The sequence below is a fragment of the Pocillopora verrucosa genome, chromosome 1 (assembly GCF_036669915.1).
Source record: "Pocillopora verrucosa isolate sample1 chromosome 1, ASM3666991v2, whole genome shotgun sequence".
Classification (NCBI taxonomy): Eukaryota; Metazoa; Cnidaria; class Anthozoa; order Scleractinia; family Pocilloporidae; genus Pocillopora; species Pocillopora verrucosa.
The window spans coordinates 18315399-18597678 of NC_089312.1; the positions used below are offsets into that span (position 1 = coordinate 18315399).

Consider the following 282280-nt stretch of genomic DNA (forward strand, 5'->3'; position numbering starts at 1 on the left):
ATCCATGTTCTCTGTACTCTTATCTGGACATTTCTTCTAGTACTGACAAGGAGAATTCGTTTAACAATCAAAACTGCTTAGGGTTAATTAACGATATTTTCCTTATATTTTCATCATCTAAATGAATGATACAGCAGTATTACTGTAAAAAGAAATTAGATGTTAGTCACTCTTAGGGTTTAAAGGGTTAATAGAGAATTAAAAACTGCAAAATGGGACACAATTTTTGAATGGATTTTAGAATTGAGCCATAACGGGAAAATCCGTGACCTGGGACAGAGTAACAAAACTTCAAAGATGGAGGGGAAGGGGGTCGAAATTATTTAATAGCCGAGAGTGAATTAAGGGGAATCAGGAAGCTGGGGGCTACCCTAGCTTCGCTTTCCTTGATTTCAAACGCCATATTGTCGCATGAATATTTGAATCTAACATAGAACAACTGAGATGTAAAGGACCTCTCTGACACACCTTAATGACTGGGCTTGTATTTTTTAAGATGGATTATGGGGAAGACTTTATTTCTTCCTCCTGATGGATGCCAAGACAATTTATAAAAATCGAAAAAGAAAAATTATAACATGCAGTTTCCATCATGGTGGCAATCATTTAGAGAAAATACTTTTTTTATGCAAGTAAGGCTTGATTTAGTAGTAACTCTCCCAATTCTTCTTTCTCTTTGCTTGGCTCAACTGAAAGCTGCTCTTTGTCTGTCTGCTCTGAGAGGTTGTTGTTGACAGAATCCATAGTTTCTAGAGTCGCTGTACCCTTTGTTTCTGGCAGCAAGACGCACAGACCCGCGCAGACGAAAGCAAGCACTGCCACGATGGAGTATGGCAAGAGAATGTGAATACGCATCTATTGATAGAATAAAAACGAAGTTGGCGGGTTTTACGTTTGAGAAGTTTTCCTTGACATAGGAATTGGTACATATCTCTGCTTATCGATGAGCGCAAGCTAGCGAAAATCGCAGCGATCACTACCACATAGGAGTACGGCAAGATGATCTGGACAAAGTGAAAGTGATCTGGACAAAGTGAATTTGTCACTGAATTTTACTAATGGAGAACTTGTTGAGGGGACCGTGCGGTAGGATTTTTTGCATACTGAAAAATCTCACAAAAATGTGTAAAGGTCCTTTATTTCCTATCGAAGATATTTTTGCCCCCAACAATAAAATTGATTTGAATCAAGTTACATACCAGCCAAACAACGTAAGGCGCCGACATGGATCCAATACGAGCTGCTGCAGACGAGGTTCCCATTCCAACATTCCTAAGGCATAAGGAGAATTGGACGAGAAGTTAAGTAATGCGTACCATACCCAAGCCACTTTTCTTTAGACGGTCTTTTAAGAGAATTGTAAGAGGCACAAAATTATTCCTTCCCGAAGAAGTTGGGTTAATCATCCAACCAGTCAGTCAGTAGGCCAGTGAATAAGTCAGGTAATAGGTCATTTTAGTGAGTCAGAGCGATTTAAGTAGTCAGACATGATCGGTCAGTCATAATAAATTTCTGTCCGTGAGCCATTCACCTGTCACTCCGTCAGTCCAAGTCCGTCAGTCCGTCAGTCGTCAATCCGTCCATCGGTCTGTCAGTCCGCCGGTTGCGTTCGTTGGTCCGTCAGTCCGTCGGTTCGTCAATCGTCATTCAGTCAGTCAGTCATTTAGCCATTAAAATTTGTCTATTTTTCAACAAGTAAGTCGCTGAAATAGTCAATCATCATGAAAGTCGTGCAGTGAATCAGTCAGTGAGATAGTCAGTCAGTCAATCAGTCAGTAAGATAGTCAGTCAGTAAGACAGTCTTTCAGGGAGACAGTCAGTCAGTAAGAGAGCGAGTAAGTCAGCAAGAGAGTAATTTAATCAGTCGGTTAGTCGGTCAGTAAGACGGTGAGTCAGTCAGTAACACAGTCAGTCAGTCAGTTGGTCGTTGATGACCAATAGGTCAGTCAGTAATTCAGCCAGTCTGTAAGCAAGCTGGTCAGCGAGTCAGTCAGACAGACAGTCCATCAGTCGCTTATAGATTCACTTGTTGTCAATCATGAAAAAAGACACGAAAAAGATGATTGAGTTGAGTTGGTGGGCAGGAAGGTGGAAGATCCATATTCAAATTGCTGAGAACGAAGCAGTGCGTGTGGTTACGTTTATTTCTTGCCTTAGGAAAATGGCATAATGCAGAAAAGTTTGAAATAAAAAAATACCTGACAACGGTCGGGAAGAGCTCGCTTGAGTAGACATAGATTGAACTGAACGACATGTTGATAAAAAACTTCGCCACCCCTTGTGACATAATTATGTTTGCCACCATGAAACCTAAAAAACAGAGCAATGATATTAAAAAAAGTATTTTGCAGCCGACATCCTAAATAATTCAAGATGGTACTTGCTTTAATTTGGTAATGTAATGATCATTAGTTCCCCTTTTTCGGATTAGTTTGTTTACAACTAACTTTTATTATGTCGATACATTAACCAGTGATTCTTTGTCTAAGCACTGATGGCTGAGTCTAGCTGCATTCATTTTTTGTTTCCCTTAACGTAATTGCAATTTTTGTGACCCCAACAACAGAACCGGCGCTACAATAACTGACAATGACGTAAAGAGAGGTTTACCGGTGTTCTTCAGATCTCTCTGGAAAAAGACTGCAATCAAAGAAGCAAAGAAAGACACCACCACTCCAATAACTGTGCTTTTCTTCCGGCCAATCCTGTAACAAATGTTCATTTAGAGGAATCATACTCACGGCTTGAATTGCCCAATACTCCGAACGAAAAAACGCAAAGAGAAAAATGACTTCTCACAAGTTTTAGATATTCCTTGTTTACGTTTTGTTGGTTCAAAGAAAAAAAAAGGTCAACCGTACTGCTAGGTTCGGAACGAGTCGCAACCCGAATCGAGCCTTCCTTCCCTTTTTGCTAGGAGCATGGGACTTTTCCCTCTCCAGCTATTGTCGCCACTTTGCAAAAACTGAACAAAAAAAGTTTATTCTATCGTCAGGCATGGGTTGACTTTGGTTGAGAACCAAATGATAAAAAATTATTGGATGAATTTGAGTACGATATCATGAATTATCACTGTGGAGATTTGAGTTATCTGTCAAAGCCGAATGCTATAGCAGATAACTCAGATACGTGGTTTGATAATTCATGATATCATGTAAAAACGAAATTCGATAAATGTTGTATTATACACTTATTTGAGCAATCTGCACACGGATAGACTTTTCTCTGAGTTTGCAAAAGTTTGAGAACACTACACGGACGAGAGGCTTGGAAACCAGGCAGACTCTGAACTCGACATGATAAGCATTATGGGTTGTCATGTCAATTTTACACGCTACCACATGTTCTCGACCAATCAGAGTTTTCATAGTAAGTCTAATGTAAGATAATGATACTTATTTCACATTTACCCATATTCTGAGAGGACACGAATTCCTGTCTGAGTAGTCTTGTACGCTTGAAAGATAATCAGTCAACGTAATAAGGTGGATAAAAACCTCCCTTCTCTACCCCCCTCCTACCTGTGGTTCAGTTTAATGCAAGTCCAGTTGGACGGAATTTCAATGAGGCTGGTCAAGAAGAAAACCAGGTAACGGTTGCCACCATAATCTCCTGCACTGAATGAAACAGCGTAGTAAACCAACGCTATGACCATCCTATGGAAATAATGTGAATCAGTTTTAGCTGGCGCAGATTGAGCATCAACATGTGACAAAATGTTAATTGCAATTGTTTTAGGCAGTCTCGACGAGGAAATTTCTGTGAGAAGCAATGTTCCGACATTTGACGTCCTACAGACTCACCAGGCAAACCATAATATCAGAGTTCTTTTTGTCATAGCCATTGAGCTGAAAAGGTCCCGGACATCTCCCTGTCTCTGGGTTAAGTTGGCATCTGTCTGTTCTAGGTCACCTTCAGGCATCTGTTTTCGATTAAAGTCAGCAACTTTTTGAAGATTTTCCCTGGCCTCTTTGGGTCTGTTATGCGCCAAGAGCCAGCGAGGTGACTCTGGCAGAAACCTAAGGTTAACAGTTGTGCGTAACAGAAGTTAGAGAACTAAGCAGGATCAACCACAAGATATTTCTTTTCTATAGAATCTTGTATTGAAATAAGTTGAGTTATTATCTATTTTCTTCATATTTTTTTTCATAAATGTGCCTATGCCATGAAGATGTTCATGACACATTTATCCATTCCGACCAGTGAAGGATCCACGGCGAGGGTCTAAGGGGTTAAACACGCTTTCCCCCCTACCCTCTCATCGGAAATGAGGGTATTTTACCACCTGGCTGAAACCAAACTTCTCCCAACGACAGGATCGCATATTATTACTTAGCTTGAAGTATTTACCTATCTTGAAGTATTTCGTAGCTTATTTGGGCTCCATTGCAAAAAAAAAAAAAAAATTGTAATAATAAATTTGTTTTCTTAATCAAAGTGCGAACCTCCCGTCAGAAATCTCTGGATCCGCGCTTTCAATTCCCGGAAGTGGTTCCCATGCTACTCCTCCCGACTTGATTACGTCATCCAGCGAATAAGCAACGAGAATTGAAACAGTCTCAATCGTTAAAGGGTTTAATTAAAGCTGTACAGGTATCCCCATGTTATTATCTTAACTGATGCATGAGAAGGTAAATAGCAGCTACATAGGAAATTTCGATTTTAAACAGTCATGAAGGTTTTACCGCAAGCTCTGCATCATAGACAGCGAGGTTAGTCCCTATTAGGTTCGGTCGATATCATGATACAATGTACTTGCTTACCACCAGAAGAAAATCGTTAATAGTCCTGGTATAGCCGCGGCCATAGCAAGTGTGCGCCAGTCCCTTATCAGCCAAGCAAATAAAGCCAGAACCATTAGCGACAGAATCCAGAAGTAAAATAAAGTGGTTCCGATCACGTGACGATGACGCTTGCCAACGTACTCAAACACGAGCACATACATCGCCAGAGCTGAACTACCTGTTGAGAATAATATCCAAAGCTCCGTTGTTATAATCTTCATTTGGTTTTTTTTTCTTGTATTATTTCGTCTGAAAGCGGTATGAATGCCAATGGAAATCAGTTTATGATAAAAAAGATCCTCGGCATTTTATCAAGGACTCTAAATCTGTTACCTTTCTTTTCCAAATTCACAGATAGAAAGTTTTTCAGTTGTTATGTAATTATTAAACATCCTTCCGCGGGTTCTCGCGTGATTATATTTAGATTGATAACTATGGCCGTCTTCGTTCAAAAATGCGAGAAAAGTTCAGAAATACAGAGGCGGTCGTTTTATTTCCTTTGGGTTAATTAAGGCCAAGTTATTTATCTGATGGGTTATTAGTCGTATCGTTTACCTCCTTTTACCTTGGATATACGGCGAATAATCACTTACCTACGCCTATACCAATCAGCACTCTGCAGAGCACATAGAGCCAGTAGATTTTAATGAAAGCAGCAGCTAAGGCGAACACGTTCGTTAGGACTGTAAGCCAATAAACAATGGGTTTGCGTCCGAATTTGTCTGATAAAACGCCTCCAAAGAGAACTCCGATCATATAACCCAAGAACATAAGTGCTTTGGTCAGGACCGATAATGCTGATACGTTACAAACTAGGTCCCACTGAGAGAAAATCGAAATGATTTAAGTGATTTAGTGTATGAGCTCATTTGTCTTTTTTCGCATGTAATGAAAATGAGTGAAGTGTTAATTCCTTCTAAAAACTAATAACTTATCAGTGGAATCAGTCGTCACCAATGTAGTAGAAAGGGGCCGAGAAGTTTAGAAACTTGACTGCCAATTAACTGCCAATAAGAGGGGGGGGGGGCCAATAAGAACAACACAGAATCTTAGAGATGGATCAGGGAAACAGAACCAAAATCCTCTGCACGAGCGCGGGAAAACCGTGGGGAGTGACGCTGAATTCAAACTGAGTTTATTGCTCGTACCTCAGCCACGGTGGAGGTAAAATCGCTAGTGTCAAATTCCCAATCATCCCGAGGAATGGAACAACGGTAGCTGTAATTTTCGTCTCCTGGCTTGAAAATTCCGGTCAGATTACACGCAGAACTGTTTGCTTTACAACGCCACGGCGGTTCAACGCTGAGAAAGGTTGGAAGCATCATCTGGAGACCATCAGACCAGGTCTTGATGAAACCGCAGATCAGCAAAAGCCTGTACTGAAATCGGTTGTAACTGCCTATCTTTTCCATGACATCATCAACAGTGATACCCATGATTTCTTCCTGTAAGGAGCCCTTTGTTGAGAAAAAAATCAAAACTCACGAGCGCAAAGCACTTAGGAGCTAATGTCAGCATGCGTCAAACAAACAGCGGGAAGTCACCCAAATTTGTTTTCACTCCTACTTTCACATTTTGTAGCCCAATATGTTCTAATAACTGTGGAGTAGTTTTTTTTGTAAAAATTTATTTTAGTTTTCGAGAAATAATTTTTTTTGTTCGACCGCTCAAATATGCAAATTTTCACCGTGGATATTACCCGAGTTGTGTGACCTCATGTAACGAACGTACTAGACCTACGGTATTTCTGTAAACATGATCCTTTGTTTTATCATCTAAACTTAATCCCTTGTCGTTATTGAAGCTGGAAGAGAAATATTTATTTTTTGGTGAATATTTTTGTCCGACATATTTTTCCTATGTCGAAAAGTAGCATCAAAACAAAGACAGTTTTAACAATGACCGATATGACAAAATCTACTGAGCTTCAAGCTTTTATAAGACAAAAGGATGGTTATAAAGTTACTGTAAAAATTTCCTTGTGTATTTGTGTTGTTCTATCTTGAGACGAACTCAAAGTCCGGCAAAATTTACTTGATAGCAACCGGAGCATATTCCAACCTATTCAGACAAAGAAAGTCGTAGTGAATTGTCTTTTGTTTCTACATTGACTGAGGGTAACCTACAGACTGTTAATGCGGCAAGAGATATTCAGGTAAAAATTTGCAAGTTTTTCGAAATTAATCATAAGGCTAAATTTTCAAGTCACCAAAAGCATATGTGGAATAAGTCATATTTAGACCTGTGTTTAGGATAATAAGTGACGGAATGATCTCTTTGGCTGACTACATCAAGGTGTTCGCTGAACATTCCAGGACATCCGATAATCGCTCTAAAAAAGTTAATAAAGCTCCCCTCGAATAAAATGGAAACAACCGTAACTTCCGATGATTATATTTCTAATCATTTTCAAGACACAACTCTACTTTGTTCGCTCATTTTCCAGAAACAAGAGTCCAGAGAAACGCCTCTACGGGTCTAATTCGAAAAAACCTAAGGGGCGGTACGCTAAGTTTATTTTCTCTGTAGAGAAAATAGATGTCTTAAAGAAGACAACAGTAAATCGTTAACACAAGGTCCACAAGTAGTCCTGACCAAATGTTACATAAACATAAAACAGGAAGACTTTAGAACACGTAAAAAGAAGAAACTCGAAAATAGTCTACAAAGCGGTACCGGTAAAGCTGCTTTCACCTCCATGATCGAAGACCTAGGACAATTTAAGGCTAACTCCGACAAACCCTTCTTTACACAGGTCATGGTTTTGAACTCTTAAAGTCCAGAAACTGTGTTGATTACATCATCTAGAGAATAAACATCGCTTTCAACAGAGGGTCTCCCCGTTCGGTCTATAAGCTTCAGCGCAATGCAACTATAATTACAATAACCTTTTATGTGCGAAGGTTTTGGAACGGCATTTTTAGCTTTACCGAAGACATCACTCTGGCAAAAATCGACTATAACAGGGGAGAAGCTGGTCTGAAACACCATTATCGCACTTTAGGTCATTGTGAACAAATTCACATGTATAAATATCTTCTTACGCGTCTGCCGTGTATGGAGGGTAAAGAAGACGTTAAAATTAACACTCGGGTATACACTACCCAGAAGGGTATATATAAGAGATTAAAAATAACCCTCAGGTATACACTACTCAAGAGGGTATTGGAGAGATTAAAAGTAACTCTCAGGTATACACTAACCACGAAGGTATAAGAGAGATTAAAAATAACCCTCAGGTATACGCTACCCAAGAGGGTATAGAATAGATTAAAAATAACCCTCAGGTGTACACTACCCAAGAGGGTATGCAAGAGATTAAAAATAACCCTCAGGTGTACACTACCCAAGAGGGTATGCAGGAGATTAAAAATAACCCTCAAGTATACACTACCCAAGAGGGTATAGAACAGATTAAAAATAACCCACAGGTATACTCTGCCCAAGAGAGTATAGAACAGATTAAAACTAACCCTCAGGTAAACACTAACCAGGAAGGTATAAGAGAGATTAAAAATAACCCTCAGATATACACTACCCAAGAGCATATGGGAGAGATTAAAAATAACACTCAGGTATACACTACCCAAGAGAGTATGCAAGAGGTTAAAAAAAACCTCAGGTAAACACTACCCAAGAGGGTATAGAACAGATTAAAAACAACCCTCAGGTATACACTACCCAAGAGAGTATAGAAAAGACTAAAAACAACCCTCAGGTAAACACTACCCAATAGGGTATAGAAAAGATTAAAAAAAACCCTCAGGTAAACACTACCCAAAAGGGTATAGAAAAGATTAAAAACAACCCTCAGGTATACACTACCCAAGAGGGTATAAAAGAGATTAAAAATATCCCTCAGGTATACACTACCCAAGAGGGTATGTAGGAGATTAAAAACAACCCTCAGGTATACACTACCCAGGAGGGTACAGAACAGATAAAAAATAACTCTCAGGTATTTACTTCCCAAGAGGGTATAGAACAGATTAAAAACAACCCTTAGGTATACACTACCCAAGAGAGTATGTGAGAGATTAAAAACAACCCTGAGGTATACTCTACCTAAGAGGGTATAGAACAGATTAAAAATAACCCTCAGATATACACTACCCAAGAGGGTATAGGAGAGATTAAAATACCCTCAGGTATACACTACCCAAGAGGGTATAGGAGGGATTAAAAGTAACCCTTAGGTATACACTACCCAAGAAGGTATAGAACAAATTAAAAATAACCCTCAGGTATACACTACCCAAGAGGGTATAGAACAGATTCAAAACAACCTTCAGGTATACACCACCTAAGAGGGTATAGATCACTCGGTTGGTGTTTTACATTTGCAAGGTGTCTTGGCTACGTTTGGTCGTGCTTTCTCTGTAGGGAGCTGGCTTTGTAGGCCTAAAAGATTGTACTTGAACTTTGCCCACTTACATAAGTGCTCTTCTTTCTTTGAATCCTTATCCTCCTGATCTTGATAGAAGAAGTCTCCTAGCAATTCAACATCTGCCACACCATACCGCTTAAAGCCAGCTTTGCCTCTCTTGGGAACAGCAGTTGGGTCAAAGACCTTGAAGGCGGTGAGGACCTCAAGGTTTCCATCAAATCGATTCTAAATGTTCTCTTTTAAGGCATCTTCATATTTTGTTGTTAAACTGTTAGTGTATATTTATTAAAGCCTTGTTTTCAGCTCGCAATCTTGCGCCAACATCATTTCTTTCCCCTGTCATAACTGAAGCTCCATCTGAGGAAAAACTTGAAAGCTTCTTTTTATCGATCCCAGCATCCTCTGTTGTGCAACAATAGCATTTGTTATTGCTTCAGCATCAGCTGAGCTTGAATTCCCCAACAGATTGCTTGCTGCTGGCAAAGCAGTATTTGCTTTGCCAGTTTCAGGATGGACGAATTTAACAAATGTGACAAGCTGCTCTTTGTTAGACACATCAAAAAATTCATCTGCTAAAAGTCCAAAGCATTTGGCTTTTAATATATCATGTACCAACTGTGCTTTCAAAACGCTACCAATGAGAAGAAACATCTCTCTGACTGAACCAGCTGAACGGTGTTTGAAATACTTGATATCTTCAAGACCTACTTTCTGAAGAAGTTCCAGAAGACTCGTGAACTTCTTTTTGGAGATTTCCTCTTTCGCAATCCGTTACATAGTAAGCAACGCTTTGTAGTAAACTTCATCTTTAGCATCTTCAATTTTACTCACTTCTTCTTCAAAAGTTGACACTCTGCTGAGAAGCTCTGCTGTGATGGCTGCTGCGTGTTGTTGTGAATTGGCATGATCTTCGACCGCTTTCCGTTTAAATCTAACTGCTGGCTCGAGGTTATACTTCTTGGTCTTGTTTTGGCTATTTGATGTGCCATGTTTTCTGCAGAACAAACAAAACATTCCCTGTCCCTCCTGGTATATCAACCAGTTCACACCTGTATTACTGGAGTAAGTTAGATCGTCGTCCATTATCCATTGATGTTGAAAACGATCAATGGATTGTTCATTCAGCCGGGTGACCTCCATGGAACTCAGGGTCTTGCACGTCCGATTCTTGCAGCTGTGGAAACTATGTGAATCACTAGCGTCAGCAGCATCAAATGATGATAACAAAAATTTTAACTCCTGCTCTGCAGTCCATATTTTCGAAGACTTATCCTTGCTTGGGTTTCTGTTTTTCTTATTCGGATCATTTTGTTGTTGCGCCTGGGGAACTTGTCCAGTACCAGAAGAACCACCCGGCACTGCATTCTGAACACTTTGACCTTCAACCTCGATCTCATTTGTACTGACAGGCGGTAAGTCTGAAGATCCTGAGTTTTGAACTGTGTGAACGGGGACAGATCTTATGACTTTATTTATCTACTTATTTTAAAGAATTCCATCCCTCTCTACCGTCTGTGAAACCATAAACTTCAGGGGCACGATGGCAAATTATTTATTTAATTGAATCGACTTGTTAAAAAGACGACCTGAACATCAGACAGCAAATTTATTATTCCATGTTATTTTGTATAACTAGTATTTAAAAAGCCTATTGTTATCAAAATGTTGATCGTATAACCAGACGTCTATTCGGTGGAAATGAAATTTCCCATCCAAAAAGGAAAACTAAATGGCCTTTGACTTCATTCAGCTCATTGTATACAAAGGTCGTCGTGACATCGTGTTGTGTGGTCGTTAGGGTTCAATTATTTCTTTGAAATGCAAATTTCTCACTCTATTAACCTCCATATCTGGAAACTAAATGTTGTTGAAAAGTTGAACTGTAAATAATAAATCACCTTTAGATTTCTTTGAGAAAAACTTTTCGAGGACGCCTTGCCTCTTCGCCATTCCGGCAAGCCCTTATTAAGGCGTGCTTTGTGATCATGTGCAATGTCACGCGCAATTCTTATGTAACAGCTGCACAGACTCCCGCGCAAGATACGCGACTGAAACTTATGTGTTATTTTTGTTCCACGCAACACCAGATTTCGTGGACAAATTTATTATTTTTCACACTTTATGATTCGTACAACAAGTTCCTGGTCGGTAAAATAACAGAGAGCGGTGGCAAATTGTAATTTAGCAGCACTGCCTAACACAGCAAGAGAGAGAGACTGAGCATGACGTTTGTTTTTTTTTTCCCCGCGAATGGCAAACTCCTCTTCTGCCGTCAACTGTTAAGCGTTTGTAAACGAAGTGAAAAAGAGTAGGTTTGTGTTTGTGGTGAATGTGTGATTTTTTCCTACATCACTGAAGCCAGTTTATTTAAGAATTCGATAGGAAAGTCACAACAGGAAAGGCATGCTTGCGTTCAGTGTTTGCCGGATATAAACCTCTCCAAGTAGGCGGCGGGTTGGAGTGAAGTACCCGGCGGACTATCGCCGGTAGCCGCCTTCTATTGAAACCCCTGCCTCAGGTATACAGTACCCAAGAGTGTATAGGAAAGATTAAAAATAACCCTCAGGTATACATTACCCAAGAGTGTATAGGAGAGATTGAAAGTAAACTTTAGGTATACACTACCCAAGAGGGCACGAAAAATTGAATTCACATTAATTTATATCACGAGACTGCTCCTTGTCTGGGCTCTTTCTTTCGACTGAAAGTTGAGGCATCCACCGTTAACTTCTATAATCATTGTCCTTTACTAGTTCCCGAATGTCGTTGTTAAGCTCGGCTATTCTTGACGGACATCTTTGCAATTTCCCATTATTTTTCGACTGGAGGCATTTCCCGCCTGGAGTGTACGGTCGAGAGCGATTTGATTTACCGCATCAACAACGGGATTATATTTTGAGACCTCGCGAATCTATCTGCTAACTTTTCGTTAGCACATACCGGTACTTTTTGGGGTCGAGACTGGATCCCGTAACCAAAGAAAGCTACGCCGATCGATCGAAGACTTGCGCCTCCATGATGAGATCGTGCCAAGTGATTCCAAGGCAAGATTTATTTTGTTTTCGTAATTGAAATTCGAGCATAGATGAAGTATTAAATATTAGGTGAACCTTTAACTTATAATCAATAGGTTTCAGTAACCGCATAGACACCTACCGACCGCAATCGTTAATGTCATTCTCTACACTGATGACAGAAATATAGCGCCTCCGTAGGATGCATGCTGCGATTTTTTTTCGGGGCCAAAGCTCTACATGTCACTCCTTTGAGATTTTCCTAACCGAGATGCAATCAAATGTTTGTCATTTAGCCCTTGTATATTCATATACTCTGGCTAATTGCCGCACGAGTCAACAAACACATCGGGTTACGCTTGTTGTCCTCGAAATAATAATGGACTTTGAGCACTCCATTTAACATGTCCTTATTTATATATGTATCAGATAGGATAAGACTAATATATGTACTATAGTTGTATTATTCGTTTTAACTTACCAGCAAGGAAATCAGGATAACCGGTGAGTCTATTATGTCGAGAAGAATTGGGTAAAATTTCCGCACAGCCCCATACTACATAATCAGCAATTCATTATGCATTCAGTTCTTGAATAGAGAGAACAATGACAAAAACAATACATTTCCATTGGGAAAACAGATTTGTTTTACAACAGTATGGGGCTGTGCGGAAACTTTACCAAAAATTGCCACACAGTCTTCTCTTGGTGAAATAGCTGGCCGGTTCTGACAGGTTCTCCCGAGAACTATTTGTTGCATAATCAGCAATTCATTTGAGCTATCATAAATCCTATTCATTCCGCCATTCACGTCTTTTGTCATGTTTTGTTGCAATACAAATACTTGTTAATAAGTGTATATTGTCCCAACCGTAATATATGCAGAAATGCTACCAAATATATAAACTCGTGAGTTTAGTTCTACATAGGATTATTACTTTGATAAGTGTGTGTATGAATAAAAAACTTTTGCAGAACCGAGTAGTTAACACTATTAATACTTTAACAATACATGCGTAAGACCCAATGAGAAGGAAGAATTGCAGTCACAAGCATAGCTTAGTTCACGTGATAACAACTACGTGAAAGAATAAAACACGTGCACAGACAGCAAATGGTTACAGAAAGTGGTACAATCATCAGTAAAGAGAAAGTTTTTGCTTTTAGTTACTTTTAGACTTCTATGTAATTATGATTATGATTTAGGATGACCAAATTTGGTAAACCAGTATGACTGCTTGTCACTCAGTCTGAGCCTAATATGTGTCTCCTAATCTTCTATAGGTTCCTTCAGCTCAGCTGCAGGATACGCATTTGACCGAGAATTATAAATGCAAAAAAAATATCTTAAATTTTTTTAAACTACCAAGACGACTACTCCCCTCCTGTGAAAGTTAGACCTCGAGAATCTACACAGCCGACAACTGATTGCCTCTTCCCTCCCCAAGTTACTTATTAAATGAATTGATTCATTGAGTTACAAGAGTAAACGAACCTTAACGCTTCACTGTAAAACGGCCATAAGCGTTGAGCATCCATCAGCCGTCTTTCAGAGATTTCCTTACTCCTTCAAACCCAAGGAGTGACAAGAATCTTACATCTCGCAACAGTATCAGCCCTACATCAAACACTAACGTTATGAGAATAGTGGAAATTATCACAAACTCAAGAAGCACGTGATTGCTCCTAATTCTCCTGGTAAGTACCATAGGGAATTCATAGAGAACAGAATGGAGAATTTGAAAACTGATGTAACGGTGTAAAGGGTTATTGAGCAATAGGCGGTTTTCGCATCCATTTAGGTTAAAGGTACATTTTTCCATGCATGGCCACAATTACGTCAAACAGCGACACTCAAAAAAAGGGATGATGGCCCAATAAACATGTTCAACTACATCTTAGAATTCCTTTCAAGGCTACTGATCGGTGATAATGATTTTATTTAGTAATTGGTGCATTCCATTCATTACAGTTCTGTGAGGTTTAAAGCTGGTGCAAATTCAGTGGTCTTTAAACCATATCTTAACGCTGCACAAAAATTGCTTGTCTTTGGCCATTTTGTTAGAAAGCAAAAGAGGAAAAAAATTCGGTAACATGCAGAAATTAGGTTTCAAAAAATAATTTGTTACTGAACTATTAAGCTCTCTACCGTGAAAAGCTGTCACCGAGATCTAAGCTTCAACGAGTATTTGAGGTTAATGATCCGAGTATTACTGGCGTCAATCGTAATCATCCCATGAAAGCAGCGACCATCACAATAATGATCGACAGTAAGACGCTTGAGTGATAACCGAGTGCTCCACTTGTCGAGGGATCTGAAACAATAACAGAGACATTATCAGAAGACGAGAAATAGAGTATGCCATGACCTGCGTTAACTCCTCGCTGACAAACATAGCGTGTTCCACGTCTTTTTATACTCACCACAGTCCTCGGTTGGAGTATAGGGTTTGAACGCTTCTGGATTTTTTTGCTTGAGATCGTCAAATTTTGTGGCAGGTTGGATGACTTGATTCACTGTAAAGAAATACCAAAAAATAACGATCGTTCTCAAAAGGTATTCACTAATAATCTAGTGTCAATCGTACTGCTTATCTAAACCTTCAGCTAGAAGACGTCAACAAACTGACGTAAATTTTTCCCACTGGTTGCACGTAAAAACAATCCTTAAATCTTTAATCAAACTGATCCCTAAACTGCCGTTGACCAGCAGATCTGTAGTTAAATATCTTAGGTGGTTGTGTGAAAATTTCATAAAAAGTTCTTCAACAAATGCTACGTGGATTTGCATATTTTTAATCCTAGCATTATTCAAACATTCTCCTGCGAAATCGGAGCACCCAGGGATGTATACATCCCCGCCTTTTGGGAGGTGCCTCAAAGTGGTGCAGGGGTGAACTCAGGCTGAAAGTTTGGAGGTAATCCCAACGATTCCTGGGGCTAATGGGTGCACGTGATGCTGTTGAAGTCAACCACAACTGATCTGAAATCACCGCTTTCGAAAATTTCGACAGCGACTGTATATTTTCAAGTCTCAATGTGAAAACGAATAATACTTTAGATATCTAGTTAAGGAGGTATGCCAGTGCGTCCTGCACAGTAATTACAACTGGCCTTGCTCGAGGTATAGATTTACGTTATACGCGATGTTTTTCAACAACAAGCGTTTACTTCGAGGTTGCTAAAGCTTTTTCATATCAGGAAAAGAAGAATTATGATGCTTCAATGCCAAAGCTACTTGCCAAAGCTGTTGATAAGTTTAAAAATTTTTCTAAAGCTAAACACAAAGCCGAAAGTTCAGTCAGCAAATAAACGAATCCGATTTATGAAGTTAGTCGGCAGCCGTGGAAACTTTTTGTCTCTGACACAAGGTCAAATCCTTCGAGCCTATAAAGGCACATTACTGCCGAAACACATCTTGGGTTCCGCAACACAAAGCAACAAATAGCATTATGCTTTCAAGTAAGAAGACCACTCTATAATTTAGACAATAACTGAGAAAAATGTTAAATACTTGTGCAAAACACCTCGTGGCTAGTATGACGTGGGGTTTTGTCTTGGCCTAACGACTCATCAAAAACCTTTCCGAAATTATCAAGTAAACTCGTCTAGCATTGCGCTCATTGTCCCGTTCACGAATCTAGTAATTGGTTAACTCAAGTTTATCTGATCAGTAGGACTGTTGTATGTCTAACTAAAACTGCTACCTGTTAAAATTTTGATCATTTTACGGGTACGGTTAACCTAGAGTGAAACGAAACCTTTTACGGTTAGCTTTTTTTACGTCTAACAGCTAAAATTCGTCAATTTTTACGCCTATTGGCTAAATTGTTTGGTCGCTTCACGGCTAACAGTTAACCCCATTAAGACTCTTCCCTAAGGATTGGGCCAACGCGTTCCATTATAGGTCACAAGAGTATGGTTCAGGTACCATTGCCGATTATTGCAAACTTGACTTTCATGCACCCGGAACTATTGGCTTTCTCTGTGCTAATCATGAAAAGGCGCCACTTTGGTATTCCCAAAGCTTTAGAGATGGTATCAGCAAAATAGAAGCTGTCAATGAAAGCAAAAAAATAAAAGAAAAAATTAATAACGAAAAAAGGAAACTGCCAATTATGGCTCGAGTCCTTATAATAGCATCTAAGCTCAGACCGACAGTTACTACTATGATACTGTAAATACTGTATACATAATACTTGTTCGTTTCACAAAGTTTATTTAAGTAGCGTTTTGACTACCAAAGCGGAACAGTGAGTGAGCATCGCGAGCCTAAGAAACCTTACTAGTAACGAGGAGAAGTGCGAGCGAATCGTTGACATTGTCGTTGGTTTACAAGTTCCCTTGTACTGCGCGTGCACTTCTTTGCGGTTAAAAAAAAAAAAAAAACAGAAACAAATATCAAGATGAGAACAAATAAATTCAACTGATAGTGACTCTCCTTGTTCCTCAAACCGACAATGGAAAACGTAAAAGATTCCTTTCCCAGGTACATGTTTCTGGAAAAAAGAAAAAGGGTTGTCACATAGCTATTGCTACGTACAACAGGTCAGTTATTGGTTCCTCTGTAATAACCAACACATTCTTCGACCAAATATTTGAAGCCGTTTTTTGTCTCCCCCTCTTTAAGGAAAACAATAGAAAAATCCGGTATAAGTGAAACGTTTGTGTTACACTTGACTACCAGGTTCTAACAAAGCCAAGAAAACAAAAGAAACATAATAGCCTAGGGTTATTCAGAGTATCAAAACATGTTAGTCGTTTTATCTTCTTATGATGGACTTTTGATATAATACAAACTTCAGAAAGGTACAACTTTCTTTTTTTAAGACAACATGAATTCCTGGGTCCCTCATGTGGTGTTTCTTAGGCGATTAGGGATTCAGATTTCCTTTGATTCCGTACTAGTAGTACTAAATTAGTAAACATTAACGTAAAGTGAATATATTTGGAAACCTCTCATTTCATTAGACTGCCCGGTGGGAAGTTATGGTCATATACTTCCGAATATAGCAAGTGTCTGCTCTACAAATCAAACCAAATTTGCTAAGAGTATTACAGTGTTTTTATTGAATAATAGGATTCCTAACTATTTTATTCGCACGTGTATCTACCTAGAGCGTTGTTTTGTTTGAGCTTCAATTGTTACAAATTTAACTCAGAAACAAAATCATTGCCCAACTATGATATTACTTAAGCAGTGGAGGACTTATTCTTTGTGGATGCAGCCCATATAAACACAAGGGCGGTGAGGAGAATTCGAGATAGTTTCACCATAGAAACGCGGAAACTCAAAACACTTTTACTGTATCAAGTGAGTCTCAAAATAACGTGCAATTTTACCCTTTCCCTTATTCAAACATACTTAACATAACCCTGAGATCATACCAATTATCTCACTTATGTTACTTATCTATGTCAATATTCTAACGAGGCTCTAAGTTTGTTTTCTCAGCTTCCTGTTCTCAGTGTGGTGAGTTAAGCATCGCACACTTTCCAGATACTTTACCCTATAGCTGAAACACATAACCTTTACGCCCTAACATCAGTATCCATATTCTCTGTACTCTTCTCTGGACATTTCTTCTAGTATTGACGAGGAGAATTCGTTTAACAATCAAAGCTCCTCAGATTAATTAACAATATTTTCCCTATATTCTCATCATCATCATCTGAATGACACAGCAGTATTACTGTAAAAAGAAATTTGATGCTAGTCACTCTTAGGGTTTAAAGGGTTCATGGAGAATTAAAAACTGCAAAATGGGGCACAATTTTAAAATAGATTTTAGAATTGAGCCATAGAATTGAGCCAAATCAACCTATGTCAATATCTAGCAAACCGAGACCTGGTACAAAGGAACAAAACTTCAAAGATGGAGGGGAAGGGGGTCGAAAGAGTTAACAGCCGAGAGTGAGTTGAGAGGAATTAGGAAGCTGGGGGCTACCCTAGCTTCACTTCCCCTGATTTCAAACGCCATATTGTCGCGTGAATATTTGAATCTAACATAGAACAACTGAGATGTTAAGAACCTCTCTGACACATCTTAATGACTGGGCTTGTATTTTTAAAGATGGATTATGGGGAAGACTTTATTTCTTCCTCCTAATGGATGCTAAGACAATTTATAAAAGTCGAAAAAGAAAAATTATAAAATGCAGTTTCCATCATGGTGGAAAAAATACTTTTCATGCAAGTAAGGCTTGATTTAGTAGTAACTCTCCCAATTCTTCTTTCTCTTTGCTTGGCTCAACTGGAAGCTGCTCTTTGCCTGTCAGCTCTGGGAGGTTGTTGTTGACAGAATCCATAGTTTCTAGAGTCGCCGTGCCCTTTGTTTCTGGCAGCAAGAAGCAAAGACCCGCGCAGACGAAAGCAAGCACTGCCACGATGGAGTATGGCAAGAGAATGTGAATACGCATCTATTGAGAGAATAAAAACGAAGTTGGCGGATTTTACGTTTGAGCTCGATGCGAGAAGTTTTCCTTGACACAGGAATTGGTACGTATCTCTGCTTAACGATGAGCGTAAGCTAGCGAAAATCGCAGCGGTCACTACCACATAGGAGTGCGGCAAGGTGATCTGGACATACCGCTGTTTTCCATAATCAAAGTGAATTTGTCACTGAGTTTTACCAAGGGAGAACTTGTCGAGGGGACTGTGCGGTAGGATGTTTCGCATACTGGAAAAATCTCACAAAAATGTGTAAAGGTCCTTTATTTCCTATCGAAGATATTTTTTCCGTTAACAATAAAATTGATTTGAATCAAGTTACATACCAGCCAAACAACATAAGGCGCCGACATGGATCCAATGCGAGCTGCTGCAGACGAGGTTCCCATTCCAACATTCCTAAGGCATAAGGAGAATTGGACGAGAAGTTAAGTAATGCGTACCATACCCAAGCCACTTTCTTTAGACGGTCTTTTAAGAGAATTATAAGAGGCACAAAATTATTCCTTCCCGAAGAAGTTGGGTTAATCATCCAACCAGTCAGTCAGTAGGCCAGTGAATAAGTCAGGTAATAGGTCATTTTAGTGAGTCAGGGCGATTTAAGTAGTCAGACATGACCGGTCAGTCATAATAAAATTTCTGTCATTCATTCACCTGTCACTCCATCGGTCCAAGTCCGTCAGTCCGTCAGTCGTCAATCCGTCCATCGGTCTGTCAGTCCACCGGTTGCGTTGGTTCATCAGTCCGTCGGTTCGTCAATCGCCATTCAGTCAGTCATTTAGCCAATAAAATTTGTCTATTTTTCAGCAAGTGTGTCGCTGAAATAGTCAATCATCATGAAAGTCGTGCAGTGAATCAGTCAGTGAGATAGTCAGTCAGTCAATCAGTCAATCAGTCAGTAAGATAGTCAGTCAGTAAGATAGTCAGTCAGTAAGACAGTCTTTCAGGCAGATAGTCAGTTAGTAAGAGAGCGAGTAATTCAGTAAGACCGTACTTGAGTCAGTCGGTTAGTCGGTCAGCAAGACGGTGAGTCGGTCAGTAACACAGTCATTCAGTCAGTTGGTCATTAATGACCAATAGGTCAGTCTGTAATTCAGCCAGTCTGTAAGCAAGCTGGTCAGCGAGTCAGTCAGACAGACAGTCCATTAGTCGCTTATTGATTCACTTGTTGTCAATCATGAAAAAGACACGAAAGAGATGAAAGAGTTGAGTTGGTGGGCAGGAAGGTGGAAGATCCATATTCAAATTGCTGAGAACAAATCAGTGCGTGTGGTTACGTTTATTTCTTGCCTTAAGAAAATGGCATAATGCAGGAAAGTTTGAACGAAAGTTTTTGAGAAAAAATACCTGACAACGGTCGGGAAGAGCTCGCTTGAGTAGACATAGATTGAACTGAACGACATGTTGATAAAAAACTTCGCCACTCCTTGAGCCATAATTATGTTTGCCAACATAAAACCTGAAAAACAGAGCAATGATATTAAAAAAAGCATTTTGCAGCCGACGTCCTAAATAATTCAGGATGGTACTTGCTTTAACTTGGTAATGTAATGATCATTAGTTCCCCTATTTCGGATTAGTTTGTTTACAGCTAACTATTATTATGTCGATACATTAAACAGTGATTCTTTGTCTAAGCACTGATGGCTGAGTCTAGCTGCATTCATTTTTCGTTACCCTTAACGTAATTGTAACTTTTGTGACCCCAAAAACAGAACCGGCGCTACAATAACTGACAATGACGTAAAGAGAGGTTTACCGGTGTTCTTCAGATCTCTCTGGAAAAAGACTGCAATCAAAGAAGCAAAGAAAGACACCACCACTCCAATAACTGTGCTTTTCTTCCGGCCAATCCTGTAACAAATGTTCGTTTAGAGGAATCATACTCACGGCTTGAATTGCCCAATACTCCGAACGAAAAAACGTAAAGAGAAAAAGGACTCCTCACAAGTTTTAGATATTCCTTGTTTACGTTTTGTTGATTCAAAGAAAAAAAAAAGGTCGACCGTACTGCTAGGTTCGGAACGAGTCGCAACCCGAATCGAACCTTCCTCGGAGCATGGGACTTTTCCCTCTCCAGCTATTGTCGCAACTTTGCAAAAACTGAACAAAAAAAAGTTTATTCTATCGTCAGGCATGGGTTGACTTTGGTTGAGAACCAAATGATGAAAAATTATTGGATGACTTTGAGTACGATATCATGAATTATCACTGTGGAGATTTGAGTTATCTGTCAAAGCCGAATGCTATAGCAGATAACTCAGATACGTGGTTTGATAATTCATGATATCATGTAAAAACAAAATTCGATAAATGTTGTATTATACACTTATTTGAGCAATTTGCACACAGATAGACTTTTCTCTGAGTTTGCAAAAGTTTGAGAACACTACACGGACGAGAGGCTTGGAAACTAGGCAGACTCTGAACACGACATGATAAGCATTAAGGGTTGCCATGTCAATTTCACACGCTACCACATGTTCTCGACCAATCAGAGTTTTCATAGTAAGTCTACTGTAAGATAATGATACTTATTTCACATTTACCCATGTTCTGAAAGGACACGAATTCCTGTCTGAGTAGTCCTGTATGCTTGAAAGATAATCAGTCAACGTAATAAAGTGGATAAAAACCTCCCTTCTCTACCCCCCTCCTACCTGTGATTCAGTTTAATGCAAGTCCAGTTGGACGGAATTTCAATGAGACTAGTCAAGAAGAAAACCAGGTAACGATTGCCACCATAATCTCCTGCACTGAATGAAACAGCGTAGTAAACCAACGCTATGACCATCCTATGGAAATAATGTGAATCAGTTTTAGCTGGCGCAGATTGAGCATCAACATGTGAAAAAATGTTAATTACAATAGTTTTAGGCAGTTTCGACGAGGAAATTTCTGTGAGAAGCAATGTTCCGACATTTGACGTCCTACAGACTCACCAGGCAAACCATGATATCAGAGTTCTTTTTGTCATAGCCATTGAGCTGAAAAGGTCCCGGACATCTCCCTGTCTCTGGGTTAACTTGGCATCTGGCTGTTCTAGGTCACCTTCAGGCATCTGTTTTCGATTAAAGTCAGCAACTTTTTGAAGATTTTCCCTGGCCTCTTTGGGTCTGTTATGCGTCAGGAGCCAGCGAGGTGACTCCGGCAGAAACCTAAGGTTAACGGTTGTGCGTAACAGAAGTTAGAGAGCTAAGCAGGATCAACCACAAGATATTTCTTTTCTATAGAATCTTGTATCGAAATAATTTGAGTTATTATCTATTTTCTTCATATTTTTTTCATAAATGTGCCTATGCCATGAAGATGTTCATGACACATTTATCCATTCCGACCAGTGAAGGATCCAGGGCGAGGGTCCAATGGGTTAAACAAACTCTCCCCCCCTCCCCTCTCATCGGAAATGAGGGTATTTTACCACTTGGCTGAAACCAAACTTCTCCCAACGACAGGATCGCATATTGTTACTTAGCTTGAAGTATTTACTTATCTTGAAGTATTTCGTAGCTTATTTGGGATCCATAGCAAAAAAAAAAAAATTGTAAAAATAAATTTGTTTTCTTAATCAAAGTGCGAACCTCCCGTCAGAAATCTCTGGATCCGCGCTTTCAATTCCCGGAAGCGGTTCCCATGCTACTCCTCCCAACTTGATTACGTCATCCAGCAAATAAGCAACGAGAATAGAAACAGTCTCAATCGTTAAAGGGTCTTATTAAAGCTATACAGGTATCCCCATGTATTATCTTAACTGATGCATAAGAAGGTAAATAGCAGCTACATAGAAAATTGCGATTTTAAACAGTCATGAAGGTTTTACCGCAAGCTCTGCATCATAGACAGCAAGGTTAGTCCCTATTAAGTTCGGTCGATACATGATACAATGTACTTGCTTACCACCAGAAGAAAATCGTTAGTAGTCCAGGTATAGCCGCGGCCATAGCAAGTGTGCGCCAGTCCCTTATCAGCCAAGCAAATAACGGCAGAACCATTAGCGACAGAACCCAGAAGTACCATAAAGTGGTTCCGATCACGTGACGATGACGCTTGCCAACGTACTCAAACACGAGCACAAACATTGCCAGAGATGAACTGCCTGTTGAAAATAATATCCAAAGCTTCGTTGTTATAATCTTCATTTGGTTTTTTTTCTTTTTCTTGTATTATTTCGTCTGAAAGCGGTATGAATGCCAATGGGAAATCAGTTTATGATACAAAAGATCCTCGGCATTTTATCAAGGACTCTAAATCTGTTACCTTTCTTTTCCAAATTCACAGATAGAAAGTTTTTCAGTTGTTATGTAATTATTAAACATCCTTCCGAGGGTTCTCGCGTGATTATATTTAGATTGATAACTATGGCCGTCTTCGTTCAAAAATGCGAGAAAAGTTCAGAAATACAGAGGTGGTCGTTTTATTTCCTTTGGGTTAAGGCCAAGTTTTTTTTTCTGATGGTTTATTAATCGTATCGTTTACCTCCTTTTACCTTGGAAATACAGCGAATATTCACTTACCTACGCCTATACCAATCAGCACTCTGAAGAGCACATAGAGCCAGTAGATTTTAATGAAAGCAGAAGCCAAGGCGAACACGTTAGTTAGGACTGTAAGCCAATAAACAATGGGTTTGCGTCCGAATTTGTCTGACAAAACGCCTCCAAAGAGAACTCCGATCATATAACCCAAGAACATAATTGCTCTGGTCAGGACCGATAATGCTGATACGTTACAAACTAGGTCCCACTGAGAGAAAATCGAAATGATTTTAGCGATTTAGTGTATGAGCTCATTTGTCTTTTTTCGCATGAAATGAAAATGAGTGAAGTGTTAATTCCTTCTAAAAACAATAACTTATCAGTGGAATCAGTCGTCACCAACATGGTAGAAAGGGGCCGAGAATTTTAGAGACTTGACTGCCAATTAACTGCCAACAAGGAGGACCAATAAGAACAACACAGAATCTTAGAGATGGATCAGGGAAACAGAACCAAAATCCTCTGCACGGGCGCGGGAAAACCGTGGGGAGTGACGCTGAATTCAAACTGAGTTTATTGTTCGTACCTCAGCCACAGTGGAGGTAAAATCGCTAGTGTCAAATTCCCAATCATCCCGAGGAATGGAACAACGGTAGTTGTAATTTTCGTCTCCTGGCTTGAAAATTCCGGTCAGATTACACGCAGAACTGTTTGCTTTACAACGCCATGGCGGTTCAACGCTGAGAAAGGTTGGAAGCATCATCTGGAGACCATCAGACCAGGTCTTGATGAAACCGCAGATCAGCAAAAGTCTGTACTGAAATCGGTTGTAACTGCCTATCTTTTCCATGACATCATCAATAGTGATACCCATGATTTCGTCCTGTAAGGTGCCCTTTGTTAAGAGAAAAAATCAAAACTCATGAGCGCAAAACACTTGAGAGCTAATGTCAGCATGCATCAAACAAACAGCGGGAAGTCACCCAAATGTTTTCACTCCTACTTTCGTATTTTGTAGCCCAATATGTTCTAATAACTGTGGAGTAGTTTTTTTGCAAAAATTTATTTTAGTTTACGAGAAACGATTTTTTTTTGTTCGACCGCTCAAATATGCAAATTTTCACCGTGAATATTACCCGAGTTGTGTGACCTCATGTAACGAATGTACTAGACCTACGGTATTTCTGTGAACATGATCCTTTGTTTTATCATCTAAACTTAATCGCCTATCGTTATTGAAGCTGGCAAAGAAATATTAATTTTTTGGTAAATATTTCTGTCCGACATACTTTTCCATGTCGAAAAGTAGCATCAAAACAAAGACAGTTTTAACAATGACCGACATGACAAAATCTATGGTTGTAAAGGATGGTTATAAAGTTAATGTAAAAATTTCCTTGTGTATTTGTGTTGTTCTATCTTGAGACGAACTCAAAGTCCGGCAAAATTTACTTGATAGCTACTATGAATATACATGGTGCGCCTACTTGTCGCCACCGTTAACTGGCATAAATCGTTACAATTTGCAAAAAAATCGAACACAACACCCTTACCTTGTTTTTTTATGATTTTATTAGCTGTTTCGATGATCACGTTAATTATACTCTACCACATTCTAGCCAGATTTGAGTTCCAGTTTATATATCTTCGAATTCTCTATCTTATTGTATCAGTTGCGTGACAAGCGTGACACAGAAATTCAAAGATGAGTCAGCCTCCGAAATACCAAGAGATGGGTTTTTTTCCTCTTTGCATGACATCTAGAAAAACCTTTCAGGAATTACTACATTTAGAAAACTAAAATTTCCAAATCCATCAATGATTCCTTTGCCGGCTGAAGTCAAAGTATGGTTACAATAGTTAATTGGATTGACAAGCTACATACTGATTTAGCTAACTGATCTGTTTTATAAGCGCCCCATCTTACATGCTCACATGGAGATTTGCTGTTTAGTTAAATCGTTCGCTGGTGGAACTTGTGGGTTTAGTTATCGAGAAGACCAGGTCGTACCCTTGCGTGATTGTTAAAAAGACATTTCAAGTCACTTGCGGAGTTTCAAGTTTTCAGATCCAGATTATGAAGTTGATCTTGTTTTGTCGCGTTCCGGCATCTTCGAGACGCCAAAAGATATCGATGATTTTACAAATTGCCCCACTCACAGATCAAATCTCGGTGTTTGGTGGAATCGTGGTTCCAATAGTAGATGTAGGGTGCCAAAAGAAATGTCCGGCCATGGTAAAGGTAGGGTTAAGTCGATTCCAAAAGCTGATAGGGGAATTGGCAAGCGTGTATCACAGATAGTACTCAAGATGTCTGGAAAATTCGTACAATCTGGCTTCGGTAAGTAGGCTATTTACCACCGTGAGCAAAATTACACGTGACGTCAGACTTAAGTTTCCATTGGGAATTGGTCAATACATTACCAAAAATTCAGACAGAGGCGGAGTTTTCTGAACTAATGTCTGAACAATTTGTTGGCTTTCCGCCGTCTGGGGAGACGCGTAATTATGTTCACGGTGGTAAAGGGCCCTTCCGCACTAGCAACTAGCCGCTGACAAAACTTGTTTCTCTTCGCCAAAAATCACATCAGAATTTGTCCTTGCTAAATGTCAAGTGTGCTGCACGTATCAGCACCCTCGGGGGACCCCTCTACATAAGAGGGCGGGGGTAAGCGCCTGGAATTTCGAAAACAATTGCTATAAAATTATAAAAGGTACTTATTAAGTCTTATTCGTGTGGAAGTGGCAACAATTAGCCAGTAAAAACAAGTGTTTATGTCCTTTTCTGTCTTTTTCAATGCTTCCCTCGCTCCTACAGAGGATTCATACAAATATGAGAGCCGTGCCGCGTTTACATTGAACAAGTAGAAAAGGTCGTCCAGAACGAGTGTTTCGTTCTGTAATGAAAACCCCAATAAACTTACTCAGAAATGACTCGTTTCGAATAACTTTTACGCTGGTTATTATGTGGCAACCGGTATGAACTCGTTCTTGTACAAAATTCATTCGGATATCATGTAAAAGGTCCTTAAAAGTTTTTTTTTTCCAGAGCATCACGCTTTGCTCGCCTGTCTGAATCCTAAAAATTTCAGTAGCGTTGAAGCAACAACCCGCTTTTAACTGCTTCGCTGCCGTTGAACAACGATTAGTGAAGAAAGCACATATTTCAATGTTTTCAATTCAACGTAAACAAAAATCTTTAGACATGGTAAATATTCACTTGTGTCGGTATCAATTATTGCGTGGCTAGCTTATGATGTAAACGGAGGGAAGGGAAAACACAACGCAAAACCTGGGCTCCTGTCAAAAAGTAATACCCAGGCGTAATATAATAATCAAAACGGCTAATAAAATCATAACATAAGTGTTATGTTAGACTTTTTTGCAAATTGTAGTGATTTCTGCGGGTATCAGCGGCCATCCCGAGGGGTCGATCCCCGGGCACCCAGGGGCATTTGTCACAGCTGCCGTGACAAATACATGCTAAAGCCCCTCGGGTAGGGCAAAAAATTGGGACAAATACCCCCACCCCTGGAGCAACCTGGGCAACATATAGTCGGTGTTGCCTGTTCCTCGATGCAAAAGTACGAGTGATCATGGTTTACTGAAGCCACATCAGCACTAAAATCCACACAAGTCTCTATGGAGTCCTCAAATTCGAGCTTTCTGGGGCAAACTTTCTTGGCTTGCGGTTGTTCATCACACTGTCTCTTCCTATCGGCAAGACGCTTCGAATGCGAACTAACCGTACGTATGAAATTGAAATCTCGATGTCACTTTCCTTAAAATGCAATGAACAGATTCTTGGATCGCCGAGTGTCTTGAATTTTTTATCCGCTCACTTACAGAAAACCTCCCACTTCTTACGCTCATTGGGCCTTGTAGGAAAGCAAAAATAACTGAGATCAGGTCGTTTCTTACTCTAATTACGGCACAGAGCAACAGCACAATACTTGACCATGGTACACAGGAAAATAAACTGCAAAGGAAAAATAAAAGACGCCAAGATTTCCCGATTTGTCAAACGCACATAGCGAGCGAGCTTGCTTGTCCTGTGGCGAAAACCGCTGAACGTTGAGACAGCAGATTACGTGCAAATCCCGTGGGTATGGCCCCGGGGTATTTTGCCAAAAACGCAAAAGCGCTCTAATGCCCCGCGTGCGGGGCATGCCTTTGCTACAAATCCCCTGCTAAGCCCGTGGGTTGCCCTTGGGTTGCCCGGGGGTCGACCCCTCGGGATGGCCGCTGATACCCGCATTATGCCAATTAACGGTGGCGACAAGTAGGCGCACCATGTGTATTTTATAGTCGCTATCAAGTAAATTTTATTTCTCGGTCGTGGACATGAAGGAGGCCAATTTTTGGACCTTTGAAAGTTCATAAAAAAAATCACTAAAATTGATGCGAAAGTAATTTATTCGACTCTGTTTTAGTAAGACAAGGATATTGATTCTCTCAAAAAACAATTTTTGGAGTCAGTCCCACTTTAACAATAGGTAGCAAAGGCTGCTAAACCCGTGACCGCAATGGTTCTGACCTGGCTGTTATATTTTATTAGCCTTCTAAGACTGTGCTATTTTATCTCTTTCTCATGCAGGCACTATATCTTAACTTACACTAAGGTTTTCCAGTGAATGGAAACGCTCTTTTGATTTTGTCCCGCCTAATCGATAAAAAGGCGAAGACACAACATTTCGTCCAACTTTGTGTCACGTGCAGAGCTATCTTAAACTCCAAAGAACAAAAAGAATCTATGAACAGTGAATATCCTAGATTCCATTTGTCATCCAACTACGACACTTTTGCGCTATTTTAATTAAGGGCCACCGGGCCAATCTTTTATTACCGGAGCATATTCCAACCTATTCAGACAAAGAACGTCGTAGTGAATTGTCTCTTTGTTTCTACATTGATTGAAGGTAACCCAGACTGTTTATGCGGCAAGAGATAATCAGGTAAAAATTTGCCAGTTTTGCGAAATTACTAAAGGCTAAATTTTCAAGTCACCAAAAGCATATTTAGAATAAGTCATATTAAGACCTGTGCTTAGGATAATAAGTGACGGAATGATCTCTTTGGCTGACTACATCAAAGTCACTGTTCGGAACCAAGATAACGACTGGAGCGCTGCGACGGTATCGCAGAGGTCACGGGTTCAAATCTCGTACAGGCCTGACTTTTTTTCAGGCCTTATTTTTCATCACTGCCTAAGTAGTGATCAATACTAAAAGGATCGCTTCCATAGTCAAACTTACAATTGTTGACAATTGCTTAATTTACGTTTCGAAACCTCATTAAGTGTTTCAAGCGAGTTATCCAGGGCAACAAGTCAGGTCATTTGCTTGCTTTGGTTAGTGCCATTTCATAATCCTGCCGACAAGATGACTTAGAAAGACATTGTATGCCCCAAACCTCTAGTAGCCTGCGAGCAGTGGGCACGTTCACCTATGTTATCCATGTCGAAACGACCACGAAGAGAGCTCTATACAACTGCCTCCACAACTTGCATCGCTCAAAATAAATAATCTGAAGATCTTGTAGTCAAGATGTTGAATTATCAAGATTATGAAACTTCCCATACGATAAGTCACAACTGCAATGCACTCATGATAACTCACCAAATTGGCGGTCTCGTTCCTATTTCTGATTGATTCAATTCGCTGCTGGCTTTATAATGTTGTCTGGATGCTTATTGGTGTCATGATTTAGCTTGGTGGCAGCGGAACGCTCCATTCCCGCTCGGCGATCGTTTCAGCGAGGCTTGGAATTGTTTTCTTTCGGCGCTTAGAATTGACAGGGGCATCAGCTTTCCATTATCCTCTTCCGACAAGAAAAACACTTCAAACTTCTCAAAATTGGACTTATCTTGATCCATGCAGTATTCAAGGAATGACTGATAATGATCAAGCGCATTAGTTCAACAAGAATGACGGTCGGAGGGAAAACGAACTTAAACAGATCTGTGGTGATTATGAACGCGTGAAAGCGTCCAAATTGTACAAATTGATGTGAATATCTCAGAATTAGATTTTTTTAAGGAAACATGGGCGTATGAAAGAAGAATTGACGAATTTGTAAATTACGTATATCCATATCGAAAAAGGCTGTTTCAGAATCCTTTAGTGCTTATGCTAAGCATCCAATCTTGTTAAGAAGAGCTGCATAAATGTATGATTTCAAAATTTCACAGCCATAAAGCTACATTCGCTAACAACAAGAAATCAGAATTTGTTTGCTGAGAATTCCAGTACCTGCACCTTAACTCCGGCATTCAATTTGAACCAAAATTGGCGTCTATAGCTATCGGTTGCCAAAGAGCAAATTAAAATTCTTTTATGCAAATTAGTTGGCTGCACATTAAATTGCATAAGTAATTCAAGCCAAGGTTAAACGCCTCTTGGTGGCATGAGGTGTTCGCTGAACATTCCAGGACATCCAATAATCGCTCTAAAAAAGTTAATAAATAATTAAAAATAACCCTCAGGTATACACTACCCAAGAGGGTATGCAAGAGATTAAAAATAACCCTCAGGTATACACTACCCAGGAGGGTATGCAGGATATTAATAGTAACCCTCAGGCATACACTACCCAAGAGAACATAGAACAGATTAGAAATAACCCACAGTTATACACTACTCAAGAGAGTATAGAACAGATTAAAACTAACCCTCAGGTATACACTATCCAGGAAGGTATGCAAGAGATAAAAAAAAAACCCTCAGGTATACACTACCCTAGAGGGTATAGGAGAGATTAAAACTAACCCTTAGGTATACACTTCCCAAGACGTTATGCAGGAGATTAAAAAAAACCTCAGGCATACACTACCCAAGAGGGTATAGAAAAGATTAAAAACAACTCTCAGGTATACACTACCTAGGGGGTGGGGGAAATGGACAAATCGGTACCAAGAGAGTATGCAAGATATTAAAAATAACCCTCAGGTGTACACTACCCAAGAGGGTATAGAATAGATTAAAAACAACCCTTACGTAAACACTAGCTAAGAGGGTATAGAAAAGACTAAAAACAACCCTCAGGTATACACTACCTAAGAGGGTATAGAAGAGATTAAAAATATCCCTCAGGTATACACTACCCAAGAAGGTATGAAAGAGATTAAAAACAACCCTCAGGTAACACTATCCAGGAGGGTATAGAACAGATTAAAAATAACCCTCAGATATACACTATCCAGGAGGGTATAGAACAGATTAAAAACAACCCTCAGGTATACAGTACCCAAGAGGGTATAGAAGAGATTAAAAGTAACCCTGAGGTATACACTACCCAAGAGGGTATAGAACAGATTAAAAACAACCCCCAGGTATACACTACCCAAGAGGGTATAGAACAGATTAAAAATAACCCTCAGGTATACACTTCCCAGGAGGGTATAGAACAGATCAAAAACTAACCCTCAGGTATACACTACCTGAGGGGGTATAGAACAGATTCAAAACAACCCTCAGGTATACACTACCCAAGAAGGTAAAGAACAGATTCAAAACAATCCCCAGGTATATACTACCCAAGAGGGTATAAAACAGATTCAAAACAACCCTCAGGTAAACACGACCCAAGAGGGTATGCAAGAGATTAAAAACAACCCTTAGGTATACACTACCCAAGATGGTATACAACAGATTAAAAATAACCCTCAGGTATACACTACACAAGAGGGTATAGAACAGATTAAAAACAACCCTCAGGTATACTCTACCCAAGAGGGTATAGAACAGGTTAAAAACAACCCTCAGGTATACATTACTCAAGAGGGATGGAACAGATTAATAGCGGAGCTCGCAGAGCTTAGCCCCATAACTATACAAAATAGTAGTAACCCATCAAGCCGAAAAAATTTGGTTGTACGACCGTACGACCGTACAAGGTGATACTTTTAGCATGCGCAGCCAACTGTACCACGGGCACTATCTTAGCCATACGTAATGGAAGGGCGAGGGAGAAGGTAATGCGTAGGCGCAATTGCGTGCGTAACTTGGATACCACATTCATTAGTGTGCGCCAAGAGACACCGTCAGATGACGATAAAGTGCGCATACTCGAACGTCGAGCTGCAGTGTAGCGTACTGCGGGCACACGGTTAGGCATTGCACGAGGGCTTCACGTGAGCTAGCAGATGAAATTTGCCACCCGCGTTTTGAGCGGGAAATCAAACTGGTCAGGATGTAGTTGAACAGTAATTCTCAGTATTTTGCAATTTCTAAACGACTCGTAAGATAACAATACCGGCAGAGTTTAAGCTTTAAGTCAACTGGAGGAAATTGTTATAATTTAAGTTCGTGGAGGGAGGGTTTTAATTGAAAATAGGCTGGATATAAAGAGACAGAGCGACCAAAGAAAGCAACAAGTAAACGGCGTAAAGCGAGTCCAGAAAATCGCGCAAGAAAGTTACAAAGGACGCCAAAATAGGCAGAATACGGCGAGAGGAACACGAAAGAGAACAATAAAGGCCATAAGTGAAAAGGCGAGTTTCTAGCGAAGAGCAACGCGAGAAGGAAATACCAGGTCGCTTCTGAAAACAGACAGAAAAGAGGTCATCAACAAAGAGAAGCGAACTGCAAAGGATCCGCGAAAGAAGAGGAGGTAAGTCGTGTCCTATCTGGGTTTTCTTTTACGCTAAGACCCAGAAAAAAATTCAAACTTTTTTTTTACCAATCGTCGTTTGATGCTAGCTTCAGTTTTTAATTCAACTGATCACGTTTCGGTTAAACATTAACTCTGGCATAGTTTGAAGCTACACTGGTTTGCAGATTTAATGAATGTAACCGAAGAAGTTACAATTCATAGACCCAACGTTTCGACACTCCTGTCTAGTGCCTTCATCAGGGGTGATCTAAACGCTGCAACAAGAGGTCCTTTTATATGATCACTAATTAGCGGCCTTTTTTCTGACGAGGTGTAAATAGGCGTCAGGAAGCAGACCGCCATCGTCACGATTTAAAGGAGCGTGGGCGGAGTTAATGTGCCAAGCCTCCAAACATTCATCGCATTCATCGCATTCATCGCCTAAAAACTCTTAAGCCGGTTCATCGCTCGAATAACATTGCAAAGTGTTCGTAATCTTTAAATTATTTCTTGTCCTTTCGTTTGAAAGTTTAATACAGTCGTGGTGTTATGGGAAAAGAAGTTATCTTAAGCATTTTGTTTTGCTTAGAAAGTTTTCAAATGATGTCGAACGGCGAGCGCAAGTTTCTACTTTTTTTTTCTCTTCAGTTAATTATCGTAAGGATTTACTCTATTCATTTGAAAAATTTGCGCTTTGCCGAAGATGTGTTGTTTTACCCTAAGAACGAAGTAATGGCCTTTCCCAAAATTAAAATAAAATGGGATTGAGTCAGCGATGTTTATGCTTACATTAAGTCTAACGCGGTTATTTGATTTTGACGATATTGTCATGTGAGAACCCGTCAAACATTTGAGAATCAAATTACGGACCGCAAATGTGTGGTGCAAACAAACTCATGGGTAAAATGGAGATGGTTCCACAGCGGGATGAGTGAATTTAATTGTTTGGTTGTCGTACTCTTCAGCGCTATGTTTTCATGCTTTCTACTCGATTCGTGGCGAACTTCAGGAAATGGTTTGTGTAACAAAACGTGGAGCCACTTTCTCTTCGCTCAACATCTCGAGGCGTTGTGATGAAACTGAGGAATTAATCTCTAAAATTGGTATTCATCACATTTTGCAAGAAGCGTCCGAGCTGTGATCGTGCAATTAAACGGGGTTCTGGCAATTTGACCTCACAAGCGCGCTGGTAAACACATGGTTCGCGTAAATAATTGTTGTTTACAGTTATCGAATTCAAGAGCAGTTTTTGAGAGTCTGTTTCTGTAACCTTACTGGATATTTTCTGTTAAATTCATTGAGGTTTAGTCTCGGAATTTCATAAGCGATTATGAATGATAGATTCGTATCGGCACCATAATTTAAAGAAATTTTGTCAACATATTAACAGATTACAATTCGCGAACCACTTCTGTAACCTACTTGGATATTCTCTCTTGGAGTAATTGAGTCACACCCTCGGAATTTCATTAATAATTAAGAACGACAAATCCATATATATAGCACAAGTGAAGCACATTTTAAACTTTCATACGATTGTAGGAAACTATACTTAATTAACTCTCGATAAATTGGCCTGACATAACTCGATGATTATTTTATTATTCTGTAGCCCCAAAAGCCCGGTGACTCTGGAGGTACTGAACTTGATATATTTGATACACAAGGCACCCTTCAAGTAGAAAGGTTAGGATAAAATTACTTTTATGACAATATATTGCACTCGGTTTACAAATGTAGATAATTACATAAAAAATACTTATTATAGCTGTATTCAAAAGCATAGACAAGTAGACAATATGCTTCTGCTTTATTTTATTGTAAGGGATTTCTTTTTATGTAACATGTATCCATCCTTTAATTTCCTCCTTAACCTGCTTGCAAATAATTGAATTTTAAGTTTGAATTCAAGATAAAACAGAAGTCTTGCAGAGTTCTCATTCGAGATGGAATTCAGGTGAGAACATCAGTAAACAAGTTAAAATCATATGCTTCTCCTGAATCTTTAATTTTATTGCCCTGGTTTTTTTCAGAAACCCTATTTTATATCTCTGTGTGACAGCTAATGATTAAAAATTTCAGTGAATAGATATGCTATATTTTAGTAGTTTTTTAAATTCCATCTTTCTGTTTTTGGCATTTACTATTTTAAAATTCATAAATGGCATTCCCTTTTCATCCTTGTAAAGAGATATTGCACATTTCTTTTACTAAAATATGAATTATGAAGTCAACTTAATTTCAATGAGTTTGAAAATTCATTCTACATAAGAGCACTTTATTGGCACAAACTGTTACATTTATTTGCTGCCTTTCTGTTACAAATAATTATCATATGTGTCTCAACCCTTTAACTCCCAAAATTTCATGAGTAATCCTCCTTACTGTCTGCCATACAATTTATGTGATGTTAAATTTGAAAATTTGGAATTGGATCAACCAATAATCCTCAAATTGATATTTGTCTTAATTCTTGTTACTTGTCTGCTTTATGTCAAACTAATAGTGTAAGGAGAAATTCTGTCTAGGTTAACAGTGGGACTTAACCCTTTAACTCCCAAGATCTCATTAGTAATTCTCCTTACTATCTCCTATACAGTTCTTGTGATGTTAGTTTGGAGGATTTAGTATTGGATCATCGGATCATCTGATAATCCCCTAACTGATATTTTTCTTTATTCTCATCACTTGTCTGCTTGATATTGTTTTGATATTGTAAGGAGAAATTATTTCTTGGTCACTTATGGGAGTTAAAGGGTTAAAATGGGGGATTTCAACATATTGTAAGGATTAAAATATTCCTATGCTTTCAAATGTACCAGTAACAAAAAAATGTGATGATAATCTGATGATATGAAACACTTGCAATGGAAAAACCTGTTGCTGGTAGCTTATGTCTTTAATGCTTAAATTTTCATGGGAAATGCTTTTCTTTGAAAGTGGGGATACTGAAGTTTTTAAAGCTGATAGAAGTAAGCTGTTTGCAAGTAATAAAAGGCAAATTGACAATCATACCTTAATGCTTGACATGCTTCGCTCATACATGTCAGTTGTGTGTACCTACCATTTTTGAGGTGTATTTAAAAAGGTTTCTTTTTTGTTACACAAGGCAATCTCCAGGGTGAAAGAGTAGAAGACCACAGAATGATGTTTACTCTGCATTTGTACTTAATGCAGTCATAAATTCAAGCAGTACTCTACATATATATAACTGATTACATGATGTCTTTAACCCTTTACACTCCAATATCAGAATGCATATTCTCCAAACTGTTCTCTATATATTTCCTTATGTGCTGGCAAGGAGAATTTGTATAACAATCAAGAGGTTCTTCAGTTGATTATCATTTCCTTTATTCTCATGACCTTAATGTGTGACTCAGGGGTGATATTGAATGGAGAAATTAGATGCTAGTCACTCTCAGGGATTAAAGTGTTATTAGCTGTACACATTTTCATGTATATGCTCCTCACATTTGTTGGCAACAATAGCTAAGATTGTTAGGAAAGCAAACAAACAAGTGAACAGAAGACAGTGAAATGAGGGAAACTGTAAACTTTACCATGTGATAGAAAACTATCACAGAATACTTAAAGAGGGGAAACTTGAATTGTGCTAGCTAATTTCCCCAATTGCCATTCATGTTTTTGATCAAATGAAATTTAACCCTTAACTCCCAGTTCAAATTTGTAATTCTCCTTACTGTCAACTATACAATTCTTATAATGTTAGTTCTAAGAATTTAGTATTGGATCAACCAATTATTCTCAAGTTTATATTTTTCTGTGGTGTTTCTGGTGTTTCTTACCAATGGTCCTACCCAAAATGAACATTGAAATAAAGAATTAGTCACAAGATATGTGAGTTTAAAAAGATGGGAATCTGGAAAAACAAGGATCCTCCTTTAATTAGGACTGAAATTAATGGGGGCCCTCTTATTTTAATTCTTGTTATTAATTTAACCTGCCTCCTCCCCTGTAATGTTCAGGGTACATAGATGAAGAGAACATTTTTTGTATTTTGATGCATAAAAGTTAAATTACCAGTAATTGGCATCCGCATAATCACAAAACAAGAATGTAAAGCTTTAGCTTAATTGGTTAAAAAATCAAAGTAAGAGAGTTTTGCAGACCGTGTCTGACTTTTTATCCCAGCTTTGCATATTTATTTAAGTAACAAAGACATTATCAGTCTCATTCACTATCACTTTCCACTGAGCTTGTGGAAAGATGATAACATCATTATTTCTTTAAATGAAGAAAGGAAAGCATGCCCTCTTACCATGGATAGTTCTGTTGGGCATCATCAGTTCAAGATGATTGTTCTAGGTAGGCTAACCTTAAAAATTAGTTGTGAAAATTTCTTGAACCTGTCATTGTACATCTTGAATGTTTGATTCGATTTTACCTCACCAACCTAAACTGAATAAATAGAAAAATGAAATTTATTTGTTCTCCTTTTGAGGTGTGCATCAAAATTTCGAAGTCATCACCGGCTTAAACTATAGGTTTACAGGAAATCTGCATGTGCATGTGTTTTCAATATATGAAACTGGGATTATGACTACTTCAAAAGACTTTTACAGGCAGGTGTTGTAAAAAAAGTTTGCTTAGCTTTTTCACTAGTACACATTTCTTTTTCTACGAACCTTGTTTATCCAGCCTGTGCTGAATTCCAATTTTTCAACCAAATTTTATTATTTTTTTAATATTATTAAATCTCCTAGTATCAGTTAATGTTCTTGTAATTAAAATTATTACATCAAATCTTGCAGATGTATGGCAGATTATTTTTTCTTTGAACTTCCTAACATTTTACCATTTGAAGGGACTGATATTGGCTATAAAAGTATAGTCAAATTAAAGGTTTTTGCACAACCTATGCATCAAGTTTTTGTTATAAAATATTGTATCCTTCTCAAAACTAGTTTATCAGAATAAGAATGAGTTACCAGGAACAAGTATGGCTTTAGTGATGATAGTTTCCAGATTTGAAAAAAAGTCACTGCCTACTAAAATCCTCATCTCTCCTATACACTCACAGAGTGTATAGGAGAGATTGAAAGTAACCCTCGGGTATACACTAACCAAGAGGGCACGAAAAATTGAATTCACATTAATTTATATCACGAGACCGCTCCTTGTCTGGACTCTTTCTTTCGACTGAAAGTTGAGGCATCCACCGTTAACTTATATAATCGTTATCCTCTATTAGTTCCCGAATGCCGTTGTTAAGCTCGGCTATTCTTGAGGGACATCTTTGCAATTTCCCATTAGTTTTCGACTGGAGGCATTTCCCGCCTAAAGTGTACGGTCGAGAGCGATTTGATTTACCGCATCAACAACAGGATTATATTTTGAGACCTCGCGAATCCATCTGCTAACTTTTTGTTAACACATACCAGTACTTTTTGGCGTAACCAATGAAAGCTCAGCCGATCGATCGAAGACTTCCGCCTCCATGGTGAGATCGCGCCAAGTGATGCCAATGTAAGATTTATCGTGTTTTCGTAATTAAAATTCGAGCATAGATGAAGTATTAATTATTAGGTGAACCTTTAACTTATAATCAACAGGTTTGAGTAACCGCATAGACACACCGACCGCAACCGTTAATGTAATTCTCTACACTGATGACAGAAATATAGCGCCTCCGTAGGATGCATGTTGCGAATTTTTTTGGGGGGGCCAAAGCTCTTCATGTCACTCCTTTGAGATTTTCCTGACCGAGATGCAATCACATGTTTGTCATTTAGCCCTTTTATATTCAGGGCGTGAAGTTGCGCCCAATACAGGCGCCAATGCGACTAAATTTTTCACTTTGGCGACCAAATCCTGAAAATTAGTCGCCAAATTGGCGACTAGAATGTTTCATCATAACCTTACTAAGAGATCTAGTGAATTAAAAAGATATGCAAAGACAAATCCGCGGCAAACTTCCTCGTTAAGTTTGTTTCCAAAATGCAGCACATGCATCTCGATCGATAACTAGACGCCATCTTGGATTTAGGTGAGCTTAAACGTTGCATATCATCCATCCAATGTCCATTTTGTAGCACGTTAATGATCTTTTCCCCTACTTAATTTCTAGAACGATGACAGCGTAAAAAAGAGGTTTTGTTTGTCTTTGAAAATGGCGACCAACTTTTCTTGAATTGGCTACCACTTTGAAGAATTTAGGAGCCATGTGGCTGTCAGAAAATTAATTTCACGCCCTGATATTCATATTTATGTTGGGCCTAAGATGCACTCTGGCTGATTGCCGTACGAGTCAAGAAACAAATTGGGTTACGCTTGTTGTACTCGAAATAATAATGAATTTTGAGCACTCCATTTAACATGTCCTTAATTATATCCGTAATCTGTATCAGATAGGATAAGACTAATAAATGTACTGTAGTTGTATCATTCGTTTTAACTTACCAGCAAGGAAATCAGGATAACCGGTGAGTCTGTTATGTCGAGAAGAATTGCCACACAGTCTTCTCTTAGTGAAATATTTGGCCGGTTCTGACAGGTTCTCACGAGTACTATTAATACTTCAACAATACATGCGTAAGACCCAATGAGAAGGAAGAATTGTAGTTCCAAGCATAAAATTAGTTCACGTGATAACAAATACGTGAAAGAATAACACACGTGCACAGACAGCAAATGGTTACAGAAAGAGGTACAATCATCAGAAAAGAGAAAGTTTTTGCATTTGGTTACTTTTAGACTTCTATGTAATTATGATTATGATTTAGGACGACCAAATTTGGTAAACCAGTATGACTGCTTGTCACTCAGTCTGAGCCTAATATGTGTCTCCTAATCTTCTAAAGGTTCCTTCACCTCAGCTGCGGGATACGCATTTACCGAGAATTATAAATGCAAAAAAAAATATCTTAAATTTTTTTAAACTACCAGGACGACTACTCCCCTCCTGTGAAAGTTAGACCTCGAGAATCTACACAGCCGACAACTGATTGCCCCTCCCCTCCCCAAGTTACTTATTAAATGAATTGATTCATTGACTTGCATGAGTAAAGGAACCTTAACGCTTCATTGTAAAACGGCCATAAGCGTTGAGCATCCATCAGCCGTCTTTCAGAGATTTCCTTACTCCTTCAAACCCAAGGGGTGACAAGAATCTTACATCTCGCAACAGTATCAGCCCTACATCAAACACTAAGGTTACGAGAATAGAGGAAATTATCACAAACTCAAGAAGCACGTGATTGCTCCTAATTCTCTTAGTAAGTACCATAGGAAATTCATAGAGAACGGAATGGAGAATTTGAAAACTTATGTAACAGTGTAAAGGATCATTGAGCAATAGGCGGTTTTTGCATCCGTATAGGTTAAAGGTACGTTTTTTTTATATCAAACAGCGACACACAAAAAAAGGGGTGATGGCCAAATAGACATGTTCAACTACATCTTACAGACTCAGAATTCCTTTGAAGGCTACTGATCGGTGATAATGATTTTATTTAGTAATTGGTGCATTCCATTCATTACAGTTCTGTGAGTTTTAAAGCTGGTGCAAATTCAGTGGTCTTTAAACCATATCTTAACGCTGCACAAAAATTGCTTGTCTTTGGCCATTTTGTCAGAAAGCAAAGAGGACAAAAAATTCGGTAACATGCAGGAATTTGCTTTCAAAAAATAATTTGTAATTAAACTACTAAGCTCTCTATCGTGAAAAGCTGTCACCGAGATCTAAGCTTCAACGAGTATTTGAGGTTAATGATCCGAGTATTACTGGCGTCAATCGTAATCATCCCATGAAAGCAGAGACCATCACAATAATGATCGACAGTACGAAGCTTGAGTGATAACCGAGTGCTCCACTTGTCGAGGGATCTGAAATAATAACAGAGACATTATCAGAAGACGAGAAATAGAGGATGTCATGACCTGCGTTAACTCCTCGCTGACAAACATAGCGTGTTCCACGTCTTTTTATACTCACCACAGTCCTCGGTTGGAGTATAGGGTTTGAACGCTTCTGGATTTTTTTTCTTGAGATCGTCAAATTTTGCGACAGGTTGGCTGACTTGAGTCGCTATAAAGAAATACCAAAAAATAACGATCATTCTCAAAAGGGATTCACTAATAATCAAGTGTCAATCGTACTGCTTATCTAAACCTTCAGCTATTTCGGAGCAGACGTCAACAAACTGACGTAAATTTGTCCCACTGGTTGCACGTAAAAACAATCCTTAAATCTTTAATCAATTGATCGTTTAAACTGCCGTTGACCATTAGATCTTTAGTTAAATATCTTAGGTGGTTGTATGAAAATTTCATAAAAGGTTCTTCAACAAATGCTTCGTGGATTTGCATATTTTTAATCCTAGCATTATTCAAACATTCCCCTGCGAAATCGGAGCACCAAGGGATGTATACATCCCCACCTCTTGGGAGGTGCCTCAAAGTGGTGCAGGGGTGAACTCAGGCTGAAAGTTTGGAGGTAATCCCAACGATTCCTGGGGCTAATGGGTGCACGTGACGCTGTTGAAGTCAACCACAACTGATCTGAAATCACCGCTTTCGAAAATTTCGACAGCGACTGTATATTTTCAAGTCTCAATGTGAAAACGAATAATACCTTTAAATATCTAGTGAAGGAGGTATGCCAGTGCGTCCTGCACAGTAATTACACCTGGCCTTGCTCGAGGTATAGATTTACGTTATACGCGATGTTTTTCAACAACAAGCGCTTACTTAGAGGTTGCTAAAGCTTTTTCGTATCAGGAAAAGAAGAATTATGATGCTTCAATGCTAAAGCTACTTGCCAAAGCTGTTGATAAGTTTAAAAATTTGTCTAAAGCTAAACACAAAGTCGAAAGTTCAAGTTTGTCTGATCAGTAGGACTGTTGTATGTCTAACTAAAACTGGATTCCAATTAGGTCTCAATGGGGTGATGGCTTTTACTGCTAACGGTTAAAATTGTGATCATTTTACGGGTTTGGTTAACCTAGAGTGAAACGAAACCTTTTACGGTTAGCTTTTTTTACGTCTAACAGCTAACATTTGTCAATTTTTACGCCTATTAGCTAAATTGTTTGGTCTTTTCACGGCTAACGGTTAACCCCATTAAGACCCTTCCCTAAGGATTGGGCCAACGCGTTCCATTATAGGTCACAAGAGTGTGGTTCAGGTACCATTGCCGATTATTGCAAACTTGACTTTCATGCACCCGGAACTATTGGCTTTCTCTGTGCGAATCATGAAAAGGCGCCACTTTGGTATTCCCAAAGCTTTAGAGATGGTATCAGCAAAATGGAAGCTGTCAATGAAAGAAAAAAAATAAAAGAAAAAAATTAATAACGAAAAAAGGAAACTGCCAACTCTCAACAACTATGGCTCGATTCCTTATAATAGCATCAAAGCTCAGACCGACAGTTACTATAATGATACTGAAAATACTGTATACATAATACTCGTTCGTTTCACAAAGTTAATTTAATTAGCGTTTTGACCACCAAAGCGGAATAATGAGGTCCCATTTAAACTAAGCCAGAAAAGATGGAAAACAGCTTTTCTTTTCAAACACAAGAAAAGTTTTCCGTCTTCAATTTAAAACGGATAAACGATTTCTGTCGACACTATACCTCGACAACCCGCGGAAGAAACGTTTAAAACGAAGGTCTTGTCATCCCGCTTAAAAATTTCAAAGAGAAGTTATCATGACGCAGACATTTTTTAAAAGCTCCGATGTCAAAATGTTGACCGTCCACACCTGACACAAAGCACGTGTTTTAAAATTTCCCATCTTTTAGATCTTTTTCATAGAGCTCAGCTTTCGGAAAGTGTACAATTTATTCCATTAGAGTGGATGGTGGCTTGAGTGGGCCGTACAATGGTGGTCCTGGCTTCAAGCCCTCACCATGCTACTCACTGGATATCTTCTCTGTTGCTCCGAGTTCAACTCCTTGGATTTTTAAACATTATGTTTGCTTTATATGTTTTTTTCTCAGTTTTTTTGTATGGCTCTGAAAAGGCCAATGGCGGAGTGGTCAATTAATGTTATCATTGTTATTATACTACCATTATTATCATTGTTATCATTATTATTATTGTTACCATACGATTAGGATAGCCTTTTTTGAAAAGGACCTCAGATAAATAGTTAATCGTAATTTTGCGCCTGAGATAAAAGTTCTTCTCACCTGGAAAAGTCAGACTCTTTCGCGAAAAGGAATTTTTCTTCATATAGAGATCTGTCCGCTAAGAGATTGGCGCAACCAAGTCGGTCGCTCCCTCCATCTTTAGCATTCACAGCTATGCCACGCCCAGCAACTTGTTAAAACAAAAACAAATGTTCGTCAACGTTGGTCAGCCAGTGGTCACTTTAGTTCAGCTTCTTTTAACGCTTGTAATTAGAGGATGAACGTCGTGGAGGAAACTACACTCGTTTTCAGTTTGAACTGACAATTTTTTACGTTTCTGCTCTGTCGAGTGGCATTGTTAATCAAACCGATTAAACCTGTCTTACGAAACAAACTAATTTCACTGCTTCCTTGTAAGAGAACATAAAACTTAAAAGAACAAAATGCTGTAGAGAGGTATCTTCTCTGGGAATATCCACTGCTGATCCAGCTATTTCAAACTTTGGTATATCCCTCTTTACAGTATAAATGAGGTATTTCACGCGCTCTCATTGCCAAGAAACCTATCGTTATTATGCCTGCCAACACAGCTCTTTACTGAAAGCAATATACCGCAAGTTAATCGCGTTTTACCATATTTGATGTGCTTGAGAAACACCAGCAAAGTTTGCCTTTAATCACGATGCGAAGCGAGGATTACTTTTCTAGAATCAAACTTCAGAAGGGTCCATTTGACAGTGAGCTGCTACAAGCGGTATATCTAGAGCAGTTACAAGCCAAAGAGAACAAACCACCATTGTGAAAAACACCATGATCATTACCGGAGTTACTGCCAAATAACGGAAGATTGACATCGTTGAAAAATACGCGACCGCCGCCCACTTCGAGAGGGTCGTGTTTACCAGATAAGTCTCCGGATTCACAGCGCAGCATGTTAGTTGAACTACAGGTGGACGAGTAGTCTCCCTGGATATTGGTAATAAAGCGAAAAAAGGCAATCAAAGGCAGCAAATCAAACAAACAAAAAACGTAAGAGTCACGTAACAGCTAAAACGTAAGAGTTACGTTCCAGGTTGTGCACCTTAAAATATTCATTTTAGCTTTTTTAAGTTTGTCTGTTATATTTCATGATATTCTTCATCCTTAACATCCCTGCATGAGGAGACTAAGAAGATGAACATATGGCAGGCTTTCTATCTGAGCGCACTTGCGAAATAAAGTTCCTACGATGTTGTTTCACGGACTAGCCGAGTGAATTTTACCTGAATTTTCACTGCGTATGGATTAAATTTCCCTTCCAAACTCATGCATCTCTCGTTAACGTTGGTGTAACTTGCATCTCCGTCTACAGGATTTTTATGTACTCCCCACAGGTGGCCACTCTGTTGGATGAAATTAAGAGTAAAGTTACTTGCGCAATACTATGGTCCACTATAACCATATCAAAAGTATCAAATTTAAACAAATGTATCTTAGAGCTCTCAAAATATGAGCATTGTGCTGTAAAGTAGCCTTTGGAGCCGAAACAAATGAAAAGCTATTTTCATGTAGAAGACACATCGCCAACATATATCTATTTTGAACGTCCAGGCTGGCCCTTTTGATATAATCAGTCGTAAATAACGTTACCGTTTTTAAGTTAGAATCTTGGCTGTGTTTGATGTTAATGTAAATTGTGGATTCGACCTCAGCCACATCTGGTGAGCTGGAAAAGTACTGATCCTAGAAAAAGAAAGAGAATTGATCACAAACAGAAAAAAGTGTGACTGAATGTACAGCAATCACCATGTTTACTTCGGTCCAAAATTTGAAGAACTGTTATTGAACTGATCCTGTTTATAGAAGTACTATCTCTACTTGCCAGTACAACCATTCCCTTTACTGATGGTCCACTGATATTCGCGATGGCTTTCATGAAGTAGGTGATGCCTATATCTACCACTGGCAAGAGATTATTGCAGACCCAGCGCATATTGTTGTCCTGAATCTTCAGTTTGTGAATGACCAAAGAGCGTCCCTGGATGCTGTTTCTGCCAAACATTGGAAGATTATAGTCCACGATCGTTTTGCTAACTGCCGAGAGGTTTAAAAAGGTCCCATACTTTCCACTTAAGTCACCAACTTCGTACTCATCGTCTGTTCCTGAGGGAAATAAGGAAACTGATCAGCAGCAGCAGCTAATACGGCGGTTAAATCACATACATGCAAATTCTACGGTTCCTCCGTATAGAAAGACGACAATAAAACATTTACTCGTTGTACTACAACGAGGAATTGACTTTTTACACTTTTTTAATTTTTCGGGATTTTGTTAAGTTTTTCGTATGGTCTATTACTGTGTAATGTTGAATAGACATGAACAATCTGGGACCACGCAGAGGGAGGGGCTATGAGGGGCTTTAGTCCTCCCCCCTTTTTGTAACAAACTTGCCTGCTAAGCATGCCCCCGTCCCCAGCCTTGTTGGCTGAAGCGTATGATTTCGTCTTTAGCTCTTCTGCTCAAAACATTTGCTGCGCGGTACTGGAAGAGGCAAGTTAGGAAGCCGAAAGCTGTATTGTATTTGGTAAGTTTCAGATCGAAATTGGATGTTTATGTGAATTTTATAAAGAACATTTGTCTATGCTGGTTTTCATATAAGTGATTGGTCAAGTTTCTCTTTGAAAACTACCACTTTTGCTTTTCACAACTGTTTCACACTTGTTATCCGGATGAAATTGACTCACGCAAATACTTTAATTACTGTAGTTGAACAAAATAAAGTAAAACAGGGGAATATTTACCTGTGCCTGCAGGAGGACTGGTTTTAATATCGACATTGTAGGGATTCCAGTGATCTCCAGCAACAAGTCCGGTACAGGACTCATTTTTCCATAAGTCCATATACGACGGGCTTGGGTAGGCGTGTATGTGGTACCCTTGAGCCTTTTTATTGAGCCCAGTCAGTTTGATCTCTGCTGTTGTAGCATCAAAAGGGGAGGACTGCTTAAACGTGAAATGGCCATCTACACCTTCTTGAGCCCTTCCAACGAACGAAACTTTCAATGTTTTCGGCTCTAAGTGTACAATCTTCGCACAGGCAATGGCCTGTTTTGGGTCCATTAGAAACAGCAGCAGCGTTTCGCCCAGGACGGAGTCATTGCCACTTAAGGGAAGGTTAATATCGGTGAATGCCGCTTTTTTAGATGACTGCATTTTGGTTGCTAATGAAACTTCGATTTTTCCATGTTTGGACGTCATATCACCGATGGCGCAATTACCATGCATAGATTTATTGCAGCTGGGATCGTTCACGTTTTTTGGGTTAAACATTTCTCCAACATTCTTGCAGTAAGTAGATGGATCGGTAGCATCGTGACTAACCACGCCCTGGTTAATTTGCCACGAAAAGTCTTTATTAGAATTGGCATCGTTGACAAAGAAGAGATCGACAAACACAGAAGTATCCGAGTTCTTGTCAACTTGTCTGAAGTACACAAAGCCTGAAACAGGACCCTTGAAAACAGCTACGAATGTTTTCATCGGCTGGGTCGGAGCAATCAGGGCGCATGCTTTGGGCATGTCACCATCGTACAGGACCAAGGTCTTACCTATGACACTATGTGGACCACTGATTGGAATCATCAACTTCGGGTCTGAAAAATTTTCTTCTTGGTTATTGCTGTTCAGGTCTCCGAGCATTATTGATAAATCTCCGACTGCGCATGATTCAAATTTTAAACCACTGTTCGGTTGGCAGTTGGTCGCATAGTCAGCAGACTTCTTGGCCATCTTTGGGTCAAACACATCCCCTACTGCCCCTGCGTTACAGCTCAAGTACGCATTCCCATTATAGATCATAGGTAATTGTTGTATGCTCCATTTTAATATCACAGAGACGCCTGTTAAGTTGACCATAACTACTGAGGAAGACTGTCCTTGAGATTGAGAGAAGGTTACATCACCCTTAATTCCACCCATGCTAAAAGTCGCCTTCAAAGCATCGGTACCGGACGCTGACGCAACAAGACCTGCAGTTAAATGAAAGGATTTGTAAATAGAAGCAACAATCGGTATGAGAGAATTTCTCTGTGTTGAAGCAGAGGTGGATTTGAAACGAGTTAGCTCAGCCCACTGCTTGGCTATAATGGTTCATCTTTTCAATAGACTTCAAATCAGAGGACAGCAACCCACCACGTAATGCTCCGACGTTCACTTGCTCAAACAACAATATCATTGTAATCCTGACTGTGGCGCACAGTGTGAAACCAAAACAATTCACGGCTTTACGAGTGGACTGAATTTTGTCCTCGTTTAATATTTTGCTTTCTTTTTATTTACGAAAGATCGTCTAACTCACGTACAAAGACATCTATACTCTTGATGACATAAAAACTGAATGATCTGGCCCAGATACTTAGCTGGAACAGAGAATCTTTTCATTGACTATTGTTAACTACTAATGCGTTAAAATAAACTGAGCCAAAAAACACAAATAACAGGAACGCTCAATCGGCTACAACCGAATAAAAGAGAAATCCACCCTCTTACACGTGGATGGGAAAGAGAACGAAAGAAATAGATTCTGCTAACCTGCACAATTGTGGAACAGTTCAACATTAGAGATACGCGCTAGAACTGAATTGGCATGACTTGCCCGCTAAAGAGCGGAGTGGAGAAAGAGAAATTTAGTGGCAAGCGCAAAGAACGATAATTAGGATGTGGGAAGGAATGAAGGGGGGTTCTGAACTATAATGCAATAAGAACGTAGCCTTTATTCCATTATACTGTGTGCTTCATGCCAATGGATCCTGCCATCATAGCCGATTATATTTTTCCTCCATACCCTTAGATCGTAGACCGTAACTGTATGCCGTTAGATCCGGCGTTCCCCTATGCCACAACTGGTATTGCGGAACGATCTGCAGTGGCATGCAGTTACAGTCGAAAAGCATAAAGATACGATCTTATGTCTCTTATGGCATGGACGTATGATCCAGTGACAGGGCGGTAAGATCTAATGGCATGGAGTATGATTTAATGGCATAGAGGAACGATCTGATGGTATATAGTTATCAATGATGGAAGATCTAATGGCAGGGAAAAAAAGACATGACGCTATGATGGTACGAGCCATTGGCATGAAACAAACAAATGGAATAAAGGCTACGATCTAATTGCATTTTAGCCCAGAATCGTCCGCGATAGAAATAGATTTCTAGTACATAATCGACAGCCACTGATTTCACGGTCTACTGGTCCGAAAGAAAAAAACAAAGAACCTCTTAGAGATCGTTCTAACGATTCCGTTTCGCGTTCGTATCAACTCTTCCTTTTCCCCGTCATCTTTGTTTGTCCTTTCTACAATATTCGCATCACACTAAGACGCACACTGAAAGAACTCGACGACTGGCGAGGTTAGGTACAAAGTGAAAATTAGACGTAATTCAGTTGATTGTAAACGTGTCTGAACACGCACCAATGAGCTGTAATCATTTGCTACGTCATACAATCAAAGACATGCTTTGTAAACACAGAAAATTAAACTTCCGTAGGTCTTGATTAAATGACAGCACTAAGGACGTTTTGTAAGGTCGTTTTCAAGGAAACGTTCAATTGGTCCCAGCTGACAAAACATTTAAAGAGTGGGTCCATTTCCAAAGGGATTCAAAGACAATTGGTCCGTCACACGGTCCTGAGCATTCACTCGCGAACCTAAGAAACCTTTCTCGTAACGATGAGAAGTGAGAGCGAATCGTTCACATTGTCGTTGGTTTACAAGTTCCCTTGTACTGCGCGAGCACTTCTTTGCTGTTTAAAAAAACGAAAACAAACACCAAGATGAAAACAAATAAGTTAAACTGATAGTGACTCTCCTTGTTCCTCAAACCGACAATGTAAAACGTAAACGTAAAAGATTCCTTTTCCTGGAAAAAGAAAAAGGGTTGTCACATAGCTATTGCTACGTACAACAGGTCAGTTATTAGTTCCTCTGTAATAACCAACACATTCTTCGACCAAATATTTGAAGCCGTTTTCTGTCTCCCCGTCTTTAGAGAAAACAATAGAAAAATCCGGTATAGGTAAAACTTTTGTGTTGCACTTGACTACCAGGTTCTAACAAAGCCAAGAAAACAAAAGAAACATAATAGCCTAGGGTTATTCAGAGTATCAAAACATGTTATCAAAACATGTCAGTCGTTTTATCTTCTCATAATGGACTTTTGATATAATACAAACTTCAGAAAGGTACAACTTTCTTTTTTTAAGACAACATGAATTCCTGAGTCCCTCATGTGGTGTTTCTTAGGCTCTTAGGGATTCAGATTTCCTTTAATTCCGTACTGGCGATTGAAAGGGCCATTGTTGCTACCGAAATTTCCCAAGTGAAACCGTTGATGATACAAATATAATATCAAGCTGTGAAATGCTTGCACGGGTTAATTTAACTTGGTCATGATTGAATAAACGTTCTTCAAATTTCTCGGAAAAAAATTGTTGCTGCATAATTATTCCATTGCTTGAGGCAAATTGCGGGACAAAAACGCTACGTGAGTTATAATAGATTTTTTTTTTAATTTAAATGTTTTTAAAAACGAGTTTTGCTTATCCGAACAAAAGCTACGGAAATAAAATGAATTTTATTTAAAAGAATATATAACAGGCGTTGTTAAGATTCATACCCTGTAAAGCATGCAACATATGTGTCAAAAAAATGTACTAATGATTCACCACATAGTATACTGTAGACAGCGGAATTTTTTTTCTTTAGGTCCTGTTGGAGGAAGCTTTATGCAATAAAGAGCTTTGTAGAGCATCGGAGATTCTGATGGAAAACCGACACTTCGGTTTTATTTAGAAAAAGTGACAGCGTGACAGCATAGCTTTCCGTCATGAATTAAGAGCCAGTTTGTTATCACTTCCGACGATATTGCTCGACAAATGGCCGCTCGACGAATTGTACTTACATGAGACTTAGTTAATCGACTTTTCTATTGATGGTTAAATGCAGTAAAACTAAATTCTTAAAAAAAAGTTAATATTTAAGTAAGTAGCCTTAATTCTCCGATCTTAAATCATCAATTTCCTATAAGCCTTTGAAGTGAAAACAAAGTATAAATACAGTGACACCATTGTGCCGTTTTATTACAGTGGTGCAATCCCGCATAGTTTCAGTACAGTATTAAAACTGCCTTTTCTCCTCAACAGATAGCGATTCATCGACAATGTAAATATTCTATGAATTCAACATTATTTTTAAAGATGCAATTATCAGAATTCTGCTCATGTTCGTACCAGTCTGTGCGAGCGACGAATTATATCTTGAGCAGATCCGCTAAAAACGCGAATAATTCGGTTGCATTTGATCTACTATGCGATTCTTACCTGCAAACAGCATTAAATTCGCCACTGAAAGTATTGGTAATCCAGTAGCTATCGCCATTGTAAAATGCAAACGGTGGTTTCAGACAAAAATTTAAAACGTCTCGTTGCGATGTGATTTGCATAGATCCTAAAAGGCTGCGTGATGTGTGCGTCACTCGCGATCAGTCACGCAAGGCTTATCGAGCGGTAGCAGAACAAAAACAAGCTATTACAATACAAAACTGGGAAAAGATTATCACAGACAATAAGGTTTCCTATCACAAAAATTAATCAACTGCTAATCTCTCTTGTACCATTGTTTCTCTTTCTCATCTCTTACTCAGTTTAAAGTGGACTTTCCTGCACAATCAAATAAGCACGACTCTTGATGGACAAGTGGTGGTCATCAACGCTGTTTTGATCTCTTTTTTACGAACGGAACTTTGAACAGAAAATTCTGGACGAACAGAGGTCCAAATTTCAAACATTTTATACAATTCATCATGACTCAATTTTATTGAAAAGGACATTTTAAAATAAGTCAACTCACAGCTGAGGAAATCACTGTGTTATTTTAAATTACATGTGATTGTCACTTAGAACCACAGAGTATTGGGATCCGAGTATAGTTCAAACGAATGGGTTTACGTATGTTTTAGAGACATACAACAGGTTCCTTAGGCTCAGTTACACTGCTGCCTAACACTTTCTCTCGATCCTGTTATAATCTCTCGATCAATAATAATCGTGCTCTTCCCACCAACTGAAGCCGCGGTGTCATATTCTTGCGGGGACCGTTGGAAATGAGGACCTAAGGTGGCACTTCATGCTCTTAGATTTGCATTTCCTGCTAGTAAAATCAAGCCAAGCATGAGAAGTTCTTTCACTTGATTGATGCGTGTTCCACTTTTTGTTGGTGTGACTCCCGTAGAAACTGAGAAGAAAAAAGAAATCTTTTAAAATTATATTGGGTCCACCGCTTTGCTGCTACTACTTTTGCTTTCTTTCTCACAATTAGATCAGCATGTATCTTAAAAGTGGATAAAAATCACGCTGTAACCTTTTAACTTCGATGAGGTATCAGCATCTAGCCTCTCATCTCAACATTTCTACGTTATTCGGCAAACGGCCCAATTAAAAGACAGACTCATCAGTAGGGAAGGGGAAGGGGAAAGGTGTTATAAAACATCAGCTGGGGCTAAAGAGGGGGTAGGGTGAAAGAGTTACCGCCGAATTGTTTGAAGGTAGAATTATATAATAAGGAGGGAGGAGGGGGGGGGGGGGAGGCGCTCTCGAAAAAGTATTTTCGTTTAGTAAGTAATCATACATCTTGACTCTGTCAACCTTGATGAGGTAAGTGAGGGACATCTGGTGTACGGTTCTCGCGTTAGATCAGCCATTGTTTCCATCTGGCCGGGGCCTCAAGCTTTGTCACAGCGGTGGCCGTGGCACACACACCCCTTAAATAAAAAGCCACGATAAAGTTACTTACCTGTAGGAGTACTTGTAGGGACATGGCAACTCTTTTTCGGCTGAAATTCTCCCAATTTTGCTGGCTGACGTTCCATAATGTAGTCAAAGGTTTGTGAGGGTTCACTGACTTGTCTCTCTATGATGAACGAAAAAGAGAGTATTATTAATTATTTCAAATATGGAACTCATCACCCCCTCAACGATATTTATAACTTTGCGCCACGAGGGCTTCTGCATTATATCAGGAGCAATCAGCTCTCTAAGGTCACAAGAAATATTTTCTCAAACTGTTGACAACTTCACCTAAAAGTAAGGACCACTCGCGATTGAGTTGGTAGAAAACGTAACATGGAAGGTGTATGCGGTACTACATAACGAGTTAGAAGAACGAACAGACTCTGAGGAAAACTCGGAAGCTGATTGAAAAGTCTATTCATTGAAAGCCTTACAAGAAAACTTACCGTTTCCAATGATCCCAAATTTGACAGTGACACAGTCTTGAACTTCACTGTCTTCTGTTCGAATATAAAACAACCGCCATGATGGGATTTTAAGTGCCGCGCTAATTTTCTTTGTAAAGTTCACTCTATGAAAAAAGAAAATATAAACTTTTCAGTTAACTTTGGTCTTGTTGAATGAGACTAAGTCTGTGTTGTTCAACGAAATGCATGGAAAGAAAAAAAAAGAAACTTTCAATTTACCATTTAACCAAGTATTTGGTATTTAATCCCAAATCATACTTTTGCCTTACCTGGAAAATGTAGCTCCCTTGACATATTTCAGTGTTTTCTCTACGTACAACGAAGGAACTGGTGTAATAGAAGCACAGGCTAAGCGGGCACCCCCAGCGTTTTCTGCATGAACCACAACTCCACGACCAATTACTATAAATGAATGTATGAATACCGTGCAAGTTAATAGATCGCTTTTGTCATTTCAGGCGCTCGTCATTGGATATAGTTTTTTCGGACAGAAGCCAAGACGTTGAAGGTTTACTCTAAAAGGAAAAGTAGTTTGGCGTAGTTTTCTTATGCTTTGATTTGTTCAGTTTCTAAAACAAAAAACTTAAAATCGATAGAAGTTTTCCAGGCTTAACTCATGCTGATTTGATAAAACTTAAAGGCAATTTTCTTTTACGGTGTAACAATTATGGTTTTCTTACCTGACATTTCTCCAAACAAGGGAAGGTCAGGATCGGTATAAAAACTCTGTCCTGTTCCGACGTTCAGCATCGCATGTTTGCCGGAAAGGTCGCCAACTTCACACCGCAGCATATTACTAGAGAAGCATGTGGACTTGTAAGTTCCCTGGAAAATGGAAAAGGAAAAGGAAAAAAGACACAGCTATATTACTTGAGTGTTATTTTGAGAGATTTAGAAACCTGGCATGAACTCGTGTTCTAGAATTCTGCTGCGTTGAAATGCTGTCTTTGACTTATATACTTACTTCCAAATCTACTTCATAAGGGTTGTAATGTCCTCCCAAACTTTTACACCTTTCACCCATGGCTGCGTAAGTGTCACCCCCTTCTGGTTTTACATGGACGTGCCACTTGTGATTCAAGCTCTGATTGGTAAAAAAAAAACGTCAACCATGTTATCGTTAGTGACGGGTTCGAGGTTTGATAACATATCAATAATACAGCTAACAAATTGAAATTCATTCGAGTCAATCAGGGAAAAAAGGTGGTTGCATTGTGGTTGCTCATCAGGGAATGAATAAAATGATATCTGCATTAAAAGGACATACCTTTTGGCTGGAGTTTGAAACGTATTTAAGATCAACGTAAATTGAGGTTTCCTCGGGCATCATAGAATTCTCATTCTCCTTGTATTGGATCTGAATGGAAACAATTGAAGTTGTGCTTGTTGATTATTGGAAAAAAGCCGTGACTTGCAAAAAGGAAAGGCTGACAGAAATATATGCTGAAACAGCATTTAGTGAAACAACCATTAGTGAAATTTCCTATCCACGTTCTATCCATGTGACCTGAATACCGTACAGTCGTCCGGCTCTAGGATAGCATGCAGTTTTATTGCAGAGTACGCTAGGATATTGTTGCCATCATATTCTCTTATTGAAAGTTAGACAGTCTAGAACCGCAAAAATTATTCTTACATATTTACTATTTATTTGTAGAAGTGACTTACCAACAGAATGTACCCCTTAAGGGAAGGTCCTGTGAAAGTTATCTTAGATTTCATCTCAAACATGTCTCCCCCTTCCATCACCTGGCGCACATCTGCACACACCCATCTCAAGCCTCCCATCGTCTTCATTTTGTGGATTACAATAGATCGGCCATGGATGCTGTTTTTTCCAAATAAAGGCAGATTGTAGTCAATGTGCTCTTCGCTGTAACTCGTGAGGTTAAGTAGTGATCCATATTTTCCACTCAGGTCTCCGATCTCGTATTCATCATCGGTGCCTAGGAGTTTAATTTGTGGGAAAAAGTGGTGATGAGTGGGTCTTGTGGGTGGTAAGGATTTTACTTATTACAAAAATACACAAAACTGAAGAATGGGTTTTGCAGAACTTAAAGAAGCACTGTTTTGGCAGTATGTTCAAATTTCCCACCCAGTTACCACACTATCGAGTAAATGATAAGATATTAAATATCGAAAGTTATAATTAAAAATAGGTAGAGAAACTATTTTTCGTGAACACATTATGGTGTCGGGGAATTACGGCAATAAGTTTGCTTAAGAATGAAAAAGAGTTGAAATAAACCCTACCACTTCCAGGAGGAGGACTGGAACTGGTATCAATACCAAATGGATTCCAGTGCCCACCCAGGTAACCTCCAGCACAGGATTCCATACCGGTGTACTGCATTTGCCATGGACTGGGATAGTTGTGGACGTGGTATCCTTGTGACTCTTTCCTAAGACCAGTAAGGTTGACTTCTGTTGTAGAAGGATCGAAAGGAGACGGCTGAGTAATCTTGAGGTATCCACCTACACCATCGTGGATTTTTGGATCGAACGAAGCTTTGACAACCTTTGGTTTCACTTTCATGATTTTGGCGCAAGCAAAAGGTTTCTGTGTGTCATTGCTTGAGAACAAAACAATTACTTTACCAACAACACTTTTGGCGCCACTAAGGGGTAGGTTGGAGTCTGTGAAGGCAGCCTTGGTTTTAGATTGGTTTTTCGTCGCCATGGATAGCACGATGTTGCCATGTTTGGACTTTAAATCGCCAATAGAACAATTGTTCTGCATTGTCTGGTTGCAGCTGCTGTTATCTTTACCATCAGGATTGAATAGTGTGCTTGCTGTTTCACACGAAGCTGAATCTTGAATTTGCCAAGTAAATATCTCTTCGGATGTGGCGTCGTTGACGTAGAAAAGATTGACAAAGACACTGGTGTCCGAGTTTACGTCTACTTGTCTCAAGAACACAACACCTGCTATAGGAGCCTTGAAAGCAGCCACAGCTGTCAACATAGGCCTTGTTGGAGTGATGAGGGCACATGCTGTGGGTGTTTCCCCACTGTACAACACAAGTGTCCTGCCCATGATGCTGTGAGGGCCTTTTATTGGAATCTTCAAACTTTGATTTGTGAAATTTTGCTGTGATGAATCGGCATCAAGATTTCCAAGTAATCCCGTCAGGTCTCCAAATGCGCATGCTCCGAACCTTGCTGTATTTTGTAAACTGCACGAATTTTTGTAGTCCCCGGCTTCCATAGCCATTCCAGGATCAAAAACTGCTCCCACTGCACTGCAACTCATGGCCGCGTTACCGTCGTAGATCATAGGCAGTTGATGAATGCGCCATGCCAGAGTCTCGTTAATGCCTGTTAAGTTAACCATGACACTTGTGGGGCCGTCATATTGTGATCGCGAAAAGATGACGTACCCTTTTATTCCGCTCATACTGAAAACTGCTTTGAGCTGATGATCAGAGGCCACTGTAGACTGAAGGATACATCCTGTAAGGCAAAGAGTAATTTAGATAATCTAGTCCTCTAATCAACATTCTTTTCATTTGATGTCTTTCGATAACGCTCAAATTTCATCTGGATCTTACCTCTGTCTTTTGTAACATCAATTTATAGACATGCCGAAATCAGTCTTAATTTAGAACTGGTATATCTCGAAAACATAGTAAGATCTATGACGTCACGAGAGGGTTGGAGATGAAGTACCGTTATATTGACCATTAGTCCTTTTCCTTTAAAGAAGAAATCATAAATCTGCGCATGCTCTTTTTCAGGATGTGTTTACTCGTCAGTATCGTTTACTGAAAGGCTGATATTCACACTTGATACGTGATGAACGGTTTGTTTATCAACGAGGACACCAGCTTTATGGCGCGTGATCATCAGGCAGCCTCATCTAATTTTCTTTCATTCGCCCACATGAAATGGCGATAAATGGCAAAGGGTAATGAGTTATCATTATATTTCTTTTGAATATTGTTTCTCTATTTCGAATAATGAGCGTTCCTTGCTGGGGGTCTCGCGGCTTCTAAAAGAACTTTACATAAAACATTTCCCTTGTCGTTACGGATGATTAACCAGTTAATAAGTCATGCTCATATTCTTCCTTAGGGCTTAGGACGTTAACTGCTGTCGCGTCCGTTTAGCAGGAGAAATGTAAATTATGATTATGAACATCTAAGTAGCTAATAGTTGGACATATATAACTAAATGGTTAATGAAATTTGAATAAATAAGTTAATAAATAGATAAATGAGCCACATATGAATGATGAAGGACAACAAACAGTTTTTATGACCACCAATCATCATGCTTTAGTCTTCCAATTACAAGATAAGGAAATTTAGAGAACGTGTATCAGCTAAGTCTAAGACCAATCGCACCACTGACTAGTCTATTGGAACTCTACCTCAAGGGGTCATTGAAGGGAAACATGCTTGAATTATAATAGTTTTCTCCTGTGAATGTAAAATGTATTCCGGCCATATGACCCTTCAAACTGAAGTTTGCTTATCCAAAGGAGCGTTGTAATCGATTACAGAATGGTGGAAACGTCTCAAGGACTTAGACTACGTTTATATAAGAAAAACAATGGTAAGGCTCTCTTACTGAAAACGTTTACAGTCAGCTTTTCCGGTCTTAAGCGAGACAAATACCTATGTCATGACAAAGTAAGTGAAAGGGCATATTTACATCTTTTGTTAAAGATGCTCAATTGCAAATCATTAATCACTAATTCCTTAATCTTCATTCCAGAAATAACACTTCGTGTGTAAAAAAAAATAACGAAATGAAAAGGAAAAACGAAATCATATGCCAGCTTGTTTCATGAAGCTTTTAAGTACTTTCTTTTGTTGCGTGTTAGATCAAACGGATGTAGCTTTTCGATGCATATTTGCATCAGTCAGAGCATTTCCTGTCTAAGAGGAACTTTTAAGCTGACGTGGAAGACAAAATGATCGTAAGCGATTGACTGGATATATTGTTTTCAAAACATTTTAAAGACGACAGAATACAAAAAAATAGGTAACAGCAAGCTAATCAATGTCTCGTGTTAAAATTGTGTTATAATGAGTCCGAACGAAGTTTACTCGTTACAAACAACCGCCAAAGAATTATAACCACTTCCGAAAATGCTGTTTCAAATGAAGTGCACATTTAGTCCCGTGAACATCAGATGAATCGCTTACATCTATCAATGACTGTATATAGCTGCATGGCTTTTTGAGCCATCGCACGATTTAGAATGGAGCGGAGATAAAGGACAGAATTTTCTGCAGACGGTTTTTTGAACCACTATAACACTACTTAGTCTTTTTTTAAACTGTAATTGTTGCAAATCGAATGCAGAACTCATAACACTGAGAGTCTACGCTTATTTTTTGGAATAAAAAAAACCTTTTTGGATCACAATTTGGTCAAATCGTGTAGTTCAGGAATATTCTTTCACTTTTGTGTCTCTTGATACGGTGAGACAAGAACTCACTAGTTACTTGGGGCATCGAAACCGCAGAAAGGCAGCGGAAAATTAGGAACCCAACGTATCCACTATTGTGTAAAAAGGAGAATAAATTTGATGAAAAGTTTACTCACCAGTGGACCAAAGTACGATCAAATACTTCGTTATCAATGTAGAAGGCATAGCGGAACTCACAAGGGGCTTATGATACACCGAAGGTATAAAGCTTAGGCTGCGGGCTCACCCTTTGCTTTCTCAAATCAACTGTGTTCTACGTGAGAGTGTGCAATGCTTTTGAGTCGTTTGCTAATTCTTATTTCAGGTTGATTAAAGCTGGGCAATTTATTATCCCGAGAGTTCATTTGCTGATGAAAGGTAATTATCGTTAGAGGCAAACAAACAAAAGTGCTAAACACGTCATACAAGTATTTTTAACGCTATAATTTATCCCAACAATACTGAAGCTGAATTACGTTAGGAAACAAAATTAATACGCAGTGCTTTCTAATATCGTCTGTTATGAAAAAAAGAAAGGAGAAGAAAAAAATCACGCAATTTAGTAATTGATGATAGTTCTTACTATTTGTTCCTATTTCGCAAAAGCTTTTTTCTCGGATTAAATGGAAACAAAAAGGAGAAGAGTTAACCAGCTGTCAAAATTCATGCCATGCGCTACATATTTAGCATAGAGAGGAAGAAAAATGATTTAGATTTCAATTGTTTTTATTTCCTTTCTTAAAAAAAAAGTGAATTGACATGAACAGGCATGTCATTCAGGGAGGTTCTTTAATTATTCTAAAGGAAAAATGTTACAAATTCCTGAAAACTTCTGGGGGGAATCAAAGTTTTGCGGTTGTTTCTTGTTCGTGTAAAATACAGTTCTTAAAGTAACACTTTCTTTAATAATAATGGAGATATCGAATAAAAATATTGGACTCCACCTGATTTGCCGACAGATCTAATGAAATATCACGCAGACTTAAAATATCGTATCACGCAAATTGTGCATCAACTGAGGCCGACTGAATGAACAAGTCTACGCTAAACGAAATGGGAGAATTGAAATCTGTATCGTCATGAGAAGATCAAGTGTTGATAGTGTCGACATTCTTTTGTTATGGCGTATGAACCTTAAAAAAACTATAACAATGCGCTAATCGATTGAAAGGTTAGTGAACTGACCTTTAATAGACTTAAGAAATTTTTCTTTGAGATTGCAGACAAGAGTCAGAAGCTGCAGATATAACGGTTTATTTCATGGACTAACTTTGGGAAAATGGTGAAAACTGTTTGCCCACTAATGTGATAAGTTCCCGCCACTGAATAGTTATCTGATAGGCTTTCAACATTCTTATATGAGAAAAATCATGAGATTTTAAGCAACCGAATGAATTAATCTGCTAACTTGTCAAAACAAGACTGACTAAACATTTGCGCTAACTAAGCAGTATCCTCATCAGTCCCAACCAAAGCACTAGGGAAAAGCAACCTTCGTGCAGTATTTGAAGAATTGTGGAAGTGCCACTCAATCTCGCAAAATCACGAAAGGATGTGATGCTATTAAATATCAAAATCGAAGCAATTGGTACGAGACTGTTATGTAAATCAGATTCTAGTGTGTTCTTTTTTAGCTTCAACAATGTTAAGTCCAATCCTACAAACTATCATTGCCGAATAAGCCTTCGGCAATGAATAAACGGCAGATCACGTCTTATTTTTAACTTTGTCTAATTAGCCTATTCAAGAAAGTACCGTATTCGTTAACACACAGTTTGCTTCAGCTTCTTTGAATTAAAGCGGTCTAATATTAAAAATTTCACCCACTCGGAAATACCGATTCATTGCATTTGAAGTGCTTGACGCAAATGAAAGAATTAATTTCTGGGAAATTAATTTTGTCGACTGGAGAGAGTTTTTAGGTTTAATGTTCCAGACTGAAACTTTTTGTTTACTTGCTTTTTTTTTTTTAAATCGAGTTGTCTCTAGAAACAGTCCCATCGATATTCATCGAAGCATCACTGTTCCTCGAGTGCCCAAGGAGACAGCATTTTTGTTTTCAGATTGATGAGGCGCTCAAATGTTATCTTTGCGGTAAACAAAGCACTCGAAAGTTTGCGTGATCTTCCCATTAAACCAGACTTACTTGAAGCCAGACTTTGAACCACAAGCAAGCATAGGTAGCAGACTAATTAGTTTAAGAGAGTTCTTGCCACGTCAACGCCAAATGCGGGCGCAGTATCGAACGTTTTGCAGGGCCAGGTCTGTAAAGTTTTAATTTTTATTCAGCATAGTAAACGAGCGTCAAATATATGTTTAACATTAAGAACTGCATCACGAGGCTATTTTTTATATTTGTCATTTTAAGATCAATAAAGGTAAGAGACAGCTCAGTGATTGGGGTGTATGAGGCGGAAGAAGATATACAAGAAATTCATGTCCTTCAGTTTTTGTCCTTATATTTGCGACAGTCTTGTTCCTTGTGCCAGTCTAAGTACACGCTTTTCAGAGCTTTGAAGTAAGTAGTATATTTAGCATTAGTGAAATCTTTTGATTTCTTCCCTGATTAAATCAAACAGTCCCAAGTCAAAGTCGCCTGATCTAATCAAATAGAAAGAGGTTACGAAATATCAGAGTTCTCAGGAAAATGGTGGTGAATTTTAATCTACCCAGAAGTGTCGATCCGTCTCAAATCTAAATTGTTACAACGTGGGCTGATGATGCAGCTGGAACACAATGCTTTGTTTACCGATTGACGTAATCTCGTATGTTTTGACCAGTTTTAAAAGAAACTTAGTTGCTTTGCAGATAGCACAGGAAAAATGAAACACCGTTTTATTATCTCTAACACAATAGCTGACAGTTCTGTTATGGAAAAAGCTCTCGAATTGTTCGATAAATTTTTGATCGTTTGGTTTGTTCATTTTGAAGTAAGCAAACTCATAAAGACGTTTTATTCCTTAGAAGCTCTTTCACACAAAGTATTAATTCATTTTCTATAATGAGGAAAATGACATAACAGGAGTGTATGATAACATGATGTTATAACAAGAGCCTCCCATTAAAGATATTATTTCATATATATGTATTCCTCAATTTGTACGCCTCCACATTTGTGAATTCTCGGAGAAGTTAAGTTTGCGTTGACTATCGTTAATCGACATTGTTTACGACTGCGAGAAATTGCTAGAAAGGGCTCTAGGGCATTAAACATGAATACAAAGAGAACCGGATTTAAAAATTTCCATAAAATCGCTAGCCTGTATTTCGTTACTGTGATTGTTTCAGTTCAGTATAACACCGGCTGTATCAGCTGTGTTAATGTGAAATGGTTGCTGACTGAATATTACTCATTTCATACGGTACTGATGACGTTAAATATTACTTCTTATCAATATTAAAACCTAAAAAGCAACAAGGCTAATTGCGGAAAGAAAAAAAAACATTTTATGCCTGAAGCTACGAATTAAAAATATTGTAGACATGATAAATAAAAAAATAAACATAAAACCGTCAAAGGTCTTACGTCCTTGCAGTTCTCTCCCAAAGAGTTGTTTGTCATGATTTGTCATAGAAATTTCAGTTTCTTACAAGTTCTCACAATGAGTAAAGATGACAAGGAATAATCCTACGATTTTGAGAAACTACGAAAGTGCGTGTGACAGGTTTCGTCAGTAAGAAAATTAGAATTGAGTGTTAGACAGAACGAGTAGCACTTTAATGTCCTTGTTTAAGCAGAGTATGAGTACCCCATTCAAACGCTGAAAAGCCAACATTTTAAATTTCAAGGGAAATAGAGTCTGGAGTAATTTCTTGGTTTGTTTTTATGTATTCCGGTAGAAGAATGGTCGAAATGTTTTAACGCGTTTGTGTAGGATATCTTAATACGGTTAACGGTTAATAGTTCCATCGTTAGGCGTAAAAATTGACGGATTTTAACCGCTAGTCGTGACAAAAGTTAACGGAGATTTGTTTTTCTCTTCTACAATGCATTATTTTGTGTTAACCAATAATAGTAAAAGCCATCACCTCACTAAGACCCTCGTCATATGATATAGACAACCTATGCTTTTTACTGAGTTCCTGAATCACTTGGCAGAATTAGCGAAATTATAGCAAGTTTTCTTCCTCTATGGGGAGAATTTGAAGCAGGACCTTTCCGGCCCTGTTTGCGCCTTCGCGTAAAACCGTCATTCGTGCATTTCTCTCTAATTTTTTCCTGTTTAGGTGTGAGAGGGCCTCATGGATCATGTGATACGGGAAACTTATGCTTTCTGCCGAGTTCGTGGCTCACTTAGCGGAATTGGCAAGAGTTATGACAATTTTTGCTATCAGCCTGTGGAGCAAATTTGAAGCAGAACCTTGAAAAGTTTCCTAGGAGAATGGATGTACAATTTGGATAAACGATACACGTGTTGCTGAGACGGATTACTTAACAGACAACTTATGCTTTGAATCAAGTTTCTGACTCTGGGCCAATTTTTTTACACTTTTAAGTAAAGATCTGGCTAAAGGGTCGTTTTTCTACCTTCTGAATGAAAATCAAGAAATTTTTTAACACTTCTAGGTACATCCGTTGTAAAAACGCAGAGTGAGGATGCAGCTCACTGAGCGTAAGCATAATCATTTTATTTACTCCCAGAATTTGAACAACAGTTTGCAGTAATTGCATAACTGAGTCCATGTTTGCGGCTCGATTACCCGACGAAATCTTACTTAAGTGAGTTATTTCGTATTTTTGGTCTGTTTAGATGGGATATTTCTGAACACTACGGAATTCAGAATTACACAACCGCTTCACTAGGGTGTGGTTCACTGAATGTAAAAAACATCGGAAATAATTTCGAATTAGAGCACAACTAAATGAGGCATACCTCTAAAATACAAAAGATAAGAAACATGGTAAGGCCGGGAAACTTGAGATATAAATTGTTCTTATTTTTTTGCAGAAAGAGAAGTGTGTCTTAACTGAATTATTGACATAAGAAAACATGTATGAAACACGTAAATCAAATTAAATTTTATGAAATTATCCGCTTCACAAACTGTTATTCCGTGATAACCCTTTTTGCCCTCCCTTTTTTTGTTAGAGTACACGCTTACGTCAGAGGTCCCTCTCTTTTGAATAACCGGCTAGGATGCTAACCAACAATATTTTCTGCAAAAAGATGCAAAAGTCTATTTCGTTGCCTTTCTCATGTATGTTTAGAAGACTGTCTCGGTCACGCTACTTATGTTATTCACTTTTTTCTGATCAATATCAAAATTGTTTTCATTTCGCGAGTTAATGGTTCATCAATATCAAAGTTGGCCGCATTCCGCGAGTTACTTTGAAAATTGAACACGTTTTACCGCAAAGATTTCCACGTTTATTCGTTGTTCAAAGTACGTGTGAGAAAATGACTTAGCTTTGTTCAAAATTACATTTACACTAACGTTTCACAGTTATTTTTCGCACATTCTCTTAATTGATGCATTTAAAATTATGCTTCAGTTTCTTTTCCGTGCGCTTGAAGGATCGAAAATACCACTCACCGTTTGTGATTTGCTTATAGGTAATGACAGACATGGATAGTAACAAAAAGGAAAAAAAATCAACTGACTATTTAAAATGAACCGCGATTGAGGAAATTTGCGGAAAAAAAGACTATAGAAATCTGGGAGTTAAATGAGCCCACGTTTAGAATACATGAACACACAGATAGCTTGGCTAAAAAAAGTTATAATTCTGAATATGCACGCTGTAACATATTTTTTCTGAATATGTAATGACTTCTTGGATGACATTGAAGCCAAAAATGTCAATTCAAAAAAAATTCCGGTTGATCTGAACTCTAAACCAACACAGGAAACCAAACAATTGAACCCAATATATGATTTTCCGCTCCATGTAAAGATATCTCATACACAAACAAAGCTGAAAGACCTGATCTGTCGGATAAGAAACTTGGGCATCCACTGTATGTATGATTTACCGTTACACCGTTAACCTGTTTGTGTTAATATATTAGAAACTCTTTCAGGTAGCCAATTTAAGTTATCGACTCGGTTGATAAAACCATATTATCCTATTTGCATCAGTGTTAACGAAAAAAAAAGCACAGCGGGTGATTAAAATTATGACGTTCCCTAATTGATAATGTTCATTATTTAGAGTAAAATAATTGTTCATGCGTGAGGACACAAATTAGCAGCGAACATCGAAATTTTTGTTATTATTGCTTAGATTTAATTGGTAATTATTTCTTCGTATTGGAAACTGTGACGTTGGCTCGGGGACTTTTCCCATTAATTGTTTTCCAGAGTTGTCGTCTAACCTTTCTGCGTCATGTTGTGGGTGAAAGTGGCACAAAAAGCATTAAGGAAAGTGTATTCATGAAAAAATGCCTCAAGGTCTTCTAAACGTCCCTTTGTCACTAGCCATGCAACCATCGATATATATAATTTTGGTTTCCTATTTAAATGTAATTTATGAGGCGTAACATGTTGCGCATGGACTAATCCTTTTGAGGATAAGATCCACTTTGTTTTTTAAAGAAAACGTGTTCAAATGATCACGTGATCGAATGATCACGTTTTATTAAAAAAGCAATGTGGACCTTCAGACATAGTTTGATGCTACTCTGGACTCTGAACTTTAATATAATGTGGACCTTATCCTCAAAAGGATTAGTCCATGCGCAACATGTTACGCCTCCATGCGCAACATGTTATGCCTCACAAAACGTGATCATTCGATCACATTTTGAGAGTCTTCATCTTGTTCATTCTGACCAAAGAAATGGTGATGGTCAGCAGTCGAACATGGAAGCTTAGTTTGTTGTCACCAGAATGTTCAGCTGCATGACTTTTCTTTTAACTTTTTAAAATAGTCTTTCAAAAGTGATTTGTTAGCCTGAAGACGGAGGCCTATGATTTAATGTGTATATTCCTCGGATACAACTTGATGTGAACCAAATGACAGTGTGGATGGTGGAGGAGGTTAACAAAGATCAGAAATATTTTTAGCCCGTTCAGAATTCTGTCCTAACTCAATTCTTAAATACAGATCGTAGATGATACCAAAAGCCCTGGAAAGCGGTGCTGCAATCATAATTGATTTTTAAAGAGTTTTGATACGAGGAAGGTATGGAATGATTGAGCCGACAGCTAAGAGATATCAGCCCTTGTAGGCCTGTATATCAGAGCTGTGATGTAGTACCAATTACGAAAGTGGGTTGTTTTCACGTTTTGGTGCGTAATATATGCGAAGATGTTAATTATCTAATATGATAAATGATGACAATTAGCCAAAACGAAAAACAAGTTTTGAAGCGACCACGTCAATTGTCCTTTATTCAAACTGCGACTCGATAAACTTAAATTATTTGAAAAAGCGTCACAAGCTTGGAATTTGCTGTTGTTTTTTTTCTTGCAATTTGTTTCTAAGATAAAACATCGATTTTGGTTCTGTCTCCTGTTGCAATCTATACACTTCAATATATCCCTGTGGGATCTTCTTAAATAACTTTCTAGGTTTTATCAATATCAAAACTATAAAAAATAGGAAGTATTTATGAACGACTATCTTTACATGATCTCACTCATAAAAACTTAAATCTTCAGACAAAACTTTCCGTTGTTTCTTGCGTCACGTTACCAGGGATGTGTGTAAGAGTTTGATTGATTTCCCCTAATTGCAAACATCTCGATCTTTAAATCTGGTATAAAATCAAATCTGGTATAAAAACAAACCACACAGCTTTGTTTTACTTGTTTTTTTCCCAGTTTGATGAAGTTTTTTCTTACTGTGGAAACAAATCTGCATTCAGTCCTATTTCATTGTTCGATCAGGCATTTGTTCTCGTTTCGCGACTAGTTGTAATGTATTTCATATCAAACTTTGTTCAATTACATGTCCATTTTGCTGAGTTTTAGATGATTTTGGTAATTTTAAGGTTTATGTTAAATAGCCGGACTGGATGCTCATGTTAAGCTTTCAATTAAGAGGAAAAATTGAATTTTCTCTTTGCGAACATTCCCTCTGGCAATGTTTTATCTTCCAAAGCCTGCTGCTGCTTCGCTGATCTTTGTCAACTTTAATTCTCCACCTATAAACTTTAAACTACTATTTAAATATACTTTCAGCTATAACTGCATATGATATTTAAAGCTTTTCATACGTATAGTGCAACGGCCAATCAAATTGAAGAAGAAACGAGACCCTGAGCAAATGAGTATTTAAGGAAAACACGAGAAACTGCTTGAAGCGTGGGTAAACGCGAATAATGAAGTCGCGATTGGTTTTATCTCTGTAATTGACTGGCCAATTGATTGGTTGAAAACAGTGCGACAAATTGTAATTGCAGCTGTGTTTGCTTCGAACAAGGGTCTGTAGGTAGGTTTCAATGATTTCTAAAGAGAATAGCCTCAAAACAGTGTTATTGATATGCGGAGCAGGCTTACCTGTGTAAAGGAGGATGATGAAATACAGGGTGACGGATATAGGAGATATACTGGAGGACACGCCCATGGTTCGGTATCGGTGCCAAGCAGGTTCAATCTCACCTCGATAAGCAAATCAAACTGAATTTGTCCTATAAGTGGGTATCATTTATATACCTGTCTCCCAGTGAGTCAGCTTAATTTATCATCTAGAGAGTTTACCTCGTTCCTGCCTTGCTATTCGTTGATTAAGGGAACATTTGCCGATTTCAAAACCTTTGATGTCAAACAGCTTGTCTCCGCAATTAACGTCATTGAGGCAATGAGTGTTTGACGGGGTCAATAAACAGCCATCAAGAAGCTTCCTGTATATGATTTTTTTCACGAGGAAAACGTGAAAAAACTTAAATTAGGGCAATTTAATCATTTCATGATTTGTTAAAACCCCAAAAATATGTAGAGGTCAGAAAGACAAAATGAGAAATCAGTAGTTAAAGCTGATAGGGAAGCTCAAAGGCTACAGTCGCAGTTATCTTGGGTGATCAATTTTTTTATTAATTCCTTTCTTTGTGGGTAAATTGTAAGTAGAGATTTGTTCAAAATGAATTCAAATCAGTCCTTATGGGCGAAGATCTGTATTTTATAGGCATCAACGTGTTACTATTATTTCAGGCTGACAGAAAACAATAACTAAAATTAATCTCTCTCTTGTAATATCCTTTCTCGGTTTCGATCGTTAGAACTGAGTTTTAAACCCATTTCTAGTTGATCCACAGTATTCTCCTTTAAAGAGAGAGAATTCTTTGTAATACTTTAGTATTCCAGCAAGGAAGCAAGCTTTTCCAAATGATGCTAACCACTTGGATGGTGGCTTCGTAAATGACCGGAAGCGCACAAATCGTTTGAATGCGACACTTGTGTATTCTTGCTAAACCAAACCCAACTAAATGTGGCCCTCTCTGTTTCCTCAACTTATTTAACCGATACCTAGGCTCTGGCAAAGGTAGATTTGCAAAAATTCTCAAGCAAAACTATAAAATGCTTTATAACATGTTTTGAATTTTTTTTCGCTGATAAATGGCAATTTCAATATATATATAATTAATGAGTTTTGAGTTCGCAAACAGAGGTTTCCGGAATGCGACCAGAAAACAAGGATGCGGGAAGCATTAGAAATGCGGATAGATCGTAGTGTAGGACAATATCAGTAGTGTAAATTTCAAGAGGGTAAAAAAATCGCGACAGGAAGTCGGAAGGCTCGTTTTTCTTCCCGAGCAAAAAATAGCAATTGTGTTTGATTCACTGAGGTTTTGAGGCAGGTCAGGTCAAGATAAAACAAAGTAACGATTTCCTCTTCCGCAATCTCTCCTCATATGTTTCGTCTTTTAATAATAGGTTGAGCCTTACGGCAACAAAACTCACATCATGCGTTCTTGAAATTTAGCTCAAAAGCCAGATTGTCTTTCTCTTGAAGTAATTGAACATCCCTGCCTACACAATGTCACGGCCATGTCTGGTGGAGTGTGTTATTGTTATTATTATTGACAATGACATCCGTGCATCAATATCAAAACTAACTGCATCTAAGTAGATTTTGCTAGCAAAACAAAAAACCCGCAGACGAAACCACCATGACGGTTCTTAAGTGTACGCATTGTTCGTAGTGACTCAGCTTTGCGGGGAGGGGGCATTAACGTCAACATTTCTTAATATTCTTCCGCTATCCATGACCTCAAAAATGTCGTTAGAGCAACCTGGTGTGAGGAATCAAGATCGATAAATTTTGATGATTTCGATTCAAGTTCAAAGTATTTTGTCAGGCACTCTTAAAAGCTCTCGCCTTCGGTGATATGTGATGTTTGTCGTTGAGAGCAGAAGCTGGAGTCAGAGAAATTAAAAGGACAACAGGAAAATTATTCAAGATCACGGAACCGTTAAGAGACCGGATATCCTTGAACAACTACCTGTCATGTGCGTGTCAGTCTCCTAGTCGTGTTAACAGTCCCAAGTACATTGTTCTCATAGCAAATGATATTAAAATTTTAAACGTTTTCTTTTCTTTCTCGTACGTACATTTTTACAGTCGTTCATGCTAATTGTCCTCGTCAGGGGAAACTGATTGACAAATATTCCTAGAATGAGGTAGGCATGAGTTACTGGTGGTGCGAGTCATGATCAGAAATGATGACAAATACAGTGTATTCTGAATTATTTGCCTCAACAGTGTAAATTTCGATCAAATTAAAGTGCAACGAAGGATATTTTCAGGAAGTTTTATAGAAATACGATACACGGTAGTTGAAGTAACTCTAAACCAGCGAAACCTGATCTGGGCCGACATGTTTGAAACAAAAAAGAGGCAAAAAAAAAAAACAACAAAATACACGGCTGCTTCAAATTTGGACTGCAGCACTGTTTATTGAACAACATGGATCAGTCAAGTTACCGAGAATAAACTTATGCGGAGAATGTCGTGAGAGAAAAGAAACTGGTGCATGTTGGTGGAAGGTCTGAGTAAACGAGGAATCGAGTTACCGGGAGGTCCGAGATTATAGCTATAATAAATGTATCATGGAAATCCAGGAGAAATCAACTTTGGTTTTGAGCATAGGGAGTGTTCGGGTTATTGGACTTTAACTGTATCATTACGTAATTTGAGTGAATCAAGCAAAACATTATGAAAAGTATACTGTGCATCCGAGTAATTTTTGCCGTGGCTCAAAGATAGATTAAGCGGGTATCATATATTAAAGTCAACTAGTCATTGTGATCGATTTTTGCCTCTGAAGAGATCTTTCACTGTTATAACAGTCGTAAAGAGTTCTGCTTAAACGCTTAAACTTTTCTTCTACTGAATATGGCTGAGTTGATGTAAATGGCGAAATTCTAATATCCGTTATCAGAACTCGCTTAACTTGAGAATGCATTGACTTTTGGTTTACCACCGTGATCTATTAATGATATAACTTTCTATTTAGTTTCAACTTCAGAAAAAAACAGGAAACCTATCATCTAAGCTCAACATATGAAGTTCCGCTTAGTAAATTGATACTTTTGGACTCAGATACTAACAATAGAAACTCGAAACTCCCAAGGGAAACGAAAATTGGTTCGAGTCAGCGGGAGTTCGAGGAATTAAGATTGGTATTGAATTTCAACTGTCCTGTTATTAATTCAAAGAAAAGAATCATGCTTTTGCAATTTATTATTTGTATATCAACGTTTAGTTTGGAAAGTTTAACTGACTGTTTTTCATAGATGTTATCACGTTGTATCAATTGCAATGTTGTCACACTTTTCACTTACAGCTCGAGTTCTCTGGCTAACTTTGAGCCAAGAGAAAGTACAATTAGTCGGGGAGTTCGAGTAAACCAAGTTTGAGTGAAAAAATAGGGTCAAATCTAAGGGAAATCGGATCTTGTTCGAGTTAGTGGGAGTTAAAGTTAACCGGGTTCGATTTAGCGGGGCTCCACTGAAGTCCTTGACTGATATGTGGCCCTATACTGTGCGAAACTAGTTGTACGCCTGAGTAATGTGACTCTTTGGTCTCAAAAAGGACAAAATGCGTCACTCGCTGCATATCTATATATTTTTTGTTTCTTTGTGGTCTGGCCTGCTATATTTGCGTCAGAGGATATGAAATTTACTTATGACTTTGTTTGCTACAAGTTATCCCGTGTCAAAGTGCACGTAAACAGCACTGACGAATAGAGATAAAATAGTTTTGATTTATTATAAGTAATTATCTCTACGTCAAGGAAACAATGACGTTCTTTCTGATCATAAACTGTTTTCGTTTTTGTTGGTTGCTGATCTTTTCTGCGTCATTGTGTAATTGGATGAAACGTAAATGGCACAAACGTGTTATCTAGGAAGGGCACTACATACCCTTTGAACCTTAAAGGGCATGTAAACCCAAAAATACATGTTTTTCTTATACTATGTAAAAAGTGGCGTAGAAAACGAATTTGAAATTAGTTTTGTCCAATTCGACTTATTTTAGGAGAAAATCGGCATTTTCAACTGAAATTCAATTTCCGGTAGAAACAATAGCGAGAAGTCGTGACGTAAGCGGTGGAACCAAAATATTGCGCAACACATATTCCCCAGTAGAACTGGTGTGGGAGTTCGTGTAAGTGGCGGTAGTTCGGAAGATGTTTTTTCAGAAGATAGCGACTCGAATGCCTTAAGCTTAGAACATGACAGCGCTGGGGATAATCCAGATTCTTCAGGAGAGTCTGGGCCACGTCCTTAACAATATGAGCCGCGTAGAGTTCACCGAAGCGATCCGCACGGAGACAGTACAGAACATGTCGACAGTGATGCGACCGTCTCGGAAACTCAGACTGGTATTTAATTTACTTTGTGATTTATTTGTATTTAACATGAAAATGCAATAAAGCGAGGGTACAATCTAAAGGAATGCAACATATTTTTTTTTAACTTGAGCTTCTGAAAGTGTTTTATATAAAAATTATCAAAGGTGCGAGTGTGGAACTTGTCAACCAATGCCGACAACTCATGAAAGTGTTTGTTGTACGGAAATCGGGCAATTGTGGCAAAATGGCCTGAAACCCAGATAAGTTGTATCACTGAGCATCCAGGTTTTCAGTCAATTTGCCTCGATTTCTGGGTGCTGGAGACGGCCAAGTACGCGTACAGGCAGCAGCAAAGCACAGATAATCACACCGGAAACGACTAAGCTAAATATTTTCTGTTTCATCTGTTTTGTTACATTTTGAGATCGATTTACTTGAGTTGTTTCTGCCATTGATTTAATAATACAGTACTAGAGCTAGTTGTTTTTCGCTTCTTTCCTGGCAGGAAATTTCGCTAAATTGCTTACAGATAGCTTGTTCGTTGGTGTTAGGGATATCTCGGCAAACACTTTAGGGTCGCTGTGCTATCTTGTGCGGTAAACAATATCCTTCATCTCAGAAGCATTTCCATCGATAAACAAGTTGTATCATGTACATTTCCTTGTGTGGCCTTCATAATTATCCAACCCTGTTTGTGTTTGCTTCGATTTGAAATATTGAAAAGATAGTTTTGCAAGCTGAAATCAGGATCTTTTAAGTTGTACTCAAAATGATGAGTATTGTCCTACTGACCTTTGAATATATTTTCACTGCTGTGAAAACCATGACACGTGAACAAATGAACGTTTTTTGGGTTTACATGCCCTTTAATTAACTTCAATTGTGTGTGAAAAACGTTTGTACCTTTTTTATTATGAATATTTGCGTTGTTTTTGATGACAGTAATTGTATAACTTATTTTGCATTAGTCAGCACGGATAGTAGAAGTAAAAAAAGAAAGAAAATGAGAACGGTGTATAATTGTGGTATTTGAAGATCCATCAAGTACATTGATTATGCCCTCGCTATATCAGCCCTAAACGCTTGTATGTGATAAGTCTCGTTAATTACTTCCAGTCGTATTGAACTGCGACAGAACGTAGATATCGAAGTAGGTCGTTGTCTCTTTTTCATAATAGACTAAGATGTCAATATTTCAGTGTCTGAGTGACGACAATAAAAAAAGGCAGGAAAAATTCATGACGTCCTCTAAATGACGTCCTTATGAATAGAATGGTGCTCAATACTTTGCCACAATTAATAACTCGGGTTAAATCTAGTTTGGCGTTTAACATCAACGGATTCTGTAAGTGTTAGTTATGCTCAAGCTTTTTTTTTCGTAATTAGTATTATTAGTAACAGTATACTGAAGCTGTTCACAACAGGTGCATGGGCTCAAAATTATCATTAATGTTATTACAGTTATTTTTGTTATAACTATCATTCCTATTTTAGGGCTTTTTCTTCCTGCAGTTCCTATATTTGTTGTTTGTCTGTGTGGATGATTTACTCACTTGATATCAATGTCATTGAATTTGTATTTCATCACTAAGGATCATAGTCTGATCATTTCATTAGTTGTTTGGCAAACGATATTTTTGGTTGTTTTGTTTGTCTTCAACGATTTATACGTCGGATGGTAAACAATGTCTCACGCCTTTTAGTTGTACGAAAACAACGCTTGTACTAATCTTGAATCCTCTTTCTGCGATGCGCATAAATCTACACCGTAAAGCACAGACTGTCACAATTAAGTCCGAGTTTTTTTTAACAATCTCCTGCCTATTCCCTCTCTTCTTCTTTCATGTTCGTTGGACGTAAAAAACACCTAGCCCTAAATGTACGAAAAGTCGAAAAGTCATTAACCCTATACACCCCGAAAAATCATTATGTAGTGGAAACAACCGCACGTTTCCCTGACACTCATCTGCTGAACATTAATCTACCCAATCCTGCTCTTTTGTCCGTGGTGGATTGAATAGACTCCGTGGTGGATTGGATGAAATCCACTGAGTAACGGCCGGTTGAACCAGGACCAAAGGTTCAAAATAACACCTAACTCTTCTTGCACTATATAAAAACGAACACTGACGCTTATTTTTTTTTGGGGGGGGGGTCCTATTTGAGTGCGTAGGTCAAGGAAGAAAGATTCCTGAACTTTTGATCAGGTATAACAACAGACCAGAGCTCAAAAGCGTAACGTGTCTCTGAGCTGGATCATTGTGCTCCCATCTCTTATGATTTACTCACGACTTACGACTACATTTGAAAAACCTTGGGACGGTGGTTAAAACCGTAGTTTGCTAGTTCAGAAAAAACAAAGGCGTGCATTGCCAATACAGGCAATATCAAACGCTTCGTTCATAACCTCCCGCAAAGACAATTTATAGAAATTTGTCTCTGAATTTACGTCAATAACTTTCCTAATTAAAGAAATGTTAGAGTTTAATAAGCTTCGTGTTTACTGGGTCTAACATTTCTTAAATACTTGTCTTGACCGTTCAAATTTACATCCTATTTCTGCATTCAAAAATATCAGAAGTAGCCGTAAGCTATGAAAGGGTCGACATTGCCAGCCGCACGACTTCTAAATGCTTGCATTGTTAGTTTCAAGCAGCGCGTAAGCGAACTGCGATAAAGCATAATTTCGGAAGTGGTTTTTTTCCTTTCAATGATGATCAAATTAAAGATGTAGATATTTTCATATCATGTCTAATGACAATAGCAACCAAATTAAAACACGCTAAAAAAGCCTTTGACGTCTTCAATGATGTCTTATTCGCAAGATGTCATAAGTTCATGGTGGGCTGTTTTGATAAACAACTACCAATTAATCATTTCCATTAATTCTTCCTGCGTGAAGCTCTACCTGCGAATGCGGACAAAATAGACCTAAAACATCGTATGACGTCTTCAGCAATGTCTTGTTTACAAGAGTTACAAATTCATTGCTATTTCCATAAGTTATTTAACAACATTCTTCTTGCCTGAAGCTCTTCGTACATACGGACCAGGAATGTACTTCAAATACAGTCCTGCTCCTGACAATGCCTATTAAAAGTTTTGATAGGCACTGTCAGGTGAAACATTTACCCTAAAGAAGCCTTTACACCCACTTGTCAAACACTTCTAAGTGTCAGCTCACTCGGGGGTAATAGTTCTAATCCACAAACAGACATTGGTCATTCTTTTTTTCGCGAGAACTTAGCCAGACGCTAAGGGAAAGTCATGTGCAGGGGAGAGAGGGTAACTCGTCATTCGCATGAAAAGTGCTTGAAAAAATAGCACCTGTCTTTTAGGGTAAAACAAGTCCCGTGGAAAAGCCACTTTCTCGCGGGGGATGTAAATAACATGTTGTATGCAGGAAAAGGTTACGATCTAGACAAAAGCCAGAGGAATAAATATTTTGTGACAGTTGTACTCAAGTTAAACCATGATTTCAAGAGTTTTTATTAAGTAAGAGCAAGCAAGTTAGGGGGAACTCGTTACCATCTTTGTTATGATAAGAGAGAAACTGCAAAAGGCCCATGTAAGACTCCGAATTAAGTAGTCGGTCATTCAGTTCGTCTTAGACACCCATACAATTTCCACATCAATTCCCTTTCAACCCTTTCAAGCTTGAGGTCTACTACAATAAGTTTTTAAGTTTCTAATTTCGAACAACAATTTGCAATACTTTGGTGATACAGTCTGCCGATATTAGCATTTTAAGTTTCTATATTACGCTTTTGGTTGGATATCAATGCGACAGTCGAGTTTTCAGAACTAAGTTCCATTCTATTAGTACTATAAAAATGAGTTCAAGCTAAACTTTGTTCATCATATTCAATCGACTTCGACTGAGATGAGAACAATACAAGGAGTGTTGCTGGTTGCCTTCATTAACCAGGCCTGCGGGCTCGTAAAACACAATTGTACTTTATCTTTCATTATTCTCTTTAATATTCGATTTCGTCATCAATCGCTGAACCCTGAGCAAGAGAAACTAATTGTTCATTTCCTCTGAATCTCCTGACACGTTTGAACATAATCAAGCTAATTTGTTTTTTCAAACAAAACAAAAGCAAACCAATGATTACTCCAACAGAAGGAATTAGAGTCAAGGTTGCAGCTAAGACAGTACTCAATGCATTGTTTATCAAAATCACCCGAGCGGGAATCCTTGGGTTATGATAACATTTGTAAGACGAATTTTTCGAGCCCCACTGTTCAAGAAAAACGTTGACATGTTTGTAAACGTCCGCAGTCGTTCCGCATTCGGAGTCTCTGAGTATATAAGAACACTCTTTTGTTATTTGCCGACGGTCCCTAACGACTAAAGCGTCATGTTCCGATCGATTATTGTAAGACACATAAATTTGCAGACAAGGATAATAAATTGTGCATTTTGCGTTGGTGTTTCGTTTGATACAGTCGCATTGAAGTCTCTTGTCTTGAGCTGTGATTAGTTTTGTGGCTGTGACACTACAAATTCCCAATTTAAATCTTGAACTTTCGATCTTTGGAAGCGTAACCAGAACCAACACGAGAAGTAGAGACAAAATTGAAGTCACAAGGATTCCTTTGGCCACGCGTGTCACTTTCTTGATGAGATCAGCTTGTTGCAACCGGTGGACATTCATTTAAGTCGGACCAAAGAGAAACAGATACTTACGATGCTCAGTAAATTCTATACTTGTTCTATTATATGGCTGCCTATAGAGGATAAAACAAAAAGTATAAAACAACAACTGATTAGCTGTGGGCTACATTTTATTTCATTTCAGCTCGTTCCAGCACCGTGACTGTTAAGAAAGATTTATAGCCCGTGGCTTATACACTCGTATCCGTTTAATATAATGACTTATCAGTTCTATCTTAGATACCAGTTTTATTTTCTTAATCAGGTGAAACGAACGTGCAGCCGAGTGACGAAGGTCAACGGACACTTTATCAGAGAATTGATTAAACCCTACCACACATGTTATGAAAATTAATTCTCAATCGAAAATTTGGTGAACCCGTGTGGTTTCTTCTGAGGGGGAACAATCATCGGTATGGTTGATAATGTAATATTTAAGTGTCATTCGCGTAAAATTTCTGATGTTGTAAAACATTTCGAGAGTGAATGATTTAAACAGCAGATTCGACGTAATTAAAACTGAAGAAAGCGAGATGGCTGAAAAAATACACTAACAAAACATGTCTGCCGAACGTGTCAACCTGTAATTGTTTTATGTTCGAGACACCGCAGACTACTGTGCGTTAAATTAAAATTCATAAGTCCAACATCAAAACATTTAGAGTTCCTTCAACATCAGAGGATGAAGTGGTAAAAATGAAAATATTATCTAGAATACTCTTTAGTTTTCCTTCTTAATACGAGTAATATTATGATGCATTATAAATTGCAACGGCGATGATTAATGTTTGCTATGATTGTCGCTGCAATCGAATAGCGTGATTCGTCGAAAGACTTTCATTCAATCTGTCGACTGGAGAATTCCTAAAGCCAAAATTTTCATATAAACACAGCAGTAGTTGCTTTACTAAGACTTACAACTGACATAATTACCAAAAAAGACAACAGATTCGTCGGGAGTTAACATAAATAACACGCGGAACATCTTACCTTAGAGAGCAGAGCCACAATCTTTCTTTTGAATATTTGATTAGGAACCTCTGGTATTTTAATACGTCAAAGGAAACAAAAACAAGACAATTTTAGCATGTTCTAGAAACCTGAAAAAGAAAAAGGCGATCAGAAATATTGACTAAAGTCTAAAATTGACCGCGATTTGTAACGTTTTCTTCGCCTCCAGGCCATATGAATTATTAACACAGTGATATTCAATAGCGGTTTTACTCTGCCAACACAAGGTTATATTGACGGCTTGGAGTCTGCTACAATAAGCTTTGAAGAGTTTCTTATTTTGGCCTGTAATTTGCAATATAAAGTTGATAGCATCCGTCGGTGTTTACATTCTTAAGCCCTTTATTACGTTTCCGTTGGTTACCCTGAAAGATGTTCTCGGTTCGCTAGAATCATAAAAAAAAAATAAGGGCGAAAAAAAAACCTTACTCATCATAATCAATCGTTTGTAAGAGATGAAGGCCTTTCATCGACCAAGTAGCCTAAGGCGTGTGAAAGCTAGAAGCCAAAAGCTTTCTTATGGCTGGCCACATATTCGAAATAAAAGGACGGAAAACACACCAGGAGTGTGAAGAGATCTACGAAATATTACAGGAAAAAATGATGAAGAAGACTTAAAATAGTTAGTGGGACAAAGATATGGACACAAATACGAAGATGCATTGAGATATGAGATGTGAAGGCTTATTTGAACTAATTTTGAAAGCTCTAGATTCTCGGCCCCTCTGACTGAAATAAACATCTATTCTCTTATTAATTAGTTCTTATAATTTTGTGTTCGCTAGTATAGCAAGGAAGACCAGAAATAACACGACTTGCTGTCGAATTATACCTGTAAACCACAAACGATTGGGTTCGAACAGTTCAAGGTTAAGACCAGGTGGTCAGAATCGAGTGTCTATGAGCTACAATCATCTCTAATACGAGTTCTTAACGTCTAAACCACTCAGACAGCACTCACATAATTTTGTAACAGACAAAACACATGTATATGGTCAATTAGATAAAAGAGATATGAAAAGAAATATGACTTAAAGCAAAAAAATTGTAGACTTATTTCCCAAGTCAAATGTCTTGACCTTTCCATGTAGAAGTCGGCTGAGAAGGTGACGGTGTTACATTTAAAGGCATGAATTTTGCATACTTTAAAGATAAGGCAAGATGGCTTTACTTGTGAAGCAATGGCTGTTGCTATCTTTAGGGATATTTCTTGCACACGCCCGGCCGAAAGGTTTGTTTTGTTTTCCCTTTTGATCCTTTTGTTTTGACTGTATTATCAAAGGAATCAATTAGATACGACACTAACAATGTTTATATTTGTAAACAAAATGAGACAGACAAGTTATTAGGAGTGCTCGGTAGGCGAAAGTTTCCACTCAGTAGGTGACAGAAAATCATTGAAATGAAGGCCACATTTTATGATGAAATTGTTGTGTTAAGTCCCTAAGGTAACCCTTTGAACTACAAATAATTTTAGCCAAACGTATGGTATTGTTGACAAAACTGTTACTCAAGGATGGAAAAAAGATGGTGCTATTTGTTGCGACGACAGGTGACTGGTGAGGTAAAAAGAGCTGTCGAATTATACCTGTAAACCACAAACGATTTCATTTCATTTCATAACATAGATTTCATTTCACAATCACTGCTCAATGATTTCATAAATAGATCTTCCTCGGGGATAAAAGACAATGATTTAAGGTGGAATTAAATCGAAGCCTAACAATAGATCGACATCCCATGTTACCCGACCAATGCACCGATAACGGTTGCTTATTACAATTCAAAACGTCAAATGACCATATAAATGAGAAGTCAGTCAAAATGTATCCTTTTCTCCAACCTAAATGAAGTGAAACTTTCTTTCTTTTCCTAATATGCTCCCAATTTTCAGTAATGAAGTGCATTTCTCTTTATCACTTACAGGCCGTAGAGGAGTATTTTGTTTGTTTGTTTGTTTGTTTCTGTTCGATTTTTGAATACAGCGGAAAATTCATGGAAGTCAGTTTGGGTGTCTTTTACGAAGTGTTGTTGTTCGTCTCTCAGTACCCGATCACGAAGACGATGTGCCCGAACTGTACGAGGGAGACATTGCACTAACTAAAGAACAGGCCGAAATTCTTAAGCCGTCGCGGCCAACCGTCAACAAGGCAGTGGACTGGAATCAAGAGGCTCAAACGAGAGGCGCCATCGCAAATCCAGGTCCTGACTTTGGCCAGGCGGAATTGTCCCGTTTCAAATAAGTTATGCAATCGGTAACTGATCAGTTACTTATCTCCATGAGACTCTAGTCTAGAGCTTTATCAGTATCCTTACATTTATTATCCAACTGCACTAAGTAGAGTACAAATAACGCTTGAATAGAGTAAAAAAAGAATCCTGCGATATTCAACGGTTATTTGTACAGTTGGTTATTTCGTATTGTAAAAACATCTGTTTAACCAGTGACTGCGCGTTGTTTGCATTTTGACTCGCTGTACGCGCTCTTCAAAATATGGCATAACTCGTAAAAATACTCAGCGATACTACACACGAAAAAGTCTTATAAGGTATATTTATCCAATGTTGCATTAGCGCTAAATCTTAACCGAAACTTTTCGGCCCTACGCGTTGCCTTTTAATTCTTTCAACACATGAACTATTCTGATATTTGCCTTTGTAAACGTTTCTCATTCATATAATTAAACGTTAAAGGAAGGTTACTGATTAGAATCTCGATGAAAGTTGGATGGATCATGTTCCCTGTCTTCGATTGTGTTATTTTTCTACCAAGAATTGGTATAAAGGGTTTTTTTTCTTTGTTTTGTCGGTCACGTGATTTCGGATTTCTGAGTATGGTCACGAAACTTCAAGTTCTGGTCAATGATTCTTCCCTCGTAAGTTTATTATTTCTACATACTTTCTGTCGCTGTATCGCGGAGGTATGAAGATTTAAGGTTTATAATCTATGTATTTCGCTTAAGAGTGCTAAATGTGCCTTTGCAGCATTTAAGGGCACAAGAACTGGAATTGTCTGCCATTTAAGTCTCGCATAGGGACAGTGCTAACTTCACCTCACTATGTTTATATAGGAACCAAAGCTGACGGTAAAAAGCCAGAAAGCAAGCCACCCGGGCCTGAGCCAGGTCAGTTATAAGCTTAAGTAACCCACCTCGTTTGTAGAGCGTCCCCCTCCAGGACAATAAAAACCGTCAACAACTCAACCGTGGTGAATAAAGAGTTTCCTTCACTATGCTACGTTTCATTTCAATGAAAGACAGTTGTGCAGTCGTTGTTCTTTCTATCCAGGTATAAAGGCTAGCAACGCTATTGAAAGATAATAGCTTCATCTGAGTAGCATGTCTCTGAAAGAAGACTTGAAAACAGTAGGACCCATTTATATGGTCTCGTTTCCTCAATGTTACGGACGAGGTTCAATTTTGAATTCATATCTTTTCACAGCGGCACCTCCACGTCCACGTCCACGTCCACATCCACATCCACGTCCAAGTTCATATCCCCCTCCTGATTATAAATGGGGCTAGACCACCCCTAAAATGGGTCGTTATCCTGTGGGTATTTTTTTTCAAGATGGCGGCCTTCAAGCGCACAAAGGCTTCTGGATTGAGAGGTGAAGGGATCAGGAGCCAAACGTGGCTTATTTTAACCGGGATTTTTGCAGCCTGATAACAATAGAGTAATAAATGGCGCCTTTCTTCAGATTTTCCAGGTCTATTGCCTTTTATTGATATGTAATGTGGGTATGGTAGTGAAAACTTAACCGAGAAAAGTGTTATGATTGGAAGCGAAAATTTCGAAGAGATTCCAGCCGAAGAGAGTTCAAGGTAATGCTTTTCTATCAAGATTTTCTCTGAAGATGGAAACTGACATTAAAATCGAAAGTCATACGAAGTTTGTTCATTGTCTCTTCTCATTAAAAATGTACATATTCATAGCTTTTGTCCTAAAATATTTCATTCGCATGAAAAGTGCATGAAAAAATAGCGCCTGTCTTTTAGGGTAAAACAAATCCCGTGGAAAAGCCTTTTTCAAAGTTCACTTTCTCGCATGGGATTATGTAGTAAAAACAGCTGGTTTGTATATAACGTGTTGTGTGCAGGAAAAGGTTACGATCTAGACAAAAGCCAGAAGAATAAACATTTTGTGACAGTTGTGCTCAAGTTAAACCATGATTTCAAGAGTTTTTATTGAGTAAGAGTGAACAAGTTAGGGGGAACTTGTTATCATCTTTGTTATGATAAGAGAGAAACTGCAAAAGGCCCATGTAAGACTCCGAATTAAGAAGTCAGTCATTCAGTTCGTCTTAGGCACCCATACAATTTTCATATCAACTCCCTTTCAACCCTTTCAAGCTTGAGGTCTACTACAATAAGTTTTTAAGTTTTAAGTTAAGTTTTAAGTTTTTCAAGTCTCCATATTACGGTTTTGGTTGGATACCAATACGACAGTCGAGTTTTCAGGACTTAGTTCCATTCTAATAGTACCATAAAAATGAGTTCAAGCTAAACTTTGTTCATCATATTCAATCGACTTCGACTGAGATGAGAACAATACAAGGAGTGTTGCTGGTTGCCTTCATTAACCAGGCCTGCGGGCTCGTGAAACACAATTGTACTTTATCTTTATTATTCTCTTTAATATTCGATTTCGTCATCAATCGCTGAACCTTGAGCAAGAGAAACTAATTGTCCATTTCCTCTTAATCTCCTGACACGTTTGAACATAATCAAGCTAATTTGTTTTTTCAAATAAAACAAAAGCAGACCAATGATTACTCCAACAGAAGAAATTAGAGTCAAGGTTGCAGCTAAGACAGTACTCAATGCATTGTTTATCAAAATCACCCGAGCGGGAATCCTTGGGTTATGATAACATTTGTAAGACGAATTTTTCGAGTCCCACTGTTCACGAAAAACGTTGACATGTTTGTAAACGTCCGCAGTCGTTTTGCATTCGGAGTCTCTGAGTATATAAGAACACTCTATTGTTATTTGCCGACGGTCCCTAACGACTAAAGCGTCATGTTCCGATCGATTATTGTAAGACACATAAATTTGCAGACAAGGATAATAAATTGTGCATTTGCGTTGGTGTTTCGTTTGATACAATGGCATTGAGGTCTCTTGTCATGAGCTGTGATTAGCTTCGTGGCCGTGACACTACAAATTCCCAATTTAAATCTTGAACTTTCGATCTTTGGAAGCGTAACCAGAACCAACACGAGAAGTAGAGACAAAATTGAAGTCACAAGGATTCCTTTGGCCACGCGTGTCACTTTCTTGATGAGATCAGCTTGTTGCGACCGGTGGATATTCATTTAAGTCGGACCAAAGAGAAACAGATACTTACGATGCTCAGTAAGTTCTATACTTGTTCTACTTTATGGCTGCCTATAGAGGATAAAACAAAAAGTATAAAACAACAACGGATTAGCTGTGGGCTACATTTTATTTCATTCCAGCTCGTTCCAGCACTCTGACTGTTTCGTTTGATGCACTATGTGACTGTTAAGAAAGATTTATAGCCCGTGGCTTATACACTCGTATCTGTTTAATATAATGACTTATCAGGTCTATCTTAGATACTACAATGAGTTTTATTTTCTTTATCAGGTGAAACGAACGTGCAGCCGAGTGACGAAGGTCAACAGAAACTTTATCAAAGAATTGATTAAACTCTACCACACATGTTATGAAAATTAATTCTCAATCGAAAATTTGGTGAACCCGTGCGGTTTCTTCTCAGGAGGAACAATCATTGGTATGGTTGATTATGTAATATTTAAGTGTCATTCGCGTAAAATTTCTGATGCTGTAAAAAATTCCGAGAGTGAATGATTTAAACAGCAGATTCGATGTAATTAAAACTGAAGAAAGCGAGATGGCTGAAAAAATACACTAACAAAACATGTCTGCCGAACGTGTCAACCTGTAATTGTTTTATGTTCGAGACACCGCAGACTACTGTGTGTTAAATTAAAATTCATAAGTCCAACATCAAAACATTTAGAGCTCCTTCAACATCAGAGGATGAAGTGGTTAAAATGAAAATATTATCTAGAATACTCTTTAGTTTTCCATAATAATAAGAGTAATAATATGATGCATTATAAATTGCAACGGTGATGGTCTAATGTATGCTATGATTGTCGCTGCAATTGAATAGCGTGATTCATCGAAAGACTTTCGTTCAGTCTGTCGACTGGAGAATTTCTGAAGCCAAAATTTTCGCATAAACACAACATTAGTTTCTTTACTAAGACGTACAACTGACAGAATCACCAAAAAAGACAACAGATTCGTCGGGAGTTAACATAAATAACACGCGGAACATCTTACCTTAGAGAGCAGAGCCACAATCTTTCTTTTGAATATTTGATTAGGAACCTTTGATATTTTAGTACGTCAAAGGAAACTAGAATAAGACAATTATAGCATGTTCTAGAAACCTGAAAAAGAAAAAGGCAATCAGAAATATTGATTAAAGTCTAAAATTGACCGCGATTTGTAACGTTTTCTTCGCCTCCAGGCCATATGAATTATTAACACAGTGCTATTCAATAGAGGTTTTACTCTGCCAACCCAAGGTTATATTGACGGCTTGGAGTCTGCTACAATAAGCTTTGAAGAATTTATTATTTCGGCCTATATTTGCAATATACAGTTGATAGCATCCGTCGGTGTTTACATTCTAAAGCCCTCTATTACGTTTCCATTGGTCACCCTGAAAGATGTTTTCGGTTCGCTAGAATCATAAAAAAGATAAGGGCAAAAAAAGGCTTACTCATCATAATCAGGCGTTTGTAAGAGATGAAGGCCTTTCATCGACCAAGTAGCCTAAGGACTGTAAAAGCTAGAAGCCAAAAGCTTTCTTATGGCTGGCCACATATTTAAAATAAAAGGACGGAAAACACACCAAGAGTGTGAAGAGATCTACGAGATATTACAGAAAAAAATGATGAAGAAGAAAATAGTAAGTGGGACAAAGATATGGACACAAATGCGAAGATGTATTGAGATATGAGATGTGAAGGCTTATTTGAACTAATTTTGAAAGCTCTCGATTCTCGGCCCCTCTGACTGAAATAAACATCAATTCTCTTATTAATTAGTTCTTATGATTTTGTATTCGCTAGTATAGCAAGGAAGACCAGAAATAACATGACTTGCTGTCGAATTATACCTGTAAATCAGTTAATGCGCTACAATTATCTCTACTACGAGTTCTTAACTTCTAAACCACTCAGACAGCACTCACATAATTTTGTAGAAGTAACGGACAAAAGACATGTATATGATCTATTAGATAAAACAAATATGAAAAGAAATATGACTTAAAGCAAAAAATATGTAGACTTATTTCCCAAGTCAAATATCTTGACCTTTCCAAGTAGAAGTCGGCTGAGAAGGTGACGGTGTTACATTTAAAGGCATGAATTTTTCATAACTTTAAGGATAAGGCAAGATGGCTTTACTTGTGAAGCAATGGCTTTTGCTATCTTCAGGGATATTTATTGCACACGCTCGGCCGAAAGGTTTGTTTTATTTTCCCTTTTTTGTTCCTTTTGTTTTGACTTTATTATCAAAGGAATCAATTAGATACGACACTAACAATGTTTATATTTGTAAACAAAATGAGACAGACAAGTTATTAGGAGTGCTCGGTAGGCGAAAGTTTCCACTCAGTAGGTGACAGAAAATCATTGAAATGAAGGCCACATTTTATGATGAAATTGTTATGTTGAGTCCCTTAGGTAACCCTTTGAACTACAAATAATTTTAGCCAAACGTATGGTATTGTTGACAAAACTGTTACTCAAGGATGGAAAAAAGATAGTGCTATTCGTTGAAACGACAAGTGGCTGGTGGGATACAAAGAGCTTAACAAAGATTTCATTTCACGATCACAATCAATGAATAGATCTATGTCATGTAAATTAATTCGATTTATAGATCTTCCTCAGGGCTAACAGAGAATGATTTAAGGTGGAATTAAATCAAAGCCTAATAATAGATCGACATCCCATGTTACTCAACCAATGCACTGATAACGGTTGCTTTTTGCAATTCAAAACGTCAACCCAAAAATTTGTCCTTTTCTCCAACCTAAATGAAGTAAAACTTTTTTTCTTTTCTTAATATACTCCCAATTTTCAGTAATGCAGTGAATTTCTCTTAATCACTTACAGGCCGTAGAGAAGTATTTTGTTTGTTTGTTTGTTTGTTTGTTTCTGTTCGATTTTTAAATGCAGTGGAAAATTCATGGAAGTCAGCTTGGGTGTCTTTTGTGAATTATTGTTGTTCATCTCTCAGTACCCGATTACGAAGACGATGTGCCCGAACTGTACGAGGGAGACATTGCACTAACTAAAGAACAGGCCGAAATTCTTAGACAGTCACAGCCAACCTTCAACAAGTCAGCAGACTGGAATCAGGAGGCTCAAACAAGAGACGCCATAAAGAATCCACGTCAACTTTGGCCAGGCGGAATTGTCCCGTTTAAAATAAGTTATGCAATCGGTACCTGATCAGTTACTTTTCTCCATCAGACTCTAGTCTAGAGCTTTATCAGTCAGTATCATTACACTTATTACCCAACCGCACTGAGTAGAGTATAAATAACGCTTGAAGAGAGTACAAATATCCTGCGATATCCTACGGTTATTTGTGCAGTTGGTTATTTTGTATTGTAAAAACATCTGTTTAACCAGTTGACTGCGCGTTGTTTGTATTTTGACTCGCTGTACGCGCTCTTCAAAATATGGCACAACTCGTGGACACTACACACCAAAATGTCTGATAAGATATATTATTCATAGTTGCATTGGCGCTAAATCTTAACCGAAACCTTTCGGTCCTACGCGTTGCCTTTTAATTCTTTCAACACATGAATCATTCCGATATTTGCCTTTGTAAACGTTCCTCATTCATATAATTAGACGCTAGAGGAAGGCAACTGATTAGAAACTCGATGAAAGACTGGATGGATCATGTTCCTTGTCTTCGATTTAAACAGAGAGAGTCAGAGAGAGGATACCTCGAGTTTGTCTACAAAAGGGGGTAAGTAGAGGGTCAAATTAACATTACGAAAGTAGCTCAAGACAGAACCGCTACTTTGTCAGTGTGAAAAATTTCCGTAAATATAGGTATTTACTCCTTGAAGTAATAGTACGTACCGTTTTATTGTTGAACTTTAAAGTAATTACCCGGTGTTGTCTCTACTTTCAACAGCTGCTGGTCGTATCTTGGCCATATTGGTAGACGTCAAGAAGTCTCTATTGGACGGTACACTGAGTGAGTTATAAAAGGCGCGCTTAAGCTGCATCACCACTATGAAACTACTGTTTGCGAGTTACATAAATCCCTCTTAACCTGCCTAATTGAATGGAGATCATGATAAGTTTACTTTTCCCTAGTCCAGTCTAATCTGATTGAAATACGCATTTTTCATCCGCGTTTCAGACACGTAGCAGAATTACTCACGTCCTCGTGTAAACTCTCCGACGAACTACTTCGCTGACATGCAGCCTCTCAAACTGCAGTGGCTACTGGCTCCACACTCGTTTATTATTATCTTAATCTCCTCTTATCAAATATTTCTGGGTTTTTGGTTCCACGTACAGTATCTCCATTGTAAACCAGTTTGTAACGTTTAACTTATTTTGTGGGAAAGAGTCATTTGTTATGCTCAAAAATCATACTTAATTGTTACTTTCAAATAAATTTTGCAAATAAATTGAGCAATGATTGCTCTGCAATTTGAATTTGATAACTCTAAATTTACTGAGCAGCTAAATACTGTGAATTAACGGCCCAAGTAGCCTTGATAAGTTTAAAGAGAAGAAAAATACCTAAATGTGTATATAAATTTCAACTCGTTGAAGGGATCCCCCCTGTGTACAAGGATCAATCACTCACGAGTTAGGACACGCCATCGGATTTTTACACGAACAGAATCGACCTGACAGGGATGATTACGTCAAAATCAACTGGCATAACATGGCGCGCGGTCAGTATGAACAAGTTTGATTATACTATTATGACTATATGCGGAGAAATGCGTTCATCATTATGAAATACAATTCCATTTTGTTGAGGATTGGTGATCCTAAACTTTACCCACGTAGGGTATAATACACACCATTTGCGCTTACAATAAAAACAGTGCATGGTAAAGATATTTGTTATTAGCTAAACCGATTAATTTTGTGTTACAAGTCGCCAAGATAACTTTTCGCCTCAGTTTCACTTTTTTTTCTCTTGATTAAAAAAACTATGAAACGTATATGACCTTCAAGAGACTTGGGCGAATGACCTGGCACACAGCGCATTGTGTTGAGTTGAAACGAAGGTTCCTTTTTCCACTTTTTCTTTTGTGGTGGATTTTGATCCAACAGTTACATTTATGGTATAAAAGTATTGGATCGAGTGACGGTGAAAAGTTCCATCCATTTCTTTGAGCCATGATTAATTTAGTCTAAACTGGAGCACATCCTAGGGAGAAGTTGTGTCACTCATAGACGTGGCCCTTTTTCCTGGTTCCTTTTTTTAACGATAAGTTCAGGTTAAAAAAAGCCTATTTTAATATTTCAACATAAACCGTTGCATGCTCAAACACCGCAAAATCAATGACTGTACCACGAATGCACATATTGTTATGAAATCATTAGTAGCGCGCTTACTGTGATAAGTTCAGTTGCACGTGCCTATGTTCGCCGCTTATATATCTAGCCGGGTGATTTATGCCTGCATTCTTCTAACAGTATTTTCTCACACAATTCAGGAGCAGCAAGTCAGTTTGAAAAGGCTGACCCTAATGAGGTAGACTATCGAGGAGAGCCATATGACTACGGATCCATCATGCACTATTCCAAGTACCAAGGGAATAATCGTCCTAATGCCATGACGATGGAGCCTATAAAAGCTAATGCTGAAATTGGTCAGCGTAAAAGCCCCAGTAAAAGTGACATACGGCAAGCTCGGCTTATGTATGGCTGTGGCGGTACGTTCACGTGACTATGTCATTTAAATTAATTCGAGCGCGTAGCTACCGGGATGAGATCCTTTTCTTTTAAAATAAAACAATTATTATAACTTTTATTCATAATATAAATGTTGTGTTTTTTTTCTACCAAGAACTTCACCTCTCACTATGTTTATATAGGAACCAAAGCTGACGGCAAAAAGCCAGAAAACGAGCCCCCCGGGCCTGAGCCAGGTCAGTCATAAGCTTAAGTAACCCCCTTTGTTTGTAGAGTGTCCCCATCCAGGACAATAAAAACCGTCGACAACTCAACCGTAATGAATAAAGAGTTTCCTTTACTATGTTACGTTTCATTTCAATGAAAAACAGCTTTGCCTTCGTTGTTCTTTCTATCCAGGCATAAAGGCTAGCAACGCTATTACAAGGTAATAGCGTCATCTGAGTAGCATGTCTCTGAAAGAAGACTTGAAAACACTAGGACCCATTTATATGGTCTCGTTTCCTCAATGTTACGGACGAGGTTCAATTTTGAATTCATGTCTTTTCACAGCAGCACCTCCACCTCCACCTCCACCTCCACCTCCACCTTCACCTCCTGGACCTGGCCGTCCCCAACCAGGTTAGTTTTTAGCGATTTCAAGTAATTGACTATGATTTCGGACATAGTTACGCTTGATACGATAAAAACTAAGACGGGATGTCTAATAAGGTTTCGAGGAGGTCTCCAAAGGCTTTGGTTATTAGGTATCGCAGTTACAGTTAGTGAAATTTGTAATTGACCGTCGAAAGTAAACCTGGATATGCATTGGTTTTGCATGCCTTATTTGGCTTTCTAATTGGTCTAGAAGACCTGGAACTCTTTAACGGTGAATTGGGTAACTACCAATAAACAACTAGAGATATCATTTGAACGAAACACAGACAAAAGAAAACCTCGACTATCCAAGAGAATAGTAAATAAGAGCAAACAGCGTCACGGGAATAATGATCTTACTCTTTTTATGGCATTTTGCAGGTGGTCCACCAAATTGTATCGGAAAAACAGAAAATTCTGGACGAATGCAAAAAATAATCCTGGGTAAGTAAAGATAAAATTATTTATTTAACATAATAATTTCCTCCCTAGATTTGACTCCGGGCCGCGATTCTTATTTTCTACTTAACTCTTCCTCTTAGCCTCCAGAAGGAATTGACCTGAGACTTCTCTTTGTGATACTGATATGTCTTTTTGCAATCAGGTTATGAGAAAAGACAAGCTTATTAGCTTGAGGGTGTTATGTTGAACACCAAACTACCTTGTCTAATTTTCGATGAAATTTAAGAGAGTAATACGAGGGAATTATTAATTGGATCTTGGATAGTAAATGGTTAAACCTTTTTTTTCTGCTTGAAGTCTGCAAGAATCCCGACGATGACAAAACAACAAACACAACACAGGTCAGTCTTGAAGGTTATGGCAGTGAATGAGTAATTGAGCTGCCCGTTAAGGCTTCCTCATAAATACGAAGAATTCGTATTTATGATCCTGTCATATGATCTGTTGAAAGCGCCGAGGGTTAAGCTAGAATAGTGCCATCTTAATAGATCCTTTTCGAAATGTCTAAGTTTGTATTTGTAAAGAAGAAAAACAGGCGGCAAGGCCAGTTCCTGTTGATTGTTAACTAGAGCCCCAAATTTACTCTCTCGGCAATCAGGTGACTAATCTCAGCTCTTGGTTGTAACATTTTTGGTATCTCTTCGTTCTGTCAATTGACTTTGGAAGAGCTAGGTTACCAGATTTACTGGTTCATCCCTGAACAAAACTTTTCGGTAGTAACTCTTCTTTTACGTAGAAGCATTTATGGAAATCGTCGACATACGTTAGGATACATAAATCACTTCTTAAATTTAGATATAGATCTACTTATAATCAGCGTCAAAATTAGTTGACACATCATGTTTGAAGAGTGGTATTTATGTGCAGAGTAACATTGACAAGACCCCCCCCCCCCTCCCTCATTTACAGTTACCTTTATGTAGCTAAAAGTTCACGGAATCACACGACACGGCATTTTTTTGGGGGGGGGAGGGGGCGAATAGGTTAACCTAACAAGGACAAAAGATAAATTGAAGTAATAGGGGGTTGAAAAGATCAATGTGTCAACAATTTTGTCGCTGATTGCAGGTTAAAAAAAACTAAACAAAAAGTAACGATTGTTTTTTTCGAGAGAGAGGAAAGCCAATCTTACATTTTTTTACCAACTCCTTATTCTTCTCCTTTTAGACCCAAGTGAATTCAAAGGAAACCTGGAACGGGGGAACGTAGTTGATAATGATGCATAAATGAATCAAATTAACTGGAGAAAGTACAAACGGGATATCTGTCGCGTCATACTGCATCCTTGGCTTACAAAGGAGAATCTATTAATCTATTAACTTCAACCATATATAGAATTCTATGCACGTTCGCTGTCCACACAATAGCCCAGATATTTAATTCACTATTAGCACTTTTATTTTTTCATAAATTAGTGAGAGGGGCAGGGGTGAAAATGTAAGAACTTACTGTTTCCTATCAGAAAAAATAAGGGCAAAAAAAGGCTTACTCATCATAATCAATCGTTTGAAAGAGATGAAAGCCTTTCATCGACCAAGTAGCCTAAGGAGTTTAAAAGCTAGAAGCCAAAAGCTTTCTTAAGGCTGGCCACATATTCGTAGTAAAAAGAAAACACACCAGGAGTAAGAGATCTACAAGATATCACAGGAAAAAATGATGAAGACTAAAAATAGCAAGTGGGACAAAGATATGGATACAAATGCGAAGATGCATTGAGATATGAGATGTGAAGGCTTATTTTACCTAATTTTGAAAGCTCTCGATTCTAGGCCCCACTTACTGAAATAAAAATCAATTCACAATTCAATTTATAATTTTGTGTTCGCTTGTATGGCAAGGAAAAACAGAAACAACACGACTTGCTGTCGAATTATACCCGTAAACCACAAACGATTGGGTTCGAACAGTTCTAGGTTAAGACCAGGCGGTCAGAATCGACAGTGTTTATGATATGCTCAACTAGTAAAAGAAATATGAGATGAAATATGATTTCAAGCAAAAAATTTGTCGACTTATTTCCCAAGTCAAATATCGTGACCTTTCCAAGTAGAAGTCGGCTGAGAAGGTGACGGTGTTACATTTAAAGGCATGAATTTTGCATAACTTTAAGGATAAGGCAAGATGGCTTTACTTGTGAAGCAATGGCTGTTGCTATCGTTAGGGATATTTCTTGCACACGCTCGGCCGAAAGGTTTGTTTAATTTTCCCCTTTTTGTTCCTTTTGTTTTGACTGTATTCAAAGGAATCAATTAGATATGACACTAACAATGTATATATTTGTAAACAAATGAGACAGACAAGTTATTAGGAGTGCTCGGCAGGCGACAGTTTCCGCTCAGTACGTGACAAAAATCATTGAAGTGAACGCCACATTCTATGATAAAATCGATACAATTTTGGCCAAACGCATTGTATTGTTGACAAAACTGTTACTCAAGGATGGAAAAAAGATGCTCCTTTTCGTTAAAACAACAGGTGGCTGGTGAGGTAAAGAGAGCTTGACATAGATTTCATTTCGCAATCACTGCTCAATGATTTCATAAATAGATCTTCCTCAGGGATAACAGAGAATGATTTAAGTTGGAATTAAATCGAAGCCTAGCAATAGATCGACATCCCATGTTACTCGACCAATGCACTGATAACGGTTGCTTATTGCAATTCAAAACGTCAAATGGCCAAATTAATGAGAAGTCACCCAAAAATTTATCCTTTTCTTCAACCTTAACGAAGTAAAACTTTCTTTCTTTTCTTGATATACTCCCAATTTTCAGTAATGCAGTGCATTTCTCTTTATCACTTACATGCCGTAGAGAAGTATTTTGTTTGTTTGTTTGTTTCTGTTCGATTTTTAAATACAGTGGAAAATTCATGGGAGTCAGCTTGGGTGTCTTTTGTGAAGTGTTGTTGTTCATCTCTCAGTACCCGATTACGAAGACGATGTGCCCGAACTGTACGAGGGAGACATTGCACTAACTAAAGAACAGGCCGAAATTCTTAGGCAGTCACGGCCAACCTTCAACAAGTCAGCGGACTGGAATCAAGAGGCTCAAACGAGAGGCGCCATCGCGAATCCACGTCAACTCTGGCCAGACGGAATTATACCGTTTGTAATAAATTCACGAATTGGTACCTGATCAGTTACTTTTCTCCGTCAGACTCTAGTTTAGAGCTTTATCAGTATCCTTACACTTATTATCCAACCGCACTGAGTAGAGTACAAATAACACTTGAATAGAGTACAAATATCCTGCGATAATCTACGGTTATTTGGACAGTTGGTTATTTTGTATTGTAAAGAACACCTGTTCAACCAGTCGGCTGCGCGTTGTTTGTATTTTAACTCGCCGTTCGCGCTCTTCAAAATATGGCACAACTCGTGGAAATACTCAGCGACACTACACACCAAAACGTCTAATAAGATATATTTATTCACAGTTGCATTGGTGCTAAATCTTAACCGAAACCTTTCGGTCCTTTACGTTGCCTTTTAATTCCTTCAACACATGAATTATTCTGATATTTGCCTTTGTAAACGTTTCTCATTCTTATAATTAGACGCTAGAGGAAAACAACTCATTAGAAACTCGATAAAAGATTGGATGGATCATGTTCCCTGTATTCGGTTTAAACAGAGAGAGCGAGAGAGAGGATACATCGAGTTTGTTTACAAGAGGGGGTAAGTAAAAGGTCAAATTAACATTACGAAAGTAGCTCAAGACAGAACCGCTACTTTGCCAGTGTGAAAAATTTCCCAAGATATAGATATTTACACCTTAAAGTAATAGTACGTACCGTTTTATTGTTAAACTTTAAAGTAATTACCCGTGTTGTCTCTACTTTCAATAGCTGCTGGTCGTATGTTGGTCATACTGGAGAACGTCAAGAACTCTCTCTTGGACAGTTCACTGAGTGAGTTATAAAAGGCGCGCTTAAGCTGCATCTGCACTATGAAACTACTGTTTGCGAGTTACATAAATCCTTCATAACCTGCCTAATTGAATGAAGATCGTCATGATAAGTTTACTTTTCCCTAGTCCAATCTAGTCTGATTGAAATATGCATTTTTCATCCACGTATCAGACACATAGCAGAATCACTCTCGCCCTCATGCAAAATTTTGGACGAACTACTTTGCTTACATGTTGCCTCTCAAACTGCAGTGGCTGCTTTGCATCTCTACATTCGTTGATTATTATCTCAATCTTTTGTTATCAAATATTTCCGGGTTTCCGGTTCCTGGTACAGTATCTCTATTGCAAACCAGTTTCAGTGTAACGTTTGACTTATTTTGTGGGAAAGAGTCATTTGTTATACTCAGAAATCATACTTAATTGTTACTTTCAAACAAATTTTGCAAATAAATTTAGCAATGATTTCTCTGCAATTTGAAGTTAATAAGTCTAAATTTACTGAGCAGCGAAATACTGTGAATTAACGGCTCATGTAGCCTTAACTGATAACTTTGAAGAGCAGAAAAACGCATTAAGAAAAAGGATATATATTAATTTCAACTTGTCGAAGGGATCCCCCCTGTGTACAAGGAGCAATCACTCACGAGTTAGGACACGCCATCGGATTTTTCCACGAACAGAATCGACCTGACAGGGATGAATACGTCACAATCAATTGGCAGAACATCAGGAATGGTCAGTAGGAACAAGTTTTATTATACTGTTAAGATTATATGTGGAGAAATGCGCTCATCATTACGAAATAGATTCCATTTTGTTAAGGATTTGTGATCCTAAACTGTACCCACGTAGGGTATAATACAAACCATTTGCCCTACATTAAAAACAGTACTTGGTAAAGATATTTGTTATTAGCTAAACTGATTAATTTCATGTTACAAGTCGCCAATATAACTTTTCGCCTCAGTTTCACTTTTTTTTCTCTTGATACAAAAACTGTGAAACGTACATGGCCACCAAGAGACTAGGGTGAATGACCTGGCATACAGGGCACTGTATTGAGCTTGAAACGAAGGTTCCTTTTTATATATTTTTTCTTATGTGGTGGACTTTGATCCAACAGTTACATTTATGCTACAAAAAAGTATTGGATCGAGGTGCGGTGAAAAGTTCCATCCATTTCTTTGCCATGATTAATTTAGTCTAAACTGGAGTTGTGTCACTCAATACATAGTTCCTGGTTCCCTTTTTAACAATAAATTTAGGTTAAAAAAAGCCTATTTTAATATTTCAATATAAACCGGGCGGTTACATGTTCAAACACCGCGAAATCACTGACTATACCCCGAATGGGCATATTGTTATAAAATCATTAGTAGTGCGCTTATTGTGATAGAGTCAATTGCACGCGCCTATGTTCGCCGCTGTTTATCTATCCCGGAAATTTATGTTTGCATACTTCTAACAGTATTTTGTTACACCCTTCAGGGGCAGAAGATAACTTTAAAAAGGCTAAACCTAATTCGGTAGACAGTCGAGGAGAGCCATATGACTATGGATCCATCATGCACTATTCCAAGTACGCAGGGAATATTCGTCCTGGTGTTATGACGATAGACGCTAAGGATCCTAATGCCGAAATTGGTCAGCTTAAAGGCCCCAGTAAAAGTGACATAAAGCAAGCTCGGCTTATGTATGGCTGTGGTGGTAAGTTCACGTGACTATGTCATATGAATCAACCCGAGCGCGTAACTACCGGGAAAAGATCCTTTTCCTTTAAAATAAGACTGTACCTGTGACTATTGTTAACGATATAAATGTTGTGTTTTGTTCTGCCACGAATTAGTACGGAAAGTTATTTTCTTTGTTTGGTTAGTCACGTGATTTGGGATTTCTTAGTAGGGGCACGAAATTTGAAGTCTGGTCCGTTTTTATGATTCTTCCCTTGCAAGTCCATCAGTTCTACATATTTTCTGTCGCTGTATCGCGATGTGAAGATTTAAGGTTTATAATTAATGTATTTCGCTTGAGAGTGCTAAATGTGCCTTTGTCGCATCTAAGGGCACAAGAACTGGAATTGTGTGCATCTAAGTCTCGCATAGGAACAGTGCTAACTTCACCTCTCACTATGTTTATATAGGAACCAAAGCTGGAGGTAAAAAGCCAGAAAGCAAGCCCCCCTGGCCTGAGCCAGGTCAGTCATAAGCTTAAGTAACCCACCTCGTTTGTAGAGTTTCCCCCTCCAGGACAATAAAAACCGGCAACAACTCAACCATAGCGGATGAAGAGTTTCCTTCACCATGCTACGTTTCATTTCAATGAAAAACAGTTGTGCGTTCGTTGTTCTTTCTATCCAGGTATAAAGGCTAGCAACGCTATCGCAAGGTAATAGCTTCATCTGAGTAGCATGTCTCTAAAAACACTTTTTGATTCCTTGTCTTTTTACAGCAGCACCTCCACGTCCACCTCCACCTCCTGGACCTGGCCGTCCCCGACCTGGTAAGTTTTTAGCGTTTTCAAGTAATTGGCTATCATTTCGGACATAAGCTTGATACGATAAAAACTAAGACGGGATGTCTAATAAGGTTTCGAGGAGGTCTCAAAAGGCGCTGAGTATTAGGTATCGCAGTTGCAGTTAGTGAAATTTCTAATTGACCGTCGGAGGTAAACCTGTATTGCATTGGTTTTGCATGTCTTTTTGGCTTTCTAATTGGTCCAGAAGACTTGGGACTCTTAAATGGTGAATAGGGTAACTACCAATAAACAACTAGAGATATCATTTGACCGAACCACAGATAAAAGAAAACCTCGACAATCTAAGAGAAAAGTCAATAAGTGCAAACGACGTCACGGGAATAATAATCTTACTCTTTTTATGGCATTTTGCAGGTGGTCCACCAAACAGTAATTGTATCAGAAAAGTAGTAAAGTTTGGAAAACTGCTAAAAATAATCCAGAGTAAGTGAAGATAAAATGATTTGTTTAACATAATAATTTCCTCCCTAGATTTGACTTCGGGCCGGGATTCTTACATTCTATTTGTCTTATCCTCTTAACCCCATAGGACCTGAGACTTCTCCTTGTGACACAGATATGTCTTCTTGCAATCAGGTTATGAGGAAAGACAAGCTTACTAGCTCAAGGGTGTTATGTTATGTTATAACACCAAACTACCTTGTCCAATTTTCGATGAAATTTAAGAGAGTGATACGGGAGAATTATTAACTGGATCTTGGATGGTAAATGGTTAAACCTTTTTTTTCTGCTTGAAGTCTGCAGGAATCCCAATGATGACAAAACAACAAGCACAACACAGGTCAGTCTTAAAGGTTATGGCAGTGAATGAATAATTGAGCTGCCCGTTAAGGCTTCCGCCGAGGTATTCGTATTTATGATCCTGTCATATGATTGGTTGATAGCGCCGAGGGTTAGGCTGGGCTGTGGTTCATCCCTGAACAAAACTATTTGGTAGTAACTCTTCTTTTACGTAGAAGCATTTATGGAAATCGTCGACATACTTTAGAATACATAAATCACTTCTTTAATTTAGATATAGATCTACCGATAATCAGCGTCAAAATCAGTTGGCACATCATGTTTGAAGAGTGGTATTTATGTGCAGAGTAACACTCCTGTTTCTACCACATACTAAATCATTGACAAGACCCCCCCTCCCTCATTTAATATTGCCTGTATGTAGCCAAAAGTTCATGGAGACACAACATTTTTTGGGGGGGAGGGGGCGAATAGGTTAACGTAACAAGGGCAAAATATAAATTGAAGTAAAAGGGGTTGAAAAAATCAATGTGTCAACAATTTTGTCGCTGATTGCAGGTTAAAAAAAGCTAAAAAAAAAACAATAACGAATTTTTTTGGAGGGAGGAAAGCCAATCTTACATCATTTTTTACTAACTCCTTATTCCTCTCCTTTTTTAGACCCAAGTGAATTCAAAGGAAACATGAAACGGTGGAACGTACTTGATAATGATGATGATGCATAAATGAATAAAATTGATTGGGGAAAGTACAAACGGGATATCTCTTGCGTCACGCTGCATCCTTGAATTATAAAGAAGAATAATGCACTTAATATATTAACCTTAACCATGTATAGAATTCTATGCACGTTCGCTGCTCACATAATAGCCCAGATATTTAATTCACTATTAGCACTTCTGTTTCCTCAGAAATCAGAGAGGAGGGCAGGGGTGAAAATGTAAGCATTTTCTCATCATATTCAATCGTTTGTAATAGATAAAAGCCTTTCATCGACCGAGTAGCCTAAGGAGTTTAAAAGCTAGAAACCAAAGGCTTTCTTACGGCTGGCCACATATTCGTAGTAAAACACACCAGGAGTAAGAGATCTACGAGATACTTCAGGAAAAAAATGATGAAGTGGGACAATGATATGGACACAAATGCGAAGATGTATTAAGATATGAGATGTGAAGACTTATTTGAAAGCTCTCGATTCTCGGCCCCTTTGACTGAAATAAACATTAATTCGCTTATTAATTAGTTCTAATAGTTTTGTGATTGCTAGTATAGCAAGGAAGACCAGAAACAACACGACTTGTCGTCGAATTATATCTCTAAACCGAAAACGATTGGGTTCGAACGGTTCTAGGTTAAGACCAGGTGGTCAGAACTGAATATGTCTCTAAGCTACAATTATCTTTAATACGAGTTCTTAACGTCTAAACCAATACCAGCAATAAAGCACTTAGATACTTATTTCTTAAGTCAGATATCTTGACCTTTTCAATTAGAAGTCGGCTGAGAAGGTTACGGTGTTACATTTAGAGGCACGAATATAAGGCAAGATGGCTTTACTTGAGAAGCAATGGCTGTTGCTATCGTTAGGGATATTTCTTGCACACGCTCGGCCGAAAGGTTTGTTTTATTTTCCCCTTTTGCTCCTTTTGTTTTGATTGTATTATCAAATGAATCAATTAGAAATGATACTAATAATGTCTATATATTGTAAACAAAATAACACACACAAGTTTTTAGGGGTGCTTGGTAGGCGACAGTTTCCACTGACTCAGTACGTGACAGAAAATCATGAAAGTGAACGCCACATTTTATGATAAAATTGTTATTTTAAGTCCATAAGGTAACCCTTTGAACTAAAAATAATTTTAGCCAAACGCACGGTATTGTTGAATAAAACTGTCACTCAAGGATGGAAGAAAGACTTTCCTATTAGTTAAAACAACAGGTGGCTGGTGAGGTAAAAAGAACTTGACATGGATTCTATTTTAGCTTTTGCCTCCATAAAACACAGCACAATCACTGCTCGATGATTTCATAAATAGATCTTCCTCAGGGATAACAGAGAATGATTTAAGTTGGAATTAAATCAAAGCCTAACAATAAATCGACATCCCATGTTACTCGACCAAAGCACCGATTGCTTGTTGCAATTCAAAACGTCAAATGGCCGAATAAATGAGAAGTCACCCAAAGATTTATCCTTTTCTCCAACTTTAATGAAGTAGAACAATTTTTTTCTTCCTAATATATTCCCAATTTTCAGTTGCGCAGTGAGTCGTAGGCCGTAGAGGAGTATTTTGTTTGTTTGTTTGTTTGTCTGTTTTTTCTGTTCGATGTTTAAATACAAGTTGCAAACTAGAGGGAGCTGCAGTCAATCAGCTAAAATTTCATGGAAATCAGTTTAGGTGTCTTTTATGAACTGAAAATTTCCAGCATCTCTTTGTTGTTTATCTCTCAGTACCCGATTACAGGGACGATGTACCCGAACTGTACGAGGGAGACATGGCACTAACTAAACAACAGGTCAAAATTCTTAAACCGTCACGGCTAACCTTCAACAAAGCAGCGGACTTGAATCAAGAGGCTCAAACGAGAGGCGCCATAGAGAACGTGCGTCAACTCTGGCCAGACGGAATCATCCCATTTGAAATAAGTTCACAAATTGGTACCTGACCAATTATTTTTCTCTCATCAGTCGCTAGTCTAGAGCTTTATAAGTATCCTTAAATGGATTCATGGTTGCATTGGCGCTAAATCTTAACCGAAACCTTTCGATCCTCCGGTCTGATCCACCACTATTTCAGGGCTCCCATTGATAAAATACAGCTTTTTGCATCTGAAGGGGCTACCCTGAGCGGTATAAATCAATAAAGGTCCTATGCGTTGCTTTTAATTCTTTCAACATATGAATCATTCCGATATTTGCCCTTGTAAACGTTTCTCATTCTTATGATTAGACGCTAGAGGAAGGCAACTGATTAGAAACTCGATGAAAGATTGGATGGATCATGTTCCCTGTATTCGATTTAAACAGAGAGAGCAAGAGAAAGGATACATCGAGTTTGTTTACAAGGAGGGGTAAGTAAAAGGTCAAATTAACATTACGAAAGTAGCTCCAGACAGAACCGCTACTTTGTCGGTTTGAAAAATTTTCCAAAATATAGATATTTACTTCTTAAAGTAAAAGTACGTATCGTTTTATTGTTAAACTTTAAATTGTAATTACCCGGTGTTATCTCTACTTTAAACAGCTGCTGGTCGTATGTTGGTCGTATTGGTGGACGTCAAGAAGTCTCTATTGGACGGTTCACGGAGTGAGTCATAAAAAGGCGCGCTTAAGCTGCATCTCCACTATGAAACTACTGTTTGCGATTTACATAAATCCCTCTTAACTAGCCTAATTGAATGGAGATTATGATAAGTTTACTCTTCCCTGTGCCAGTCTAGTCTGATTGAAATACGCATTTTTCATCCGCGTATCAGACACATACCAGAATTACTCACGCCCAAATGAACACTTTCGGACGAAAGACGCAGCCTCTCAAACTGCAGTGGCTGCTTTGCATCTCTACATTCGTTGATTATTATCTCAATCTCCTGTTATCAAATATTTCCGGGTTTCTGGTTCCTCGTACAGTATCTCCATTGCAAACCAGTTTATATCGTTTAACTTATTTTGTGGGAAAGAGTCATTTGTTATGCTCATAAATCATACTTAAGAATCAAACATCTTGGGAAATGAAAATTTTCAACCCCCCTTCAAATTTTACATGCAGGTAGGCACTCAGGCGGGATGCACAAAAATGCCCTTTTTAAAGGTCACAGCACTCTTGTTGCCATGGTAACAACGGCTGCTTGTTCGGGGGCTGTCGGGTAAAACAGGGAAAACGTTTATCTGAATTTCTCCAAAAGTACACCTATTCTGGAACTGAAACTACCCACCTATCTGGTTATAATATTCTAGTTTATAAATATGTAAAAATCTCTGCGGGCCTGCCTCTACTTTTTATAGGGGCAATTCGCGAAAAAAGCTCAAAATCAGATATTGCATAATTTGGCGATGTTTACATCTAATGTTCTCAACAACAACGCTTCAAATAAATGAAACGTGCGAGGCCTTGAAAGAATGTTATCTTATGAGCAATATCCCGAAGAGAAATCTCACCTCTGGTTGTCATCTTTTAAAAAAAAATTGATCAAACTTCAAGGAGGACAACTCGACGTAACTACAAACATAAACCTCAAATCGCGTGCATATCATTCAGATTCCGAGTGCTGCTCCTTCTTTCATGAGAATTGGAGCAATCCGAAATCCTCTGAAGATACACTGTTATACTTGTAAGTCATTTGAAACATGTTGAAGTCGGCGGATCTACACGAAACTGTCCTCACACCGGATATCCACACACAACCCACAATTCCTCCAATTGCTCTGACCAAGGGCTAACGCTCGAAACGTCAGCTTTTTTACCCTTTACGGTGGCTAATTTACGTTTTCTGGGCAGTTTCAGTTCCAGAATCGGTGTACTTTTGGAGAAATTCAGATAAATGTTTTCCCTGTTTTACCCGACAACAAAAATGACCGAAACTGTACCGAGATGAACAATCTATTGGTGTGTTCAAATTCACTCCCAGAGAAAATTGAATGAATCAATATGAAGATGATTGATGTTAATATGTATGGTAGAAGTGCCAATTTGTAATGTTGTATTTAGCTTGAGATAGAAAAATAAATATTTCACTCTTTTTTTGCGACGTTTTTGTATGAAAATGAGGCCCCAGGCCTCGAACAAGCAGCTGTTGCTACCATGGTAACAAGAGTTCTGCGACCTTTAAAAAGGACATTTTTGTGCATCCCCCCTGCCTAACTGCATGCAAAATTTAAAGGGGGATTGAAAATTTTCATTTCCCGAGATGTTTGATTCTTACAGAGACTTGTTCTTAATTGTTATTTGAAACAAATTTTGCAAATTGCCCTGCAATTTGAATTTGATAACTCTTAATTTACTGAGCAGCGAAATTCTGTGAATTAACAGCTGTAGCCCTAACTGATAAGTTAAAAAAACACTTAAACGTGGATATACATTTCAACTTGTCAAAGGGATCCTCCTTGTGTACAAGGAGCAATCACTCACGAATTAGGACACGCCATCGGATTTTTCCATGAACAGAATCGACCTGACAGGGATTATTACGTCAAAATCAACTGGCAGAACATCGTCAGTGGTCAGTATGAACGAGTTTGATTATACTATTATGACCATATATGGAGAAATGCGCTTATCATTATGAAATAGATTCCATTTTGTTAAGGATTGGTGATCCTAAACTGTACCCACGTAGAGGATAATACAACCCATTTGCCTTCGCAGTAAAACAGTGCGTGGTAAAAATTTTGTCATTAACTAAACCGATTAATTTCATTGTACAAGTCGCCAAGATAACCGTACGTCTCAGTTTTATTTTTTTTCCCTTGATGCAAAAAACTGTGATACGTACATGACCCCAAATAGACTAGGGGGGATGACTTGGCACACAGCGCGTTGTGCTGAGCTTAAAACAAAGGTTTCTTTTTCTACTTTTTTTGTTGTTGTTTTGTTGTTTTTTTTGTTTTTGTGGTGGATGTTGACTCAACCAGTTATATCTATGCTACAAAAGGTCGAGGTACGGTGAAGAGTTCCATCCATTTCTTTGGGCCATGATTAATTTAGTTTAAACTGGAGCACATCCCAGAGAGGAGTTGTGTCACTCAATACAAAGACGTGGCCCTTTTTGCTGGTTCCCTTTAGGGTCAGACAGAAACTTTGAAGAAGTTAAAGATAGTATGATAGACAGTCGAGGTCAGCCATATGACTACGGATCCATCATGCACTATTCCAAGTACTCAGGGAATAATCGTCCTGGACTTATAACGATAAAGGCTAAGGATCCTACAGCAGAAATTGGTCAGCGTAAAAGCCCTAGTAAAGGTGACATAACGCAAGCTCGGCTTATGTATGGCTGTGGCGGTAAGTTCACGTGACTATGTCATGTAAATCAACCCGGGCGCGTAGCTAACAGGAAAAGATCTTTTTTTCTTTAAAATAAGACTGTAACTATGACTATTATTAACAACATAAATGCTGTGCCTTTTTCTGCCAATAATTAGTATGGAAAGTTGTTTTCTTTGTTTTGTCGGTCACGTGATTTGGGGTTTCCGAGTATGGTCATGAAATTTCAAGTTCTGGTACGTTTTTTATGACTCTTCCCTTGTAAGTTCGTCAGTTCTACATATTTTCTGTCGCTGTATCGCGGAGGTGTGAAGATTTAAGGTTTATAAGTGATGTATTTTGCATGAGAGTGCTAAATGTGCCTTCGCCGCATTAAAGGATACAAGAACTCGAAATCCCTGCGACTCACATATATACTTTTAGGTGAGCCTATGTCTGCGTAGATTCACAATACACCATAGGTATTCTCTGATGCCGGTGCATAGAGAGTACCATTCCCTTTCCCATTAGAAACTTATATTACGTCCCATGCAGATGTCATCGTTAGAATTAAGTAATTACAAGAGTTCTTACGGTTTTAGTTTGCCTTTGCCCACTTAATTTGTGTTCCATTAAAGTCTCGCATAGGGGCAGTGCTAAAGATAGTATGATAGACAGTCCCTAGCGATTTCAATATAAATCTACCCATAATTACCGTCAAAATTAGTTGACACATCATGTTTAGAAGAGTCCTATTTGTATAAGTAATCACATGATTTCGAGTGTAATTTGGGATAAATAAGCACGAGTAAATTTTTTTTAGGGCGAGTGCAATTTGTGGTCTTTGAAAAAATTAACAAGTGATTGTTATTCCAGATTGCACGAGAAAAATCATGTGATTACGTGTTAATAATATACATGGAAAAATACGAGATGGCTTATTATAATTAAGCATAAGCAAAGCGCGCGCATCAAGTGCAAAAAATAATTTATTCAAACCGTGCGTTCGGTCAAAACAACCACGTACGATCAAAACAATAATATGCAATGATATCTTCACATCTTTAAGGCGCGAAAAAGTTTAAAGTCCGGCTAAACAGTTCAAGGAATTGTTCAGTCTGTGTCCGAATCATTTTCGATGAAATGGAATCGTCGTTTCCGAGGTTTAATCATGTTTGTTTTTAATTTCGGCGTTGGATCGCTCGAGCAAAGTGTTAAGCTGGATCGACTAGAAATTTTCGATTTCCTTGGGAATTCCCTTCTCTAAACACCTCTTTTTTCAAACCGACAACCAAAAAGCAGTGCTTTTTACAGTGTTTTCGTTGTTTGAGCTGTTTTTCAGCTGCGGTGGCGAAAGAAAACCTACTTAAAACGCCGGCCATTGTTTCGTTCGCAAGTTTTCAAATTTCGTTGCGACATCCAAGGCTCGCATTTGATTGGCTGTCTGTGAGTTTCTTTGATTATTGACCAATCAGAATGTCTGATTTGTTACTTTCTTTGCACTGAATTAACCCTCTTCTGCACTGAATTAACTCTCTTCTGCACTAAATTACCTGAAAACTGCATTTATCTTAACCAATCAGAACTGAGTAATTTTTCCATGTATATTATTAATGAATAAAATAACACTCCTGTTTCTACAACATACTAAACTCAATAACAAGACCCTCCCCCCCTCCCCCATTTAATGTTGCCTGAATGTTGCTAAAAGTTCATGGAATCACGACACAACATTTTTTTTTTGGGGGGGGGGGGGAGTGGACGACTAAGTAAGACAAATTGAAGTAATAGGGAGCTGAAAAGATCAATGTGTCAACAATTTTGTCGCTGATTGTAGATTTAAAAAAAAAAAAACTAGACAAAAAAATTACGGCCCTTTTTTCGAGGGAGGAAAGCCAATCCTGTATTTAAATTTCTTTTGGGAATTTTTTATTCATTCTGTTTTTGATAGGGTCCACTTGTCGACAATGGCAGTCCACTAAAGTAGAGTTATAGAAAGACAAGATACTCTTTGATATTGAATTTTTTTGCTAATATGTGATGATAGAATTCCTGTCAACCTTGACCTATTTTATTTACTAAAAAACAGACAGGTATTTATGAGTGAGGGTGGGAGGGAGGGGGGAACCCTGTATGGGTGTTTCCAAGCTTTCTACTGACTCCTTATTCCTCTTCTCTTTTTAGACACAAGTGAATCCAAAGGAAACTTGAAACGGGGGAACATTGATGATAGAGCAAATGAATAAAATTAACTGGAGAAAGTGAAAAATTAAAGCATGTATAAAGTTCAATGCACGTGCGCTGCCCACATAGTTGCCCAGATATTGAATTCACTATTAGCACTTTTGTTTTCCTAGAAATTATTGAGAGGGGGATAGGTAAAAAAATAATCACTTACTGTTTCCTATCAGAAAGTGGGATGTCGTTTAATTATATGATGCTAATGATGATAAATATTTACAGGATGAAATCTGTGCCTTATTTGCACGTTCGGATACCGTTGAATACAAATGGCCAAAATTAGCATATTTTTATTTCAGTTGGCGAATACTTAACCCCTGAGTAATATCATACTACTACAGTTGTTTATAAGGGCCAAAAATAGCGGTGTTATTACACTACTACGTTTTCAATTACGTTTAGCAATTGCTTCACAGTGTTATTTGTTATTATGTACTTTTTTTCCCTTTTCAAGGATAAAACTTTAGTGAGCTAAGACAGGTCGATCAAAGGGCTCACGGCAGATTAAGCCGGAAGTGTACATGCGTCGAGAAAAAATATATATTTTCTTAGTTCATAAGCATGTTTTGAGGCAGTTATTATGTTGTACGCAAAAAATATATCTGCGCCAAAATTACCAAGGCCCTCATTGGCCAGATGGAGAATAAAACACGGCTCAGAGGCATTAATCGACAACAATATATGCCTTCGTAAACATTAGATTTCTCCTGTGGTCCTTCAATAAGTAAACACACATTGAAAACAGAAAAAGCTTTTGACATAACTGGCTCTCACTTTTATTAACTATATTTTTCAGATGGAGCCTATATACAGTGCACGATCTTCTCACGAATTCAACTTATTAAAAGGAAACTATTTTTGAATTTGCGAAACCGTCATGAGCCCAAAGGCTCCCTTTCTGCGCAATATTGAAATTTCGAAAGCTTTGAACGACTGAAATTTTGAATTGTCATTGGTTAATCAGGCAGCTGCGCATACGTGAATGGTCTGTAGCTAACGTGTTTGATGCGTTAATGCCTTTAACAACCCTATTCCAACACTTTCGAATTTTTATCAGTAATTTGCAGGATTACATGTTTCAATTTTATCTTTTTCACTATTTGGTTTAGTTTAATACTGAGAAAATGTTCAACCACCTAGCTGCTGTTGCTGCTTTCTATTATGATAATTCCTTTTTAACTCACCAGCCGGTAGCATCACCAATGAAGCCGAAGTTCTGCTAAGCGAATACATCTTTTATAGATCTAACAGGCAGCTCGTTCGCGCTTTTATTTTCTGTTGAATCGCTCAGATCAGTTTCGAGGCCACATATGACATGATTGCAAGAGTATTGCGGCAAGATAACAAGGGTGCTGCAAAAGCCTTCTGCCGTATGCGTTCAGGAAAGATGAAATCGAAGAATCGAAGAATGAATCACGTTTCTGCTGAAAACACCGTCGAAGGTGGGTTTTTCCTGGAATTCGGCGAAGCCAAACTGATATCTATCGTTGTAGATCCTCTGAAAAAGAGTCTTTTGAAATTATATCTGTAATTCGAACTCTGAAAGCCATAAATAAATGGATTTAGCATTGAGTTCACGTACATGATAAACCCAACAACTCGATACACTTTATAGAGTTCTTCGTAGTTCTCCAATATTCTCTGCTGACTTTGAAAGGCTATGTACAGCTCAAACATCAAGAAAGGCAGATAACACAAGTGGTATGCCACAGTTACAGTCAATGAAATTAGAGCAAGCCTTCGCTTCTCTTTCAAGTTAGATTGCCTCATTGAGGCAACCTCTGATGAACAAACAGTTTTATTCACGAAGATTCCCCTTAGAATTTGAAGGTAGCAGTAAAACAAAGCGCCAGAGAACAAAACAGATGCAGAGAGATATAAGATAGCAATCCACCTGAACGTACCAGCTTTCTCAAGAGTCCAAGGATCCAGGCACCTTCCAAGCTTTTCATCGTATTCGCTGAAAATAAATCCAGGCAGGGAGCAAAGGATCGCCATGATCCAGATAGCTAAAATAGCATAGAACATACGATCATTAGTCAGCATCAGTGCATTGTTGAATGGTTTAACAATCGCATGGTACCTCTCCACAGCCAACACCACTAAACTCTGATATGTCACTGAAACAGTCAAACAGGTAACTGAGTAGCTTGTAAAAAATTTACACAGATAGTGTGCTTTTTCTGAAGATATTCGCATATTGCAAAGGCCCGCTATCAAAGGAATCGGACACCATAACAGAGACACGATATCGGCAACAGCAACATTTGCCAGCAAAATATTTGTCGAAGTGAACATAGATCTTGTTTTGAACACAATGGTGACGACAAAACTGTTCCCTGCCAAGCCTACAAGCACTATCGTCGCATAAAGTATAACCAACGTCACATTGAAAGATGATGTTGAACTGTAGAGGCTTGTATGAGCAGAGAAATTCCCTGGCATTTTCCTCAACACGCAACGACCAAAGAAATGATTAAAGAAATAACAGTTCCTGGTGGTTTGATATTTCTCGACGTCTACCAGGACACTTTGAATATCACTTGGATCCAAAAGTCTTCATGACGACCTTTCAGTTTTATTCTGACCCAGCTCTTGGCAAAGTGATATTCGTTATGGGTTAAATTAGCACCGCTATGGGTTAAATGAGTCGTAGAAAATATCGCACATCACAGGCTATGACGTTAGTAATAACATAATTACTCCTGCCGTATGGCTGAGAACGTGTTATCCGATGCCGCAACAGGCGTCATGTTTACTTTCCGCATAACCGTTGGTGTCAGTGATATCACACCTTTATTAAACTTAATTATACCAATTTATAGAAAAATCCTTTAAGCAATTCCAAAAGTCTTTTAGAGTTTTAGTGTTCTTCCTTTCTTACTCACTCAATATTTTCCTAAACTCACAACTTGACAATGACTACAAATTGCATCCAAGATATTACACATGAACCATTGTGTATACTAACAGTATAATTTGCATTTTAGCTTTTACATGTGATAACCTTTCTAAAAAAGTCATTGGGAAATAAACGTAGGCGACAATATTAGATGAAAAAACAATCACTCAGCCCGATGTCCATTTAATTTTGACAAACCTGGTTATGATCTTACATCAGTTTTCGTTGTATTCGCGAATGTGCCATGAAACCAATGTTCTTAGCAGTTTAATTAAAAGGAAGCACAAATAACATCCGCTTCTGGCGAAGATATCAACAATTGTGCGTAAATAAAAAAGATATGTAGGTTATGGTTTTTTTTTCCCTAAAACTGAATGTTAGAAGATGAGACCGAATAAGTCAACGGTAAGGAATCATTGTAACGTTCTACCGTATTTCGGAAGCGGGTTTTTCATTTTCGGAAATATGCATGAAAGGTTGTAAGCTTAATTATGAACGGAAATGAACTCTAAGCTGCGTCTTTTATGGAATTAATTAAGTACTTCAAAAAACCTGGTTTGGAATGGCAATATCTAACTCAGCGTAATTTCTTAGTTTACCCGTACAAAATTTAATTTCACTCTTCTTCAACCTAATTGGTCTTTAATTTCGTGTTTTTTCGATAGAAAAATAACATTGCGAAATTGAAGACATATGAATAAAAAGCCTTGCCGAGAAATTTGGTCCGCTATAGAAAATTTAAAGCACACAAAAACATGATCAACTTGTCATGACAACAACATTTACAGGTTGTTTATCGACAAATTCACAAAGTACAAACCGGTCTTTCTGGTAAGTTCTGTTTTGCATGTTCTGTTGTAAAATGACGCTAATTTGCAAAGATTTTGCAGATGGAGTAGAGAATCTAGTTATCATCTTCAACTGAATCGCTAGATTTGTACAAATTCCTTAAAACATGCAACTTTCGCGCAGTCGCCAAATGTTAAAACATTTGGAAAAATGAAATGGAGTCGAGAAAGCTTGAATGACGAAATTTAAGGTCCCTTTTTTCATACTTGCCTATTGAAATCGCGAAAATAAAACCGAAATTAAGTACCCGCGAAATTAAGTACCATTAAGGTACAAAGAACCCTATCAATCGCTAGTAAAGAAAAAGAGCGGTCTGTACATCATACAGAATTCGAATATTTACCCGAGAAAACGGCGAAAATCAAGTGTACTCTCCCCCAACCGAGATGCATGCAGTAAAACTTTACTCTGATATTGAACCTGCCTTGATATCAGTCGAGATCAAACTTTGGTCTATCTTTCTGCGTCCTAAATTCCGAATCGAAAATGGGGGTCCTAATACTCTTTTGTGAGGAGCAGTTTCACGTCCTGTTTTTGATACGCAGTATAGTACTCACTGTAGTCCTAACTATTGTACCATGCTTATGTAAAAAAGTATTGCGGTTTTTGTTTTTCTTGTGATTGCTTCGATTCTGTCATTGTATCCGGGAAATTTCCCCTACAGTTCTTCAGAAAGAGAGTATTCACATCAACCAGACAGAAAAAGAAACTGTTTATGCGATCATTAAACATGTTTTAAAAAAAGATGAAAATTCATATCTATGGCTGGGATTAATAACGAAAAAATCGTTTTTTCCTAAAGGCCCGTCTTCTAAGAACAGAGGGAGACCACGATAACGAACAATACAATTGCGACTTTTCACTGGAAATTTCGCACGGCCCGCCGACATTGTATACACAAACACTAATTCGGGCTGTAACAGCCGAATTTTAAGCTGCCATGAACCATCTCATGCAAGCTAGCAAAAGCCTCACAGACAGATTCTGATCAATGACACTCTGACATTGGACCTCTCCGCATGCAGGAAGAGATGGAAGGCGAAAATCTGTACACCTTATTTCACGGTAGCGTCATTACTACGCTTTCACTTACTTTATGTTCTCTATAGCGTATCTAAAATCATTATTATAATAGTATTTTTCAAGCGTAAGAGACTATAAAAGTGAAAATTATGATCTCTTGTCATTTGTAATTGGGTGATTTAAAAATTATATGCGATTTTCATGATGTCAGTTTTGTCACAACTTGTGTATTGCAAAGTTGCACTCGGCATAAATCCTAATCGCTATTTCAAAAGATTTTCAAGTTCTATTGTTCAGAGCCTTTTTCTTAGAAACATACATGTAAGAAACATACAAATTCTTCCAACGCAAATCACACCACCGATGATGTGTAAAGTTTTCCGTGCTTTCTGAACACAAACAAAAGATCATTTGCGAAGGACATGAGCTGAAAAGGTCATCATCAAGATTTTTCTTACTTTATATCGATGTAGATATGAATCGAATGTACTTCATATTACTATTATTAAAAATAATTTATAAGTCGATTATTGATCAAAGTAGAACTTGGCAATTGTAATATTATAGCCGCTGAATTGTTGTTGTGTTTTTTTCGCATTGTTAATTTGAATTTTTAATCGTGACCTAAATCTTGCTTGATAACATCGTAATGCTATTGAAACAAACGACCTACTCTGGAGCTTAGGTATTTTTCAAGACAGTGCTCTACGCTCAATTTGTCAAAAATGCCTTTGTCTTGTTTTCGTGAAGCTATCTCTTGTTTTTCTCTCTTGTTGATGGAAACGTGCTCGCATGATCGGCATTTGCATCCGACAAAGTTTCTTCCCCCCAGGGAGATGAGGGAATTGTTTAAGCCGCTAACGACCGTTCGAACATCACAAAACATCGTTAAACATAACTGGATTTTGTGGGCCTTTTTTGGCTTAAGAAGCCATACAATTGTAACCAATATGAATAAGACGGCAAGAGAGTATGTGAAACGGGGAAAGAAGAGAAAGAAAGTAGCACCCGCTCAAGTGGAGGCGCCGAATGAAAAGAAAACATTTGACAATACATTCGCTCTTGAATCTCCACGATCGAATTCTACAGTAAGGAATACACAAGACAGGGAGAAAGTTGAAGTGAAAAATTCGCGCAGCCGGCGACTTCCTCCCATAGCTCCTCTTGTGGCACAACTCCCACAAACAAATGATACTGAAATTCTCGAGCTGAAGAATGGTAGTGCGGATATCACGAGGCATGTTGACACTTCATCTGAAGTCGACACAGGAAGCCTTCCAGTTGTCCGCACTTGCACAGAAATCGCGTTTAGTCCCGCTACGACAAGACGGAGGAACGAAAATATGACGAGCTACGAGAGAATGCTTCAACGTGAAAAACGTAGAAGTAGGAAGAAGAGCGTGCGTTCCTACACTATTTTACATATGGAAACAGAAGATCAGGAGACTGAATCCATTGAAGGATCGACGCTGCATGTTGTTGAAGATGATGCCGTGACTGCTCAGTCGAGCGTTTCCGTTCGCAGTCGCTGTTCGAGTTTACAAGACCCGAACCAAGGTTTGCTAAAATATGTTGCTAAGCTATCGAGCTCTCCTAATTTAGAAGATTCCTTGGACTTGGAGTACATTAAGTCCTTGATACGCGAAGGAGCATCCGTGAACACGTGTGACAGATTTGGTCAGACCTTACTTCACGAGGTGTCCAAGACTTGGGGAATTGAAGTGGCGCAGTTTTTCATCGAGCAAGGTAGATACTGTTTGTGTGTGGGTATAAATTTTGTGTTGACCTCTTCACATTTGTCCATATTGATCACCACTAGAATGGACAAGTACACTAGAATGCTCCTCTAGCAGGGTCAAAAGGTCACTCATACCGAAGATCAATAAGGATTAGAGTGGCGCTTGTAAATCCAACTTATCGGTAATACCGAATGAAGAACTCAATTTAAAGTCTTAAACACTTCTGGTTCTCTCAATCATCGGCGTTTTCTTTTGTTCTTTCTTTCTCACTATTTAATGGAATTTTCTTAACAGGTAATGAGAAAGTAACCTAAATGCTAACTGTACATTTATATTACCTTTGTGTTAAAACTACTCGGTAAACTTGAACAAAGAAAGCTGTACTTTCCCAGTAAGGGAAACATCTCAAACGTACTGATTGAGTCTCATCTGATACAATTTCATTCTACTCTGCGTCAGTGGCACGCAATTGCACCTCCAAGCGGCTCATGTATGCGCATTGGGGCTGTGATACACGCTCCTTGTTTTGATACTCTAAAGGCTGCTTGGTTTTTTTATAGTTCTTTTCTCAGTCAGTAACAAATTAGTGTCCGTTCACAGGGGCTGACATCAACAAAGCCGATGACTATGGTAGAACACCTTTACACGTGGCAGCCTCGGCTGATTATTCTGAAATGGTCAGATTTCTTATCGATAATGGTGCTGATCTTCACATGAAGACTGCAGGTGAGGACCAGACTCCGTTGCATTATGCCGCGAAGAATGAGGCTAATCAGTGCGTTAAGATTCTGCTCGTTTGTGGAGCTGATATCGATGCTAGAGACTACAAACTCCGTACTCCCCTGCAGGTTTGTTGAATACTTATATCTAGAGCTTATTGGCTCGACATTTTGTTACTTCAAAAATGGACGTTTAGGCCTGAAGAGGAAGGAGAGGGTTGGACTATTTTGGGCGGATCACATGGTTTTTAAGGGGAAACTTAGCAGGGGGAGGGGGTGCAATCGCTGCTATAAACAGAGTGCGAAGAGGGAACTATGGAAAATTGAATGCCGATTAGGGGGATCATTAGAATACTACAGGTTCAGGTCAATTTGATGGTGACTGAAATAACCCCGCTCCCCCCAGGTGATAATTAATGGACCGGTGCCTTATTGTCGTGTATTATGGTGTTTTTTTGGTAGTTTTCTTTCTTTTTTTCCTACTATAACTGACATTACTTAAGTCGCGTAACCAAGACTTCTGAAAATGCATGAGCAAGATGCTTCTGTGGAAAAAGTTGAAAGTGCTGTGTCTTTGGAAAAACGTTGAATGAATTCAGCTTTTACTAATACGCACCAAGTCGTCCACTAATTCTCTAAATCCTTTTGCCTCTTATAGTCATTTAAATACATGGCTGGTGTTCCTCATAAAATAACCACAGTTTGAGAGATAGGGCAGTCAAGGAGACAATTTTTGGTTGCTCTCCATCAGTGATGCCTCAAACTTTTTACTATCAATTTGACAGCAGTGCGTTTCTCTGGAGCTTTTTGCATAGAATTGAGTTCTCTTTTTTTAACAAATTCGGTTTTTAACAAATGGAGGGAACTTTGGGGAAACTTGCTTGGAGCTATCAACAGGTCCGCTGTCGAACATTAATTTTTTTTCTTGTTATCAGTTGTTACTTCATTTACGAGAGAAACCCCAATGGTTGTCTTGTCTGTAGGTTGCTGCTGAATACAATAGTGCCGAGGCAACGCGGACGCTTCTGGATGAGGGAGCCTCGGCCGGCGTCAAGGACAATAGTGGATTGTCAGCCCTTTCGCTACTTATTTCTCAGATGCCTGTTGTGGTGAGTTGTGTGCTTTACTATTAAATGATATTCTACAGTACCAAAATGGCTCTCAGCAATTTAATCCATGCGACTCAATCCATGCTGCAGACGCCCAAGAACTCGTATCAAACGATGAGTCCTTCAAATTCGTTCTGTATTGAATTCGGAAAAAAAAAAAAAATCAAGGATTTCCCTGGACATTGTCGGCAGGGTGAAAAGCAAACTCCCACTGAAAAAAATTTATCTTGCGTATTACTTACAGGCTTACAAAGCTCTAGACCAGTTCCACTCAGTCGACAGAATTCATCGAAAGCAACATTTTTATTTGAATTTCCTGGAAAGTTGCCACTCCCCCAAGGGGTGCAATACCTTCGCCCCCTCCCCCTTACAAGCTGTTTCGCAATCGAACTGTCTTGAACTTATAATGCATCCCATCTTTCAACGCCTCATCGATGTAAAATGGAGATATTTTCGAGCCGAAGCTTGGTTAGATATTCTACCAAACGTGTTGATGGCTATACTATACACAATATTGGCGTGTTCAGTACCCCAAAATGTGGACAACTTTTACACTCCTCTGAGTAAGAATTGGTGGAAGATAGTGATCGCGATAGTTTTTCTTGCCATAACGCTTAATGAAATCAGAAAGGAAGGGAAGGAATACTACCGATCCAAGAAGCAATCTAAGAAATTGATGAAGTGGAGAAGAAAGGAGGTGGAGCGCGACTTTGCATTCTGTCATCCCAGGTGGCCTCAGGAAAGAAACTTTGTAGAGCAAGAACTTAAAAGAATCAAGCAGGATAAGGGGAACAATTATTTCTCAGACGCTTGGAATTTTGTAGACATCATTACCTATGCCATGCTTGTAGTCGTTACCATTCTACACATGAGCAGTGTCTTTGTCGAGAACAATCTCTACCATGATGTCTTCATTCGTATCTTGTCTTGCAGTGTGATCCCCGTGTGGGTTCGTTTGCTCAAATACGCCCGTCCATTTCCCAACCAGGGGCCATTTGTTGTGATGCTTGACCACATTGTCAAGGACAGTGCCAAATGGTTGCTCGTGATAATGATGATTTATATTCCATATGGGGCCGCCTTCTGGATTATGTACGGTCAGAATTCACAAACCCCCGTCAAAGGATATAACGACACAACGAGTTTAATTTTCACCATGCTCCGCATGCCTTTGTTAGATGACTATAATTTCGCTCAGTTAGAGAAGGCTGCCCCCTATATGGCACGCGTCCTTTGTGGCTCTTTTATAATTATATCCGCCATTGTTCTGATGAATCTATACATCGCACTTTTGTCCAACACTTTCCAAAGGGTTTATGACAACGCACGCGCGACAGCTGCCATACAGCGGGCTCGACTTCTTCAAGATCTGGAGTTAGACACTTCAGAGAATAAGCTTAGGCGCTACAGAGAATATATAAGAGAGAACTACAGTCCCGAAGAAAATGATTATATTGCAGTTTTCTCGGAAGAAGAAGAACAGAGCCGGAGACAGGATGAGAAAGTATCTGAAATTCATAACATTGTGGGTAAACGCTTCGGAGGAAAGAAGTTTGGTAAACTGGAACGAAGTGAGTTCGATTCAGTTTTGGATGATTTAGACATGCTCAAGCGCTCTCATGCAGAGATAAGACGCTCTCTTTCTTTGCTTACTTCAAACCTGGAGGAATTGACCAGATCGAATGCATTGATAGTCGACGAGCGCAACCGAATCGATCGTTTTCAAGAACAAGAACACATTTTAAAACGATTAGATTGTACAGTTGCAAGAATAGAGGCGGTGTACGATATCGACAATGGCCGAAATCCTGGAAAACCACAACGATACCACAAAGCAAATCAAACCGAATGATATCTTCGCTGACAACACAGACCATGTAGCGACAATTTAATTAAAGTTAAAAAAAAATCACTGTTTTTATTTTGATACCTGACTCAAACAAATGGATTATGTACCAGTGTCTACTGAAAAGTTATATCGAAGATTTTTACCTGTGAAAGTTACGTTAGAAAATATATATATATTTGCTGAAAAACTCGCACAGTTTTTTTTTTAAATTCTGTTTTATGCTATCTTGATCATTATGCTTCCTCTACTAATCTTCAGTGTTGACCAACCGTGTTAAGTATACTATTGCACTATTTAAGGTTTGTAATTTTACGTCTTTGGACCAGGAATGGAATATTTTAAGATTTATTTAACAATTCAGTGCTCAGGTAATCATTTTCGTAGTATACCATTACCCCTAGGACCTAACACACCTCCTTCTTTCTATCATTATCCGTTGTCATATTCACCCTTAGATATCTACCAAGGAAATTAGGAACCCCCCAAAAAAGCACTCAAATGCGAAGTGCATCCCTATCCATTTTCTGAGATTTGTAGCACCGGCTATAACTCCTCGTTTAGATTCCAGTGTGGTGAGATTTCTATATGTTGTGTTACCAGCTGATGTGGGATTGTCTGTTGTCACGCTAGTGAATGGCTTAGTGCTTGTCACAATTACTGGTTTTCTTGGAGGGAAGACATTCTTAGCAAAGTAACCTCGTACGTTACCACCGGGAGAATATTTTACAACCACAACCGTTTTGCCATCACGTCTAGTTTTGTAGAAAGCGCCAATGTACTTTGTATTTTTCCAAACAACCTAAGAAAGAGGAGAAAAACAATACTGTATTACTTCCTGCCATGAGGTATGTATCGTAGAGCCACAATTGAGGGGAAACCGCCTAAAAAACTCTTGCACGAATGGTTTATTTTACCTGAGTGAAGTGTCTAGCGCCCGTAAACTGCTCCGGTTTCCTGTAATCGTACAATTTTTCCTCAGTGTAGAATGCTTTCACCGCAGCGGCACAGGGCTCGGCAGGTTTTCCTGGAGACAAGTAAAGATTTCCTGGATCCTCTTTTTCGTGAATGAATAAATTTTTTTCAGCTAAATAATCCGCCCAGTCTTTAGCCTTTTTCCTTAAACCCCATGACCACGAGACATTAGGAACCTAACGGGAAAAAATCAGAAATGCGTTAGTAAAGTCCACGATTGAGATTAGGTGGAGGTAGCCTAGCCTCCAACCCTTTAACCCCCAAGAGTGACCAGCATCTAATTTCTCCTCACAATATCACCCCCCAATCACACATTAAACCTTTTACACCCTAACATCAGTATACATTCTCTCCATACTGTTCTCTATGCATTTCCTATAGTACTGACAGAGAGAATTTGTTTAACAATCAAGAGATTCCTTGGTTGGTGATCATTTTCTTTATTCTCATGACCTCAATGTTTGTTTTAGGGGTGATGCTGATAGGAGAAAATAGTTACTAATCATTCTTAGGGGTTAAAGGGTTTAGGTCACAAGAATAAAGGAAATGATCGCCAATTGAAAAAACTCTTGATTGTTGAACAAATTTTCTTTTTCAACACCTTGAGGAAACGTAAAGAGAACAGTACAGAGAAAATTTCTACTGATGTTAGGGCCGTGTAAAAGATTAGTAGCGGAACATTTGTTTCTCCACTCCAGAAATAGGCGAGTAGCCAACTAATACAGAAACATATTAAAGTTCACACGGCAACCAGGTGGACAATCAGACATGGTTTGATATTACTCTGGTTTATAGATTTAATGAATGTGACCAAAGAAGTTACAATTCATAGACCCAACGCTTCGACACTCCTGTCTAGTGCCTTCATCAGGGGTGATCTAAATGCTGGAACAAGAGGTCCTTTTATACGATCACTAATTAGTGATGTTAATTGGCAAATAATCAGAAAAAAGGCAGCTAATTAGTGATCGTATAAAAGGACCGCTTGTTGCAGCGTTTAGATCACCCCTGATGAAGGCACTAGACGGGAGTGTCGAAACGTTGGATCTATGAATTGTAACTTCTTCGGTTACATTCATTAAATACATAAACCAGAGTAGTTTCAAATCATGTCTAATACAGAAACCCTACCTCTGAATAGCCGCACTAACCTGGTGAATTCCTCTGTAGTAATTATGCCATAACAACGACTGTTGTCTGCAGTTTAAAGAGCCTGTGTATAAATTGGATGAACAAAAAAGATTGTCATTGATCGAGACACTGACTGATTGACCAATCAAATGACTACTTAACTTACTGACCAAATGGATGGATGAATAAATTAATGGATGGATGAACTAGTGGATAAATAGTTGAAAGAAAGAATGATTGGAGGACTGACTTCAATGAGTTTCTATCTGTTAAACTGACCCTTTGACTGTTGGACTGATTAACTGACTGACTGAGTGAAAGATTTTTTGGTGACAGCAACCATAATCATTCATCGTAAAAACGCTTAGTTCCGTTTGCGATAAATAAAAGATGGTATTCCATTCACAACATATCTCCAAGACCACTTAACTAAAATAAACTGTCGCTCTGGATCAAAAAAAAAAAAAACAAAGTATGGCACGCCCGTCCTCTTAAAGAAGGTACGGTGTCAAACCAGTCAAAATATTTTCTGAATGAGTCTCTCTAACTTCCTTTGGCAACTGAGGAATGTGATCCTTTATTGATTCTGGTGTTTGGATGCAACTGATTTCATTAAATTGAAGCAAGAACATGAATGTCTCTCGCATCCCCTGATGAAGCTTCTAAATGTTCTTGGAAAAAGGACAGTTTAGGCAATATTTTGGAGTTATTTGCCTGTGCGAAAGTAAGAGTTGATTACGTGTCAAAACATTTGATAAGAAAGTCAACTTATAGGACATAATCTGAGCTTGTTTACTCTTTTTAAGATTACTTTCTTTGTGTTGAGTCAAACTAGTAATCCTAAAAATGCAAATTACGAAATAATCTTCGATGGATCGAAAACAGTGATGCAAATATTTTGTTCAGTTAGTTTTTATATCCAAGCCGACACTATAGATACCTGAGAACTAAATCAATCCAGAGTATTTTATTTATATTAGATTCACTCCACTAGATCACAAAAAAAGACACTAAATTGAATTAAATTTATCACTACATTAAAGAAACATTTTGGAAAAGGAGACAAACAAAAGCGCTGACGCACCATGCTACGAATGTCCCACTAATTAAGATGAAAAAAAATGTATATTTAAAAAAAAAAACCTTAAATAATATAGCTACAGGCTAGTATACTTTTACAATTAGATTTCCAGCCTTACTGCTGACTTAATATAGTCAACTGTTCTGTTCCTCGCGTTATTGACACATTCCTGGAGACCTCTCAACGGTGTCGCCAAGCTACTTTAATAAAATGTAATCCTGTGAACTGATCTGCATGATGTGAATGTGTTATATTACTCACCTACATTCGTAAACACTGACGAAGATATCACCAGACTACAAAGAAAACCAAAACCACCACTCGACGTTACCATTATGTGTAGTTATTACTCTGCGCAAAAATCTGTGTTCCCATCTCTGTTCTCAGTAAGTGGTATTCGAGACGTGTGGAAACTGAGTAACTCAACATCTTATAACTGATTTGTTAGTTTACACACGCCCGTTTTCGAAAGCTTTTGTTAAAGTTGATTTAATTATGTTTTGTTAATTTGTTTCAATGTTGACACTGAGTTGTTGTCAAAAGTGATTGCTGAGCTTTTGACATTTAGAAACTGATGCGACCATTGGTTATAATCACGCCCACCTTTTTCCAGCGTATTCATATCCAGTAGATTATAATGTGAAAAAATGTAGCAAAGTACACGATGCAGCAAGTTCTGCTTGCTCTGTAATCAAATGGTATTAGTTCTTTGAGATAACTTCACTGCTCCCTCCTTCATAAGCAAAGGTGCTAAGTACTCTGAAAAAGTTGTAGTGATGCATATTTCTCTACATCAAAATGCAAAGGGGAGGAAGATGGCCACGTGACAAAAACACAGCAGTTTACAAAGTCGGAGAATGCATTTGGGTTAAACACGGAGTCTTGAGACAACTACAGCACTGTGAGAGGGTAGTAGTGAGGCGTTAAGACCGATAACCGATGTGTGACTTGACTTGTTGAGGTCTATGATGAAGTCAGGGAACTAGTAATCGTGGCGGGACACCCTCCACAAAATTTCAACAACTGAGTCTGATACGCTATAGTTTCTTGCACGCTTAAGATGTTCTACAACACTTTTAGACATCGGTATCTAGAAAGAAGTTAGTAGTAAAGTAGAAGAAGGAGAAGGGAAAGCAGCTATCTCAGTTTGTTCCACATCCAAACATGACATGCACACAATGCACGTAGTAGACAAAGAGGGGTGCATACGCTTTGAGACTAAACAAACATTCTCAGCTGTCTGTACAAAAGAGGCATATATGGAGTGGTTGTAAGAATCATAGTCCCACACACGTCATACTTTAGACACTTAAACAGTTTTAATTTCATTGCTTGAGTTTTTAACATAATTTACAAAGTAGGTTGAAGTAATCATCAATGTTCGTTATCATATCATTTCTGTGCATTACTTCATACTTGTACATATATTAGTTGTTCGATATCATCCTCCCATCATCCGACAGTCGTTATATATTTATGTACATTCGGCTGAAGAAAAACATACCTGATTGTGCTTTGACTGAAAACGTGTTACTTCGTCAACCCTTTAACTTCCAGAGGTAATTAACATGTAACTTCTCCCAATAATATCCATACATAATCCAGTACACATGTAATGAGAATATTTAAACTTTTCAGGTAATAGTTGTTATCTTGATTTTAACACCAAATTCTCGTAACTAATTTACAAGGAAATGTGGAGCAGCTACAGGGGAGAATTGACAATTACATCTTAAGAGTTGAAGGGTTAACCATCAGTGGTATTCCGAAACTGTGATTTTTTGATAATTTTGCTCTTCTCATGAATTAATTGAAATTCATTTTAAGGAATAATGGACGGACAAACCCCCACCTCCCCGACCAGTTTTTATAATTGTCCTTATGTCATCCGTTAATACAGATTCATGCAAAAGTGTTTCGTTACGAAACCTTACTCTAGCTCTGGTAAATTAATCCTTTTTACCGTATATCGAGTAGTGTAACGCAAATAAATATTAATAGCTTTAATTATAACGTTGTAAAAATTACTTTACGAAATCATTTATGATAGGGGAAAATGGGAGATGCCTGCACCGAGGCTAATCATCATCAATATTATTACTCGCATTCGTCCTTCTCACATGCAGTGTAATTTTCAATAAATAACTTAGTGTTAACTAAATATTCATCGGAAATTATCAAATATTTACAATAGAAAGCTCGCTATTTCCAAGTCAGGAATCAGCATATTGAATCTGCTTGTACTCTTCTACGAAAAACGAACTGCTCTACCACAAAACTTGGAGAACCGTATCGTACGATAGAGTGCGATTCGTGCTTGGAAGACACTGAAGTCTCAAAGGGCAATCAGTAAACGTTTCAAATATTCAAATGAATTAGTTTCCGTTTACCAGAAATAGGTTGCAAGTATGACAAATGTAATGAAGAGGTCCAAGCTAATGCAAGGTCTTTCCGCTGCTGCTCTCACATGAGGTCTTGTTGAAATGATGGACTCATTAGTGGGACGTGTCACAATGTTTTCTCTTGGACACCTCGAAGATTCAGGAGGGGTCCGCAACCAATCTGGGCCCAAAGTTTCCGCAAAGGGAGGGAAAACGTTGTCTTCAAAATTACCTTTGTCGTTCCCACCCTCGGAGTCGTACATGACGGCCACAATAAGCTTTCCGTCCTTACGGATTTTCCAGGCGGCGCCAATTTGTTTCGTGCTTTTCCAAATAAGCTAAAATTCAGATAAAGAAGAGTTAGGAGTGCACTATTTAGGCTATAAACAATTTTACGACACACAATGTGGACTGCTGAACTACTTACTATCGATATTCTATAGAGTAACGTTATTTTTCATGGAAAGGGAGGCGTGTGGATCACAAAAATGCAATTCAAAGCCCGCTGAACTTTTTTATTTTTGACTCACCTGCGTAAAGTTTCGTGCTGCTTTGATGTAACGAGGATTTTTGTAATCGTAATATCTCTCTTGGCCATGGAACCACCATATAGCTTGACTACAGTACTCTCTTGGTTTTTCCGTTGACAAGTACAAGTTCCCAGAATTATTCTTGAATTCAAGCTTGTTGTTGTCTGCTAGATACTTAACCCAGTTTTCCGCCTCTTTTTTAAGGCTCAGCGACCAAGTGACGAAAGGAACCTTAGACATTTGAAACACAAATTGGCAAAATTTAAGAACCCGTTGTAGTCGGGTGTTAACAAAATCTATCTTACTATATTTATGCCGTTAAGATAAATATAATGACGCGCTATTTCTTCTGAGTGGATTACAGAAAATAACTTCGAATTGGTGTCGTTTTTTAGGTACGGTAAAACTACAACATAACAGTGATCAAACGTGTTTCTTATTGTTTTTAGTCCTTATGTTATTAACTGCGTTCTTCCTGGAAAATTCGCTTTAACAAAACGTCTATTTACCTCATGAAGGGTCCGGAAGTAGTTGTGCCAGTAAAGGCACTGATCTCTGAATGGCCATGTACCTGGAATAGAAGAGAACATAATGATCAGACGGGTTCACCACTCGAAAGTCACTCTGAGGTCTCCTTTAACATGAAGTTAATTGTGCACGCTTCTGTAAAGAGACAGCCACATTTCCTATACTGAAATGAATGCGTGTTGCGTTAACTGAGTCAAAAAATAAAAGAACATCGCATGCGTAAATGGAGCGTAAGGCATCAAGGGCTCGACTGTCATGAACACTTAATGAGGTGAAAAGTCAGTGGAAGTGAACTGTGGGATTGATTAGTATAGGTAATCACATGAGGCCAAGTACTATTAAGGATTAATTGCACGAGAGTTTTCAAAATTTTCCAATTGGCAATTGGCAATTTGGAAAATTTTGAAAACTCAAGTGCAATTAATCCTTAATAGTACGAGGTCTCATGGGATTACTTGTTTATCAATAAAGGGCAAAATTTATACGAAGGAAAATCACGCGCGCAGTCTATTTTTATCTGGGAAGCAACGGATTAGCAATGCAACGGATTAGCCAATCATTAACAGGTAATCATGCCCTCTCTTGATTACTAAAAATGCCCTCGATTAAGAAAAAATGCCCTCTCTCTCAACCAATCAGCGCTCAGTAATTTTGCCCTTTATTGATAAGACGGGAAAGGAGCCACTTTCTACAAAATTGACTCCCCTAAGTTTTAGAATAATCCTACTTATGTAAAGATACATAACTGCGCCTGTTATACTCGTGCTATGAATAATAATTATTTATGATCCATCATATATTATTTCTCGCGCACGATTGGTCTAAACGCATCACGTGACCGAATATCTCACAGAAGATATCACCCAATCAATAAGTCTTCGTTTAGAGCTTAACTCAAAATGATAGAGCGTTTAGTGGTTGCTACAAAAGAAGGGAAATTTTTGTTTGTTCCAAAATCATACCAGAGAACACTAAAAAAAAAAACATCCCACACAGGAAATAGGAGGCTATTTGTAAAAATTTTGTAACGCGCGTTGCAAAATATTTGAAGGATAATGAACGTAATAGTCTCAAGTTCGCGCGAAAATATGCACGTATATTTGTCCTTGGACATTACCTGTTCCTCGAAGGTCACAGTTTTCGCATCTCGGAACAGATAATGTCCCCAGACATATATCCTTGCATAATTTTGCACTAAATGGAGACTATTCTTTATATTTTACCTCCTGTATCAGGCTTAGTAGGGATGGGTGTAGTAGTTGGTGGGATGGTAGTAGTTCTGATTGGACATCTGGAAAATCTAGGAGGAGCATACGGCCAGTTGGGTAGAAGAGCGGCGGTTGGTGGTTTGACATTTTTACGAAAGTAGCCAACGACATTACCACCTGTTCTATACTTGATCGATATAACAAGTCTACTGTCATTTCGAATGGCCCAAGCAGCACCGATTTCTTTCGAGTTCATCCAAATCACCTGAGATGTGACAAACATGATATAAGGCATGAATAATGTTCCATACTAGGAGCCCGTTATTATGGACTCCTGGCCACACTTGTTGACTATGATAACCAAACAACAGTTCTCAGGTGTGCTGTCAACAATACTGTTCTATCCCTATACAGACAAAGAGTAAACCGAATAGTGCGAATTCCTTTTTGTTATCATCATAACTTCATTTCAATTTAACAATTTTTTTTGTAAAACGGGCAGAAGGGCGCTTTCTGTCAATCCGCCGGGTGTCTTACAAAAAAAAAAACTGACTTTTTTCTTACTTTCCAGCTTAGACACGCGTGCAAACACTACAAATTATAAGGAGCTAGTTTTCTATTGGATAAAACAAGAGGTTCTAAAGAAGGATTGCACACAAAAAAATTTAATTCAAGTTATACAAAAAGCTTTCCTCGACCATTCAAAGTCTTTAGGGTACGACGTTTATGAAGCTTTTATCGTAAAACAACAACAACAACATTAGAGCTTTTTTAACTCAATTTGTCCCCAACTCTTGAATCACCTGTGTGAAATGTCCAGCTGCCTTGTAGTATTTAGGATTGCTATAATTATAAAACTTCTCCTCCCAGTGGAACCACTGAACAGCGTCACTGCAATACTCCTTGGGTATGTCACTTGCCAAGTACAAATTCCCGGGATTCTTGGCACTGTGATGAAATTTGTTGTTTTCTGCCAGATACTTTACCCAGTCTTCCGCTTCTTTTTGTAGACTCATCGACCACGTGACATTTGGAACCTTAAAAAAAGAGTCCAAACGTTACACTTAAATAAGCATTTCTTAGTGTGATAAAACTTGAGGGAGTAGCTTTTGAGTTATGCTGTGTGCAATGATCATTTACCCTCGAATCTTTTGTTTCACGTCATTTACTTTGGTGACTTAGCCGAGCTGTTCGACGCACCATATATTCGAGTTCTATTGTTTTGTAAGCAGCGATGAAGCTGCCATTCGAAAACTGCTATGAACACCTGCATGATCAAATTTTGAAGCAGTGATTACGAGGGTCCAATGTCTGATTGCATATTAATTGACTGCAATCAGAAATAATTATACTAAATGTCATACATGTCAATCCAGTTGCCTCTGTTTCTTTTCTTACCTGATGAAGTGTCCGAAAATAGTTGTGCCAATAAATACACTGCTCTTTAAACGTCATTGCTCCTGCAATCATGATTGTTATGAATTTATAAAAATTATTAAAAAAAACACAGAGCGGAAGCGTCCTTATTGAAATTTAATGAATCACTTGTCTCAAAAATCTGGACTATTGTTCTTAATCTTCACGTGACAACTTAAGTTAACTTAAGTCTTTTAATCTCAGAGAACACCAACTTGATAACAAAGAAATTCCCTCACCCGCTAGTCAAAACATAGAAGACAATGGTGAAAGCGAGTTGGAAAACAAAACTTGAAAGAGTTAACGATAAAAAGGGCGAAGAACGCCTGAGTGTTGAAAAGTTACGATAAGCTTTGTTTCTAATTGGTTCACTTTCTTGGTAAGATACGTTTTAACCCCATTATGTTACATAGTAGCCACTGTAAGGTTCATAAGATAAAATAATTTTATTAATTTACAGAAAGAAGAATTCAAACAACTAAGTGTGTCACTCTCGGTCAATATCCTTATTTCTATTTTTTTAACCTCTTCGAACTAAAGTACACGAAGACTTAAGTTATTTAAAATGAACAAAACAAACACCACCTCACGAAATTAGAGAACCGATAGCGGTCCAAGTCATAACTTTCAATTTGCCCCTACTGCTGGAACTGATTTGGTCTGCGAATAAGATCTTTCAAATTAAGGTGAAAGCGTGACAAAAAAACGTTCCTCGGCAATAAGAAGTAAACATAACAATAAAATCAACAGACACAGTCAACCAGGTTAAGCAAAAGCACATTATTTGCCTATCGTTTGTGAGTCTGTGTGTACGCTAAGTCTTACACGCGTTGAAGAACTGAACTTCTTGTCTCAATAAAGTTGACTGTCAAGAATCATCTCAGCGTATTTTGAAGGAAAAGCCAGTTTCAAATCAGCTCAGTATTTGTTTGGTTTCCGATTCCATTCATTAAGGAAACGGTGCGAAGTATAAACACAATCGCAAACTCTTTCCAAAGGAATCATCCGGCCCTTTCTTTTATTATCCACGAGATAAGTCACGGTATTTAAAATGTAGAAATCATATACACAGAGGCAAGTTGGGCGTCACTCTTTCAACTGGGCGAGGCGAAGAAGGAAAATACAATGCTCGTGTAATATGTATATTTTATCCATTGCACAATCAGAGGTCTACCGCCTTCAAAGCTTATTTATAACTTGTCATGAAAGGTTTGAGGTCTAGAAATAATATATCTGTAGAAAAGATTGAAAAAGCGATTGTCAAGCAGCATTGCTTTCGAGCTTCCTTCGTTGCATATTTAAGGATTTCACGAAGTTGCATGAGCAGTTACACATCGCAAGCGATGCTTCATTTGATGCAGGAAATTCATGATTACACTTCCGCTATATTTCGTTTCCAATCTTGGATTATTTGGTCAGTTTGGATAAACTTGACTGACCAATAAAACAAAACTGCAACTCGGAATAATCAGGACTCCAGAAAGATTTTTTTATAAGTCGTAGACAAATCAGTCATTTACTGTCAGATTGCGTAAAAAATAACGAAAATACACAAGATTTAACACACACATACCTGTTGCTATTGGCAGAATGGCAGCCAAGGAGGTCACCAAGAAAATAATTTGCATGGCTTCACTCAGCATATTGAGTCGCACAGACCACTCCTTTGGGTCAATATATATATATGCAATAAATCTAACAGCTCTTTCCCTCGCGCTCTCGATTCAAGTTTGAACGTATCAAGTTCTAGTTGTTGTAGCTTTTATCCAAACTTGATTCAGGTCTCAGTGACGTACGTCCATCGGTAAATGATGACATACTTTGACAGAAAATTGGCTCAAACCGATCTTGTGGTCTATACTGGATTATACCACTTGTCGATTCCTGAGGTTCTGGAATGTAGGAAACCGAATCATCACACTTTCCATTTCAGTTTTCTTTACCGATTTCTGATGCATTAAGTTTTGTGATCTTTCATTACGAAACCTTGCTTTTTTTCGATGAATTGATTCACAGTCTTGATTTTTTTGTTTCACTATAAGTTCAGTCAGCGAGAGGTCAAGTACTTGGTTGAAAGGAATATGTTTACTATAACTCTGTTATAACCCACTTTTATCACGTCTAATCAAGGAAAAATCCCAAAATTGTTTTCATGAGTAAATTTACTTGTAAGAACACCGAGTAGGAAAAAAATTATCTGAGAATAGAAATCAACTACGTATATGAAAACAGATTTTACCTCGAACTTGAGGACCGGAAACTCAGTGAAATTTCGTTCCTTTAGCAAGTAGCTTGTTCTAAGAGAGCATCGCTAGGGTCACAACAGAATTCGAAGACAATTTCGTAAACTCCTTCCACAAAATGCATGACACATGTACTAAGACGAATATATTTGCCTGCTCTGCGTCGTGTTCGTCTCGCTGGGTTGAATAGTACAGGATGAGGCCTGCAACTTAATATTTTTCTCCTCGTTTTGATTCGTTGATCTAATGCTTTAACGTTATTGACAGTAATTATCAAAACAACTGTTACCAAGGACACCATTAAGTTATAACATGAATCCGCAGGACTCCACTGAGCATTGAGCTCAACTTTAAGATCTGTCTACAGCTAGTAGCTCAACAAATCAGTCAGACCGGTCTGATCTTGAGAAGTTTATTAGAAAGGGGTCCCCTTCCTCGTCATTCAGAATTTCATCTTTACGCCGCATACAAATTGTTTCACATAGGCTTATCAGGATCACTTTAAGGTCTTAGTAAGCATATACCCGCACATGGAGCAAATCCTCCTAAATAAGTCTGAGCCAATTAGGCTTTTCATTAATTTTCAGCGCGTAACATTCATGAAAAGTTAAAAAAAAAGTGTTAAGTCTACTTACTTGCTTGCCAAAAGCAACTTTTTTAATGCATTTTTGACATACTAGCACAAAAAATGCATTCAAATTAAAGCAATGTTAAGGCCGAAATATGTCACCCAGCCACACTTATCTACTTAAAGTGTCCTCAAGTTTAGTCTAGGTGTCATACGAGTCTTATTCACTTTCCGGAGGTCAAACATGCCTGAGGGAAAAATCTTCGATGGGATTTATTTCTTAATTTAGAGTTACGAAATGAGAAAAGAGATATTATTAGCAAGTAAAATGAACTTTTTATGAAAAAGTGATGACTTTGAGGGCACCACTGTTTACACAAATTGCTTTAAAACTAGCATAATATCGATCATTTGTATCTCATCGAAGAAAGAAAGCACACACGACTCGAAGACAAAGCATAATGTTTAAAGACAAGCACTTTAAAATGGAGAGCACCCTTGAGACAATTTATATCAAGCGTAGCTTATAAAGTTCTTTCATAAGCGACAGGGCAGTCAGGTTTAGAGAAAATAGATGTGAATACCCACGATGCTTTGCAGACATAAAACCGACTTTAAAAATACCGGAACTAGCGGTCTCTATATATTGAACTCTCCTGAGTGTTGGCAACACAATGAAAATCAATGAAGCGAACCTCTATAGTTGAAAATAGAAAGACCGTTTAATTTCGTTGTATTCTTTTCTTGATGCGCGCGTGTGATTGCGCTAAGTTATTCACCCACAGTAATTTGCTCCTTCATCCGCTGGTCATCTCTCCTTGAGTGTTTATCAATGCAATCGATGACCAGCGATTAAGAGTGATCAATATAATATGCTTAAGAGGAATACATATAAAAGGAAAGGCTATTTAACAAATTATTTCTCAGCTATAGTTTCGCTCTTCGGATTACGAGACCGAAGACCTGACCGTTTTTTTTTAAATAAAGCTTCATCGAAGTATCGCGGTTTTTATCGCGGCAAATTTTAGAGACATCCAACGCAGCTGGAGCAGTTAGATTACTCCAATTATGCAAGATCTCTGTTTTTCTACTTATGCAAATTATTCTCTATCGCCGGCATGATTCCATTTAGTTTGAACTGGATATTCTGTCACGATTGATTATTTTTATTCTTACAGATATCCAGTTGCCTAGGTTAACTTCTTCCTTACCGCTTTCTAAATAGATTTTTTGTCCCTCTTCAGATAGTATTGTACATGCACTCATATCATATATTTTAAGCAGACACAAGGTACACACATACACGAGGAACGTAAAGGAAAAATAAATACCTGAGCACAAATTCAAGAAGCCTGTAAACGGAATCACCACAACTATAAGCTGTGATATCTTCATTGGTTTCTTGGTTGTGCGACTGAACGACGACTGAAACGTCCGAGTGAAATGGCAACAGCTACAACAGAAACAATACCGAACGAGATGTCACCACAGGTTCGATTCTTGTATGCACATCTCATTACGTTTCAAGCAGACTTGTTGAAAAGGTTATATATTAACAGTAACATGTGACCGAAAATATGCCGCCAGGGGGTATTTTGTTGGACACTACAATAAGACGAAAACACCTAACACCCCTCTGGCTTTATGGGTCTTTCCTTGGGTTATTTTAAGTCTTAAAATGCTCGAAAGTAGAAAGTGCTCCTCAAAAAAGATAATACCTAACGATCCCGACTTTTTCTAAGTTGAATCACAAATAACGCTACAAATAAGTAACTCGAGCATGCCTCCTTGCGTTTGAACAAAGGGTGAAGCCCGGGCACAACAATCCAGTCTTAGAGTAGAATATAGAGAGTTGAAACTTGTCCTTACGACTAAGATAAGCATGCATACACTGTATAATACTATACTCTTAAGAACCGCGTCCAACCCCATGGGAAATACTACATTCAGATTACAGTAATTGAACGTTGAAATGTACTGGCGAGACTTTGTTGACTGTATCAACATTGTACTCTGTTCCTGTTGTAGAAAATATATGAACTTGCCTTTGCAAGTTCTCCCCTAAAAATTAAAGCTGCAGCTTAGATATTCTTAGAAACTAATCTGTGAAACCGTCTTAGAAAAATGAACGAAGGTTTGGAAAGGGCAATTAGATTCTATCATATCAGCAGACTGATAGCCCTTGTTAGCACTTCACACACTAGACTTCGCTAAAGAAAAGCCGGGAGTGGCTTATTATCTCAGTTTGATATATGCGCGTGGCCTTTTAGGTTAAGCGTTTTGACAGAACAGTGAGATAACTTTTGGAGGAAGACTCCTAAAATAACTCAATGTCACTGCCGGACACCTTAAAACCATGTATGACTGGCGCAGATGTCTCAACATTTCATGCAAAGATTTTATCTCTTTAGTCACAATTCTCATAAACAACAAAATTAATACTCCCAAAAAGCAATAAAGGAAGCCATGCCCCCCCTTATCTTAGTTATGAAATGTGTCAATGAACAAAAAGCTTAACATTCTTGACATTATTGAGGGAATTGGATCGGCGTAGAATAAAAGGAAAACAGGAATAAATCTCGGACTAACAATGAGTCGAGCCACAAGAACAATCTGTACATAGAACCAAATACAGAACTCTAAAACAGAGAGAGAGAGAGAGAGAGAGAGAGAAGTCAAGCTATCCGATACGAAGAAGAAATACAAGAAGCTCATTTTTCCACGTTTCCGCCACCCAGTCGTTGTCAAACTACTTGGGGAAAGCACAAATCGTAAGATGTATATGACATTGTTTTCAGTGTAGATATTGATCTGTTCAGCCAGGAAACTTATAAAGCTCTAATAGGATCGAGACTGTTAGTAAAGTTTTATCAGTCCGAACGATGCAGCAGTAATTATACAATCCGCGAAAAGTATTCGAAACATAAAATGGCGTGTTCGGCAAATTATGTTGCGTAATTGTTTTCAAAGACTTTCCAACAATTTGGACCCAGATTCGCTCATAACTCTTGACTACGAAGAACATTGTCACTGATAGATCTTACCTGCCATAGGAAGTTCTGAAAAAAGAAAAAGAAGCCGAAGACTTTTTGCGGTCTAATGATACCTGGCATATTAAAGAGATATAGCCGGCAAATAAAGGATTCAATTCAGATGTTTTTTAAAATAATTTTATATCATAGACGCGATAGGGCAGGTCTATTCAAGACGCAAACAGTAATCAAAGAGCGAATACAATAGCTTGTAACGATCGTTGACGTTACTCAGTCAATCAATGAGAAAGAAAAAAAACATTTTCAGCACGCACCATAAAAAAAAATACCCTCGACCTCTTACCACTATTCACGTCTCAAATATCCGGCTGAGTCAGTCCAACTCCTCCCTAATTACCAAAACACTTTAAGCCGAGCTTAGCACTCGTATGGACGATAATAGATCGCAAAGATCCTTTTTCAGTGAACAGCTGAAGGTTAAACCACATTGAAACTCTCAAATTTACTACACTCACCGCGCCCTATCCAAATGACAAAGACAGTTAGTGGGTGTTAACTAGTCCTGTGCTTTTTTTTTAAACCTGATGTGTATGGTGTAGCTTGCTGTTATTTACACAAAGTCAAACAACTTTACGATGACTTCGCTAGAACATTACTATGACTGCTGGCTTATTGTTAAAGCGGAATATATTCAAATGGATGTGATAAGCTGCCGGTACTAAGCAGAAAATCAGACTAACATGTATTCAGTTACAAGCGAAATAAGTAACCCTATTAATTTTCAGAACCATACATATTACATTGGTAACGTAATACTTTGAAGAATGGAGAGGAAAGCGTAGGAGAATGAGTGCGTGGGATGTACGAAAGCCTTGAAATTTTGGGAAAGGGAAATCGACACCCCGGAAGTGGAAGAGCTGGTCACATCGAACACTTAATTTAAGTTTCTCTCATCAATCACATAAATTATATTCATCAATGAAAATTTATTGATCCATTTAAAATATTTTTTAAATACTTACATGTAAAGGAGATTTGAAAACATTATTAGCGTTCCTTACATTGGAACAGAGTATCTTTTTATGTCGTGTTTGATTTGTACATTACCATGCATGACAGGAAATTAGTCAACATGAACATTCTTTTAAAGACGCTGCCTCGCTGTTTGTGAATGTATGAAGCAAAGTTCTCAAGTTTTTCATTTTCAATCCGCGCTAATTTCTCTTTATTCTTAACATTCTTAACCCTCCTCATTTCGTTTTTGCTTATTATTCTCATTTTTTGTTTTTTTTTCTGTCTAAGCAAACTAACTTTTTAAGATTCCCCTCATATTCTACGTAGGGACAGACGGCTGATAATATTCCGACGCAGTGATTGCAAGCACAGCACCTTAAATATTGTGCGCGCCGTGATCGTCGTATGAAACAATTGTAATCGTTTATCTCCTTTCTAAGTGGTTCTATTGAATAGTGTTCAACTCGTGTTTATCCACAATATATCATTATTATTCACCTCAGTATAAGACAATAAATCTTGTGTCAGGACCTATTTGCAAGTTATAGGGTAGTTTAGTATCATCAACTGAGTTGATAACGTAACTTGCGGGGGGTTACAAAGTATAAAGAATATTAAGAAATTAACATTGCAAGAACAAGAGAACCGGTAAAGTTCACAATATTTGACACAGTCCTCTCTGATGCGGCGAATATGTCCGACATAGTGCCCTCTTCCTTAATGCCCTCTTCCTTAGTTCCCACTTTCTTAGTGCCAGCAGTTGTAGTAATCAAACTCGGACACCTAGTAAACTTCGGTGGAACTCGCGTCCATTCTGGTCCCAAGAGAGCAGCGGTTGGTGGAAGAACATTTTTACCAAAATAGTTAACGACATTACCGCCAGGTTTGTACTTGATCGATATAACAAGCCTTTTGTCCCTACGAATTGCCCAAGCAGCCCCAATTTGTCTTGAGTTTTTCCATATCACCTGAGAAATCGCAAACAAAGACAAAAAAAGAAGTGTACTCATAAATGGATATTGCTGTTAAGTAACAATCGTTTTTAGCGGGAAACTGATGCGAGCAGCGGCTATACATAGTTTTATCTTGGAACAAAAATCCCGTTTAAACACCTGTTCACGGGCGAATGTTGTTGATTTGAATAGTACGTATGATTATTCCCCCCTCCCCGTTCCCTGAGGTGATTCTGTTAAGGTTATGATTTCCATTGCACAAAACCCCTTTTCCTTGGATAAAAGCTTGTTAAATTAGAACCACAGATCACTGAAATGAAACTGTTGAAAGGAAAGCAAACCTGATTCAACATAAGAAAGTTTCTAAGCTATGACTCAAATAAATACCTATTTTCCAAAGAAGGCTTGTGCACAATTCTTTTAACGCACTTTACAACTTCCATATCGTATATATCTTTACTTCGACTTAACTGTACCACCCCAAATATGAAGCAACCGATACATCTGTATTTCCACTTGTATATCTCTGCCCCAGAGCCTACCTGTGTAAAATGTCCGGCTGCCTTGTAGTATTTAGGATTGCTATAGTTATAATCTTTCTCCTCCCAGTGAAACCACTGAACAGCGTCACTGCAATACTCCTTGGGTCTGTCACTTGCCAAGTACAAATTCCCAGGATTCTTGGTACTGTGCTGAAATTTGTCGTTTTCTGCCAGATACTTTACCCAATCTTCCGCCTCCTTTTGAAGTTCCATTGACCACGTGACAGGAGGAGCCTGTAGAAACAAGCATAGGCCACTTGAAAAAAATGCGTGGTGCATGAGCCTCAAATTAATGAGACTGTTTTATGGATATGGCTGACACAAAATATATTTCAGACTGGGGAATTTTGCCAATTATTTTATCTCTGAAAATGAACTAGAGGGCCCTGAGACTGTCCAGAAGAGTGGCCCTGACTGGTAATGGGCGTTGAAAAGTTATATTTTTATCATTGTAGGTTGTCACTTTTGTAGAAATTTTCGATCAAGGACCTGGAGCTTAAAACTCCTCCGCGCTTCCCCCCACAACCCCCCTCCCCCCTTACAAACCTCCTTGAATGCGCCTTTGAGATGAAAATGAAGTCTATGGAGAGGTCGAGAGATGTCTCGTAACTGGTCCGCTTAAGTCACAGGCAGTGAGGGACTATGAGAATGATGGTACATAATGGTTCGGGAAATTTTCGTTTATACTTTTGGGGCTTAAAAAAGGAACGACAAACGCATCTTTGAGGCGAGTATGTTGAACATGCGCAGGGAATTAAGTGCATTTACCTGATGAAGTGTGCGGAAGTAGTTGTGCCAATACAAACACTGATCTCTAAATGGCATTGTGCTGGCTGCAATCAAACAGTTTTGTACATGAGTGACAAAGAAACAGTAATAATGATCAAGTTTAAACTTATTTACAACTTGATGATATATTTATTGTTGACGAGTTAAATAGCAAATGAAAGATATTCCTTCCAGTATATCCTCCCTTCAACCTTCGCCGGGTCCCAATATGTACAGCCTTATTCTATGCACATTTCTTGAAGATCTGTTATGAGAATTTTTTGTTACATCTTCACGTGACCCCTTACTCCTAGCCCTATTCGACGATTCTCTCCTTCTCTTCACCTTAAAGATGTAAAGATGTATGCATGCTGACTGAGATATAGGGTGTTAATTGCTCGTGCTTAAATTTGAAAAAGTCATCTGACGTTTTATCGTGAGACAATAAATGTAACTTTTTGAAAAAAAGAGAGTGATAGAAAAAACATAGCATTCTTTGTACAGGTCAGCTCAGTTTACAACCGGAAAACGAAGCCCTAAAATTATGGCTAGAAAAAATTTAAAATTTTTAAATTTATTTTTACTCCTGCCCGCTGAGAGTTGAGAGCTGGACGAATTTGAAACCTGAAAAAACATTTTAAGATTCGTTACTCCAGCATTAAAATTTTTTTCGTTAGCGAAATAACGCGGCTAAGGTATTTGCTCCACCGAAGTAAAGCCGACGTACTACTGATTCAAAGTAAAATTCTTGGAAAAGCGGTTACGATAGGCAAGGCAGCAATAAGGTGTCCCTTTACTGTCTTCTATTTATGGCGAGAAATTCGTCCCAGCTCAAAAAATGTTTAACAGTTTCTTCCGTCGCAAACAGAGCTGCAAAGGCTTAGATCAAACGTTAAAAATCCCGAAAAGAAGCGAGAAATCGGAGGCAAAATTTTCTCCCTTCGCGCAGATAAGTCTGGTAAAACTTACAGCTCTGAAGGTTGTCAGTAGATTACATGAGTGTTCATCCATTTTCTATTTACTGGGTCAAAAGTCAAAAAAATGAAAGCAAAATGCCACCTTTGGCGGCGCTTGTTTAAAGCTTGCCTAATTATCTTTCACGACTGAAAATGTGAAGAAAGCATACAACAGTGTCACTTGTGTTTAGTACAAAGGAAGCTTCAGCTTAAACAGTTATTTTTAGTACAACTGCAATTAGACTAAATATCAGCTTTCATTCATGCCAACATCATATAATCAGCAGCCTACTCAACCATAACATGGCCTAAACATTTTTTATTTTGTTTGTGTTTGATCGCCAATCCAGCAACAACATTTGTGTTACAATTAATTCCAAAAATTTCCAAATAAGCACATGATTTTAAGTCATTCGATTTTCTTGCCAGGTTAGACGGCTCGCATAAATATTTTATTGGAAGCTAAAAACACATTCGGTCCGTTGACTGAGCACATATTAGAAAGATCGACCCCTCTTCGAAGACTGAAGGTAGCAATCACCTCTTCAGCGACTTAGCCCCGCGAAGACCCGTAAAATAAGGTCAAACCCTTGGGAAAGACGGTTTGATAGTGGATCTTACATTCGCGTCGAGTATTTTGTGGTCGAGCAGTGATTTATATATTGTAGTCGTTTGATTACATAACGCAGAATAAAGTCACATAAAAAATATGCGTGCATACCTGTGGCTGTTGTCAAGACAGCAGCTATGAAGAGAAGCATCACATCGTGAATCTCCATTGTTAATGGCTCTGTAAAAGTGAAAGGGTATTCCAGTTTTCATATATTTCTAATGTAGTCTCAAGCGCATCACATTTCGTTTCTATCAGGAACGTCTTAGGAATAGCACATAAGCGGTAATGTATGTATATCTTATATGTGTTCCAATGACGTATAATGTAATAGATATGGAAAGGCTTAGCCCAGGTGTCTTAAGTTCTCATAAAATATTCGATGAACTCGAATCATCGCTTATCGTGAACAAATACTTCGTACCGTTTGCACTGTAAAACCCCAGCAATCACAACTGTCGAAGACCAACCTGAAGTCTAACCGCCTTTACTCATATTGAAGAATATTCAAGATTTTATCAGGTTCAGTCACAACACATCAGTTAAAAGTCGGATAACTTTTCATTCGTATCATTCCAGATGACTTCCTCTCTTTTAGGACATGAATTATCAAGGCGGCCAAATATCGTTTTTTTTTAATGACCAAAATATGTGCGGATTGTGTTTCCTGTAGTTGTTGAACAGGAACTTGTCCATACTTGAAAACAAAAGTAACGACGTCATTGTTTGGTTTTCGGTAAATAAGGGCAAACACCAAGTCATATGTAAGGATGTCACTTCCAAAAATAACTCTAAATACCCTATAGGAAAGCTCCCGTTCATCCTTATACATAAGCTATTGACAATGTGCATCTCATACGTTTCAAGAAATTGCAACACGCGTTGTATGGGTAGGAGAATATTTTAAAACTTTCTCTTATCACAAAGTTCTGGAGAGAAGTGTGTAAATAGAGATGTGAAGAAATTAACATTTGCAGATTATATTACAAAAATGTCATTCGTTTCGTTAGTTCGGTTTAAAAAAAATATGAAAAACAAAACAGTTTTTAAATACATGACACGATTTTCATCCGTCTTCCAAGCAAGAATCAGTGTAAAAAGTTAAACTTGCGAGTCACACAGTCTCAATATCCCTAACAACATTGTTGATGAGGACAAATTAATTCGAGATACACGTATGACCATGCTAATTTCGCGACTTGTGCGCTTGTCTGCACGCCAGGGTTTTCCATGTTCATGGCTAAGATTAAAACATGGGGAAAAATGAGAGACACGTGCTAATTAAACAGCTCACCGTTCGCTCTTTGATAGCCTCTTGAAGTTTCTAAATCTTACACAGGCAATAGAAGACACCCGAGCGGAGTTAGTCTCTTTATGTCTTTCTCTACCAAAATATGCCCCACGAGACGTCAGATCGGTGATGAAACCATGAGGGAAATAAGCACATACAATCAGATACAGTTTAATCTTTAATATTCCCTCTGCTATCTTCAAGGAAACCTTCGATCAAGATGTTTGAAGCCAGAGAGAAGTTCTTATCTATTACAACATCGATTGGACAGTGCGCTCTGTCAAACCCTTGTGTGACCTTATGGCTGGGTTTTTTTTTTTTCAAAAATTCAGTATTTATCAATTTTCTGGCGAAAGTGGGAAAAAGAGATAACACTCCTGATACTGGAAAACTAAGAGAGACATCGTTAAATTTTACGACAATTTTGGAAGATGTTATGTATAAATGCCCAATTGAGCCATCCTTTAAGTAGCCTCTATGTGTCCTCGGAGCAGGCTATCTCGAGTTAAGTGGAAAGTACATGCACTAGTTATAAGAAAGAGCCCTGATTGAGCGATAGCTTGAGAAGGAATTGTAAAATTTTGAACGGTCTCGGGTACGACAATGTCATAAGAGGGTAGTGCCTAGGTAACGGGCAAATCCTATGAACCGATTCTTTTTTTTTCTATTTATTTATTTATTTTTCATTATGCGCACAGAAGAAATTTCTTTAATTTGTCCTCCTCGATTTTGATTCTCGTCTCTGAATATCAAAGTACTCCAAATTATCTTCTCACTGATCGAAACGAACGTTTTTTATAGGCGGAGATCTATCGGTTAAAATTGAATGATCGTTCTTTCCCTTTCGTTTTAGTAACAAATAAATTCTGTTTATGTTCAAAAAGTGACATACTATAGCTCGCATAACATACTGAGAAGTCATGTGGATATCACATGAGGGCTGATGAATCGGCTTTTTCTTTAAATAAAATAAGTAAAATTTTTACTAACCTTGAATATTGTTACGTCTAGCGTTGAGAACACGTCTCTAGCAAAGCTGCAACGTAGACTCTTCAGGAAAGAGGACCCAACGAACAACTGTCACTAGTGCCAGGTACGATCAAGAACATTATGGAATATTTTTGTCACGAAAGTGACAAATTCGTCCTGTCACGCAAGTAGGAAAGTAATCTTCTACACAAGACATCCTAAAACTTTGGTTCTGTCTTGGCCACTTTACCATAAAATTAAAATCAAGTTATCTCTTTTTGCTTCAAAATATTTTGAATCATGCCCGAGAAATTTCTCTCGGTGATGTCAGAGAAGTGTTATTTTTGGTTGTAACAAACTCTGCGACAGCTTACGTAACTTCCGGAATTGAGAAGCGGCCTTCTTTGAGAAAATGACCCTCTCTTTGATTGCACGGCAGAGTAAGACGAACTTCATGAACGCTTAAAGAGAGCTCGTATAAGGAGAAGTTTCCCTTGGATGAGAGCATAATGGATCAGAACGTGAGCATAAAACGAGAACAGGTGGACCATGGAGTAGGTGAGTTTTTGATTCAGGTGGTTTCATCGACTTAACAACGAGCTCACTTTTCCCCGCAGACCACGAGGTTGACCACCAAGTATGCTCTGTCTGCTTTATTTTCTTCCCTCCTTTAAGCTGAGATTAATTCGTCGCAAGTGTAGCCGTTTCTGTAAAATGTAAACACACTGAGCGAAAAGGAAAGCCAATCTTACTTCAGTAAAGGCTGATCTCTGGCTGATACGTTGTTTACGAAGAAAATTACCAATTATCAGTCATCAAAGACTTGATGTCCCACTGAGAGTTGAACCAAAGTAATTAACCATAAATTGGATGATGTTCACTGTATCCGATTTTAACATTACTACGAGATCACACTGTCTTGATACACTATAGCGAAAGTATGTCAGACCTTGGACGTAACAGAACATATCGTGGGATTATCTTAATTTCCACGCCTTTCCTTTGATTCGCTCTGCTTGATGGGCTGTAAAAAATGTTTTGTTGATGCATTTTGTGAACTGGACTGCGCAACTTTAATTCTTTTTGTGCTTTAACGCATCATGAACTCTATACTCGTATTTTGTGTTATTTGAAAAAACTCATAGTATGGAAAATAACTGTGTGCTTCGTGAAAAATCCATCTATCTGGTAAATCACTTGGTTCCATAGCGCCTTCTCTTTTGTAACCTTCGTGGAACCCGCCCTCCTCTTTTCTAAAATGAGATTGGTAGCCGTTGGGAAACTGGCGTCATGTACCATTCACAAGTTGTGAACTGAATCTGATATACTGAAAGACGTTGTTTTTAAATTGTGAGTTTGGGCCACTTCCTGATTGGTCCTTCTTTCTCTCCCCCGCCTCCCCCTCATATATTAGCTGTACAGTGATCTGGACAATCATCTTTCAACACTCTTTTGAAAAAACAAACATTAGTTTTGATGAACCAACTGAAAAATTTGTATCGGCTACCTGACTGTTTACAGAGTCAGAGACTCCTAGCTCTGTAACACAGCCGCCCAATTATTAACAAACGGACAAATGAATAAATTCTCTTAACAGATGAGGGAAGTTTAAGGCAATCAGGAACTGTAGGAAGGAAGGCACCGGGGCCAAAACAGGACAGAAAAGGATTACGCCGCAAGCGAACAGCCTTCACAGTACAGCAACTGGAGAGGATGCAGTCGGTGTTTCAGTGGAATAAGTATCCCGGAGTAACAATTCGTGAGGCGCTAGCCGCGGAACTGGGAGTCAGTGAGGCGTGTGTACAGGTCAGACCTTGTTATTCAAACATTTAAATTTCCAATATATTATTGTTAATTCTTCTAGTTATACATTTTTCTCGATGTTTTTAGAAGAATGCTTTCTAATGCCACCGCTAATTACCAGGTTCCAGTATCTCTCGTGATGAAGAATAAATACGTTCATTTTCAGCTGCTTTACGTCATTCGCTCAACTTTGACATTCTAAGTCAATCTTTATTTGAGTAGCCGCTCGCTAAAAGCTGAAGCTAGGATTTCCGTCATCTACAATTTTGTCAAATGAACTTCTTAATAGACCTCTCAGCGGCAGCGGAAGGCTGGGGAGAGGAAAAATTTATACCAAGGGGGCGGTCGACGGTCAAAAATAAGGAGATGGATGGGGGTAGGGAAGTGAAGATTTCTCCCCTTCCCCGCCCCCCACTCTCACCGTCCACTCTAACTACAAATCAAAAATCGCCGGTGGAACAAACGATCGCGAGCTTTTAGTGTTAGCTCGCACTAACAAGACGCCTGTACTGCAGGCTATCCGAAGGTCTGAGGTTCGATTCCTCATGGGTACTCAGAGTTTTTCTTTGTCCCACGCTGGTGACAAGACGAAAAACATATTTCTTTAATTTTAGGTTTGGTTTCAAAATCGTCGATCCAAATGGCGCAAGAGAGAAAGCAATATTCGACCGATACGCTGCGAGGAGCGTCCTGATGTGTGCGCATTTTATACCTATAATAACGCTGAGCGACGTTGGCCTCTTCCACGGGCGCACAATTACTGCTCGTGTCAAGTTAAGTCTCATGCCGTGTTTGGAGTAGTGCCAGTTACAGCTGGCTCCATGAGTGCTGGCTTAACTACTGACAACCGACTTACCACTTGTCCTTCTTTACACCCGACGCATGAACTGTCAAATGAGCAAGGAGAAGAGAGAGAAGAGCGTACTGGAATTCTGAAACCAAATGGTGCAGGCCCAAGATTTACTTATCCTAGTCTAAGTTCGAGAGGTCAGAAAGAAGCTTTGTCAGGAGAGCGTTCTGCAGATGAACTCATCAGTGCAAATGGACTTCTGTGCATGTATTCAATGCCAGGTAACTAAGTTCAGAAATCAAAAGGCTAAGATGTATGAGAAGAGATCAGAAGACCCGTCGCAATTTGCTGCAGATCCATCCTGAATGCCTGTATATATGTAGGCATCCTGAACATTCAATTACATTATAAGAGAAATTGAAGCTATGTAACCAGAATTTGAACCTACGTGCAATAACGATATGATTTAATCTTGGGGAGGATTTATCATTATAATGAACATTATAACTTGTGTTATTAGGCTTTGGTATTTGTTATGTAGTTTGAGCCTCGGCTATGCCTCCACCCATTTAATTCCTGTAATGATTGATCAAGTTTTCTGATTAAAAAAAAATATACGAGCTCTACATTTTACGAGAGAAGGACGAAGCTAAAATCATCTGCCTGGAAATTATATGTCTGAGTCATCATTAACTTATCAGAACGAAAGTTGTCAGAAATCTATGTCAAACTTTAAGGGTAACTGGTAATGTGTTTAGATTCACGTACAATATTTTGTTTAATGAGTTTAGCCCGCTACAACATACTAAGTTTTTCTGATCCAGTCTTAAGCGATCAGTTTCTAGGTATCTACCCACTCAAAAAATTGCTCCAGTTGTTTTCTCTCAAAAAATGTCAAAACGCGTCTGATCATTTCCGATTCCTTTTGGAAATATGCCTTAACCCTTTAAAACCTAAGAGTGACTAAAGTCTAATTTCTCCTCACAATAAGACCCCCGAATCACACATTAGGGTCACGAGAATAAAGGAAATGATCAGCAGCCAAAGAAGCCCTTGATTGTTCAACAAATTCTCCTTGTCAGCGCGTTAGTAAGTGTATAGAGAACAATAGGAAGAATATGCAAACTAATGTTGGGGTGTAAAGAGTTAAGGTTGGTGATGGTTCAACATAAGACTTTAAAGGTTAACCTCATCTTTTCTCTTCCATATATTATTTTCTTTTTAATTTAGGCGCATCTTAAATACTCTGTTATGTTACGCTTGGAGTTATGTACTTATAGACTGCTTTAAGGCACTAAAATCACTCATAATGTAAATACTGCAGAAAAAGCTTCTCAAGTTACCAGTTCTCTACTGGCCAGCAATATAATATCGAGGACTTTCTCTTTACGAGAGAAAATTCGTCGTGAAAAAAGCTGTTATTGGTGGTGAAAAATATCTCAAAAGTGTAGTTTCGATGGAGAAAGTGAGCCCAAGAGAAGGGCACCCTAGAAGTGGAATTAGGAATAATTTGTCAATAAAATCGCGGCACGGTGCAATTAACCCTAGATACGGAAGACCGTCTCGCATTTGTGATAAATTTTCACTTGGGTTGTTTAATGTAATCCGAGATTGCATCAAGCTTGCCTTACTAAGCTCAGAAGGCTCACGCGGCCCTTTCAACATATACCAATCAGAATCAAGCTACAACCAATCTTGCCTTGTTCACCTGCGTTTTCCCGCGCTTTTTGTAGCTTGAATGTTTTTACTTTTAGTTGTCTCATTGTAAAGTTTTACCTTCATTGTTAATGTTTACCTTCGTTCTGAAGGCTGTTACGCTAACATCGATTGTGGTTTTACCTGAGCGGCGCACTATTACCACAAAAAATATTTCAATCAATTTTATCAGACAGTCGGACAGAAGCCGAAATGTAACACTTCATCCATTATCTACCCAGTTTTCGAGTAAATAATAACCTCCAACTAATAAATTTCTTTAGGACTATCCTAGTTTGTTTACTTCGTTTAGTTTAATCAGCTTTTTCAAGTAAGTGCAAAAGTCGATAGCTGAGTAAATTAATAAAAGGGGTAAGTTTCTAAAGAAACTGTGGTGCTGCCGCGTCGATGGGAGGGTATAACAGGGTAATTTAGTTTTATCAACTGAGTTGATAACGTAAATTGGCTACCGTAAAGAGTCTATGTTTTGAGCATTAGCCCTTCGTCAGAGCGATTGACAAAGGACTAACGCTCGAAACGTTAGCTTTTAAACTCTTTCCGGTGGTCAATTTACGTTATTAACTCAGATGAATATATTACCTTGTCCAGTCAAGAGCCATGTAACTCATGGCTGAAATTTGTCTTTTTCGAAAAGTGAAATGAAATAAAAAAAACATATTTTGATTTGTTCTGCTCTCAAAACAAGAATAAGTCTTATCTTTTTTTAGGGGAGTTATAGGGCAATTTTTTTTCCAGTTTCAAAATCGCCGGACTCACCATATCATAGCAAGATTGAAGAAATTTTCAAATGATTTCTGGAGCTTAATATTCAGTTTACAGAAGTTATTATTCATACTGTTATTAAGGCTTTACTCAGGGCCAGAAATTAAACAAAATTATCTACTTGAGTACTCCATGAGGTGTTTCAATCTCATGCGGAGAAACCACTATTGTCGATGTTGGTGTCAGGCAACTAGAGGACCTGCAGAACTTACGAACCTATTGATCGACATGGGTCAAATGAATAAGGAAATTGGAAGAATTATTAAATTTTTATTCTCTTTAACCGGCATCTTTAAAGACTTTTCTTTAAACGGAGGGGTTCTATATCGTAGTGTTCACATAATTATCTTCCAAATGGAATATTGATTTTTTTCTTTAACCGTCGATTCACATGGATGCACATGAAGGACCTCTTCTAACAAGAAAATCGTCTTTTTGCGTGCGCGTCCAGACCACGTGCAAAGCTTTCGCTGCAAATGAATGATGTGAGGTGGACTGACATAAAGAACTTTTTAGAGCATTTTTCAGTTTAAAGTGTCTGTTCGCCTCTTCATGGGCCACGTTATGTATGTAATTAAGGCAGTTAAGAATCAGACTGGAGATCTTTTAAAGCAATTGATCCATTATCTTAGCAATTCATAGGGTCGAGGCTCAAGCAAGTACGCCGGAAAGAACGGAAATAGATCTTCTTAGATATGTGACTTCTTGGAAACGTTAAGTAATAAATATACAACTTTGACAAATCCTTTTTGAACGTGATAAAAGGGAGAGAAAGTGCAGCACTCTGAAGTGTTGTCAATGAGGAAGAAATTACATAACAATTTTGGCCTAGAGGCTGTCACATTAAAACTGAAAATAAACTCTGGATTTTTTTCCCGCACTCAACGGACCTCGCGCTTCATCCGCGATCATTCGAGGAAGAGAAGCACGGAAAAATAGGAGGTACCTGTACAAGTTAAACGGAAAACTGTAAAACGAAGTTTAGATTCCTAGTTTTACAGATGTGTTGCAAAGATTAATTTCCGCTGAAGTTGGCGGAGAACACCAAATAAGCGCTGGTAGATTGATTGCTCTCTGACTGTAATATTTTTAACACACTATTGTTCGTTCGATTCTATACATCCTGTGTCCTCAAATTCATTTATTATAATTCATTCATTTTTAAAATGCAGGTGACGAGGACTTCTAGTTTTTCGGTTTTCATATGGAAATTTAAGTCGTTCTCCGCAACGAAGTTAATTGTGCAAACAAAAAAGCAAACTGAAAAACTTCCATGCTGGACAAATTATTTTTGTTTCATTTCGCAACGAACCACTCTCTTGGCATGAAGTCGGAAATCAGAAGTAATTAAAATTTTCATTTCAATAAAAGATGTACTTATCAAAATTTCATCTCCCTTTTTTTTAGACCCCTTCTTCTATTCGCGATATTAACCAGGTTATCTTTTAATCAGAAAATTGCGCTGAAAGCGAATCTGTTTCAGTTGTCAGTTCTCAGCTGTGTAAACTCCTCAGCATCTGTCTTACGGCCTCATTTATTTCACGCAAGCGCCAACAATAAATGAGAGGGTTGAGTGATGAATTGACAAAGATTAAAGTTGCCCCAAGTTCATACGATAAGCGAGTCGCGCTCGTGATTCCTTTGGCCTCTATAACAGCGACGGTACACAAATATGGCGTGAAACAAACAGTTAGTAGGCAATAAACCCAGAATGAACCCGCCGCTTGCTTTTTAATTTTTTGTACGTTTATCTCTTGTTCGTCTTTGTCAAAAGCCTGACTGACAGACGAGCTTTGCACTCGTATGACCGACCTGTGATGCAACACGATACGATAAATGTTCATGTAGGAATACGAAGCAATACAGAGACTTACGCTGATGATAGTGATTGCAACTATCTTCACAAGTTCATGTTGCCATAGCCACAGCGAACCAAATATTGAGCTGGATAACCAAATACCAACGAGTAGCAAAACTGCGCGTCTTATCGTTATGAACTCTCTGTATCTTAAATGAAGACGAAGAGCTAGATACCGGTCAACACTAACAGCGGTAACAGTTAGTAGAGATACGATACAAAGGGCGTTCGCTGCAATTTCCACCGTAATTCCAGCATCACAGAATAGCGGTTGATCCCGTATAACCTTGGCTAATATTTGCGAAAAAAACAGAGGATGGACTATTAAACCAACGCCAAGATCGGAGAGTGCCAAACCGAAAAGAAGTGTGCCAGATGGGGTGTGAAGCGTTGGCGTCCGGCGAATAGCAAAAAGGATTACCAGATTAGATGCAATAGCCGTAATGGAAAACACGATATTTACAACGCAGTTGAAAATGTACCAAGCGGGAGAAAATTCCCCCATGTTGAAATGCGTATGGGTAAAATGATAACAAATATCTTTCTCAGAGTCTCCAGTTTTGTTTCCTATCTTTAAAACCATACTCGAGCTTTGATGTCTTTGGGTCCTTGCCCGGATACGAGCTAGTTTCAACTTTAAGTCCAAAGAAACAAGAAATCCCTTTTAATCTGAGGTCCAAGCATGAAAAAGTCGAACAAGAAATTCAACAGCTTCTCCAGCAACACTTGTCCGGTGAACAGAAACAACAATGACACTGAAAAGTAGGGAGTATTTGCATCGATTTAAAAGTAGATTTAGAAGAAAAATGTTGACGGCAGCTGTGGGTATTGAGGTGTCAATTGGAGATGATCCAAATGCGGCAATATATGTCGTTACATCTGTCAGTCAATTGTGAGAAAACAAACTTTGCAGTTGATCTGATGAGTTTAAGCTCTTTCCTATCTTTATGAGGTGACTTTCATTTTGCCTGGAAACGGAAATTGAGCAAAAACAGCTTTACCTGACAATTATGTGACTAATGACTGGGAGTTTAAAATTGCTTCTATGATTACGTTTAAATAAAAAAAAGAAATTGTTTGAATGAGCCTAGGACAAAGCACAGTGATTCATAATTAAAAAAATCCCAGAGGTGAAAAAGGATTGAAAACTCTTTCCTTAATGACGAATTACGACTCGCATATAGACTCGCTTCGAATTGGTTTTACTAAAGAGCGATATCAAATTCTGCTACTCAGGAAAAAAGTTCTTACGTTTTTAAAAATTAGAAATGCCAGCAAGAATTGATTAGAAACACTTGTATAATTTTCCTTCTTCAGTTCGCAATGCGCATAGAGCTGCCGAGTGGACGAACAACAGGATTCTCGTTTCAAATTCAACGCATTGTCCAAGGGATCAACAAGAAATTGTGGAAAAAAATCAACAACACTTGATAATTAGTAGGTGTCATTATAATCTTGAAGACTTTGTCAGCTGGAAATCAGTCCTTAAAAACGAGGATTAGAGTGGTAAAAAAATGATCTGTGTTGGTTTTGCATGCACACTTACTTGCTGAAGGGGCCTGTGTCGAGTCGGAGGCACGAGAAATTTTAAAGAAATAAGCATAATGGCTAAGGTGTTACAAAAAAATGAACCCGCAAATCTTTCTTTATTTACCAGTCATTAAAAAAAACCTTAATTTTTCCGCTTGCGTTGGTATCGTCTTTCACGCAGGTCATATTGGATCGATTTATTTATGCTAAGATAGACCGTAGAATGTATTTCGAACACAAGACGCCAAAATGGTGGATGGTATGGTGGATCATAAATCCGTTATATAAACATTTTACTCATCATCAGTATTTTTCCTCACCCCTACGAGGCGGAAAAATACTTTGCAACCCGCAAAATATCTGCGAGTGTTATTTGTTAACCGTTGAATCAGGCAAAAACGACCAAGAAATATTTTGTGACTGGATCTTTGTTAAAAGAGTGGTAAATTTTCTGCTCAGTGGCGAAAAACGAACGAGTTTCTTGCATGTACAAGACCACGTAGTAGATTCAGCATGCTTGAATCGTTGTTTACTAGAATTAACGGCCGGTATTGAAGACTTTTAAAATTCCGAAATTATACGATTATTGAACGTGTACTTTTAGGAAATATCAACACTTAAAAATAATATTAAGTGTTCGAAAAACGAAGCGAAAAACTTGCAAATTTCTAGTATTTACGAGACCCGTGTGGAAGAGTTACCTTACTTGAATTATTGTTTACTAGAAGCGTAGCTTTGTGTTGAAAATTCTGGAAATCGTACGATTTCGAAACATTGAACAACATTTCTAGGACATATCGACACATCAAAATAATATTTACCGTTTAGTGAAGATTACCTAACGTCGCAAAGCCTCAGTTCAAGTCAGAAAGCTTAGTTTTGTTTTAAGCCAAAATTAACATCCCGTTTTGGAATGAAGTATCGTCAACTCCAAAACTAATTTTTTTTGGTTCAAAGAACAACATGTTCGTTGTTTTTCGAAACTAGTGTAATTTAGCACGTATTATTTTCATTTTGAGCTCCAAAAGGTTTATCTCAATCGGGATAGAGCAGGTCACGCCGAAGAACAATACGTCAGCGCCCTAGTGCGCTTCCATCAGCGTAGACTTATTAGTCACAAGAACAAACTTGAAAAGGCTAATATTGCCAAGTCTCGATCACAATACAATGTAAATACACGTGAAAGATCACGTTCGCCCTTGAGGAACACTGTAAATACTGATGTCGACAAGATAGACAAAATAGAAAATCAGCTTTCAGAGCTGAAAGATCTTATATGTACACGCTTTCAGAGTGATAATAAACATGTTGAAAAGTAACAGTGTCATCTCTGAAAAATCAGTCTACAAACCGACCGAGACCTTTCAATATACACACTACTCATCTTGCCACCCGCCAGGTGTTAAGAAAGGCTTTATTAAAGGAGAAGCCATCAGACTTCTAAGAACAAACTCCTCGGAAAGAAATTTCCAGGAGGCCATGTGTAACTTCAAAACACGACTTGAAGCACGTGGTTACCCAAAAAGCCTAATTGAAAAAACGTTATCTGAGGTCTCGTTTGCCGCAAGGCAGCCGACACTTAAAAAACAAACCAAAAAAACTAAAGGCAAAATATTGCCTTTTGTGACAGCATACCACCCAGGGGTTAAAAAATTTAAAACAAATACTGATGCAAGAATGGAACCTCATCCAAAATCAGCCACTGCTGAAAACAATTTACAAAACGCCTCCGATTATATCATACAAAAGAGGTAAATCGCTCAAAGACATACTCGTCAGAGCGAAGCTTTAATTAAAGGCTTTTGCGTCGCAAACGTAAAACCACACAGGGAAGTCTGTGTAGGCCTGTCTATGACCTTTTCAAAAATCTTGAAAGTTTTGAAACCTCGCGGCTGAAAGGGACGGGTGCAATTTGACGGTGAAATTGCACCCGTCATGTGATGGATGCACGGCTATGCAGTACATAAGTATTTTTGCCATAGTAGCTCCTTCGGAAATAGGTAGGCTTTGCGCGCGCGCCCAATGTTATAAAATCTAATAATATACATGAAAAAATTACTCAGTTCTAATTGGTTAAGATAAATGCAGTTTTTAGGTAATTCAGTGCAGAAGAGAGTTAATTCAGTGCAGAAGAGGGTTTATTCAATGCAAAGGAAGATACAAACCATACATTCTGATTGGTCAATAATCAAAGAAACTCACAGATAGCCAATCAAATGCGAGCCTTGGATGTCGCAACATTTGGATACGCTGAAAATTTGCGAGCGAAACAATGGCGGGTGTTTTAAGTAGGTTTTCTTCCGCTACCGCAACAACAATACAGCAGCTGAAAAACAGCTCTATCAATGAAAACACGGTAAAAAGCACTGCTTTTTGGTTGTCAGTTTGGAAGAAGTGGTGTTTGGAGAAGGAAATTGCCGCGAAAATCGAAAACTACGCGCCGACCCAGTTTAACAGTTTGCTCGAGCGATTCTATGCCGAAATTAAAAACAAACATGGGGAAGATTTTGAACCGGAAAGTCTGAAAGTAATGATTACATCGCTTGATAGACACTTGAAGAACAAAGACTATAAACTGTCCATTATTCGCGACAGAGAATTCAGTTCCTCCAAACAAGTACTGGACGGAAAAGCGAAACAGCTTCGCTTAGCTGGTCGCGGCAAGCGCCCAAACAAAGCTCGACAACTATCCGAAGAGGAAGAAGAAATTCTCTGGAAGAGCGAGAAACTCGGTGGTAAAACCCCAGAGTCCTTAATTCATACAATGTGGTGGCTACTTACTCAACAATTTGGTCTCCGTGGAAGGCAAGAACACCATGGAATGAGACTGGAGGATTTCAGAATCATGAAAGGTGATGACGGCCTTGAGTTTGTTGAGTTTGCTGAAGGGCCAACGAAAACCAGACCTGGAGGTTTGAACGCAAAGCCAAGACAGTTTCAGCCCAAAATGTTTCAGACCGGCGGAGAGAGATGTCCAGTTGCTTTATTCCGTCAGTACATCAACCGTAGGCCTCGCAATCTCAGGGCCAGTGGTCCATTTTACCTCTCGATAAAATACAACAGCGGACCTAGCGATGAAACTTGGTACAAAGTCCAGCCCATGGGAGAAAATAAAATCAACTCCATGATGAAAAATATTATCTCCCAAACCTCCCTTCAGTCATCCGAGAAGCGGTTTACCAATCACAGTGCCCGCAAAATGCTCGTTAGCAAGATGAAGAAAGCAAATCTCGAGAGGTCGTCTATTGCAAAAGTCACCGGTCACAGAAATATCCAGTCTTTAGATGACTACGATGAAGCGAACGCCGTCTTGAAGACGAACAGCGACAGCTTGCGTGGGCCATTTCAAAGAGAAATAGTACACCAAAACCCGTGCCGGTGGCGAGTAGTTCATCTGGTCCTTGTGCTTCAAATGCAGTAATTCCACAGATGATGAGCTCTCAAGCGCAGAATCTGATAAATTCCTTCACTAACTGCAATGTCACATTCAACCTCAACAACAAGGCCTCGCCTGATAAACCTCGCAAACGACGATTTCATTTCACCGAAAGTGATTCGGACACAGACTGAACAATTCCTTGAACTGTTTGGCCGGACTTTAAAATTTTTGCACCTTAAAGATGTGAAAATTTCATTTTATCTAATTGTTTTGATCGTAAGCGATTGTTTTGACCGAACGCACAATGTCACTTGCAGGGTTTGAATAAATTATTTTTACACGCGATGCGCGCGCTTTTCTTCTGCATAATTATGATAAGCTACCTCGTATTTTTTCATGTACATTATTAATACGTAATCACACGATTTTTCTCGTGCAATTTGGAATAAATTAGCACTTGTAAATTTTAGCACTCGCCCTACGGGCGCATGCAATTTTGTTAGTCTTTGAAAAAATTTACTCGTGCTTATTTACTCCAAATTGCACTCGAAATCATATGATTACCTATACAAATAAAGAATTTGTTCATGCTTAGCGTGCGTATATCGAGTTATAGATGCACGCGGGAAGTTTGGAGAGCACGAAAAATGCGTAAGAGTAGCTCGAGGCGAAGCCGAGAGCAACTCTAGCTTTTTGAGTGCTCTTCAAACTTCCCGCGTGCATCCATAACTCGATATACGCACAGCTAAAAGCATGAACAAATTCTTTTATAACAGAGCGACAACAAGAATCTGCGCGAAGAAGCCTTTTATTGTGATAGAGTGCAATTGTGATTGTTTTGGTTTTGGTAAATTCCCAATTAACGACTGTGTATTTTATTCCCCAGGTTGAACAAATTTAATAACGACAGTAAAAACGGAAATTTTACCTTTAAATGTTGTTAATGACCGATTGGTGACTTTTTTGTTCCCAGTAAATGTCTGTCTTTCGGCCAAAATTTGCTGCAGCTGGTCTTCCGACAAATTTGCGAAACGTGCAACTTGCGAGTTTTTTCGGCTTTATTTTAGTTGCCTGTTGGATCAGGACCTAAAAGGTCAATGCCGATAGAAAAATTGGGCAGTTCTTCGCTGGTTTCTTCCATATTTCAAAGAGAAGGAAAACTGCTCTGCAGCTTAACAGGACGGAAACTCTGAAGCCAGGTAAAAAAAAAATGCTCACGTCATCTTATTTACGCACGGGCGTGCGTTAATAAGGATTTTGTTCATAGCGGCTCAAAAGGACTAATATAGGGCAAGCACGCGCGTTATGTTATAATAGTGTAATTGCTGATAATTGCTCAGGTGCTGATAGAGATACGCGCGCTCTGATTGGCCGAGGATTGCGTCACATCTTTCATATGTTTAGCAGAGGCGCTAAATTTCAAAGTGGCTGCCTCACGTTTGGTCAATGTTTGCGAGGGAGTGATGAACGCAATAAAAGAAAATTCAATTACACTAGTGCAACCAATGAGTTTGGCGGAATACTTTTCAAAAGAAAGTTACCGTATGAAGTTTTTGCAGATTTAAATGAAAAAACCTGTTTAAATCCTTGCTTAACTAGTAACAAAATATGCGGAATGCTTTCTTCATTGACAGAATTTACAACAGAATTCGAAAGCACTTGAGTAATTATGCTCAAACAATTATTCGCCTCAGGTTTTGCAAACATTATTGAATAGTTCCCTGGACTTCATCTCGGGCACAACATTCACTGAGCCTAATGCGAATAATAGTTAAAACAACCTAGTTGTCAATCTGTTAATCCCGGGAAGGGAACAATCATGAGAGACTGAGACATGAATCCAACAAAATGGTGTTATAAGTTTTTTCTTTAATGAAAATGCAGAATATGTAAAGGTGAAGTGATAAAATCCGTTCGTAATGAAAATCTATTTATAAAGGTTCAGAAAATTAAACAAAAAACAAAGGAAGCAGGAAGTTTTAGCATTTGACAGATCTGAGGAAAAAAAACGAACGAAAGTTCATATTTTCATTCTATGACGCAATTACAACTGAAACTTAACAGCCTAGAGACGAGTGCTAACGAGCATCTCTGAGTAGAATAAATTATCGACAAATAATAAATGAATTGGTACTCTCAAAAACTGTTTGACTTTCAACCCCACTCATATTCAATCGCCATTTTCTCTTGGGTCAGCGCAGACGAATAGTCTCGCAGTTTTTCTCACTGCCTTACGGATATCTCGCAAACGCCAACAATAAACCAAAGGATTGAGAGAAGAGTTTATAAAAACCAGTGTGGCAGTTATATCATACGCAAACCGAATTCCGAGCGTTAATCCAATCTGAGTTATTGCAGCCACAACGCACAAATATGGCAAGTAGCATACAATGATAAAACAATACACCCAGAACGTACTAAGCGCATGAGATGTAAAACTCGCCATGTTTATGGTCTGTTCTCTAGTCCTTCCCTGTTCCAAGAAACTTTTCAACGCTACCTCGTGATGATAGTGCCGTGAAACAACGCGATAAATTTGAAAATAACAGAACGTAGCGGCTGAAAAACAAACCAAAATTATTATGATCGCATTCCCTTTGACCATGTCGGGTTTATAAAGCCATAATGTACCAGAGAAAGCCCCGATAATCCAGATGTTTACCAAAACGAATATTACACGTTTGATTGTGATAAGTTCCTTGTATCTAAGGTGAAGGCGAAGAGCCAAATACCTGTCCAAGCTAACGGCTATTACAGTCAAAAGAGAAATGATGCATAAAGCGTTTGCCGTAACTTCTACTGTGATTCCAGCTTCGCAGAAAATGTTTTTGTTCTGGGTCACTTTGCCAAATATTTGCGCGAAAAACAGAGGATGAACAAGCACACCGACTCCAAGGTCAGACAGTGCGAGACCAGAGAGGAGTGTGTTGGACGGAGAATGAAGCGAGGGAGTCCTTCGAATGGCGACAAGAACCAATAAATTGGCGAGGCAAGCAGTGATGGAGAAGAGAGCGTTTAACACACAAATTAGTATGCACCAACCAAGATAGATGTCTGCAATTTCGAAGTCGATAGCGCTGAAGTGATAGCACGAAAACGTTTCGTAATCTTGGGTGATGTTTTCCGTTTTTTCCGAAGTATTGGTTTCTGTAACCCTTGGGTTTTTTGGCTCCATACTTCTTAAGTTGCCCGTCAAAGAACTTGTGTTAACAACGGGTCAATTCTCTTCTCATTAAGCGCTGATGCTGAATGGACGTGTGCTAATTTCAATGCGAGCTTTTATCTGGTATTCACTATCTAAAAGAACACAAAAGCGATTGTTGGCTAATCTCAATATTGGCAAACAGGAAGCTATGAATAAAGCCAGGTGTTTATCGCATCGCCTTAAGTCGAATTGCTAGCGGTTTCAGTTGTTCGTTTTCCATATATCTGTTACAGTAACTATGCAACTAAAAGGTAACGTTAAAAATGCATTGTGTTTGTACCAAGTTTTATCCTTAAAGACAGTCTCCGTAAAGAGAGAATCGTAATGGAGGTGTAGCTAACGACAGTCGTTCATTATGCTATAAATATGTGTCACCTTCGAAGCACGATGTAGACGATAATTTTTAATTAGCTTCGGAAACTTAAAATATAAAGAAAAAACTTCAAACTGGTTATAGACAATCATCACTACAATGAGACTTCCAAGTTGGAAGGTATTTTTTCGGCCTTCCTCGAAAAAAATTAAAATTGAAATTAACAAAATTGATTCCATTTGTCGTTTACTTACCAACGTTAAATTGAAATTAGATTAAATGTTTCTTTGAGTAAACAACGATAACGAGCTCTAAAAGCAGTTTAGCACTGGAGTATGATGCACCTTGGTTAGATTTAGCGCCTCAGGATGACTTTCAAAACAGAAAAGCAAGGCAAAAATTCACTATTCTATAAACATTGAGGTATCTAAATCGAAACTGAAAAATCGAAGTTATCTGGTAAAAGAATCACGTTTTGACTTATGCTTAACGTCATTATCGACCAAAATGATTTAAAAAGACTGTAGTCATGAACATGTGACGAAAATTATATCGCACATCTTGCATTTTAATGTATTATCATATAGAGAACAAGCTGCTCACTATTTAAATATTATTTCCAGACAGGTGCAAATAAGAGCCCGGGAATGAAATTGTTATGGTGGATCAGCACAATTTGCTCCCTATAAATTAGGGGACTGAATATAAAATCTCTCACTTTCCATACCCAGCTCTTCCTCCAACCGTACCCGACTTTAAATCCTGTCTCCGGTCTGATGATGAACGAGGATTGGCATTCTATGCATCTCTCTCCTGTTCTCCGCATTTTCTTTTCCCACCCTCCCCACCCCCCTCCTCATCGTACCCCTCTCCCTCTCCCACTCCCTTTTTTCCCCAATGACGTCCTCCTCCTTTCTCAAGCTTCTCGGGTTGGCCTCTGTTTCGTTCAAATGTATCGAAAATACTCTTCGTGCGAACTTCGGGAAGGTCACAAATTTCTGTTTCATTTGGAATATCATTAATTAAGAGTCAGTACTAGTACCACTGCTCACGTAGGGGGAGGATTGAATTTACTTTACAAAGACTTTGCATGCCGAAGGAGAGATTCCTCTTAAACGCGATGCCTAAGTTTGTGAAGAACCAAAGAGGCACTCAACGCTTTAGGTGCTGAAGAGGTTTTTCAGCCTGTTCGAGTCGTTTAGTTGGTAAACGGGGCACGTTACAGACGCACATTCTGTGTGGGTGAATTTTGAACTGTTCTGTTTTTGATTCTGCAATCGTTAAGTTGCCTTTTTTCTGATTGGCCATTGAGATTATTTTGGTTCTGATTTTCTTTAACTCCCAGATCAAATTTGTCATTCTCCTTGCTGTCAACCATACAATTCTTATAATGTTAGTTCAGAGAATCTAGCGTTGGATCAACTAATTATCCCCAAATTGCTATTTTTCTTTATTCTCATCACTTATCTGATTGATATTTTATTGATATTGTTAGGAGAAGTTCTGTCTTGGTCACTCATGGGAATTAAAGGGTTAATCAAAAAGTGTTCACCCAAGAGATAAAATTTATGCTCCAGAAGCTATTAATTTTCATCTTTCAGTTTAAGTGAAAAGTCTCGATGAAATTTTGACATGCACTTACCATGTTCAGGATGCGAAGATTCCGCTAAGGACGCCGCCATTTTAAATGTGCTGCATGGCAACGAGGCCACTTTCCTTCAACAGCAAAGTGACACTCTTTTTTTCTCATCTAAAAGCGATCTTTTGGAACAGTTAAGACCTACCCAAAAACCAACATAAGTCTCACTGTCATGAAAAATCTCCTCTCCGAGACTAGAGGGTGATTTAATAATGAGGGTTTGTGTTAGCTTAACGTTACTTCCCACCTTCAGAGGCCGAAAAAACAGATTTTCCTCTTATTTGACTAAACTGAATTCAAACATTTTGACCGAACGTTCCCATAAAAAATTTCTGAAATCTTTTAAAGCACCCAAGTTATTTAGAAAAACGTAGTTTCAAATAAAATTGAATAAATCAGGAATGTGTCATAATCTCGGACCTGAGCGAATTCCCTGGGGGAGATTTCGCGGCAACCGCTCATCTTGGGACTCGTTTTTTAATTTTTTTTTGTTTACATCCCTATTCGAAAAAATTCACACGTAGAAGCTCTTTGCCCATGGAAATTTAAAGATCTTTGCTCATGGAAAAATTAAAAGGGGAAGAAAGTTCTTGGAAAAAAAATAAAAACAAAAACAAAAACAAAAAAAAAAACAAGCCCAAAGGAGAAAGGAAAAGTACCATTCTGTCGAGAAAAGAAAACATTTCCTTCGTGAAAGCGACTGGTACTGGTGGAGCTCCACGCTGGCGTCCAGATTTCGAACAAAGGAGTCGCCGTCAAACCAAAATTTGCCCTACATAATTTTAAAAACGAGGTTTCCTTTCATTTACGCAAGTACCAGGCTTGCGACAAATCGTAATTTTGAAAGCTGTCTGTTGATCCTTTTTCTTGCTCCTTAGCGCGCTCCCCGGTTTTTCCATTTTTGCCGGCGGATTTTTCCTTTGGCAACTTTGCCCACTATTGTGTCATCCTCCTCAAAGCTTCACTCAGCGATCGAGATAAAAAAAAACGTGTCTGCAATGGATTACTTTTCCCGGGAAATCTTGATCCTCCATCATTGATGCTAGGAGGTACTGTTGTCCCATTGGTTTGCAGTTTCAGGAGGCAAGGTAATCTCCTGGCGTGGTGCGAGTTGTTTGCGAACCTTTATGAGCTAAAATCTCGCATTTGATTTTGGGAGGAATACAACCACTTTTAGCAAATTTACAGGGTATATAGATTTAACCTATTTTCGTCAAACATTCTAGGAATAATTACAAACGAAGTGTGTGGGGAAATTTGAAATTTGATTTAAAATATTTGTCCGTGGTGTCCATTTACGCAACACGCCCGGCATATTTTTAGCTACTCCAACTTTAGATGTCGATATCTAGACAACCAATCAGAAAGCCGAAAAAGCCCGACAAAATTTGTTGATTGATGCCTTGTGAATAGGACTGTGCAGCCATTTAGCTTGTGCTGCGGCATCCGATACACGATAACTTCAATAGAAGAACCCTTGGTACGTCGTTTCACGCCTTACCGGCTCTTGACTTATCCTTTAAGGAAAAATTGCTAAAATTACAATTTTTGAAACATCGCTTAAATTATATTTTCATCATAAAGTACAATTAATAAGCTTTCTTTTGATGTATAGTTTGCTTGGATTTTAGTAAAATTAACGCGCGTACGAATTTTTTCTCGAAGGACATCCGCGAAGGTGGGAAGTAACCTTAATCAAATTCGAGCAAGTCATATGCACACTCGCATTATCCTGTCTAATAATCTGAAGCAGACATCCGCTCTTGTATGGCGGAGAAATTACACCTTATATAAACAGATCTGTCTCTGAACTGGCGATTGAAAATTGAAATTGCTTTGAAATCTTAAACCGCACGAAAAAAATTATGCTTACCTCCAAATGGAAACCCTTCATATGGTAATCCTCAATATATTTCAATTTGTCACTTATCGTTTCAGCTGGGTGATTGCAATTTTAAATTTCGAAAAACTAAAGGCCTTTGTTTGATCAGGTTTGTATGCTACAGCTATTCCCAGCCATAAAAAATTCTTTAAATAGAATGCTTTCCCTGCCATTGTTCTTCGGATAATTTTTATTGTATTCGCGCGCAGTTTTCAGTTTACCTATCAGTTTATCGATCAAGGTCTTTTTCAATATGAAAGTCAGTTTGCACTAAAACAACTTTTAGATTTCAGCATCCATTTTTTTTTAAGAGGAGCGTATTTCATCTTTTTCTCTGCAAACCAAGTCTTGGAGCGTTTTAAAATGTCCTAGAGCATATGAAATGACGAGGATGAGGTAACTACAAATGTCTCTAAAATATAGGAGTAGATGAACTGATTTAGGAACAACGTGAAAACACACGAACACGCCATGATGCGGCTAAGATATCGATTTATTGAGTTTAAATGTAAATTACTTATTACATATACTTACATCGGTAAGAATTTTTATTCTAGAAATGCTATATACCTTCCTCACTCTCTCTTCTAAAGAAGCTCGCTTCCGAGGAAATTTTCTTTATTAGTTCAGTTTTAATTTCTTCATTGAGCAATGCATGTTTACTCCGTCAATCAAACTTGTTTTGCAATTCCTTTGATAATTTCTTTAACTCTGAAAATTATTATGAATTTTTAGATCTTGTTACAATGGTAGTATCACTTCTAAACCACTACCTTTTTTACTTATCGGACATTGTTATTCATAAAGAAATGTAGCTGCATCAAGTGCGAGCAGAACAAGCTCGGGAAATTGAATATCAAAGTAAACAAAACATAGACACATTACGAATCTGCGTAGTTAACTAATAGATATTCTCGCGTGACATCCGGCTGTTTTTTCACTCTACTATTATCACTATTACCATCATCACCATCATCATCTTTATTATTATTATTATTATTATTGTTATTATTACTATTTTAATTTTTATACTACCTTTTAGCAGGCTAAGTTCCATCTAACACTTCATCTCGGCCTGGATATTGACCATTAATAAAAGTGTTACTGTTCCCGACCAATGAGAAACAGGTGAAACCTGACACGAGTAGCGCTCGGTTACTTTTAAAATCACTCATGCTCTTATTATATACTTGTTTCTTTTTTTTTCTTCTTTTGTTTAATATTTTTTTTTTGAATAACCAGATGAGATTTCTCTGCTCATTGGCAAACCCCTCCTCCTTTGTTCCTCCATACATGTTTAAGCACTCATAATACATATTCTATCTCTATAATAGAAAACTCTTTCTTTGATGCAAGACTTTGCCTACAATGTGTTCAGTTAACTAACATTCTTCTGGCATAAAAATGAGTGTACAGATATCAGGAACATGATCTTGAAGTAATCGAAATATGTCCACTGTGTGTGCTAATATTGATAACTATAACTTGAACGACTCGAGATAATTCTGAATTGGAACACGAGCGTATTTTTGTGCATCCCACTTACCACATTTTCTGCTGTGGTTTTTGTTTTGCATGACATAAGGAGAAACTCAGGTAACTTGTCGCTGAAACGACGTCAATTTTTTTTTATTGCTCTGGCAACTTCTTCACAAAACAGTACAAAATTATAGCCTGGTGCTTCTCACTTTCTGCTTTCCAACTGACTTAGATCGCTCTCATTGCGCAACTTGAATAAATAACAATTCACTCATGTGGGTACAATTCTAAGGTGCCATCGTTGTTTCTTCTCCCCTAAATTTGGCGGGGACCATCAGTTTTGCAGTTTTTCTGACTGCATTACGAACATCTCCTAAACGCCAACAGTACACTAGCGGGTTGAGTGAGGAGTTTATGAAAACCCCCACTGCAGTCATATCATAAGCAAACCGTTTTGGAACTGATGGTCCCGTCACTGTTATAACGACCACGACGCAGAAATACGGCAAATAACACAGCATAATCAAACAATAGACCAAAAAGGTGCTGAGAGTGTGCGATTTGAATCTCGCCATGTTCATTGCCTCGCAGTTTTGATCTACAGAACATTTCATGGTCAATTCTGAGTGTATAGCGCGCGTTACAGCGCGATAAATCTGAAAATAAGAAACTATTGCAGCCATAAGGCAAAGTTGAATTATTACGATAACATTCCATTTTACTAGGTTAGGTTTGTAGAGCCACAGTGTACCAGAGTGTGCCCCGATAATCCAGATGATTACTAAAACGACGATTGCACGTTTGATTGTAATGAGTTCCTTATATCTGAGATGAAGGCGAAGAGCCAAATATCTATCAAGGCTGACAGCAGTTACAGTTAAAAGAGAAATTATACAAAGAGCGTTAGCAATCACTTCAATCGCGATTCCTGCTTCGCAGAAAACGCCTTCGTTCTTCGTGATTTTCCCAAGTATTAGCATAAGGAACAGAGGATGAACAAGCAAACCGACTCCCAGATCAGCGAGCGCCAAACCAAATAAAAGCGTGTTAGACGGAGAATGAAGCGAAGGAGTCCGTAGGATGGCAACAAGAACTAATATGTTAGCGAACGAGGCGGTGAGGGCGAATAACACAGTCAGCACACAACTGAGAATGTACCAGCCAAGCGAGAAATCTGCATAAGTAAAGTCGATGGTGATGAAATGATAACATGAGAAAGATTCATTTTTCATGGCTACCGTTCCTTCCATGGTTATACCTGCAATGTCTGTTGTTTGTGCGTTCACCTTCTCATGAATCTCCCGAATGATCTTTGTTTCAAGGGCTTAAAACTCCTTTTTTCACAATTATCCAGATGCTCCTTTTCAACTGCGACAAGCTTTTGGACAGTTGTTGTCAGTTACTCTTTCAAAAGGTGCGATTTAGCAAGGTACACTTTTCACAGCCTCGATTTTTCGTTCAGGTCGCTGGTTCACTATAGCCAAATCTAAGTAAGAAAACACTTATGTTACTTCGGAACAACTCGTAACAGAATCCTTTGACAGTGAGTTAAACAAATATCAATTTCAAGAGAAGACACCGCTAAACTAATGTACCTTATAGAAACCAACATGTATATATGAATTCACACCTATATAAGGTCACGTATGGCTGCTCCAAACTCCCAGCAGCTTGTTATTGGCTATTTGGATAAACACTACTCAGACGTGGACCGGGAACAATCACAATTTTAGCTTTACGTCCACTGTTTTTGAGTCTCCCGGTTTATTAATCACGCAAAATGATTTTCATGACTTAGAGTTCGTTTATTTCTTCAAATTATAATACTAATTGAGGTTATCTCCTGTGATCTTGAGTTGTCAAAAGAAAAAATAATAAAACTTCCAAGTTAGACCGAACATTAAAGCATATCGAGGATGTGCAGATATTAAAATCTATTATCACACTTTCTCATTAAGTATTTGGAGAGGAAATGAAATTTTATTTCGCAAACGCTCTCAAAATTGGCTTCTTAAGCCTTGAAAAATGTTGATCGTTTTTTCCGATATGCTTCTTCTTGCTGTGATAGTTTCAACCATCCTAACCAAATAGCACACGAACGATAAACTAAGCCTCAGGCGATGTTACAGGTTTGAGAATAATTCACACATTTTTTTTTTCAACCGATTCACTTGGAAGACAAAACCTTTTACATAATTAAGGTGAAAGATAATTTCGTTCATTAGGAGAAGTGCAGTTTTTTCATTGTAAGGTTGATAATCGCGGCCGATATTCAGTTTCGCACAATCTCTACCTTGGATTATCAGTAAATGTTTTGTATACGAACACGTATTTTTAAGTGCGTCATTGGACGACGTTTGAAGGTTGCAACGTGGTAATTACTTTTTTCAATCTGAATTTTAACGGCATCAATATAAAACCAGTAAATTAATTTTTATTTTCCTGTCTTAGTACACCATCATTTGCTATATTATTCCTCGAGCGATTAGGAGATTACGGTTGGGCTTGATGCAAATCACAAGATAGTACATGGGGAAAAATATTGCCAATGAACATTGTCACTTTTCTGTTTATGTCAATAAGCTTCAATCTACGTGAAAATAACATCTGTTTACGTAGGTTGCTCATTCATATTCATTTGGGAAGTTAAGCCTGAAAAAAACGACTTCTCTTTTTCTACATCATGGAAGATCTAAGTTTCCTATTTCCATTTCGTTATCAGCAATCAGTGTAAACATTAATAATGATAAGAATCATTAAAACTTCTATAATCATGTAAGTATGGTCAAATGCGTCTTACAGGGAAAAAAATTGGAAAAGTTTCCACAAACAGTTAACTTATGTTAAACTACAGAGGTAGAACACTCTCTATCCATTCCAATCCCTGTCTTCTTGTGGTATCCTACACTCAGTGCGGTTTGACCACTCTCACAAGATATCAAAATGTCAGTCAGTCTCAACTTGATCGCCTTAAAATACAAGTCACAATATTGCAGCTATCCTGAAGGAGCTTCGTCACGTTCAATTTTTCAAGATTGTTATTTACATATTCACATTTACCTTCTCTACCCCAAGCTGTAATTGTACCATTACAGTTCATTCTTACCTGTGCGTCTTTTTTTTCATTTCCTAGCAAACCATGTTTTTGGCATCTTTCATTATGGTGCTTCAAACTAACTTAAGACATGGAGTAATGTTTCCTCTGCGTGATGTGTTAGTAGCTGAGAATCGCTCTTTGGCGCGGAGACAAACCTTTAATTAATGAAATGAAAACGTTTAGTATTGACCTTTACAGGTGGCGATATTGTAGCCTTAAGCATCTATTACTAACATCCTGCGGACATATTCAAAATCCGCACTGAGCTTGGCTCAGAAAATATGTAAACTTCGTGCGCCACTAGCACGTTCGACGAAAACTGACATTGCTCTTGAATCCTGAAGTTGAAGAGTTCTTTTATAGTTTTTGCGGTCAATATACAATGCACATTTTTTTCCCGTTGTTTTTCGTTTCTCATACAAGCAGTTTGTTATAAATTTTCCTACGGAGCAATGAACGACTGACGATGAACTTATCATCTCAAGATGGCAAACGTTTACCTTTGAAAATTTTTAAGCAAAGGATAAGTTATTTCTTGCAGGATGCTATAAGCCTGTAATATTTTACGTGTTTTAGGTGAGTTAATTAACTAAAAATTTGCGTTTTCTTCCTCTTTATCAAACAACTTTTCATGCTTAAGTAGATCTACGTGAGGGTGTATCCTATTTTTTCAATTTTGTGGTTCTAATCCTCCAAAAACTTCTCCGCCCTTAACTGACATTCAGTTTAATTCTAAATTTCTCTCTTTTCGTATGTTTATATTTTGTGGTTTCCTGTAAATCAAAGGGAATTAACGTAACAAGGTCTTTTAAAATTCTCTTTACCATCCAATACCCTTACACCAATACAAAATCACGATCAAGTTAAACTCGTGTTTAAAAGGAACTGACTCTAAGTTTTACTACGAAACCTTTTCACGTAACCAGAACGTCTTTCTCCATATTATGTAATTATATACTAACTCTGACTGTCTCATGAGGAACTCACTGATTAAGTTCAATAACTACCACCCTCGTCACGTTTTGTAAAAACACCCGCTCCCCTCTCAATGTTGAGTTTTCTTCGGGCAGTCCAATTTTCTCGTTACCAACATTGACAAGGAAGTAGGAGTGACAATATTGGTTTGGCAGGTTGGAGAAAGGGTTATGAAATATTTAAAATGGAACGATGGAAAACGAAGGCGAAATTCTTTGTTTTCGTGGGCGGATACGGTTTCCGTCAAACATGTGGGATAATAAGTTATTTCAAGTTTTGAGTGAGAGACCAAGTTTTGGTTAGACCGAACTAAATTACCTTGGATATACAATATCTTCATTAAATAGTTCGCCTGATCTCCACAGCTTACCAACTTTGTATGTGCAACTTAGGGGACACAACGGAAGAAATATTAAAAAGCTCGACTTCATAATCGGATCATCGTCACTCAAGCTGTTGGTCGTAATACTCAGTCCCCGAGAGATGATTGAGCCTTTTTGAAATTCCATCAATCCCACCACCTCCGGCCGCATCAAATCAAACTGAAGCGAAATTCTTATATTGCAGGACCTAGAAAGAGCGCATGCGCCAGGAAACAACTGCGGTGAGTCCTGCGGTGAGGGCTGGAGCTCCTTCAGATTACCTACTATTAAGCGGAAATTGAGGTTGGAGAAAAAGTCAGCTTTTAGTTGACCACAAATGCCGCAAACAGAGACATGCAACCGCATGAAAAACAGTGCTGATGAAGAAGTGACCGAATTCGACTCCAGTCGCGATTAAGAAATCTTCATAGCTTTAAGACGAAATGCAAGAGTGTTTAAATAATCACCGAATTGGCCAAGCCGCACTTTAGTTCTGCGTCAGTGGGAGAGTATATGACAAGGTAATTTGGCATTATCAACTTAACTGATTACGTAAGTTGGTCACCGTTTAGAATATCAGATCAAAGCTGACGTCGTCAGAGCAGAGGGCTGATGCTCGAAACTTCAGCTATCAAACTCTTAACGGTGGCCAGTTTACGTTATCAACTATATTGTTAACATATTGTTGTAAGTTTTTAATTATTAAAAAGGCAAATTAATGATGATAATAAAGAAAGTTACGCGGGTGAAGTCCTTAGGAAGATGGCAATTAAGAGAAATAGCAAACTACTCGAGATATAGAGTAGATTTTTTTCACGGGCGATACATTCTGATTTGGCCGTTCTGTTTGTTTAAGTAAGCGATTCGTTTTCTTGAATAGAGCCAGGAGTAGGAGATCAGCTGCCTCTTGAAAATCGCCAGCATCTATTTTAGCAGACAGATATGTTCACTAGTGCTGCATACAAGGCACAGAAATGAAATGGCTGCATTACGGCGCATTTTGTTGCTCACCTGAGCTGACGGAAGTGTAACTTTTCAACATTGATAGTAACTAGAAATGCAAGTATCTTTGTTTACTCAGGTCAGTCAACTACACTTTTGTGGCGTTTTTACGTCTGACTGAACTTTTGCCCCTACGAAACCTGGTCAAGTCTTTACTTTTCTACTTGAGAGGGGACATTATTGGTATCATGGAAGCTATGTAAGTTTCTCTTCTAGTTGAAACATGACCTTGCGGTGGACTGGAACACATTGGTCTTAGCCAGGAGTGGTCTCGGAGGAAAATGCTCATTGCTGCGAGATGGCGGATAGAATAAATAGTGGAGGCGAGATTCGGGATTAGAATAGTCTATTGTGGACCCTCAAGGTCGAGAGAACTCGGTTTCAACAATTTTAACGAATATTACGGGTACACTTACCTGCTTTCAGTTAAGCCAATATTTTCACGTAAAGAGACTTTCACTACATTATATTTAGCACAGAGATGTAAAATATATATAAATGTAGATAGGATGAACAGGATGTCGCTTTCTTATCGACAGAGCGTAATTTTGCTATTGACTCTCAGTTTGAGGCCGGAATACACACTTCTGGAACGAAATATTAGATAAAAAACGAAAAACCTCAAATTCATTATTCACGGGATCTTGACAAAGATTACGACAACGATTACTAGTTGAGTGAGGGGCGGAGAAAGTTTGGTGACGGGGTTTTGACCGTAAAATAATTTTATCAAGGCCAAACTTCCTCGTTTCCTATGGCAACTGAATCTCAAGAGCTGTGCGTTACCAATTGTTAAACGTGAAACCCCGTTTCCCCTGGAAACGGAGCCAGTTTCCCGTGAAAGCAACACGATTTTAACCTCAAAAAAATCGTCCTCAAACTTCCCGCCTCGCTCAACTAAAGTCGACGTATCATCTATTATGCATGATTAGTTGTTCTAAACCTGATTTCTATTAAGAGACGGTTCCTTAAATCAAATTACAACTTTTGAATTTGTATATTTGCGATTTGATTGTATTTACACGAATGTGTGGTTTTAATTAAATTTTGCAAGGGAAACTTCCAGATGTACTTGTATCCTTTTTCATTTCCCACTGATTGTAATCAGCTTGAGGTAAAAAAAAGAAAAAAAACTCCGACTCAACAGGAAAACTGCGTGAGCAGTAGTAATAGGATAAGTTAATTTTGGCTGATGACATCGTTTTGAATGAATTTTGATCAGGATTTTCATATCTTGTGGTGTTTTGCACCTGTTTCTATAACAAGGCCCAAGGATGTTATCAACTTAATAAGCTTGACTTGAATATGTAAAGCATGAAGAGGACTTGAAAATTCTATTAGGAAGGCCTCTAACTTTTTCAGGTTGTCACAGGAGCTAAATTGTGGATATAGACAGGGCCGGAATGTAAAGTAATGGTCAACTGGCATAAACTGAAGATCATGGATCCACTTTACTGATGAAGCACAAACTGCGAGCGACTGGATGCTATCTTCAGTCAAATGGACAATAACTTACTCGGCTTTAAATTGGCAAATTACAATTTTAGAATTGGTATATGTATATAAATATATATAGACATATAGTTTAAGAGTGAAACGATCTATAATTTAAAATAGGATCAAAGTAAAACTTGTTAGATAGCAGCAATATAGTATTTTCAGCTAAAAATCATGTCTAACCCATTTTTAAACCTCACCTGTTCGAAAGCAGTCAGTGACTGTAAATGTACTAAAGTTAAAATAATTCGGGATTATAGAGATTTCCTGGTCTCAAACTGGTCAAAAGGTTGCTATCTTCTCGTTTAGATTGCAAAGGTCTTTGACTTCTTCAAACGCAATTTCAATTTAAGCTCGGCTCATCCAAAGCAAATTTTCAAATCTTTCACCATCCACTGTCGGTGATCACCATGCGCTAAAAGCTTACATATGTCTTTTCCTATAGAATACGTCGACCAATCATGGCGGTCGTTACAATCGGAATGCCCCAAGAAATTTATTTAAACCAATAGCGTTCTCTTGAAGATCTTGACTCAGAAGTTGTCTGTCTTACTAGCCCTCGTCATCAGAGATTGGTTCTATGCCATGTTTTGTTTTTTGTATACACAGGTGATGCAGTTTGACATGACATAGAAAAATATGCAAAAAAGGAAGGGAAATTCAGAAGTGCGATGGGACAATGGGATGCCATCTGATACAAAGCATTTTGAATAAACATCTGTTATCGTTGAGCAAACATCTTCTCTTCAGATCAGCTCACTCTTAATTAAAACTTATGTGATGTTTGGAATCGCTAGAGCCATCGATTTTATCTAAGGGACACGTAACATCAAAGACTTTCTTTATGCAACTCTAGCCCTCATCCTTATCAATTTTTTTGTTTAAATTCATCTTTTATTAAGTATTATCTTGTTTGAAATCGGCAATTATGGAATTTTTGCCCAATATTACCCTAAACTTGTCGGACGATGCTGTGGGAAAGATTTGCTTCAACATGAACGCAGCTTACTTCAAAATTGGCGACTTCCTGAACTGGTATATCGCAAATTGTGTCGTGGGAACTCTCTTGGCAATCGCTTCCACCTTGGAGAACTTTTGCATCCTACTAACCATTTGGAAAACATCTATTCTAAATACGCCTTCGTATGTTATACTTTTTAGCCTAGCGCTCTCAGACCTTGGGGTCGGTTTATTAAGCCAGCCACTGGCTGTCATCAACTCTGTAGCCAAAATACAAGGACGTATCGGCATGGCATGTGTTTCTGGAGCTGCTGTTGCTGCCTCGTCCACTTATTTATGCGGTGTTTCTTTGTTATGTGTCACTGCAGTGTCTATCGACCGATATCTGTCGCTTCATCTTCACCTAAGATATAAACAGTTAGTGACAAAAGTTCGCGTCCTTCTTCTTGTCGTTCTTATATGGCTGCTCGCAGCACTTGCTCTTATTGCATGGCCGTGGTATCCTTTCATTATAACCCCCATTGCGATAGCTGTTGGTTCACTCTGTATCCTCACCACATCCGGCTGCTTTTTTCGAATCTATCTTGTCTTGCGGTATCACCGCTCGAAAATGCGTCATAATATCCGATCTTCGATTGAACAGACCACGTCAAACACACAAGATTCGGCGGTGCACTTTAGGAGGTCAGTAACAGGAATGTTCTTGGTTTATATCATCCTTCTTTTCTGTTATCTACCGTACCTGTGCATAGTTTCTGTGATTGCAGTGCGAGGCACAAACACAACTAACCGGCTTTTGTTTGAATTAGCAAGAACCCTAGTCTATGCCAATTCTACCATCAATCCCTTTATATACTGTTGGCGCCTCCAGGACTTGAGAAGAGCCATCAGATTACGTTTTTCTTGCGTTTAATCAGCGGATTTTTGCTCTCTAGTCAGTAGGTATGAAAAGGAAGTATGGATTTAGATCAATTTACACGGCTATGTAAAAAATTCAGAGGACTACAGACTATATTGTACCATGTATTAACAGACTACAGAATTTGTTGTACTTTGTATTACCAGAATATATTTTTGCCTCAGTAGGTCAACTTTGAGCAATGCACAGGTTAAGGATTGATATACAAGACTTAAAGCAATTTCTAAGTTAAAACAGAATTAAAGTTTAACTTGTTAAATGAGAACAACGTAATCTCCAGCCAAAATATACATATACGCCGGAGTGATGCCTACTATTAACCGCACCTAGTCTCAAGAGTGCAAGCGCCTGTATTGAGTCACACGGACCCTTGATCACAGAGGCCTTTTTCGGTCTCAGATTTTCAGTAGAAAATCATCATTTTGCTGAGTGTGCGATAATGTTAGCCTTAGCTGGAAAAAAATCGACCATCTAAGATTTGCTGGTAAAACTTCTCTGAATAAACACCAATGCGTCGTGTTCGTCGGTTTTGAATGCTTTCTTAATTCACAGGATGGTATTGGATGTTTGACCTATGAGAGAATCTTGATAAGTATCCCAGTTTAGTGCTTTATTAGTTCTGGAATGTCGAAAGGACCTCTCTTCCCATCGTAACTACTGTCTGTGTATGCAGCTAAACCTGAGCAAACTTGATTTTCATTCTCACGAGATATTTTCATTCGAAATATTTTTAACAGAGTACGTTGTCCAGAAGTTCATGTCTCACTGTAGTCAGTTGGTAAATATTTTCAGTCTTGACCTATTTGACCTGATAATAGTATTGGTTTTTTTTACGGGACTTTATAGAATTAGTGATTAAGTGACATAGTTTGATGTCTTTTTGCTATTCGTATTAAAGCCATGCCAAATCAATGTTTTTGCAGCTGCATAGAGCATTAATACCTTTATTGTTGCTTTTATAGTTTCACAACTTGTTGCGTGTTGTTCCAGAAGTGTGACTTGTATACCAAGTAGTTTCCAGTTTACTAATGAAAAAAGGTGTTACAATTGGTTGGTCTGTCAGTCTCCGAGAACGCACTGTTTGCACTTATTGTAAATTGCCATGACACAATTTCCTTTTAACTGTATTTCTGTGAACTCTCTATAGTTTATCTTTGATATTTTTGACAAAATTAAACCTCATAGCTTTTATGATGCTCACGTTAGTTTGTTTTGGCCAAGCAACGTACGAACGACAATGGAATTTTGACGAGAAAAATATTTTGACAACGTTTACTAGGTCAAAGGAAATTATGCTAACCATGAAACTACTTGACAGGGGGACAATTGTTTAACTCTTTCAGTTCATTTATTCTACTTCACAGATAACCGCAGAAAATTGATAAAAATCCCGTCTATCGTTACCCAATTGGGATTCTACAACCCGGCGTTTACAGGGGTCTGAGTACTAGGGCTCAGTCTCTCGTCAGCTGTGCATACAAACAAATTGCCACGCACAAGGAGTGAGGGAGGGCTACTGATCAACCTGTGTTTTGCTGAGATTTCAAGTGTTTTTCCTGTACTTGTTCCCATTTGAACATCAGTTGGCTCTAATGGAATGACTCTAGCGAGGAGTGAGAGAGAGTGGACCATTCTAGTAAACGAAGTAAGTGATTTTCAGAGCAAATCAGCTGATCTATGAAAATATCAGTTAGCAACGTATCGTTCGGCATAATAACGTAGTTTTTATTTTTTACTTCTTCTGTTGTAAGAAACAGAGAAACATAACCTCTTTACCTGAGGTACCTATTCATACGTTTCATTTGCTTAAATTTTTAGTGTAGTAAGTCAATTCCTCCGTAAAGATCATGAATTTGCTGGAGGGGCCACAAGAATTACCATCTTCTCAAATAATTTATGAATGCTACAACAATCGATCGACTCCATGTTGTTGAGCGAACACATTTTTCTTTGTCACGTTTTATATTTGGAAAGCTCATAGGTGTACAGAGTCTTAAAGAAACAAGCATGTTTTTTTTAACTACTATGCGCCTCGTTACTCGTTATTTACATTTGTTTTGATTCAGGATGTGAAAGACAATTTAATTGTTTGTATCTACAGCTGTCTATGGTTAAAAAATTTTGTAGAATACAAACTATAGTTTGTGAAATTTATAAACTTACTTTTGCTGCAAGGGTGTTCCAGTTTTTATCTACACCCTGTTGAATATAATACATGAAGAAATCCAAACCTCTAATGTGAGGTCAATTTTACCTTCAAAAACTAAATCAGGAGTGTTACTGTTGTTGCTAATTTACTTTTATTTGGTGCCTATGAAAAAACTGCTTAAAAGCTTCAAATTTTAACTTTACAAAGAAACAATCTAAACTCCCTATAGAAAACCCATCATTCTGATGAAAGAGGGTTGCATGTAAAGTAGAATCCACCCTGATCCCTTCATACAATACTCTTCAAAAGAAAGTTGGCAGTCTGTACTCAAAACTTGATCCTCAAGTTTCGAGTTGAGTATCGAGAATCAAGGATCAAGAAATGAAAATATCTTGATTATATCATAGAAAATATCATTGAGTATTGAGAATTGAGAATCGAGGAGCAAGATGTGCCAAGAACTTTTTGAGACTTAACTCAATTGGCAGTTTTGAGGAAATAATTCAGTTCTCACACTCAGTTTAATGTAAAACAGTAAACTGCTCTGTAGTTATTGCTTTTAGTTTCATTTGTTTTCAAACCATCATTTTGTCTAGCAATATACTGTCAGTCTTTTAAAAAAGATGATTGTTTTAAATTCTTTATGACATGTTACACATAAACAAAAGCCTTTGTCATACCTGTGGCCATTTCAAAGGGTGTCTACTTTAAGAGCTTTATCTGTGCATACTTCACATGCAGGTGCATATCTCTTATTAATAAAGGGACATTTAAACCTGTACAGTTGATTTCTGGTAACAAGAATCCTCACTAACTTGACTGTGACTTACATGTAACTCAAACCAAAGTTGATCTTCCTTAGTTTTCTGTCATAAATTGATGTTGATTAAAACCCTTGATACATGTAGTTCAGTCCTTTGATAACTCAAACCTCTCACTAACTGACAGGAACTCTTATTCCCCTTTAGATTTTATTCTTCACAAATTTATCCTCATTTAGTAACTAGAACATGTTTACAGTCAGTGATAAGCCAAAATACAGGTAAAAACAAAGTACATCATGGGCCAAAACTTTGGACCTATTTTGATCCATTGCACTAAACAGCCTGACAGTCTAGTTAAGTTTTGTTAATCTAACTTCCAACTTGATTTAACTTGTGTTTTTGTAAAACTGGTAAAATGCTGATACAGGTATATTGCATCTCCACTAATGGTTACTCCATACTGTTGAGCACTGCCTGAGCAGAAATAAAGTAACATTTCCCCCTTTTTAGGAAATGTTTTCCCTCAGTTCCCCAGTATTGTTTCAAACTCCCAAAAAACTCAAACCTTGTTCAATACCTCTGAGTTATCAGTAGTTGAATATACTGAGAGGTGCAGAACATTGTGTTTTAACATGAAGTATAACATCTTTATTATACTAATGGTACAGCTCATTATTGATTGATTTCTTCTTTTTTTAATGTCAGTTTAACATTTGTAAGAAGAAGTTGAATAGTAAAAGGGAGGCTTTAAAGATCCTAACAAGTGACTTAGAACTTTGTCAGAGGGAAAGGGACATTTACAAAACAAAGATCAAGCAACTGGTAAGATGTATGTGGGGTCAAAAGTCTTACAAATTATTCTGTACATAGCAGTCCTATGTGATTGCTAACTTCTTCAAAAGTGTCTCAGGAAATCTACCTTGTGAAATTGAATGTAACAGATAAGTTGTTTACAGAATGTGCACAGATCATTAAAGTAACAATAAAACTAATAATAACAATTACTTTATTTTTTGTTACAAAAATGGATTAGCTGGTACAACAAAGTAAAAGCTAATAACTACAAAGTTGTGTTGCAATAATTGATTAATATCCAAATGATATGATAGATTTGAATATGGAAAGCTATTATAAAGAATTTTCTTAGAAAGTCTAGGTTACTGTCAAGTGTTTAGTTACAAGTACAAGATGTGATCCTATTTTGTTTTGTTTTTGTTTTTGTATTGGTATTTGATATTCCTCTTCGTAATTGCCTAGCTCAAAGAGGTTGAGGATTACAAACGCAAGGAGAAAGAGGAACAAGCTCAGAAATCGAATCAGTCAACACCAGTTAAGAAAGTAAGGGAATTCTCTACTGTGTTATTGATCTCAACACACCATGGATCAGATCAAAAATTATATCACATCCTACATTGTACCATTATCATTCTGTGTGAGCTGATCATACTGTTTAAATAATTTTTTTCAAAATAATCACCACACTTTTTTTGAAAATTTATTTTAAAGTTTCCAAGCAAAAATAAAATAAAACAGAATGTAGTTTCTCTGATAATCAACTATCCTACTCTTACCAGGTTTAATATTTTCTAATCACAGTACAGTCTACATGAAGGTCACACAGTTAAAGTGGTTTATACATTGCACTAACTTGTTTGAATTTTTTGTTTAAAAAAATTCAAACAAGTTAGTTGCAGAACTTTAAAATTTTTATAAATCAGTGCTGTTTTATATGGTCCCTTTCTCTTGTTCACATGTACATCATTACAATCTGAAACAGAACTGAGAAAAAATGGTGAAAACTGTATTGTACATTTTATGACTCTTCTTTAACTATATCACCAGGTGGACTATTACTACAGCTTTGGTATCATTGTTTGAAGTTAAAACCTCAACTCATAGCATACAGTAGCAACCTCTTCTCTATACAAGTTATATGTACATGTATGTATGTGATCCTGACTCCTATCATTTCAATTTTTTGTAGAGACTGTCTTTCTCTGGTCAAAGTGTTTGGGAGCAAGAACTTAGACATGTGCGAGAAAGAAAACAGAAGGTTCGCTTGATATCTTTTTCTCATCACTGTAATATGCAAAAGGAAAAACTCATTTCCATGGAAATGTACATTCAGGGCCTGAAATTGTGCCTAATACAGGCACCAATGCGACTAAATTTTTCACTTTGGCAACCAAATCCTGAAAATTAGTTGCCAAATTGGCAACTGGAATGCTTCATCATAACCTTACATGGAGATATAGTAAATTAAAAAGATTTTCAAAGATAAATCTGTGGCAAACTTCTTTATTAAGTTTGTTTCCAAAACGCAGCACATGCATATCGATCAATAACTAGATGCCATCTTGGATTTAGGTGAGCTTCAACATTGTATTTCATCACTTTGTAGCATGTTAAAGATCTTTTTCCTAACTTAATTTTAGAGGGTCTAATAAGTATCTAGAAATGGTGACCAACTTTTTTAAAATTGGCTATCACTTTGAAAAATGTAGGAGCCAAATGGCTATCAAAAAAGATTAATTTCATGCCCTGACATTGCACATGTAATTGCTTGGACTCAAAGTATCTCTTCAGAATTACCCCCCCCCCCCCTTGTTTGTGTTACATATATGGTAAGAAGATGAAAACTAAATTTTATGTAGGGGGTATTAGTCATTTCATTTGATATCAGTCAATATACAAGACTGTGAGTTGCTTTGTGTAAGGTACTTACATACATGTTTTTAGCATTGAGTTCAATTTTCTTTGTTGTGGCAGACACTATCTCAGCTGTTGTGTGAATCACGTGGAGAGAATAAAGCTCTGAAGAAGGATTTTGCAGATTTGCGTCAACTTTACAATGATGCACAGGAAGACATCCAGCTCCTGCGGGAAACTCTAGCTAACCAAAGAAAGTCCAATAACAATATCAAGGATTGCAAAGATGGGATGGATCCACGCCAGGATCTCATTTGTCAACTGGAGAAGAGTCAAGAAAAGGTCAGATGAGTATATTTGACTGTAAACTTATTTTTACTATTTATGTCAGGGAGATATGTTGGAGAAAGAGGTCCAGATGCACAAGATGACAAATCAATGTGAAATGCTTTGTGGACAAGCTGTTGCAATAATTTGCATCCAGTAAGACAGGAACTCACAGAAGCATATTGTGGAGACCTATTGCTGCACCACTAAAGTTAAGCATTAAAATGCTCGGTGTGCTGAAGTCTGGATCTTATGATTACCTTACAAGCCCTAGCCAGTGTATTGTGTCATAATTATATTGGGCAAGACACTTTGCTTTCCTTACTGCCAACAGCCTCTCTTTACTATGAGGTATAAATTGGGTTGAAGAGGGAAGTAGTAGCAATAGTCTGAAGAGATCCATCTAATCTATTGTGACCATAAGAGTCAGTCCTAGATGAAGAATTATCTTAAGCTTGCTTAAAATGGCAGATCAGTCATAGCAATAGGCTTCTCATGGCTAATCTAGACTATGTGTTACAATTATTCCCTTTATTACACCCATTTTGAAATCGCTGGTGGTCCCTCTAATGGGACCACCACATGTATGATTTCAGCCTAAATTGCACTTCACTCAGTTCAATTACCATTATTAATTGGCTGTTGTTCTTATTGTCATTTGTAGCTTTCTTTCATTTTTATACAGTCATATATAAGAAGCTACAGGTATCTACCATGTGAAGTAAGATGTATTGATTTATACTTTTATTTTATACTTTAAACATGGTAACCATGAATATGTAGATAATGGAACTGGAAAGAGACAAACTTGCTACCAGTGATGAGAAAGCTGAAGTTGCAACAGAGGTAAGTGTAATTAGATTTTTTTGACAATAATATACATGTACATGTAAATATAGAATATTTTGAAAATTTTCAAAGGACTGTATTACTCTTAAGAGTCTTAAATAGGACTTGTAGAATTAATTTAGACTGTCTGAAAATATTTTTTGCAGCAGGAGAGACTTAAGTGTTGCATGCATATGGACTGTATGTTACATTAAAATGTTTGTGATGTTTTCAAAATAATTTTTTTATGTTGTGTCCTTGCATTTAATAAGCTTGGATTAGAAGAATTTCACTCTCTTCTATCCTGTCCATCCTTTTCTTACTAGGCATCAGTCCAGCCAAATTTAAAATTTTTGATAAAGAGGTTAATTTTCAAAAGAAACAGTGGTGCTACATTGGCATGGGGTGTTATACAATAACTTGGTTTGATAATGTAAATTGGCCACTCTATAGAGTAGTACTCTTTAATGTAGCCAATTTACATTTATTCATCAACTCTGTTTACTTGATAAAACCAAATTACCTTGAACATTTCAACATTGCTCTTCCAAAATTACAGTTTGAATTTTTTTCTTCTTTTAGCGAGACCATTTTAAGGACAAGTCAGAGAGGCTCAATACACAACTGAACTTTATCCTTGGTGCTGATGACAGACGACTGGTTGACATTGACTCAGTTCTCATGGAAAACAGGTCAGTTCAAGGTGATTTAGGGCCACACAATGTACAAGTACCTCTACCTGTATGTTTTTGCAATCAGTCTTCCCCTCACTTTTAAAATAGGGATTTTGTTAAGTCCTTTATTTTTTCTTATAGTAATGATATTATGAATCATTGAACATTATATTTTTCCTCGTGATGTACATGAACTTTCACAACTAATAGAAATACAATGACTGTTTTGTGTCAAAATTTGGAAGGTATTTAAAGGAACAAATAAAGCAGCTGAAGGAAGAGAAAAACATGGCTGTGTCTGCTTTGAACAGATACAAGGTGAGAGTTGTGAATAGTTGGAATATTCATTGTTAGAAATTGTTAAACAAGGTTAAGATGCATGATATGTTTGTGTTAAAAATGACATTGTATAATTTATTTCTATTTACTCATACTTGTATAGTCTAGTTATTTAAATATTTTAGAAAGTGCAGTGTACATATATGCTTAAAATAATTCAAGTTCACCATATTTTTCCCTCTCTCAGAACACTTTTGAAAAGCGAAAGAACAAGATAATGCAGGCCCAGATCCAAGGGTCCTACACAAACACAGCCAAACATGGTAAAAAGAAAACAGCAGAAATTATATAATTATTATACTTTTGTGTGTTGATTAACTTTCAGCTTAACAATATGAACCTCAGCTATGCTGGCAATATTGTTGAGGGGAGAGGGGACATTAATCTCTGTATTCAGTCTTCAAATGTACACAAACAGTACATGACTGTGAAAAAGGATGTAGACTTTTGGATGTGTTTTTAAGATGTGTATGAGGACCTTTTGACATGGATTATACCTTCAAAATGACTATTGTCAGGTCAGTTCTGGGGTCAAGTGATGTACATATACATATTGGTAAATTCTTTGAGGAGTGAAATAAAGTTTGCATTGATGAATTGATCAAGAGTCATTCTTTTTTACGTAAATACACGAGATTATAATCTCTCAACAAGTATTATTGGACTGACGATCTTTTTTTCTTTTTCGTAGCTGTGCCTTCACTCCTCTCTGATCTTGTGGGACATCTCAGCTCTAGTACATCAGTATCCACAGTAGCAGACTTGCAGTTTTTGGCCAACTCTTTATCTGAGACACTTTCTGAAAAGGACACTGCCTTGCAACACCTCAGAAGTGCTAACAAGTGAGATTATGGTAGTTAATCTTTAGTAGGCGAACCATCTCTAATTTTGATGGCGATCCAGAAGTTATTTCCAGAGAAATTGAACATAATGCAAATCATACTTCAAATTTGTAGCTTTTGAACACCCTCAGGCGAGAAACATTTTCAGAGGAGTTTGAACGAATGTCTAAGCTCTGTGCGATTTGCGTGGTTGAATGAATTGTTGCTGAAACATTCTGCTAACGTAACGTTTCCCTGGGTTTGCCAGGGTGTTAGAGTACTAGTTATGATGCTTATCCAACTGTATGCTAGGACTCTAACTATTATCCATATCATGTGTAGGATTTTAGGCCACAGAGTTGCAGAACTTGAAAAGAAACTCAAGACGCTGGAGGTGTCAGGACTGTGGTCGTTACAAGGTTTGTCTCAGAAAGTGAACCATGTAATTGAGTTGTGTTTGTGGGCAAGACATACAAGGTGCCTCTCATCACCAGGAATTATAAATGATTACCCGTGAGCTGTTGGGGAAACCTGACGAAATGGGCTTAATTACAATGAAAGAGCATCACATCCAGTAGGGGTGGTAGGTCTGTTCATCTTTTGATCATGTATAGCCATTATGACAACTACGCAAGTCACCTTGATATACAGACTTTGCTTTTACCTTCCTAGACACTGTTTTCTCTGAATTTTTTTACTTTTTTTATTTCGTTTGGTTCCTTTCCAATGGAGTTCGTCCCGTTGACTTATGAGAGATTTCTTTTCCCCAGGTCACCGAGGATATGGCTCAACAGAAGCAGATAAGCTCAGCTGTAATAGAATTCAGTCGCTAATCCCTGACGAAGAACGTCGTTCAAATGGTCACAACAATCAACATGATGACCTGGAGGACGCCGGGAAGGTGAGCGAGCCGGACTCCCCTTCATCCCCAAGATGGGATCCCCGGCCACGGAGTCCAATTCTGGATTTACGCCCTTTTCAAAGTGACGTCGAAGAGGGGATGCTAGTTAATGTGGCAGGGAGTCCTGGTGACGGGCTGGAAGGAATAGACTATTTAGAGTTTGTCGAGGAAGAAGACGATGATGGTGATGAGGAAGTAGAAGATTTTCAACCTGAGGAACTCTCTTGCGAGGAACTGCCAGAATCTGAACAGCATGAAGATAAAGGTTGTAGAGAAGATGAGCTGAGGGACAGTGAAAGTTCCAATAACATGCTTGGCGAGCCGCACTGCATTAATAATATGGAAATATCCCACGAAGGGGATGATTCCGTGAGATCGCTTTCCCTAGAATCGAACAATCACAGAAGTCAAAGACAGAACGAGGACAGCGATCCGGATCAGAAATCTGTATCAGATGCTGAGCTGGCTAACTTATTGAAAACACTCTGATGAGGGGTAGTTACAGCCTCAGACATAGATGTTCAAATGACGTTACTTAGACTCTTAGCCACGTAAAGGTTACGTCAGTATGCGTACATAGCATCAATCGTATTTAAATGTTGCTGCTTATGATGAAATCATGCAGCAGGAAATTTTCTCCAAAGAGTTCCAATGAGACGAAAATTACCATATCTTTTATTTATGTTCAAACTAATATTTGGGACACCTTGGTGTTGTTAGCAAGGCTCCTTCTTCCTTTGTCGCGTCATACGTACATGATACCTCTTTTATCAGCTTAATATATTAAACTTACTTTCGGGAACATGCTTTCTGGTAACTTATTCACCTACAATGGTTCTTTTCAATTGCAACTGGATCAGCGCTGTAAGAAGTCTGCTCGGCAGCTGCCGAGTGGTATCGTTACGCAACGCTCTCAGTTCAATTGTTTTATCCCCCTCGTCGCATGGTTTCTCCTTTAAGTTCATTTCTGACGGGTAAGATGCGCGACTTCTCCTAGAGGCGATCTTTTTTTGTAATGAAAGGTTTCCCTCTAAAGCAAGGCAATAATCTCTCGTATAAGACGGCTGAAATATCATGCTATAACTCCGAAGTTTCTCTTCCGATCCACTTTCGTAGCTTCGTAACCGTTATTTGGTCTCGCCACGCAACAGACCCAGTCTCCTCTATAAGGGTGCTCGCAAATTTTCAAATTTTGTTGCGACATCCAAGGCTCGCATTTGATTGGCTATCTGTGAGTTTTTTGATTATCGACCAATCAGAATGTCTGATTTGTTTCTTTCTTTGCACTGAATTAACCCTCTTCTGCACTGAATTAACTCTCTTCTGCACTGAATTACCTGAAAACTGCATTTATCTTAACCAATCAGAACTAAGTAATTTTTCCATGTATATTATTAGCTGAGAAAAAGATGCGATTTAAGGCAAAAAATGGTACGATTCGTGAATAAATCACGCCACTGAGAGCAAATCAGATTACAAGGATCATCAGTGATTTCAAAATGGATATAGTGTGAATAAATCACAATTAATATTAAAAATAACTTTTTCACTTCTGAAGTCTGAAAGATAATTACGGCGAATGCTCCTGACTTGGAAACTTAGTAAACGTTGAACCTATTCCTTGTCTGTCCCGAGTAAGTATTTATTTGTTAAAAAGATCTGATGAACATGATGGAAATTCTCCCTACCTCGAAAGTCCGAAAAAACCTTACGTGTTTCCGCGCAGTATCTGCAATTTCCCGCGTTTTCGTGCGTTGATGTTTACGAAACGTGCGCGTTTCCTCGTTAGGGAGGAGGGCTGGGTAAAACTGGTTCACTCCAACATGGCGGAACATGGCGTGGTAGAAATTGTGAGAACTGCAGGGAAATGACAGCTTGCTTTGGTACAAGGTCCGGAACTGAAGGGCCCTTCAGCTTCTCAGAAACTTTCCATCGCTTAGTAATATTTAGATATAAGATGGAAGGAAGAGAGTTCGCATTACATAGAGATGAAGACCATGTTTCCTAAGTGCATGCCAAATGTCAACTTGTCAGCAAGAGGTTAGTAAAGAAATCTCTAAAATCTACAATTTTTTTTCATCAATTTAATCAGTCTATGATTAAATATAACTGAATTAGTTGGCTTAAAATGGGTGAATTAGTCCGCTATTTTGTGAAGGAGTATTGCTGCGTATTTGAATACTTAATCCAGGTAACCTCTGGACACGTGGTGTTGCTGTTGTTGTTATTGTTGTAGTTGTTGTTGTTGTTAAAGGAGCTTTTCAGGTACGAATGATGATGTAGTTGTAGTTTTTTTTCGTATGGGGCAGAGACTCACTAGGTAGATCCTTCAGTGGATCCTTTAGGTTTGGCGTCACACAATGTCCCCTCCCCCTGATGATCCCAATGAAAGGCTGTACTCTTTTCAATTGTTATACCTTCTATTGCCTTGGTACAGTCTCAAATCAGCACATCTTACAAATAAGTAAAACCTGCTTTTGTGTTTACTTCCATCTCATCTGAAAAAATGGTAGCTTCACAATTGATTGAACACAATTGCAATGACTTGTTTTGATGAGATCTTTCCATCAGCATGTAGGAAATTTGATTGAATGGCTGGTTGACTGAGACTGCATTAGTTAGAGGTTATAATTAAGTAATTTTAGATTTGAAAGGATTAAGACAGTTATTGTAAACAGCAGTAGATAATATAAGCTGCACTCAAAGATGAGCAGCACTCCAAGTTTGGCAACTCAAATTTTGGAAGCAAAGTTTTTGAAAGAAATTAAAAGAGATCACAAGTGCAGTCTTGAGAGAGTTGCTTTAAGTTGGTTGCTTTATCAAAGTTACACCCACATTAACTCAGTAACATTGAAAACAGAGAATACTTTGAATCCATATCTATAGCTTATATCTTTAGCTATAACAGTACAGACATCATATCTACTGATTAGAATTAAATTTGATCTTACTCTGGTATCGTTCAAAGGGTTATTTGTCATTTAAACAATGATAAGTCACTACTGATTGGTTCGTTAAAGTAGAAAAAAACTGCACTGTGTGCCTTTTTACTAAACAGTTTAGGGCTCTGCACACAATTCCGAATTTGATGAATTTACACTGGCTCCCTATGGAGCAGCAAATTATTATCAAAGTTTATTATCTACAAACAAGGGTTTGCATTATCCAGCACTTGCATGTATCAGTCATCTGTTGGTCCCTCTCATGCTCACAAGAAGTATCTTTAAGAATTCCAAAAGACCAACTTGAAGACCTAAGGTAACAGGACTTTCTCAGTTGCTGCAACTAGACTATATGGAATAATTTACCTTTATATATTTTAACTAGTCCATCAGTCAGTGACTTTAAATCAATTTTACTGAGTTGTGTGTGTTTTTAAGACTAATCTATTTAGAACTATATGTGGAAAGACTTTTACATTGTCATCATTTATTTTGTAAAAAGGAAAACAGAACATGATTTTTTAATTTTATATATTAGAGTAAATTGTGAGAGAATGTGGCACTTTTTATTACTGAATACTCCATAAGGGTTGAGTTCTTGTAATAGAAACAAGTTTTCTTAGCACAAGGTTTTACTGTAGTTCACAGTAGGACATGGCAAAAATACAACAGCACATGGTGAAAATACAGATGGAAGGGTAGCAATGAAAAGGCTGCACTGAATAATCCAAACTTCAGTTTTATTATAGATTTCATGCTTGACTTTAAACCAACAAGTTTTTGAGCACTTCAGATTTTTTTGTTAGTCATGTGCAAACCTTTAAATGGATTTGCTCGCATTATTTTTGTCTTTCTCACACAGCATATGTGACTGATGCAATGCTCAGATAAGATGGTATAGTTAGTTTGGAATCTAGAAACCAAAAAAAGTGAGACCATAATGGATTGATGGTTATTTATTTGATGGTTTAACTTATAATGAAAACAGACATTTTGCTTATTTCTTTAAAAAAAAAAACCAGCATATTATATGTTAAATACTGGCACCATTTGGTGCTCACCATTACATGTATCTGAAAAAAGTATCTCGATTAGAAATCACTTTCATCTTTCTCTCCTCCCTTCCCCTCACAGTGTTATTTGATAACTGATTTAGAGGCTCATGGATTCAGATAATGTATTTACATTCGTTAAATATTAACTTTTACCACACATGTATGATAGGACTTTCACATGTGGAGCTAAAACCTCTACTTAGTGATATGGCTTGGTGTGTGCCTGTCCTTGCACATGGATAATAAAAGTCAAGATGTGGATTGGCATAGGGCCTGTCTTCTAGGGGCTCACATGAGTCATTTAGGTTCATCATAATGCACTACAATATGATGACTGACTGACTGACCATCTGACTGACTGATTGACTGGCTGGTGGACTGACAGAGAGACTGACTGGCTGGTTGGCTGTGAAACTGACTGAGAGACGTACTGACTGACTGGACTGACTAACTGACTGACTGACTGACCAGCCAAGTGGCTGGCTCCCTGACTAGTTTACTGACCAGCTTGCAGGCTGATTGGCATTGACTGACTGTTTGACTACCTTTTTGGCTTACTGACTGACTGGCTGACTGACTGATTGTTTGACTAACCTTCTGACTGACTGACTGGCTGGCTAGCCAGCTCACTACTCTACCAATTGACTAAATGACTCACTGACTGAATGACAGATTGACTGACTTACAAATTTTCTGTCTGACTGACTGACTTACTGGCTAACTGGCTAGCTAGCTCACTGGCCTACTGTTTGACTGAATGACTTGCTGACTGACTGCAGGCTGGCTGACTGACTGATTGGCTGGCAGACTGACTGATTGGCTGGCTGACTGACTGATTGGCTGGCTGACTGACTGATTGGCTGGCTGACTGACTGATTGGCTGGCTGACTGACTGATTGGCTGGCTGACTGACTGGCTGACTGATAGACTAACTGCCTGACCAGCTGGCTGGCTGGCTGATTGGCTAGTTGACCTAGAGAATGACTTATTATCATAACTAACTCACTGATTATCCCATAATATTTAACTTTGTAGTGTGTTCTCACTATTTAGTAGTAGTAGCAACAATGTTTTACCATTGAAGACTTACAGCCTATGTTATTTAAACAAAATTTAGTTGTTGCAGACAATATGTCTTTATTCATGCTTTTCTACATGACGTTTGATTTCATTGCTTACACGAAGTTTAAAGAGGGGCAACTTGGTGGGGAAAATGGGCTTTTCTTTTTCACAACGGGGGTTTTCAAATGCAAAATTTACGTAACAAGCGAGTTCATGTATGAAAAATTGCAAAGAAACGATGGATGTTCTCGACGACTCCTCACGCAACGGATACCTTCCAACGTCGCACGTAGTTTCGCCAAGGGTTTGAAGTTCTCTGTAAGAGGCAGGTTGTTTTCCCAGCCCCAGTTGTTCGAAGGTCGGATAACACTATCCACTGGATAAATCTCTATCCGGTGGATAACGCCACACGTTTTGCTATCTCTTATCCGCTGGATAGCGATTTATCCATTGTATAGCATCACCCGCCCCTTATACAACTGGGCCCTGGACTCTAGTCCAAGTCGTTGATGGTTTATTCAGGGGGTGGGGGAAGGGAGAGGGGGTGCCGAGAAAGAAGGCAGGTTAAGCTGCCTTTCGAGGAAGTTAAGTCTTTTAAAGACAATATCGTTTGCCAAATTGACGCATAGATTTTGTTGACTTGAATTCTGGCCATACGAATCGTACAGTTACAGTTTTTGTGTTCCTATTCGCTCTTTAGAGCAGAACGTGTCCTAAAGGACTTTAGCTTTGTGGTAAAAAAAGTGTTGCAACTAATAACATTTAAGGCTTTCCATTACTTGCTTTCTATTTGAAATTTATCTGGGTGACGTAATGCCTGAATAATGGTGCAGTGTTTGTGATATATGTATACCGCTTTTTTGGATTAGAATAATCAGCCAGAATTTGTAGTTAGAATCGAATTCTCCCCTCCTTAGAGGGGTGGCGGGGAAATTGCCCAGGGTAGTGACATGGAGTTTACTTTGGCTATCCTTTATTTTCTAGTGTAAGTTACGCTTTAGATGTATAGTATTTAATAATTTACATACGTTCACACCCGGAAATAAGTTTTGCTCAAACTGTCTTTTTCAGGTAGACAGTGGATTCTCTGAAGGTTGCAGTTCTGTGGGAATGGTCAGTGATGTCTACGGGGATTGAAATTTTAAATCGGATATGACGATGTACTAATTACAGGTTAGAAAGTTTTACATCTTACTGAGTCCATGGTTATATTTTACAGAAACCAATTTAGACGTTCAGTTTGCAATGAGATGCTGTCCACTTACTTTTGATCGTTAATCATTCTCACTTCTTGAAACTGCTTGGATAAGTAGTCTTTTAATCAGATCTCAGAAGTAAGAAAATTACATTAGGACTTAACAGCTTAAAAAGTTGAACCTATCGTTAAGGGCAAACTAAAATTGAACTGCTTCAAGGTCCAAAATAACTACAAGGTTTGGCTTCTTGGAATATTAGCATCCGCTTCTGTCAAACCCAAATTACAGAGGACCAGCTTATTTCTGTTATTGTAGTTACTTCCTCAACATGTAATTTAAGCAATTAAAAAGTCAACCACTGTCCGTTTTAGTGTTAAAAATTTGAATAAAATGAAATCGAATCAGTCAAATTTACGTCATACAACTCCGCAGGTGGGTTCTCCAAAATTGTTCGTGTTATCAATAACTACGGAAAAATTTGCCTTACAGCATTTAGAACTACAGAGCCATTTCAGAGAGCCACGTGCAAATATGCAAATTTTTATGCCAAAAGCAGAATTCACGCTTCACGAGGGATTTGGCAGCTCTTCGCGTACAGTTTCTTCCTTCTCTGTTTTCTTTTCATCGCCGTTTACTTTATTTCGTAAAAGAGATGCGTTTTTCACTCTGATCAACAGAATATTACATTCTCTTGTTCTGATAGACTTGTACTTGGTAGTTTTTCAGACTCAAAGACTTAAACAGCACACTGAACCTGGTTTCGTTTAAATTATGTTTTGTTTATTTTCTGCCCCTTCACATAAAAGTACAGTTTAAATTTACAATCTTAAATTTCTGTAGATTGCCGAAGAAAGCAAATAATAAAGTTCGGGCCTAAGAAATCATCAATTTGGAAAGGCAGGAGAAATTTGCTGTTTGTCAGAAGAAGAAAAGCTTCTACAATAATTACATCAAGAAAAAGCTCATCCTACACTATGAAGTAATGTTTGCTCGATAGTGAAGCCATTTTGAAGACTGGCGTCTCGTGTTCGTCAGGTGATTAAATATATTTTAATGCAGTTTACTTCAGATTGCCAGATAAGAAAAAAAGACTGGAGAAATTATTTTCAATCTCTCTTGGAAAACGTGAACTTTCACTCTGATAGCCGCGACAACGTTTTTATGTTTGGTCTTGATTTCATTTCCTTGTTTTGCAGGTTTGTTCGACCTCCCAAAGCTGGATACCAAGGAACACGATCACCTTAAGTATAAGATCAGAGACAAATATCAATCTTGGAAAGAAAGCAAAATTGGATCGACACCTAATTCAGAGAATAAAATGAAAAATTGGGGTTCTATCCGTCCGCCATCCCCCACCACACCCGTCTCTGCCTCTATTAGACGGTACTTCTAAATTATCAACTTTGGAAGGAAACCAAAAACGGTTTCCTGTTCATCATCTACCACCGCACCCGCCACTTTTAGACAGTTTTCTTAATTCTCATCTACCTTGTGATTCACACATCTTTTGATACAGTACAATGTTACAGTACATTACGATACAATCATAATAATCTTATAATACAGTAAAATATTACAACAATTTTATACAGTTGTTTTTGGATCGACACCTAATTCAGAGAATAAAATGAAAAATTGGGGTTCTATCCGTCCGCCATCCCCCACCACACCCGTCTCTGCCTCTATTAGACGGTACTTCTAAATTATCAACTTTGGAAGGAAACCAAAAACGGTTTCCTGTTCATCATCTACCACCGCACCCGCCACTTTTAGACAGTTTTCTTAATTCTCATCTACCTTGTGATTCACACATCTTTTGATACAGTACAATGTTACAGTACATTACGATACAATCATAATAATCTTATAATACAGTAAAATATTACAACAATTTTATACAGTTGTTTTTGGATCGACACCTAATTCAGAGAATAAAATGAAAAATTGGGGTTCTATCCGTCCGCCATCCCCCACCACACCCGTCTCTGCCTCTATTAGACGGTACTTCTAAATTATCAACTTTGGAAGGAAACCAAAAACGGTTTCCTGTTCATCATCTACCACCGCACCCGCCACTTTTAGACAGTTTTCTTAATTCTCATCTACCTTGTGATTCACACATCTTTTGATACAGTACAATGTTACAGTACATTACGATACAATCATAATAATCTTATAATACAGTAAAATATTACAACAATTTTATACAGTTGTTTTTCTCCATCCGACCTCCCCCGCCGCACCCACCTCCTGCGTACAGTTTACTTAATTCTTAATAAAAGTTGTCTACCTTGTGGTAGTACCAGTTATTTTCGAATGCCCGCGTTTTGTGTCACCAAATGTCTGTCTTAGCGCACATGCGTATTACATGATGTCATTATCACAAGGAGGATGGCTTTGCAGATATTAAAAAAACTTCCTTTGACTTTCGGTTGTTGTGGGGAACGGAGGTGGATCCACCCCCAATTTTTACTTCCTTTTTGAGATTGACAATTATTTGTACGGTGTATTGAAGTGTTCATTCGTCATGAAATCTACGAAAGAAAGAATGAAGAACAGTAAATGAGCCACAGCGTAACAAAATGTTGCATAAGATGTTCTTATTATGTACAAACACAACATTGTACAATTGGACACTCGTTTAGTTCAACTGTACCACATCGCACAATGACCGAAAAAAAACAATGAATATGTTCGCAATGAATAATAAAGTAAACTCACTTCAATAGCAAGTGTTCTGTTCAACCGTACTTAAGCTCAATAAGTGTCATGAAGTGTCTGACCTTCCTAAACTTGTAACCTTCGCGGTACTTGTAAAAGGAAAAGAAAGCGCACCGCGTGGTGACTGACTTTTTTTTTTTTTTTTTTTTTTGAGGTGCACAACGGTTTAACATATATTACACATGTACATTGGTAAATCTCTAGAAAACAACATTTGTACTTTTTCAAAATCAAAAGACGAAAATGTGAGTAAGAATATTACGTGTGGCTTATAACACACAAGAAAAACGAAGGAGTCAATGAGGTATTTCCTTGGACAAGTTGGAAAATTCAGAACAGGATTGAAAACCTGTTCGCACCAAAAGTCTTCCGTAATACAAATGCGTATTAAAAGATGTTGGTGCCACAAGGTGCATAACTCCTACAAATAATTATAAAAAGTCGCTAACTCCCAATCTGCAGTTGTGCTTACCTTACTATGGATAATACATCTTTTGCTGATCATTTTGAATAAACGCTTGTAAGAAGGTGCAATTGATTGCGCGTCTCTATGCAAATTGGAATGTTGTATGTTTCTAATACGCAATTGTTGATCCGTTAATGCTATTTAATGTTGATACACACGCAAATAGCGTTACTGAAAGTTCATTCGCGTTAATGAAGTTCATGGAAGTTCAAATGAATGTATATTTGCCGTATAGTTTCAACTGTTGACGTAACTGAATGTGCATTTTGCGTAAATGAACAACAAAAGGTTTATTTGACTTTGATATCCTTACTGTGGTGGTCATTTTACGTGAAATCTGTGTAGAAAAAAGGACAAAAATCCCTAAACAGCACTCGTCATGGAACACACAACCATACTTACTGACAAACCCTTCCATAGGATAAAAATATCAGTCTTGAAAAAAAGCATGTATTTCGACGGACGTTTGGTTACACAAAACGTATGCGTTTGAAACGAATGTTACTATCACAAGGTAGAAAACTTAAATAAAGACTGAAAAAAACTAGTTTAAAGAAGTGGGTGTGAACAGGGATGGCCGACGACAAGAGATCCGCCTAAAGTCTTGCTTTCCTTCCAAAGTTGATATTTGTCCGTGACCATTTCACAAGTTTTCGTTTAAGTGTACAACATAGCTAGACTCAGCAGAATAAAGAGTATTCTTCGTCTCCCTTAACTTTCTTTTTTACACTACGGTGGCTGAAAGAGGACAGGCACGCGGTTATTTTTCTCTTTTATAATAAAGTTCAGATATAATCCGCGCTGTCATTGGTTAAAATAGCGTGATCTATCAGAGGACAACACTGTTCCTGCGTGCTTTACAACAGAACAGAGCACAATCAAGGCTTCTCTATTTGTTAAACAAATCGGCAGTTATAATGATTTGCTGTTCACAGGCAATTTCTGGTCTATTGTAAGAGAATGACAAAAGCTTCCGTTCAGCTATGCCACAACAATTAAATTCACCACAATCTAAAATTAACATTTTATATTAAAGTTATCTTTCCGGCATCTAACAGACTAAAAAACGAAATGATAGCAAAATAACACCTCTAGTTCTGGTTGAATATTTTTTTACACCCAAGCGACACAAAAGAAGCTAATTGCAGGACTACCGCTAGAAGTTAAACACTCATTCATCTTTAACTAATCAATTAAACCGAAAAAAATATTGTGGCCTCACTTGAGGTGTCTAGGAGAAAATGTGAAGGAGGAAGAAATGAATGAATCGATGCAATGATTCAATCGAAAAACTTCGAAAAATTTTCCCTGAAGGGGTCCGGCTTTTAACAAGCGTTCTTTGAACTGTAATTTTATCTATCACTCGTCTTTCATTGCATTCTTTCTAACCTTAAGTTTTGTTTGAACAGATGCAACCATAGACAGAATTATTTGAAGAAAAAAAAATAGAACCCAAGGGGAAGTCCTTAGTAGTAATTTGTTAGAGGATCGGAAACGAGTTTTATGTCCGAAGGATGAGGTAGTCTATCATTCCAACAAAAATGACGACAAACTTAAATGTCAAAATCTCTTTTCTTAGCTCTCACCGACTGTGAAAAAATGAAAGCATAATTAAGGCAAAACTGATCTATCTGCCTATATTCAGGCAGGATACTACCGTGAACCATAGTTGTCACAGCCACAGGTTTTAGAAATTTCCTGAGTTTCCCTGACTTTTTCTATCAACTACACCAAACAAATTACACAAGAAACATCCCAAAAAAATAGATGTTAGCATTTTCATCTTGAAAGGGCAACGAAAAGAGCGATGAGTTCTTGAAAGGTAGATTTCACTCTTACGTGAGTACTTCAAACGACGTTTTAACTTGCTTGACGCAAACTGAAGATTCCCTGACTTTTCTCTAATTTGATATTTTTCCCGAGAACTTCCCCTGACCTGTCGCAGAGAATCAAGTGGATTGCTTTGTAGGTTTAAAAAATAAAGGATCTGCTCAAGAAAACGTAACTGCTTAAAAATTTAATTATTGAGTTTTAGAAGAAATAAAATGAGATGTCGATCCTGTGTAGGGTATCTTGAAGACAGTAAGAAGGTCAAACGTGCGGAGAACCTGCAATTTACGCATCCTATGTGTTTTCTAGCGCGGATTTTTAAGTGATACTTAACCTTCTAACTATTGTGAGGACTGCGACTGAATCAAATCCTCGTCGAGAAATAGGTCGTACACTAAGGAAGCTTATCATATCTCTCGGTTAACACGTGCGGTAATTGGTCAGTTTAGCGGCCGTAGTTCGCTGTACGGTTCGCTAAATTAAAAAGTTTGTTAGAATTGAAATTTCCCCCTCTAATTGAACCATGAGATATGCTAAATATCTTACCAGCCACGTTTCCTCGTTATATCGCTTAGCTTGAGAACCTCATTTTATCTGCTCGGATTTATGATGCGCGGGAAATAAATCTGAGCGGGTAAAAATTAAAGTAGGTCTGTAACTTACGGTAATGAACTCGAACTCGGTTAGTAAGAGGTATTTATATTGTTAATGAAGAGTTAACTCCGCTAAAATCAATGCTTGCAGCAAATGATTATACAAGGTTGTAGTCTATTAATTGTGCTACAAGATTTTTTTCCTAAGAAAACTCTTTTTTTTTAAAAAAAGTCTTTTTCACCTCGTATTTATTGATTTTGTTGAAGAGCTACGTGTGAGCCGTAAACTGAACTCGTAACGCTAGGACAGTACTTTAAGAAAATACGATTGTTTTAACATTCCACCCTGACAAGAAAATCAATTCTGTGATGCTTTAATGATGCATCAATGATGCAATCAATGATGCTTCTATATTATGTGCTTCTGCCTCAATTGATTAGGTGCAGCTTCTTAATGATAACAAACCACTTGCCCTGGACACCACATGGAGGCGACACAATCCACTGATTATGAAGTCTAATCTTTCCCATTCGTCCTTGTAATCCTGTATTAAAATAAAAAAATACAAAAACAATCTAGTTTTTTTCTATTGATTTTTTAAGTTTTAATGTATGAAATATTATCTAAAATGAGTTGCATTTTAATCTTTTCTTAGATTTTTTTGAGCGATACTGACTCCTTAGTGGGTCAATCCTTAAGCACCCATCTCTTGTACAAATTTAAACACCCGATCAGCACATTAAGACAGTCCAGTGTCCGAAACAGTTTTATACTCTTTTTTGGGGACCAAGCCTTTGCATCACAGATCCAGAAAAAGGAAGAAATTTTCTGGGTGACACCAAGCCATTAAAGAGCCAGCTTTAAGTCTCCCGTCTCTTGTACAAAGTCAAACACCCGATCAGCACATTAAGACAGTCCAGTGTCCGAAACAGTTATATTCTTTTTCTTTCGGGGACCAAGTCTTTGCATCACAGATCAAGACTAAGGAAGAGATTGCTTGGGTGACACCAACCCCTTAAAGGGCCAGCTTCAAGTCTCCCGTCTCTTGTACAAAGTCAAACACCCGATCAGCACATTAAGACAGTCCAGTGTCCGAAACAGTTATATTCTTTTTCTTTTAGGGACCAAATCTTTGCATCACAGATCAAGACTAAGTTAGAGGTTGTTTGGGTGACACCAACCCCTTAAAGGGCCAGCTTTAAGTCTCCCATCTCTTGTTCAAAGTCAAACACCCGATCAGCGTATAAAGACAGTCCAGGGTCCGAAAGAGTTTTATTCTTTTTCTTTTGGGGACCAAGTCTTTGCATCACTGATCAAGACTAAGGAAGAGATTGCTTGGGTGACACCAACCCCTTAAAGGGCCAGCTTTAAGTCTCCCGTCTCTTGTACAAAGTCAAACACCCGATCAGCACATTAAGACAGTCCAGTGTCCGAAACAGTTATATTCTTTTTCTTTTAGGGACCAAGTCTTTGCATCACAGATCCAGACTGAGGAAGAGATTGCTTGGGTGACACCAACCCCTTAAAGGGTTAGCTTCAAGTCTCCCATCTCTTGTACAAAGTCAAACACCCGATCAGCACATTAAGACAGTCCAGTGTCCGAAACAGTTATATTCTTTTTCTTTTGGGGACCAAGTCTTTGCATCACAGATCAAGACTAAGGAAAAGATTGTTTGGGTGACACCAACCCCTTAAAGGGCCAGCTTCAAGTCTCCCGTCTCTTGTACAAAGACAAACACCCGATCAGCGCATAAAGACAGTCCAGGGTCCGAAAGAGTTTTATTCCTTTTCTTTTGGGGACCAAGTCTTTGCATCACAGATCCAGACTAAGGGAAGAGGTTGTTTTGGTGACAGTGCCCCATAGCGGGTCAGCGTTAAGTTTCCCATCTCTTGCACTAAGAAACTCCAGTGTCCCAAACAGGTTTCCATTCCTTTCTTGTCTAGGACCAGGTAATTGTGTATATTTTGAAGTTTCTTACTTGGACTAAACAACATTTGTATTTTATTTTACATAGGTCAATACTTATCTCATGAAATCAGCCGCACTACCAAATGCCGCGGGAGAATATCTTTTTACCCTGGAAAGGAAACAAAGAAATCATCAATAACTCTTAATAATTCAATAATAATTTTAATACCTTTATGGCGCAATAAACATATGGATATGATCTAATACTTTAAACAACTGAGATAAAATGAGTAAACCTAACATTTAAAAATTGAACATAAATTTGTATCTACAGATCTCGCCATCATCGAAATTACTATCTCAAAACAATCTAATCTAATACTTGCCATTTTAAAACCAATATAAATACTTTAAAAAGCAAAATATCGATTATAAAACTATTAATGATATAAAATATAACAAAATGCCGAAATCCTGGATCGATTTATGCCATATTTCAATAATCTTTAGAAACTACATCTAAACAATCTTTACTGAAACATTTTGAAATACTTCGCTACTTATATGCTTCGCTAAATAATTTCAAAAAACAGTATCGATTACCTTTTATAATATGCGCAAATACACTGTATGTTAAGCTTTTGTTTCAGCAAGGACAGGGAGGGGTAGTTAAGACTGTTTCTAAATAAATACTCTATGCACATAAGCGCAAGAATAAGCGCAAGAGAAAAAACTTAATCTTCCGATGCACTAAGCATCTGAAATAAACTACAAACTGAGTAAAACTTTGCATATTAATAATACCAAGATCTTGTTTACCTGCATCAGCCAACAAGTGCATTTCACACCGAGGAAATCATCAATAGACGTGAAACTAAAGTCCACAGTTGGTACATTACTTCCTGAAAAAAAGGAAAGGCAAAATGGAGATGGGAGACTTAAAGCTGATCTGTGATGTGTAATTTGGACTAAGGTGGCTGTTAAAAACTTGCAATTTCTGTGCTTTAGTGAAATGGTACAACCAGCGGAACAAATCTTGATTAACAATTAGCTGGAAAGCATTATGTAATTGCTGTCATGCGAATGGTTTTTATCTTTCCCATATCAAATTGATTCGTAAGAATTTAGAAACAGAAATCGTTAAATTAATTGAGAGTAACCGAGCTAACTTTAACGATTGGCATTTTACCTCAGATCTACTTTAGTATTAGATAAGCTAACCGTTTCTATGGTAATTTGATACCAGGTGTTTACTTCCAATATATAGAGCGCGAAAGAATTCTTTAATAAAAGCAACAGCGTAGAGAACCACTTCAAGTCGTTTTAATCGGACAGTGGTTGAAGAAATCGTAGATTGAAAGAATCATCTTTAATTTCTATTTGTATTTTCCTTCATTTTAAGTTTTTTGTCTAATTTTTTGGATTTTCAAATTTAAAAAACCAACCTTATCGGATGATATTCTTTGTTCCTTCCTCGACCCTCTCACTTCTTGTTTGCCAGGCTTTCTTGCTTTTTGCTTGATGCTGTTTTTGAAAAAGAAAATATTTCTTTAATGGGAATTATGTCAGGATAAAGAGAAACTAATGGGACTTCAGGTCAGGATGGAAAGACCAGGCACGTTTTGCTGATACAGACAATCATTCAAGGTGCTTAATAAAATTAATTCATATTTAATTCTTAAAAGACTTCATAAAAACTTTGAGACAAAACCAGGGATCACTTATCTAACTTTGCCAATTTACAGTTAACCTTAAAATTACAAAGGCATTTGACAAGCTTAGCCAACACTTTGGTAGGGTAATATAGTATTATCAATTGAGTTGATAACGTAAATTGGCCACCGAAAATAGTTTCAAAGCTGACGTTTGGAGCGTTAGCCGTTCTGTTTCGCTCTGACTAAGGGCTAACACTCGAAACGTCAGCTTTGAAACTCTTTACGGTGGCTAATTTACGTTATCAACTCAGCAGATAATACTTTATTGCCCCGTTATACTCTCCCACTGACGCAACACTACTGTTTCTTTAGAAATGTACCCCCTTTATTCTACGCTTTGGCAGTTTGGGAGGACAGAAAGAAAATCAAAACACTTATCACTCTTAATGGCTGAGTATTTCTTTTAAACTCTTTCTTTTACCACCAACAGATGCAAGGCAGTAAAATTGATTCATAAAAGCAACAGTGTTATGAACCCCTGAGAGTCACCTCTGTCACACAGAGATCGATAAGATTAGAAACTGAGATTACCCTCTCGTTCTTTAGTGGGGTTGCACAGAGGGGAAATAACAAGGTGCTTAAGTCAAACTTAATGTTGCAACAACTATACATAGTATGAAAAATCAATACAGAAAAGCGAATAAACGATAAACTATAAGTACTATAACAGTAAAGAGGTTAACGATATTCTCGGCGTTTCCATTCAAGACACGACCAAGAAACTGTCATGGCGGCTGCCACCAAAGATTTTCTTAGACTGCTATATGATCTTGCTCTCTCTTCTAATATTAGACTGTATAAATTGATTTTGTTATAGCAACACTGCATTTCTATCCTAAATATATCAAACGTAAGTTAATTACCTGAAGAAAAATCGTGACAAAAGTAAAGACATGAATCCTCGACTTCCAAACCGGTAATCACTCGGCCCAGCAGAAAAAAACACCCCTCGACCTTGAGAGGACTGACGATATCCAAGGTATTAAGGTCAAATAATGTGCTTCTTGCATCTGTAGAAGCTGGAAAAGGGGCTGAAATTTCTTGTAGTTCTTGAAATCTTTCCACGTGCAAGACCGAGTGCAAATATGAATATTAATTTTGAAAATTATTTGTAATTCAAATGAGTTTTCTCACTTTAAAAGGCGGATACAAAATAATAAACGCTGAGCTCGCTAGTCAAGATGAAGGCTTATTAACTAAATGCAACTATTCTTGTAGTTTTAAAAATGTCAACTCGAACCTGGACGATTTTGAAATTAAAGACATTTTTCTGGAAGATAAGTTTTTATTCATTTACTATGGGCATAATGGATCTCTCCGGTGTCTGGACCTTTCTTTTCTTTCGTTTCCATTGTTATTCGCATTAATTCCTGTCGCCAGGTTTTTTCTGTACTGCGGTCTGTAGAAGTGTTGACGAAAAACGACACATATATGTTATATTCTGCCACCCAGCTATCAACTGGATGAAGACACGTATTTACTTTTAATATTGATAATAGTGAGCTTCAGCCGTCAGGCCTCTTCAGTAGTTTAAAGAAGCACTTGAAAAGAATTTACTCTCGGCCCCTTCCTTTTCTCATTTCGTTCGACCTCAGGACTCCTTCGACTTTGATAGCCGCGAGAGAGAAAGAGAGATTGGGGTTTAACTTACGCCAACTCCTCGACAATGTTTGTTAACGGTATATTTAAACAACAAAACGGGAACACAGAGAGAGAGATCCTGTTGACGTCAAAGCCTGGTAACACAATTAATAAGCACACAAAAATTTACACACAAAAATTTACACTTGTAAGGGTGTTTATTAATTGTTCTGCATGGCTTCCCTTAGTCCTGTATTTATCGACACATATGGTTACAACTCTAAGTGAGAGATCAAAAACCTTATTAAAATATTACAAAAAGAAAAACATAATTTGAAAGCATTTCAAGTAAGAGCTCAGTCAACGGTATAAAAGCTCAACTTCAAGTTCAAAACAGTGAATATGAATTCCAAAATAACTGACTAGGTGATAATTAAATAACACTATAGCATCCCTGTTCACTATGACAACGAAGGTTCAAACTAGCTAGACTAAGTCTGTCTCAAAATGGTTTTACAGTATGCTCAAAATGGCGCCTTGAAACCTTCTTCCTACATTTCGGGTAACAAGCCGTTTCTCTGTTCAACTTTCCAGTTTAGCCAGTTTGGGGCAAGATGCTCCTGGCGCCACTTTGTTTGACACACAGTAGGCAAAAGGATCCGCGTCAATGTACACGTCATCAACGGGAGCTGTGGTTCCAGGCTCTAGCGGTTGGAATTCGAAATGCTTCGAGAAACGGGATGCCCTGAGGACACCTGCTACTTCAGTAGAAACAGCCTTGGTTGTCCTCTACAACATAAATGACTTACAGATCAAAGAAAATGTATTTAGTTTTCCATTTAAATCGTGGATTGACGACTTAAAAGGGGAAAGATCGTCAAAGCTATGAATCAAAGCCCGAAAAACTCTCTAATTTGTTAATAGGTAGGTACTGGATTAAATTCCATGGCCCTTGAGATAGATTCCCGCTTTGTAATGGACCGAGTTATGTACGCGTAGCTCGTCTTACTTTAATAACTATTAAGTTGTACATAGAAAGGCAACGATCCAACTATATATTACACCAGTTGTTAACACACTTGACTGTTTTAGGCGCAACTTTCTTTTATGCATTTATCCATCACGGGAACATTACGAAATCTCACAATGATTAGCTCCTTGTTGGCTTGAAAGCTCAATCTATCGGGGTACTAAGCGTGTGTTACAATTCCATGAGTTACAATCTCGCTCAGTTCGGAATTTTTCATTTATCATGGGTAGTGTTTATAGATACAGATAATTTTCTTCTGTAAAAATTTCAGTAGCAATGTTAATTGCAACAGGAGCTAGTATTTTTACCAGCTAAAAGACTCAATGAAGAAAAATTAACATACCGTAAAGGTGTTATGAACACTCAACTTGAGTTCGTTTGGGTTGTCCTCTATAGTTCCTTGGAAAAAGAAGTGTTTGATGCAAAAGCAAACTAAGTTCTTGATTTAGCTCGTGTATGGGCGCTAATGCTGTTAAGTTTATGTTACTTAAGTTCACAACACCTTACGGTGATTCCTTAGTATTGCACTGCGCATCGTACTGCGCATAAAAATCATGCAATCAGGCGAATAAGCGCGCGTGCATTTCGAGAACACGGTATTGTGTTTTAAATCAATGGACCAGGTAAAGAAGTACGACGGTCTTTAGCTCTTAAACGAGCACGATGACCTATATTTTATATTCCATAATTTTGGTTTTACAAATCATCCTTTAACTTGGAGAAATAAAGAAAAAGTTCATCTGAGGGGAAAAAGAAAAAACAGCTAAAAGCATTCACGAAGTCCGTTACTCGATGATGCAAATTATAACCTTGAAAGCAACGACTCGATGAACGTTTTAAGTCGATGTCGTTTAAAATCGAGTGACTTTTCCACAAATTATATATCCAATTTTTTCAAAAGCTCGAGACTTTCTACTCATCAAGTTTTTTTTAACTGTTACTTTAAAAACCCTTACTCCCAGCTACCGCAAAATGTACTCTGAACCGATAAAATATCGCGTGTGATTATTGCCAGCACAGGCAAAAATGCGGCAACTTTGGCCCGTCATATCTCTCAAACAAGCAGGATGACCTATCTTTTTTAATGTGTTTTTTGAAACAGACATTGGTAGGGAACATTTAAGGAAAACTTGAAAAAAAAGTGTTCGATAATTCTTTTCCTGAGGATATCTTAATTAATGCATTTGTTTCATTTCAAAGTAAAGAGCAAAATAATTCTGCCACAACCAAAATTGGTTGAAGTGTCAAAGCAGTTGTCGTGTTTGTCACTGGAATCTTTTGTTTTACCCTCTCTTATCACTATGAAGATGGTTATGCTTATACTTGAGTTACTAGTGCATACGCACCAAATAGGAGCCGATAAATAGGGGCTTGCCAAACCTTACGGGGGATTAGGCCAAAAGAAACAGACTAGGAACCTTGAGGCGAGAAGAAAGATTTTTTGTTGTTTAACTTTTTCAAGCTACTTTTCGTCCCCTTTACTGCGCCTCCCCTTAGGCGTTTTGATGCTCTTAGGTTCACTGTTTGACATACCTTTGTATGTTACTCTAGAAGCAACTGTCTCACTGCTGTTAAGGACCTTGAACAAGCGATAAGTGGCCGCCACAAACTGTGCATTACCTACGATTGAAAAAAAAGCACTAACGTACAATTTTTAGTCGTTACGTATTTAAACAGTTTTACGACGCAATTTAAACACCTACCAAGAGGTTGTCTAAGATGTGGTTCAACCACGAAAGGTCTGGCAGTAACCAAATACGGCCCTGAGAAACCAACTTCCTTGCACAGCTTAATCAACTCCTTCCAGTGAAGAGCTCCTCCAACACCTTCACCTTAGGATACAACACGTCTCAGATATCAAACAAGTAACAAGGAATGGTAAAATAACCGGTAGACGAGAAGAGTTCTTATTTTCAAAACCGAACTCGCGTCACTTCAAGTAAATTTGATAAACATTACTACTTTTTTCGTGTATACAAACAGACTTTTTTTTTTAAATAATAATCAATTTTCAAATATCCTGGATTGGAGGGGTTTGATCCTAAAAAGATGTAACGCTGACTTCTATCTTGTGGAGTTGATCGAATTCACTCTTCACAGAAAGAGCTTGTAAAAGGCTCTTTTCTTCCTAGAGGCACCCAAGGATCCTTGGTCCTAAGGATGTTAAACCTCATAATTATTACCTAATTTTCGATATCCAAGTTCTGTTCTCCAAATGAGGTATGCAGATAGAGAAGCCACATAAAATCGAAGTCATTTGTTTGTTCACCCGTATCTCGCAATAATGATGAAGTTAAACTTTTTTTTATATATAGAATATTGATATATAAATATATCAGACTAATACCACATGTTATACAAACAGAAAATACCAAACAAAAGTAAATCACTTACCCCAAAGCACTTCGTCTCTTCTGACTTCCTCAGGCAGTTTTGTATCGGTGTAAACATCACTGAAGTATACCTCGCCTCCATCCTACAACAGATAACGCCATAAGACTTTAGTGATATTGATAGTCCTAAACAGATTCACCACACTGAACACACAACAAATTAACTTGAAAACAGCATTGTCTCACCTTAAGAACTCTGTAAGCTTCTTTAAGAACAACTCTCTTGTCTGCAGTTAGGTTTACAACACAGTTTGAACTTAGCATAGAGACGATGAACAAGAAAGTTAGATACGTCTAGCTGTCATGGAAAATTTATTTTTTACTTTACCTTATTTCATTGCCAATTTATTACATACTTCTAGAGAGGCATCTCCACTTGGATCCACTGGGCGTGATAAAATTTATATGTATTTAATACACCTTTTCCTTCAGACTGTTTCTTGGATTTACTTACATTATTATGTCCATAGTCCTGTCCTGTATTCCTACATCAGACAGTCTCTCCATTTCACCAAGTTTAAAATCAGTGTTTGGCTTAGAATATCCAAACTGGTGAGCATGGTATTCTACGTACTTGTTGGCAATGTCCACCTAGGTGTGAGGCAATGATTTATGGTTGTTCAATCTCCTGATGTGTTTGTACAGATAAGCCACTGTACCTTACTATATTCCATGCAGACTCGGATGCAATATACAAAATTCACTAAGAATTTTGGTAAATTCGGGAACAAGGAGCATTGGAAAAAGAAAACACGGATCCCCCTGCCCCCTTCCCTTATAGCTGTCGATTACACTAAACAATAATTTCAAATATCATGTGGGCTCTGATTTAAGTGATGATTTTTGAAAAAAAATTGATCATATGGTTTAGGGCGGATCCTCACAGTTCCTAGCCTTAAATTTTCATCATATCTAAAGGGTTATAAAGAACCAGCTACTGATCCAATTGGTTTGCAGGTATGCAGGCAATGTGGTCGAAAATGGGAGACTAAGAACAACTCTAAGTTGATTAAATTGATGGAAGAGATAAAACAGATGAATAAATTAAATTCAAACGAAATACCAACTTATTCCACAAGTAACCTTTGTTGGTGCTGTTCTTGCACTCCGCTCAGTGACCGGTTTTGATAATTTACGCCACCCCCTCTCGAGCAATCAACCAAAATATGGACATTAAATTCGACTTGCAAATTCCTATCCTTCCGCTCTCTCTATAACGTGTTACTTCGAGTTCTTATTGTCTGCTTATAATTTTTTACCGCTGTCGTTATCATTGTTCTAATGTGGCGTTTTAACCACATACTAAGTTTTTGGTCGGAAAACGCTCAGTCGAAATGCACACTATAAAGAACTACTTAAATACCTGTTCTTTGGTCATGTCTACTCCAGTAACATGGCCGTGTTCACCAACCAGTTTACTGAGTACAAAACAATCTTGTCCCGATCCACTTCCAAGATCCAGGATATACAAGCCGTCAATTGCCTCTGGGGCCACTAAACCGCACCCATAAAACCTGATATTAAACAAGTTTAAAGATGATGATTTTAGATATATGAAAATTTATATATTTGCACTGCGGTGGAGAAATGAAATAAAGCAGCTAAGAACACTACTGAAACGAGTAGTTGTAAATAGGACCTGAAAAAAATTCAGGCCCGTACGGGATTTGAATTTTTTTCAGGTCCTATTTACAACTACTCGTTTCAGTAGTGTTCTTAGCTGCTAGGATCTCTTAATTTCAAGTTTAAAGATCTTCAGCGCTTTATTTGCTAACATTTAGCAGTTTGTTTAGGTAAACAGAGTTAGCTTCTTGTAAATCGCAAGCATCTGCTTTGTGTTAGTGTATCGTGTTAAAAGATTTAGCGAAACACAACCCAAGTAGTCTTAACACTCAAATCTTGAAACGTCACTTCGCTGTAAATTTTTCGTCATACAATCAACTACTTTATCTTTTCGCCTATCGACGCAAGAAACTCCTTCTTAAAAATCTGTTATCTTCAAACTTGTTAGTGATTTGACCACTTGAGCTTGGTCGTTTATCGTCACAAGCTTTTAAGTATGATAATTCGCAAAGACAATGGGGTCGAGTGAAACTCAGTGGAAAGTGTCCTGGCGGGATCCGTATTCACTTTGATATCCAATATGATTTATTTTTCAATCTCCTTCTCGCCTTATCTAACCCTACTGACTCAATACTCTCGCATGGTACCTCACATTTCCCCAAAATTTTGCGTCAATCAAAGCCGGAACTGATTATCATATTGCAATTAAGAGATTCGCTTGGGCAACTCAGCGGCGACGCAAATAAGAGTAAACTGTATTGCTACCACTTTCCAACATACAAGCATTCGTTGTACAATTTCAGGCTTCATCGTAGATAAACAAATAAATATAGGGAGCAAGTTTCTAAAGAAACTGTGGTGTTGCGTTAGTGGGGGAATATAACAAGATAATCCGGTTCTATCAACTGAGTTGATAATGTAAATTGTCCACTGTAAAGTAAATACTGTCAAGGTTAGCCCTTCGAAAGAGCGAATGGAGAAACTGTGGTTTGTAGATAGGTATCAAGAAAGCTCTGGCTTTAGATGGCTACCTGGAAAACTCTACATGCTCTACTATCTAATCCCAGGGTCTATGGAAGCCATCTGCCTGATTAACATCAGCGACGAATGAACGCAACCGTAGCAAGTTAACGCACACTCCGTGAATAAAGGTCAACGTGAACTTTAATGTGGTTTTCCACTAAGGCTGTAAATGCTCTAAAATTAATCAGGTATTTCATTAATTTCAGCCGGAACCCAGGTTGATAATCTCTCTCTTGGCAAAACACTGCCGCGGTCATAATCCGAAGGGCATTTTGGTAACCTAAAGAAAGAAGCTAGTCGCTGCAAATAAATCGAGCGATGTGAGAGTAGTGGTTGGTAGTATGACGTTATATATAAGAAATACGTCAGTCTATTTTTCAGAAATGCATAGCTAACCATTCGGAATTCACACATAACAAAAAGCTTCTGTGATTCTCTTACTTGCTCGATACCTCCTCATGGACAAGTTTCAAAGCGTTCTCCACGGCGTCTGACATTTGTTTTCCACCTAGTTTACAGGCATTCGACTGAAGATCATCGGAAGACTTCAGGGTTTTGCCATAGTAGACCTTTACACTTTCCTTAACCTTATCTACACCTTCAGAGCTCATTTCTGGCAGAACTTTTTCACGTGAGAGAAAGACCTCTTCAAGGTATTATGCTCACGAACAAAGTTAAAAGGGTCAAGGTTCGAGAATTTTTCAAAGGCTCACACGGCTGTAATTTTCCTTCTAAAACATAGCATTGCGCAATATCTTCTGCGCACACGCAGGCGCAAAGAGCGCACAAACTTACCTGTGAAAGATGACCCATTGAGGAGAAAAAAATGGCCGCTGCATGAGTCCCGTAACCCACCCTGTTTTGCATAATACCATGAATATCGAGTCCTTCTCTCTGTGTTGTGAGACTTTGCAAAAACTAAAATGTTGGAAAAATGTGGAATGCAAAAAACTATCCGATCACTAATAGCCATAAAATTGTGTCGACCCCACTCACGAGGACGATCTGCGGTCGTTAGCTTTCCAAGGCATGTGCCTGTGAGAACGAAGTAAAGTTCACTCGTTCATTTTGATCTCTGCAACAAATCTACGTTTCCAATGCTTCCGGTTCCAGCCAATAATCACCGTGAAACTTTCTCGCGGGCGAAAAAACACCACTGCTGCAACGCTACATAATACACCCAAATAAATTATAACTTTAATGGTTACGTTTATTACGACTTCGGTTGTCACAGTTATTATAAAGAAAGAGTATAATGGCATTTCATTTTAATTATTGTCCCCAAGATATTTAGAACCCCGTCTCCAGTTTTCCTCGAATACTGAAAACCACGTTTAACAGCAGCGAGCCTCATTACCGGTTTTCGCACGTTTCGGGCAACAGCCGTTTTCCTGCTCAACAGGTTTGGCAGGTTTGGGGCAACATGCTCCTGGCGCCACTTTGTTTGACGCACAATACGCAAACGGATCCGCTTCGATGTACACGTCATCAATGGGAGCTGTGGTTCCAGGCTCTAGCGGTTGGAATTCGAAATGCTTCGAAAAACGTGAGGCACTAAGGACACTTGCCACATCAGAGGAAACATCCTTAGGTGTTTTCTGCAAATCAAATGAGCCGCAATAATGGAAATCACATAATGGCCTCTTTTTACTTGGTTAAAGAAAACGATAATTTTCTTAGTTGGGCACGAGTGGATATTCGGGAAACCAATTCCGTGTTTTAAAACAAAGACTCGGATCCCTGGATCAGGACTTGAGATGTTATACTCCTGAGCTTTGAGAGACTCGTCCGTTATGGTTCTTACCTTTTCACTATAAAACATTTTCTCGGGAGAGGGAAGCTCTAACTGCCAAGGTGCGACAACATCACTAAGGTAGGAGTCGTAATGGGTCATTGGTAGACCAAGTTTTTTTAACATAACGTTGTGTCCTTTTTTTCAGGTAAATCCGACCAAGTAAAGAAAAATTTTTTGCTTGCCTTAACTCTCTCAGAAATTTTATTTAGAGCTCATGGCATTAACTTTAGATTGCAAAAACGCAATTTAAACCATTAATTTTTCAAAAACTGAGTAGCAAGAAATTTTTGGTAAAAGTGTGCCCTTGTTGTAAATACAAAGTCGTACTCCACCAAGAAACAAGGATTCCCCTTGAATTCAGAGACAGAGTTTCCGTGGAACGCATCAAAAAGGCCATAGAATGGACCGCTGCCGAAAGCACGCGGGATTCTTTCCTGATTATGCCTGTCTGTGACTGGAAACATCATATTACATTTCCTGGGTAATCATTTTTCGTGTTCGAATGTAGAGAAAAAGGGAACTCAGTTTAAAGAAGTGAACATACCGTCAATATGTTGTGAACATTAAACTTGAACTCTTCTGGGCTTTCCTCAATAGTGCCTGAAAAAAAAAAAAATCGTAACAAACTCATTACCGGTATGTGGGTAGAGCACTTTTTTAAGTAGTAACTACCTCATAGCTCACAGCTTCCACATACATTTGTTTCTCTCTAAAGCCGCCGCGGGTGCAGCGATCACCATACGACAAATATTGATTTATACGACTTTTGCACGATAACCACAGGTTTCGCCCTACAGGAATTTGAACCCACCACCACAATCTCACTCGCAAACAACTACTTCAGCTTACCATCGAACTTCAAACTACCTTTAGGTCCTTTTATTTTGGCTGCGCAGTATTGCAGTATTTCGTTCTCGTCTCAAGCACTTCGTTGTTAGTCTAAACATTCTTGGAGCCAGATTAATCCCCCACGAGCAAAGTCAGTGCGTGACCATTTCGAAACCAGTTGTTTCTTTGATTTTAAAATTCAGACGTATTTTAAACACTTCCAAACATTTTATATTACTCAGACTTGAAACGATAAGAATTGTGATGGAAAGAACTATTGATTTGTAGCACTAGGCTAGTTGAAATTTCCTTCTTTGTTTCATCCCTTTGTCCGACCACGTCTACGACATTCTAACCCGCTCTATGCTCTCTTTACCTTTGTACGTCACTCTGGATGCTTCTGTCTTACAGCTTTCAGGAACTTTGAACAAACGATAGGTGGCTGAGACAAACTGAGCATCACCTATATTGGAAGAAAAAGAAGAAAAAAAAACCCATGATGTTTCAGGTAATACCTGTCAGGTAAGTTACTCTTCTGTGTAAGTCGGCTTATTTACTAGTTAGGTCAGACAACAGTAATGAATTGTTTGCTTAAGCAGAGAAAGCCTGCTCTTTGATGGCTCAATATCAGTAAAGATATCAATTTTGAAAAAAAAGCACTCACCTAGTGGTTTTCTGAGGTGTTCTTCAACCACAAAAGGTCTCGCAGTTACCAAATGTGGCCCAGAGAATCCTACTTCTTTGCTCAGTTCGACCAGCTCTTTCCAGTGTAACGCCCCTGAAACACATTCACCTAACGGCACCAAAAAGATAGATGGAGTAACTGGCTTAACATAGCAAATTGTCACGTAAGACTTCTAACCATTAACAGTCACACAGGGAAAAATGTTCCAACGTTTTCATGTTAAAAAATTCTTTAACAGAGCATTATATATTCGAAATCGTGTACTTGGGAGTTGTAGTAGCTCCATTAATTTCATACTATTTTTTCAAAAGAAAAGTCACAACCTCTTGCTTATTTTCTGCTCAATGGCACCCTTACAGAATGGGTACATGGGAGAGTCCCTAACTAAATAACTGACAGTATATTCTTGTGAAAGGTGCTTCAATTTATTTCTCATCCTGAGACATACAAAGGCCTCTTTCCATTATACCCAATATGAAGATCCCAACCTCCATGCACTTAATACCTCCCGCTTCGTCACTTAAAACAATAATAATAATATGCAGATAAAACAGAAAAGTAACATTAAGGTTGTCTCCAAAAGCCCCACATGATTTTTGCAATGAATAGATGGTGAGAAATTTCCTCTCTACCGCAAGAAAGAAATGGATTTCAACTTCATGCAACAGTATGAATAGACAGGACTAAACAAAGAAAAGCCACTTACCCCAAAGTACTTCGTCTTTTCTGGCTTCCTCAGATAGTTTTGTATCAGTGTAAACATCACTGAAGTAAACCTCCCCTCCATCCTAAACAGATCACATGAGACCTCAGCATCAGTAATCTTCATCAACATCTTCGATACATAAAACACCAACCCTTTGACCCTTAAGATTGACCAGCCTCTAATTTCTCCTTACAATTATGGGATCAATATCAGTATCTGGGCAACTGCCCACCTACCCCTCCCCTAACTCAACAACAGTCAATTGATAACAAGTTAGGGTTAATGTTGAGTTAGGGGAGGGGTAGGTGGGCAGTTGCCCAGATACTGATATTGATCCCAATTATGAATCTCTCTACTGTTAGACAACTCTTTCTAGTCAGCACCATGGCAAGTGTATAGAGAATGGTAAGGAGAATACTGATAATGATAATAGGGTATGAAAAGTTAACTTGTTTAGAGCATTGTCTCACCTTAAGAACTCTGTAAGCTTCTTTGAGAACAACACTCTTGTCTGCTGTTAAGTTTACAACACAGTTTGAACTTCAGATGAGAAAAGTAAAATGAGAATGTCAGATGAGCATAGTAGCTATTGAGTCATCAAAGTTCTTTTTCAAGTCTTCACCCAGATTATGTTTTCATATTACATGTGATTTTCATTATGGAAACTCTTTTAAATTCTCTTTTTTTAGGTTTTAACTTCCAAGCATTTGTATGTGACAAGAAATCCAAAAAACAAGTTGATATTATTGTATATGATTTTTCTATACTGAATACTCAAATGTCATGTGACGGATATTTTTTTCTTACATAATAATATCCAGAGAGCTGTCCTGTATTCCTACATCAGATAGGTGCTCCATCTCACCAAGTTTAAAATCAGTGTTTGGTTTAGAATATCCAAATTGATCAGCATGATATTTGATGTACTTGTTGGCAACATCCACCTAAATACAAGGGATAACACGAATGGAATTCTACTGACGTATTCATACAGATTTGACACTAGGTGCAGCCAACATGTAAGTTGATATCCAGAATTTGAAGCATCTGGAATATGCATGGCAAACCTTGGCTAATACTGTAATGAAGAGCATGCAAGATACATGTAGACAAATCTAACCCCTCAGCAACAGACAAACATGTTACAGCATATAATTTGTAATACATCATAAAATCAAAAGATATTGATGTGTGAAATACAATAGCAGTTTTCCAATACAGTGTAGATTGAAACCACATGAACATCCTCCCGTATTTCCCTCAATCACTGCATAGGCATGACCCCGTTTTGCCTGTGTTATGAACGAACAAAACACAGATGCAACCAGGATGAAACCTATGACAAATGAGCAATTCAGCAAAATAGGTGCATGGTGAGTGTGCAGACTATAAACCCATGAGTCCTGTAGGTTGGGCTCCATTCAAAAACAGCTGTAAGTGTTTTTGTGTACCATCAGAGCTGTCTTAAGTGCATTCAAACATCCATCGTGCAAACTACATGTAAGCCTACCAATAGCTCTAATTCTAGAGATAATGATTCTCACAAATTTATAACTTGAAGTTGTTTCCTCTCCTTTTAATCATCTTTCATAATGATAATAAAAACCCACAAAATGCAACAATTAAATAAATAAAGATTTAATATGTACTTTTACTCTTTAAAAATGTTTCACTCTCCATCTTTAAAATATGAAGAAAGGAGTTCTGTTCAAACTCTGAAGAACAGGTCTAAATGAACAGCTTATCTGCCAATGCAGCTTATCTGCAAGTGTGGCTTATTTGTTCTCAAAGGCTGTTGTGAAACATTGGTTTTGATTGTACAGTATAGTGCTTGTATAAGAACCTAGATTTAACATGGTTGAAAGTAAGTCAAGTTAGTTGGATCACACATAATGAAGATGAGGCAGGCACGTAAAATTCTCAAGTAAAATAAATCTAAATGCAACCCAAAATTTCTGAGTTTCTTTTGGTGCTCCTAGCTAGCACCCAAAAAATAGTGAGTGTGGACCATTATCAGGTACCTTGGTAGACTATAGAACATACCTGTTCTTTGGTCATGTCCACTCCAGTAACATGGCCATGTTCACCAACCAGTTTACTGAGTACAAAGCAATCTTGACCTGATCCACTTCCAAGATCCAAGATTTTCATGCCATCAAGGGCTTCTGGGGCCACTAAACCACATCCATAAAACCTAAAATAAATCAAAGATTAAGAACCTTTATTATTTTTGGTTAGAGTTAGAATCTCGTTTTATTGTGCAATAAGACTAGCACTCCAACAGAGATATTCAAGTAAAAAAGTTCCAAACAAATTTTAAACATACTCTAGACTATACAATTGCACAGTATGATTAAAAACATCTTTCAGCATACCCTTGAAAATGTGCTATTTCCAGCATCAAACCTTTCAACCTTTTAACTCATACAATTCTTATGATGTTTCTTTGGAGAATTAAGTATTGGATCTACTACTAATCTGCCATTTGATATTTTTTCTTATTTTTGTCACTTATCTGTTTGATGTTGTAGTGATATTGTCTAGAGAATTTCTGTTTTATAAGTTTTTTAAAAGTTTCCAGCATGGAACTTTGCAATCAAATGACTTCAAGTTTCCTTTGAAAAAAACATGAGGGTCATGTTGTGTCAATTGTGTCATACTCTGTACTGTAAACATTAAACATATGGTTGACTTACAACGGACTGAGTTGTATCAAACTTTAAGTTCCCTTGTGGTAATCAACTTGTAGGCAAGGGTGAAGTGTATTATTTTCATGTGGTTTTCTTATACAACGTTACCCTGTAATATTTTTTTAATCAATGGCTTTAATTTAAAGAAAGGAACATACACATAATGTGACAGCAAAAGATATTGTAATGAGCACGAGTCCTACCTAATTCCTATGGAGCTACTATGGTAAAAATCCTTATATATGCACAGCTGTGCATTCATAACATGACATGTGCAGTTTCACTTCAGCTTAAAGTTCCTGTTAAGTTTAGCCACAAGGTTTCAAAACTTTCAAAATTTTTTTTCTGTTCCATCTCAATTAAGATAGACCTGTGGTAAATCTACCACACAGGTCTCCTAAATGCAAAAAATTTGTAAGTGTTGTGCTTAATGAATTTTAACTTAAAATTATTTAGTTTTTGCTTCTGTGCAGAAAAGATTTAATCTTGAAATATTTTTTGATTGTTTTTGCCACATTTTCCTCATAGTTTTCAGGTAGAACACAGTTTCTGGTACACCCAACACAGTTTTAATGAACTTGTGTCTGTATGCTATGTTATAAAAGAATTGGTTCATGCTTTTAACTGTACATATATCGAGTTATAGATACACTTGGGAAGTTTGGAAAGCACTTAAGAAGCTAGAGTTGTTCTTGACTGTGCCTCAAGGAACCCTGCCACTTCTCTCATGCTCTCCAAACTTCCTGCGTACATCCATAACTTATTATATAATAAGCTCAGTTATGCACGTCTTCTGATTGGTTCTCACTTATGACTGATTGGAGGACAGACATATAGATGACATCATCATTAAAAATTTTTTCAATTCTTTATTATATAAAACAAATAGATTCCAAGTTGCTGTGTGTCTGTTCAGTAATAGATCACAGAGGATGTCAAAATGTGGTAAGAACATCAGTGACACACTTGGTTGCACCTCATGTGCCACTTTTTTTGTTCTTACCACACTTTGATGTCATCTGTGATCTATTACTGAACAGACACATGGCAACTTGGAATCTTTTCATTAAATATACACAAACTAAGCATGAATCAGTTCTTTATTGACAAACTGATTGTGATCTAAGACATTGGAAAACCAAACTGCAAATTCATAAACCATGTCATCTTTCACAAATAAACACTAGCTCAAACCCAAGTTTATATACAGTAATAATATAAATACGAGGTAGAAGAGAACAAATCTAAATCCATGTATCTCAAGTACCACTTAAGATATTGGTGAAGTACGAGTCATACAATCAAGTTATAAAGCTTTATAGCTCAATTGCATCTAGTAAGACTAACATACCAACAATAAGGTGTGTATGGTCAATATATCTCTCAAATACACCCAAAGGATAAATAGCTGTTTATACCCTGTAATTCAGATGAAAGTAAAGCCTCATACACAGAGAGATATCCGTGTTATACACTCTTGAGCACTATTAACTTTCAGCCTCAGTAGATGGATTATCACATCCAGAGTTTGGAAAATGACCTCCTTCAACTACATTTTATCCCAAATACGAACCACAAAGAAGATCCATAGCGTTTTAATGCCGCATGTTGAATCATTATGAGTTGTGTCCCTATTGGCAAAATTCAGTTATTCAATATGGCGGACGGTTACGGACCAGCGAAGCGTGGATGTCCCTTTCGTGACTTCGCCGAAAAAGAAATTGTACAAAAGTTTTATCTACAGTGCGGCTCCCCGTTATTGATTAGCTTAAAAAGTTAAAACAGTGTGATTTTCTTACTTGCTAGCTACTTCATCATGAATAAGCTTCAATGCGCTCTTTACGGCGGGAGTCATCTGTTTATCACCAAGCTTGCACGCGTTCGTCTGAAGATCATCCGAAGTCTTAAGTTTTTTACCATAGTAGGCCTTGACACCTTCTTTGACTTTCTCTGCAGCGTCAGTGCTCATTTTTCGCACTATAATTTCAAATGCAAACAACGGTATTCCAAACCCGTACTTTTAGGAAAATTCTAGACGCAAATATTTTTTCTAACTTTTCTCTCCAGATCCTTAGCGGTCAGGTATCACACCACGTACACCACGTGGCTTTCTTTTCATTATCTTTCATTTTAATTACGTAACTTCTACCTTAGGATAATGTAGAATAAATCAGACAAATGTCTGTAAAGCAGATAATGTTTTGCTCTACCATAAGATATATTTTATTGTCAAATAACCAGCGTATAAAAACTCAATCTGATTGGTGCAGGAGAGTCCTTAGACCGCCATAAAACTTTACATCATAACAATGTCAATAATCCATTATGGCGCAACACACGTTCACAATATACATCACAAAAAGAGTGCAGAAAACAATACTTCTGTTTGAAAGACCACCTACAGTTATGGCGTATAGGAATAAGTGTGATACAAGTTGACTGTCTTCATGAATCAGAGGATCATAAAATTTTGAATGTTTCCATATTGTGGGCTATGACGCATATTCTTGGTTTGTCCCGAGAATGACACGACTTATCTCATGTGCTATGATATATTAGGTGGAAGGGTTCCGGTCCCCGCGGATACTATGTACTTACTGAATGAGTGGGAGGTCTGGACGGGAAAATATTTGGCTCGCGACCCTGAAGTATGGACCAAGCGCAACGAGCTCTGTGAGTCATGAACGAGAGCCAAACATTTTCAGGTCCGGCCTTCCCACTCATTCAATAACCATTTTATCATGTGACTATTGACGAAGGTTTGAAAAATTCGAAAACTTTGTTCAACTTAAATAGGACGCGACTGACTGGCACGCGCAAGGAAACCATAATAAAGATTCTGCAACCTGCAAAAACTTTTCCTTAACTTTTTTTCGAGTTAGAACAAGAAAATCACAGTTTATTGAAAAAAGTTAAATTATTATCTCGATTCTGTTTATCACTCATTTTTTGTATCAACAGCAAACAACATTTCTTTCTTTCTTCATTTTTTTTTTTTGTTAACAAAACCGCACAAATGCCCTAGGGCCGGACGACTTTTTCCGGAACAGCTCACGTCTATACACGTCAGCTTTTACTGTGGTTTTCTAAGGGATTCCGCAAGTGGGTCCGGATGTGTCATATGATAATCTACGTTTTGTTTCTTTTTTTGCATGGTAAAACTCCTGTGTTCCAACGCAAACATCTTTTCTATAATTGGTAGCCCCTGAGTTTGGACGGTTTCCGAGTTTGGGCGGGAGCTCAATTACAAATCTCTGTGAATATAATATCATGGACGCCCTGAACTGTTTAGCAATTCCATGAAAAGGCCCTTTTTAGTCAGTGCAACTCGAGGGCTCATGACAATGGTAAATGAACTGAGTAAAGCGCCATTTAGTTGGAAATCATATGCGCGATTTTAAAATCGTGAGGGCACGCAGAGCGAGTTCAATTTGAAATTTCAAGTATCATTTTAAGCCAAAGTTTCTCGTAAGGTTGAACCGCCCAAAAACTGGATTTTAGTTTGTAAAATGTTTTATTTTTGATCTAGAACTGGACAGGTTTGTTAAAAAAGCACAACCGGAAAAAGAAAAAGAAAAGTTTTGGGGCAAAAATCTAAATTCCCCACACAATGTTTACTTTGTCTTTCATTTTCCTGCAATTTGATTCGTTTTGAGCTCGGTAAAGAAATAGAGAAATATGTTTTTCGGGACAAAGGAAAAATTCTGACTCACCACGAGGAATCGAACCTCAGACTTTCGGATTCCGCGCTCCGATGCTCTACCGCGCGGGGACTCAGAATCTTTTCCTTTGTTCCACGCTCGTGACAAGACGAAAAGCATCTTTCTCTATTTCTTTACCGAGCTAAAAACTTACCATCTCTCTTATTCTATTTACAAACATGACGCTATTGACATTGCTGATCTTAGCAGCATGGAGGACGCGTATCATTAGATCTTGCTCACCATAGTCTCTGTGGCTCAGTGGTAGAGCATCGGAGCGCAAAATCCGAAGGTCTGAGTTCGATTCCTGATGGGGATTCAGAATTTTTTCTTTGTTCCACGCTCGAGACGACAAACATCTTTCTCTGATTAATTGTTGTTTTGCTTCAGTGTCGCTTTCTCATTGGCAGACAAAAACAGTGCGATTCCTTAAGGAATCGCACTGCTGAGAGCCAATCAGATTGCAAGGATCACCAGTGATTTCAAAATGGATGGAAGAAAAGTCAAAATTTGCAAGTTAACAAAGGATTTAAAATCATGAAACCATCATCTTCAGTCTATTTAGGTGGATTTCAACGAGAAAGAAATCAAGGTAACGTCAGACTTCTTCATAAAAATTATGGTAGCGCCAACTTTAGAGCTGCTGGCGTTAAATAGAACTCAAGTAAAGCTCTGATAGGGTCCTTTAGGGGCTTAAAGTACATTTTTGCATTTAGTTTTTGAGGTCCCATTTCCACTGCGTTAGAGAACGTTCGCATAAGTAACAGACTTTGCCAGTTTGTTATTTTCAATAAAGTTAAGAAACAAACAGTATTCAATGTTCCGCTTCATTTATTTTATATTTCTGTACAAAATCCTGATAATTCTATCTTTATTGATTCAATGTCTTGCTTCGTTGAAAACATTAACTTAATTTTTTTTCAATTTTTTTAAACAATTCAATTAACATTTACAAACTTATAAATAAATGAATATCTCCTATTTTTTATCAATAAAAAAATGAGAGGTATCTTACTACAACCCAAAGTCTTTGGAATTCGCCAAACACATCTCGCCATTTTTTCGGATAAAACTTGGAATAAAAAAGTAATAAGTCTTACTTGTTCGCTTGCACTGTTGCTACCAGGTTACAGTCTGACGAGAGAGTCTAGTAGACATAAACTACTATTAAATATAAACTAGTGGGCAAGGGAGAAATTACAAGTGCTGTTGCAATTAATTTTAAACTCAATACAAATTTCTATAAAAATATAAACTCAATACTTCAAGATCAAATTCTTCCTCCAATTTTCAATCTATGAAACTAAATAACTCGAGGTCGAAGTTACGATCAGAGCGAAGTAAGTAGAGTGTTCATGGGAAGGAATCCTGATCTTTTCTGTACAATCAGGAGCAGCCCAGTCCAACCATTTCTATAAAGCATATACCTAAAGCAGTTTACATCGCGCTCGAGTTTAAGATTCCAAGTAAATTAAGCATAAGTTGTTACCTCGACAGAATTGGGAGAAAATCCCTAACTGACGGTTCTCGATACGTAGTTTCACGATTGCTCTACAATCTTTTCAAACGCACTTATTCAAAGTTCGAGTTAAGTCGTGCCATGAAACACTTTAAATTGGAAATTTGTTTTCTAAAAAGTCCTTGCAAGGTAGCAGGCAAAGTAATTCACATCTACATTTGAACCTTTGTTCTCGGATTATACGCACGTTGAGGCACATCGCTTGGTGGTCCTAATTCGTGTAGCCTTCGGTGCCGGGGCACTCGTTGTCTGTTCCGTGTGGGTCCCTAACACACTCGCGAAACACAGACCACTTTGGCCAATAGGAGTTAAGCCATCCTCAGTCCCAGGTAACCTCATAAGAACGGTAAGCACGGACGCTTTGCCATTTTCACAGGTTTCCACAGCAACAGGTCCAGGGGTGGACTGAAGTATCGCATATAAGAGAAGAGTGGTTGGAGCATGATTATATTCCGGCTAACTTTATTAATGTCAGACAGTTCTTCTGAACATGACATAAAAATCTCATTACCACTGAATTACACGCAACAACTAGGCAGAAAGATGTGCTTACTATTTCATATACACGAGAAAAAAGAAATTCAGTCTTTTTAAAGAGTTTGGGTAAGTTTTATTCGCTTAAACCCAAATTCAATCATTAATTTGCACGCCAGAAATTTCAATTCGGATGGTTCACACGAATGGTAAGTACCGTACATAAGATGTTCTGTTCAACTTGAACAACACAGTTATGTAAAGAAATAAACAGCAAAAGCAGGAGCTGTCTACGTACAAATTGCCCCAAAACCTGCCATTGCCGTACCACAGGACAAGAGAAAGGTTCGAGCTAATAATGAGTCTAATAATGTCATGGCAGTTCAATTGCTTGTCTCATGTCATGGTTAAAATGGACTTCTGTCAATATATTCCGAGTTAATGTTCCTTTTAATAATCATCTTCAAAAGTGAAGGAAACCTACCCTTTACAAAAAAGAAAACGCTGAAAATTTCATCATAAAAGGAAAGGGGGCAGTATGGCCTTAGTGGGTAAGATAAGATAGATTGAGAAAGAGATCTTCAACACTCTACGTGAAATGACGCAAAAAATATGATGAAGCCCATTTACAGTGTGAAGAACCAACCTTATTATGAGCATGAAGGAAAACTGACACTCTAGCAAATGGACGGCTGGCCATCTTTTGTCTTTCCTCCCGTCGTTGCTGAAACAAGAAAAGAAAACCGTTCATTGGTGACTGACACGCCGCCAATAGTATTAATGACAGAAATTCAACTGCTGAAAACCCAAGGTTCTTACCCTGTTCAGGATGTAAGAGATGTAGCGATTCCTCACTTTCCACACGATTCCGGCCATGAGAAGCAACGACAGGAAACAGCTACGGAAAAGGATCACCATGAGTTATCACTACAATTCTGAAGTAAACAATTCAATAGACATCTAGACATGGAGTCTTCATTTGACCTTTCACTCCTAGGATCTTATTAGTAAAATTCTCCTTATAGTCTTTCATACAATTCTTACGATGTTAGTTTGGCGAATTTGGTAATGGATCGACTACTAATCCCCTGATGGATATTTTTCTTTCTTCTCATCACTAGTCTTCTTGATATTGTATTGATATTGCAAGGAGAAATTCTGTTTTGGTCACTCATGGGAGTTCCAGGTTTAAGACGGGGATAAACTCTCTAACGAACAACCCGTTTAAAATATGCGATTAAGATTTCAAACTGGTGAGAAAAGGAAGCACAGAGTGTATTTCAAAATGTAATCCAGTGATGACTACGCCAAAATATGAATGGACAATGGAGAGGAGTAGGTAGGTAGGTCTTCGGCAATTATTTCCCAGCTCACAATCTCAATTATGCACTTTGGAGGAAATTTCAATTTAGCGTCCAAGAAAGCCGGAATTGCAGTGGTTTTGAATTTTCTGTTCTCTGTGATTGTTCTAAGTCCATACGCTACAACCTACAACAATAAGATGCAAAACTAAATCTAAGGGCGACTTAGTCACTCAAGTTTCCCGTATCTGACACAGTTTACCAATATTTCCTTTAAGCTTTCATTATATTCATTTGACCAGTTTTCATTTGTTTTGATTCCACGTTGTAATAACGAACGACTTTCGATCAAAAGGGACCCCAGCGAAACACTCCTAGGTAGAGAGTTGTAATCCAAGGGTAAAAGGTATAGGCCTTGTGACACAATATAGCGAAGAAAGAAAGCACCCAACCAAAATAACTTGATAGCCGAACCATCACCCTGCAGGTTGTGAAAGGCCCTCCTTGAAATAGAGGAGGGAAGTTGAGCTGTGATAGTCCGAGATTAGAACAACTATTTCCTGGTAAGTAAGCAAACACAAACACGGTGAAGCTTACCCGAAAAACGTCAGAAAGAACTCCAGGAGATCAATGGTTTCCGCCAGATTTTCGATAGTAATCTGTAACAGTGAAAATAGTGGTTAACAGCAAATAACCTTTACGTAGTCTCGCAATCAATAAGAGTTTTCTGGGTTTTCGAAAATGGCCATAGAAAAGAAAAAATAGGAACGTATCGATAGCAGCACTTAAAACTGATTTTTATAAAACACTGCAACAAGGTGAGTATTCTAAGTGACTCTGTCACTCCAGGGTTTCTTTCATACCGTCCTACACCGGAAAACTAAGTTTACCTGATACTCTCCCAAATAGACTAGTTCAGTAATTCAGCGTTATCCCAAATGGTCGAGAGTTGACGCCCAAGGGATAGTGGACAGTGGATATAATTGTTGTGTTTAAACTTACTCGAAGAAAGGCTCCTTCATCACCAGACTCGATGTCATATATGTAACCTCTGATAGTAATCCCATCAGAACCGAACTCATACTCATTATAGCGAAACTCAGTCGTGAATGGAACCTTCTCATGACCGTATTTTATTTCCTCTTTATTATCTAAATAAAAAAAGGCAAATGTAACATAAAATACAGTTCGGAAACGAAAATTAATTGCATAGCTGCCAGAGCTTAACCTGCTCTCCGTGAAGCAAAAAGAACTATTTTTACTCCCCCCGGTTAGGATGCTTGTCCAACTCCTACTCCACCTCACCCCACCCCTCCCTTCCCCTTCGCAGTCCTCGTTATGTTTCCCGTGACACTCGCAGTCCTCCTTAGGTTTCCCGTGACCGTTTGCTGGTACAGATTCATGCTCCGTACCCATCAATTCATACCCGTGTATAAATAAAGTTAACATTCATTCCTCTATTCACTCCTGTTTGGACAGAAGCCCTACGAGAGCCCAAGAATCAGGCCTGAACTTGAGGGTCATAAAAACAACTAGGACACCGCTTTTAGCCATTTCCGACTTAAAAAGCCATTTATGAAAAAAAACAAAACAAAACAAAAAACAGCCAAAGCTAACTGACAACAGCTGTGTAAGCCTCTACACAAAGCGGGTTCGTACTTACTATCGCCCATGGTTATGTTCACCCTCGCCTTAGATCCTTTGTTGCCACCTTTCCACTTAATCTCCACAGAAACACTACGTTTTTCCTGAAAAATAAATTTAACGCACGGTCGATATCTAAAAATTTAACTTTGACTGGGTCCTTTAACAGCTATAAAATCACAAACGCTTGTCTAAAAAAAGCCAGTACCAACTAGGGATCAATATACTTTCATAGCTGTACTTGCTTATTGATTTTTTTTACTTCGATTGGGGGGTCGAGTGTTTGGATAAACGAAAGATTGAAACGAGAAAGGGCGTGGTACCCTTTTCGTTCAGATCAGTGGAATCACCGTTGGGCAGGCCACTGGTTACATGTCATACAGGTGATGAGAATTGCTTACTTACACCTTAGATTAACCTATCTCCTACCAATCAGGAAAGAAGAGCTGCACTGAAAACAGAAAAGCTGACGTATGCTCAATAAAACGCATTTGACTTAGTAGGGCCACGCATGCGTCTTTGAGTCAACACTCTAGCGAAGAATACGATTCAAAGCGAGGTTTCCATACCACCACTACGATACCGTTGATCACAAAAGAGTGGTTAAGGGATCATAGAGCCACTATATAAACTATATATTACCTCTTTGAGTGTATACTCAAAATTGAAAGTCTTAAATCCTGTTACATTAAAATCTTTCTTAGATCCAAGAAAATTATCTAGAAATAAAGAAAAAAATTATTTTTTTTCAGCATTTGTTTATTGCGAAGTTAAAAGAACTGAAAGTTGGCGGACCTGTTATCTCCAACCACTGCATCACTGCTACTTTCTAGGATACTCACACCACTGATAACATTGCAACCCTTCTTTCTCATGATCTAACCCTTAATATCTCGTAACGATAAAGAAAAAAAATACGGGTATATCATGATTTTAAATACCACGTCACTCCCATTCACGGCTTTGTTTTAACTCTGTTACACATTTGCAGTGTATTTTCCCTGTACTTCTTGACGGTATTATATCTTAGTGACAAATTCGTCTCGCCATAACAAAATGAGAACATAACTCGTCACATCACCCCAATGATATTAGAAATTATCCAATAATTGAAATAACAGAATAAACCAAAGCGAACAAGCAGTCTGCAAAAGGGCAGGTAAAACCCACCAGAAGGGTTGGCCTGATTGCCTCACAATTGTGCATTACACTCTTACTGAAGATAGCGATTAAACTTTATTTAATTTTAGTTACGATATTCCTCGCAGCCATCAGAGGATAGATTAGAAAAGTAAATACTAAAATTTCAAGCCAACACAATTTTAATAATCTGAGATTGTTCATATTTAGAATACCCCTAACATATTGTAGGCCCCAACACGTACATTTGTCCTTTATCGTTTCTCAACATTAGTTTTCTTCAAAGAAATGAAACTATATGAGTTACAACATGAATCAGTGGCACTAAAGTTGATTCTGATGTGAATTTCCTCTGCACCTATACATTGAATGGTTTTAATTCCCACCCCTCCCTCTTCCCTTACCCCCCCCCCCCCCAACTGTAGAAGGGTTGATACACTTTATTACAGACGCTTAACAAAGGGAACACTCTCTGTGATCAACCGACAACTTTCCTGGATACAAAACAGCCAAAAAAATCAGTTCAACGTACAGTAACAGAAGTCACCTCCACGATTATAACCAGGCACACACCTGCGGAGATGATGAAGAAAGTCATGAACCTGTATGATAGTATGGTGTACTAGTCACTCACTTGGACAAAAGTTAATGCGACAAAAATCAAAGGTAATACATGTACCCTACCTCAAGCGAAAAAGGATACGCAAAGCAAAGTCAATTTTGATTTTAGTTTGGATTTGATTAGCTAAAAGGATAACGCCAGTACACTAGACAGATCACACACCATGTCGTGAAGTAAAGCCAAAACAGTCCCTATTTACTTTCCATTCATAATCATTGTACGTAGACTGCATCATAAAATGTATTTAGGTTATTAAGGGTGCCTACTATGAGTCAGCACTAGCTGGCCAGTTCGATCCACTGTGACAAAGAATTGCGGTGTTGATCACTACTATCCCGCCAGATAAGTAAATTTCTAGACGAAACTCGCGATTCTGATGGACTTTTTAAGATTTATTAGGTGAAAGACTCGGAAATATTTTCTAAAGGGATAGACTCAATCAACTAAATACATCACTTAGAAGCTGTAATACTGAACTAAAGGGAAAACAGACAAGTGTGAGTCACAAACATCATTAGTAAGTGACACACGTCCTGCATACTGCTCAAACCAGTGACGCTGAAAGAGTGAAAGAGTTCTAAGTGAAGAAATGGACTCAAGAAGAATATTAAAAAAACAAGCTCGATTGGCGAAAAAAGGGAGTATTTAAGTCAATATTTTTTACGGCGAAACCTGACTTAGGAAAAGAGTCATCTAACGAGTCAAGCAGTCAATGTGGAGTTAAAAAAAGGAAAAAAGATATCACTCTGACCCCTTATTAGCAGATTTAAAACAACAATAACACACAGCGGATGATTGCGAACACCTACCTATCACACCTATTACCAGTGGCGCCGAGGGCAAGACATCGACATTTGCCTTCAGAATCACACAACTTAGTTTGGGAAGAACATCTGCAATCTGAAAGCAAGCGGAAAAAAACGCAATCTCTTAAAATCAATTAGCCATTATCAAAGTCACCATGTGTAAGGGAAAACGCCCACATATGATGCTGTCATTGGTTTGTTTTCATTTGGTCTTTACATCACACAGTCATTAAGGTATTTGGGAAAAATGAAAAATCATAACAAGTTTCAAAACTGGTATTCATAATGAAAAGAAGTATATTAAAGTGATAAGTCAATAGAACCAATAACTCTGTGCTACTAAGTGATATGAATTAGAGCAAAAGAACTTCAAACGGTTTTATACGTACAGGAGCGGAACTTATAGTGCGCAAGTAGTCCTACAGAGAGGAATAGTGTCAGTGTTAGCTATGTGGCACTTTCTCTGTGCTTCAAAGAACAAATAAATTAATTCAACTTACAACTAAGTGATACTACAGATTAAAAAGTCTCATTCCTAACCTGCACATTTCCCTCCATTCCTAGGGTCTCCATAATACCCATCAGCACATCGTTCGCAGTGGGCACCTGTGCCAAAAAAATACAGTAAAAAAGAATGAAAATTTCAGGCGGTCTCTTGACATAATGATACCATATTCTCAAATCTGTTCTTCATACATTTCCTACGGTGCTGGCAAGGAGAATTTGTCAACCAATCAAGAGCATCTTAAGTTGGTGATCATTTCCTTTGTTCCCGTTATCTTAACGTGTGATTCAGGGGTGATTTTGTAAGGAGAAATTAGATGATAGTTACTCCTAGGGGCTAAAGGCTTAAAGATGCTGTTGGTGCGGTCATTGTTGGCGGTGCTTCGTCTGCCAGTATTCTATATTGTTTCCTCAAAATTTCATCTCACCAGCAGTATTATCCTCGCAGTTTTCACACCGGTTTCCCTCAACGCACTTGCTATGGCCATTGCACTGACAAGCTGCATACCAAAAATAAGTTCATCATATAATGAGATACGTGTACAACGGTCTTCAAAAAGGACAAGTACGTGTCTCGAGCAAATAAAAAATGTTGCATCTAATGAGGAGAATAACGTGACAACCAGAGTTAACTGTGGCGTTACGGGTAGTATTTGTGTCACACCTTATCTGTAAGATGACGGCATTGTACCAAAGACGGTTTTTACTCAAAGTCATTATGGAAAGAATAAGATCAAATAAGCCTCGCGTGAAATGATTGCGATATTGTTGAACATTTTAGCTAAATATGACGCTGAACTGAACTGCTGCCCTCAAAGAGGAAAATTTATTGACAACTAAGGCTCATTTCTTACAGCCTCAAAATAGCTACAGTCACCATATCAGTGATTATCAAAGCCAAATAACTTCTATATTATATTTCTGTTACCTGGACAGTTTATAAAATTCCAGCGTGACTTCGAACAGTCGGCATAAGAGTCTCCACTTCCCAGAAAGGGTTCATTCTTGCCCCCAGGCATGCACCTCCCCGAACCAGTCCCAGACCCATCATCGCACCAACCACACCCAGGGAGCATTGAACAGTCACGGCAAGTTTTCACATTCGCACACTGTAAATCTGTCATTATAAGACAGCGAGTCATGTCAACAAAAACCAAAACAAAGTAAGTATTCTAAAGCGTAACTCATTCTCCCCTCTTCTTCACCTTACACAGGCACGGGCGCTCGAAAATGATTATCAAAATTACCACATTTTAACGGACCCGTGGGTAGCCTAAACTCATCTAGGCGGGCCATGTTGTAACAAAGACACAACACAAAATACATCAAAAGCAAGTAAAAAGCTAACCAAAGACGAAATACACAACAAAACATCAAAACACACAAAGCTTTCCAAAAGATGAATAAATAAACAAACGAATAGGTACTTGTGAGTATGTAGGTACAGTACGCTCTGCTATGCGCCAATTCTATCATCTGTTGTCGAATTTTCCACTTCTTGTCATTTCCTCAATTATAAATCGCACTGACTTCAACTTTTAAGAGCGCACAGTTTCAGCCTTGTACTTCCTTGCTGATAGAATGCAACTTTTCTTAGTCTTGGTGGCCATTCCTGTAAAGGGTCTTTTTTTTTTTGCAAACAAAATTTTTTTTTTAAAGTCTTAACTTTTCCGTCAACATTTCAGCCAGATATCAAGGGAAGACTTCTTGTTAAAAAAAATTATTCAGTGCAGAGCTCCCCTTTGAACTCGGGAACCTTGCATGGAATATAACACTCTCGTGCTCTAAATACCTTGATGGAGTGGACAGACACACGTACACAAAAAAACCTATTGTGCAGGGCTGCGTGAATCTCACCTGAACATGCACCAGTGCCACGCTCAAGTATCTGCATGCACTGCTGATATGGGAACGTGACACGAAGGGTGACTTTTGACACACACTGGTTTAGAGTTTCGCACCACAGGCAGCTGTCATCGGAATCTCCTCTAAGGCAGTCTGCACAAGTGTGCCGCAAATGACACTGGTCGCTGCTAGGGTTACGGGACGTACATGAATCTGCGTGGTAAAAATATCTGTTTAACGTACTGTGAATGGCCAGTCTGCTGTTGACAACTTCCTTTACAATTGTACGACATCTACAAATAGACATTTAATGTACAGTGCTAGAAGTGCCTGCCTCTCTCATAGTCGACTCAAGAGCAGCATGACTGTTCGTTGTCGTTATCAGAGTGAAGTTGTGGGAAACAAACAAGTTGATCGCATTGGAAGAGTTACACTATAATGTTTTTATACGCACCTGAAGAAACAAGCGGTTTTAAAAGAACACTGGGGGTAGGGAATGCTTCAAAGCAGTTGAGTGAAGATCCCGGTGACATACAATCTCCTGTCAACACAAAGCAGCAAACACACACATATCATCATTAATATCATGGCCAGCAATACCACTGTATCGTGTGTCGTGTATAGCAAGCTCTCCTAATAGAAATAAAGAGGGAGAGTGGGCGAGGGGGGGGGAGGGGGGGAGGGGAGAAAGGAAAAGGGATGAAGAGCTTTAACATAAATCCCATACTTTCGGATATCTGCGCTAGGAAGTGCCCCTCCATCACTTGATCAATCAACGTATCATCAGACTTGGCATGTATGAACAACCACCACTGTATCGTTACCATAATTATTAAAAGTCCAAAAAGCTTCCGTCATCACTGATTTAATGTTGCCACACTCAGAGCAGTTTTCAAGTGTGTTGAAATTTATGCTGGATAAACCAAACTTACCTTGGGAATATTGAAGGAAAGAGTTAAACATAAGTCCTGCAAATCCACCAAAGGCATACATGATGCTACAAAAACAAAAAGAACAGTTTCACTCGCGCAACTGCAGACAAATCATACGAATATCTTGAAGCCATAAACAAGTCAAAAGAAACTTTTCACCTGTCAACAACCACAGATGAGTGTCCATAACGAGACGCAGTCTTTGGTACAGTAGTATTGATTGGAAATTTCCATTTCATTTCATCTGAAAATAATGTATTGCCTGATCAGACGAGTTCAAAGTTTTTTCAAAAGCTACGTGTAGATTTAAGCAGTATAATTGTCTGTGCCTTTGCCACTGTACCACGAAAGATAAGACGATCATAATCATCCGATTTCTTGACTATACTCCCTCTAATAATCGATACAATAATTGATATTTTTTATAGGAATGAAGCCGCTACAATCATAACATTACTTTTAGTGAGAAGTGAAAAAAAAAAAAACAAAAATCTATCAAAACGAAACGCAATGGTTCTCACAATGTGTTGTGAGCAGCTAAATCCATTGTGATTTTATCAAAAGGAAACTTTCCATGATGACACAAACTCGAAAACAAACTTTTGCTTTAAGTCTTAGCAAAATTAGAAAGAAAAATGGCACTCAAAATTGAAACATACAAGCTGGATACACACTGAAATACCACTGGAAAAATCGAGAAAGCCAAGGAGGACACTCACTAATGTCGAACACCATCAGGTGGCGCGATACCAATTCCTTCTCTCCTCTGCCACCAAAAATGATCATTGCGCTATCAATAATGACTGCTGAATGAAGAAACCTTGGTATACCAATATTACGCAGCTGGTACCATTTTCCAGCCTTGGACTCATAGTAGAACGTTTCACTGGATGCTCTGTAGCAGGAGCTGTTAAGCATTCTGTAACCACCATGTACATAAATACGTCCTGTACCTGGGTGAAGCACACTGCTGTGACCATAGGTGGGTCTGACGATAGATGAGTCTACTTTACTTGATCTCCACACTCTGTCCACTGATAAAAATGATCAAAAGTTTACTTCCTTAGAGTAAGTTAAAAATAACAACCAAGCTAAGGCATAGAAGGTCCAGGCTCTTAAATAGTGGTTGACTGTGATAACCAAACAAAAAAAGTGATGAAGTCCGCCTTGAAGGTGACTGATGAGAAGAAAGCAGTCTTTCACTCCCCTATTCCCCACTTTCACCTTGCTTTGGTGGTGCTTGCCTACCTTAAGGCCGACCAACCTAAGGTGTGAAACAGGCTTGAGAAGGTGGGAGCTAGGGTGTCTGGTTGTGCTTATTTAAATCAGACAAACCCTTTCCCCTCTCCCTCCCTCCATCTCCCTAACATATATCAGTTTCCCTGAACACTTTTACTGGAACCACATGTATTGATTGGTGAAGCACCCTTCCTCAAACTCAGAGTCCTCAGTCTGAAATTATCACCAAAGAAATGAAGAAAACTAGATGTGCCATTCACTCACCAAGCCCAAATACCTGGATCAAGTTTGAAACCCCTTGTTCAGGATTATATCCAAACAAAACAATCATCTCATTTTCAACAACAGTGGCTGTATGTCCTGATACACCCACTGGTATATCGACTGAACTCCTTAACAGTGTCCACTGCCTTGATGTAGTGTTTAATATCCAGGTTTCATTAGAAACAGCTCCTTTCTTGCAAGTTCCACCAAACAAGATGAGGTGATTCTGAAACCGGTAATGAAGGACAAATTGGATATTTTACCACATTTGGTAGTAAGGTCGCAATCTGATTTAACCAACTTGCCATTGTTGTCAGTCAATCAAATGCATTGATATCATGAAGGCCTGGTCAAATGTATATAACATTCAAATGCAACATGTTGCACCTGTTTGGCCACCCTATAGCTACATGTTACAACATGCTATAAGATGTTCAATGGTGTTGGATTAAGTTTAGAAATGGTCGAATTTCTATTGCATTAAAATTTTGTGTGCATTTGAACAGGCCTTTATAGTCAGCAGTTCTTGAAGAGAGTTCCACACTGGTAAATATTAGCTTGGTCATTCCTTTATTAAATGTAGAAGAGACACAACTACGACATGCATTTTTGCAAAGGAGGAAGGATTATTCTGATTCTTACATCATATGCCACTAATGAATGCCCATATCTTGCTGATGGTCGTTGATGTTTTTCAGTTGAAGCTTGAATAATTTCCCATCTATTCTCTCTTATATTGTATCTAAAGAAGACCAAAGAATTTTAAAACATGTCAATCCATACCTACTAATAGCCTAAGTTTTAACGATTTTTCAATGTAAGCCTGTTGGCTATATCCAATCTCATATCCAACAAGTGCAAAAAATTTATTTGTCACATCTGCAGAACAATTTCTCAGGGATAACCTGAAAAAAGGTTAGGTCATAAATTACTGTCCTAATCCTATCAAGTGACACTCTTGAGAGATGAACCCAAAATAATATGAAAAGAAAAGTTATGTGAATGATAATTTCATTCCCTATTGCAAGCTTGTATATAAGAGCTGGAAGCTGGTAAAGTTCATCAGCTTGTCTGCAAGGTTTTGTTGGCCATTTTCATTACTTCAAGAGTCATGATATGGTGAGATGATGTTTATCAGGTCTAACTTTAGGCTCATAAAAGTATAAATTTGCAGTGCCTATCTTGTCTAAAACATCAAAAAGATCGCTGACTCAAGGACAGTGTAGAAACATTATGTTCATGACTGTCTTTTTTCAACAAATCATACTGCTGTGCAGGAAAGTACATTGTACATACAATATAATTTGTTGTCCCACACATTGGATTTTGAGACAAAAATTTCACAGCATAATTGCAGCTTAAATTGTCTCTCTAATGTCAAGTTACAAGCCCCAAAATGCCAGGAAATACGTTTTTCAGCCTTCAATTCAAAAACAAAATCCAGGGAGTGCACCCCAACCCCTAGAAACAATGGACTTAAGCCCCTCACATGGGTCCTCTGGACCCACAATCATCTACTTTTCAGAAAACTTTAAATTTGGCTTCTTAATACCTCAAAGAAAAACCTGTTACTGATCTGTAATACAATTAAAGAAATAAAAAATACACCACTTAAATATTGGCCTAGATAGTACCTTGCTAATACATCCAGGGGTCCTTTTGATAACGAAAATCCACCAAAAACCCATATGTAATTTCCAACTACAGCCATAGCATGAGAAGAAACACCATCTAAAGCATCTTAAATTAAGAGAAGTTTAAAACTGAATATCAATGAATGAAGACCACACAGGAATGTTCATGCACCAACAGACTCCAGTAAGCACTACACACTCTGCACAATGTATGTGCTTGCTACATCAGTAATTTAGAAAAGAAGAATTGTTTGCCCAAAGCAGAACTTAAACACAACATATTCATGAAAATTTATTACAACCAATGCAAACAAGTACTATAAAATTCCTCTTTCATGAACCCCCATTGAGGGGGTTAAGTTTCTGATAAACCTATCTCCTTCCCATGACATATTCCTCATTTTTCTTTGCATACACATGAAGTTCTGCAACAAATTTGTACCTGCCCCAAACTCAATCAATAATTATTGCACAATTTCCTTTGAAAACAGTTATGCTATAATTGTCACAATTTCATAGATGTTTATAACCAAAATTACCCACTAAGGTATAGACGGAAAAATCTAAAACAGGTTTTTTTTTGACAACAATTCCATCGCATGATCTACAAATGAAATGTACATTGTTTCCAGCTTTTACAAATTAAAGCTGAACAATGGTTTAGAGGGAAAAAAACAACCATCATTTTGGCAATAGACACCCCTTTTCCATAGACCTATAATTTAAAAGCATTAGAGACTTATTATCTCCCATGAGTCAGAGAGTCTAAGGCATGACAATTTACCTTGGTTATTTGCCACGGGTGAGCTCCAAAAGTTCCTATTATCAGTGATATTACATGATTCTCCTGCAACATCAAACATTTATCACTCAAAGGTTCCCACAGGATTAACAGGAAATACATTTAACTTCATTCACCTTCATTATGTTTGAACACAAGTCACAAGAACTGGTTCATGCAAATTAATTAGGACAAAACTTTGTGGCAAACTTTCCTCAGACATGAAAATAAAGAAATACACTGTAAGTCAACAAAATCTTTTTTTTTTTAGTTTCGCCTGCTCTATTTGTTTTTGTTTTCTTTAAAAAAAAGTTCCTCCCAGAAAGGCTTTTAGATGGTGGTGCTGGGCTTTAAAAAAATGATTAAAAAAAATATTTTTATAACAATTTTTCTTAGTGGTTTGCATCCAAACACAAAGAACATGAACCAATCTAAACACAATAAAACTTGTCAAACTAGGTGAAAATTAAAGGATTTGAAGAATCAGCTTGGCTGATTTGACAATTTTGATGAATTTTTACCATTTTTGTTACTGCCTGCATTTCTGAACATATCTTGTATGGTTTAGAATAATTAATTACTTTTCATTTTGAGCTCCAAAAGGTTTATTTCAATCAGGAAGGAATGGAAAACAAAAGTTGAAAGGATTTAAACCTCCCAGCTAAACTTGAAGGGAACTTGCAGCTGAATTAAGTAAAGTGATATGTTATGATTATAATTGTTATATTTGCATTTATTTATCAATTTATACTAATACAAATAACTGTTACTAATGATCAATATGCTTCAAGCATATAGCAAGAGTTAGCACTATAACACTTCTAAGGGTCTATATACTGGTAAGTGAGGATAAGAGGGCATAATTTCAGAATTTTCACAAACCTGAATATCCACTGGCACAGTTACACTTCCTGGTCTTGGCATCACATGAGCCATTATTACATACAACTGGACATGTTGGTAAGCTGCAGTTTCTGGACGTCCACCCAGCACTACAATTACAAATCCCTTTTGAACATAGACCATGCCTGCCACACTCTATGGGGCACTTCTCCTCAAAACTACAACATTGAAAGAGGTGAAATAAGAAGAAGCAATGGCTTATAAGTTCCAAAGCACTATCTGTTATAACCAGTACTGGCAATAGTTTTCTTCATTCGTTTTGGAAGGACACATTCTTAATTTGAATGAAAATCAATAAGTATAATACAATAGCATGATAAATTAGCAAAGTAATTGGTATTATAATTAGGAAATAAGTTTCAATGGGGAACATTGAAAACTGCACTTAATTTAACTTTGATAAAATGTACATTCTACAGTTGAAAAGCAAATCAACGATTTTGTTATTGTGGTGTATCTAAATATTTAAAGAAGAAATTAAGTGCCAAGTCAATTTCCTTTTTAACTTGTGGTGTGCAAAGTGTAGAAACGAACTTTATGCCTTACCTGTACTTAATGACAAAGCAACAATCATCTATTTTGTCATTTCTTCTGCTGAGAACAATAAGTGCAGATCCAGATGTTGCTTGAAGAAGTGGACTAGGCTTTTCTCTGGTCCTTGCTTTGATAAGGTTACTGAAAATAATTCAAAAGCTACATGTTAATTTGTATGCTTCCCATTTGAAAACAGGGAGCTTGCTACTTGAACAAAGTTTAGCCATTCTTCAATGAAACTTGGTTCTAAACTATCTTTTAAATTTAGCCAAACCTTGTATCTGAACATTTGTTTTTGGGAACAGTGTCAATAAGGCTAAAAACTAACAGACATTAATTTAATCAATTCAACCCTCTTAAAGAGCATACCTGAGGCCCACTGCTTGCATAAAACCATGGTTTGGGTTAGACTTTGTGTAAATAATCTGCCTATATATATTCAATGACCCAGATTTCACTTAATTGCTGTAAGTCCCAAATGAAAATACATGTAACCAAGATGAGTCCATGATAAGGCTTCCCGCTGACTCACCCAAAAGGATTATCAAACAGATGAGCACTTACAACAAAAGTCAAACAACTAGGACCCTTGAAATATTTCACAAATGTTTGTGTGTTTCAGAGGAAAAGCCAAACAAGCATGTAAGAACACTAAACTGCAAACAGCATCTATCAATTTGCCATCTCAAGATTTGTTTGCCTGGCTTGAACTTTACTGTGAGTGGTGAGTTCCCAATTAACCAGTCAGAATCAAATAAAAAGTGTTCAGAACTATCTGAGTTTCACAAGTAACTGGGTTAGTATCACAGCTTGGTGCCCACACAATAAAATTTTATCAGTGATTCAAACCACACTTGTTACTATGACTTTATGTGCTGATCAATTTGAAGCTTCCACAATCCCCCTTCCCCTCAGACAACCAACACGCATTTGACCATCATCTGTGCCCAGCAGGTGGAGATTTTGAAACTTGCCTGGTTTGGGTGGGGAATTTGAACTGGCAGTGTGACGTTTTTCCAGCAGAGTAGATGCATTGTATCTGTTTTAAAGTAAATACATGTAGCTCACTTTTGCAAGCAAACGGTTCCGCAGAAAAGGTCTATAAGGTCCATAAGGTCTAGGTTTTAAAGCTTGGTCACAAAAAAATTAGGTGGGGCACTTGAACACATCTTTTGCCTTGGGAGGCAGGAATTTGAACAAACCAATCTATTAGAGATCAAATGCCCAGGGGGTTGCCCAGGGAAGGGATGTTGAAGCTATAAAGTGATTGACCCATTATGATCACAAAACAATTTCCATGATTATCAAAATTGACACCCAATATTCTCCAAACTGGTTGTATTAACAGAATAACATCTTACCTGTATATGGCAATAAGTGGTGATCGTACTGAGGTTCCATCATAAATATACAATTTCATATTACCACACAGTCGTGAAAACTTAATTATATTCAGTATCACAGATCGGTTGTTTTTGGGTCTGAAAAAGTGCAAAGTTTTAAGTTTCAGTTTATTTTTTTTAACAAACATTGTCATCACAATCTGATTAAAAAATTTCATTCAACATTTCCAAGACTTTTGTCACTGACTGTCATCTAACAAATATAACTTGTGAGAAGAATGGCTTTGTTTCTTACTCATCTGTCTCAATGAGCCAAGCAGACCTGGATGGTTTTGGTGTTACAGGTATATTGACATCTGATTCTCCATGCCTAAAGAAAAATTCAAAATCAAAGTTAGAACCACTTTGAAATTTACTTAGGCTGGTTTATAAGTTGGGGACAATCCCAGATGGTTGGGGATTTCTCTGTTTTCTGGCCATCCAAGAGTTTTCTGACTAAAGACTCAACCCCTAAACATTCCAATTGTTTGCGATGACCCCTGACACGTTAGGAAAAATCAGGAACCATTTCTATTTTCCCAATGCATCCCAGATTTCCATGAAAATCAGCAGCAATCATTTACTTAAGATATAGGAAAACTTTTTTTCTATCCAGACCACAAAGATAGTTTTAGCTTGTTACCAATCATCTTATAATGCTTGGCTTCTGACTACTCCTGTGTCACAAATAATGTGGCATCTGTAATCCAAAAGACAAACATTTGACAGTCTCCTGATATGTCAGCAAAATATAGTTTTCCAGACATCTGAAATCCAGCCCTTAATACAATTGTGTAGCTACCTAATTTGATTCTTTCATTAAGCCAAAAGGCAAAATATAAGTAAGAACCATTTAAATCTAATGGTAACTTCTGTCTAGTTCCTGTAATTTGTGGTATTCTTTATTGCTATGCTCCTTAACCAAACCTTAAAACCATGTGATAAACACATGTCATACAGTTCAAAACATTTATTACAAAATGACAGGCAAAAAACCCCCTAGCACTATACCCTGGTATATTCCATATCCTAACAGGAAATGAACAGATGCCAGCTGAACCGTGTAAACATCTGAGCTAAAGTCTATTCCTTTTTCTCCATGATATAAAAAGTACAGTCATCACAGAAATGAAATGCTAATCGTGGTAAGTAATTTATTCTTCAATAAATTGCCCTTAAAATAAATTTTGTTAAACAGGTCATCAGTATCCATGATCATAAATTCTCACATCTACACTTTCAAAAAATTTTTATGACGGTATTTTCTGTTACAACTCTTCTTTAGAAAACCAGCTGGTTATCAAATGGATGTATTATGGAAATCTTCTATGCTCATACATAACTATCCACTTTTCAAGTCACGTTCTTTTCTATGGCGAAGAAAGAGGCGAAAAGTTTTACTTTTTCGATAAGGATGTCCATTTTAGACCACTCTGACAATACTTCAAAACACTGTTTTGAGTAGGACCATTCAAAAATGCTCATCTTCGACACATTTATCACCCAAGTTGTTGTATATAAATATAACCAAAAGTCAACAAAAATTATTCAATTCGCAATCGAATTTCACAACCGAAGCTCTTAGATAAATTAAATAAGGAACACATACGTATCAAAAATTACTAGCACACTAACCATGTTTCTACTTACTCTTTTTTTTATAAAAATAAAAATTAAAAATTTCGATGTTTGACGAGTTTGAGGAAACAGATAAGACAATTCGACAAACTTTACGCGAAATATCTCACCTCTCGCGACAGCTTTCGATACGATAGAAAGAACCTCCACCGTTACAGATCTCCTCAGTGTGGTCAGGATTCAGTGTACATTTGCTTAATTCACAGAGGATAGATCCTGAGAGAATATAAATTACAAAACAATACCGCAAGGCATTCATTCTTTTCCCCATCCATCAGGTCATTGTGCCGAACGAAATGTTTTGGCTTTGTCAGAGGTAAGTCCTTAAGGGCATGGACACGAAGGACCATTCACAGGTACCGTGTGCACAGCCCAATAAAACAAGAGCCATACACCCGATAGGTCCCGACCCGATAAGGTTATCTCTCGCTCCGATCCCGCTTGTTCGAGGCTGGGGTGAATCGTAGTCCGAGCGAAACAGAAGCCGCGCCGGGGATCAAGGATTTGGAAAAATAAAAAGACTGCTTCAGGTTTTAAAATAATTTAGTTTAATCAACCGAGTTGAATATTTTGAATTGGCCACCGTAGAGTTTTCAAAGCTTAGCAACATCTTTACGATGGCCAATTTTCTTCATCAACCAAGTTGATAGCAGCCCCGCTGAAGCAGCACCATAGTTGTTTCTCCGGAAACATATCCCCCTTTAATAAAGATTTTAATCTTTAAAAATTACTTCATTATAAACGTCCCCTCGTGCTTCATTTGATAATCAGAAAAAAAAAACCATGAAAATGCCATCTGCAAAGATAACACCTCGCACGAACACACAAAGAGAAAATATTTCCGATTTAGGACGCTTTCGTTCGGTTTCGGACGCTTGAGTCCGATTGGAGACAAACAAAACCCAGTAAGAGTTGATGATTTTCGATGCTCAAAAATTAAAGGTTAATGGCAGTGTGGACTTCAAAAAGCGACACAATGAGTTTGAAAATATATATTTAATTTCACACCATTAGTTAAAAAAAAAAAAAACGTCTCACACCAAAAATATATCTACACGTTCTCGAGAACACGTGGAAAATACTCGGCTATTACAGGATGAAACAGATAAACCTGTTTTAAACATGTTGCAATTGATAGGAACTGGTTATGATTCGATGAACGTTTACAGTTTATGGTAGATATTTAGAGCGTATCAATGAACTTGCACATGGCCTTCACAAGACTGTCACAAAACAGTCTTCTGCGTGACATAGTGTTAAAGATGAATTATGTGACAAAATTGTGTGACACGAAGTTTTGTGCTATGGAATATTCTCCAAGAAAATTATTCCAATTCGACCACTTTTCTAATATGCTGCAGTGGATGTTGTAGTTGCTGTATGCTTCTTGTTTTGCATTTGGCTTAATTGTTCCATACATATTTAAGTAAATCGAAGGGAAATCTACGATTTACCGATTAAAATACTTACAACCCATTCTAAATAATTATCATCTTACAAACAAGGAAAAAATAAATATCGTTTACGGTCAATGTAAAATTATTCTAGTCTGTATCCATTATAGAAATAGCGTTTCGTTTATAGAAAAATAAGTTAAGTTGTACGACTCAAGCATTATTCCAACTGCTTCTCAAAAATGTTCGAAACCGTCCAATATTGCTTGAAAAATACGTATAGTACAAGAAATATATTAACTTTTAGGAAAATAATACGACACTAATTGTGTCCGCATTCAATGAATATTTATAATTTTTCTCTCAAAAGAAAAAGCCTGAAAAAATATATCTTAAATTTATATTAAAAAATTCGATTATTTCCCAGACTCCAAAATAGAGTACGTTTGTAGAAAACTTGTGTAAAACAAACAAATTCGATGAAAAAAAATATATATATATAAACATACTAAAGTGGACTGCTGGATAAAACAAGGCGACGTTTTATCTTCCTAAATGGCAAAGCCTCCTCAGGATGTTAAATTAGAATTTCATAGACTCTGTGAACAAAGAAATTAAGAGTCACCAGTTACTTCGGCGGCTATGTAAACGCACAAAGCATTTCGTTGATTCAAGGCAATTTTTCGATTGTTCAACAGTGTGATCTTCTCTAAGTACATGTAAATAATGCCGATTCTATTTCTCCAGCGAAGCCTCCTGAGAAATTGTTCACTGCAGTCAATGTTCTGACCCCGAGTGCGTGATGTGCTTGTGCTTGTAATGCGGTGACTTAAGAGGTTGCTCCCACATGGCTCGCTGGCTTGGACTGGACTGCAGCACTTACAGGAATTGCAAATGTGCCACCAAAGGAGGAAGGCATACCTGTAGAATATGAAGAAACCACGATAACGCGTAAGCAGTCGATATTCGGCCATTCTAGTATAAACAGATAAACCATAGCAAAAAGCAATGTTTAAGACGTCGCTCAAGAACCTAGAGTTGCTCTCGGCTACGCCTCGAGCAACTCTTACGCATCTTTCGTGTTCTCCAAACTTCTCCCAAACTGCAATGTTTAAGACGTCACTCAAGAACCTAGAGTTGCTCTCGGCTACGCCTCGAGCAACTCTTACGCATCTTTCGTGTTCTCCAAACTTCCCGCGTGCTTCATATCTCGATGAACGCACGCTGACGTATGAACCAATTGAACCAATTCTCCAATTGGAGAGCACGAAAGATGCGTAAGAGTTGCTCTCGGCTACGCCTCGCCTCTTTCGTGCTCTCCAAACTTCCCGCATGCTTCATATCTCGATGAACGCACAGCTGACGTATGAACCAATTGTTTCGTAACATTTTCAACCCGATGGAAAAACTTTTTCTCGAGGGCTATGTTTGCCAACGTCATGAGCGTGCACAATAGGAATATGAAGCACGCTCGCGCAATTGAATTTAATTAAACAATTTTACTAGCTATGTTATAATTTTAAGTATATAATGTGGCGTGTTTTTGACCAACCAATAGGCACGTTTGTTCCTTTTTTTTGATGCGTTGTGAGAATTTCGCACTCTATCCGGAACAATAAAAGGCTTCTTCGCGCAGATTCTTGTTGTCGCTCTGTTATAAAAGAATTTGCTCATGCTTTTAGCTGTGCGTATATTGAGTTAGAGCTAGAGTTGTTCTCGGCTGCGCCTCGAGCTACTCTTACGCATTTTTCGCGCTCTCCAAACTTCCCGCTTGCATCCATAACTCGATATCCGCACGCTAAGCATGAACAAATTCTTAAATATTCGCGATGACTAACTCAGAAACGGAAATTCAGTTTAGGGTTAGATTCAAAGAACTTCCTAAAATCTTCCTTACTCCCAACGTTGGTTTTGTACCTAAGTTTGAAGTAGCATTTAACAAGGGTGCACAGTTCCAGCCTTATCAAACACTGACTTATTTCCTGCTGAAATGGCTTTTATCAACACTTGACACTAACCCTAACATCAGTATGCATAATCTCCATATTGTTCTCTACACATTATCCTAGGTGCCGACGAGACGAATTTACGTAACCAGTCAACAGGTTCTTTAGTTGGTGATCATTTCCTTTATTCTCATGACCTGAATGTATCATTCAGGGATGATAAAGTTGGGAGAAATTTAATGTAGATACTAGCAATTCTCAGGTGTCGAAGGGTTAAAATTTGGAAAATTTTGAAAACTCAAGTGCAATTAATCCTTAATAGTACGAGGTCTCATGGGATTACTTGTTTATCAATAAAGGGCAAAATTATGCAACGGATTAGCCAATCATTAACAGGTAATCATGCCCTCTCTTGATTACTAAAAATGCCCTCGATTAAGAAAAAATGCCCTCTCTCTCAACCAATCAGCGCTCAGTAATTTTGCCCTTTATTGATAAAGAAAAATGAGCACTAATTCAAACAATTTCATTTTCCTCTCACTCACCTGGCACAATAACAGCAGAGTTTCCATGTGAGCCAGTGGGTGTACTTCCCTCAGACACATTGGGTGGTCTCATCACAGGATTAAATGCACTCTTTTGTTTGACAGCCTGAATCATGTTTGGTGGAAAGGCAAACATTCCTGCATTTCCACTGGGTGGTACACTGCTGGGTGTTGGAGGAAGTGATGGAGATTGGGGAACAACTACAACATTAAACACAATGCAAGATTGAGTAAAACAAAATGCAGCTTGGTTGACAAGCATAGATTTATATTCATTTACTTATAATTTGTCTCAATTGGTATTTCCAAGTGAAGGCACATTTTGTTCCAAGGATCATCAGCTCCTCCAAAGTTCTGCTTTATTTTTGGCTTTAAAATGATGTAAAGAATTTAAGAAAAGATCTCCAACTTTTGATCAAGACAGAATTTCTCCTCACAATATCAATACAGTATCAAGCAGACAAGCCGTGAAAATAAAGAAAAATATAAATTAGGGGATTATCAGTTGATCCAATACCAAAATCTCCAAACTAACATTTAAGAATTGTATGGCAGACAGCAAGGACAAATACTAATGAGATCAATGGAGTGAAAGTGTTATTGAGAAGCAAGTACCCAGTCTCTAATAAACAATCTTTCCATGGGCCAAACATGGGCATAAATCAAATAATCATCAGATGGTTAAACAGATTTCTACAAGTTACCAGTAATAAACAGTGCGGTGAAAAAAGTGTAGCAATAACCAATAAAATAGAGTTATCAATAGAGTTAACTTGACGTTGTGAAACTCTCTAACTTACATGTGGCACCATTGAGGAAACTTGGTGATGAAGGAACTGCCATGTTGTGTAATGTAATCGATGGTGGAAGTCCCCCAGGGTATGCATTGATACCATTTACAGCACTTGACATGCTGATTGCTGCAGAGGGTGTTACAGGCACATCAGAATTGGAGACAACATGTGCTTCACTTGCCAGAGATCCACCATGGGGATAACCAGGTGGCAAATTGACATGCCTTGCAGTTGGAGTGCTGCTACCTAAGAGTGTAAAAAAATTTATTAAAAATCTATATTGTTCAACTTGGTCTATTACGGAGAACAATTCATCTAAGGAGGAAAACAGATATGGGATTGCTGAACAAGTGAAACCAGGTAGAAATGACATATTGTGTCCTCCACATCTAACTAAACCTAATGGACACAAATGTAATACAGAGTATTGGATACTTAACATCTTGGAGAAATGGAATGTGGAGATATGGCCTCCACACAATAGATCATCAGTAGAATTTTGCAGTGTTACAAGCCTCAAAGGCATACAACAAAGGCCTCGAAGCAAGAGCCTCAAGGCAAAACACAAAGTACAATCTTGCTCACTTTTCCACCAACTCTCTACTCACAAAGTTCATGGATATACTTGTCCTCAATGTGATATTATTGGCTTATTATACTACATATTTTTATACCCAAACCATCCAATATTTTTAGCAACCACCACCTCAACCTCACCCTCCATGAAAAACCTTGACTGTTGTTATCAGTACCTGATGAGACAATAACTTCATTATTATTGGCATCAGTGTGTGCCCCAGAAGTTGCTATTCTCTGCTGTTGGCTGCCAGGGTTTGTGTTGCCATAGACTGGAGCCTCTGGATTTGTAATGGTCACGAAGGTACTTCCATTTGTAATTCCTTCAGGGGACAGGGCTGTCAGGTGCTGTCCTATCATCATTGGATGTGTGCCACCAGCAGTGGTGGGTGGTGGCCCCCCAGGGGGTGGATACTGTGACCCATGAATTTGAGTTGGGGTGCGAGGAAGGTTGTAACACACAGCTTCAGCAAGATCAGCTGCTCTCTTTAAAATGATTTCCTGGAAAAATAATTCAACAGATGAGAGATAATCTGTAGAGAAAGTACAAGGTGGGTTCTCACAAAGATCAAAAGTAACTTAACAACAGAAATGGTAATAACTGCAAATAGTGATATGCAAATCAAATTTTTAAATTCTCTCAGTTGAAGAAAATTCTAGATTGCTCACTCCTGTAGAGGACCTTGTTTTGTAATGAAATGAGAATTTTCGAGTCCTATTAAAAGAAATTTTTTAATGTTCATCCTATCTTATGGAAGGAAAACCAACATATCTCAAATATAATTTACCTTAGGTAACTTTTCAGGATCACCAGGGTGTCTTGGGATCAGCTTTGTCAGTCTTTGGAAGCCATAGTCAATGGTTGGTTCACAAAGAGCTGTAGTCAAAGGATAGAGTGACAGCATTAATCACTGAATAACCAATATAAAAACAATATAAAAACTTAAACAGTATTATGACTTCTTGCAAATTTTTCTTTGACAATGGCAAAAACATTCTTACATGTAGGTGCCATGAAATAGTAAAATAAGCATGCTGAAAATCTAAGCCATCTACAGGTAACTGATGGTTAAATTTGGCTAATAAACGTTGGAAATCTGATTTGCAATTTTTTGCGCTTCATTATCCATCTGACCGGCCACAAAGAAGGAAATTAAACAAAGACTACAAGCACTTCATATTTTACAGTTTCTTACCTGAGTACATGAATCTTCCAGGGGCTGTCTTGCAGAACTGCTTGTTTCTGTACATAAGTGTTACTTCTACCATGCCTGGGATGGGTCTGGGTGGTGCTTGGACACGGATTGCATTAGGGGTGATAAACTTCATCCATAGGAAAGGCAACAATAATTCAACTTAAGATCAAGGCAAAGAAATCTCCCACTTACAGAGGCTTAATAAGCCACAAGGCACATTATACTGTAAGCTAGTCTCACTGTCCAACTACTTCCTGTGTTTTCTACCAATTGTTTCACCCCAACTTCCCCCTCTCAAACACTTTGAAAACTTGAAATTTCCCTCCTTTTTTCCAATAAACAAACAGGATTAATGTCTGCGGTCAGATTAATTTTTTTAACATATGACTGTAGACACAATCATGAAGCTAATTAAGCTTGAGAAATCTTGAACCTTGACTACTCAACAAAATGCTTTTAAAGCTATTTTAATCATTAGCATAGGCAAAAACTTTAACCCTGTGATGGACTAGCATCCCATCCAGGGGGGAGTAGCAATACTCCTAGCTGCTTCATGCTAAGAAAACCGAAGTTAAGCACCAGCCCCATGGGCCACTTGGGCCCATATAAAGGCTTTACTTTTATAGGCAAAAACTTAATCAATGCGAAGTGATGTCAACAAACCTTAAACAAAACCCCTGAACAGAGCTAAAAAAAGGTCATATTTCCACAGGTAACAATTGAAAGCTTTGTTCATCAGCATGACTTGATGATAATACTTTTCAAACTTATAATAAAATCCCCCACCCCTTAGAATCCCACCAAATGAATCATATATTACCTCACTCCAAACAATTAGTGAGCCAAACACCACTTGTAGACCATCAAAAAAGTTTTCTCCTATTACTACAACATTTGTTCCTCCAGTTGTCCATCCCTCATTGGGACAAATAGCCTTGATACATGGATAAGCTGCAAAATACAAAGAGATATTTAAGAACTATTAGTAACATTATATTAGAAAGGACACTCAACATTTGTAACATAAAAATGACCACTGGCAATGTTTTTGCATGATTACTGATAAAACTCAGCATGTTGTTAATATTTTGATTTATTTCCTTTATTTCATCGCATTTAAATAAAAACCTACCATATGCAGACTCCACTTTGCGGCTTTTCCTACCGTGTTTGGAATTGTTATGCACAAACATGTTATCAGAGCAAGCTAACATTCCAGCAACAGGATCAGGAGAGGAAGAAACATGCACCTGAAGGAAAAATGAATTGTTTTTTAACATTTCCTGACAAGAACCTTTTCACCCGTGAACCAGTAATTTGCATATGGTCACTCAAGAAAAGAAAGCAATATTTGAAATCTAAGGTCAATGCTCTTTTTTACCTGGAAACGTCTCATGTCCCTTGGATTTCCAGCATTTTTTAAACAATTTTGATTGCATTTCAGGAAAAATTTTAAAAAGAATCTGTAAAGATACAAAACATTTGAACTTTTAGATCTTTAACAAAGCAAATGACTAACTAAACCAACTCCCTTTGTTAAATTAAAATTATTTACCCAGGTGGAGGTGGCTGGTGTTTGATGTTTACTGAACCCTGGAGTGGTGAGGTAAGTTTTTACAGTGTACAACCAGCTACTTACCCCCACTACAGGTGAATAGTTGTTTTAGTATGTACTACAACAGTGAAATGATATAGTATAAAAAGATGATTTTAACCATCTATTCCTGGAATGGTTACAGAATTTTTTGGTGTAAATCCAACACAAATTGCTCATTTTTCATCATTCCAAGCCAAAAAAAAAAGTGCAACAAACTATTTAGTCACCATTCCAGTCAGACCAAAAAAAAGCTATCATGGTAATTCACTGACTTTTGTTGCTTTCAACTACAACTATTCCAGTAACCCTATAACAATGGACAAACATCTTCACATTAATTTATTTTTAATTAAAAACTATTTTCTATTGAAATAAAAGACCTCTGACCTAGCATGGTAGGGCCTTATGTCACGTATGCAACATGAGGATAATGACAACGATGAGTTCATATTGTTGTCCGTTATCAATAGAAAGGAAATGCCAGGGTAATGCTTTTTGTGAGGGTGGATACACCCACATAAATATTGATTTTTAACACTTCAGATACTATTTATTTAAAACACTACAATATTTCATCATCATCAATGAACTAATACAAAATATTCTGTTAGCACAGTTTTTACAAGCTTGGTTAGCAGAGCTGCTTTTCCTTGTCAAACCAATATCAAGTATATGTGGGTATAAATAGCTTCAACACTCTAGCCTGGAGTTCATACAATAGCAGGTTGATTAAATATGAATATCCATGGAAACAGACAGGCAATATAACACACAAATATCTTAAATTGAAATACAAACAATAGCCAATTGTTTCTACAGTGACAAAAAATCAGATTAGCTCAGGAATTTCTTTTCAAATGTTAATTGTCAACAAAGTTTATCAAGGCTAATTATTTAAGTTAACCAGGTTTTAATTACTAAGGTGTAACTTAAATATGTTATTTCTTCAAAAAAAAATGGAGAAAACTTTTAGCTCAGTTTTTACTATGTTTTCTCAAAAAATGATCAACAAGTAGATACCATTCCTGAGAGAATTAAAAAAGTTTCCAAGATAGCATCATTTATTATGACAAAACAACATTTCACGAAGGTATTTGTTAAAAGCAAACAAAAGCTGACAGCAATTAGAGCATCTTTCACACCTCTGCATGTAACCTTTTGAATTCAATAGCTTAACAATAGGAATAAAAATACCTTCCTAAGGCCTAGAAGTGGAACATGGTCTACTTTTCCCTTAGGGAAGATTTCAGCTTTAAGCACCACATGGGAACATAATTCTATTACATTGTTACTAGTCAACAGTACCTGTCTACTATAACAGGATCTGATGGTGTTTCATTTTTATTGCCGCATGATTTCTTTTCACAGCATCGGCTTAAAAAAGGAAAAGACAAAAGATTCTTAGTAATTAGCATTCAACACCACACTTAGATTTTTAGCTAATGAATGACGTCCGGGGAAGGTCCAGAACTTTCAAAATGTCCCCCAAATTCTAAAATCATCCTGACCCAAGGAAATGTTGGAAAAATTACCTGCACATAACTTCATGTGTCATGAGAACCCGACACATCTCAGGGTTTTTGTCCTGCCCTTCATATACAATAGGCTGAGGGAAACAAAACATTTTAGCTTTAATTTTATTATTAAAAAAAGATTATGTATAACATCTTTTTCTTTCTAACTGATCAGCTTCGGTATTAATCTAACCTTTCAGTCTTTTAAACACAAAATGTAACTATGGTCACCAAAACATTTGCTCTAGCAAGATCTCTTGCTCAAATCTGGAAATAAAACTCATTACCAAGGAAGAAAAAAAAACTGTTTAGCAGTCCAACTCACGTAAAGGTTTTTTCCGTATTTTTCAAGGTCTAATCTAACGTTTTCCTCGTTGGATTGTGATAGAAAAATATGAAGAACGGAAACGACTTCAGGTCAATAGGTAATTGAACTTTCAAGTCGTCTATTGTCAGCGCTTTGGTAGCATGAAAACAACTCATTAGTGTAGCTGGAAAAGAATGCTAATTAGCTTCATAAGTTGGGAAGTAAAATGTATGGTAATTTCTTTTTTCAAACATGAACGCAACACAAATTTCACTCCTTACTTGCTTTGTCGCCGAGTTAACAAGGCGAATAAATACATCTTGCTCACTTCTAATACCTACGAAAAAGAGAAGGAAAAATACTGGGTCAAAGAAATCAAGTAAAATAAAGTTGTCCTTTGCACTTAGCCCTACGCGCGTTTGTGAATTTCGACGCACTTTGACCCATTTCTCTTTAGGACTGTTTTTTATGTTGGTCCAAAGAGTTTTTTTTCGCCAGACATTTATCAGCGATTGAAACTGATCCCTAAGGCATAGCAAACAACTTGTACAGTTTGTTTAGAGAAGCAACTCCCTCAGCAACTTAAGTAAATACTACAGCGCGAATATTGTCGCATTCCGTTAGATGAACAGCTGCCAAGAAACGCGATGAAGACGTGGTTAGGACACTGGAACCAAAACATGTCTCTAAAGACTGCGGATCACTTTTCCCTTGTCGACGGTTATCAGTCCACAAGTGACTTTCATATTCCCACTGGGGTCTGTCTTAATTTGATAACAAGTTCACTCATACACACTTCATCGTCCGTCAAATGTACACACACATGGACAAGTGAACACGAACCACTCACCATTATTATAGAGAAGTTGTAGCCGGTAAGATGCACCATTTCGAACGTTCTTCTGATCCTAAGTGACCAAGAAACAAGCAAAACTAGTCACATCTAGACAAGAAAGTTGCCTAAACACTTACTTTTTTTAATTACTTAACTGGGTAAATAACTACAATAAGACTTACAGGCAGGTGCTCGATGAAACCCACGAAAGCAGCGCGCTCGATCTCAACTGCTTGTCCCGTGCGATCGTAGAACGCCAAAACGAAGTGGAAAAAGTTGCTCTTGCGGAGATTTGAAGGAGGCTGCTTCTCGAAATGTGCTCTGGCCAAGCCGTACCCGCTGGATAAAACAAATAAAAGTCCAGGTAAAACTAAGTCTGGAAAGTTTTGTTGAAAGAAAATATTCCATGCACAGAGTTCAGTATTCGAGAATTTGCAATCACGTGGCTTATACAGACGACGCTATCAGTGTTACGCTACTACTTGCCAGAGGAAATTAGTACGCGCCAAAGTATAAAACACCCAACCTGGCCACTTGATTACTGTCCATGGTAGCTGGTTGTATCCAGCCGACGCTTTCTTCTTTTAGCGGTGAAGTAACGCTATGTTCTTGCATGAATGTAACAGTGAACTGAAAATGGCTAAAAATTTATCCTGCGTTGCCGTGCTGAGTTCGGCAAATATTTTCACTCGAGTGCGTTGTGAGTCCCGTTTTACTAGTCGACGGACAGTCGATCTGACCCTTAATTCGCGGGTTTGCCGGTCTTATGTCTTGAAATCGGGTCGCGGTCACAAGTCGCAGGTTTCTTTGTTGTCGTGAAGAGTTTGTGAGCTGTTCAACTCCCCAAGGACAGCAGAATTTGCGATGTAACCCTCCCGAGGGAATTATGAACAGAATGCACAAACCCAATATATCTATAATGACGTGTTTCTCGACCAATCAGATCAGTCGCTTCTATTGTCCTATTTAATACTTCAAATAAACAGCCATTGTCTTTATTAAAAATATTTATCCACTTTTTGACCAATTGAGTCACAAGGAGATTTGATTAAGTAACGCAAGGCACGTGACACATGAACTGTGACTAGGACAGTAACGGAATTTGGAAACAGGTCGTAGTATACGTTGAACGTCGCATCTCGCTGTCCCGGGTTCACGTAATAATTGTTTGTGTGATCATGAGTCCCAAAAAATTAACGATGTGATGAAAACTGTATGTATCCTCTTGCCTGACATAATCTTTTGTTAATTCTTTAACGTTGGTACATACATTCCTTCAGACTAAAATAAAATAAATCATTTTTCAAGTTCAATTTTATAATTTTAAAAATCTCTTTTTCCATCCAAGAATGAATTAAAAAAAAAACCAATTAAATTATATTCAAATATTTAAGATACTTGATGTCGACTGTATGTGACTGTTACAACAAAAAGACAGTCTCTCTAAATCTTCTATTACCGCTGTTCATACCAACTACCTGCTCGGTTTAACATATAAAGCTAATATGGCGGCCACGTCGCCTAGTATCCCTCAGCTTTTTACGGAATTGGACAAGTTTGCAAAGGACGGAAACTACGTCAAGGCGCAGAAAATTGCGAATAAGAGTAAGATAAAAGAAATAGGCATCATTTATTTTATTTTATTTCTCATTTGAATTAACTTTTAGCCGGTTATTTTCATTTAACTCAGTTCTCCAAGAGAAGCCTGATGACAAAGAGGCATTTCACTGTAAAGTTATTTGTCTTATCCATCAGTCATGCTTTCGTGAAGCAGTGGACGTTATCAGATCAGCATCAAACAAAGGGTAGGTATAATAGATGATAGCATTTAACCTCGTTAATGGTTTTTATGATTACAACTAATAATTGTTATATTTTTTGCCACAAACAAATTGGTAATGATGTCCTTTTGTGTGAATAGAATCATTAGGTAAATTTTTAGCTTGGTACAGAAATAGAGGAAGGTTTTTTTTCGTCTTGCCACGAGTGTGGGATAACGACAAAAATTTTGAGTGCGATTTAGCATCAAATTGGTAATGATATCCTTTAATTGTGTGAATAGAATCATTAGGTAAATTTTTAGCTTGGTACAGAAATAGAGGAAGGTTTTTTTTCGTCTTGCCACGAGTGTGGGATAACGACAAAAATTTTGAGTGTGATTCATCATCAAACTTGTGACAAGATGAAAAAACATATTTCTTTTATGTGCTTTTTACTCTCCCAATGAGGAATTAAATTAAATATTTAGTTTACGAAGACCATAAATGCAACTAGTGTTAGCACTGTGAGTAATGTGTTCAAGGTGATGTAGCATAGGCACTAAAATTTTAAGTCTGCATCTTTTTCTGTATTAGTATATAGTATATAAAAAAATCACACCATCAACACAAAAATTTTGTTAAAAGTGTTAGTTTGTTTTTGTATGTAGCATTAGGGTTGTAAGTAGAGTATGGTATTGTAATAATGCAGTTTATTATAAGTTCATGTAGCACATCTTATTAAATAGAGTTTGAAAAAAGTTATGAAGACCAATGGTATAGGTGCTTTATCAACTGAATGTAAGATTATGTACATGCTGTGTTTCAATTGTATCTTTGGTTGAAGTGCTTATTATCCTATATTTTTGGAAAATATTTTGTATTGATTATAAAACAAAAGATGAATTGGATTACTAGGTATATATTCAGAGGGTAAAGCTTACTTAGTAAAAAGAAACCTTTTTGAAATGGAATATAACCAAGATTGACGTAATGTTGTTAGTCTTCTGCCTCATTGTTGTCATAAATTTTAACCCTTGCCAGGATAGACATTGAACTTCGTTTTGAAAAGGCTTACTGTCTGTATCGTCTCAACAAAACTCAAGAGGCTCTGGATATTCTCAATGCCATTGCTGAACCAACACAAGCTGAGAAGGAATTGAAGGCTCAAATAGTGAGTAGCGTATTTTAAATAAAAAAGAGAAACTTTTTTCTTTCCTTATCAATTCAAACAAAATATTGTAACCTTTTATACTACACTTCTTCTCAAACAGTATAATAAAAGAAGTTTTGTTGCAATCTTCCTTGCTACAGCTCTATAGGCTTGAAGATTATAGGACTTGTTTGGATCTTTACAAAGATTTAATCAAGAATTCTCAGGTAAACACCACTTGGTCTAAAGGTTATCACCAACTTAAAATATTTACAAGGCAAAATTTTTCAAGATGCTCAATGCCTGTTATCCATTTAGGCTGCATGACAGCCTAGCGTTGTTAAAAAGATTTTGAGTACCTGACTGTGATACAAAGTAGGCCGCACAATGTTTTGCTTCCATGCTGAAAATTGGGCACAAACATTTGAAATAACCACTCTGTTTTTCATAGTTAAACAGTGATATACACCAGTTACCTGTCTATTTTGACAACCCTTACACCATTTAGTAAACTACATAATTATACAGCTAAATAATTACAAATTGAACTTTTTCTGTTCATGATCACGAGTTCTTATATTCTGAGTCAAACCTTTCAAATTTTTGTAGGATCTTCATTTTGAGAAACAATTTACTTTTGATTTCTGATTATTTCCATTGTCACTTATAAATAAATGCTCTATAGGATGAGTATGGAGATGAAAGAGAAACTAACTTTGCTGCTGTTATTGCTGCCGCATCACAGTGGGGAGGACTTCAAATGGTATATGTCTGATCTGATCTTGCAGAACTACTGGGCCTAGTTGTATAGGGGGTGGATAACACTATCCAAAAGATAAATTGCTATCTAGCAGATAAACAATAACAAAGCATACTGTGTTAGCCACTGGACAGAGATTAATCCAGCTGATAGTGTTATCTAGCCTTTAAACAACTAGGGCCAGGTGCACATGTAGCTCTTACTACATGTAACTTTTGCTTCATTCTTGGTGAGGATTCAATCCTGATCAAAAGGCAAAATATTTATTGTGGGTGTTTTAAAGTCAGAACCATTGAACAATCAGCAATTCTAAGAGACAGATTTCATTTTTGGAATAGAAAATAGTACCTTGAGGAATTGCGTGTTTTAGAAACTTTCTATCCAATCTTGAAATCTCGTCAGTATTTGCAATGAGTGCTGAAGTACTGTTTAAAGTGTATTTGTATTTTATATCAGTGTGGGAGTCCCTCATTTCTTTCCAAGGTTTCAAAGTCCAGGATTTGCTCTCATAACCAAGGGTCTCAGCTCAAGGTTGCTCAGCTTAGAGATATTATGAGTGACATATGTTTGTGTCTGATTGCTATCAATTGAAAATATTGCCATGTGGTTATGACTTAAAGAAATGTAAAAGAAAGAATGAAAACTTTAATGAAACATTTTCTTGTCGCTAATGGTATGTTGCAACAATCTTTGTTAAGCAATCATGGTAAGTCGATAAAGGGTTCTGTGGCTGAAATTGTTGAGGGACTCAGTCTCTAACTTTTAAAAGAAGATCTCTACCTATCTAGTTACCTCTTTGCTACATCATTATCAATCTATAAAATAAACTTTGAGAACTTCATTGTTTATTAGTTCAACTTATTATTTTCAGGAAGTCCCAGGTTTGAGAGAAGACACTTATGAGCTGTGTTACAATGCAGCATGCCTTTCTCTAGGTCAGAATGATGTAGAAACTGCTCAGCAAAAGCTTAAAAAGGCAGGAGGTATCTGTTGATTTTCATTCTTTGATACATGAAGCCTAGTTTCCACATGGTCTTTGTGATGGCAAAGATCACTTAGTGAATGTTTAGAGACATAAGGCCAGCTGTTCACATGGTATTTGATTGCAAAGATCCCTGAGTGGATGTTAAGAAATTATGGAAATTGAAGTAGTCACCCAGTGGGTAAAACAAGTGTATATGCATTCACCATTATCATTGTCAGTGACTATTGAGAATTGGTTTTCATGTGATCCTTTGTGTCCAATGATGGCCATATGCTGGAGGGGGCGTGTATCAGGTTTGCCCTCTCCAGTTTAATATCAATTTTATATGACTTTCATATGCTAATTTGTTTTTTTCAGAGCTGTGTCAAAAAAGCCTTGAAGATGATCCTGTAAGTCTTTATCATAAATACAGAGTGAACTATTGCAGAAGCAGGAGTGTCATAACTATTTTGTCTGTGACATGTAGATTTAGGATTGTGAGGAAGAAGTAAAGCAATTTGTGGAATGTGTGGTTTTGATAACTTAGTCAAGGGTTCAGACTTGGACTATCACATTCTCAAAGAGTTTGTTCCACTAAAACGGTACATGTATAACAAATTAAATGAAGTATTTTTCTCATGAAAGATCCAGGATTCCTCACTGAAGCTAAAATCTGCTTGCTTTAAGGACATTGCTGAGGAAGATATTGAATCTGAGCTGGGAGTTGTCAGGACCCAGCTTGCGTACACTTATCAGCTCCAGGGAAAGAATGACGATGCACAGAAATTGTACAATCAAGTTCTTAAATCAAAGTATGTACTATGTCTTTAACTTGTGGAAAATTCTATATAGCTTAGAATGGCAAGTTCAAAGAATGGTGTGCAATTCAATTATTAGCCAGGTAAGTAATTTCAAATTGGCTCAGACCATAGCAGGAAGATGATTTGAAATTATTGGCTTGATTTCTTTTGAATTGTTTGACATGAAGCCCTTCTATTATCCAACTCCAGCAATAAGGTGCAAATCAAATACAGATGTCAGGAAATATTGTATGGTTATTCAAACAGTTGGTTATTTTGTATAATTGTAAAAAAACCTAAGTATTAAAAAAAACCTGTTACAAACCACTTCTCTATTTATTTGCTTCACTTTTCCTGCCTGATAAAGAATGCTTATGAAATAGAGTGGCTTGATAATAAATAACTTGTAAGACATTTTGGTGTTTGGTATTGCTGAGTATTTTTTACTTGTTGCTTGTAAACTATACTCAGCAGTACATCATGCTAAAACAGCTAATAATGTAAAAGATATATTCATCAGATAAGAATATTTGATACAATCACAATTTAAAGGCCTACATCTGTTCAGGGCCTGAAATTGATTTTTTTTCTGATAGCCACTTGGCTCCTAAATTATTCAAAATGGTAGCCAATTCAAAAAAGTTGGTCGCCATTTTCAAAGACAAACAAACCCTTTTTTTTACGCTGTCATCGTTCTAGAAATTAAGTTAGGGAAAAGATCTTTAATGTGCTATAAAGTGGACAATAGAATGGATGATATGCAACGTTCAAGCTCACCTAAATCCATCCTAAATCTAGTTATCAATTGAGATGCATGTGCTGCATTTTGGAAACAAACTTAATGAGGAAGTTTGCCACGGATTTATCTTTGCAAATCTTTTTAATTTACTATATTTCTAAGTAAGGTTATGATTAAACATTCTAGTCGCCAATTTGGCGACTAATTTTCAGGATTTGGTCGCCAAAGTAAAAAATTTAGTCGCATTGGCGCCTGTATTAGGCGCAATTTCACGCCCTGCTGTTTAAAGCTGGATTAAAAATAATGCACTTTTATCGTGCGCAACTCTTTTGTTTTCCTGAGAAGGAAACCATACTCTATTGAGTTGTAATTTTCATTTGCTTTTGCTTCCAAGAGGTTGCTAACTCAAGAAGCTGCTCACTAAAGATAATTTAAGAATTTCTCAATTAGTTTCAAATTTGATTGGTCAGCATTCATTCCAATGTTCACATCTCAATGTTGCTCCTTGATTTTGATTGGCTGTTGAACTCTCTGATTTGACCTGCATAATTATAAGCTGCTGGTTTTTTGGACAGGTTTTGCATCAGCTAAATCCAGAATAATTTTAGGCTGCCAAGAGTCAATGGGATTCAAGTATTTTGTTATTGACTCAATTAAAACAGTGATAGAATTAGGCCTCTGTTGTTCCTTCATTGATAGAACTTAAAAATATGAATCATTCTGATAATCTTTTTTCCTTCTAAATTTTGCACAGGCCTGATGACCTTGCCTTAGCAGCTGTTGCCTCCAATAATATCATCACTCTTAACAGGGTAGGCAGTCTATGTGTTCTTTACACTGTCTGTCCTTTTCACCAATCAACAGTTAGCTCATCGTTTGAATGTTAGTGCAAGGCAGGTACCTTTTTAGCTGACTTGGTGATGATAGAAAGCAGATTGATCAATCACCTATTTAGCCCATTTACAGAAGTGATTAACAAGTTACTTCTCCCTATAATATCTATACATTATCCAGCAAACAGATAATGAGAATACTTATTTCTGTTGTCTTGATCTAACACCAAATTCTTATAACTAACTTACAAGGAAATGTGTAGCAGCTAGAGGGGTGAACTAACAAACAGATCTTGGAAGTTGAGTGGTTAGACCAAATTTTAATACAAGTATATGTTGATTTAAATCTACATGTATTCACACAATAAGGTACTTTCTTTAATAGATAATATACATGTTTTCAAAAGAATATAATTATGTAGGAGAAGAATGTAAATATTGGGGATACAATACCTGCCTGAGATGAAAACTGGCTATCCCAAATAACCACTTCTAGTGCTCCACATATCAGATATTGTGTATATACTTAGGTAAAGTAGATGCTTTTTTGCAGAGAAGATTGAAGATGTTTGTCTATTTCATAAAATTGTTAGGACCGAGATGTGTTTGACTCAAAGAAGAAAGTTAAATCAATGACTGCAGATGGACTGGAACACAAATCCACTGCATCACAACAGCGAACAATGGCATTTAACAGATGCCTCTTGCTCTTCTACACAAATCAGGTAATTCTGGTTGAATATTTATTCTTAAAGTTCCACTGACCCTAAGAAATTGGGCTCTTCATGATTTGAGAAAGTGAAGGGTGGTAAATGCTACTCGGAAACTCAGGGGTCTTGCAAACTTTTTACAGTACGTAGTCTCAAATCTTGTAATTCTTCAATACAGTCTTATTTGAGGTGCCTTTAATTTTGGTCTCAAATTATTGCAGTTTTGTCAAAGGTTGTAGGTAGAGTAGCCTAAAGTCGACATTTTGACTGACAAACTGTGTAATATGCAATTCAAGAAAAAGCATGTCACATAAACAAGTATTTTTAAAAGTATAACTGCACAACTCTGTGGAGTACATTGTAATAATTTCAGTAAAGCTAAACCATTAGCCACTGTATAGGAGGGGGAACAGGTTTATCAGTTTCTGGCAAATTCTGAATTTTACCGCTTGCTACCCTTTCTGTACCAAATAGTTTTTTGGGTTTGTTACAAATTGTTTCCCCTTCAAGAAACTGCACAACCATGACAATAGTTGCACCCTGTATTAGTCAGAACTTTGTGGCATAGCTGAGTGGTGCATTCAAAATGAGAATTCTTCTAATGAACTCTCTGGCCATATCAGTTTTATTTTAAAATTGAATTCTTGATTCTGAGAGAACTCTCATAAAACTTAGAGGAATCTCCTTTGAAAAACCTCCAGTCAGTTTTTTGACTTATCAGTCTAGCTAATGGTGAATGCCTTGAGTAGTGGTCCTGAAGAACAATAACGCTACATGTACATTTTATAAATGTAATGCAGTTGGCCAAACTTATCTTGAGCTAGGCTCACAGCTAATGGATTTGAGGGGAAAAGTAGGCATGCTAAAAATGGTAAGCAAGTGGACATAGAGGTTGCAATTGTTAGAAAAAAGCTGTCATGAATTTCACTTATTTCTCGGCACTCCCACCAATTTCACTTGCACTTTATTTCATGCACCCAACTCAGTCTTAAATTTTTACGTCTCTTCCTACAAACAGCTTGAAGCTTGTCGTAGCTTGATATCCACCTTGGAAACAAAATACCCTGGAAGTGATTTTCCTTGTCTGATGAGAGCATCACTTCTGCATAGAGAGAAACATTCTGATAAAGCAATAGAACTGCTCAAGGTATGTTATTTTCTTATATAAACTCTGATCTTTTCCCAAGGAGGTAAATTTGAAAGCCAAAAATCCAAGAAACTTACTGGCAGTCCACAAGGGGAAGGCAGTATCCCTGTCTCCATAAGCGTTGAACTCTGCCTCCTGCAAACTAGACTGGGTACAAAAAAGTTAAAGTCATGTTATGTGACGTGAAAAGAGTTTTGGTTTGTTGTAGTAGCACAAACTTCCTGACTTTGTACTGGAATAACAAAGTCTCAGTGCAGACCACTTTGGTGCATGTTCTTCACACAGAGACACCCTTCTCAAAGTCTTTTGGTCTGACTGTCTTTTTTAGAACTACGCAGACTCCCATGACGACATTGCTACAAATGTGAAACTTACATTAGTGCAGCTCTATCTGGCACAAGGTTTGTTACTCTTTTGTTATTCTTTTGTGTTGTGGTCATCTTGCAGATAATTTTACAACAGGATTATTATAATGATAATAATGATGATAATGATTATTGGAAACCTTTCTAGAGAGTAGCTCTTCATTTACCGATTGAAATGATATGATGAAACCTCCCTTAGGGTATGGGGTGTGTTCATAAGGAGGTAACATTCTGAAACCAGCCTGCGTTATTTTATCCTACAGGAAATGTTTCCACCGCTTGTACAACGCTGCGCTCAATCAAAGACTTGGCTTATAAACCAGGCGTGGTGAGTAATTAAGTTGGCAAGGCAATGAGTATACGTTTCATTCTCTTCAACTGCCGTTGTGTTTATCTCCAAACCAGGTGTCTGCTCTGGTGACGATGTATTCTCATCTTGGGGACATCAGTACTGCGGTTGGTGTCCTTGATGATGCTGTTGAGCATGCTCAGAAGAACAAGGTTAGTAAACGGGAGACTGGAGCGATTTTATACTGAAGCATTTCACTCAACCTATCCATAATGGCCCATAGCCCTTTGTTCCTAGGGTGACCCTTTAGAAGAGGCCTGTAGAAAGGAACAACTTTGAAATTGAGTATTATAACTTATCTAATATCCCATTGGTTTCGCTTAACTTCGCTCTATGATTGTAATAGAAAATTCGCGCCATTCTCCTAAACAATAAGGGCCCAGTTGTTCAAAGGGCAGATAACGCTATCCAACGGATAAATCGCTATCCAGCGGACAAATGTTAACAAAACGTACTGCGCTATCCAACGGATGGAAATTTATCCAGTGGATATCGTTATCAAACCTTCGAACAACGGAGCCACATATACTTGACGTTTTAACTCCCAGAAGCCGTGATTAGCATGTAACTTCTCCCTATAATATCCACACATTATCCAGAAAACATGTAATGAGAATACTCAAACTTATCAGGTAGAAGTTGTTATTTTAATTCAACACCAAATTCTCATAACTAATTTTCAAAGAAACGTATAGAAGCCACAGGGGAGAATGAACAATCTGATCGTGGGAGTTAAAGTCAGTGTGAACTAAAACCATCGCCACATAATCACTGCATTTCCCGCGCATTAGACAATATGCGTGTGTTTGTTGTTGTTGTTTTTTTTTTTTAGTTTTCTTTAGCTTCTTGTGATATTTTCCGATGTTACGTTCAGTCGTTAGGACTACTTTGGTTTTAGTTTTACAAAACTTAATCGAAAAGGGCTTCACGGAATGGGCAACGGAATTGTTTTATTTTCTGACGCCGCAATTCTCTTTTTATAGGCGATGATGAGACAGTCTGAGGTTTTGTCCTTGATGAGAGAAAATGTGGCATATAAACTGCAACATGGTAAAGCTAAAGAGGCAGTGGACATGCTGGAGAAATTGCATAAGTATGTCAAATCTTACCTACTTTTTGCAGAGGTCTGGGAAAGAAATCGGCCAAGAGCCTCTTCACATAGTCCCGGGGAACGAAGAGAATTTTGCGTTATGTTCACGTAGGAAATATCAGCTTGGTTAGTCAGCTGAGATTTCCGTCGGTGACTGTTTGTGTCAGAAATTTCAGCTCAGTTACCGCAGTGAATAAAAGTGGGATTTTTTTTTTGCCGTACCCGATGCATGGGAAAATTTCTCGCCCGGGATTAATCAAAGAGACCGGTAATAAATCCGGTTGGACGAACTTCTAGAAAGAGGTGTGACGTAACGACAAACATGACGTCATTAAAGTTGGGGGTGGTTCAGTTGAATAAACTATCTTCTCTATTTATCAGGGGTATGGTTGATCATGTTCGATTTTTTGTGGCCAGGGATCAACATAGCTTATATTGTATTTGCAGGGAGGATTCCCGTGATGTGAAGACATTAGCTCAACTTATCAAAGCTTATTCTCGATTGAATCCTCAGAAGGCAGAGTAGTATCCTTTCTTGTGATCTTCACATCCCTAACAGAGCTTTGAAATTAAAACTTCACTGCAGTACGTTCAGCGTAATTAGTTCAGCTGTCTGTACGTCAGACAACTGTCTCCAAGACTGCCTAAGTCTCCAGTCTCAATACTCGATTGGGTAAACGGTAAACAGTAAGACGCATTGTTATACTGTGACCATGCTGTCGCAATTGTCTGAATAGTGCTTAAGAGTGTTTTCGCTGACAGTTTACAGCCCAGTTCCTCAGCTAAGTTCGATACGCAATTCAAAATAAATCAGCGCAAAAATGATTGGGCGCCACGCATTTTCAGAGAACAAGGCGGTATGGAGCAATTTTCAATTGATTGCAAAAGTGAGAAATTGTTTGCAATAGTTTTGCTGTGATCTCTGATTGGTCCAGAAAATTGGCGCCGCTCACGCATCCAATCAAATGCAGAACTAAAGCCAATCGCGACTTGGTCACCCGCGTTTTCCCGAGCTTAGGGCTGCTTTCTTTTCTTTTTTTATTAATTTTACTTCGAGCTCTTTTTTTTACACCTTTTGGCATTTTCCTGTGTTCTGATAAGCTGTTGTGATAACTTTGGTTTTGGTTTTACCGGCGATACTAAATCTCTTCTGATATCTTTCGACTCGCGCGATGTACTAACGTTGGGAGGAGATTACCAGTAGTCTAGTTAATCATCACATGCGCATGTAAATAAATTGCTCGAAGATACTGAGTATAAATTTAAAGTAGGTTTTTATTTTTTGTTTTCGACTCGACATGATTGAGAGAGAGATTACTTGTAGTGTTGTTGCCGAGTGATCAATAACTAAATTATTTAGGTACACTGTGCATAGAATTAAAAGAGGGTAACGCTTCATTACTTCCTTCAAGGATGAAGCTGTGTTGTTCTGTGCTGCCCTGTGCTGTTCTGCACTGTTCTGTGTTGTTCTGTACTGTTCTGTGTTGTTCCGTGCTGTAAGACGACGGCCCGCAGCGACAGTTCAGAGCTCAACCGTTTAACTTCGTTTTCATCAGAGCAGAAAACCTGGCTGCTTTTCCAATTTTTCCAAAATTCCGTCATTTTACCTTAGTGTTCCGATGGTTTCCTTCGAGAGCTCTAAAAGTTTTCACATGGGTGCATTTCTTTCAGCTCTGTCGTTTGCACTTCCGATTGCATGATAGAGTCAAACCTCGTCGGTGCTTCTTGCAAGGTTGTCTTCAAGGTCCTGCTAAAACTAGGTTATTCCACAACCCCGTAAATCCTCTCAAGAGAAGATCAAATGACAGCACAGCTTAATTTCAGTTACCTTTCCTTAACTGCATGTTCAATACAGTTACAGTGAAAAACTCAAGCCGCTGGACACGCAGGCTCAGAGTTCATCTATAAACGTGGAGGAGTTGGAGATGTCGCTGAGTACCATGGGATCTCGATACGGTCGAGCAAGAATGAAACAAGAGGGTGGCGATACAGAAATGGTGGATTTGACGTAAGTAATGACGCGTCTTAATTTCTGTCTATAACCAGAGCTTATTCTCAATTTCTCTATGCAACTTCTCGGCAAAAAAAAAATGCAACAACAATACTTACTGAGAACTGATGATAGTTGTTAGGTCGAAAACAGTCCTAATTTAGCCTTATCTCGCATCAAACAACCAAAGTCCTTTTTCACTGAATATCAACTATATACGTCTTTTTATTGCTATTTTACAGGAAAGAAAGTTTCGTAAAAAGACGGAAGAGAAAGCGGAAGAGAGGTATACTGATACACGTTTTGTACTCGATACTGACAGAAAGGCAACACTTGCCCTATGAGTGATCAGGAAGGTTATATGGCTCACTGTTTTGTTGAATGTTAGTGAAACGAAAGGATCTGACTCGGTTTTTTTTTCTTTTGGTCATCAATAATCAACACTCAGTGTATTTTTATCCTCCCTATTTCTTCTTCATTCACTCTTTCCGTTTGGTTTGAATGTTTCTACTGGTTACCCAGGTAAACTACCGAAAAACTACAACGCCGAGGTCGATCCAGATCCCGAACGCTGGATACCGAAAAGAGAACGGACGTACTACAAGGGTAAAAGGCAGAAGAAGGGTGCCTCAGTAGGTAGGTTGCCTGTGGCTGTTTGTCTTCAGAACGAAAAGAAAAACTATGCTAACGGGTTTGCACTGGTGACTCTGTATAGGATATTGAAGGTGAATGAGAGCGTCAAAGATCGTTAACGTTTTTCTGTGGATTACCCGTTTCTTTACGTTGGTTTGGAATCAGAGAGCATAATGGCGCCACCAGTCCTTGGCGGCATTTTCACTGAAAAGTTCAAAGTTTTCCTGGGCAGCTCGGATGGAAGCACATGAAACATTTTTGTTCTACTACATTTCCTTGTTCAAAAGCTGACTGACCAGATTTTCAGACTAATGAACTACAAGGTTTCTAACTCGACCCTTTACACCCTCACATCAGTATGTATATTCTCCATACTGTTCTTTATACATTTCCTAAGGTGCTGACAAGGAGAATTTGTCTAACAATCTAGAGCTTCTATCATTGGTGATCATCTCCTTTTTTCTTGTGACTTGTATGTGTGATTTGGGGGGTGATGTTGTAAGGAGAAATTAGATGCTAATCACTCTTAAGGGTTAAAGGGTTAAGTAAGTATCCGACAATTTTTCCTTTGACAAGTGCAAACTTATTAGCGTTGCTAGATGTAATTTGCATTTGGGAACAGCTGAATGATGTCTGCGTATATCACGAACTTTTATGAGCAACACCAAACAATTATTATATATTTGCCATCCACTCTATGGCTTTCTTGCAAACGAAAGCTGACAACAGTCGCTGAGGACCGCCCAGTACAGCTTACACACTTTGAGTTTTCGCGATCGAACTGCAACGGTTTGCGACTAAATTTTGCGAAGTGTTCAAAGGTGAAATGAGAGTGTTCAAGCCTGCGCATGCGTCTTTCGGCTTTTTCTGGCGATGTTAGAACCAAGTCCATGCTGTGGTTATACCACTATGTTGTGGGGCTCGAGGGAAATTTGAAGGACACTGTCTTCCAGCTTTTCCGCTTAAATTGTTTTTCCGTTTTCCCCTTTCCCAATCTGGGTATATATTCATTCCACGCACTGGTTTTTTAATGTTGTGTTGACGGGTGACCGAAGATAGGCTTCGCTCAGTTGCCATGGTGATCCTTTTGCTACTGGGGTCAGTGAATACTACCCTTCTCTGTCACAACCTTTACGCCTCCTACCCCCTAATATTGTTGCCAGTGCTGTGCATACAGCTGTAAGTAACATTTGATTTTTTTCTGTGTATGACAGGCAAAGGAACACAAGGTGCTGCAGCTCCCTCAGACGCGTAAGTTCCACGCTCAATGCTTTAATTATTTTTAAGAGATGAAAGGAAATATGGAAACAAAAGACTGATATCATGCCATGCAATCACAAAATAGATCCTCATTTGCAATGGGTGGCCAAGAATCAAAGCCTTCATTTCGCTCAAAAGCCTCATGGAAAGTCAATAACATTACCATTTAAATTGGGGTGTTTATTGTTCAGACTTCAAAGGTTTTTTTTAATAATGGTTTGTTTCAGCCTCAAATAATGATTTTTTTCTATTTGAAAAAGTTACCGACAGTGGGTTGGAATATCTGTAAAACGGAAAAGTTTTCACAGATTGTGACCAGCTCTCTGATAAAATAGTTTTCACTAGTTACTATGTGAACTAAGATTGATCGATGCTTTGAGGATCATTTTTTTCAACGGTAAATTTTGATAAAGAGGAAGTTATTTTCAAAATTCAAAGCAGCAACTAGGGACTAGACATAATTATTTTGCGCCATACTGAATTACCCAAATGATCATGCAGACAATCTTCTTGTAATACTGTAAAACGACGCTGGTTACCTCCCTAAAATTTAAGCGGGATCCACGGACAGTCTAAAGATACAGTGGTAAAACAAGAAGATTCATCCGTTTGAGTCAAACTATCTCAAATAGATAAAGGAGTAAGTTTCTAAAGAAACTGTGGTGCTGCGTCGGTGGGAGAGTATAGAGCGCTAACGCTCGAGACGTCAGCCTTTAACATTTTTTACGGTGGCCAACTTAGTTGTTAAAACTAAATTACCTGCTATCTCAAATAGGTTCACAGAAACCTTGCCAAACAGTCACTAGACAAGGTTTCAGCACTAAGTGAACTAGTCTAAAGGTTGTTGAACAGCTTTGGTTCTTTCATTAATCAACTGCTATATTTTGTTTTTTCTTTCCTTCTTCTGTGGTTCATCCAATTGGTTTTTTCTTTCTTTCTTTCTTTCTTCTGTAGTTCGTCCAGTCCTAAAACACCCGGTAGTCCTAAGCCCGCTTCTCCTCCTGGTACCCCCTCTGCGTCGGGTAGTACCGCGAACGTAGTGCCGCCTCGGCAACAGCAGCCCCAGGCTGCCAAGAAGAAACAGCGAACCAAGAAAAAGAAAGGAGGCTGGTAATGATCGAAGGACTAAAGAGACTTAATATTGATGATTTGAATGAACGTTCTAGTTTGTAAGACATTTCCTGAGAAACTGCTCGCAAATATTTTATACGAAGCAAAAGAAAGCCTCGGAAACTAATGCATACGAAGAAAGCAACGTGTTTCATTCAGGTAAAGCCGCCATTTACTCCGGATGAGAATAACAAATAAAAGCCTTATTGAAACTATTTAAAGAGTGATTAATAAAAAGCTGTTTATTGGTTATGATATCAAAGGTAAGAGAGGTAACTATCGAAATAGAAATATCTATGGTCACAGGCACACATTTAAGAGTTTCTCGCACCAATTTACTTTTTATCACAAAAATCCTCTTTTTAGTCGAGGGGGTATACGCTTTTGTCGGTTCTTTCTGTAAATAGCGCCGGAAATATTTCTCTGGTGCTCATTGTTCCTGTTGTTCGTTGTTCTCTGATAGTTGCAGTTTTGTAATGGTTAGCCTGTTCTAGGCTTTCAGTTAGTGCGTTCGCGAAATTAGCGGGAGGAAAAAGAAAGCAGCTGTTTCCTTGACCACTGCAACCGCCTCGTCTGCTTGCTTACCACTTTTCGTGTGCTTTTTCGCTCACCGCGGCCAAGAGCCCTCCATTGGCTGACTAACGGTTGAATGTTTCAAGGATTTATTTTAAATGTGCTCTGTGTTTTAGGTGACTCTTAGTGTAGGCTCGTACAGTTTTTCCTTTTGGCCTTTTTCCCAGCTTAGTTCATGGCGAAAAAGAGAAAAGAGCAAAATTGTTAGTAAAAAAAAAAGGTCTACGCGCGGTCTGAGGCTACGATTTATTTCTTCGTTCAAATCTTTCTTTTGCTGGGAAGGAGGGACTTTTTGTATTCTTCTCTCAGGTGGGTTCTACTTGAAACAAAATGCCACCTGCTCTCGCGTTTTTTTTCTGTCATCAATGTCGTACCCGCACAAAAGGCAATCCCCATATGTTGCTCTTTCCGCATGTCTAAAATGTGAAGTCTTCTTACAGAAGAAATCAATGAATCCTAAACGACCCCTAACAACGATGCATTTACTTTGTTGCAGTCGATAAGTTTTTAACGGTTTGATGTACATGGCGGTACAAATCAAACACGTGACGGCCCCACACCGCCTTTTTCGGCGGCCGACAAACTTGCGCGATTTATTACCGCCGATTATGACGTCATTATCGATTAGCGTCAATTAATGACCGCGCGACTTAAAAGGACAGGCTTATTCATAGTAAACATATCAGTAGTGGTGAGCAGAGAGTGACAACAGTTCATAGTTCAAGAAAGAAGTGGCTGGAAGATGAGTTCTGGATCAAAGGGAACGAGAGGAGCAAGACTCAAAGACAAAGGTAAGTTATACCTCATTGATCGTTTTAAGACATAATGTTTCACTGTCTGCCGGAAGTTTCCGAAGCAATCTAGTTGTTTGATTCCTTCGTTAAAAAAAAGCTGCGCAATTTTCAAGCTTTAGCGTTCGCTAATTGATTTTAAGGTAGCATTGGTCAATGAAACTAAATTGCTGTCTAGACATCATCAGAAAGGATGAGGGTATGCTTGATTGTTTCTCGTCTAATTGGATTCCATCCTGCGCTGAATTTATTGATGTTTTCAACCATTCATCCTGTTTTAGGTCAATGAAGATTGATCTCTTTGACGCTTTTCCCTCTTCGACGCTTTGAACAAGAAAAAAAAAATTCACATTAGAAGGGTTAAGTTTGCTTATAATTTAGGTTTCCTCACACTTTTTCTCACAAGGAACACTTCTCTGCTTTCTTTTCATTACTTTAGCTCCTGAAGTACGTAGTCGCCGTCGCTTGCAATACCCTGTCACCTCGCTTCAAGGAAAAACATTTTTCATTCACGTACGGTCAGCAGTTAAAGCGAGGGAAGTGGAAAAGAAAATCAAGGAGCTGGGAGGGGTGAGTATCCATGTTTACCACATGTTAGCGATTAGAACAGGTTCCATAGCGGGGAGGGCTGAATGCTTGTACGTGACTAGTAAAGTTTGTTTGCATTTTTGATGGTTTGAAGCGACATTTTCGCGTTTAAGCACAAACCAGAATCGGAGATTAACAGAGTAACGGGTCCAACTCCAATTTTATCTTTCTTTAGGTGGTCGAGAAATTTCTGAGTAAGGATCTCTCCTGCGTTGTGACAGACCAGCCGATAACATCGCTCCACCAAACGTCTCAAAAGAAAGAATCCACTGACTTTGCCTTATCGAGACTTCGGGGGGTAAGTTTTATGTATTGTTTACATCTTTTGTAATCAGTAAATAAGCGAGATCTTTCTGATTGAGTCTCATGAAACCAAAACCGAAGCCATGCTAAAGCTAATCAGAACAAAGGGACATTTCGGAAGATGCCCTTTAGGACTTCGAGCAGGAAATAGTGTCGTTTACATTGGTTCAAATTTTTTTATTTTCTTTATTTTTTCTTAATTGGTGGAAAAAGTTACGTGTTTTTTAAGTCAATCGATTGAAAACCCTCAGCCTTAGCAAATCCAGGAAACAATAATGAATATTACTCTGTAGTCACTTAAATCGCAACTAATAAACCGATTTCCTTCTTTCTCGTAGCAAACTCGTGCTCAAGCCATGCTCCAAAAGTCAGTTAAGCAAGAGAAGCGCGCAGTCAAGAGTACTGATGTCTTGACCAATGCACAGACGTGGGGAGTTCAAGTCAAACAGGTTGAGCTGGTTTTAAAATGGATTGATGAGCAGAAGAAGCGACAAGCAAACGCTGAGTCAACTTGTCGCATGTGCAGCCTGCGGGGAGCTTTCCTGAAAGTGGAAGATCACAGTCGGTGAGTACCTGTACTTTGCTCTAAATTCGAGACCCGATGCTAATGATCTAATGACATAAATTTACATGCTTGCTGTAAAATGAAAGGGAGGAGTTTATTATGAAGAATTCTGGCCATATTGTACAGCCAGCAAGTAGGTTTATCTGTCTTTAAATGACGAGCTAAAAGTCGTTAGACCGAGTGCTCAGCATTGATGAGCTACAATATTTCAAAGAACAATTAGCTTTCAAAGGAAAGGTAATACGAGTTTAAGTTAATGTTGAGTTAAAAAAATTTTGGTTTGCAGTTCGTAAACTGTCTGGAGCTCATGAGGAAATACCTTCGTAATACCTTCGTTCTTTGGTTGTCAGAACCCAGGTAAAACCCCCTGCTACGTGTTAACGATAATCTAAAAAAATCGATACATCAAATTACAATTTACCAATAGTTAGTGTTTGTTCCTCTTCAGAGAATACAAGCCACTTTTCAAAGAACTCAGGGACTGGCCGCGGCTTAACTTAGACGCCCCACCTGGCTTCTCGCCATTTGATGAACCTGTGAGCATGCGCACGAGATCAAGAAGCTCATCCAAGAGTCCACGGAGGAGTAACAGACGTAAGATCACCCGGGAACCAACAGGAAGTGAAGACAAGAAGGGATACTGTGAACTGTGTGATGCAAATTACGTGGGAATAGAGAAACATGTCGCAAGTACACAACACAAGGTGACCGCCACACGGAGAAATACTTACGCCGAACTGGACAGGCTCATAGGACGAGGAAAGAGTTTGAAAGAGTTTGAAGATGAAGTTAGGAGTAATAGGAAGGGAGACCCATCAAAGACAACTTGTGTAACAAGGTAAGCACGAAACGTGGAAATAATTTTATCGCAATTCGGAAAATTCATCTTTGAAACAATTATTTAGTTGTCAGTCAATCAGAACAGGTTGAATAGTTTAGGCCGATACGTTTATGGCCAAGCAAATCATCCGTCATATCTATTGGTACACAGGGATGCAAATTCTCGTTATGAATAAGGCGATTATTAGAATGTAAAAATTTGATAGAAACATTCAGTCACACAAATTATTCACAACCCTCTTACTTATTCACAACCCTTACTTTTCAGATCAAGAACAAGGAGTAGGTCTCCCGTCGCAGTGAAATCCACTACTGATAAGAGCCAGGGGACACCAACAAAGCTGTCATCTTCGCCACCATCACGTAGGACCCCGAAGAGAAAGTCGGAGACTCAATTGTCGTTCCGAGGAACGCCGAGTCCCCCTCGGAAGCCCGCACAGACGGTGACACCCCTCAAAGTTGTCCGATTTCAAGACAATCTATACTCTGTCGTGAAATCTACAAAGAAACGACGCCGAAACGACAACGACAGCGACTCCAGCCATATCAGCAGATCAAAACGCAAGAAGACCGATCGATATAGGATTGTCGAGGCCACTCCGACGAAGATCAGACTTCGTCGAAGCAAACGAAAGCGCAGGTCGACAGCAAAAGGATCGTTGTTCGTCAGTCGGTCGCCATAGATACTCATCATGATAATTCTATATCACACGTAGTCTAAAGGCATACGGAATCACCTGACTGCCTTACATATTCTAACTTACCTATGAAAATACAGCTCCGAGGGTGCAGTTTTTACCGTAGAACAAGGCATAGACATTGCGCATATGATGCACCACTTGATTATAAGCTGTACAATGTACAAATGTCCTAACTTAGAGTATTTATGGTATATAGGCAGTGCTGTAGATTGTACATATACGTTGAATGGTGTTTTTATTTAAAGTAAAATTCTTATAAAAACATGCTATGGCTATCATACTAGACAATCTCTTTGATTTACCCGTCTCCTCTAAAAGAAAATATATATATTGTATAGTTTTATTGCTCTCTCAATTACTAGATATTTCTTCGTCGGCTATCTGAGCGAAATGCCACCCTAAATCTTCGCTAAACTGACCTGTAACCAAGATATTAGAAATGATGAAAATCTTAAATAAAGCTGGCTGACGTATCTGTAAGCTTCATAACATTAATCTCGTTAGTAAATGAAGAAATTGTTTAGAAAAATTCTTGTTTATGAGCTACTGAACCAAAATAGCACAAAAAAGCGGAACCGGCTCTTTTTTCACTTTTGGAATGTTCACAAGATCCTGTCATTAGTGTACCTACCTGGTACTTACTAGACTTTCCTAGTGAATTCATGACGGAAGCTACATGGACGGGAAAAATTGGGATGCTGATGAACTGAATGTAGAGCTTACAGTGCTATTTATTATCTAGGCATTTTCATACCCTTCAACATCTGCCGACGGTAAAAACCCAAAACTGTGACCAGTTTTGATGTATTCGCCTTTGTCTTGCGCATCTTTCGACAGAACATGATAGTTTGAGGCAGCTAACAAACTTGGCTCGAGAGACCAACATGCTTGTATGGTGTTCAGTTCCTAGGGTCTCTTAATGTTAACTTATACTTAAGTTGCTGTCAGAGACAATTTTTAGCATCGCAATGGCAGTGAGGACACAGGTTAAGTGTAATGTTCAGAAGAGATGATTCTCTGAAGCAAAAATTTAACTGACATTTGTCAGTAAAAAGAACCTAAGAGATCTGTGGTAGCTGATTTACTGTTTTTGACGACCTGTTGGCTTCGTTTACAGCACATTTTGGTTCAGTTCATGGAAAATGGAGACCATGACAGGAAGCTTCGGCGCATTTTTCATCTATTTTAAAAGAAACAAATAGCTTTTGTTTCGGATTACGCTCATAGGTGCTACCCAAAAGTTTTCAGTTGAAATTAGTATAAGTTTGCAAGATTTTGTAAAAATATTGCTATCGCAATTCGTTGTTTTGCAGCTGTACTGTGACAGATATTGGCGATAAAGGTATGGTGTTGTGGTCCTAGGTATATTTTTCATTGTTAGATTAAGTCTCTGAAGAAAAAATGATGATATCTAGATCCACGAATTAAAGACAGAATAGAGAAGACAGCAAACTTGTTAATTTCAGTAATAACAACAACGATTAGTTCATTCATCAAAAAAAGGAAACAAAGAAACTCAAGAAAAAAATTCAGTAGAGTGAAGAAAACAAGGAAGCTACGGAAACAGGAAATATCCAGAGAAAACTCCTGTCCCTAACCATTACAAACTGAAAGATTGTTATAATAATCTTATCATTATACGTCTTTGTCTCGATTCGCGGCTTTCTCAAAGTGTGCGTGGTAAAATAATTCTACACGATTTGAAAAAAAGGTGAACAGTTTTAGAACAGCAGTACTAGTGGTTAATCGTTTGAATGCGAAGCTCAGTATCAAAGCGAATAGTAAAAAGAAGCAAAACATCGGTACTTTGATGTTTCACTGACAATAGCATCAGTCATGTTTTTCTCTCGCAAATTAACTGTCAAATAAGAGTCTGAAAGCTGAAATGCTCCAAGATCATTTTGACAGCTAAAAATGATGGATCTGAAGCCGTATGAACATCACGTGTTGTAGATAATGGTTGCTTCGCAAAAAACTCTGAACGCTCTGAGGTGTCTCTAAAGAGGTGTATCACATTTCACATTGTTGTTTCAGTACTTGCGACTTAAAAGTTGCGGTACAAATCGCCCAAATTTTGCGCTGAATCCCGCCCGACCACGTATCAAATCGCGACCCAATTAGTGAATTTTCGTGTTACGATGTATGGTGAATTTCCTCATACAATTAACTGTTCTTGTTCTCAAGTTAAATTAGTTTAACAGTGAGCATTGAAATGGGCGGACCGCACTGCACGTCACCTGCTGCGCCAGAGTCTAAATTAAGACCGCACTGGTTTTATTTATGACTCAATTTTTTTCCAAAAAAAAATTGACAAAACAACGAAGACCTTGTAAAATTGCATTGTCTCATCGTTTTGTTGATTTTCAACTGTTACAACTTGCTGCGCGACAAGATTGCAGAAAGTGGAAACCGGAGAACAATTTAGCCGGTGGAAAAAGTTTCACACGCGCGGGTAGAATAAATCCGCTCTTCAGATCCACAATTCTGAAATTTTCTTCTCTCGGACATCTGTCTCACGGTCTTTATTTTTAAATCAAATCTTCAACCCCTTCACATTATATGTTACACAAAAGACTATTTGAACAGCAAATAATAGAATTTCAGTGAGGATATAACTTAATCATCTTTCGCTCTGTCGTGAATTGAAAAATTACCATAACCGAGAGAACTTTTCAAACAGTCATTCTTTGCAGTAAAAGTCTCTATATTTTTCATTTAAGAATTGAAAGTTCCTGTATGTTGAAATGTGAATTTTTGTTGAAAATCATCGATTGCTTAACCATTCAAACAAGTTTTTGACATGTCCAGATTATTGGATTAAAAAGCAATATGAAAGAAAATTGAATCTCGCAAACTAAACAGAAATACCCTTTGAAAACAAGATTTCAAAACTCTGCTTAATTATTCTAGTATTCATAGCATTAGTGTTCTAATTAGCTTGTCATCTTAATGTGATCATAATACCTTTATTTTGAAACATAACTAAATTGATCGAAAAGACGCAAAACTGCCGAGCCACAAATCGTAGTGTTGAATAATTCTTGAAACCCTAGGTCTCTTTGTTTTAAAGCTTGTGTAAGGAATTTTTAACATTTCGAATCCATAAAGAAAAAGTCTCACAAAAACTGGTGAAAAACTAAACGCATTTCCTAATCTCATGGCGGAAAGTTTTGCATTATGATCTGTATCTTTGTTCTTTCCTCTTGAGCAAATAACTCGTTAGCTTTCAAATGTCAATTTTTTTTCAAATCCTAACCTCACTCAGTGGTTTTCCTATCTTTTAGCAGAAATTCTTTTATCACGTTTCTAGAATCAGTGGCCGGCATTTCATCCCCTCGTATGTTATCATCAAAACACGCTAGCCGTATAAACGAACTTGTTTGGTCATAGATCACATTTAAAGAGTTCTCGTTGCATTAATCAAATTATCCTGCATATTAGCCAATCAATTGAGTTTGCTAAGATTACTTAGTTATGAAATTGAGGAAAAAAACATGATACGTGCAGCTTGACAAGACTCGAGTCGGATCAGTTTATCCCGTGAATTGTTAGGTTATCAGATGCGATTAGTGCGGTTTTGAACACTAGGAACGCCTGCCTGCTCGTGGTAGGAGGGGCAAGTTAGCAAGTCTACTTCAATAACAGCTACATTGAGAATGTGTCTCTCGCAAAATAAAAAAGAAGGTTATTAAACGAAAAAAATTTATGACTTTGGAATTACACGGCTGGAATTCTATTTCAATCAGTAAATTTTTTGCGACCCTTCAGTAATACACGCGAACGAACACGTTATTGCTTTTCGATTTGTTTGTGCATGAGTAAAACCCCTGGTAATCCATCATTGATAAACGCGATTACCGTCATTGGATCGTGTTAGCGACCCAGTAAAGACTGTCTCGATTGATTCCAAGAGATTAACCTTTCTTTATTGCGTGGTCAAAAGAAACCTTCTTATTTGATCCACTAAAATGACGAAATGGATTGAAAATTACTGATATTAGGTTAAGAGGAACTCATTAAACCAACTTAATTGATTCTAAATATACACAATAGCCGCGTTGAATATTGCATCTAAGTCCCCAAAAAGCAACTCTTTGTGGAAAGGTGTTTCAGCTTGTACAAAACGTTATGTTCCCCAACAATCTTTTCTTAGAAATCGTATATAAAATAAATCAGACAAAAAAGAACTGAGGCCTGGAACTGAAGCACATGAAGGGATCGATTTCACTCCCTCTTATTCAATCTCAACCTTTTAATTGTTTTCAGCGAATTAATTGCCTTTGGAACCCACAGCAACTATCGATAATTTTCTCTTGTCGAGTTAATTTTAAAGGAATAAACTCCGAAATATCTTTTGCTCATTAAACGGGATAGGATAATTGATGAATTAAAAAGCTTTCCTGCAAGCAAATTGCCTTGTTGTATCGAAGATGACCAGCCTAATGAATGAAAACTTGCGAAACAGGTGTTTTGCTTGAATAGAAATGAATATCAAACAGAAACCTTGGCGTGTTTCTTTTTCTCTGGAATAGGAAGTGAATCTCGTGTGTTCTACTTCGCTACAAAAGTATTAATTAACTCAGGCGACACAAAAGGCTTTAGAACAATGCCAATTTTGTCTTCGCTACCACATGTCGTATGCCGACAGTACATTTCGCTGGCAAAAGCTTTGAACGGATATTATGATTAAAACTGATTCTTTTGTTTAAAAAGAGAGTCGATTTTGTTGTTAAAGTGGCCCGCAAAGAGGGAAAACCCCAAAGCTGTTGAGGAAGTTTTCTCTTAATTTCTCCTTCTCAAAAACATATATTAAATTTGCAGGCTTTATTTATTTCTTATCATGGTCCATAAAGACCAATTTAAATCATTAAGGCGAACGCGCAGAATTATAGGTTAATGTTTGAGTTAAAAGGATACGTGAACAATTTGTTTGTTTATTGTGAAGATACTAATAAGTCGGTTCTTTCGATTATGTATTGTATGGGGCCCTCTAATCAATTTTACCAATGGCTTAATGAGAAAACAGCATATTTCTGAGGGCCGTCCATCGTTTAGCAACTGCTATTATGAAATTAGCAGCAGACAGTTGCCAATTTTGTCGGCTGTGAGTATAAAAGACTGCCATTAACTTGAAGGATTCACTCAGCGAAATCAGCTGTAGCAGCAAAGACTTTGGCGCGTGGATTTATGAGCGTGCATAAAACCTCAAAAAGGAGTCGTGCTCGAGTCACGGAGATTTTGATTTTCGCGATTGACTGGTCATGCAGGCGTTTACCAGCCCATACATGTGCCCGTATTTTACGTGCTCATCCCCGTATTGCCTGGCGTTGAGAAGCAGTGCTGTGGCATCGAGTTTAGCGATGAACCGACCACCTCCGAGTCCAAACCAGCCCGGAATATCTTCATTTACGATTTCATCCATTCTATCTCGCTCAGAAGAGTCGCCGACTAAACCAGCCAGATCCGAAGAAACAACGGTAGCTAAATGTTCGTCTGAAGGGAACATAAGCTCGCAGTTTGTTCCCAGTTACTCTTCACATCTCTCAATTGAAAGATTTCATCCCTACCATCGACCTCTGACAGCTAGTGCTTTTGCGCGAACAACTTGCGGTAGTTTGCAAAAAGGTAAGTTGTGCCTTTAGGGGTTTCACCAGTCAGTTCTTACTCTTAACTTTGCAATTTATCGATTTCTTGAGATTTAAACAGTAATTTCCACATTGTGATGAATTAAATATTTTGCTTTAGGAATACACTTTATTTCGAAGATCCTCAATAAATCAGTCCATATCTATCTAACCATTAATAAATTCCTTTCACTTTATCACTCAACGAAACTCAGATTTTCGTACCTAGTCTTACTTCCTGCTAAATAAAATCTAATTCTTTTATAAACTGCTTGCGCACGGAAATTTGGTTAGTTTAGGTTGCGTTTTCCTGTTTATTATGTGTTTATGACTTTTAAGTGTTGGTGTTAAAATACCTAACAATACTTCACTCTTTACGTAAGTGAGAGGACATGCTTGCCTTAAATCAGGCTCTTCCAGATTCAGTTTTTTAGAAAACTGCCAGGGGCTTCGCGCTGAAACCGTTCAATGCATTTGGTAAAAAAAATTAAAGACTCATAATTTTTCCTGAAGAGACTTTGATTTCTGAAACAAAATTTGTATCACTTTAGTTTTTCCTTGACTCTGAAAAAAGAGACGGTTAAAAAGAATACTTTTTGTTCTTTTGTTTAAAGCGAGGGTAATCACTGTAGCAAGATTTTTCCCATGCGAAACCTCATTTAATTGCTTTTTTACAAATTGTCTCATTCAATAACATAAAGCTCTCATCATGTGAAACTAGGTAATTAAAATTTTCAATGTTCTAAACTGAGACAACGCTTTCTTTGGTAAAGTCCTCAATACAGTTTAAAGACTGAAAGACCAAGTATTTCTATTCATGCGATAAGATCGGTATAAGCTACAAAGGCGAAATAACAAGAACGATAGACGCCCTCTTGTACAGTATCTTTTTCATGCTAATTTGCGGGTCATGCCATTTATTGCAGAAGGAGAAGCAATTCTTTCAGTTGTACACCATGAAGAAAACAAGGCGTGGAATTTCAAGCAAGGAAAACCGAAGAGAATTCGTACGATTTTCACGCCAGAACAACTCGAGCGATTGGAAAAAGAGTTTGACAGGCAGCAATACATGGTCGGAGCCGAGAGACATTATCTCGCCGCTTCGCTAAATCTCACTGAAACACAAGTGAAAGTCTGGTTTCAGAACAGAAGAATTAAATGGAGAAAACAAAAAATGGACCGGCCCAACTCCAGCTAAGACATCAAATATGAAACAAAGGAAAAACTATAATATGCTTACGAGAGATGAAAGTCGCGAACATCCGATGGGCCTCAATCCATGGTATTTAAAATTGAAAAAAAAGATGTGTAACTGTACTTAAAGGTGTTTTGACAATGAACATATTCACACAATTTTATCGCGAAACTGTATACATTTCAAAACTGAACTAGCAGACTTAGAAACACACCTCTGGTTAGTTCATTAAAGACATAATTTGGTAAATTCTGTATCCCGAAAATCGATAACTTTTGCAGCCAGATGGCAAATGTAGATCTTGTACACACAAGGCAGCAAAATCGAGCATTGCCTTCTCTTCCGTAAAGAATAATGATTTATCGACTCTTCGTTTAGTTTTGATTGAAAATTTGAGAATATGACTCGAATATGGAAAGACTTATCTGTTTAATTTTTTCTTTCTTTCCAGAAGGCCCGAAAATGGTCTTAGTTTGAAATTGTAAATATTCGATTGTATAAAAAATTAATAAATCGAGGATTTCTCACTAATAAGTCGAAGTAATTAGGGGAATCATACATTGTACATGTACATTCACAGATTTCGAGTGAAAATAAAAAATTTGCTTGTATTATAAAATTGAAAACTTTTCGCCATCTCTGCGAAGTAGTTTACGGACTGAAAAATTAATTAAGTGCCCTATGAGGCTTAAAGTATTAATTCAAGAGCTCATCCGGCCACAACAAACTCTGGCTTTGCGTTCGAAGCTTTAACTCGCCGGAATAAAGCCACATAATGAAGAATTAAAAGCAATTAGACTTTCAAAAGAAGCCTCTGGCAACCGAGGTGGCACAGGAAAAATGTGAGTTGAAAAGAGATAGAAAACAAAGCGCTCTGTCAGGTTAGATTTAAAGCTCGGTTTGATAGTGATAATGGAAGTACCTTAAGAATAGACTAAGTCTTCCACATGATCTTCATCTTAATAAAGAACGATGAAACAAAAGGTTTCCCTAATCTAATTAACGTGTCTTGTATCACTTTGAAATGCAATATCGTACTCAAGTATGTTTCCGTATTAAATTCTAAAATACCTCTACTGTTTGGCGTTCAGTTACTTACCTTATATTATAAAGGAGTAACAAAAAAGCAAGAATGAAAATTGCAATAGTTCGCTTAGCAACAGGGAAAACTATATGTACAGTGTGTACTACAAGTTGGAATTAAGCGCCTTGATTATAAGAATGATTGAGTGCCCGCCTGAATTCTCGATATGCAGTTTTGTTGATTTCAATAAATTAGTTTCCTGTTTCCATTTTTTAAGGGATTCTCTTCTCATGATTTCAACGATAGCATCTAATCAGCACGGACTGACTCATCATGCAAAATGCGTGACCTAATTTGACAACTCAGTGTCCTTTTTAAAACATAGATCGTATTAAAAATTCTGATTCTTAACCCTAGACATAACAGACCACATCGTACATTGTACATCAATAGAACATTTCCTCTCGTTACTTGTACGTATTTTTGAAACATATTATTATGTTAATTTTGCGGAGTTTTTCTCAAAGTTCCATTACTCAAACTCTGCCCAGCTCCTCAAATTTGTTTTATTTTCTACTTTGTTTTGTTTTTAAAGGAGTGCACGATGGCGAAAATAAATCAACAAAGCAATAAATAAATAGCTAAACAAATGAGTAAAATGAAAAAAAAATGTTACGTTAGCAGTGACGAATTTATGGTGAAATAAATCAACTAATCTTGACGGTGTATATCCCTCCTATTTTTCTGGAATCGAGTGTTTCAGTGAAAGAGGGCAAGCAACCAACGAAATTGTGCTGCGTAGCCCACTTTGTGACGTAAATGGTGGCCGGATCTCACCTCCGTCTACCTCAGCCGCCATATCAAACCTTGGGAAGAACCTGGGGACTAAAAAGCAAACATGGCGGACCGTGCTGTTTGGATATTACAGCCAACTATCCACTTGGTTTGAATGCTTCTCGTCAAAAGTCGATATTTTTCCTCCTCTGCACTAAGAATGTCACGGATTTTTGCCATTTCAGATATTCACGTTGATATACCCGAAAACCTTCGTTTGGTGAATAGTTGGTCAGACGCTGACTTCAAAAATGACGTACTCATTCTTGCTGGGGATGTGACGGATAACTTGTCTCTGCTTAAAACAGTCTTGACGTCACTGACTCAAAAGTTTTCGAAGGTCTGCTATGTTCCAGGTTTGTGTACTTGAGTAAATCATTATTAAACAGCGTTGCAATGGTCCGTCACAAGTTTAAATGACTCAGGTGATGAACATGATAGACTTCCGCGTTTACTTAGCCTCATCTAAACACGAGTTGGCCTGTAAGAATTCAGAATAATTAGGCAAACTTAAGATGCATTCGAGGATTTGCATAACTTTTGAGATTTCTCTCAAGCCCACTAATCCTGGTTTAATTAGCACAAACTAAGAAGGAGTTTTGTTAGTTCCCTGACCCCCCTGGGTGAGATGCTGGTCCAGCACAAGTTATTTCCAGCATTTTTCCAAGTTCTCTTGGCAGTTTACTGGAACCCATTTATACTCATGGGTGTAGATCAAAGAGGTAATTGGAGCATTTTAAGAGGCTCTTGCCCAAGAACATGACAACATAAATGATGACCAGGTCGCAAACATGGATCTTTCAATCTAGATTCCAGGGCCCATTTAAACCAAACAAACTGCTATCCAGCATATATGTGTTAACAAAACTAACTGTGCTATCCATTGGACAGATATTTATCTGATGGATAGTCCTATCCGACCCTCCAAATAACCAGGACTAGATGTGTAAACCATGAAATGTGGAAGATGTTTCTTTGCATCTGACACTGCTAGTTATTGAAACATTAAAATTGAAAAACTTAAAGCAGCATATAGAGTAATGAAGTGAAAAAAGTTACAGCATATGATTTAAAAAATGACTGTAAAATTATACATTTCACATTATTCAAAAATTAGTTTTAATTTATCTTAGTTTAAATTATTGTAGCATATAAGGTGACAAGTATTTAAGTGTGTACTTTACATTTTCATTATGAATTATTTTTACTTCATTTGTCAATATGCTATATATTTTTCTTCTTTGAAAATCTTAATTTGGATAAAGTTGTGTCTGTCTGCTAATTGTTAAGCTCCTGTGTCTTCCTTGCCCCAATCATAGGACAGGTTGTCAAAGATGGCGTAATCCTCAACTTGAACTTGCATGTAAAAGGGCTTGAATCTGTGTGATTCTTTCATGTAATAAGGTCATTTTTTTTTTCTTCTATCCAAATATTTTCTTGGTTTTAAATCACCCATCAATTTTGATTTTCATGTTTCTTCCTCTCTGATACAAAGAAAGGAAACTCTTGAATCTCAATAACTATACAAACAATCATGTGGCTCAGTGAATGGAAGCAGATGAGCTCTGTAATCCACAGAGCCAAAGTACAATTTTCTAAGTTGGCTCCATCTTTAGTGACAGTGCATCCTTTGTGGGAAGAAAGAAGTTTGAAAAATAGATCACTGAATGTTAGAAAGTTTTAGTCCCCTGGCTGCACTGGTAAAGAAATATGTATTTTCTTAGAAATGGTATATCTTCTTGTTAGGGGTCATTTAATTTCATCACAGTCAAGCTCTCAGACTCATTGGAGAATACAAATCAACATCCATCTCAGAGTACTTTGCTTTTCTTTTGCATAGGGGAGACATAGGAAAAAAACACTGGGATCAGATAAAACCGTGGAAAATGTAATGTTTCCTTGATTTTACATTTAACTTGGAGCAAAGAACCCACTAAAATTTGCCTTGCTCCAAGCATGTAGCTTTGTACATGTAATTCAGGTGATAATGGAGCCCAACTAGTCTCTGGATGGCACAGGTTTGAATACTGTGAAAAAAAGAAAAATGTGGGCACTGTCTAACAGAAAATGAAACAAACACCTTGAAGGTAATGCTGCACCTAAAGATTGGAAGGGTTCACAACTGCAGATATCAATTACCAGAGTAAAATATCAAAGAAATCTTAGTACTTTACTCAGAGAGAAATATCTTACCAGAGTAAAATATCAAAGAAGTGTTGGTTCTTTAATCAGTATTTTTGGTATTTTCTTTATTTTGGGCTAAGTTTCTTGTTAATGAAGCATTTATGTTTCTGTATTTGTAAACATAAATTTGTATTTCATACACATGCTATCATCACCTGATTACCAGCGTGTAAGAAGAAAAGAGGTTTAGAAGTTTTCTCTCTCTCTGGGATTGAGATTTAATTTCCACAAGAGAATGTGTCTGTTGTCTGTATGAGATAGGGTCTGTATCTGTCAAAGTTTTGTGAGAACATAAGAAACTTGTGTTTATACCCAAGTGTCCATTTTTGGGAATTGTACATACTCAGAGGTTTGACTGTACAACTGTTTTATCAATATAACAGTAGAGCGGAGCCTGCTATTTATGAGATACAGTAACTGTAACCTAGGTGTAGTAGGGATAGATGAGGATTTTGCACAATTACAAAAATAAGTTGGAAACCTTAGCAAATACTTAACATCCATCCATCTGGTCTAATATGTCCAGTTGCAAGTCCTGGCCTACCCTATGCTAAGTTCTCAGTCAGGGAAGAGGGTTGTAAGATAGGGCAAGCAAAAACTGGTGGCAGTTTCGAAAGGAGAAAAGGTGCCACCCTTTTTCACACCTTCCACTGACTGAGATCATGGCAGAGGTTATCATTGACCATGACTATTGTGTTAGTGAGCCTGTCTCCACCCAGGAGTTAAATACATGGTATGAAGACACTAGAAGAGCTCAGGCAGTAATGTGCATTTGGAGCAGCAGATCCAAATTAGAAGTCGAATTGTTCAAAATTCCCATCAACATCCAGCTGCACAGACTAGTCTTGTGGATCTGTGCGTGTCACTTCCACACCTAACCTTTATTTTTTATGCAGGGAGGGGACGGTGGATACCCCCTTTTACCAGTTTTTTTCCTAATTTTTTTTTTTTACCCTACCGACTGTGTATACATCTTTTTTATTTCAGGAAACCACGAGCTCTGGATTCGTCAGGTAGAAAATACCTACTGTCACAACAATTCCATCGATAAATTCCACGCAATCTTGGCTATGTGTGATTCGATTGGCGTTCATACCAAACCAGTAAAGGTGCAATGCTGTAACGATACCGCGGCCTGGGTTGTGCCAATATTTTCCTGGTATGCCAAACCAGAGGACGACCTCCATAACTCGTTATTTGTTGGAAGGGACACTGAAGATGCAGAACTGTCCAACAAGGTCTGGATGGATAATCATCTCTGTAAATGGCCTGTGCTTCAAGGATCTGTTGCTCAGTACTTTTCTAAACTCAACGAAAACATTTTAACAAGGGATTACGACGCGCCAATTATATCTTTCAGTCATTTTTTGCCTCGTGGTGAACTCATCCCTGCTTCAGAAGAGGACATCGAACGAGTCCAAGACGAGAGAAAAAAACTACACCTCCCGCAGTTAGACAATCCCAAAGCCCAAGGATCGCAAATCCAGTTTAATTTTACGCGCTTTGCAGGTTGTAAAACCATAGAAGAGCAAATCAGAAAGATTGGCTCGAAGGTACATTTGCATGGACATCAACACCGTAATAGGGACCGTGTGATCGATGAGGTGCGTTATGTGTCATTTTGCCTAGGATACCCACGAGAAAGGTCCATGGGAGTTATTTGGGGCCTTTCACAGAGAAAAGGACCTCGTTGGATATGGCCATAGTGTGGTCATGAGTATGGAGCCAGCACTTACGGTATTAGTCAGTAATGGTTGTTAATTTCCCACATTTTAATGAGGCGGGAACGAAAACAATCGCCAGAAACGTTTTATATTCATTACAAGGTTGTGCGAAAAACGGTTACCACTAATCCAAGATTAATTAATTTTATTTTTCTAGGCTATATCTGCGTTTTATCTTACTGTAAGGAAAAATGGAAGGAAACACAGTATTGCTAGTAGACCCTTTTGCAAAGGTGTAAAACTAAATAAAATATTTGAGAAAATCTCCCTCGTAGAGTGAAGAACCATACACAATCTTATACCAAATAAAGTGTTTTAATTTAAATGAATTAGTAAAGGTTTGAATTCGACCACATTTGTGATGATCGAGCAGCCGAGCAGATTATGTACAGCGGTTGTATTCCCCTTTATCCGAAAAAAGGAAGGGAAAATACGAAGAACTTATCTACAAAATGACGCAGTTTTACAGTGGTTTTTACACGTAGCTAAATGATACGCGAGTGGTGTTTTACATTTTTCTATCTTAAAAAGTATTTTTCACAGTGAAACAGGTACATTGTGAGGCGAATCTTAGCCAGGCATAGTTACAGTTATGCGGAAAACTCAAGTTGGTCGTAAAATAAACTTTTCAATGTGCTAGTCGACCCTGGGCAATCGAATATAAAAACTCGCACTGATTTGTGCTTAACCCTTTTCAGTCCCAAAATCTGATTGTTCATTCTCCCCTCTCGTTGCAACACATCTCCTTATAAATTAGATAAGAGAATTTAGTGTTGGACCAAGATAACAACTTCCACCTGATTAGTTTAAGTATTCTTATTACCTGTGTGCAGGTTAATGTATGGATATTATAGGGAGAAGTTACATGCCAATCACTTCTGGGAGTTAAAGGGTTAAATCACTTTTTTTTAACTGCAAGCTGACTGCGATGATTGACTCCCATGACAAGCCACAGAAACCCTCAAATTGATTACAATTTTACTTCTCCTTACAATACCTATACATTATCCAGCAAAGACGAGACAAGAAAAACTTATCATCTAAAGTGTGATTATCTTGGAAATCTCTCAATTAAAGAAAGAGTAAACTATGGCAGCTTAAAGAGAGAATTACTTGACTTGGAAGTCAAAGGGTTGAACTGGCCAGGTTTTTTCAACTCCTTTATGGTGTCAAAGGATCTTTGTTGAGGTCCGCCCGGTTCTCCAAAGCTTGTCTTTTCCATTTGGTCCTTCTGTTCTGGAACCACACCTTTACTTGTGTTTCACTGAGCTTAAGGTATGATGCCAGCTGTTTCCTTTCGGAGCCCACCACGTAGTGGTTCTTCTCGAATGATGTCTCAAGGCAAAGAAGCTGAAATGGTGTGAAAGCGGTTCGAACGCGGCGTGTCCTTCGGCTTGTCGTCTTCTGGCCTCCTTGATGCGCAGATGTGCTACTTTGTGCTACAAGTGAACAGATAAAACTACATCAGGTCTAGTTATTTTGAAACGTCATGGGTACCAGTGATTGTTTAGCAGTTCCACTTTTTCCTTCATGACGTGTCTTTCCAGTCAACGAGACAAGAAGAAACATAATGCCGGCTGATAATTTCTTGACTGTATACTCGAAAATTTTACCGTCGGTGGAATATCGTGATCGCAATAGCGCTCGTACAATGTAGATAAGAAACTTATCTTAGATAAGAAACTTCGATACAGTTGCGAAACTCATAAAAAAACATAGATCGTTCTCCAGGCGATGGATGCAGTAAGTTGACCTTACGTAACTGAACACTTAGGATCAAATTTATCGACTGAATTTTTACCTTCTTATCGATATGGTTGGAAGTTGAAAGGACGGAAAATTGATTCTTTATCGACTGAATTTTTACCTTCTTATCGATATGGTTGGAAGTTGAAAGGACGGAAAATTGATTCTTTTTGCCAACTTTTAACCCAATATTTGACAGAAAATCTTTCCTCGTTTTCTCTTTTTGTAAGATTTTAAGTGCTAATGCACTTTATGACATACTTAGGACATTTTTTACCCCCGACACCAACTCGATGTGAAGTAGCAAAAGAAACCAACTTACGTCTCTCAGAGGTTGTTTTGGGCGGTGAGGAACTTTCTTGAGTGACCCTGCTTTGACTTGGGTATGGCGTCCACCGAAAGTTGTCCCGTGCGATCGTTATCGGGGTCGATATGGACTCGTATTTCCCCGTTGGGCTTGCTACATCCTTAGTGGTGGTTGGATAAGTCAAAAGCTTCCTCTCGGGCGCGAAAAGTGAGCAGGATGGAGACGTATATTGGCTCTGAACTGGCGCGGCTACGATGTCTTGATATCTACAGATGGCCCCGTTACAATCTGCCGAAGGACAAGGACATCGGTAGTAAAAGAAGTTTGTCGACATCATGAAGGCTCAACTGTTGTTTTTTCTTGGTCTTATCTCCTTTTGGGACGGTCCTGGATGAAGCCGGGCTCGGTAACTCTGAGCTAAATGCGTTTATAAGTGCGTCTTTTATTTAAGCTTAGGTCAATATACGGAATAAATGAAAACGGATATTACTGTATTAAGTGAGAAATAATCATTTTTGGTCTTTGTTTACATTGAGCTGTGTGTAATAATAACTTAATCAGAAGATCGGATGTAACACTGTCTAATCTACACCAGCAATATTTTGTTCTTTGGTTCTTTTCTGTCCCAAGGACGTTGTTGTTCTTTGTAAATTGTATAGTAATTGCACTTAAAGTCAGCAGGTTGTCCAAAGTCATCGGGGAACCTATTCTGAAAAGTACGAAAAACGAAATCGTGCACTTACGTTGAAAAGGCAATCTTATTTGTGTGTTTGTACTTTCTTTCTATCGAAAAAAAGACAGTCTGCCAAAAAGTTAAAATAATGAATAGTTAACATACAATTTGGATGGTCATAATTTGAAAAATACACTTCTTAGAAATCAAATCATTCTCTTTCATTAGCTAGTCGTATATGGGTGCGAAACAAGTGCCAGAAATTTCATGGGAAATTAATCGCCCTTAACGGAAAAGGAGTGCAGGTGAAAAGCTTAAAAAAAAAAAACTAAGTAACATGCTCCAGGTTCTGATTCATTGTCACTTTATTTGTATTTTCACTTTCAATCTAAGTCACGTATCAAGGGAAGAGAGATTACCTCGGCAGATTTGCCATTTGAGTGCGCCAGAAGTTCGCGCTGAAGAATTCAGATCGTCTTTGCAGCCCACATCACTCGCACACTTGGCGTAAATAATTTAATGCGCTCGTTTGCAAGCAAACAAGTAAGCGCGCTTATTAAAGAGCCGTTTGGTTGTAATAAAGACCGTAGAAGAGCAATATCCTCGCAAAAACGGCGCTAATTATCGGATGCGCTGTAAAGGGAGTCTGGAAATTGAGTTTCGAACAAAAGCACTAATGGTTGCCGCCAGTTTGGCGTGGAAATGTGGTAGTCCCTATTCTCAGGCAAGGTGAAAGTTTTTTTTTGTTTTAATCTAATAAAACGGAATCAATAAACTGGTTAATGCTTTTTGAGATTAATTTATACCAATTATAAAGTAGGAGAGGACTTCGTTTTACGCAACGAAGTTTCTCTCCTACTTAATAGCTAAAAAAAAAATGGAATACTTTGAATTTTTTACTTGTGTAGTTAGTGATTGTGAGACCTGTACAAGAACCTGAGTAGGTCCTCATTAAAAGCTTTATCCTTATAGAGATTACTACATTATTTTTCCTGAAGATATTTGATGAAAGAACGCCGCTAAGTATGGTAAGGTGTTGACAATTTCTCTCAGTAAGTATGTTGGCCTTCGTAACCTCCTACACTGATGTTTGTTCTTCTGTAAATAAATATATGAGATTGAAAACTATTCCATCATGTACGCCAAATTTTACCAGACATTTTGGAATGTGAATAATTCTTAATGTAGCTCATAAAAAGAACAACTTTTAATGGCTGATTAAATTTATTTCATAAAGATTGGCGGTATCGTATGGAAATTTTAAACGCAAACAGAGTGATCACAAAAGTATCCATCGAAAGCAAGCAAAGCCGACCACGCTGAGAACTCTGAAGAAAGGTAATTAATCAAGAATAACGATAGGAACGAAGATATCATTTCGAAAATTTTTCTTTCTTTTGAGAAAGATCGGTGTCTAAGTGCAGCTAAAATGACCGTAAAAGGAAAGCAGTGGACTCATTACTTACGAAACGACTTTCATCAGGAAATAAATATTCTTCTTACGAGCTTAGAATAGCTGACAAACTGCCGCAAATACACAATCAGTTACAATTGTTTGATGTGCGGCACGAACCAATAATCTTAGCAGGAGTAAATTGAGCAGCCCTGAAAGAAATGAGGTTATCTGTAAAGTGTCAGAGTAATTGATGATTTAATAACAACTGCGAGCGTCGTATGAAAACAATATAGTAAACGGCGAAAATGAATTTATTGGCAATCGACGACCGTGTGTGGATTACACTATGTACCCGCAGCCAGCAGGTGATTCTAGAAGTACTGCGGCACGTGTGATCAAGAGTTCTTTACTCATAAAATCGACATGAAAGCAAATCGATTACCCGTCTGCGTAGTTTGTGGTAAGATAGAAGAAGTACTATTTTCCTTGCTTATCAGTTTGTTTTAAGCGGAAGAAAATGAAACGCGCTCAGGAAAAGTCTTCCTTGAGGCAAGTAAATCACGCATATAACGGGAAAACTGATGTCTGTTGAAACCCGCCTATTTTTAGTTTAGAAGAATGAAAAGTCAATATTTATTTGAGTCGATAATTCGATGCCTTATTACATTTTTTATTACTTGTCCGTATTTCTCAGAGGTGAGAGGCTAAGTAAGCTATTTCTGCTCACAAAATTTCTAGTTTCACGCATGTTTAAATCTACGCCCATTTCGAGTGATTTTAATTAAAAATAAAAAATCATTCCGCACACATCTGAAGGATGAAAGGCTTCCTTCTATCATATTAAGTCCATAAAACAGTTTGATGCTTAGACGATCTTGATTAAACTTGTATTGTTTAAAATTAACTAAAGAGACACGTGCCCCTGTTTGAATAAAGACTTGATCAGGAGCTTTGTTCGATTTTCTCTTTTGAATTCCTACTGTTCTCCGTTCACTGTTTTACTTTTTGTGATTTTAATCACTTTTATTTCAAAGAAATCCTCCAAGTTTTTTTTTATGGGAGGTGCCCTGCTTCTATACAAAACTATGAACTGAATTTCAAAGCAATCCGTGTCGAATCAAGTCGCTACAGCATTTGAATGCAAACATATGTCCAGCATGTTTTCTCTCTAAAACTGTGTTTTAGTTGCGAAGATAGTAATCTAAAGCAGTTTTATATGATTCTCATGTTTTAGAGAAGCAATTTGAAATGCTTAGTTAGATTAGACCATACAGGCCTACGTCAGAAATAAAAGAGTTTTGTAATGCAAACAAATAAATTGTCTCCTAATACACAACGACACGATTAACATTTATCGTTCATTTTTGAAATACATTCTTTATAGTGATGAATGAGCCGGATCTTCCCAGAATAGTGTAAAACACAGCGCCTAACCTTTACTAAGAAAAGATCTTAGATAGCCTTGACCATGTTTGCAAATCTCATTTTAAATTGCCTCTTGTATCAAACTGAAAAACATGTGAAAGACGACTTTTCAGTCCGAATGTTATTATCTTTTCCATTTCTGTTCCCTCTCTGTCACCCTTTCTAGACCATGGAATAATGGTCTGTTTGTTAGTCAAACATCTTCAGCTATTTTCGTAGAGCTACATAACTGAACTGGATTTGGATCGAGAGAGCTGTGCCCGTTTGCTGGCATCTCAGAAGCATCGAAAAAAAATCGACAAGAAAAACAAAGAACACACCTACTGATTCGATTTTTACATTTATTCACTGAATAGATTTCAATTAATTGCCATTTGCGGTAGAGCCCGCCAAGATTTAACACCTCTTGATATTTTTTTAGTAAATTGGATCAACTTAGCCCATCGTTAATTTGGACAACCGTTATCTTGAGAAGGAGACCCTAAAACAGGAAGAAAAGTGTCAGTTTGCGATAGCGTGTGCTAGAGGCATGCTTCATTATGTTCCTTGAGACAAATTCTTGCAATCTACTAGTGCCAATTGACTGGTTCCCCTTATATTTAAAAATTAATTTTTAAGAGAATTTAAAACTCCTTTCACCAATTATTTCTGTCTCAACCAAATCAAATTTAAAAGAAAATTCAGCTATACGCATTCGGTTCTTTTCACCTCGCGGTATAATTAGGGATTAATTATGGATTAATAAATTACACTAAAAACGATCACAACTCAGTGTTGTTCAAGACTGCTCTTTGTTGATCATTCTGTCACTGTTATTTTCCCTTGCTTACTGCCAAAAACTATTCTGTCAGTTGGACATTTCGTCGAGCTGTGAGGTGTGACGGGGAAGGAAGGTTATGCGGTGCTGAGAGATTTGATACAATCTCTACACCATCCCCCTACCCTGGCCTATTTGTCAAACGTGTACTCCCTTGTCTCTCTGTTTTTACCCACACGTTTCTCCTGGAAGCTCTGGCCTTTGATATCTCCCCCTGCCCCCCTCTTCCAACTTTTCAGTCTCAGCCCTGATCTTTCCTTATAACATCAGTATGGGTTGGGAAAAATGGCTGGTTCAATACCGGGTTAACAAGAATTTTGAATAAAAAAGTAAATCAAACAAGCACAAGGCTTATGAATATATTTTTTTAATTATTAAAGCATCGAACAAGATGTAAATGCGAGATTTTCAGCCGACGTTCGGTTGGCAAGACTATGGACCACGAACTAGTAAATTTCGATGAATGACTGTGCTTTTGTTGAATATCTTTTTACAAGAGAGGGTAATGTCTCTTGCTTTTAACACGTATTGCTATTGTGTTCCTAAAAGAAAAAGAAAAAAATTAAAAATACAAAATGAAAATTGATAAAAAAAAAAGTGTAGTTAAAAAATCAACATTTGTTCTAGAAGAAATTTAAGAGAACATTTGTTCATTACTGGTATTTGCTCTAACATTGGGGCTGTTTACACGAGGAAAATAATTTACGGTTCGCGTAACCCGGGTAGTTTTTGTACTCTTCGAATTTCCTTTATCTCAATCACTTCATACTCGACCCTCATACCCTAAAATTATTTGTCATGTGACGTGACGTAATGCTGCCAATTATATTCCAAGATGGCGCCGACAACGGGTGAAAATGGAGTCGCCAAAGAACACGCTGCCGCTGTAACAAGGAACTACATTTCACAGCCAAGATTGAGTAAGTTACTTTGAATTATCCAGGAGCACCGTCATGTGCCATTCGATTGCTTTTCGTCCCCTCTTTCTGTTTTAAATCGATGAAGTTTAAACGTCTCACGCTTATCTCTGCAAGTCACATTTGATCGTAATTTTTGTTGCTTTTGCTTTCCAGCGTACAAAACAGTTTCAGGAGTAAATGGTCCTTTAGTGATCTTGGATGATGTGAAGGTAAATACGGCTCAACAAAAGCTGAAGCTTTCTACCTTGATGCGATTGATCCCGGGTTCTGAATTTAATTTGCGTTTTTTAAATATTTATGCCTGGACACAAGCTCAGCCGAAACTCGTCCTGGTTCGATTAGGTCATGTGCAAGGTTTTTGTCGATTCATTTCAGTTCCTTTATACACAACAATTGTGAATTATTTGTAACACATTTCCAGACATAATATGTTGACCAGTTATGATCTTTTGTGCAGAACGATTTTTCATGTGATTACATCAGTTTTGTTCTCTACAAAGGGAAGAAAATTCAATCAGAACTTCCTTAAAGTATAAAACTGCCAATACATCTCCATTTTTTAATTTGATTGAGCTGTCTGAGATTTATCTCAGAGCTGTGCTTCTACTTGACTTCAAGTTAGTTAATCATTTATTTTCAGAATTTCTAATTCTCTCCCTCAAAACTTGAATTATTTATTACTAATAAATTTTTGGGGAGTCCCAATAGGACTAACTCAACATATTAACATGTTTAGTAGGAGAATGATTCTAACAAGATCAGTTTTTGTTCATGGTTATGCCTGAGAGGTGTATGAGCCATAAATCTGGATTTTTATCCTCGATGTTTATAATGTATTGTCATGTGATTTACCATACAACCCTACAGCCCTGTTAATAGAATTCTTAGAAAACTTTAGATGAAAGCTGAGGCCAAATGGGCTGAGGTGAGCTGGTCCCACTCTGCATTCACACTGCTTTATTATTAAAACTTAATGGGAAAAAAAGAAAGAGTGAAAGAAGACGCATTTTTGTTAGACTGGTAGAAGTTGTATCTTTAAGCTGTGCTTCTACCTTAACTCAAATAGGTTCAAAATTTACTTTTAGAATTTGTAGTTTTGTCCTAAATGAAGAAATGAAATAATTAATTCATTTCTGGGAGTTCTCATTTGATTTTCTGTTCTCTGAGTTTAAACTTAATTTGTATTGAGATTAGTTATTTTAAAACATGTATTAGTCTACATGATCATTTTAGGCCTAAAAGCCATATGGTCCCTACCTCCTAGTGCCCATTCTTAATTTCTGTAGCACTAATTGACCAGGAGTATGCCTTCTAATCTTGATGGGTGCCACATGTAAACCCACTCCACTCTCCTTTCCCTCAAAGTTGTCACATTTCTCTGACCTTTTTAGACCATGAATTCATTTGTACTCTTGGGTGAAAATAGTATCATGAGAGTATTGTGAGAGTAAAGTGAACACAACACCAAGCCCTTGGATTTCACAGTAAGAGTAGTTTCCAGTGCCACATTACTACCATGTTCTGAAAATAAAAGAACCAAAAAATAGGTTCTCATTAATATATTCAGCCATACAGATCCAAATGTGTTTTTCTTATTCTGATTTTTTAGTAGCATAGCAATTCTTTGGTTTTAAATGTGCTTATATGCAGAGCTAGATCTGTTGTTTACCTTCTCTCATCCACCCTCTTGTATCATTCCCATAGTGTATTGTATGTTACTGGAGGTGGGACTTGTTTACATTCATTTAGCAATCATTATGGTTTCCAGTGCATAGACACTTCCAAAGATGTTGACTATTTTTGTCATAAAAGTATGCAAGTTCCCCTTTAATTCACTTTAAACAACAATTGAACATCCTGTATTTTGAAATAAAAGATACAGTATAAAAAATAGGTTTCTATGAATTTTCGGGGAGCCAAAAAATACTTACAGATGGGTTCCCATAGTCTCAGGGCATAGAACCTAAAAATTGTTCTCCGTGGGATTTGAGATCCTATAGGTTTGCAACACAATGAACTGCTGAGGCATAAACTCACACCTGTTTGTTTGGTATCCACTGAGCAAACCATGGGGCTACTTTGATCATCACAAATAAATTTAAAAAAAGGCAGAAAATATTGTATAAGGAAACTATAACAATAGATTTAGCCTAAAAGAATTTCACAGCCTTGCTTTTACTTTCCCTTAGTTTCCAAAGTTTGCCGAGATTGTTACTTTAACTTTACAAGATGGCTCACAAAGAAGTGGTCAGGTACTGGAAGTCAGTGGATCCAAAGCAGTGGTGCAGGTACTTAAAAGTAATGGTGCATCTGACAGTTTAAACTTTGTGTTCAAATTCAATGCTGTAGGCTATTCACACAATCTGATGTAAATTGGTTTGTACTTCAACAGATGGTTAAACTGGAATCTCACCACAGACAAAAAACATTTTTTTTAATACAACTGTACATGTGCATGTACCAGTTTTTGTTCTTAACTGAACAAAGTTTATGTTGGAGGTGAAAATGACTGTAGGTTAGAGTGAATTAAGACTAAGTGCATTTATTTTTCTTTTTTTGTCTAAGGATAATCATGATGTATTGTACATTAAAGACTAGGGATGTTGAATCAAACTTTTGACCTTAGATTCATTTTAGCCTGAATAATATACATGTACATGAACTTGTAGCTGAGCTGGAATTTGCAGTACAGATATTGTTTGGTATTTTTCAATAGCATTTATGTTTAATTTTTGGCAATACTGGCATCAGCATGCTTTTAAACTCTCTTGTTTGAAACATGTAGGTATTTGAAGGAACTTCTGGTATTGATGCTAAGCATACGACATGTGAATTTACTGGAGATATTTTACGGACTCCTGTGTCATCAGATATGTTGGGTAGGTAGCATAGATCTGTTTATGTATTGTTCAAGTGACTGGCAAATGTAATCCCATAGAAAAGCATAGTGAGAGCTGGTGTGTGAAGGATCAGACAGGTTGATGTGAGCCACTACAGAAGAAGTAGTCAGGCCCTGCACTTAATCACAGGCCTCTTTTTCAATTTTTGAGAATGTGAATTGAAATTGTGGACTTCAACTTAAAATTAAACTAATGAGAAAGTGAGTCACTCTTCTTGATGAATTATGAGTTTCTTGTTCTGACTTGAAGAAAAAAAGTTTTCCCTGTAGAAAGACCTTGTTATTCTGTAGATGGGCTATAACCCTAAGCCAAATATTTTCCCGTTCAACCCAACCAAAAACTCAGTTTATAGGTTTTTAGTTTATGCATTTTGAATATGTTTCTTATAAAATTTAAAACGACCTTGACAATCCAAAACTAGTAAAATACTCAACTGTTTGTTTATTTATTTGCTCACCAAAAGTAAAATATTCTTGCTTTACAGCTTGAGCAGTGTAAGAAAATTATGTCTAATCACAAATGCAGGGCTGTGGTCTTAATGTTTGCATCCATTACATACTTTTTGTTTAGGGCGTGTCTTCAATGGGTCAGGAAAGGCAATTGATAGAGGACCTGCCGTCATGGCAGAAGATTTTTTGGACATTCAAGGTGGTGTTTCTGTGTTTCTTGTCCATCTTCAGCATTTCTACCGTGAAACTCAGAAAACCATGTACTTAAAAATGTATTTCAGGAGTGTTATTGTGTTTAAGGAAATGAGCAAAGTATCATTTATTTTGAAAAAATTCAACTGCAAAAAGAAGGCTGTGTGTGGTTTAGAGATGTGCTTGCCTTTCTTGAACATTAGCCTGACCAGTCAAAAATACACAACTGAGCTGTTGGAATGAAACCATAAGTGTTTATAGATTTATAAGTTTCACACTAGCTCCGTGTGGGTTTTTAGATATCTTTGGGTATTACCACTGTTTTTTCATTTTTTTCTCTTCATTTTTTTTTTCTTGGAAAAACTAGGTACAACCTTTAATGTTAAAATTTTGATTTACTTATTTGTGTCAAGTTTGCTGGATAATAGAAAAATTTATTAAATCATTACTTGTAAAGATTTTTTGACTTCTTACTTCATACACAGGTCAACCAATTAACCCATGGTCCAGAATTTACCCTGAAGAAATGATTCAAACTGGGATCTCTGCTATTGATACAATGAACAGGTTAGAAACATATACATGTGTTTTTTGGCGTGGTAGTTGGCTTCACAACTGTCTTTGGATGTGATTATGTTTTTAGTTTAAGACAATTTTTTGGGGGCAGTTTAACTGAAATGCCTGCAGAAGCAACACAGATAATTGAAAGCATAAAATGTCATTCTTAATTTTTCACAGAATTATTCTCAATTTGATTCTTTGTGTAATAATTGTTTTTCACTATTTTAGCATTGCTCGTGGTCAAAAGATCCCCATATTTTCTGCTGCAGGTTTGCCTCACAATGATGTAAGTGTACAAGAATAGTCAGCCAAATAATGTGTTTATTTATCTGTTTGCAATAGTTTAAATTGCCTTCACATCTGTATATTACATTTTTCTTCACATCAGATTGCAGCTCAGATTTGTCGGCAAGCAGGTTTGGTAAAATTTAAGAAGGGAGTAATGGATGACCACAGTGACAACTTTGCCATTGTTTTTGCTGCTATGGGTGTAAGTATTCTGTCTATGTTATATACATTGATAAAAGATATATGTCATTGATATAACTAGTTAAACAATTAAAACCACGAGTTTGTAAGTACCAACTTTATGCATAGTACTTTATTTTAGAGAGAGAATTAGAGATTTTCTGTTTTCTCTTTTTCCTTCTCAATATTTGTATTAACCCCTTTCACACCAGCATTTGTACTCATGTATTATCCATACTGTTCTCCTTAAATTTTGTGCGGTACTGATTAGGAGAATTTCTTAATTCTCATACTGATAACCTTAATGTTTAATTTAGCCGTGGAACTGTACAGAGAAATTAATTTTAGTTACTCTGAGAGTTGGGGGATTAAAAGAGGAAGAGATGGAAGGAGACTTTTGAAATAACAACCTATTGTTTTACATTTTGTCAGTCATTTCAAATGTGATTTCCACCTTTTCAAGTACTGTTGTTGGCTATGGCTTTATATTAGGCATCCATATACATAAACTTGAATATTCCATATTTTCAGCAAAAATTATTCATGTGCCTCATGGAAAAGATTTTATCGCAATGTGGTGAACTGTTTAATCCAGTTTGTGACTAGTGACACATACATGTACAATAAGGCTTTCACACAGTGTCTGTCACCCATCTACATTGTATGTCTGTTTCCATGACAGTTTCTGTTTCTTCCTGCTGGGCTTGCTATCCCAAAACCCTGGTGGCAGTAAATTACTTAAAATGTCATGTTTTACTGATTACAATACAAAATATGTCTGGAATTTGCAGTTTTTATAATTTTCTGTAAAATTATTTCCTTATCAGGTCAACATGGAAACTGCACGTTTCTTCAAGCAGGACTTTGAAGAAAATGGTTCCATGGAGAATGTGTGTTTGTTCCTTAATCTTGCCAATGATCCAACGTAAGAGAATTTCTTGTTTACTTAATATAGATATCATCCATGATTATTTTATAGAGAATAATGTTTTTATTATTTAAATGGGGTCTTGTTAAAGTTATTTCTTATAACCCTTTCACTTGCAATACCTCAATGATAATTCTCCTAACTTTCTGTCCTACAGTTTTTATG

At 37.9% G+C, this 282280-nt stretch overlaps 28 protein-coding genes, 3 long non-coding RNA genes and 2 pseudogenes across 39 annotated transcripts in view; 15 read left to right on the forward strand and 18 right to left on the reverse strand.

The window, feature by feature from the left end:
• Positions 1 to 266: 266 nt before the first annotated feature.
• LOC131799763 (organic cation transporter protein) lies at positions 267 to 12698 on the reverse strand. Its single transcript, XM_059117464.2, has 10 exons — positions 12667 to 12698; positions 5933 to 6241; positions 5378 to 5606; positions 4764 to 4962; positions 3804 to 4019; positions 3522 to 3656; positions 2611 to 2705; positions 2199 to 2310; positions 1200 to 1272; positions 267 to 855 (listed from the first exon to the last, which is right to left on the reverse strand). Exons 2-10 carry the CDS (start codon positions 6218 to 6220, stop codon positions 625 to 627), a joined length of 1578 nt encoding a protein of 525 aa, XP_058973447.2. The 5' UTR covers positions 6221 to 6241; positions 12667 to 12698; the 3' UTR covers positions 267 to 624.
• Positions 9443 to 10254, reverse strand: LOC136277293 (uncharacterized; annotated as a pseudogene).
• Positions 12699 to 14105: 1407 nt separating the features above from the next.
• Positions 14106 to 14711, reverse strand: LOC131770886 (uncharacterized). The gene is made up of 2 exons (XR_010717398.1): positions 14610 to 14711; positions 14106 to 14500 (listed from the first exon to the last, which is right to left on the reverse strand). It is a non-coding gene; the product is annotated as an uncharacterized lncRNA (long non-coding RNA).
• Positions 14712 to 17167: 2456 nt separating this feature from the next.
• On the reverse strand, positions 17168 to 28916 carry LOC131788735 (solute carrier family 22 member 4-like). 2 transcript variants are annotated; one of them, XM_059105820.2, is made up of 10 exons: positions 28730 to 28916; positions 23698 to 24006; positions 23151 to 23379; positions 22534 to 22732; positions 21579 to 21794; positions 21297 to 21431; positions 20396 to 20490; positions 19984 to 20095; positions 18963 to 19035; positions 17168 to 18605 (listed from the first exon to the last, which is right to left on the reverse strand). In XM_059105820.2, the coding sequence occupies exons 2-10, from the start codon at positions 23983 to 23985 to the stop codon at positions 18375 to 18377; spliced, it is 1578 nt and encodes a 525-aa protein (XP_058961803.2). In that variant the 5' UTR covers positions 23986 to 24006; positions 28730 to 28916; the 3' UTR covers positions 17168 to 18374. The 2 variants fall into 2 exon arrangements, with proteins under 2 accessions (XP_058961803.2, XP_066025590.1); XM_066169493.1 differs by lacking the exon at positions 28730 to 28916 and adding an exon at positions 25039 to 25444.
• A 2266-nt stretch (positions 28917 to 31182) lies between these two features.
• Positions 31183 to 36445, forward strand: LOC136282266 (uncharacterized). Of its 2 annotated transcripts, none has more exons than XR_010718169.1 (4): positions 31183 to 31721; positions 33316 to 33389; positions 33604 to 33660; positions 34813 to 36445. It is a non-coding gene; the product is annotated as an uncharacterized lncRNA (long non-coding RNA). The 2 variants fall into 2 exon arrangements; XR_010718168.1 differs by lacking the exon at positions 31183 to 31721 and adding an exon at positions 32608 to 32892.
• A 2713-nt stretch (positions 36446 to 39158) lies between these two features.
• LOC131788802 (uncharacterized) lies at positions 39159 to 56809 on the reverse strand. Its single transcript, XM_066159218.1, has 20 exons — positions 56657 to 56809; positions 53354 to 54553; positions 52769 to 53046; positions 52368 to 52457; positions 52065 to 52184; positions 51781 to 51925; positions 51370 to 51502; positions 51080 to 51204; positions 50638 to 50754; positions 49976 to 50079; positions 46374 to 46440; positions 44585 to 45811; positions 43665 to 43945; positions 43433 to 43525; positions 43066 to 43185; positions 42625 to 42769; positions 41864 to 41993; positions 40856 to 40980; positions 39661 to 39753; positions 39159 to 39551 (listed from the first exon to the last, which is right to left on the reverse strand). The coding sequence occupies exons 1-20, from the start codon at positions 56703 to 56705 to the stop codon at positions 39466 to 39468; spliced, it is 4728 nt and encodes a 1575-aa protein (XP_066015315.1). The 5' UTR covers positions 56706 to 56809; the 3' UTR covers positions 39159 to 39465.
• Positions 56810 to 72722: 15913 nt separating this feature from the next.
• Positions 72723 to 75160, reverse strand: LOC131788798 (calcium-activated potassium channel subunit beta-4-like). The gene is made up of 2 exons (XM_059105896.2): positions 74913 to 75160; positions 72723 to 73996 (listed from the first exon to the last, which is right to left on the reverse strand). Exon 2 carries the CDS (start codon positions 73921 to 73923, stop codon positions 73240 to 73242), a length of 684 nt encoding a protein of 227 aa, XP_058961879.2. The 5' UTR covers positions 73924 to 73996; positions 74913 to 75160; the 3' UTR covers positions 72723 to 73239.
• A 3995-nt stretch (positions 75161 to 79155) lies between these two features.
• Positions 79156 to 81530, reverse strand: LOC131788871 (uncharacterized; annotated as a pseudogene).
• On the forward strand, positions 79725 to 88819 carry LOC131788803 (nematocyst expressed protein 6-like). 2 transcript variants are annotated; one of them, XM_066171998.1, is made up of 13 exons: positions 79725 to 80290; positions 80546 to 80693; positions 82387 to 82467; positions 83246 to 83452; positions 83872 to 83992; positions 84164 to 84226; positions 84817 to 84941; positions 85716 to 85934; positions 86097 to 86150; positions 86470 to 86535; positions 86932 to 86994; positions 87310 to 87353; positions 88180 to 88819. In XM_066171998.1, the coding sequence occupies exons 3-13, from the start codon at positions 82398 to 82400 to the stop codon at positions 88219 to 88221; spliced, it is 1074 nt and encodes a 357-aa protein (XP_066028095.1). In that variant the 5' UTR covers positions 79725 to 80290; positions 80546 to 80693; positions 82387 to 82397; the 3' UTR covers positions 88222 to 88819. The 2 variants fall into 2 exon arrangements, with proteins under 2 accessions (XP_066028095.1, XP_058961884.2); XM_059105901.2 differs by having other exon boundaries at positions 79726 to 80290; positions 86467 to 86535.
• A 298-nt stretch (positions 88820 to 89117) lies between these two features.
• On the forward strand, positions 89118 to 94992 carry LOC131788805 (nematocyst expressed protein 6). 2 transcript variants are annotated; one of them, XM_066172012.1, is made up of 11 exons: positions 89118 to 89203; positions 89935 to 90141; positions 90571 to 90691; positions 90862 to 90924; positions 91537 to 91661; positions 92415 to 92633; positions 93067 to 93120; positions 93375 to 93425; positions 93816 to 93884; positions 94199 to 94242; positions 94863 to 94992. In XM_066172012.1, the coding sequence occupies exons 1-11, from the start codon at positions 89134 to 89136 to the stop codon at positions 94887 to 94889; spliced, it is 1050 nt and encodes a 349-aa protein (XP_066028109.1). In that variant the 5' UTR covers positions 89118 to 89133; the 3' UTR covers positions 94890 to 94992. The 2 variants fall into 2 exon arrangements, with proteins under 2 accessions (XP_066028109.1, XP_066028110.1); XM_066172013.1 differs by having other exon boundaries at positions 93378 to 93425.
• A 731-nt stretch (positions 94993 to 95723) lies between these two features.
• On the forward strand, positions 95724 to 102840 carry LOC131788806 (nematocyst expressed protein 6-like). The gene is made up of 7 exons (XM_066172017.1): positions 95724 to 95819; positions 96661 to 96867; positions 97160 to 97280; positions 97454 to 97516; positions 99304 to 99428; positions 99992 to 100210; positions 102356 to 102840. Exons 1-7 carry the CDS (start codon positions 95750 to 95752, stop codon positions 102415 to 102417), a joined length of 867 nt encoding a protein of 288 aa, XP_066028114.1. The 5' UTR covers positions 95724 to 95749; the 3' UTR covers positions 102418 to 102840.
• LOC131788855 (somatostatin receptor type 5-like) lies at positions 102666 to 105083 on the reverse strand. Its single transcript, XM_059105950.2, has one exon. The coding sequence runs from the start codon at positions 104855 to 104857 to the stop codon at positions 103826 to 103828; it is 1032 nt and encodes a 343-aa protein (XP_058961933.2). The 5' UTR covers positions 104858 to 105083; the 3' UTR covers positions 102666 to 103825.
• Positions 105084 to 107894: 2811 nt separating this feature from the next.
• Positions 107895 to 112744, forward strand: LOC131788858 (transient receptor potential cation channel subfamily A member 1-like). Its single transcript, XM_059105955.2, has 4 exons — positions 107895 to 108932; positions 109526 to 109773; positions 110628 to 110753; positions 110998 to 112744. Exons 1-4 carry the CDS (start codon positions 107912 to 107914, stop codon positions 112603 to 112605), a joined length of 3003 nt encoding a protein of 1000 aa, XP_058961938.2. The 5' UTR covers positions 107895 to 107911; the 3' UTR covers positions 112606 to 112744.
• On the reverse strand, positions 112674 to 116180 carry LOC131788863 (Golgi-associated plant pathogenesis-related protein 1). The gene is made up of 4 exons (XM_059105959.2): positions 116048 to 116180; positions 114726 to 114787; positions 113517 to 113750; positions 112674 to 113401 (listed from the first exon to the last, which is right to left on the reverse strand). Exons 1-4 carry the CDS (start codon positions 116118 to 116120, stop codon positions 113054 to 113056), a joined length of 717 nt encoding a protein of 238 aa, XP_058961942.2. The 5' UTR covers positions 116121 to 116180; the 3' UTR covers positions 112674 to 113053.
• Positions 116181 to 117095: 915 nt separating this feature from the next.
• LOC131788865 (uncharacterized) lies at positions 117096 to 133927 on the reverse strand. Its single transcript, XM_066162058.1, has 11 exons — positions 133791 to 133927; positions 132608 to 132676; positions 130931 to 130995; positions 130163 to 130396; positions 129392 to 129635; positions 121832 to 121893; positions 121237 to 121470; positions 120449 to 120698; positions 119207 to 119268; positions 118698 to 118928; positions 117096 to 118505 (listed from the first exon to the last, which is right to left on the reverse strand). The coding sequence occupies exons 2-11, from the start codon at positions 132663 to 132665 to the stop codon at positions 118173 to 118175; spliced, it is 1773 nt and encodes a 590-aa protein (XP_066018155.1). The 5' UTR covers positions 132666 to 132676; positions 133791 to 133927; the 3' UTR covers positions 117096 to 118172.
• An 813-nt stretch (positions 133928 to 134740) lies between these two features.
• LOC131788862 (pituitary homeobox 2-like) lies at positions 134741 to 139693 on the forward strand. Its single transcript, XM_059105958.2, has 4 exons — positions 134741 to 134880; positions 135196 to 135314; positions 136354 to 136562; positions 137174 to 139693. Exons 2-4 carry the CDS (start codon positions 135266 to 135268, stop codon positions 137636 to 137638), a joined length of 723 nt encoding a protein of 240 aa, XP_058961941.2. The 5' UTR covers positions 134741 to 134880; positions 135196 to 135265; the 3' UTR covers positions 137639 to 139693.
• A 1249-nt stretch (positions 139694 to 140942) lies between these two features.
• LOC131788861 (melanocyte-stimulating hormone receptor-like) lies at positions 140943 to 142629 on the reverse strand. Its single transcript, XM_059105957.2, has one exon. The coding sequence runs from the start codon at positions 142266 to 142268 to the stop codon at positions 141321 to 141323; it is 948 nt and encodes a 315-aa protein (XP_058961940.2). The 5' UTR covers positions 142269 to 142629; the 3' UTR covers positions 140943 to 141320.
• Positions 142630 to 145742: 3113 nt separating this feature from the next.
• LOC131773613 (uncharacterized protein KIAA1958-like) lies at positions 145743 to 146636 on the forward strand. The gene has a single exon (XM_066159267.1). The coding sequence runs from the start codon at positions 145746 to 145748 to the stop codon at positions 146634 to 146636; it is 891 nt and encodes a 296-aa protein (XP_066015364.1). The 5' UTR covers positions 145743 to 145745.
• A 1876-nt stretch (positions 146637 to 148512) lies between these two features.
• On the reverse strand, positions 148513 to 151777 carry LOC131788859 (melanocyte-stimulating hormone receptor-like). The gene is made up of 2 exons (XM_059105956.2): positions 151755 to 151777; positions 148513 to 149891 (listed from the first exon to the last, which is right to left on the reverse strand). Exon 2 carries the CDS (start codon positions 149767 to 149769, stop codon positions 148765 to 148767), a length of 1005 nt encoding a protein of 334 aa, XP_058961939.2. The 5' UTR covers positions 149770 to 149891; positions 151755 to 151777; the 3' UTR covers positions 148513 to 148764.
• A 2357-nt stretch (positions 151778 to 154134) lies between these two features.
• LOC131788783 (histamine H2 receptor-like) lies at positions 154135 to 162439 on the reverse strand. 3 transcript variants are annotated; one of them, XM_059105877.2, is made up of 3 exons: positions 162246 to 162439; positions 158219 to 158364; positions 154135 to 156598 (listed from the first exon to the last, which is right to left on the reverse strand). In XM_059105877.2, exon 3 carries the CDS (start codon positions 156360 to 156362, stop codon positions 155400 to 155402), a length of 963 nt encoding a protein of 320 aa, XP_058961860.2. In that variant the 5' UTR covers positions 156363 to 156598; positions 158219 to 158364; positions 162246 to 162439; the 3' UTR covers positions 154135 to 155399. The 3 variants fall into 3 exon arrangements, with proteins under 3 accessions (XP_058961860.2, XP_058961859.2, XP_066018078.1); XM_059105876.2 differs by lacking the exon at positions 162246 to 162439 and adding an exon at positions 160965 to 160997; XM_066161981.1 differs by lacking the exons at positions 158219 to 158364; positions 162246 to 162439 and adding an exon at positions 156708 to 156834.
• A 408-nt stretch (positions 162440 to 162847) lies between these two features.
• LOC131788807 (adrenocorticotropic hormone receptor-like) lies at positions 162848 to 165121 on the forward strand. Its single transcript, XM_059105904.2, has one exon. The coding sequence runs from the start codon at positions 162974 to 162976 to the stop codon at positions 163916 to 163918; it is 945 nt and encodes a 314-aa protein (XP_058961887.1). The 5' UTR covers positions 162848 to 162973; the 3' UTR covers positions 163919 to 165121.
• A 309-nt stretch (positions 165122 to 165430) lies between these two features.
• On the forward strand, positions 165431 to 174203 carry LOC131788769 (coiled-coil domain-containing protein 149-like). Its single transcript, XM_059105861.2, has 12 exons — positions 165431 to 165569; positions 167543 to 167659; positions 168095 to 168175; positions 168822 to 168890; positions 169607 to 169828; positions 170597 to 170659; positions 171224 to 171333; positions 171561 to 171633; positions 171842 to 171917; positions 172346 to 172496; positions 172818 to 172894; positions 173246 to 174203. The coding sequence occupies exons 1-12, from the start codon at positions 165522 to 165524 to the stop codon at positions 173863 to 173865; spliced, it is 1707 nt and encodes a 568-aa protein (XP_058961844.2). The 5' UTR covers positions 165431 to 165521; the 3' UTR covers positions 173866 to 174203.
• Positions 174204 to 175198: 995 nt separating this feature from the next.
• LOC131788825 (uncharacterized) lies at positions 175199 to 182366 on the forward strand. The gene is made up of 3 exons (XR_009340550.2): positions 175199 to 175416; positions 179507 to 179608; positions 180828 to 182366. It is a non-coding gene; the product is annotated as an uncharacterized lncRNA (long non-coding RNA).
• Positions 182367 to 190646: 8280 nt separating this feature from the next.
• Positions 190647 to 197524, reverse strand: LOC131788728 (arsenite methyltransferase). Its single transcript, XM_059105810.2, has 9 exons — positions 196898 to 197524; positions 195234 to 195384; positions 194325 to 194461; positions 194057 to 194126; positions 193872 to 193953; positions 193181 to 193309; positions 193011 to 193097; positions 191821 to 191876; positions 190647 to 191236 (listed from the first exon to the last, which is right to left on the reverse strand). The coding sequence occupies exons 1-9, from the start codon at positions 197065 to 197067 to the stop codon at positions 191030 to 191032; spliced, it is 1089 nt and encodes a 362-aa protein (XP_058961793.1). The 5' UTR covers positions 197068 to 197524; the 3' UTR covers positions 190647 to 191029.
• A 121-nt stretch (positions 197525 to 197645) lies between these two features.
• LOC131788727 (arsenite methyltransferase) lies at positions 197646 to 205225 on the reverse strand. 2 transcript variants are annotated; one of them, XM_059105808.2, is made up of 9 exons: positions 204960 to 205225; positions 202514 to 202664; positions 201278 to 201414; positions 200941 to 201010; positions 200471 to 200552; positions 199744 to 199872; positions 199456 to 199542; positions 198796 to 198851; positions 197646 to 198054 (listed from the first exon to the last, which is right to left on the reverse strand). In XM_059105808.2, the coding sequence occupies exons 1-9, from the start codon at positions 205127 to 205129 to the stop codon at positions 197791 to 197793; spliced, it is 1146 nt and encodes a 381-aa protein (XP_058961791.1). In that variant the 5' UTR covers positions 205130 to 205225; the 3' UTR covers positions 197646 to 197790. The 2 variants fall into 2 exon arrangements, with proteins under 2 accessions (XP_058961791.1, XP_058961792.1); XM_059105809.2 differs by lacking the exon at positions 204960 to 205225 and adding an exon at positions 204579 to 204768.
• Positions 205226 to 207674: 2449 nt separating this feature from the next.
• Positions 207675 to 226333, reverse strand: LOC131788776 (attractin-like protein 1). Of its 2 annotated transcripts, XM_059105869.2 has the most exons (27): positions 226134 to 226333; positions 224642 to 224716; positions 224365 to 224484; positions 223016 to 223144; positions 222449 to 222627; positions 221570 to 221632; positions 220786 to 220891; positions 219794 to 219893; positions 219152 to 219377; positions 218368 to 218682; positions 217808 to 217892; positions 217649 to 217713; positions 217171 to 217257; positions 216729 to 216929; positions 215800 to 215988; positions 215300 to 215371; positions 214908 to 214973; positions 214757 to 214786; positions 214371 to 214461; positions 213472 to 213512; positions 212442 to 212518; positions 211819 to 211903; positions 211158 to 211306; positions 210753 to 210814; positions 209674 to 209752; positions 209501 to 209578; positions 207675 to 208785 (listed from the first exon to the last, which is right to left on the reverse strand). In XM_059105869.2, exons 1-27 carry the CDS (start codon positions 226292 to 226294, stop codon positions 208558 to 208560), a joined length of 3159 nt encoding a protein of 1052 aa, XP_058961852.2. In that variant the 5' UTR covers positions 226295 to 226333; the 3' UTR covers positions 207675 to 208557. The 2 variants fall into 2 exon arrangements, with proteins under 2 accessions (XP_058961852.2, XP_058961853.2); XM_059105870.2 differs by lacking the exon at positions 214757 to 214786.
• A 699-nt stretch (positions 226334 to 227032) lies between these two features.
• On the reverse strand, positions 227033 to 237592 carry LOC131788773 (transcription factor COE1). The gene is made up of 15 exons (XM_059105864.2): positions 237254 to 237592; positions 236910 to 237066; positions 236743 to 236800; positions 236174 to 236229; positions 235604 to 235677; positions 235377 to 235445; positions 233856 to 233937; positions 233607 to 233724; positions 233295 to 233425; positions 232475 to 232601; positions 232067 to 232155; positions 231455 to 231779; positions 230709 to 230948; positions 229909 to 230109; positions 227033 to 228338 (listed from the first exon to the last, which is right to left on the reverse strand). The coding sequence occupies exons 1-15, from the start codon at positions 237340 to 237342 to the stop codon at positions 228247 to 228249; spliced, it is 1908 nt and encodes a 635-aa protein (XP_058961847.1). The 5' UTR covers positions 237343 to 237592; the 3' UTR covers positions 227033 to 228246.
• Positions 237593 to 238218: 626 nt separating this feature from the next.
• On the forward strand, positions 238219 to 252602 carry LOC131788832 (signal recognition particle subunit SRP72-like). Its single transcript, XM_059105924.2, has 21 exons — positions 238219 to 238332; positions 238418 to 238532; positions 239529 to 239658; positions 239799 to 239864; positions 240323 to 240400; positions 241269 to 241380; positions 241740 to 241771; positions 242049 to 242173; positions 243655 to 243712; positions 244327 to 244458; positions 245462 to 245590; positions 245919 to 245991; positions 246219 to 246283; positions 246361 to 246456; positions 247288 to 247397; positions 247842 to 247919; positions 249250 to 249402; positions 249627 to 249670; positions 249907 to 250020; positions 251232 to 251268; positions 252232 to 252602. The coding sequence occupies exons 1-21, from the start codon at positions 238233 to 238235 to the stop codon at positions 252389 to 252391; spliced, it is 2007 nt and encodes a 668-aa protein (XP_058961907.2). The 5' UTR covers positions 238219 to 238232; the 3' UTR covers positions 252392 to 252602.
• Positions 252603 to 253389: 787 nt separating this feature from the next.
• On the forward strand, positions 253390 to 257161 carry LOC131788844 (protein DBF4 homolog B). The gene is made up of 6 exons (XM_059105938.2): positions 253390 to 253751; positions 254191 to 254321; positions 254515 to 254637; positions 254981 to 255207; positions 255656 to 256045; positions 256316 to 257161. Exons 1-6 carry the CDS (start codon positions 253703 to 253705, stop codon positions 256728 to 256730), a joined length of 1335 nt encoding a protein of 444 aa, XP_058961921.2. The 5' UTR covers positions 253390 to 253702; the 3' UTR covers positions 256731 to 257161.
• Positions 257162 to 261903: 4742 nt separating this feature from the next.
• LOC131788797 (homeobox protein notochord) lies at positions 261904 to 264518 on the forward strand. The gene is made up of 2 exons (XM_059105895.2): positions 261904 to 262373; positions 263299 to 264518. Exons 1-2 carry the CDS (start codon positions 262010 to 262012, stop codon positions 263568 to 263570), a joined length of 636 nt encoding a protein of 211 aa, XP_058961878.2. The 5' UTR covers positions 261904 to 262009; the 3' UTR covers positions 263571 to 264518.
• A 964-nt stretch (positions 264519 to 265482) lies between these two features.
• On the forward strand, positions 265483 to 269662 carry LOC131788752 (acyl-carrier-protein phosphodiesterase PptH). The gene is made up of 2 exons (XM_059105838.2): positions 265483 to 265781; positions 268597 to 269662. Exons 1-2 carry the CDS (start codon positions 265541 to 265543, stop codon positions 269313 to 269315), a joined length of 960 nt encoding a protein of 319 aa, XP_058961821.2. The 5' UTR covers positions 265483 to 265540; the 3' UTR covers positions 269316 to 269662.
• A 15-nt stretch (positions 269663 to 269677) lies between these two features.
• LOC131788753 (homeobox protein GBX-2-like) lies at positions 269678 to 271782 on the reverse strand. The gene is made up of 2 exons (XM_059105839.2): positions 271402 to 271782; positions 269678 to 270772 (listed from the first exon to the last, which is right to left on the reverse strand). The coding sequence occupies exons 1-2, from the start codon at positions 271721 to 271723 to the stop codon at positions 270495 to 270497; spliced, it is 600 nt and encodes a 199-aa protein (XP_058961822.1). The 5' UTR covers positions 271724 to 271782; the 3' UTR covers positions 269678 to 270494.
• A 4743-nt stretch (positions 271783 to 276525) lies between these two features.
• LOC131788720 (V-type proton ATPase subunit B) overlaps positions 276526 to 282280 on the forward strand; it is a 10909-nt gene continuing 5154 nt past the window's right edge. The window contains exons 1-9 of the mRNA XM_059105802.2: positions 276526 to 276617; positions 276771 to 276826; positions 278807 to 278905; positions 279403 to 279496; positions 280088 to 280165; positions 280644 to 280725; positions 280948 to 281005; positions 281108 to 281209; positions 282015 to 282112. Coding sequence (XP_058961785.1) covers positions 276533 to 276617; positions 276771 to 276826; positions 278807 to 278905; positions 279403 to 279496; positions 280088 to 280165; positions 280644 to 280725; positions 280948 to 281005; positions 281108 to 281209; positions 282015 to 282112 — 752 coding nt within the window. The 5' untranslated portion in view covers positions 276526 to 276532. The remainder of the gene's footprint in view (positions 276618 to 276770; positions 276827 to 278806; positions 278906 to 279402; positions 279497 to 280087; positions 280166 to 280643; positions 280726 to 280947; positions 281006 to 281107; positions 281210 to 282014; positions 282113 to 282280) is intronic.

Bases quoted from the DNA above. Each gene is read 5' to 3' on its own strand.
- LOC131788861 (XM_059105957.2), bottom strand. From the start codon at position 142,268: ATGGTTTTAAAGATAGGAAACAAAACTGGAGACTCTGAGAAAGATATT.
- LOC131788803 (XM_059105901.2), top strand. From the start codon at position 82,398: ATGGCTTTACTTGTGAAGCAATGGCTTTTGCTATCTTCAGGGATATTT. The intron at 86,151-86,466 runs GTCAGTCATAAG...GTCTTTTCACAG, and splicing joins GCCCCCCGGGCCTGAGCCAG to CAGCACCTCCACCTCCACCT. The intron at 86,995-87,309 runs GTAAGTAAAGAT...TTCTGCTTGAAG, and splicing joins AATGCAAAAAATAATCCTGG to TCTGCAAGAATCCCGACGAT.
- LOC131788859 (XM_059105956.2), bottom strand. From the start codon at position 149,769: ATGGAGCCAAAAAACCCAAGGGTTACAGAAACCAATACTTCGGAAAAA.
- LOC131788769 (XM_059105861.2), top strand. From the start codon at position 165,522: ATGACTCTAGCGAGGAGTGAGAGAGAGTGGACCATTCTAGTAAACGAA. The intron at 168,176-168,821 runs GTAAGGGAATTC...AATTTTTTGTAG, and splicing joins AGTCAACACCAGTTAAGAAA to AGACTGTCTTTCTCTGGTCA. The intron at 169,829-170,596 runs GTCAGATGAGTA...ATGAATATGTAG, and splicing joins TGGAGAAGAGTCAAGAAAAG to ATAATGGAACTGGAAAGAGA.
- LOC131788773 (XM_059105864.2), bottom strand. From the start codon at position 237,342: ATGCAAGAACATAGCGTTACTTCACCGCTAAAAGAAGAAAGCGTCGGC. The intron at 235,678-236,173 runs GTAAGGAGTGAA...TGTTTCCCTCAG, and splicing joins TTAACTCGGCGACAAAGCAA to CCTATTGTATATGAAGGGCA. The intron at 233,725-233,855 runs GTAAAAAAGAGC...TTTTTCCTTCAG, and splicing joins GGGACATGAGACGTTTCCAG to GTGCATGTTTCTTCCTCTCC.
- LOC131788865 (XM_066162058.1), bottom strand. From the start codon at position 132,665: ATGGAGATTCACGATGTGATGCTTCTCTTCATAGCTGCTGTCTTGACA. The intron at 120,699-121,236 runs GTGATTCAAGAG...GTCACATCTCAG, and splicing joins CAGCTGGACATTTCACACAG to GTGATTTGGATGAACTCGAA. The intron at 118,506-118,697 runs GTGAGTCAAAAA...TCTGAATTTTAG, and splicing joins CAGCACGAAACTTTACGCAG to CTTATTTGGAAAAGCACGAA.
- LOC131788832 (XM_059105924.2), top strand. From the start codon at position 238,233: ATGGCGGCCACGTCGCCTAGTATCCCTCAGCTTTTTACGGAATTGGAC. The intron at 239,659-239,798 runs GTGAGTAGCGTA...TCCTTGCTACAG, and splicing joins AGGAATTGAAGGCTCAAATA to CTCTATAGGCTTGAAGATTA. The intron at 249,671-249,906 runs GTATACTGATAC...CTGGTTACCCAG, and splicing joins GAAGAGAAAGCGGAAGAGAG to GTAAACTACCGAAAAACTAC.
- LOC131788752 (XM_059105838.2), top strand. From the start codon at position 265,541: ATGCTTCTCGTCAAAAGTCGATATTTTTCCTCCTCTGCACTAAGAATG. The intron at 265,782-268,596 runs GTTTGTGTACTT...TTTTTATTTCAG, and splicing joins GAAGGTCTGCTATGTTCCAG to GAAACCACGAGCTCTGGATT.
- LOC131788797 (XM_059105895.2), top strand. From the start codon at position 262,010: ATGCAGGCGTTTACCAGCCCATACATGTGCCCGTATTTTACGTGCTCA. The intron at 262,374-263,298 runs GTAAGTTGTGCC...CATTTATTGCAG, and splicing joins TTGCGGTAGTTTGCAAAAAG to AAGGAGAAGCAATTCTTTCA.
- LOC131788753 (XM_059105839.2), bottom strand. From the start codon at position 271,723: ATGATGTCGACAAACTTCTTTTACTACCGATGTCCTTGTCCTTCGGCA. The intron at 270,773-271,401 runs GTAAGTTGGTTT...GTTCACTTGTAG, and splicing joins CAAAACAACCTCTGAGAGAC to CACAAAGTAGCACATCTGCG.
- LOC131788727 (XM_059105808.2), bottom strand. From the start codon at position 205,129: ATGAGCACTGACGCTGCAGAGAAAGTCAAAGAAGGTGTCAAGGCCTAC. The intron at 199,543-199,743 runs GTGAGTGCTTTT...CTTCCAATATAG, and splicing joins ACACCTCAGAAAACCACTAG to GTGATGCTCAGTTTGTCTCA. The intron at 198,852-199,455 runs GTAAAGAGAGCA...TTTTTTTTTCAG, and splicing joins ATCCAGAGTGACGTACAAAG to GCACTATTGAGGAAAGCCCA.
- LOC131788798 (XM_059105896.2), bottom strand. From the start codon at position 73,923: ATGAATGTCCACCGGTTGCAACAAGCTGATCTCATCAAGAAAGTGACA.
- LOC131788855 (XM_059105950.2), bottom strand. From the start codon at position 104,857: ATGCCAGGGAATTTCTCTGCTCATACAAGCCTCTACAGTTCAACATCA.
- LOC131788844 (XM_059105938.2), top strand. From the start codon at position 253,703: ATGAGTTCTGGATCAAAGGGAACGAGAGGAGCAAGACTCAAAGACAAA. The intron at 254,322-254,514 runs GTGAGTATCCAT...ATCTTTCTTTAG, and splicing joins AAATCAAGGAGCTGGGAGGG to GTGGTCGAGAAATTTCTGAG. The intron at 254,638-254,980 runs GTAAGTTTTATG...TCTTTCTCGTAG, and splicing joins CCTTATCGAGACTTCGGGGG to CAAACTCGTGCTCAAGCCAT.
- LOC131799763 (XM_059117464.2), bottom strand. From the start codon at position 6,220: ATGGGTATCACTGTTGATGATGTCATGGAAAAGATAGGCAGTTACAAC. The intron at 5,607-5,932 runs GTACGAGCAATA...ATTTTCTCTCAG, and splicing joins TTACCTCCACCGTGGCTGAG to TGGGACCTAGTTTGTAACGT. The intron at 1,273-2,198 runs GTATTTTTTTAT...CTTATGCCTTAG, and splicing joins CTCTTCCCGACCGTTGTCAG to GAATGTTGGAATGGGAACCT.
- LOC131788735 (XM_059105820.2), bottom strand. From the start codon at position 23,985: ATGGGTATCACTATTGATGATGTCATGGAAAAGATAGGCAGTTACAAC. The intron at 22,733-23,150 runs GTAAGTGAATAT...TATTTTCAACAG, and splicing joins GCTGATTGGTATAGGCGTAG to GCAGTTCATCTCTGGCAATG. The intron at 19,036-19,983 runs GTATTTTTTCTC...CTTATGCCTTAG, and splicing joins CTCTTCCCGACCGTTGTCAG to GAATGTTGGAATGGGAACCT.
- LOC131788802 (XM_066159218.1), bottom strand. From the start codon at position 56,705: ATGCCTTCTACATTGATAACGAAGTATTTGATCGTACTTTGGTCCACT. The intron at 52,458-52,768 runs GTAAGTCACTTC...GTTTCCATTCAG, and splicing joins TTAAGGGGTACATTCTGTTG to ATCCAATACAAGGAGAATGA. The intron at 40,981-41,863 runs GTGAGAAGAACT...TTTCATTGACAG, and splicing joins AAAGAGTCTGACTTTTCCAG to CTTCCATTTTGCTGATACCA.
- LOC131788728 (XM_059105810.2), bottom strand. From the start codon at position 197,067: ATGAGCTCTGAAGGTGTAGATAAGGTTAAGGAAAGTGTAAAGGTCTAC. The intron at 193,310-193,871 runs GTAAGTGATTTA...TTGTATCCTAAG, and splicing joins AAGAGACGAAGTGCTTTGGG to GTGAAGGTGTTGGAGGAGCT. The intron at 191,877-193,010 runs GTATGTCAAACA...TCTTTTTCCAAG, and splicing joins TTCTAGAGTAACATACAAAG to GAACTATAGAGGACAACCCA.
- LOC131788807 (XM_059105904.2), top strand. From the start codon at position 162,974: ATGGAATTTTTGCCCAATATTACCCTAAACTTGTCGGACGATGCTGTG.
- LOC131788806 (XM_066172017.1), top strand. From the start codon at position 95,750: ATGGCTTTACTTGAGAAGCAATGGCTGTTGCTATCGTTAGGGATATTT. The intron at 97,281-97,453 runs GTAAGTAAAAGG...TACTTTAAACAG, and splicing joins GAGTTTGTTTACAAGGAGGG to CTGCTGGTCGTATGTTGGTC. The intron at 99,429-99,991 runs GTCAGTATGAAC...GGTTCCCTTTAG, and splicing joins CTGGCAGAACATCGTCAGTG to GGTCAGACAGAAACTTTGAA.
- LOC131788776 (XM_059105869.2), bottom strand. From the start codon at position 226,294: ATGGGGAAAAGAATGAATGCCTTGCGGTATTGTTTTGTAATTTATATT. The intron at 216,930-217,170 runs GTGCGTATAAAA...TTTACCACGCAG, and splicing joins AAAACCGCTTGTTTCTTCAG to ATTCATGTACGTCCCGTAAC. The intron at 214,787-214,907 runs GTTAGGAATGAG...TCCTCTCTGTAG, and splicing joins GAATGGAGGGAAATGTGCAG to GACTACTTGCGCACTATAAG.
- LOC131788858 (XM_059105955.2), top strand. From the start codon at position 107,912: ATGCCTTTGTCTTGTTTTCGTGAAGCTATCTCTTGTTTTTCTCTCTTG. The intron at 108,933-109,525 runs GTAGATACTGTT...GTCCGTTCACAG, and splicing joins GCAGTTTTTCATCGAGCAAG to GGGCTGACATCAACAAAGCC. The intron at 109,774-110,627 runs GTTTGTTGAATA...TCTTGTCTGTAG, and splicing joins AACTCCGTACTCCCCTGCAG to GTTGCTGCTGAATACAATAG.
- LOC131788805 (XM_066172012.1), top strand. From the start codon at position 89,134: ATGGCTTTACTTGTGAAGCAATGGCTGTTGCTATCGTTAGGGATATTT. The intron at 91,662-92,414 runs GTCAGTAGGAAC...TACACCCTTCAG, and splicing joins TTGGCAGAACATCAGGAATG to GGGCAGAAGATAACTTTAAA. The intron at 93,121-93,374 runs GTCAGTCATAAG...GTCTTTTTACAG, and splicing joins GCCCCCCTGGCCTGAGCCAG to CAGCACCTCCACGTCCACCT.
- LOC131788863 (XM_059105959.2), bottom strand. From the start codon at position 116,120: ATGGTAACGTCGAGTGGTGGTTTTGGTTTTCTTTGTAGTCTGGTGATA. The intron at 113,751-114,725 runs GTTAGTGCGGCT...TTTTCCCGTTAG, and splicing joins ACTACAGAGGAATTCACCAG to GTTCCTAATGTCTCGTGGTC. The intron at 113,402-113,516 runs GTAAAATAAACC...CCTCTTTCTTAG, and splicing joins GCGCTAGACACTTCACTCAG to GTTGTTTGGAAAAATACAAA.
- LOC131788862 (XM_059105958.2), top strand. From the start codon at position 135,266: ATGGATCAGAACGTGAGCATAAAACGAGAACAGGTGGACCATGGAGTA. The intron at 135,315-136,353 runs GTGAGTTTTTGA...TTCTCTTAACAG, and splicing joins ACAGGTGGACCATGGAGTAG to ATGAGGGAAGTTTAAGGCAA. The intron at 136,563-137,173 runs GTCAGACCTTGT...CTTTAATTTTAG, and splicing joins TCAGTGAGGCGTGTGTACAG to GTTTGGTTTCAAAATCGTCG.
- LOC131773613 (XM_066159267.1), top strand. From the start codon at position 145,746: ATGATTACATCGCTTGATAGACACTTGAAGAACAAAGACTATAAACTG.
- LOC131788783 (XM_059105877.2), bottom strand. From the start codon at position 156,362: ATGGAAGGAACGGTAGCCATGAAAAATGAATCTTTCTCATGTTATCAT.